Source organism: Leptonotus elevatus, chromosome 15 (assembly GCF_054856555.1).
Source record: "Leptonotus elevatus isolate MCC_2025b chromosome 15, RoL_Lele_1.0, whole genome shotgun sequence".
In the NCBI taxonomy this organism is placed as follows: Eukaryota; Metazoa; Chordata; class Actinopteri; order Syngnathiformes; family Syngnathidae; genus Leptonotus; species Leptonotus elevatus.
Genome location: NC_141253.1, coordinates 7,919,956 through 8,208,313, shown reverse-complemented (window position 1 = coordinate 8,208,313; position 288,358 = coordinate 7,919,956). Strand labels below are relative to the sequence as shown.

The 288,358-nt window shown below is 38.1% G+C and overlaps 8 protein-coding genes across 15 annotated transcripts; 3 read left to right on the top strand and 5 right to left on the bottom strand.

Annotated features, from left to right (window-relative positions):
• Nucleotides 1-113,493: 113,493 nt before the first annotated feature.
• On the bottom strand, nucleotides 113,494-131,354 carry galt (galactose-1-phosphate uridylyltransferase). Of its 2 annotated transcripts, none has more exons than XM_086097004.1 (11): nucleotides 131,100-131,354; nucleotides 130,158-130,327; nucleotides 129,796-129,871; nucleotides 129,524-129,603; nucleotides 127,388-127,517; nucleotides 126,933-126,989; nucleotides 124,839-124,961; nucleotides 121,670-121,802; nucleotides 121,450-121,533; nucleotides 114,378-114,532; nucleotides 113,494-114,138 (listed from the first exon to the last, which is right to left on the bottom strand). In XM_086097004.1, exons 2-11 carry the CDS (start codon nucleotides 130,205-130,207, stop codon nucleotides 114,043-114,045), a joined length of 984 nt encoding a protein of 327 aa, XP_085953130.1. In that variant the 5' UTR covers nucleotides 130,208-130,327; nucleotides 131,100-131,354; the 3' UTR covers nucleotides 113,494-114,042. The 2 variants fall into 2 exon arrangements, with proteins under 2 accessions (XP_085953130.1, XP_085953129.1); XM_086097003.1 differs by having other exon boundaries at nucleotides 129,524-129,572; nucleotides 131,100-131,349.
• Nucleotides 131,355-131,471: 117 nt separating this feature from the next.
• On the top strand, nucleotides 131,472-133,763 carry sigmar1 (sigma non-opioid intracellular receptor 1). The gene is made up of 5 exons (XM_086095858.1): nucleotides 131,472-131,735; nucleotides 131,869-131,920; nucleotides 132,359-132,507; nucleotides 132,684-132,776; nucleotides 132,904-133,763. The coding sequence occupies exons 1-5, from the start codon at nucleotides 131,591-131,593 to the stop codon at nucleotides 133,131-133,133; spliced, it is 669 nt and encodes a 222-aa protein (XP_085951984.1). The 5' UTR covers nucleotides 131,472-131,590; the 3' UTR covers nucleotides 133,134-133,763.
• A 790-nt stretch (nucleotides 133,764-134,553) lies between these two features.
• Nucleotides 134,554-144,216, top strand: katnal2 (katanin p60 subunit A-like 2). Its single transcript, XM_086096956.1, has 16 exons — nucleotides 134,554-134,706; nucleotides 135,282-135,352; nucleotides 135,461-135,627; nucleotides 135,700-135,748; nucleotides 135,811-135,907; nucleotides 135,987-136,079; nucleotides 136,207-136,254; nucleotides 136,966-137,043; nucleotides 137,857-137,955; nucleotides 138,537-138,600; nucleotides 139,827-139,945; nucleotides 140,129-140,220; nucleotides 140,721-140,831; nucleotides 141,106-141,268; nucleotides 141,328-141,445; nucleotides 141,523-144,216. The coding sequence occupies exons 1-16, from the start codon at nucleotides 134,656-134,658 to the stop codon at nucleotides 141,654-141,656; spliced, it is 1,554 nt and encodes a 517-aa protein (XP_085953082.1). The 5' UTR covers nucleotides 134,554-134,655; the 3' UTR covers nucleotides 141,657-144,216.
• On the bottom strand, nucleotides 140,479-148,168 carry hdhd2 (haloacid dehalogenase-like hydrolase domain containing 2). Of its 3 annotated transcripts, XM_086096958.1 has the most exons (9): nucleotides 146,874-148,168; nucleotides 145,585-145,694; nucleotides 145,407-145,509; nucleotides 145,098-145,203; nucleotides 144,908-144,992; nucleotides 142,376-142,541; nucleotides 142,177-142,227; nucleotides 142,027-142,090; nucleotides 140,479-141,953 (listed from the first exon to the last, which is right to left on the bottom strand). In XM_086096958.1, the coding sequence occupies exons 2-9, from the start codon at nucleotides 145,683-145,685 to the stop codon at nucleotides 141,850-141,852; spliced, it is 780 nt and encodes a 259-aa protein (XP_085953084.1). In that variant the 5' UTR covers nucleotides 145,686-145,694; nucleotides 146,874-148,168; the 3' UTR covers nucleotides 140,479-141,849. The 3 variants fall into 3 exon arrangements, with proteins under 3 accessions (XP_085953084.1, XP_085953085.1, XP_085953083.1); XM_086096959.1 differs by having other exon boundaries at nucleotides 140,479-141,695; nucleotides 141,954-142,090; nucleotides 145,585-148,168; XM_086096957.1 differs by having other exon boundaries at nucleotides 145,585-148,168.
• Nucleotides 148,169-148,326: 158 nt separating this feature from the next.
• On the bottom strand, nucleotides 148,327-149,775 carry ier3ip1 (immediate early response 3 interacting protein 1). Its single transcript, XM_086096960.1, has 3 exons — nucleotides 149,630-149,775; nucleotides 149,107-149,208; nucleotides 148,327-148,726 (listed from the first exon to the last, which is right to left on the bottom strand). Exons 1-3 carry the CDS (start codon nucleotides 149,718-149,720, stop codon nucleotides 148,671-148,673), a joined length of 249 nt encoding a protein of 82 aa, XP_085953086.1. The 5' UTR covers nucleotides 149,721-149,775; the 3' UTR covers nucleotides 148,327-148,670.
• A 367-nt stretch (nucleotides 149,776-150,142) lies between these two features.
• Nucleotides 150,143-246,853, bottom strand: skor2 (SKI family transcriptional corepressor 2). 3 transcript variants are annotated; one of them, XM_086096046.1, is made up of 11 exons: nucleotides 245,764-246,853; nucleotides 235,436-235,510; nucleotides 194,579-194,649; nucleotides 174,837-174,921; nucleotides 159,124-161,040; nucleotides 158,183-158,240; nucleotides 157,764-157,847; nucleotides 152,368-152,433; nucleotides 152,124-152,222; nucleotides 151,960-152,027; nucleotides 150,143-151,087 (listed from the first exon to the last, which is right to left on the bottom strand). In XM_086096046.1, exons 5-11 carry the CDS (start codon nucleotides 161,023-161,025, stop codon nucleotides 151,031-151,033), a joined length of 2,334 nt encoding a protein of 777 aa, XP_085952172.1. In that variant the 5' UTR covers nucleotides 161,026-161,040; nucleotides 174,837-174,921; nucleotides 194,579-194,649; nucleotides 235,436-235,510; nucleotides 245,764-246,853; the 3' UTR covers nucleotides 150,143-151,030. The 3 variants fall into 3 exon arrangements, with proteins under 3 accessions (XP_085952172.1, XP_085952174.1, XP_085952171.1); XM_086096048.1 differs by lacking the exons at nucleotides 194,579-194,649; nucleotides 235,436-235,510; nucleotides 245,764-246,853 and adding an exon at nucleotides 181,764-181,867; XM_086096045.1 differs by lacking the exons at nucleotides 174,837-174,921; nucleotides 194,579-194,649; nucleotides 235,436-235,510; nucleotides 245,764-246,853 and adding an exon at nucleotides 162,342-162,523.
• Nucleotides 246,854-246,969: 116 nt separating this feature from the next.
• Nucleotides 246,970-264,312, bottom strand: smad2 (SMAD family member 2). 3 transcript variants are annotated; one of them, XM_086096050.1, is made up of 12 exons: nucleotides 264,170-264,312; nucleotides 261,806-261,942; nucleotides 261,399-261,703; nucleotides 258,345-258,434; nucleotides 257,498-257,691; nucleotides 257,204-257,338; nucleotides 256,049-256,123; nucleotides 255,898-255,951; nucleotides 255,417-255,629; nucleotides 255,198-255,335; nucleotides 252,885-253,029; nucleotides 246,970-251,160 (listed from the first exon to the last, which is right to left on the bottom strand). In XM_086096050.1, exons 3-12 carry the CDS (start codon nucleotides 261,653-261,655, stop codon nucleotides 251,037-251,039), a joined length of 1,425 nt encoding a protein of 474 aa, XP_085952176.1. In that variant the 5' UTR covers nucleotides 261,656-261,703; nucleotides 261,806-261,942; nucleotides 264,170-264,312; the 3' UTR covers nucleotides 246,970-251,036. The 3 variants fall into 3 exon arrangements, with proteins under 3 accessions (XP_085952176.1, XP_085952175.1, XP_085952177.1); XM_086096049.1 differs by having other exon boundaries at nucleotides 261,399-261,942; XM_086096051.1 differs by lacking the exon at nucleotides 258,345-258,434 and having other exon boundaries at nucleotides 261,399-261,942.
• A 628-nt stretch (nucleotides 264,313-264,940) lies between these two features.
• Nucleotides 264,941-266,912, top strand: LOC147161827 (N-acetyllactosaminide beta-1,3-N-acetylglucosaminyltransferase 2). Its single transcript, XM_086097093.1, has 2 exons — nucleotides 264,941-265,073; nucleotides 265,558-266,912. Exon 2 carries the CDS (start codon nucleotides 265,584-265,586, stop codon nucleotides 266,910-266,912), a length of 1,329 nt encoding a protein of 442 aa, XP_085953219.1. The 5' UTR covers nucleotides 264,941-265,073; nucleotides 265,558-265,583.
• The last annotated feature ends 21,446 nt before the right edge of the window (nucleotides 266,913-288,358 follow it).

Sequence of the window (288,358 nt, the reverse complement as noted above, 5' to 3'; positions counted from 1 at the left end):
AATGTCAGATTCGATCATAATTCACTACTACTATTAGCTATACTAGTACAAGGTACACTTTGCAGGTCAAACAAAAACATGATTAGATGTTTGTGGCAACAGTATGGCTTGACAAATAACGTTTTATGTGTCACGTGTTCTACATTTAACTATTTACAACCTGCTTGTTCGAAACATGTCAGGAGCTTTAACACATTAAAGGGGAACCTGCAATCATCATCGATGACTGAACAAAAGCGCCTACAATTCCCCCACGCCACCTTTGCGGTGAACATGACATTAGTTCCCGAACAAGCACCAAGCACTGTGCCTGAATCTAAATCATTAATGCACCACAGCTGCATATTAAAGAAATTCATAGCAGACAGGAAGCCTCCCGGATCACAATGACAGGAGTTACCATGGAGAGGGAAAAAAAACACTAGCGTTTGATAGGTTCATCTATTTCTTCCTGTCTTCATTTACCGATAATGCCACTTTGGAAGCACAAGTCATACATGTGCACTAGTCATCAGGAGATAAAAAAGAAAAGGAAAAAAAAGGGCATTACAGTATATGAAGATCTGCACTCTTAGGATATCCAGCATTAATTAGGTGTCAGGAGAAGAAAGATGTTTTTTATTTTTTTTACCCACATGGACACATTTTATATATGTGGACGCTCAGCGGCAGCAGTGAATAATAGTTAATTGGTCTTTGCAACACTGCCTGTAGATAGTTTTTAATGAACATTTCACTGACTTTTATAAACTTCTTCATATACTCAAAAGAAATACGTCATGTGTATAGTCAGGGTAGCCATTTTGGCGCCCTAAGCATACATGCTTTGTGGTGCCCTACCCACCCACCCACACCTCTGACAGAAATGAACAATATCTGAGTATTTGTCAGTTTTGCTTTTTTTTACAAAATAACTTGTCAATATTAATGTTTTAAAAACTTTCACAAAAACAAGACTTTTGTGAATTTTTTTTGAATAAGTGACCTACGGAAATTCACTACGGATATAAACAATTTCATCACAATTTGGTGATATAACTATTGCAAATGGGCATAGCTTTCCACCTCTTTTGGTGGGAAAAAAAGAAGAAAAAAAAAAGAAGGGAAAAAAAGGGTCATGAGTAGTCCCTCATGCGCGAGAGAAGAAAAGAAGAGCAGTAATTTACATCTTGGGCCTTGTCTTCTTTATTTCTCAAATAAATATGCTTTATGAGTATAATCATAATCCAAATAAAGAATAAACCTGCATTTGTAATTTATAATTCTCATAGCATTCACCACAAAAACTTTGGAGCTCCTTTGAATTGTGTCCTTTGTTTAAAAGGGAAACAACACAAAAACACTAAAAAGTTGAAACTTGATTGTGAATACGTAATTTGATGATACAGCTTCATTTAAAATATATTTATTTAATATCTAATTTTCAAAAAGTATTGATATCGATATCGATATCAGTATCAGCGATACTGGCCTTGTATTTACTTGGCATCGGATCGATACAAATCCACTAGATTGAGATTAACAAATGTTTTAGCAGCTCTGCTTTTTTTCGTTGCTCTTCCATTGACATCCTTGATGCTTTCTCGCCCGCCTGTCTGCTTGGCAGGAATTGCCGTGTGGCTTGTGTTCACATTGCATCACATGGAATGGGTTTAGGAAATCACCTGCTTGTGGATATAGCCCAAAGGCTTTTTTCCTCACGTCGCAGCGGTCAACAAACTAAGCTTTGGGATGTATTTAGGTGGCCGAAAATACTTCATCTGAAATACACTCAAGGATAAACAGAAGCCTTAAAAACCAACAGAAAAAGGACAGTATGATGAACTAATGCTACTGGGATCTACTATTGATGTAATAGAACATGACAGATGGCAGGTCTTTGAGTTGGCAAAGTAAATCGTACTCAGCATGATCTGGTCGTGCCAGTTTCACATCATGGCATATTTTATCGTGAACCCAAGATGCACAGCGGGAAGTATTGTGGAAAGCGTTTAAATACTCTTAATCATAGCTAAGTGCCTAGTTCAGGCACACACACACAAACAGAAATAAACACACACCGAAGATGGAACACTGTCACGGATGATATAAAGGAAGATGTCAGCATATCACGCCCAAAAAAATAAGTAAATAAATGTCAGTGTGCCTCACCAGACTTCAGCTCACCGGGCAGCAAAGGATTACTGCCACACGGTTTTTCTTTCTTTTTATTTCTTTCTTTTTTGGAGAGCTCAGTATCAATCATTCGGCAGCATTCACGAGTCAACATGACATCATCATCACTCTCTTGTGTGTGTGTGTGTGTGGGGGGGGGTGTTTAAGCTCTTTGATTCATCTGAAACCTGTTAAAAATCCCAAACCCTTCACCTTAACCGGATACTTCAGAGTCCTACCAGAGTCGTGAAGTTGTCAGGAGACCAGAGGAAGGATCAAAGGAAATAAAGATGTAACAAAGTGAAATCCAGCACCAACCAAACACTACCTACCATCCACAGAGTTACAAAACCAGAATCTTTCACCAACCCCAGAAACATCTAAATTCCAAAAGATTAGGGAGACCTTAAGAGACCAGAGGAAAGACTAAAGGAAGGAATGGTTTTTTTTTCTTTCACTTTGCCTTTTAAGTGACACTTGTAGCACACACACTAGAAAATTCAAATTGGGCATGTGTGATATCTGAAGTCTGGTTTGTTTGATTATTGTGTTTGCTGATGAGTCTCTCGCAAGGTACCCTTGCTTAGGCCTGGGCATTCAAATGTGTAATTTATTAAAAAATAAAACTGTCAATTAGTATAATGAAAACAACCCAAATTACTTGAAATAAACCACAGCCCAAGATCTCCAAGCTCACTCACAAACTGGAAAATGCTTTTTATAACACAAAAACTAACTGAAACTACATTTCATGTTTACAAAAAATAACTAAAACTATATTTATAGCAAAAATGTATTTCGTTTTAGTCATTCATTTAATGCATGAGCCTTTGGGGATGATTTTGAATGTGATTTTAAGTAGATTTATATTGATATTAACCAGAATAAGGAGATTTGGAAGTGTGTCGCACGGAAATGACGTTATCTAGCAGAGGCCAATAGAAAAGCACCTTCAATTGACGTTGCTCCCACAGTGTTTTTAAATATATTTAAAAACAAAACAAAATAAAAATAAACTAAAATGAAAATGTTAAAACTATGACAACCCTCACTCACTTTAAATTCAGTGCAGGAGAGGTGTGAGGTCTTCATGGCGGAAGTAGAAAAGGACTGGCTGGGGTCCATGTAGAAGATAAGGGACCGCAAGAAGATCTCCACTTGTTCAGTTCAGAGGCTGCATCAAAGCTCTAGCATAAAAAACAAAAACAAAACATAAAAAAACAAAAATAAATAAATATGTCTTTGGGAGCATGGTAATATTTAAAATAGAACGTATTTATACGTTGTTGGGAGCAAATGGGTTAAGGAAGTAAAAAATATATTTTGTTATGGTTGTAATGTTTCTGGGGAAGAGACATTGATAAAGTAATAATAATAATAATAATTGATTTTTATTTATCAATAAACTTTGTCCTAATTTGTTCTTTTGTTTAAAAGGGAAACAACACAAAAACACTAAAAGAAGATCTCCACTTGTGTCCTTGACAGCTGGGGACAGAGGAGGGAGTTAAATCATTTTGCGGAATGATTTTAATTTCAATTATTATTATTACTTTTTTTTATCTCTTATGTTGGGTTGTGTAGTTTGTTTTCAAATATAGATGCGAGTGGTAGTTGCAATACATTATATTGTGTGGACCTTAGCGTAAATCCAATTCATGGACTGGAACGGTTTACATTATAATTAAATTCTCCGATCACGGACTGTTGCTTGAGTGATGTATCTCTGTCATAATGCCCTTTCAATTTTCAACAATTGTTAATCAGAGCCTGCAGTAATTGGCTATTAAGTGCTCATTTATTAATAGTTACAAAACGATTGCTACGGTTGAACGAGGGCGTCATCCATCATGAATAACAAACATAATCGATACGACTCCATATACGACTGTCTGCGCCTCTCCTGTGAAACGCATTCCTGGAATCTCTTCGAGACTGCAGGCACATAATTCCCATGGACCGCATGGCTCTGACCACGCTTTGGCACATTATTATAGACGGCAAGCTCCTCCATCTGTATAGATAAAGGGGATGCCTCAGTCTGAACAGTCTGTGAGCTCCGGTTCACCCCAGGGAGGAGCAGGTTTTCATTCAGATGCAATCCGCACTCTCACGAAGACACATGTACCCTCACCTCCACACACCCTTTATATATTTGTGCAGTGTTGGCAGACAAAGATGAGAGCTCTCTACTACTGAGATGTGACCCAGGAGACACAATGTATGTGTGCTGCGTGAAGTCTTGGAATACAGCAGTGTGTGTCTGAAGACTCTGCAGGGTTGTGTATGTAATGCATTTTTTGTCTTAAGGCTTACAGTAGCACTTAGAACAGCAATACATATTTGATCCTGTAACTGCTTTTGCACCCAGCGGAAATATATCACATATAGGCACACCATGAAAATAGAAAAACCTATGGCAATAAAAACCTTCTTCCTTGGCAAGGTAGCACCTTTATCATTCATACTAACCAACAATTGACCACTGTGAAGGGAATTGCATTATTTACTATTATTTACCTTTCCATTTTTTCCTTGTGTATCGTTCCAATGCCATATTTCATGACAAGTGACTGCCCTAAGCCATTAAAACCCACAAGGCCACACGCCCAGGTTTACGGATATTATTTCCACAAATAGCTTTAAGCAGCATTGTTTAGTGTCACATAAACTTAATATGCGTCACATAAATTACACTTAAATGTGTCACACATAGCCTGGATATTGCACCCATAGGCAACACAAATGTCTGTATAAATTTTTGACTGGGGACCAGTAGTTAGGTTTCCATCCAATTCCAATTTTTAAGCAAATTTACTGAAAATGTGCAAAACGGACATGCGACTTATGCCCGTTTCCATCTGCTCTTCTTTTGCAAATATTGAGGGGACTCCGTCGCTGCAGGTGGCGGTATACACCATAGAGATGTGATCCACGTCGTATGAGTTTGGTTTTGTAATTCTTGATTAATCGTAGCATTACTTTGCTGTTTTCCATCTAAAATAGCATTCAAATGCACTTCTTTAATTCATTCCAAAAAGATTTATGTTTCATCGTCCCCCCAAACATACCTTACTTTAACATTCGACATTGCTTTTGGGACTACAAACGTATGTGTGACGTAATATCCGGTCAAAACGTGTGACATGTATCCGGTCGTGCTTGCGGTAATTCAGTCTGTGTTGGTTCGTTGTCACAAGTATATGCTTCCCTTGTCATGTCATCATTCTTGTGACGTCCTGCTTTGCCTCCCTGCTTACCTGCACTTGGGTGCACATTTTTGCCTCCGACATCACAAAATCCCTCATTTTGTGATAATAGCAAGGTTAGGAAAATGAATAGTGATAAAATGAGAAAGCCAGATTATTTTGAGAAGGACTTAACGGAGCGTAGGGAATATAAAAAAAACTCCTGCAAAATGACACGTTCAACATGACATAGCAACACTATATTTAAAAACTTGATAATAATTATTATTTTTAAAGCTTTTTTTGTATTTTTTTTTCTAGTGCTCATTTTTCACAGGGGGTAAACTAAACACTCAAAATAATTCATTAGTAGGAAAAATTGCTTATAAAAGATATTTTTTCCCCCTAACTCTTTCCTTGTTCTTCAAAGCTCATACAAAAATAATGAGCACATAACAGTGTCGACTTGACACCTGATGAAACACAACAGAAGTTAAGTTCTTCAAAGACTTTGCAAGTATTTGCAGCCTGAGTGGCATTAGTGATGACTTCATGCTGCTCTCTGTATCATCATTTATACATTACTGTACGCACTTATGTTATGTTATGTTATTGAGCCTAACAGAGTATAGTTAGTTAACACATCCCCCATCATCCAAATTCTCCGTACACATATTATTACTATCTATCACAAAAGCATTCACACTTGGTCTGCTCCTGTGTGGTCCATGATTTTCCACCTAGTAATCACTGGCTCCCATTTGTAGCCCTTAATGTCAGAACCACAAATTGGACATAATCAAAGTTACACACCCAAGAGTAGAACAGTATAAAATGAAAAAAAAAGAAGAAAGAAACAACTTCCATTCTCAATATAAGACCATCAAAATTATGCCTAGAAACAATATGCAATAATTCTATGCCTTTCCCAGTTTTTATTCCAATCCTCTTTGACACATAACAAATGAGTTTTTGTATATACACAACCAGAAGGAAGGACATTAGTAGACAATTCACACAAAGGTGAACATGGTCTATGATTGCCTTCCCTGCTCTAATGTGCTTCTCCAATTATTCCTAAAGTTGCTAAAGTACTTCTCGTTCACTTTTGCTGCCAAGCAATCACTGTAAAAACTCTGGCGAGTCGCTGGACATTCATCTCTCTGCCAGTCCTCTGGTGAGCTATTTCCCTGTGATCCAATGTTACCTCTCAATCCCTTAATTAAAGACGTGTCGTGTGGTCTTGATACCCAGAGCATGCACCCTAAATCGCTGTGGGTCAGAGGAGTATTGAATGCTTACAAATCCTTAAGGTGAGCACACTGCCAGTGTAGCAATTCAAGAGATATGATAATTTTACATTAACATTGACCCAAGAACCTACCCAAGAAACTCTTGTGTTTAATTAGCATTTGAGGTGTTTGGATAGTTTTGTTTGGATTTACTTAAGCCGTGTATGCTTAATAAATATAATTTGCTAATCAATATGTTTTTAAAAGAACTTTGGCACCATATATGTCGTTTTATATAAACCTCAAGTGTTTAAACTTTGTTGCACTTGCCAAGGAAAAGTTTTAATACTAAATCATGACAATGATTGATTAAATCATTTCACATAGACATATAGTTACATTAAATATGATGGTCCAGTGGCTTTGTGGTTAGCACATCTGCCTCACAGTTCTGCTGGTCCCGTTTTGAAATTGACATGTTCAGCAGTTATTTTCCGGCATTTTCTTGGTATTTTAAATATTGTATCTATATGTGCCCTGCAATTGTCTGGGAACCAGTCCATGGTGCACCCTAAATCGTACTCTACCTACTACCTCGTCTAGATCAGGTCAGTTAATGGAACCCAGGTTTCAAAGCAAACATGGTGAGGCACCTTTTAGCTGTTATGCTGCACATAAATGGAATAGGTTGCCAAAAGCAGTAAAGTCAGTCTGCTTTTTTTCCCTTTACCTTTGATTAAGGTAAATCATTTTTAAAATACATTTTACTATACTGTATTTCTCTCCAATGCTTTTAAATGTATTAAAATAATTTATTTGTAATGCATTTAAAGTTGTCAATGTATGTTATTTTAGTAATTTAATTGAAAAATAATAAATAGAAAAAAATAATGGGTGGATGATAGTAATATGAACAAGCTTTCATATAGCTGATAAACATAGTTAGCATTATCATCTGGTCATTTATATAGATAGTAACAATATGCTCTGTACTGCGGTTAAGTAACATTTTGACTTCCACAAAAACTTTGGTTTTCCTACAATTATTATTCACTGTAACCTTGTATTACGTATACAGTACTGTATAAATACAGGATTTATTCTCTGGACACTCATTTCCAAGAGATAATGTTATGTTATGAGCTAATCCACTCTAAGTGCCAGTAGCACTGTCAAGGTAATCCCTATTTTTGGCAGCTTGAGGCATGAAGCTGCTGGCCATATGTCAGGAGAATGGCACTGCCCAAGCGCTTCCTCCAAGGTGCTTCACTCAGCCCAATTACCTCAAAGGTTTAGCTCAGTTTAGTTCCATTTGTCAGTTACTCGTTGTCACTAAAAGTTAGTGTTATTTGATACAAATGATGAGCCAATACAAAAAAAAAATTATATACAGAATATTAACGTTAAACCAGCTGCCTTGTTTTGATTGTAGTATATCTCATTTATCTGGAATCCATTTCAAACCTGGCATTGACCTTGATGTCACACTAGTTTTAGTAGCAGCCCAAAATACACCAATTAAAAAAAAACTTTAAAAAAATACATAGTTAATCAGAGTTTATAATTGAAAGAAAGACAGATAAAATAAACCATAGACGGAAACAAAAAGTACCTTTAAAAAAAACTCTTACGTTGCTAAATTGTACCAAAATCTCACTTGTAATTTAAATCATGTTGCTGAAACTCTTGCATCATTCACTTGATCTGTCTTCGTCCATGTAGTAAAAATACAATCACTTTCACTCAATGTGATGATGTTTTAGCTCTTATAAAAATACCGTTATTGTATCAAACGTGCCTATAAACTGTATGTACATATTCTCACATTTGCATTCAGCCTTAAGAACATGAATACAATTCATTATGTATCAATCCAAATGCAATTTGTATTTTTGAATAAAAAAAAATGTTGAATCAGAGCTCCTCTGACATTTGAATGCATTTCCTGCACTCTGTTTTATTAGTTATTTAAAAGCATTAACATTCTTTTTGCCTGCACATCCTGATGCCGGTGGTCCACTAATGCCAACTCTACTGTGGCACTCGGTTATCTGCAGCCACACTTCGTTACTTTGTTCGTGGCAGAATAGTGGCTGCAGCTACAAAGGGAGATGTTACAAAGCATCCTTGGCCTCATTTTTTCCCCTCCCCAACTGTCAGGGTTTGGCTTTCAAACAGTGCTAGCAGCTAACACTAAGAGACCACAGTATAGTGTGCTGGGAGCTCGGGATGTGAATGCCGTTTTGAAGTCGTATAACAAAGAACCGTGCTGACACTGAACTGACAGAAGTGTTGAGGCTGTCAGGTTAATGCGCATAAATGTAATATTATACTATCGCTAAGCTACTACTAGGCTACTGCTTCTGCTAATATAATGGACATTTTTTGTCATTAGGGTTGACTATATTCATGAAATTGCCATTTTATGCAGCATGATGGATACAGTTTTTTCCCCCTGACATTAAATGTAAAACAATGCCTAGAACGAAAATAAAACACCTCCACCAAAACAAATCTTCTTTAAAACATATTCAATAAGTGGTTTAAAAGTTAGTGTTGTTCAACCCTAACACCCAAATATTTACATTTATCAACTTTCTGAAGAGTTCTACTGTCATTATATGTCAACTTTTAAGACAATATTGAGTTTAGGTCTTACACCAAAAAGCAGCACACATTTTAGTTTGGTTAATTAGCAATCTTTTTCCAAATAGCTAAATTTGGAGTGAATTTTTTTTTAAGTCATGCTGTAATGATTCTTGAATTTGTAAAGAAAATGACTTTGAGATAGAAATAATAGTATCATCAGCATCTGATTGAACAGAACAGTCTGAAAAAATAAGGGAAAGGTCATTAATAAAAACAGAAAAAAGAAGTGGGCCCAAGGTAGATCCTTGAGGAACACCGCTAAGCTAAACTAAAAAAAGAATTTTTTTTTTAAAGAAACTATTGTTTCCTACTCTAAGTATTTCAAAAAACAATAAAATCAGTTTGAACATTTTATTTTGTTAGTAGTGTATACAATAGAATATAGTGTAGGTTGAGGATTTGTAAATCATTGAATTTTGTTTTTACCTATCTTGCACAACTTCCCAACTTCATTGGAATTTGGGTTTGTATTACAATACTTAACTACAATTCTAATTTGAATGCAATTGGTTTATTAGTACAGTACGTGCTAAATATTCTGACCATGCCATGACATCGTTGACATGATCTCTGTATTGATCATGTGACGTGTCTAACGGTTCAGAACCTCTAACAATCTCGAATGAGCATTATCATGCTAGGCCCATCCTGAATGATCTGCACGTTTTATTAAGTGACTGAGTTAAAGACCATTGAGGGAATCGGATCATATCAGCCACACTGTTAAAATGTTGAGGACTATTACAAAATTAACTGTCAAACAAGAGGCTAAGCCTTTCCTGTAGCGCAATCACCTTTGAGCACACGCGTACAAAAAACGGCCTTAGCAAACGTAATTAATTTACAAACTATGACATGAACTATCTAGAGGCATCTGAAGAGATACATAGAGTGGACACAGAGGAACTCGTGATATTATTCCAAGTGACAAGTCGCTTGTGGTAATGCAGTTGCACTGGAGTAGTTTAACATGCACAGCCATATTCACTCACGGCTCAGTCAGCCACACAGCTATTCAACATCCCCCTTGTGACATACCCATGAATATTTACAGATTTCACTTCAAGTTTAGTAAAATAAAAAAAAATAAAAAAAGTTTTTATTCAGTGCTTTGTCGTGGCAGCTTTGTTAGGCTGTGCCGTGTTGAGTGGTCACACGAGCAGTGGCATCCTTGTAGGAGCCGTATAACTGAAAACGCATAAGACAAAGTTCCATACCGTTTTCATACTGCCACGAACACATTCGGTACTCATAGGTTATGAATAATCTGCTCATATAGGTTTCGCAGGGAACCAATGTTTAGATACAAGTGGCATCGATGTAGCGCGAGTTAAATCATAGAAGCTATATAAATGTTGCATATGCAATTTGCGTCTGTTGTAAGTATGACGAAGAAAATCATCAAGGACTGCAATTGTATCCACTATTTAATTAATAGGGATGGGGAGCAGGCTATGTCAAGGCTCTCTGTCACACCAGTTTTAATCGACTTTATGTTATCGCCCACTTTTCTCAGTGATTGAAGCGAGTATTGAAATGTCCCTTTCTTGTCTCCCTGCCATTCTGTTCATGATAATGTGATATTTCTAACACAAAGCCTGACACCCAGACATTTCCAGAAAGCCAAGAAGACTGGCAAGCAACATGGGATTAAATACAGGGCATGGCATTCTGTGAGTCACTTGACAATCTCATCACTTCTCAATTTGTATTTCCAAAGTTCAGCTTTTAAATAGGAAGCATGCAGTTTATTCAAGTCATTTTCCGTAATGTAGTCATAGTTTGTGTTGGAGTTTGCTGATAAGAAGCTTGAAAAAATGCAGCGTTTTTCATAATGCTGTATGCTCTGATATCATGGCCAGGGCTGTTGATTTGATTAAGTGCAGAAAGTGTCTTTGTGTGTCTGTTACATAGTGGGGACAACATTTCGGGATTTCACAGAGTTGTGGGGCCCACCCGTCCATGTGGGGCCATTTTGCTGGGCCCCACAAGTTTAGACCTCTTTTTGAGGGTCAAGACTTGGTTTTAGAGTTTAGGTTTGAATTGGGTTATGGTTGAGGTTAAGGTAAGGAATAGGGGTAGGCAATTATTTTTAATGGTTGGGATTAGGGGAAGGGGCTAGGAAATGCATTATGTCAATGAGATGGCCCCACAAAGATAGTAAAACAAACGTGTGTGTGTGTGTGTGGGGGGGTGCATGTGCGTGTGTGTGCGCGTGACGTAAGGCATTCATTGAGTGAAGGCTGAAGGTCTTTTTTTCTATTGGTATTTATTCCCGACACTTTTTTGAAGCATTTCTCCTTCCATATAATTCATCCGATTCACATCATTCCAATTTCAACATTTTCCATAAATTCATGCCATAGGGGCTTCTAATTTTTTCATTCCAAATATTGACGGTTTTCACGTAATTCAAAAATGTTCACCTAAAAATTCCCCATTGATACCAACTGAGGGCGTATTTCACTTGATACATTCCACTCATTTCCATTGACACATTCAAAATAAAATAAATTCAAATATATATAATAATAGTTCTCATTCCCCAACCCCGACCCCACCACCAATACTTGACCGATTAAAACTATTCCAACTTCAACATGTGCAAATCATTCAAGCCATCTCATGTATTACTCTCAATCACAACATTTTCTGAAGCCCCAAATTACAAATATTTACATATTCACCTCCAGTTTCCACGTATAGTGACAGATTAAAACCATTGCAACTTCGACACATTCAGCTCATACCATGTCATTCTGCATCATTCTTTATCATGACAAATTATTCCACATGCTTCAATGTTTTTTATTCAATCTTTGAGCCTTCACATGCAATTTTTCTAGAAATGGTAAATGTCTAGTGTAAGAATAAGCCTTTATGTATTTAAAAAAAAAAAAAAAGTTTGCCGAAAGGAGGATGCTGTCCAGTCGAGATTTATCACATTAAAATATAAACAGATGGAGTTGGTTTCATTTTTTGGTATGTATGCTACTTTATATTAAGTACAGATAGGCTATATAACAGTAAAAAAAAATATGTTCATATGTAAATGTTTAATACACGTGAGCGCATTTGTTCACTCTACATGTCTGCTTTTCCCTTTTGGAAATAGATGAACCTGAATAACATTTCTATAAAAACAAACAAAAATAATAATAATTACGGTCACTGATGCGGCAATGGTCCAATCCCCACAGTTTAAGTTTGATTACAAATGGTCGTCTGTCCGATGAAGTGACCTCTTATTGACAGTGACCTGTCCAGGCTGCCCTTTTGCTGATGTCAGCTGGTTTCGGATCAAGCCCTCCGTGGCTCCGAACAAAATAAGCGATGCAGAAAATGGATGCAGGTAAGTATGCGTTGCTTGTTGAAAACAAAACTTTAATTCCTAAATAAAATATTGACATAACATTTGTTCGTCCCACAGTGGGGACATTAGCAATAAATAAATAAATAAATAAAATATACATATAACATAATTTTTCCACAACTGACACTTAATTGCCACATTTGAAGCTACTCGCGTGTCTTTGACTGCACTCTCATATTGCTGAATAAGGTAAGACAAATATTTGAATTACTTATCTGCATGATACACTGCAGTTCTACAATACAACTAAAACCACAAATATTTAGTTACTTTAATTCCTGACAAAACTAAATGTTTTGATTGTGGAGAGCCAAAGCTATCCAGATAAATATATATATATATATATATATATATATAAATATAAGTGCAGCTTCACTGCCAAAGCTTTGCTATTTTACCTTCAAAACCCATGGACATAAAATTTGATCTCCTATTAATTGGCCTCCTTTGTAATTTTTGTTTTATTAAATGCACATTTTCCACACTTAACATGCTTTGCATCTTTGAAAGCAGCGCTCACATCCTAATTACGATTATGGCGCATAACTTGAAGAGATGTAAGGTAACCACCGCACTGTAGGAGGTCTGACAAGCTTTTAATTCCTTGGTGTGTTTTATTAGTTGGGTTGGTTTTATCTTTTTATAGACTGGCCCACGAGACCAAATCTTGTCATCGGTTCTCATGTAAAGTGGGGATTTTTTAAATTATTTTTTTTCAGCTAGCGACCATGCCACACACGGTGCAAAAAGAAGGTTGCTTTATGTGTCCAACCGCACCACACACAAAATTACTAGCACACGAGAAACCCACACACATTTGTCAATTCAAAACATGTTAAAATGAGCATATAGTCTCAACATGATATACTGGGACTCATTCACCCACAACTTTTCTAGTGTTTTTGTTTCACTAAAAGTTAAGAACAGCCTTAATGCAATTATCTTTTTTTATTTGAGATAAAAATGGTATTTGCATTTGTAATAAATTCCTATGTTGCTTTATTATCAAGAGAACTGCTAGATTTGTTGTGAAATCCCAGAAATGTAGGTAAAAAGTTCAACAACAAATCCTCACCAACATAGAGCACCAGGATACAGTGCATAAATCCACGCTGTTAAAGTAAAGCATCTTGGTAAGACATCAACTGCCCATTTTTGCCTTGTCTATCTTTTCATCTCCGCCAAAAGAAAATGCGTTTCAGAGATTTACATTTCTGCTCCGGCTTGTAAAGAACACAAAGGCCTCATTTTGTTTGTAGCGGAAAATGTAACACTAATTTGCGGAGTTCTACAACAGTCACCCTCATTTCGCACACACACACACACAAATGACAGTTTAGGGAGTTCAACAAAGTCTCCTTTCTATCTACTCCTCATTGAAGCCAACTGCCTTTATGCAGCAGCAAAAAAAACCACAAAGACAGAGCTGGTCTTATTTTAGAAACAAATGCAGAGGAGACAACCGCACCAAAAATGACTTTCTGCAAGGACTGTCGACCTTCATTAATGAGTAAGAAGAACCAAAGTTTTGCACTGTCGGTCTCATTCTCAGGGGAGAACAAGAACAGTGTTCATAGTGCTCAATAAATGCAATCCTATTCAGCTGCCACTTGGTTATTATGATTAAATGATGTTCACCTGTAAAGATTTTACACACCGGGCATGACTTAAATGTGAAATTTGCCTTTATTACAGACGAGGAAAAATAGTGCAATAATACACTCTCGAAAAAAAAAGCGCCCTCATTGTTGACAAAGAAGGACTTTGAAGGTCGCTGCCGCATTTTGAAAGAAATGAAAGCATGTCCTTCCCTTTTAAAAAGCACGTTCTTAAAAAACTAAAGCTTGACAAGCAACAAATAAGATAATTAGAGTTTGTTTACATCAATGTAGGATTTCAAACTCGGCCGCCCTTACACTTCACTTCACTTGAGTTTGCTGAAGGACAATATCAAGAGACGCGAGAACGACAAAGAACTCGCTTGCTTGTCGTGGAAATACTGACAAATATGTCTGTCTATGTCTCGGTGTGTATGTGTTAATGGTACAAATCAAGCTGAGGCGTTAATCTGCTTGGCCTTTATCTTCCTTTAAAATAAAAAAAGTTAGATTCCGCCTCGTCGCCCTTTGTTGTGGCGTCTTTGTATCCGATTGGTGCGTATGACAGTAGGTGTGTACGCGCTGTCAAATCTCGTTGACGCGTCTTTTGAGTGGCTGCATTAGTGCTTTTTTGTGTCTTTTACTAATGCAATAAATCAATTTGTCAGTACTAAATAATAACATGTAATTAAATAATGAAGGAATATGGCTCGCGCTTTCATTACAACCAGTGACAAAAGCACTTCAAAAGCATCGACACCAATACATTAACACTGACATGCTTCACGTGCAGCATATTCACTCCCCTTCAAAGCAACAGGAAATGGATCGACAGTTCAGCTTTTTTTTATTTCCAGGGGATTTCCATTTGCATCTGATACACAATTTACAAGATATGGATATTTGATTATCAGTGCTGAGAGTTGGGTACACCAAGATGTCTGATCACTAAGCCGCGGGTGTGCTCATTTTTTTATATATATATTTTTTTATTATAAAAAAGAAAAAGAAAAAAGGGTACGCTCAGACAAGTCAGGGCAGAAATACTACAATCAATAAAATCGCTGACTGGGAGCGGGAGATGATAGAAGGCTGGAATGGAGATGGCGTGCAGGTGAGAAACCCAGGAGGTCGCAGATGGGATGCAAAAGTAAGTGCTGGAGAAAGTGATGGTAATGAACAAGCAATAAAGCCAGAAAAGGTTCACAGCAAAACCATTCAAACTGCCAGCACTTTGCAGTGAGATGGGTCCCGTAAATATGAAACAGACAGTAAATGTTAGTCTATCTGTCCAAAAGACTATATTTTTCAATTGATCTTCCTTTGCAGGCCTACTAGAACAGCTGAACTTTATTTCGTAGTAAATCAGACTTTTTTTCTTTTCTTTTTTTTTATATACAGCCCTTGTATGGATATCAATGTTGTGGCCAATGAGAGTGGGGGTAGAGTGTGCCATGATTAACATGCTTAACTCATTTGCTTTTGAATATTACCATGGTCCCAAAAATGTTATTATACGTTTTTTATTTAGTTTTTTTGTGCTAGAGCATATAGAAGGCGTTTATGCAGCCTCTAATCTGAAGAGGTCGCTTAAAGCAATGGTAGTTATTACAAAAAATGGCCAGCAGGTGGCAGCAGAGCATAAGAGATAAACCAGGGCCACGTTGCAAAAAGCTCTTTTTGCCAGTGTTTTCAACAGGTTTGTGAATAATGATGAAACTTTGCTATATTCTAATGCTAATTGCTGCAAAACGGAAACAGATATACTTGATATACTTTTTTTTCCTGATGAAAGAAGAGGCTCTAATCTTTCTTTTGATAGGTTCCATGTTTATATAGCAATAGAACACAATATTCTGTGGGCCTTGCAAAATCAGTCAAAATCCAGTAAAACAGCCGGGAGCGAAGGGGGTTGCTTCAGTGAACATGGTTGGGAGTGAATGAGTTAAGAATTGCTTCCTCCTCACAATAGGCAAAACGATGAAAGCAGGTTGTAGTTTATGGGAAAAAACATTGTGTTTGTAAGTTTAATTTAATACACTGCAAAGACCTCATTATCGATTTGTGAATGAAAACTAGCATTCAATACAATTACAATATAAATGATTTTCAATGATGGCCATCATATTTTTTTTCTCTTCATGTTGGAGATGAGAAATTAAATTCTTACGCTTGAGATATGAGCCAAATGGGGCAGAATGGGCCTGTTAAAGCTTGCATTGAAACGCAGTCATCCAGCTTTACCTATCAGGGGACATTAGCGAAACACTGAATATAAAATGGTGATAATAAAAACAATGTAGTAAGTACTGGATGTATCCTTTTACACTTAATGCCCTTAAGCTCAAATCACGAGGGAGATTTCACAGACAATTGTGAGCCATTAAAACTGTTTGCATTAAGCTCTTTCTTAGAGCATATAAAGCAGATCAAGACCCTGGTGTCACATTTGATTACATTATTTTTATATCTTTATTCTGTTGGCTGAAAATGTTTATTGAAAGCACAGTCGAGGCAGCTATTGAATTGGCCTCGCAGCTTAATTAATTATTCACTGTCATCAGTATTATTCATGCGCCAATTTAATTTTATGTCTTGCGCGAGATCGGCTGCCGCCATGACTCAATCGCCGGCTATCAAACTCTCTAATATTGAATGTATACGCATACTGCCCTCACTTGCATTCCATTAAAAAACTTTAACACTGTCTGATTTAAATTGAAGTCAGTGGAGCTATGTGACAGAGTTGATTTGACTAACAGAGAGTTAATCGGCCACTTGAACAGAAGTGTTCTGCCACAATGACTTACTATAATATGTGTTATTTATCAAATTATCAGTAAAATATCACATTATAGGCTTTATAAAAATTGTTATCCAAATTAAGTGCATTATATATGTATATATATATATATATATATGGAGTGTGAATTGCCTCGTACCTGGCGATTCAATACCGATTAATTCCGGTGCGAATCTATAAATTCATTATTGCGATTTTTTATTTTACTCAAATTTAGAAAATACTCATCAGTAAACTTGTACATGTACACTGTAAGATTTGTATGAAAATGTATTTATTTATCTGAAAATTCAAGCTTATATGAGCCACTGCATTTAACAAACAGGTTGCAGTCTGTTTCATGTTTGAACAGCACTGAAATAAAGTATTAAGGCTTAATGTCCCATTAATATAACATTCTTCCATGCTTAATGTGCAAATCCTAACCCTAAGTAAGACGTTTTGTTGAATATTCCCATAAAAAAAATTGACGTTTAAAAATCGATTTGTCCACATATCGAATCGATTTGAGAATTGCGCGCTGTAATATCGCGATATATTGCCGAATCGGTTTTTTCTAACACCCCTAATATATATATATATCCAGGAAATTAGTGTAATTGGAAATAAATGTCACTTTTTTTTCCCAGAAAATTATTCTTCATGAGTTAAAAATATATCATTGTGCATCTGTCTATGCTCGCAACGTATAGTGAAAGGCAAAACACTATTTTGTGACCACGTGCTCATGAATAAGATGTGATTCATTCATATAGTCCCTTGACATTGTGCGAGAAGGGGAGACTTGGCGTTCCTCTAAATACACACCACACACACCCCCTCGACAATCTTTACATTTGAAAAGCTAAAACTGCGCATGTCCTTCTATCTTAATTGCTTGCTGTTTTTGTTGTTCCCTCTTCATCCCGTTCTACCTGACTGCTCTTGATGGCGCGCCCCCCTTGCATGTCTTCCTTCCTGCTGCCTCATCAGTCCTGAGGCCGCACTTCTTAGGATCCTGTCAACAGTGCTTTGGTGCTAGAACTGATGGGAGCGGCATGCTCTCTCCTGTTCTCAGCATCAGTCATCTGAACACTTCGCCTCAGGAGGGAAATCGATCTCCTGCCAAGTTCAGACGAGAGCGCACAGAGCGAAAGAGATAGGGAGGACGAGAGGGGGGGGGGGATGTGTCCCCGCGTCTGCAGAGCTTCCTAGGTAGAAAACTGTGATAGATCTTCTGTCAAAGCTAAGAGAGTGTCAGTTAAACATTTTAAAAGATGGGGGGCTCTTGAAACTCAAGGCAGGCAGTGTTTCACAAAATCTAATCACGTAAAAGCAGATGGGGACGTACTTGATTATGCACAATAGTTTAAAAATCCAGCCTCAGCTAAAGTTGCCTTATCTCCTGTATGGAGACTTGGCGGTTGCTCATCACAGTGAGGAATTATTGGACGGAAACGGAGAGCGAGAGAGAGAACATCACTCAATTACGGTATATGTCAGTATATATATATTTATTTATTTTACAGCTCCGCCCATTTGTCTTTGTTGGGAAGCGGCTTTCTCAGAAGTAATCCTTGGGAGCAATTGCAATTTGCTCTTCATGTCACACATCCATCAACATATCCAAACCTAAATGGATTTCTTCCTTAGATTTATATAAACTCATTTCACTAGATGATCCCAGGTGCATTTATCTGTAACACTTCTATGGCAATGCTAAATTCTGACTTGAAAAGTGCCTTTTTTTTTTTTGAGTGGACAAAATGGAGCTTCTGACAAACACAGTTAGCATTAGCTTTAGCCAACTAACGCGCCAGCACCGTCTCTGTTTCTCCTCCTTCGCTTATGTTTCTGGCAGCGATCGCAGTGGCAACAAGAGGGAGCCATACTGCAAAATGATTTCTTTAAATGTATTAATCCGTTCTATTTAGGTGATTTCTTGATTGAACATGTCTGGAGATGGTTGGGCTTGGCAGGAGTCAGTGAAAATGAAGTGAAATTTTGATTAGCCACAGTAAATCAGTGATTTAACAATGGGGTTGGGATAAAGTACATTTTCACACATGGTCAGTTAGTTTTGAATTTTTTTCTTCCCTTAATTCACTCCCAGCCATTTTCACTGAAGCAACCCCCTTCACTCCTAGCTGTTTTACTGGAATTTGACTGATTTTGCAAGGCCCACAAAATATTGTGTTCTATGGCTATATAGAGTCTCTTCTTACATTGGAAAAAAATAAAGTATATTTTTATCTGTTTCCGTTTTGCAGCAATTGGCATTAGAATATAGCTAAGTTTTATCATTATTCACAAATCAGTTTAAAACATTGGGGAAAAGAGCTTGTTACAACATGACCCTGGTTGATCTCTTATGCTCTGCTGCCACCTGCTGGCCATTTTTGTAATAACTACCAGGTCAGAGACTGCATCAAAGCCTTCTGTATGCTCGAACTTAAAAAAACATAAATAGAATTTTTTTTATATATTTGAAAGCAAATGAGTTAATAAATCAAATCTTAAAAATAAAAATAAAACACACATTTTATGTTTACTTACATTAACTTTGTCAGAGCTTTACATTTGTTTGATGATCTTAAAGTATGCAAAAAAATATATTTTAGAAGGGCAGCAAATAGTTTTTCATGGCACTGTACATTGTTTATATCATACTAAAATACATTACACAATATTAATACAAATTATAATGAATCTGGAAGTTTATGTCAAATGAATATGAATTGCTACGTCGCATGAAGCTCTCAAAAGGTTGGTCGGTAAAGGTTTCTAAACATTTAGAATTTCTCCACTTGCAGCAACTATTTCTTTTAAAGCTGCCTTTAAAGTGCGTGTAAAAAGAGATCAAAATGAATGGTCTTTTCTAAACTGAGTAAGTATTTTGCTTCCTCACTCCTTTGATGGTAAATCTCCATGAGAATATAGAAGCGACCCCCGTATGAGGGAGCGGCTTAAGCGCAATTCTGCTGCCTTGGACCGTGTCGCTGATCTGGCCACCAAACGAAATCCTTTATGTTATGGTTCAAACTGAGCCAATTTCTGTCCTACTTTCTGTTTGTCATTTGCTCCTCTCCCCCTTTGTGTCTAATCTTGTCCCCCAAATTTATGGAAATACATGAGTTTTTGGATTCTGTTGTTGCACACAATTTGCACATAGATGTGCATATTTTATTCAGACTTTAAAAAATGTGTGTGTGAGAGAGAGAGAGAGAGAGAGAGAGAGAGAGAGAGAGAGAGAAAAAGAGAGAATCTCTAAAAGCGCAAATGAAATAATGAATATGTAAATTTGATGCCATCACTACCTGCAAAATGCTGGCTGCCACCCAACCATGCCCTCATTCCAAAATTCATACACCACAGCAGGTGCTGCATATAGCATGCGAAGTCTATGCACAATGTTGAAAGCGGAATGTGTGTGCAGTTCTAGTACAACTGATCGTGCTTGTTATGCGATTATGAATGAGAAAACATGAGCGCTTGTCTTTGTGGATGGGAGATGTACGTTGCTTCTCCATCAACAATTTATGCAATCTAAGACACGTCAAGTAGAGCAGAAAAAAAACATTTGAGTGTGCTCCACTCCACACACAAAAGCTCAGCAGGAAATGCAAAGATGTTTTGGGAAATATAGTGCAGAAGTGCTCTACTCGGAAGTGGGGGTTGCCAGAGTCAGAATCATCCGTATTGGCCAATTATGTAAAAACACGCACAAGGAACATGAAAAGGAACAATGACCAACAGAGGGAGACAGAACAGGAAGCCTGGCGGTTTGCTTATTAGCGACCCATGTTTTTTAGATGGGGGGGGGGGGGGGGGGGACCATGAGGAAGCTATGCATGAAAGATGCTTTTGACAAAATACATGCACTTTTTTATGTTATGTAATTCATCAAATTGTGCAGCAAATAATGGATACGGTATTCTTGTCACAAGCAAAGCAACTTCACAATATATGAATAAACAACTTGGTTACCAAATGGATAGAATTGACGGTCAGAATTTCATTTGAATAATTCCCAGTGCAGTGCATAATATCAAAACCCCAATCACAGAGAATGGTAAACCAGAGACTCGTTCACAATTGTTCACTTCTTCACCGTCTTCCATTTTCTAATTACTTCCCCTACGTTATGTTTCAATCATTTTTCATCCTCATGTCAGATTACTCTTTTCCTCTGCACCTTCACGTTCAGGTGTGGGTTGTTAATAAAAAATCAAATGTGCTCCAGGGCACACGTGAACTTGTGCGCTTGACCAAGCGAGACACATTAGTGTGATTTGCACTATAAACAATAGCTGAAGGATATTAGAAGGACAGCATTGCTGCACATTTATTGAAAAGGTTTGGCCATGATGGAATTGTTTTAACTGACATGAGCAGATTATCCTTTTGACCCATTTGTAAATTGTTCACAATACTGAAAACTTCTGGGACGCATCACAAGAATTGTTATTCAAACTGAATAAGTAGGCGAGTCATAAAAAAAAAAAAGTGGAATATATTAGGAATAGGAATCATCTTTTTTGGGGTGACAACAGTTGTTTCACAAACACGGGAAGGATGAACAGTTTAATGGGATTGTGCAAATGTTTGTTTCTGAGACAGAATTACACAATTTAAAATTAATATATGAGATGTCTCCTGACAATGTGACTTGAATCTCAGATGATTGAGCTACTAGTACTTTTATTTTCATTTTGGTGCGCCCCGAACACTCATCTGTACTAAATAATGGTTATCACTCCATGTATTTTTGCAGCAAATCATCAAATGGGATTCATGATGGAAAACTGACTTTTCAGCTCCTTTAAAAAAAAAAAAAACGATTGGTCTCTGGAGTGCCTGCACACCAATTAAGAGCGAAATTAAACAAACACGATTATTGTGCTGCTGTTACCGCTTGTCAGATGTTGGCCTCACTGTGACGTCACAAACAAGGTCATTTAAATAACACAATGAACATCTCCACCAATGACTGGGCAGTGCGTTTGGCTCGGTTTCTGCACATAAATTGATAAAGTGTAAGGTTTGGTCGATGAGGGAAAATGTCCAGTCCAGTCAAATAATACAAAAGAAACGCACTTAAAAGTCGGAATATTTTCTACAGATTTTGTCACGTCTTCATACACACACACACACACACACACATACGTACACCTGTTTCAGAACACATGACAGCGAAGGACCCACTCCACCGGCAGGCTGCTGTGATAATAAAGTGAATCCTGGCAAGATGGCTAATTAACAACCACTGCGAGCTGATGGTTCGAGCAGGTACAAACGTTTCTGGGGAGTTGAGAGGACAAAGATATGCCTGTCAGGATCCATCCGTTTGAGTAATAAGGTGAGTGTGCACCTTAATGCACGTCTATGGCCAACCTTCTGTGTCTCTCTATCTGCTGGGCTTCAATATCTTAAACAGGGAAGTAATGGGACCAAAATAATTAAAAGTTTTGATGTTAAGATGCTTTTTAAACCACCTTCTTCTAACACTTTATCCAGAAAACAAGTTAATTAAAAGTAAATGGTATAAAACACAGAAGCCAGAGCAGGGATCGCTAACGTGGTGCATGATGGCCTTTTCTAAAAGTAGCTTATCGTTGAGTTGCGTCGAAATGTTTGGTGTTGTTTCGCTTTTTTTTTTAATCGTACTTGCATTGGTGTGAATTTGTAAATAACAATGCTTTAACAAAAATAAAGGTCAGTATTGCGGTACATGATCGCATGTAACCACGAGTGGCCCCTTGATTAATTACAACAACAACAAAAATCAAATAAATAAATAAATATATATATATATATTATAAATATTTTCAGGGGTCAATTATAAATATAAATATAATTATCCCTCTACTCCAGTACCCCCCTCCCCCCTCCCCCCTCCCCCCTCCCCCCAAATACTTGCAGCTTGGCACCCTCAAATTCACTTAAATTGTGTGTTTTTAATTTGGGGTTTTTTTTGGTTTAGGTGGTTTTTTTTGTGAAGAAAATTCCCATTTGTGATTGAAAAATGTATATTGGAGATCAGCGTTTTTTTTGTAGAATTATATGGGTTTACAAAAAAATAAAATAAAATCCCCAATGCATTTCAATAGCCTTCAAAATAAAAGCAGGTTTTCACTATTTGTCGCACGACTCGTGGCTATCCCCTGCACATGGCGGGGTAAAACTCGAAGGTTTTAAGGAGTCATTTTACCATTCACCATTAGATGGCAGACACTTAGTTATGCTTGAACCGCGGTTTAAACTACATAGTGAGTAGCCCAGAATTTTTTTTGTGTGTGGATATGAATTGGCATGTAGGACAAAAATAGTACTTGAATAATGTTAACATTTTGAGTGGTTTTTTTTGTGTGTGTGTGTGTGTGTGTGTGTGAAAAACTGCATAAAGTGAGTTCTTGCGCTCAATATTGGTTTGCTGCTCAGTAATTTTGTGCCGTCCTTGAATGATCACTTTTACGCACGAGTGCCCTTTGCACTGGACTTTAAAAATATATATATATATTGATTAAGCCACTTGCCGTTGGCGGCTGAATCCTGAATAAATGCTTTTTAAATGTAATATGAAAAACGAAATATATTAGGAGCACGTATTTTGTCCGTATTTAAAATGGCCTTTTTGTCTTCTGGTCAGGAAGTGCATGGTCCTATGTGCCCCCCCAGTCGCACTGATGAAAAATTGTGGCTCCATCCATCATTTAAAATGCTCATTCCTTTAAACCATAGTGTTCATGTGTGGGCGCTGTAGTTGATGGTATCAAACTGATATCTCTTCACATTAATTAGCACCCAATAAGTGAAGGTTGGTGAGGCCTGATATTATCTATTTATTTATGGATTTTTTTTTTTTATTGCAACAAAGTAACAAAGCTATAGAATGAAACAGATGCATTGTTTGAGAAACACACCAAACAAGAGCTAGCAATCCCCTTGAAAGAAATTGAATAGATGGTAGCACAGGCCCAAAATGTTTTATGGAATGGACTGTAAAAATATGCAGTGGAGCACGTAACCTTCATTTCCCACATGATCATGCAACTTGCTTTACCTTCACATTTTAGATTCCTGAATAGAAACGGAATTGTCAGCTATATTTTGTGTTGTAAGCAAAATAAACCACACAAGGAACCGCTACTGTCTTTCTCTCTCTTAATCTCCTTTCGCACGTGTTTTTGACGATCTTTAGATGCGGACAATTTGACCGAGGCGTTGATTAGTTCATCCACGCATCCATCCGTTTTTGCCCATTTAGGTCGTGGCTTAGCTGAATTTAGGCGAATTCAATTCACGCACTTTCTGGAACAGATCAACCATAAAGGTTTTGGTGTCGATGTCACACAAGTATAATGCGGAGGGGAAATAACAGGATATAGCAAATGTCATGTCTGAAGGTCTCAGTCTGGGAAAAACGAGCCCAGTTAAGCCTCTGGACCTTTAAAATGTAAAAATGTACCCAGACTATGAACAAGATGTCCTGACATGACCTGTAAACACGGAGAACTTTTAAATGGCGTGAAATGCAGTCATTACAGTTTATTGTAGTAAAGTAGAAGTTGTCATGTCTCACCATGCACATGCTTATATGTATTTGTGTGAGAGAGGAATTTACACTTCCTTTTGGTCCACCTCTTGTATGCCCTTCTGCTGGATGCCAGATGCCAGCTTCACAGAAACGATCTTAGTCTCGATCCTGAGTCTATTTGTTGCCGCCTGTCTGTTGACAGTAAAGAAGAGGAAATGTTTTCCTCCTTTCACCTTTACACAAACTCACTGCTTCCATCACTCCATTATTACAATATTGTGTCTATACTTCAATCCGTCTAAAAAATCAGAGGGCCCTTTGTGTTTTTAAGGTTTGCTTATTTACTTTTGTGTTATACGCCGTCCTGCAAAATAAATGTCAGTATTTATTGCGCTTATGCAGCTATCTGCTGTGTCGCATATCTGCCCTTAACAACATACCCCAAGCATTTTTTTTTCAAAAAAACGGGAAAAAAATATTTAAAAAAAACAGAGGAAAATATATATTTTTTAAACAGAAAAAAAAAACTCAAAAAAGCAGGGGACAAAAATATTCAATAAAACAAAAACAAAAATACTTAAAAAACAAAGCTCCCCCCAAAAATTAGTCAGAAAAACAGTGCTTTTTTTTAAAGTGAATGCAATACGCTTGCGTAAAATTAGGACTGCATTTACATTTATTTTAAAATACTCAAGCAAAATTCATAAATAGTTTATACATGCATTAACAATATTGACCATCAACTTAAATAATTACACTATATATAGGGGGTCCTAATCGTTTCACCTATTAGCGTATCTGCTTAAGGTTTTTGAATTGTCCCATTATTCCCCATTTAATTATGATATTGAATTAATATAATTAACTCATACACTCCCAGCTATTTTCACTGAAGCAACCCCCATTCGCTCCCAGCTGTTTTACTTCTTCTGATTCTGACTGATATTGCAAGGCCCACAGAATATTGTGTTCTATTGGTATTGATATAAAAACATTTAACCTACCAAAACAAAGATTAGAGTCTCTTCTTTCATCAGGAAAAAAAAAAGTATATTTCTATCTGTTTCCGTTTAGTAGCAATTAGCATTAGAATGTAGCTAAGTTTCATCATTATTCACAAATCTGTTTAGAACTGTGGATAAACGAGCTTGTTTGTAACATGGCCCTGGTTGATCTCTTATACTGTGCTGCCACCAGCTGGCCATTTTTGTAATCACTACCATTGTTCACTTGTTCTGTGCAGTTCAGAGGCTGCATCAGTCTTCTGTATGCTCTAGCATAAAAAACCCCCATAAAGAAACGTATAAATATGTCTTTGGGACACAACTTTTAAAAGAAGGTGTATTCATATGTTATTTGGGAGCAAGTTAGTTAATATAAATACTACTCCTACTGTCAATGTAACCAATGTTACGAGTATTTCAAGAGGATCTTATTTGGTTTTGAAATGTCCCCCTCCCCCCGCCACCTTATCAGTATTTTTTCTTGAGGCCCATTGGCATAGGAAACCAGAAGACCAGAATTGTTTTAATCCCCCAGATATGATGTAAAGACTTTGTTACCTCTTCCATTAACCATGTTTGAATGATGTAAAAATAAAATTGAACATAAAACATGCTCGTTGCTCTCGAACCACATGCGGTGCACTGACAGCCGGGATGGACAACAGCCTTGGGCACCAATATTGATCAGCAAAATATTAATATGCAGGGACGTAGCCATGATTGTAACCTTTAGGTGTAAGCGCTGTGGGATGACAGTAACGGCCGACACATGCCATGGTGTGACATTTGCATGATCCACCTACATCCATGTTAGTGTATTGTAGAGAATGAACATAGCTTTGATATTTGCAATTTATGGACACAATGGATAAGTAATTAGTAAAGTTGTAATATAGGGAACACATTTAGGTGGAATGATGTTGACAGTGCTTGCCATCAATAAACAAATTGTAATTTACAAAGCAAAATGATGGCAGTAATTGTCTGTACGGGTCATTCCCTATGTTCGATTTTGCATTCATTAACAGGTCCTCCTCAATAAAGTGCCATTTATTGGAGGCCTGATGATCGTGAGACGATTAACACTGAATCGAGAGAGTCCATTTGATGTTTCAGTAAGTAATGAGGAGAGGTTTCTCTCTGATCAAAATGTGCTGATTTGATGTGGGGAATTGTTCTTTGCCAAAGTTCATTCCTGACCGCTATCGTCCTAATGAGCACTAAGTGGACAGGACACCACATGACGCGATTAGCATTCAAATTTCCCTTCCAGGAAACTGCATGTCAACAGAGCACTGCCCCCTTTTTGTTACTGACTTGTTAAATGGTTGTAAGATTGAGGGAGAGTAAAGCAATTCATAATAATTCACGCCGATCAACAGGTAGAGCAGGAAATTGAAGGTAAAACTATGCGACTATGGGAGACTGAAAACCTTATGGAAAACAAAATGTTTTAATTAGGGGTGTCAAAATGTGCGCATTACTTACTTACTACTCTTAATATGAAAAGAAAGAGTTGTCACCAACATCTTACAAATGCAATTATGCCATCTAGTGGCAGAAAAATGACCTCAACACAAATCAATATCACACTCGTTTTTAAGAGTACAATACATTTTTATATCAAATCAATTTTATGAATTATGAAATTACTGTATCAATGACTAAATGATGCAGCCATATTTCTATTAGTTTATATATTTTTCCACTTTTATGTTAAGAGGATGAAAACTTAAAAAAATGTATTTTATTGTACATTTAGAACAATATAAAATTTGCGATTAACCCTGAGTTAACTATTGAAGTCATGCAATTAATTACGATTAAAAATGTTAATTGCCAGACACCCCTAGTTTTAATGTATTGTGTTTGGACAATATCTAGTGCTACTGAATTAGAGCACGTGTCAAAACCTGCCCGCTAGTGTACATAAAAGACAAGTAAAACAAGTGTCAATAGATAGAATTGACAAAATAAAATAAAAAAGGACAGACTAGGCCAATGCCATTTAGCACTACCTGACAATTATATTAATATGTCATAAATTTAATGTCATCAAATTAAACAGTGTCGAGCTTTCTAACCAAGAACTGATTACTGAGAAAAATCTTATTTGGAAAGAATGTTCTTGTGTTTGTGCGCTTCGCTTCAGAGCCCAAAACGAGCATAGTCGTTGTCACAGCGAGAGATGAGGGCCAATCATGGCTGAATGTCAGAAATGTTTCGAAGCCTCAGGCAGAGACAGAGCACAAGCATGAATTGGCTGTGTCGTCTGTAGCTTGTTAGAAAACATAAAAAGGATTGACAACAAATCTAAGCCCAAGCACACCAGTTAGACGCTACAGAATACATTATGTTGTAGCAGAGAAATAAACAACTTTTCTGTTTGGCTTTTTTTAAAAAGTGACACTGTTAGCTAGCTAATTTGCCGGTCACGGCTGAGGTATTTTTTTATTTTCATCGGGGCACTGATTGGAGTTAAATTTTTATCAATTTAGCACCAGGAGCAAAAATAAGAAAACAGGTTTTGGAAATAGTTTATTGACTTTAAACCGGCATATATTTGAGTCTGAGTGACAAGTCATAATTTGTAACAATGCAATGTATTTTTTACATTAAATATTGTTTTACCTTGCTGCCAATTTTTACAAGGAGTGGAAGATTGAGGGCGATTCCTGTATTCTCACTGTAGACTGAAAACACTTAGGTTGACTTTAAAAGATCAATATAAGACAAGACTTCAACACTTCAGCTTGTATTTTGTGGTATTTCCAGCCCGATCTGACGTACAACTTACTCACCCATTTTAAAGAAAAAGTACTGGAACATGACTAACGGGGTTTATTATTTTTGCTCATTTGTGTTGTGTTACATTGAAAACAAATCTAAAGTGAAATCTATGCTCAACTAATTTGTTGGGTTTTTTTGCCTGTAAAGACTTCATTTACAGAAGCCGTGTCCACACTATGGCTCGGGGGCCATTTGTGGCCCGCCATCCATATTTTAGCAACGGCCATAACTATCAGGGTATGACTACAATGAAATGTCATCAAACTCCTACCCTTTATGGTTTGCCTCCATGTAAGTAATTCACACCTCCTCCGACAAGTCTTTCCTCTCAAGATCGAAAAGCTTTCTCGAAAAGAACCACTGATTCCCATTCGCTCCTTGTTTGAGAAGGACTGCGAAGCCAGTGAATGCAGTCCAATCAAGGTGCATCGCGCAGGCCACTCAAAAAAAGAAAGTCCTTTTTCCATCATCAGTCTGATTTATGAATGCATACTGAATTTGCCCTTTTCATGCTGCAATGTGCAACTACCGTAGCTTTTTTTTTTTTTCTCTCCTTCTGATCTGTGTGAGAATGAGTGAGGCAATGAGAGATTCATAGCAAAAACTACTTGTTTTACACCCTCAGCTCTATTCACGTGCTTCAAGCCTTGTTCCGCTGTGACTTCATACCGCATGATCACATATGAAGGCATGCACAGACACACACTTAACAGAAAATTACTCACAGCTGCAGAATCCCACGGCGAGGGGAGCCATCGTAAATCAGGAATGATTTAGATGTAAAACTGATGTTCGCCCACTTTTACGAGCCGGCGTCATTGAAATACAACGTTGGATTCTTTTCTATGGGACTCAGGATGTTCGGAAGAAGCCACAAAAATCTTTTTTTAGTCACTGAATCTATTTTAAGAACCTTTAATGTACTTTGGAAGTTTTATTTCAGTGTCACTGATGAAAGATGTTAACTATTGTAAATTCTGTTTGATTACTTGTTGCTCATTAAATGGTACAAGTTTCGAGAGTCATGCTGATTTTATGGTCTACATTAAACAAGGACCAGTTTTGTACATTCCGTTTTTTTTCTTATCCAAACTCATATCACATAACTTTATAATGTATCATTAAACAGACACAGCAGTACTTAAGCACACGGCGTATATCAATCTAAGAGTGGCGAGCGGTCATAATAAGCTATTAATGCGGTGCATGCCCAAAGCCCTTCAATGAAATCATTGAAAATATGTATCTTTTTTTTCCCCCCAAAAAAAGAGAAAAAAAAGGGGGGAAAAAAGAAAAGAAAAGAAAATATATATCTGTCAGTGTCCTCTATTATACAATACTTAGTTCTACTGCTTTGGTCTTAAATTCCTGTGGAATGTGTCCTGTTTTCCTCGCGGAGAGGTGGAAAGCCAACAGCTTGTTTCGCACATGCGCAGTGAGAAATCAAGTCGTGTTCGTTCCGAGAGTTTGTTTCTGTACGTGCGCCTTTTGAATGGCAAAAAAGCTGGCAGTAAAGCAGCATTGACATCACGCGCATGTGCATAAATGGCTTAGTTAGCTTGTTCTCTGGTAAACAGTCAGTGGTTGGGAAGGGGGCCGGCAAACACCTGATTTTTACCCGGGATGGGAACCATCGCCGGCGGGGTACATTTTTGAAAATACTTGGTGTCCTGGAGGTCTTTGGGCGGCCGTATCTCCCAAACCCTACGTCCTACCGGGGACATACGGGCACCACCGGATTCGTCTCGAATAGACTTTTCCAACGGTGTATGGCCCGGCAAATGCCAGATTTCATGCCCGAGGTGGCTCCAGCGTTCTTGGCTGTGCTCCAGCGAGACTATAAATTCAAGTACTGAAATAGCCTAATCATCACAAAAACAGGGAAGAATTTCGTCCGTCACTTTCAAGCCAGGACGTACGAGAAACATAAATGGCTTGCTGGCTGTCCATAGGTTAGCAAACTTTATTGTTGCTGCAATGTCATTGTTTCCTCTCCCGGGTTGAGCCCATTTTATTGGCATGAACCAGTTTTGAAAAACGTATATTCCAACGTATTGGCAAATTTGTGGGCATGTGATTTTGTCATTTCATTCACCACCGAAGTGGTTACATTACAGTGTGAATATTTCTGTATATTATTATATATATATTTTATACCTACACAGTGGTACAAAATAATTCAATCAGTCGTGTTACTACGTCTCCTCTAGCCTCACGATCCACAAGTGAGTGACAGCAAACTAACGTTTCATGCGGTATATCCGGTCACGATTTTTATTTATTTTTTTATCTTTTTTTAATAGATTTTCTTGGGTGGTGTCCCATATATAAAAAAAATATATCTGGCCCTCTAAAAAAAATAATAATGTGATTGTTTCCATTATTTCATTAATTAACTGTGATTAAAGTGAAGATCTGCGAGAAAAAAAAAAACAAGAGTTCGATAATGGCATGATCCAAGGGGAACAAATGTGAAACAAAGGTTACAAAACTATTTCCAAGGCCTTGGGACTCGAGCAAACCACAGTAAGATCCATTATCCACAAGCAGAGGAATAGTGCTGAATCTTTCAAGGAGTGGTTGGCCAACGAAAAGGCCAATTAAAATTCCTTCGATGGTGCAATATCGACTGATCCAGGAGGTCACAAAAGCACCCAGAAAGACATTCAAAAACCGCAGACCTGAGTTTGGGTCAATGGGAAAGTTTCAAAAGGTAAAAACCTAAAAGAACACAAAGGCATGTCTCACACTTACCAACAGACATCTTGATGATCCCCAAGACCTTTGGCGAAATATTCTGTGAACCGATTAGACAAAAGTTGAATCAGTTGGATGTTTCTGTGGCCTCTTACATTTAGTCTTACAAACACAGATAACAGAAAAGAAACAAAAAGAACACCACGCCAACAATCAAGCAGATTGATGGTCTGGGGCTGTTTTGCTCTTCAGGACCTGGACGACTTGCATTGTTCCAATACGTTTGTGCAACAACACCAAAACAGTTATGGTGGTACCTTTTCTACATCCCGTTTTCTTTGTTTGACATCCTGCAGAGTCAATTTAATTGATTTTGAGCTGTCTGGTTCATTCATCTGAGTCCCATCTGTTTCTGCTGCTTGACAAAGTGGAGCATTGAGCGAAAGTTTAGACTGCTAAGGTTAGCTGCTAGCACAAGCCGCTAGATCGCTAGCCACATAGCCTACTGGTTGCGATACGCTCTTGTCATTTGCTATGAACAGGTTGAGTTTTTGGTCAGCTTCCCTTTACATTTGTGTGACAGTTAATGCTTTTCAGCGCATACAACACCCATGAGCACTGACATTTTAGAAATCTCTCATAGCATGCGTCTCAGCACACCCAAACTCCATCCCTTCTGTATTATCCCATCCTCCTCCATTCCTTTTCTAACTCCCTGCCTCTCTTTTCCCACTCTTTTGTCTTAATGTGTGATCTGTTGCTCCTCAGGGTGAAGTTCGAAGGGCAGATTGATGGTGTTCAAGCTTGACTGTGGTCAGCGAGGGCCTGCTCCCTCCCACATTTCTTCCCATCTCCTCCTCTGTGCATTAATTCTAGCTCCATACTTCATTGCCATCGTTTCCTCTATCACTCATTTGTTCCCTCTTGTCCTGCGCTACAACGGTTTCTCCCACCCCATTTTATCTTTTTCTGTTTAGGGACCTTGAATTTGTTCTTTCCCCTTTCCCCTCTTCTCTTTTTTTCTTGCTTTCTCCTCTGTTATGGCCATTTTTTTTTCGGTATATGCTGATATTCCAATAGGAATCTTTACTGTGGTTTAAAACAAAAAAAAGTTTCTGACCATTGACTTCTGAAAATGAAAATAACCTGATATGTCGGGAGCAGACAAGGTGAAAAGGGGGCAATAAGACCAGCAGAGTGAGTGGAACATGGGAGGGAGAATGTTATCCCTGGGTCAAGTCAGTCCTACGTCCCCATAGGCTTACGTGACTCATCGGCTGCATGAGTTCAACAAAGTTCAAGTTTGAAATGATTTGTATTTGTTGAAAAATAATAATAACATAGGACATTTCATTAGAGGCGAGTGAAATAATAAATGGACTGTAATGCTTGTAATTTAGGTACTTGACGTTTCATTTTTCTTTCCATCACTGTTACAGTTTATATTTATGCTTCAACTATAATATAAATGCTGAAAATTAGACTGTTAACTCATTCACTTCCAGCCATTTTTACCGAAGCATGGATTTTGACTGATTTAGCAAGGCCATATCGCCCAGCCCTAGATTAGAGTCTCTTCTTTCATCAGGAAAAAAAAGTATATTTCTATCGGTTTCCATTTTGCAGCAATTAGCATTAGAATATAGCTAAGTTTCATCATTTTTCACAAATCTGTTTAAAACAGTGGGGAGAAGAGCTTTTTGCAACATGGCCCTGATTGATCTCTTATACGCTGCTGCCACCTGCTGGCCATTTTTGTAATAACAGCCATTGCTTCAAGCGTTCTTTTTAGTTCAGAGGCTGCATCAAAGCTTTCTGTACGATCTAGCATAAAAAAATGAAAAACATAAATACGTCTTTGGGACTATGGTAATATTTAACATAGAACATATTTATACGTTTTTTGGGAGCAAATGAGTTAATGTTCTGAAGCCTATTAAGTCACCCACACTACATTACATATCCTAATGTGATGCCATTCAGAAACCAGGATGAAATGAGCGATTTAAACTGCAACAACAAACACACCATATTGTTGTACAGTATTTCGACGATACAACATACAGAGCAGGGTTCACCAATTCCGGCCCTCGAGGTCCAGAGTCCTGCAAGTGTTAGATGTTTCCACCTACCAACACACCTGATAGTAAAGATCATGATTGTTATCAGGAATGCTGATGAGCTGCTTATATGAATCAGGTGTGCTAGTGGGCGGAAACATCTAAAACCTGCAGGACTCCTGACCTCGAGGACCGGAATTGGTGAACCCTGATATAGAGTATACATGGTGTACTCTCATTTGTGTTGATTTTTCTGTTATTGATATTGTAAATTCAATTATTATGTTCTTTAGAATAAGGTAGCGGGTGCTTTCATCTCCCCTTGGCAAGCCACAGCTCATTTGCATATGCACTGTCAAGCTTGTGATGGCGGTGGGTGCTTTTTGTGCCAAATTGAGCACATTTGCCAGTTGGAAAGCCAGACATCCCCCCACAGAGTTGAGTAAGTAACAAATATAGATCCAAATTAATAATAATTATACGGCTACAAATTCCATCTCATCATTTGTGGGTAACTGCAGTCAACTTTGCAAGCTTTAACTATTATTTTTTTTAATTAATTCTTGTCAATGTCAGTTGTTTTAAACAATAAAAGATGACAATAAAGTAAGCATATGGTAATCCCTTTGAGTCGCTAGTTCCAAATTGATGTCTCTGTGCATAAATGTAAAAATGCAATCACGATGACATGAATTAGCAGGTTCAAAAACAAACAACAAAAAGAAAAAGAAATGTTGGCATAATTTGATATCCAATATTAGCTTTTTTTTTTAAATTACCAGCTGTATGTGAAACCAAGGAGTTAATTTTCTTGGCAGGCTAAGTGGTGCAAAGTGTTGTGAATGTGCCAAAACAAGATTAATTAAATGATTCAAACAGTGAAAACTGCTGTGGGTGGTCTCACTGAGGTGCATTTTTAGTTTGACAAAGAAAAAATACAACTCTTGCAGCTTTGTTTTTTGGCCTATTCGCCCTCCTTCTGTCTCCAAGGGCTATTTTTTTTTTCCTTACCACCAATTAAACGCAGATATTGTATGTGGACAGCCGAGAAGCAGAGTGTAAAGGGATTGTCCTGCTGGCTTGTCCACACAGAAGATGAAGAATTTCTAACTGCACTGGGATTACTTCTCTGCGGAGTCTCTAGACCTCTTTGAGGAAGCCCAATGGGAGTTTCTAAAAATGTCACAAAGACGCCCGTTTCTTTCAAAACATAAAACACCTCCAAATGTTAAGCCTGCTGAATCTTTTCATTTCAGTCTGTTCTGGCAAGACTTGCGTACTAAAAGCAGCTGAAGGGATAAGAAAATAGACATTAATGGGATCCCTTAAAAAATATGAAATGTGTAAATGCTGAAAGCATGTTGGTTTACGTTAACAAAGCTTGTGCCGCACGGAATATGTTCCTCGGTGTGTACTACGTTTCGCTCCTCACCTCATCTTGTTTTTTGTTTTTTTCCTCCTCTCAAGCAATTCAGTCCTCGTCTCTCTCCTAGCCCCAATTTCACGACGCATATGTATTGATCTGTTCTGCCGCGCCTTTCTTTAACGTTCTGCTGATCCAATCACTGCCCTGCCACCCCAATGATAGCTTTGTTTACAGCATGATTAGAGTGCCACCTGAAAGGACACAGCATGTCTATTTAAATCTTTTATTTATAGTGGTGCAAGCAGCAAGGCCAAGAATGCCCGTCTACCTGCATCTTGCTGCGTCTGACTTTACACGTGCTTTTAATACCAGTTTTTAGTTTTTCTGCAGTAGAAAATATTTTTTTCCGACAATAGTCGCTCCAGAGTATAAGTCGCACCAGTCAAAAAATGCATCAAGAAGAAAAAAATATGCATATAGGAAGTCGCTCTGGAGAATAAATTGCATTTTGGGGGGGAAATTTATTTTGCAAAAACCGAGACCAAGAACCGGGATTTTAGGTCAGAGTCCGACTCCTAAAATTCCTTAATTGTGTTGACAGCGAGTTCCAGTTGGATTTGAAGCTTCTGTTTCTAATTATGGCAAGGTATTTCTTTTTAGTTTAAAATGGCTTACGCTAACTCAAATGATCTAACCTTGTGCCGGAAGTCACATGCTAACTAGCGACATATCACACATTAGTTGCCAGGGCCCATGACCACTTCTTCTTCTTCCATTTCTTCTACTTTCTTTTGGCGGTTGCCAAATACTTTTGGTGCATTGCCGCCACCTTCTTTAGCATGCAGATGACAGCCTTGAAATGATAATGCAACTAGTCATGGCAATTAATGTGCGACATCACCAGTTTAGCATGGGGCTCCCACCACAACAAGGATTTATTATTTAAAGCAAAATGTGCCGATCAGGGTTCTACCTTTGGCCACAATTCAACATGGCTCAGCACTAGTTAAGATAAGCCATTTAAAAGATAAATAAATAAATAAATACAACTTTCCGTAGTTGGAAGTGGACATTTCAAATTCAACGCTGCCATCAACACAATTAAGGGAGCGTCTGGAAATACATACATTGGAACACATCGCAGTCTCTATCAACAACCAATGCATTCATTTTGACAGTAAATCACTTCTGGTATGGGAAAAACTATGACTAAAAAGTGAGAACAATTTCTTACATTTTACTGCCATGTTCTTATGCGTGCTGGATGAGGAAAGGCCGTAGGAATAAAGCACGGAGCCTCTGTTTGAGCAAGATGGTGTGAAGAACAAATATTACATTCTTAACTCATTCACTGCCATTGACGGCTGTAGACGTCAAAAATTCATTTAAACTATTTCTATTAGTTTAACATTTTTTTCCACTTTTGCTAACAAGAGTATGAAAACCTAAATTTATTTTATTTAGAACAGATATAAAATTTGTGGTTAATCGTTAATTAACTAGTGAAGTCATGTGATAATTACAATTAAAAATTGTAATCGCCTGACGGGCCTAATTAAAAAAAATATATATATATAAAGAAGGGGGGCGTTTAATCGTATGATAATTTTTCATCTGTTATAAATGTACAATAAAAAAAATTCTAGGTTTTCATAAAAAATGAAATGAAATGGAAAAAAATGTTAAACTAATAGAAATACTTCACATGAATTTTTGACGTCTATAGTCGTCAGTGGCAGTGAATGAGTTAATTTAGTTCATAAATACTCCGTTTCAAAGAGTAAATATTCAGTAATGAAATTAGTATTTTGCAAATACATATTTCTTATTTAAATGGAGAGGGAAAGAACATCAACTTATGCTAAAGATGAGTCAAAGCAGCTGGTGTGTGTTTGGTACAACATTTCTGCCACTTAATTTTTTTAAATCATGTTCAGTGCAAAAAGCCTTGCAGTGTGCTGATTTTTCTCATTCCCTAATCAGGCCGTCTGAACTCCCTCTCTGACTTCCCTGCTGAGCAGATAACCTTATTAGTGTTTTGTCTTGACTTTGTTGTCCTTAAATGTATTATTTTTGTTGCTCACTAATGTTGTCTGGTTTATTTTTCTTTATAAAAAGGATTTCAAAGTCATGCGTCATTTTTGTTTTGTTTTTCTTTGACTCACTGATTGAAGTTCATGAAAAACAGCACTCCAAGTCCGAAACTAACTTTTACTTAAATGGTCCAAAAAAAACAACTAAGCAATCCTACAAATTATGGATGCTCAATATCACTGGACCCTGTGACAGCTGATTCTAAGAAATAACAGTTTACAAAGCTGGATTCATATCATAGCTATTGCCTTAATCGGATTTAAAACAGAATGTTGTCTTTGGTGTCCATGAAAGCATAGCCAATGTTGTGACGAAACACTGGACGTACTCGCAGACAGGGCTGTTCCACTTCTTTCCTCTCATCTACTGTGACGCCAGAATCAGCATCAGGTCAGTGCTGCGGCCAAAAACACCACACATGTTCCAAAATGACAGCTTAACACCGTGGGCCGGATGTTTGCATGCACAGAAATGGCTGCAAACTGCAAAGTCGATTGTTCACTCAAACAGATGAGGTAGCTGATCTACTAACCCGGCGCAATCAGGACTGCGTCTGCCAAACACCCGAAATTGCCACGTAGTACATTTTTGCACAACCTGGGAGGAATATATGCAAATAGAATCAATTAGCATGTGCAATATGATTACTCAACGCTGAGATGCGACCAGATTGCGATGGCTGATTTTGCGTTTTTAAATAGCACGTCTAAAGCGGTGCCAGTGTAGCACAAGTTAAATGAAATGATGTGTGTGTGGGGGGGGGGGGGGGGGGACTTTTTACGTGCGTGTAAACATTTATGAAACGTCACATACAAAAATGATGGCGACACATTGCCTATTCGGCGATACCATTTTGGAGCTTCTGAATGATTTAATGGCTGACTTGGAGCCAATCACACAAAACAGTCATGCCGTATCACCTGTAACGAAACATTGAGGGAACCTGGCTTTTCTTACTCTCAAACTACAACCGAGGTCGACTGATTTTACATTTTTGATTGGGGTGGCCAGAGTGAAACCATGACTCATGTAGGGGTGGCCATGGGTTCATACCTGAAATGTCGAAATAAGTGGTTCTTAACTATGCAGCCATACCGTTCGCATGCCGACCTTGGGCTGCGAGCACCGACTAATGGGCTGCATAAAAGAATTTCAGAGCATGTGTTATGAATTCAATGCATTGGAGCAGTTACAATTGTCAATGCTCAGTTGCAATACAGCTTTCTGCCACTTGGCGGCAATAAGGCAAATGTCAGTTGCTGACCTGTACACAATAACAGCAAAATTCATGAATAAGTATTTTTTTTTTTTATTATGTTGATTTTACACACTTTTATTTGTTAAAAACATACAAATAAATACATAACAAAACAAGTAAATTACACCTTTTCATGGACTAACATATAACTAACATATAGGCTGACAGGCAACATGACAACTGTGTCCAAAAACACACCCGCAGATGTGACACTGGTGTTTGTTGATTAAAAAAAAAAAATTGGGGGGAATATAATAATAAACTTAGATGTGTAAACGCCACATGTGTAAGCTCTGAAATGTTTTTGGAATTATGTATCTATCTGGTTCAGGAGCTGAGATATCAATTATTTAGTAGGCATTGACAATATTGTTGAATATCCAGGATCACCCTGGGGGCACCCTGGGGGCACCCCGGGGACACCCCTGGCCATTACGTGCCTCCAACATTGGTCGTCTTGAATCACCACAAAATGACTGGTCCGAGAGAATGGGCATAAATGCTAACCTTAGCTGTTATAAAGCTATTTTCGCGATTTCCATATATTATTTAGTAGCATTTCTATGCTTGCTAACACACAGTGCTTTGAGCTAGCAAGTTTCAGGAAGACTTAGCAAAAACAATGTCCAAAACAGATCTTTAAATACAAAAACTCTAAACACATTTGAACTTACAGCCAATGCTTTCAAAGGTGTAAGAAAGATAAGACAAGAGGACCAGTTTAGGATGGTGACAGCCAGACTTTCTTCAGAACGTTTTTTTTTTCTGAATTTACACTGCTTACCCAGAATGCAACACTTTCAAAATAATATACAGGTAAACAAATCCTGAGAGCATAGAAATTATTTTAAACACAATGACCTTTTTAGCATAAAATAATACCCATCAATTATGACATTTTCAATACAGAAATGCTCTGAACTTTTCAATTTAACCTTTTACGAAACACCTTTTAAACACGTTTACTGTGGGCAGAACAGGTGTGCCGGAGGGTTTTTAGCAATGTACATCAAATATGGTGAAAATACAGCAGTGAGATGCTACGCAATTACTCATCAATATTTTCAACAAAAGAACAGAAATGTGATAAGTGTAAAAGTATACGGACTTATATTATATATTACTTGGACTGTCAACGCCGCTTCGAAGAAGTGAAGACACTGGCGGCCATCTTACGTTGCCAATCACCAAGGCCGCCTAACTTGAACACATCGATTGCCTTGTCACACTAATATTAACTGTATCTGAAGAATTAGTGATGCAAAAAGGTCTTTACAAATTTCAATGAAAAGTGTCTTGACTTAGGGGAGATTTACAACGAAAAAAATGAGTACCATTCCAAATGCGCCTGCTACATTCTTGAGTTGCCATTTCATAAAGTGTTAGGAGAGTCACTGCACCCCAATACGGAAATGCTAAACGGATCAAGGCGGGGGGGAAAAAAAAGTCAACAATTGACAGAAAGAAAGCAACTGTTGAGCAAGAAAGACAGACAGTCCCACCTGTAGATGCGTGTAATCCCTCAAACACGCTGACACATCGATTGCTTGAGCATCTGCCTTTGTTTTTCCGCTCCACTGAGCAACATTTGTCTGCCACTTTTATATCGTTTACCCTGCTCACCCCCTGTCAAAAAATCCCAAATTGCAGAGCTGAGACTCAAATCAGAGTGAAGGTGTGTTGACTTTCCAGTCCTGTCTCAATACTTTGGAGAGACCGTTCTTGTCAGAAGAAAATAATCGCCCCTATCGCTTATTGCAGACCTTCAAATAACAACTCTCAACATCTCCCACTTGTAACAAAAAAAAAAAAAGAAACATAGCTCAACATCTCCACGGCCAACCTTTCAAATCCTATTTTAATATTATGAGCTCACCTGCCTGCAGTGATGTTACGGAGGAATTTGAATCTTAGTATGGGGGCTAGAAACGGCCCGTTGACTGTTTAAATGGCCGGTGAAAATGCCCTCTTTAAAGATTTGACGGCGAGAGAAATGAGCTGAGGGAGGCATATGCCCAATATACGCCGCTATGGTTGGATGCCGATAAAAAGCACATTGTGTCCATAAAATGACAATGAGAATTGGTTCCCAATGAATTGTGTGTGTATGGTTGAGGATGCAACACTCCTGCCAATATCAGAAGGAGGCTTGAGAACAATGCAGGGGGGGGGTTTAGGGGTGCCCTTGGCAAATGAAATCATCTCTTCAAATGTGCTCTCACTTGGCTCTCCGATCTTCAATCAGCCTTTCATCCATCCATTTACAGTACAGTAGCCTACTTGAAAAAAAATAATAATTCATTCATATTTAAGGCACGTTTTATATGACCTTAAAAACATATTTTTGAAAAACTCAATCCGGGTCATAATAACGTTATTTCTTCGCACATACTGAGTTCAGTTGATAACGTGTTGCTTATCAACTTTCAACCTCAGTATTGGCCTAATTATTGCACTGGATGATCTGGTGATGACATTTGATACAGTACAGAACATAATTACCTTATTTAATATTTTATTGCATCATCTAAAGAGAAAAAAAACAATGTTGCTCTGTACGCACACAACTAGCAAAGCTTTTTACAATTAAATGAAATTGTCTTGCCTGTCTCAAGGGCAGCAGAGCCTGAGCAAGTGAAACAATTCAAATGAATAAGCTAACCATCCATCCATTTTCTATACTGCTTGTCCATATGAGAGTTTTGGGAGCACTAAAGCTAATCTCGGCTGACTATGAGGGAAAGGCAGAGTAAGTGGTCGCCAGTTAATCGCACGGCACATATAGACAAATCATTCACCTTCACATATTGGCCAGTACCTGGGGAAAACTCACACAAACACATGGAAAACAGATTCAAGCAGATAATCTCTTGCTTGTGAGGCAATAGGGGTTAACACGATAGCAAAATGTTCAGGAACGAGACGAATGCGGTCTTCATGACTGGTTTGGTTGCTTTCTCCTAATAGCCTGCAGGCGGCTAAGTCGAAATAATAATACATATAATTGAATGTAGTTAGTTTTTTTTCTATGTCTCAAGGTGCTACACGTGCCTCCCAATTTTCATACTTGGTCAAATGTAGTGAGATAGGGCTCCGCTACAGACCAATTACTTTCTCTTTTTTTTGCACTCATGTATGACAGATTTAATACATCAAATTGTTCACCAGGCTTGATATGTGAGTTTTTGTTCATGTTTAGGACTTCAAAAATGTGATTCATTATGGATAATGATAATAATAATAATAATAATAATAAAAGTAAAAAATAAAAAATAATAATAATGGACTGCCAGAAGCGCTTTACAATGTCTCTCATTCACCCCATTCATACACACATTGATTCACACACATACACACACACTAGTGGTCAGACTGCTGCCATGTCCATTGGGAGCAAATCGGGGTTCAGTGCCTTGCTCAAGGACACTTTGACATGGTCATCAGGGATGAGGATCGAACCCACACCCTCACAGATGGGAGACAACCACTCTACCATTGAGCCAATAATAATAATAATAATAATAATAATAATAATAATAATAATAATGTTAGTGAGGTAGGATCAGGCTTGTAATGAAGGACTTTGAATGTGAGAGGAATGACTTTTAAATGTTGAGGAAAAATTTACTCTATTTTTGATCCTGCTTGAAGGCAAAGTTTACGCCAGCATACTCTTATGAATGCTCAATTTGAAAAAAAATTCCACATACATTAAAATAATATATTATAGATTCCATAAGTCTCTTATATCTCCAGGACAGAAGTAGATCAACAACTGACTGACTTGAACATAAGAAAATACACCATTTTAGAGTGCTGACCTCAGTCTGATTGAGATGCTGTGACATGATCTCAAGGGAGCTATTCACACCAGACGTCTCGAGAATATTGCTTGAATAGTTTTATAAAGAGGAATGGTCCCAAATTCCTCCGTTGTACAGGTCTGAACTGGAACCTCAGAAAACGCATGGTTGATTGTTGACGTTTCCTCCGCGCTGCACTACGATGGGAACATGATTGTTTGTGTGGTATTAGTTTAGGAATATTGTCCGTATTTATAGACCGTAATTTATCACACACAAAGAGATTTCGTTTTTCTGACTTTAACTGGATCACCAGACACGCATAGGTTGTTTTCAGTTCAGTGTCTGCTGTCTTGCATCATTGTTAAATGTGTTGCATTGAACCAGCCAGCTGCTAGGAAGCCTGTGGCACCCATAAAATAAAACAATATTGCAGTGTTGAGGTCATTTTTATGGACTGGGGTAATTTAGTGCGACCCATTCTGTTGCAGAGCATATTTCCAAATGAAGCCCCCCTCCTGTAGTTGAATTAAAATGGTCGTAAAAAGTAATGTAGACGGCAAAATGTTTGACAGTTATGGCATCGCCTTAGATCTCTTTGAGGAGAAAGAAGGCCGAAGGACGAGACACAAAAGAGAACAAACGATGAAAGGGCTGAAAAGGGGGTGAACAGAAAGTGATACGGTTATGAAGTTAATACTGATAGATAAACTATGTGGGAGAAGAGAGGTACACGGAACACGACGCGAGTGTTCGCGAGCAACGGAGAGATTGAGTTTTCACGCTCACTTTATGAACTCGCTGCGATCTCCTTGCCATAAATCAGGTGCTTTATATTGCCAACAATGCACTTAGCGCTCTGTAAATAAACAAGCCCTTATTGGCTTTTTACTCAATTGACTTGTTTAAATGCATACTTGTTAGAATTTTTGGCCAGACTGCAATGAGAGGGGAAGGAAAGAAAACGTAACGAAGATTTGAGTAAAAAAATAAATAAATAAATAATAGATTTATCAAAGAAGCTAAATTATTGTGTGACAAAATATTTAATTATAGTTAATGAAAATTATAGTAACACAATTACGATGGCGTATTAGGGCCATGCATAAATATATATATTTTTTAGAGGGCGTCGGCAATATCCTGAGAGAAAAACTCGCAAATTTGCCACTCTATAAAAAATTTAGAAAAATAGAAAATTGTCGTTTATTTCATGCAATTTTAATGAAAAATTATATATTGGGGTAAGTGTTTAAAATTATCTGTCATTGGTTTTATTTATTTATTTATTTTTTGGGGGGGTTAAGTATCAAAAGTATTAGTGGTATCGGTATTGGTGTCTACTCAAAAGCACAAAAATACTCAATGTATTAAAAAAACTAAAACCAATACTAAAACTAACAACTAAAGTACAACAAAGCATAAAAAAATAAATTAAAAAAAGACTGACCAACCCTAAAAACTAACTGAATTTAAAAAAACAACCTCAAAACGAAATCATTAAAACTCCAAAGGCATGTTTTGGCTGCAGCTCGCCTTATTTTAGTGAGTAGCAAGTGAGTACATACTGTAGATATAGTAAAGGCCAGTGTACAAGTTTCATTCATTGCTAAATATAAACATGAAACTTCCACAATCGCACACACACAAGAAAAACCCACAAGCCATATTTCGTCCTGCTAGTAAAATTGTCTGAGTCTATCCCTTATTACAGGCACTGGCAATAAAATTTGAGGACTGTGTGGTGCAGAAACATTGTGGGAAAAGTTTGACTTCTGACCCAATCCTCCGGGTCGCAGCAGAGGCAAAGGGGACCTCAGAGAGAAGAAGGATCATGAAACTATTCAAATCTGACAGCACACTTCCTCGCCGGGCAAGAATCAAGGTGGATAACGGCTGCAACTGCAAATGATTCTTGCGCTGACGTTACTACCGGCTTTTAAAACGCACAGCGGGGGATTTGGGCTAGATTAAAGCACTGTGCTGTTAAAATGTCTGTTAAGACATATCAGATTCCATTTTAAACGTGATAAGATACTCATGCTAACACATACACGCTTGCACACGTCCTTTTTAGTAACAAAAAAATCGTGCGGTGTAAACGATGGACTAAAAGTATAAATATCCATTTTCATTTAAATCAGTTATTTCATGTGCATTCATGAAATCTACAAAACTCAAGTAGAACAGTAACAAACCCAACTCGAGAATGCAACAATTTATCATGTCATTGTTGTGTTTTTCTTTTCTTTCTTTCCATCATGAGTAGCTTGTGCTTCAAGATGGAATTAACATAATTACATTTATAGAAGCATCATGTTGTACATTACACATAAATATATCCCCCGTAGTTTTATTTAACATTTATTTTAGTCAGATGGCGCGCTGAGAAAGTGTGCAGCCCCTAGTCCATTAAACTCAACAGTAGCAATGTCACTGAAAATGGATGTACATCTAGTCTGAGGCTAAATCGACTTTGCCAATTCACTGCTATCTGCCGGAGCAGACTGTGCTCAAACTCTGCAGTGCATATTAGTGATTTACTAGGCTATTTACAATTCTTCCATTGCTCCCTTTTCCCCACATTGTAACTCAAAACTACATTACAGGTTCAGCCACCTGCTTATCTTCAGTCATAATGAAAGTTTGGGTTCCATCAATTCAAACAAACTGTCATTTCTCCAAAAGGTAAAAAAAAAAAAAAAGGGAGTTTAATTTACGACAGACACGCATTAAAATAACATGCACATATAAACTAGAAGTGTCCAAATTAGTTTTTTGAGTTAATTTAAAGATCCTTTAACACCACCATTTTTTTTCAAATGTGCGATTAATGACAGTCGCAACGCAGCAGACACGTCCACGTCAAAATTTAGCAGTAATAAATGTAACAATAATGCATATATTTGTGGAGACTATGGTCAAGTAGTTTTTTTACAAATTTAAAAATGTGTTGAATTTCACAAGTTGCTTCATGTTAAAGATTAAAAAATGCACTGAGCTGTCGCCAACGTTTTACAAATTCAATTATGCCATCTAGTGGCAGAAAAAAATACCTCAACACAAATCAATAACACACTCGTTTTGAAATTAAATGACTGTATCAGTGACTAAAAGATGCAGCCATATCTCTAGTAGTTAAATATTTTTTCCACATTTATGTTAATATAATAAGAGTAAGAAAAATTTTGAAAAAATATTTTATTGTACATTTAGAACAGATGTAAAAGTTGTGATTAATTGTAAGTTAACTATTGAAGTAATGCAACTAATTATGATTAAAATTGTAATCGCCTAACACCCCTAATATAAACGCAAACACACACATCATACTAACGGCAAACAGCCTGTTTTCAATAGTCAGTCTATTACAAGTAATGACCACTAAATAGTGAAGTTGAAATTGAACATACAAATACATGAATGTTGACATTTAAATCTAGTGATTCTTAACCTGGGTTCGATCGAGCACCCCACCACTACCCGGACAAATATGTGCAATGAATTCACACAACGGAATGTATGGTGTTCCACAGGGTTCAATTCTGGGGCCTCTGCTGTATTGATTGTTTCGGCTGCCCATGGGTTCCATATGAACTAAACACGTCCTTAAGCTGCATTGAGATGGGCAATACAAGAACACAATTTCTGAATTCAAGGTGGAGAGAGCCAGATTTGATGAAAATCCCTGTTCATTTTGTTTACCAGTAAACAAGTCTTACATTGAAAAAAAATAAGAAGAAAAAAGGGAAAAAAATAAGATATTGATCATTTCATTTTCTTTTCTTTTTTCCAATAAAAAAGGATTCGGAAACTGGTGGGGTTCAGTACCTGCAACAAGATTAAGAACCATTGATAGCATTAGCATTAAAGGGCTGGAAATCTTAATGACAACGTTGAAGCAAGGTGAGATTCATCACTTTATGCTTATTATTTAGATGTATACTGTACATTCCAAATTAAAGCCAAATGCTAGCACCAAAATCAAGATACTGCTTTCTAAAGTTATGGCCAAAATGTGCTCATTAATGTGAGGGCAGATTCAATAGGTCACAAAAAGAACACAAATAATGAATGTTTATTTATATATATTCATTTATTTTGACTCCAGACAGGTTAATATGCTTCATCATTACTGTGTGTTTATCTCTTCTCTGCGCACGCTACACTGTGCTAACCGCAGGGGAGTTGCTTTTGAAAGTAGAGCTCATTAAAATACATTAAGGCACCAACTGAAATATTTTATGTGCCTTTATGGTATCTGAAATTTATGCACATACCTGTACAAAAATTTGCAAGCAGAAATTGTACAAAACAGTGGAAAACACGAGGTGAGAATCTATGGTGGGTGTATGTGTGTGTGTGCGTGTTACACTCTAAACAACCCAAAGAGAAATTGTCTAATGGTAGCTTCCAGGTGGATGGATATGTAGCATGCAGTGCCAAATGGTTTCTTTGATATGGTTTGACAGTATGGAATAGAAAGTGACACAGACTCAATTTAACTTTCCACTGAACTTCAAAAGTTCACAACCAATCAATTCGAGCAATTCCAATGTGAGTGATGAAAAGAGCCCGAGGGTCATCGATTTATATATTTTTTAAATGAACGCTGTTGTCCACATGTAGATTTGGGAGATTGCGGCAATGTGTTGGAATGCGTGAAAGGGTAAAACCCATTTTGGGGTTTGTCCTCCTGGAATTTTTTGCCTTGGATTTGAAACGTCACAGTGGTCGTGATTTGTGACGTTCCTTCTCTGATAGCACGTTGGAAGCTGGCAAATTCCCAGGTCGACTCCAAGTCGCTCATCATAGGTACTTTTCACATAACACAAAAATATATCGAATCTGGCCAGTATAAATAAGGCTTAGAGGTGGCAAATCCAGGTCCAGAAAGTAAAAACCCTGCCACAGTTTGGCTTTAGCCCCTGATGCTAGCGAGCTAACTAGCTTTCTAGCAAGTAAACGAGCATCAATGGAGCTAGCTAGCTAGCACCTGGGGCTAAAGCCAAACTGTGGCAGGCTTTCTACTTTCTGGACCTGGATTGTTATTTGTTACCCATACAGAGGCGGCATATGTTAAAATAGTTTGAATGTATGGCATTTTGGAGTAAGCTGAGTATCATTTAAGTATCTCGAGGTCGGGCTGAGTGTCTGTCCTCTTTTTCTGGAAATAAAAATATGGTCGCCCTAGGATACGTTGTGCATTTGCCTGGCGACATACAAATTTGTAATTGGTGTGAGCGTCTCAATTTGTGGCTGCCTGCTTACCCAAAACTAGAGCTCACTGCACGTCACTGAGGTCAAAGTGCATAACATCCATTGATGCAGCACCTGTTCACGCGTGCGCGCAAACACACAGAACAAATGAAGCCTACACTGACAACTCATCCCCAACGTGTCCTACAAGAGAGTAAAAGCAAGTCAGAGATCCGTATCAGGGTGAAAAAAATTAAAATAATCTGGAACAGGTGTGGCTCACACGTTCACAGAAACTTCCACATCTCAATTTTCAATTTTGCAATGTTATCTTTCAAGTCGGTTAAATGTATTTAACAGAATTTGATTACCTGTGAACTCTGTCCTCTTCAAGGATATCCTAATATGTAAGATATGAAATTGTGCTGTAGCAATTACATGTTTTTCCAACAGGGTTAAGAGAGATAGTGTTTCTAATTAGCCTCACTAGTTTTGAAAATATTATGAAAAAGTCAAGCTCAGCTAAAACTATTACTATCTTTTCAGCAAACTAGAATGAGCCCAAAACAGCATCAAGGTCCAACATTCCTAATTTAAATGAGCAATATAGTGAATGACACAGCTTCTACATTCACACCGCCAGTGTTTTTTTTTTCTTAAACATCTGAACATGCACATACAATATATATTTGTCAAAAGGAAATCTAATCCACTTTTATTTATATTGCACTTTTCATACACAAAAAAAAAACTTGAAGTGCTGTGTAATTAACACATCCATAGTACAATATAAAAAGAAAATCATCCACATGAGCACGCCCACACACACTTGTCTTTGTATCATAGTTGAGGATTCCCAGCCCCTTCCCTTAACCCCAACCATCAAAAATGATTGCCTACCCCCATTCCTTACCCTAACCCCAACCATAACCCAATTCAAACCTCAACTTTAAAACCAAGTCTCGACCCTCCAAAAGAGGTCTGAATTTGTGGGGACCTCCAAAATGTTGGTCCCCACAACGGTAGAAAAACATGCGTGCATGGGCCCCACAATATAGCAAAGACAAAACAACACACACACAACCTGAGAACTACGTAAAAAGACATGGCGGGGCACAGAGAAACCATGTGAGGAAAAGCCCCCCCAGCTCATCCACACTGAGAAGGATGGCTCACAGATTGACCGTGGCAAACCCCACACAAGGTGTGAAAATATCGATATAAAATATAAATATAAAACTTCCTGCAATTCTGGATGAAATTTGTGTCTGTGAAGCTGCTCACATCACAATCCCACCATTCTTACACCTCTGACTCCACATCTACATCTCTGTCAGTGTGAAAATATGTTTACCAAAAAAAACATGAACTTTAGCAACAGAGAGTCAACTCAATAGGATGGCGAGATGTGTGTTGTAAACCGGTCTGATAATCAGTAAAGCATTTGCTATGTTATATGATGGTATAAACTAGTTCAGAGTTTTTGGAATATAAAATATGACCAACAAAAATCTCATAAATGTTCTGTACGGTATTTCTGCCTCCTTGCCAGTCTCATACTGGTTCAAATCTAAATGCTAATGACAGATAAGTCCTTGACCCTTTCCTTCTAGAAGTTTGATCGCTAATGATTTTTTTATGATGCTAGAAGAAAAAGGAAGGAAGTTTATTGTAGAGGGGTTAAAGAACACCTTTCTGTTATTATGGAGGGAGAAGTTGAGAAGATTGAGACTGACGGACAAATGGAAAATCTTTTGAGATTTAAAAGAAAATGCTTTTATGGGCCTTCAAAATTGTGTATACTTGAATGCCATTTGACTGTGGTCACTTATTTTTAAAGGTCATAAATCCTGAGCAGGAGATTGGCTTTCTTCCGTTTAAGTCTGCAAATATTTAAATTGTACTAAGCCAGCAAGACCGAAAAGACAGTGGGTAAGAATGTGAATGACAGCAGACATTTGGACATATTAAAAAATTAGGCTGGCTCACTGAGCATTTACATTAATGAGCATTTAGTAATATTTATTAGATTATTATATTAAATTACTCCATCGTCCCTGAGATTGGTTCTTTAAAATATAGCCTATTTATTATGTTTTCATTTATTGTCCATTAATTTATCTCGTGGTTAAATGAGTTGTTGTACATGATAAAATGGTGGCAGAATAATCAATTGTGTGTATACAGTAAAATGCCACCCTCAATACTGAACCACTTTCATGAATTACATGACTGTAATTGAGAATTTGCAATCATTCCTCTCAGGAATTATTATTCTTATTTTTTAGATATATAGCAGGAGAATGAGAATTCCAAATAAATAAATAAATAAACAATGCAAAATCAGCACACCACATCATCAACTGATTGAAGGTCATGGTGTTTCATGAACAGCATCGGTTGATCCATTTGACTAATTACTTCTTGGCGCTTCCAGAATGTTGCAGGCAACAGCTTATGTCTCCACATTATGTAATCAAGGCAAAATTATGCAAATGATTGTGGTTATGGAAGGCCTGAAAAGCTGTGATAGCAACGTCTTGCCGTTACTGGTAGCCTAATTATGAGGCTATAGTGCTGTCAACAAAATGCTCGGGATTTGATGACTGTTATGTAGCGATATAACTGGGTATCATCACAAATGGCAATTTAATTAACGTGCTCTGTTTATGTGTTTCAGTATGAGGCGATGAAGCCGTTTGTTGTAATTAATTCATTGCTTGTACTTTAAATGTACAGTATGTACTCTGAATTGAATGGCAGAAACTGTAACTTAAAAACAAGTAATACTGTGATTTAACGTTGAACAAAAAAATGGGTCTCTTCCCGGCAACAAATAAATCACTTTATCACATTGTATTTGGTACACGTGTACATGATTGTGGCCGATATATTACTGATATAATGCTATATTACGAAAGCAAACATGAAGCTAGGCAGATTTATACGTCTTAAGGCAACCAACCCAAAGAAATTTGGGGCGCTGAAAGTTGACCCACCAGGCTTCCTGTTCTGTTTCTCCGTGTTGGGTCATTGTTTATTTCATGCTTCTTGGATGGATTGTAATCAATATAGTCATCTGAATTAGAAAAGTAGTCCCTTATGAAAGTGTGCACATTTAACTCTCTGGAGCTCACTCCTAGAAGGATTTAGGAAAATACCAAAATAATCATCCACTATTGTAGGCCAAATCGGGTATTAATCAACTGTTGCCAACTGTTTCACCAAGACCCGAGCATTTACATTTTTATGTGTTTTTATATCAAATATATTCATGCACCATCTGCTTCTACAGCTCGTCTCGAAATAGATTCCACTTGTGCTAGCGTGTAAATTGAATGAGCCGTGCCGTTCAAGGCAAGTCGGAAGTTATGGAATGAATGTAGCGGTCATGATAGAGTACCTGCATGCTAATTTGATGAAGATTTTTCCAATCCATAAACAAATCCGTCCCTCCAGTATTTATTAAGATTTAGGTCTTGCTGTGGATGCAATTTTAATACGGTATTGCTTTATGTTTACTAAAGATGTGTGCCTGTGTTTATGAACGCTTTAGTCAAACATTCAGTAACGGAATTATCCATAAAAAGTTATTACGCAAATTGTGTACGGTATGCTATAATCTCAACACTAATATGATCCAAATGGGGATTTTATTGTCTAGAAACAAATTACACAGCATAACGCTAAGATGCAGCGACTGCGGTTTAATTATACATTTTAATTTTCTCGCTCATTAATAAGACTGCGTAATGGATTGAGTCGGGTCGGTGGCACAGATTGCCCCATTAATCACGGTAGTAATAATCAAGTGGAATGACTGATAATGACACTTCAAAATATGTGGTTCCACTAAATTACAGATCACCTTTGGCCCATCCTGCATCCATCACAAAAAGGACTGTTTGACCCTGAAACATCCTGCAATGTTCAAGTTTTATTCTTACATTACAAAGTTATTTTTTGTTCGTTTTTTTTTTTATGGTATCAACACACCCAAACAAACAATGAAATTATTTAAAAGTGTCATTTGAAGTCTCCAAATGACCCACAGTACTCCACTTAATGCATTACTTTAATGCCTCTCGCTCCAAGTCAGCTGGAACAGGCTCCAGCAAACCTGTCGCCCCTAATGAGGACATTAAGATTAAGATTACTTTGTTGCCGTTTCAACGTGACATGATGCCAACAACCTTTATGATGCATGAAAAACAGTTGGATCTGAAATATATAAATCAACATCATCATCTATTAAAAGAGTTAGACACGACAACATTTGATGGCAAACTTTCGGGGACATATAACCACTCCTACCGCACAAATAGCTTTTTGCAGAAAGTTTGTGGGAGGCACGAGGTTTAGAAGGTGTATAAAGAAGATTTAAACTCTTAATTGGGATACTTGTTTAGAATGGCGGCAGGTGGGAACTATTTGCATTCTGAATGGCCCTGAAAATCCTCTCATCTCGTCGCATGGAGGTAGCAGCATGGAAATAATTAGCACTTCTGTTCCAAGCCATATGCTTCTGTGCAATCATCGTTTTCCGTTCCCCCTTTCTGTTATACTGTCTAAAAAGAAAGAAAATATGTGAGCAAATGTTTAGATATTTAATTGAAAGTTGTACTTCTAAAGGAAAATAAATATAAATGTAATATATATATATATATATATATATATATATATATATATTCTCCAATCTAACACACAGGTCAGCCAATTAACCACATACGTGTGGGTTCTGACCAATGAGCTGTGAGCTTAAATATCTCAACACTTTAAAAGAGAGGATAAGTGCAACGTGTGCGCGCGGAGTCACATTGAAGCTGCCGAGTTAAACTGAAAGCAGCGATTCAAAACTGCTTAACTGGCAGGAGGTTAGTGAAGTAAAAAAAAAAAGGGCAAATGTTTTAGCGCAGGAATGTGACAAGGGGAGAGACAAAAGACGGGAAAAAAGTGCAGACTAACAAAAAAAAAAAAATTGATGGTGGAAACCTAATTAAGGAATTCAAAGAAAGATTTATGAGGTCTAATCATTGGCGAGCACACTCAGAAGCTATCTTTGCAGATATATAATCAACTCATAATTGAGGATATGTGGCTGCTGTGAATGAGGAGCACCCTCTTCTCTCCTCTGAGACTGATTATAATTCCTTTTTAGCACTTGTTATCTACACATAAATGGATCCTTGTACAGCAAAACATAACAAGCGCTGATGAAAGATCTCCCTCGTTACTCAGACTAATCCAATTTCTTGTCCAAATTTTTATATTGTTTCCTGATTATATCTGCTGCCAACTTTTCCTGCGGTGACTAAATTAGCGTTCTATGAAGAAATTCAAGGATTTTCGTGGATTTCATTTTTCTTCTTCCTTTGAACCCTGCATTTTAAATGACAGTGCTCTTGTAAAGGGACAGAAAATTACTTCTTCTTTTTTTTTGTGCTCCCCGGAAATAAAGCAATTAAACATTTACAACAACAACATATCAAATTCCTATTTTGGGAGTAACCATAAACAGCTGGGATTATGACACTGGTATGATTGTCATTATCATGCAAAAGTTTTGTTACTAATTTGATGGGACATAAACTTGTTTCTTCTCGAGCTAAGATTATTCTTTATGAAGCCGTTTCATTAGCATAGTGTAACCATACAGTGGTTCATAATTTCCATAAATGTCATCGTTTTTTGGGGGGAGTCTTCTTGCTGACACTGCGCTAGTTCCATCTCACTGAATGTCACCAGAAGAAAGGACACCCCAAAAAAGAAATCCAAGAGAATATGTGTGAAAAATCAAACGATGACAGTTGAAAAGGGTGGATTATTCATGAAAAGAGGGGAGGAGAAGGAGATTACAAATGTCAAGGGAGCAGAGTCGTTGAGACATGTATAAAGAATGAGGAGAGAAATGTCACCTGGGATAAAGAAATAAAATTCCACAAAGGGGAAGCAGTGAGTGGTAAGAAAACTGTGGAGGAAGGTGCCGTGTTCTCTTCGCGGGGAGGTTGCGACGACGAGGTCAAAAGGGAAGTGGGCTGAAGAGGATTATGGGTAAGGAGTCTGAAGGGGAGCGCCACATAATTGAATAAAACATAGAATAAATGCTGTGTCATCAACAAATCAGCACAGTAGTCGCTAAATATTCAAGTCATATAATACCTCAACCACAATGATTGATATGATGTATCATTTTAAATGACTATTTCATATGAACTAAACCCACATGGCTTTGAGCTTTTTTGTTCTGCTGCCATTTCTTGAAAAATGACAATGAGAAGGTTTACTAGGAATAAATTAAATAAATCCCAATTACAGTACAAAGGTTTGCTGAATGACAAGATTATTAGCTGTGGATTTAATATTTGGAGGGAGTGGAACAATAAATTTAGAGGGGGGGGGGGGGGCAAGCACAGAGAGAAAATATTGGAGCACAGAGCCTTTAAACTAGTGATGGGAAAATGAAGCTTCATGAAGCACTTGTAATATTTTTTGACTCCCCTAGATGCCACTCTTGGTTGAAAGATGCAGTGGAAATGTAATCAATTTCCTTTGCACTAGCCTTTAAACCAAGAGCACCATCTAGGGGAGTCAAAAAATATCACAAGTGCTTCATGAAGCTTCAATTTCCCATCACTACTTTAAACTATGAGGCAGACGTGCGAACCACTTTTATCACTGTTGCGCAATCATGGAGGAATATTATCAAAGGAGAAGCTCTGAGCACCTTCTGAGCGTCTACTAATTACAATATTGATTCTAATTATTTGTCCTCAATATAACTGGGATTGTATTAGATTGCATGTTGTTTTACAAACAACATCATCAAATTGTAATGGCCTTCTTTCTACCACGTCGAGGTCATTACCAGTAGTATGGACTTGGTCAGTTCTCACATTTGATCAATTAACCTTATAGTTATATATACTGTACATTTTTCCAATTATCCATCTACCTATCGCTATCATTTTGAAATAAAAACGAAGCAGAATAAAGTATTAGCCTCACTACATGCATGTTATCCAAGCCTTGTTGACTCCAAGGACTGTTGAATAATTTCTATTTCATGTCGAGCTGCTGCTGCTGGTACATTCTCCTCTCAAAAAGGTACTGTCTTGAAGGACTGCACCTTAATATCTCATTCCTCCATTTTACAATCTCCACCAATGGGAGGGTCTTCCTATGTAAATCGATCAGCATTGCGTTCTGGCCGTAGGACAGTTGTGCCCCAACACGCTCTTATCGCTTGTATTTAAGGAGATGCTGCTGTGCTATGTACATATTTGAATGAGAGAGATTAGTGGTGTGTTTTGCGCCACAGAGCAGAAATCAGACAACGCAGATAAATAAAACAATTTTACTCATTGTGTAAATGCTTTCAGTATCCATGTGTGAAAATGTTATTCCTATTTTTCTTCCGCCCATTATTTTGACATGTATCTACTACCACATAATTCATGTGATTTGCATTATTCAATTTCAACATATTGTAAATATTCACTCCTTGCAGGCTATTATTTTTCTCATTCCAAAAATGTACAGTTTTACAAAAATGTGATATTATTAGCCCAAAAATTCCTATTTAGTTCCAATAAGACATTCAGCATACGACTCACATAATTTTCTCTGTGGAATTCAAAGCGTTTAGCCCAAACAGTTCACATTGGGAGCAGTTTTCTTCTACTTTCAAAATTCTCATTGAACAAAAATTTTACATTTTCAGTTTTTCACCACTGAAATTCCCACAAAAAAATCCCTGTTCATTCACAATGACACATTCAACAAACCATTGGAAATTTGTTTTTTCAACATGTCAAATGTCCACGTCCCACACACACAAAAAAAACATCTGTTCCCATTCCACATCATCTAATATCATTCCGTATCATTCAGTATCATTCCATATGATTCAATGTAAAAAAAAATATTCAGCATTAATACGCAACTCCTCCAGAAATTGCACTTCTAGTTAACTTTATTATATTTTTCATGCATATATAATTAGATTAAGGCTACATATATTTTGAAATATGCATACAATATTTACTTTTTTTTAAACTTTTGATTAGGTAGCATGGTGAGTAGTGAGGCGGCAACCTAGTGCCCTCTATTGGCCAACCACCGATAATGACCTAGTCTATGTTACGTGCCGGGTGGCGGTTATGGCGCGCGGGTAGCAAACATAGAGGGAAATGGTGTAAAAGAGGGCACACTGAACAAAATGGTTGGACAATACACGGATGGGGCAACACACGACAAAACACTATACCTCACACAAAAACTAAATTGAGCCAACGCTCCCGAAATGTCGGGCCACTTTCCTGACCCTCCAACTGCCGGAGTGCAATATTGAATAAATACTGGTAAGTGACTTATAAACACGAATGGATAGTGGACTTAAAAACAGGACCGGTTGAACTTATGTCTAAATTGCACTGAAAACGAAAGGACGCTGGAACACAAAACACAACACAAGAGGTATAAGGGCTGGCTAACGAAACAAACGAATGAATGAAAAGGGGGCAAACACACACAAACAGCCAGACCACCAGTCAACCTGACCACAAGCCTTAGAGGCACATGAAAGTCAGTTTCAATGTATCCTCACAGGTTTCTTACCGTTCAAGCCGTTCGTCCACATGACGCCGTGGTTTCGGCGCTTGAAACCGGGCTCCAGAGAAGAAAGATTTCAAACCGCGCCCCGCAAGCGTCCGTCTGGACACCATATGCAGGATACTCCTCCAGCGATGACGTAATGGTCGCAGCTCGATGATGACGTAATGTCGCACATTGATGACGTATGCGCCAATGCTCACGTGACTGCCAGTCTGTCAACAACAATGGCAGATAGCCGTGTTGTAGTCATTTTGCGCAGCCTCCTTAGCTTGCTTATGCTTTTGCAGCAAAATATTTTGCTTCTTTATTCCCACGTTCAGCAAGCGGTGTTGTACTTGAATCACTCGCCATTGTCACTTCTTCTGTGTTTGTCTTTTTCATGTTGTTTTGATACATGCAAAGCCTTGTTTGTTCTGTAGATTGCAATAAAGTTTTTTTTTTAAAAGTGTCCGTCTTCTTTGCTGATTCTTCCCAGTGGCTGCGCTACAGCGCCACTCCAGACTTGACATATACATTACAACCGTTAAACGTCCTCAGCGTCTTCTTTTGGACACACGCAAATCTTGAAATGCTTCTGTGTGTACGAGACTTGTTTGCGGAACGAAGCCGGGGCCTTCAGCTGTGGCCAATAATGCCCACAGCTGAAGCCAATGCAGCAATCAAGGCTCCTCCTTTGCCCCGATTGGTGGACCGAGCCGGGGAAAAGGTCCACCAATCAGGGAGGAGCGCTCACACACCCCCACACACCAAAAACAAACGAGCATCGTGGACCGTAACATATTTCTCGTGCATATATAATTAGATATAGGCTACATATATTTTAAAATATGCATACCATATTTGTTATTTTACTTTTGATTGGGTAATGTGTTGAGTAGTGAGGCGGGACCTTGGTTCCCTCTATTGGCCAAATACCGATAATGACCTAATCTATTATTGCCCCAAACACATTTGCTTTATGTGGTGGGTGTTTTTTTTACTGTGTGTATTGCTACCTAATGTGTACATGAACATTTAGGGATGTGTGCACTTGAATTGCTTCGCTCTCCCTGATTCATGTTCAATTTCACAGCATCCAAGCATGATCCTAGACCTCCCCCTTTTTTTAATGCCAAGGGAAAAATGGAGGAGGAAATAAGCCTTTGAAAAAGTTAGGGCTCACCACAAAAATGCAAAGAAAAAGAAAAACCTACTTCGAAATGAGACGTTTGGGTGAAAGAGCAGTTGATCCAATTTGTGTCAAAGAGTTTGTCAAATCTAGTTTGTTTCACAATTGAAGGATGGATTTATTATTATTATTATTATTATTTACAGATGTATAGCTTAACGCAAGGCATTGTGGAGGGAAACAATGCAATTGAATTGGAACTTCATCAAGTAAGGAATGGAATGTTTTAAAAGTAAATAAATCAATAAAATAAAACAATTGAGTCATTTACTTGAAAATGTAATCCGTATGATTGGATCAATCATTCATTGTCTTAAACTTATGAGAAAGTCAGCGCTGATCTATTTTTTTTAATCATCTGCCAGGAAGTAAATCAGTCCAAAACGCTGTTATTCAACCAAAGCATAGCTAGATGTAGTATTTTATTGTTCCCTGGGGGAAATTGCGTCTGAACTGCAAGTTAGTCAACCAGTCAGTTAATCAGTCCATTAAATCAGATTAGACATGGCTAGTTAAAGAGCTGTCTTCCACACCTCATTTCCCCCCCTCATACTCTGCTCGCTCGTTTAAGGCGAACGGGGAGACACATCAAGTGCAATTGAGCTGTAAAATGGAAAGAGAGAAATCGGAGGCAATATTTTAATAGTTGAGAACATTTCAAAGTCATCATTCCTTGATGTGTAACTTTATTTCCATCTCGAGTCTTGTATTCATAATGGCTCATTCGCTATCCCTTCCAGTCGTTCGTTTTGAAAAACACAATCGCACTCTTTATCATTCTTCACGCGCGTATGGTTCTTCATTTTCAAATGTTTGACTTTTGCTTCAAGAAGGTTTACTGTGACATGGAAAATTAATTATGCCGGTATACGTCTATATTATTCCCTTAAAGTCAATCGAATTGAGAAAAGTGTCACTTAGTCTATGGGTGGCATGTTTGCAAGACTTTAGGGATTGTCACACCATTTATTGAATCTCATGTGGAATATTAATGAGGATCTCATTTGTTTTGAATTTGTTCGTATTTAGTTCAAGGGCACAGTCGGGATCTATCTATCTTATCTATTAGTGTCGTTCCGATGCCGATTCCGATACCCAGCTTTGCAGTATCGACCGATGCCGATACCAAGTTTCGTTTTTTTTTTCTCAACAAAAAAAAAAACTGGCCTGCCATTGCTTCAGAGCATTCAAGGGCCAATAGGATATCTTAGCCCGGCATGCAGTGAACATGTCAGACATCAGCGAATGTCGTGCATGAGCAAGACACAAGATGCTGCATCCAAAGTCCTATATTAGCGTCAGAATTAACGGCATCGGCATGTTACTTGTTAGTACACACCGATACCACTGTTTTAATGCAGTATCGGGACCTCTGCCGATACCAGTATTGGTTGGTATCTATCTATCTATCTATCTATCTATCTGTTTTTTGTCTATCCGTCCGTCCACCAGTTATTAGTTCTACCTATCACGATATATCAATGACATAAATGGGGTGTTTTTTGCTGCTGTTTAAAAAAAATAAAATAATTGTAATTAAGTAACTGAATAATTTTCAGACCAATTAAGTGAAAATGTATAATTTCCCACATAGTGCCTGGTAATCTCTCACAGCACACTGGTGTGCCGCACGAGAGTGGTAACCATGAAAAATAACTGCTGTGGTTGCTTTGTTGGTTTTCAAAGGCCTCATGTGCAACAGTAATGACTTTTAAACCATAAGTGTGTCTACGCTCACTTCTGCACATGTTTGTGTCTGATTCATTTCTTTATAAATTCAGGAGGAATACATGTACGTCGTAATTATAGTTCTTGGTACTTTGGTACACAGCCACACAAAAAGCACATATGCTCTCACTCGTGCATGCGATGCGCATTCACAAGCAGATGCATATTTCATATGATTTTCCTCTACAAAGAGACTCCATTTCAACCTCTTATGTCTTGAATCACCAACTGAATCATCTTTTTAAAAAAAAGAAAACATAAGCATACTCCTGACATGTCATAATTCCAAAGCAATTTTTTTTCTATCCAATTACTCATGCCTCATTTCTGTCCATATTCCTCTCTGCAGAAATGTAACTGCCTTCACCTTGTCGCACTACAGCATAAGTGTCTCTTAACTGAAGTGTGTGTGTGTGTGTGTGTGTGTGGGTGTGTGTGTGTGTGTGTGTGTGTGTGTGTGAGAGAGAGAAAGGGAGAGAACGAAAGAGAGAGGGAGAGGATTGAGATTCATGTTTTAGGCCCCTAATTCCATCTAGTTTCATTGTATGCATTTTTCTTTATTTTGGTATTTTGCTTGACAAGTGCAAATAAAACAAATCATTTTGCGACATTGTGGGATGGAACGCATACGAATCCAGGCCAATCGAGGCGGCTCCCCTCATTACAATTAAAATCAGGGTGTTGGGATTTTTTAATAGGTTTTAGGTGAACTAATGCATACACAAACACTCACACGCACGCACACACGCACATGCACGTACACGCCCACATACAAAATAAAAATGTATAAAAAATACATTTTTAAAAAATTTATAAAAATAAAAAAGAGAGCAATGATGATGACATGTCAAATCGGTAAAAATACAGAATGAACTGAGCACTCCAGAAAGAAAAAAAGAAGAAAATCAGGGTTTTGGAAGCGCACTTTGTGGAAGCAGAAAAGGCTTTTTTAAGTACTCATTTCAGTCTCTGGTGATTTTGTATTATTATTATTATTATTATTATTATTTGAAGTATATATAAATACAAATGCATTTTAGTGCCAGATCATTTGAAAAAGAAAAATCCCATATAAAATTTGCAAAGTTGAGAGAAGCTGCTGCAAAGTTGACAATGTACTTATTTTCAAAAGAGAGAGTTTGTAAACACGCGTTCACGGACAGAACGCGTAGAACAACGTTGTCGAACATAAATACAACAGCCTGCCAAAAAAAAAAACAGCCAGTAGCAGCAGAACTTTTATTGTACAGATAAAATGCGGCCATTCCTGTTGCTTTTTGACTTTTTCATGAAATGACCCAGCCGGCAGTCCATCTCACTCACCACAGCCCTTTTCTGTATCCTTATTTAATACCACTCAATGCAAAGCTCCCCATCAATCTCCCAACGAAGGCAAGTAGGAAGAATGCATTAACGGCGCTCGCTGTCCAAAGCAGTTATTGCAATTTGCGTGCAAAATTTTTAGAAAATTGACAATGTGGGTGTGTGGGTGATTGGGTGTGCGTGTGTGTATATGTGTGTCAAAGCAAACACATTACACAGTGAAGTGTGAACTGAAAAGGATTTATTATGGGAATGAAAATGGTGTTTCTGTTCTGTTGTTTTGGGTGAGGGAGCGTGAACACCCTGCGGAGTGTCAGTGCATGCATGTATCAGAGCTTATGTTGCTGTGGAGTGTTTTTTGTGTGTGTCAATTTTTATTGTTGAGAAATGTTCTCTTACAAGCGAGCCCTCACCTTTAAACAGCAAGTATTTTTTTGTTAAACTTGATGACATTGATAATGATTAACCGTGATTAACGCGATGACAATAACACAAATACGGTATGATCGTTAGCATTGTCAAATCCTCTTTCAACGATAAAAAAAAAAAATATACTTATACCCAAATGCACTTTTTTTTATGATCTAAACCTGTGCTATCTCTAACCACATCAGACTCTTATTTTTCATTACATTCCATGCTTATTACTTTCAGATATGATGTTTAATAAAAACAGAAGTGGAAACAATGTATATTGAACTGGCCACAGAAGAGCTGCTGAGAGAAAAACAAGCAAGGTAAAATGAAGACTTATTTTCTGTTTGTGCTCTGCGGCTGAAAAGACGCGCACACACAGACGCACGCGCCATAGCGTTCCATGAGCTGTATGGGCGGATAGCGGGGGACATGAGAGAGCGGGCTCATTTTGGATTAGACTCATTTACAGTCTTTATGATCACATCCCAAATGTCACATTGTTACCCTTTCAATTTGCCTTTCAAATATCACATGTTTTATGACCAAAATAAAAAAAGTAAAAGGCCAAATAAGAAAGTGCCAGTCAGTGAAAACAGAAATGATATAAAGCTAGAAATGAAGCGGAGATACATACATCCAGTGGTACTCTTATACTTGCAAGGCTTTAAGACCGGGAGCTTCCCTCTGTCATATTTTGTAGTTATTACATGAAGAGCAGGACCGCTTACAACCATGATATATTTTTCCAACGTCACGTTTCACCTTTCCTATAAAACTACTTTATATGGCAACATTTCCCCTTTCAATTTTAGCGCTCCTCATTTGCAGCAATGCCTGACCATTATAGCCTCATATATATATATATATATATATATATATGTATACATATATATATATATATATATATATACATATACATATATATATATATATATATATATATACATATATATATATATATATATATATATACATATATATATATATATATATATATATATATATACATATATATATATATATATATATATATATATATATATATATATATATATACATATATATATATATACATATATATATATATATATATATATATATATATATATATATATATATATATATATATATATATATACATATATATATATATATATATATATATATATGTATATATATATATATATATATATATGTATATATATATATATATATATGTATATATATATATATATATATATATACATATATATATATATATACATATATATATATATATATATATATATATATATATATATATACAAGACCCGCTCCGGCATGTCGGAATGATGTTTAACGAGCTACAACATGAAAATGTACAGTTTGCACAAAAATGTCGATTTTGAGATTTCTCCACAAATAGCCTCCTCAGGGTCTCTAGTTTCATTTGCCAGCAGCACAAAAAGTAATAAATGTAATAAAAGTGAATGAAAAAAAATGCACTTATTAGACAGTAGGCATCATAACTACGGGAGTGTTTTTAGCCTAGTTGCTAGCTAGCGCCGTGTCTTAGCCATCTGCTGTTTAACCCAGATTTCTCTGCCTTCAAACGACATTCACAAATGGTTTGTATAAATGTTGTGAGGAAAAGCGGTTTTGATATTGGATGAACATAGCAACCAAAAAAAAATTGAAATACACATTCAGCACGAAAATGAACCGTCTGCCTGTGTCGCAAAATATCACTACACATTTTCATTCTATGCTCTTTTAAGTGGGATGACATGAACATAAACATGAGCTATGAAATATGAAACTTGAAGGTGAAAAACGATCGCAATGATCCTCAAGCGAGTCACCAGGACACCCCACCCCAAAACGCACGCAGGTCGTAGGCTATAGTGACTTGTAAATACAATAGTGTAGTGTCCCTTGTGTATTATACATGGTGGGGTTGTAGGACAAAACTAAATAAAACCCAAAAAACTGTTAAACCATCACAATAATTTGAGATATGACATCCATGAGTTATCAATAAAGCACTTATCACACTTTTAATTGACATAAAAATAATTTGATCAAATTTCCCCATTGTAGTAATATGACCTCATTTTAAGCAAGAAAATACCACAAGGAGCAACAATAAAATAAACAAACTGGCTGATGCCTCAGAAGAAGATGGATTGTAAAGCTTAATGTGATATCATCTGTGGAGAGGTCAAACTCCCTAAAGTTTTCAAGCGTTTTGAAGCCGCGAGTCCGCCATATTGCTCCTCCCAAGAAACAACTCGGAACACCAATGGCCAACCCTTACGAAGTGGCCAATTGGAAAATGTATCAAATGTCATAATTCATTCACGTAACCCACAAACTGCTAAAGCTAATCTGACATCCATTTACCCTTTTGTGTACACACAGTTTGGAAACATAGCCACAAATATATGTACAAGCACGCACGCACGCAGTGCTACAGGAGCTGCACGGGGGGGGGGGGGGGGGGGTACCAACGAGGGAGTCATTATGCAATGCGCAGTCTATCAAAGTCTTCCCTGGAGCGACTTGAGGCATAATTGATACAGCGAAGGACCTCACTGCCTGAGCTATGGGAACCACCAGGAGGGACTCCTAAATCGCAAGATGCATCACCACAACTTCAGGCAAAGACCGCAACGCTAAGCGTTTAAATTACTTGAAGGTGTGTAGTGTACTACAAAACCATTAAGTCTGCCTGTAAGATGATCTCTGGAAAATGTATATTTTCAACAGGGGGCACATTTGCGCCCTTGCAGTTGCAAAAAAAATGTGTATTATAGCAACTTGTATACAACACAACGCTTGGCCTTGCTTTTACAGCTATTAACTTACAGCTTAACTTTATGAAGTGAATAGCAATGAATTGGCTGCAAAAATGTTCATGTCGTTAAAAATAATATTTTCATTAAACTCATGAACTCAGTGCCAGTTTCAAAAACATTTTTGAAAGAGATTTCAGTAGCATCTTCTGTAACAGTAACCCTTCCTCGCGTCTTTTGCTACCAGCACTTAATTATGAATAAGCAAGCCTTCTACATTAACTTTGAAATCATTTAAGCATTGCAATTAGCTGGCTCTGAGCTAATGTTCAATTTAAGAAGCTGTTTTGAACTTAATTTTTTTTTAGGTTTTACATCCAGCAATTAATATTCACCTTTACATGTAGGGTTGACTTTTTTTTTTGCTTACATGCCAGAATTGATCAAATTTGTTATGTTATCATCTCTAACAGTTAGAGCACTGAAGGGGGTACAAGTCATTTAGTATTTACTGTAAGAGTCTCAAAAAAACGAAAAGCTGAATAAGAAAAAAAAGATTTGGTAACCACATGGCCTATCACGGCAAAATAATTTCAACAGCATCAAGGGAATTACAAAGAGCCCGTTCAAGTCGAAAAGTGAAAGAGACAGGAAGGGAGTTTCTTTCCAAAGACATAAAAATGATATATTCAAACAAAAAAAGAAGCGAGCAGGCCAGTAATGTGAGCCGAGGTCAGATTCAGAGTCAGAACGCTTCAGTGTTGCAATGTCACTGATCTGGAGAAGTTTCTTCAGAAACAGTATTCATCAATATAAATGGAGAAAAAAAAAAGAGCCAGTCATAAGAATTATAGCTACTTATTGATTTAAGAACATTGCAGGGTCAGGGCAGAACACATCATTTCTTTCATGAGTTGATAACCAGTAAATAAATAAATAAATGGTATGTCAACGAGTGTAAAGGAAAAGGGCTAAATAACAAACACTACGTATTTGAAAGAATCAGATTAAAGAGGGCGTTTCGGTTATCCCAACCTCATCGTCAGAATGGCAAAGTATTGTGAAAGGGCGTAGCACGCATATTCGGCTTCAAGAAATTGGCTGCATTAGTGATACTAAGCTAGCATTAGCACTGTAAACAAGCCAACATTAGCCACAGCTGCTATTGGTAGCATGGCTTCGTAAAGAGTGTTATTATAACAATAAATGTACAATCAAATGTAATGTGCTGAAAAGATAAAGAGGGGCTAGCTAAAACTTACCTGTAGAGAAGAAATGTTCCTCATTCCAACTTCTCAGCTGCTTGAGGTCCCTTCACTTCGCTGCTGTTGTTTGCCAACTCCCCATTTAATATGCACAGTTGTGATATTTGTTCTTCTATGGATCTTCATTACTAAAAGAGTAACATTCAAATTTAATAAAGTTGCAAGGTCAAGCATGACTAAGCAAAAGGGACACATCCGCCAAGTTCTGTGTACAACCCCAGGATGTGATGCTTTATTGATGAAAACCACCAGTCTGGACAATCACATTTTTAAAAAGGGGGGGGGGAGCATTATTTGCTCAATACTCAGCCAATTACACTCTAAAATTCATCTTGGTGTCCTACTATCCAAAGTGGTGTTTGCTCATTGAAATGAGTGCTATGTAAACGTAAATCACAAGGTTGGGAGGTCACTGAACTGGCTAATGAGGTGACATCTCTTTCGCAGTACATTCAGAAAAGCCATTAACCTAAATGAATACTCTCTTTTATTATCATCTGAAAATCATTCACGCTCGGCGGCTTTCGCTTTGGAATTTAATTAATCCTCTAGCATGGAACTGGAGAAATGAATAGGATGAGTTGAAATTACATACTGTAAATATTAATAGCAAAGCATAGGGTGCAGTGTTTGCCTTATTAAAGAACAGCCGGAGAACACCATGCGTTGTGGCCATATTTTAACAGTACAGTATATATTGCTAAAACAATTCTTGCCTGCAGTATATAATAAAGCTGTCACACTTAAACAGAATAAAAGTTATCCCCTTACCAGAAACATACGACAGTATTGTTCTCAGCTACTTGGTACGGAGCATACAAAATAACCTTGGGTAATGAGACACATGCGCTTTGACTAATTCTAAAATGACTACTTCATCACGTGTGGTAGTCTAGTAAAGTCTAGTAAACTAGTTAATAGCGATGATCCATCCATTTTCTGTACTGCTTGCCCACATTCGGGTTGCTGCTCCCCCGTCGGTTGAAGTCGATCACGGGTGACTTTAGACAAGAGTCAGGGTTATGGTGACTATGCTCTCAATTGATAAATGGACATTTTCAATAATATTTTAATCAATAGTTCACCTCATTTCTATGCAGTGATAACAAACTATAGTAAATGAAAGGAAAAGCACAACACCATACTTCAGCGCTGCGTGAACCAGAACAACAAACAATTTATCGGAATCAGCCCTCTTTGTTGTTTACATTCGCCTCGAACGCTTTTTAGGTTGGAATTGGGACAAACCGAGAGGGATAAATCCCACCTTCCTCGAATGCAGCATAACCAGCGGCAAAATATCTGTTTAAACGTCCTGGTAGGCTGCTATGTCAGCAATTCCTAATATGGGCATGCGAGCCACCGATAATTTTGCGTTGCCACATGACTAAGGGTGGGAATCTTTGACTGTCTCACGATTCGATTCCCATTTTTGGGTCTGCGATTTGATTCTGAACCAATTTTCGATTCAAAATGATTTTTAATTTAAAATGATTTGATTGACAATGATTTCTGCTTCAATTTATAGATGTGCAAAGAATCGTCACGATCTACTCCAGTCCGACTCGCTAATGCTAATTAGCGCGCTACTCACGGCACTTTTATCATTTAAAGGAACGGCTATTCATACTAAAAGCTTCAGGAATGTATACAAAGAAGCATCTTAACATTACTCACCGGCATATGCTCTTCCGACGCTGCAAAAAAAACAAATTTTATTGGCATAACTTGATTATAACTTTTTCCTTCTACTCTCTTAATTTTTTATCAGAATCTTTTTTTTGAAAACACCGCTACACATGACTCTTTCACACTGAATGAGTGCAGTGTGAAAAGGGACACCATTTTATTTATTTATTTTGTGGTGCTTGTTCTTGCAATTTCTCATTTTGTTTTTTACCAGTAAGTACTACTGTTATTAATTTGTCTCGCCTAGTGTAGGTCTTTTAGTTCAGGCCGGTTTGTTGTCATAATTGTAGTTTCTTTTCATGTTGACATTTTGTCATGAAGCATCATCTCATTATTATCATTATTACTTGGTATTTCATTTATATAGCGCTTTCCCACCTTACATGGGATCGAACCCACAACCTCTGGGTTGGGAGATGGTTAGGGTCATTCTACCACTGAGCCACGCCGCCCCCTAAATTAATCTTTGAACACGTATCATTATTTGAACACTTACTATGGAGTAGAGAATAGAGCCCCATAACAAATAGAGCAAAAAACCAACCTAGCAAATGATGCTGCAGCAATTGGCTCTGTGACTAATGACTGGCTGCTTTGACCCCTTAAGTGTTTAGGATAAATACACATTTCAACCAGAAAGAAGAAAAAGAAAAGTCATAACTGTGCCTAGGGCATGTTATGGACAATAATGTATTAATCAGCATAAAATATTAAACACTGATGTGCATGGATCAAAAAGGCACACACAGCAAAATTTGACCAGCGAGGAGCCTGCTGCGTTGTAACCCTGGGGTATATTACACGGGGGAGGCGTAATAATCAATAAATAAACACAGTCAGCTTCAGGCGAGGGAGACAAGCAACAGGGGTTCATCCAAGGCTACGGTGGGTTTGTGAGCTACTCTATCCCATAGCAAAGTGCAGAGGTGTGATACATTGGGGCTTCACTGTAAGTCGGCTGTACAATGCAAGGCTTGTTTAATATGACATGAGCTTGCATATCTTATAGCGTTGACATATTTGCTTGTATTTTTCTTGGGGCATATACTTGTCACCTCGAGAAAACACAATCTCGTTAATATGGTGAGACCAATTGTGCGGGAGTGGATTAGAAGGGATTGTGCCGCCATGCTCATTTTACAAAGTGTAATTGTCTAATTGGAATAACTTGGCATATTATTTATTTTTTTCAATGATAATGATAAACAAGCATTACTGATAGCTTGGGTTTGACTTTGGAGGTTCCACTGTCATTTAAGAATGCAGATAATACGCTCAACACGGTTTATTTACAGTATGTCTAGATATTATGCAGTATTTGCGAATAGCGTTCCAAATTTAGCCTGTTTATTTCTCTTTGCAGTCGTTCTTCTTTTACTGTGCTTGCATTTCACTGCATTTAGACACGCGAGGCACACAAGGGTAATGTTTATTCTCTTGTCACTTTCACGTTCAAAGCTACAAATCGTCGCACACATCTTAATGGTATGCATGACCATTTAATTCCACTGTGGTTTTAGAAACCTTTGTTTTGTTTAAAAACACAGACGGTTATTCTTCCATCACGTGTCCCCAGACTGTTGCTGTACAACACGCAGGATTATATTTTCTGTGGTGCCAAATCCGAAATTCTAAAGGTGTCTTAAGAGGCGGAAAAATAAAAAACGGTTAAGACTTTTCTATCAACAGTGCACACACATAGATAAAAGTCTGGAAACGGAACAAACTTTTTTGATCATTAGATTCAGATTCTGCCTCAAATAAAAACAACCTGACAGGAAGTAATGATCCTACTTATATTAATTATTCACAGTAGTAACAAACTTTTCCTGAGTCTGTAATTATGAAACATTCAATCATAGGGGTCAGTTGTTGCGATGCCTTGCTCTCCTTCAGCCCTTGAGAAACCTGGAGGGAAACACTGTATCATGTTTAAGTGAAATTATAGACATTTCTTGCCCTGGGCATTGTCTGGATGCCATGGGCATGCATATTTCATATTCACTCTTTTTGGAAGGATACTAGTCCTCCAAGGAACTTCTGTTGGTCAAAATTTGGGCTAAGTAAGTACTTTGTGGAGACCCTTTCACTGGGTCGTCGGGCTACTACGAGGGTCCACATTTGCTCCAATTGCCTATGTTTGCAATTGGAATCAGACAAATGAATAACAACATGGAGTGAGTTTTAGAAATTAAGTAAAGTCAAGTTTTCACATCAACAGTCTCAGTCTCATGTTGAATCAAATTCAGGAATGTGCATCAGAGCAGGAATTTGACTGGAGATGTTTTTCAGCTGGTCATTTGGAGACATTGATAAATATAGATGTCTATCATCTGCATAGCCATGATATCCAACATTGGCATTCTGAAGCATTTTGACCCAAAAGGTAACATTGAACAAAAAGGGTCCAAAGAATGACCCTTGAGGGACCCCATATGACACGGCCATTTGATCAGATTCAAAATGTCCAATGATCACAAAATCACCCCTTTCCTTCAAGTAGGACCAAAGCCATTTTAGGACTGTTCTGTTTATTCGCATCCAACTTTCCAACCTGTTCAACAGTATATTATGACCAATTGTATCAAATGCTGCACTGAGAACTGGCACCGACACCTTCCCTGCAGCGGTGTTAAATCTTAGTAATATTTTAATAGTACTTTTAACTGCAGCTAAAGAAAATGGACAGGAGAATGAAAACACACCAATGTGTCATGTTTGTTTGTTTTATATTTGTTCTGGGTGTTCTTGTTGTTTTTGTCTGTGGTTGGCGTTTTTTTATCTTGTGTTCCTGGTTTCTTCCCATGTCTCGTTATGTCTAACCACGTCCACCTGTGTGTACCTTCCCTTCTCCAGGTGTGTCTCGTTAGTCTTAGTGTATTTAGTTGTGTTGTGTTTGTCCAGGCAGTGTGGGTACATTTGCTATGTTATGTGTGGAAGTTCGTGTGTCAAGTCTTCGCCACAGCTAACCAAGTCATCGCCACAGCTAACCAAGTCATCGCCACAGCTAACCAAGTCGTCATCGTCACTGCCACTCCACAGCAAGTCAAGTCCTGTCATGGTGACCAGTCCACTCACGTCTCGTCCAGTCATGATTGATTGTCTGCTCACCTTTCTCACTATGGTCAATAAAAGTCCCACGCATTGCACTTGTTTCCTGCATTTGGTCCACCTTCCCTCATCTACTCACGTTCCCTCATGACGTAATGTTAACCCAGCCAAGTTAATGTCAGTCACTGGTAACATTGTGGAGTGTTCAAAGTTTTTAATTTGAATAAAATATACTTCAAGATATTATAGGGGCGAGTGCACACAAAATTGTTTATCACAAATAAGTAAAGATGTTTACTGGTTCCTAGGGGTTGTAAAAAAAAAAAAAAAGAGTGTACTTTCATTCAAATTTGATAACGTCTTACCCAATTTTAGATTTTGTACCAAAGTGTATAAGTATTTTCCAAAGCAAGGTTTCAGAGGAGTGTGGCGAGCTGGAAGGAACATTAGTGAAAAAGTTCAAGTGAATTAACAAGAGCTTTTTTTTAAATTCCTATCAAGTTAACACACTCAAGGAAATAAAATAAATAAATAATTGATTACAAAATTGCAGTATTCAATATCAGTTAATAATTAAAATAACTCCATGCAGTTTATTCTGTGTGACCATGAATAACAATAATACAAAAAAGAATTCAAAAGAAAGGTTAGCCTGAGACCAAAAACGTGGTTCTTTCTGCTTCAATGAGAAAGTCATAATTAATCTAGAATTTATGCAAACACATTTCTTATGTACTTCCAGGATAAACCTTGTGAACTTCCTCACTATGTACTTTGCACGCCTATCAATATGAAGCCAGATATCTTGTGCTCTAATGCATTGATAAAGACTTCACCATCATTATTTTTAATAATTCCCCACTGAAATACCAAATATGCTATTTTTTCCTTTTTTATATATTCTGCACACTACCCAAGAGAACATTCCCGATTATGCAGACCACATACGACTCCTAATGATACAGCCTGCATGAGAAACATTAGTTTCAAGTGGACGTCGAGTGCATTGGATGAATAAGAGTCTTTAATTACCGCCATCATGCACTGTATTTTCTGAAAATTAATCCTGTGACTCATAGGAGGAAAATGGCACAGCTAATGTTTCACGTGGGACTTTAATGTTTCACGCGCCATATGGATAGGCTGGCTGTGTGTGTGAGTGTGTGGGTTGGTGGGTGGGTGTATCCGCACATTATATCAACAAATGGGCTGAATTAACACACATTAACTTGACAACACAGATGTATTCCTGTTGTAATTTTATGATAAATTGCGTGTACGGTAAGACATGAGGAGAGTAGAAAAAATTTAAAATATATAGGGCTGTCAGGCGATTAATTTTTTTTAAACGCAATTAATCGCATGACTTCATTAGTTAACTCACGATTAATTGCAAATTTTAAATCTGTTCTAAATGTACAATAAAATGTACAATAAAATATTGTTTTCTTAAGTTTTCATACGCTTGTTATCATAAAAGTGGGGACAAATTTTAAACTAATAGAAACATGGCTGCATCTTTTAGTCATTGATACAGTCATTTCATACTAATTCATAAAATTGAGTTAAAATTAAAAAGATGTACTGCACTGTGAGTGTAATATTGATTTGTGTTGAGGTCATTTATCTGCCACTAGATGGCATAATTGCATTTGTAAGACTTTGGGGATAGCTAATAGCTATCTACTTTAACATGAAATAACTTTTAAATTTTAAAATACAACTTGAGCCCAGTCTCCATAAATATATGCATTATTATCACATTTATTACTGCAAAATTTTCACGTGGACGTGTCTACTGTGTTGCGACTGAAATTCCCCGAGTACAGGCTTTCCAAGTAATTAATTGCATGTTCAAAAAAAATGTTTGGACACCCCTCAAAATAAATACAAATAAATATTGTACTTGAGTAAGAATAAACTAAGTACTAACTGGTGAGTAAAAAAAAATCAAATAATGAATGTCAAATAGGTTTCACCCACATTCATCAGCAATTTTGACATCTGTTTCATTTACTAATTCAAGCCGAGACGACCTCTATGTTTTTCAAGTTCTAAGCGGAGTTCTTGTAGGCTGAAATGCTGACATTCATAATCTATCCACCCATGAGCTATAAGGTAGATTTCTACCAAGTTTTATGTAAATAAGACACTAAAAACTTGGTATGAAAACTGCACATAGTCATGTGACTGCCCGGCTCCGTTTGATTGGTCAAATGGATTCAAGTCAGCAGTAGTCACACACAAGTCTCTCACAGACCAAAATGGATATAAATACATTAAAACTACTCAAGAGTACAAAGTATCCAAAAAGTTACTTGAGTAACCGAGTAAACCTAGCTAGTTACTTCCCACCGCTGTAAAGGTCAAATAAAATCAACATACTCTACTGTCAACCTTAAACCAAAAAGTTGGCATGTATTTATTTTGAGGTTTTCTATCACTATTGTAAAAATGTCTTAATAATAAAGACTCGGGATACTGTTGAGCCAAAACGACCTTTATTGGCGTCGCGTCTCCAACGCTCACATTCTTCCTCTGTGTCAAGTTGACCGGCCCGCGAGCAACTCGTAAAATATCTTACCACAATGAAAGTAAAACTTGCATAACTGTTTATAAGTATAATGTATCTGCTGGGATGCACCGTCGTCATTTACGAGCATGCGTTCTAATTTTTTATGTCGTGCCTCAAGGGTATATACAAGGATAGATACATTAAAGATAACCAGTCTTTTTCTTGTATTCACGTACACGCCGGGCATAACAATCTCAAGGAATCAATAACTAACGGTACAATATATTGATCACGAAGGTCAGGTGGTTGCTGTTCATTATTATACCGTATCTGAGGCATGATGAGGATTCTAAGAAGAAAGGTTCCTGATTAACAGAAGAGAAAGTCTCGCTTCGGAAGACATTGGGAGATGATTTGAATTTGAGTTATTGCTGTAATCACTCCTCCTGCCGTTTTAGTGAGAAGTTGTGGAAAGGTGGGTGCAAAGTAAACCGGGGTCCATTCATTCAAATCACATCTAAAAACCACCAATGACACAAAAATGTCGTAATTCTTCACAATTCTAAATACTGCTTTTTACTTGTTTGTTGTTGTTTGCGTGTATTGATTAATGGGCTGCTCCCTCTAAACTGTGGGTCGGTCTCTTAGGTTAAAATGGAGGAAAAATAATAATTGTCAGTCCAGCCCTGCTCCTATCTTGACCTTATTTGTGAATTCAGACAATATTGTTGCAAAAAGTGAGCAACACATTTAGATTTTAGAGAAATGTATTTCCCCACAATAATGGGTTTGTGTACTCTCAATTTCAACTTAATTCTTGCTTTCCACTAACTATTAATCTGTCTGTGAAGAATGACTTTGTTTTCGATCATTTCTGGTATATTTCATCATCAGTCTTTTTTTTCCTCCACAAGTTGGCTTCAAAATGAAAACCTTGCTTACAAATCATCTGGCCTTGTCTTTTCCGAGAGGCATACAATGCCATTATCTGAAAGTAATTGCAGGCAATTAGACATTATTGCTCTATTAAGATTTCTCATCTCCCTGCGCTCATGAAGACAGATTGCACGCGCATTCGCACTTTGTCATCAGGTTGATGAATCAGGTCAGAGAAACAACGGCAGGGAATTAAAAATCACCGTACAATATTACATACAGAACAAACTCATGGCCCCATTTCTCCTTTGTTATTTTTATTATCCCCCTTGTCAGTCAAACGTAACTGGGGCTGATTGCGAAATGCGGAATGCAGTACCTCGACCCCGCGGCTCGAAAAGTAGAGAGAGTGCTTTTCAATTACTATTCGTTGCACGCATTCTTTGTTATGGGGGCTGCTTGTGGCGCAATGCACTACCTCAAACCGAGCTTCTTGACTTCAAATCGTGTTTTATGCTAGCCGAAGAGTTGTTAGCATGTTAGCATTGTAGCGGGCAAGGTCTTGGCAAAATGAACGGCGTCATTTTGTCACGTGGTCGCTTTGTATACGTTGGTTTGCCATTTTGCTGTGATGTAGCATTCAAACTGTTAGCATGTAATTGTTAGTCAACTTTAGCATGGTAGTTGTGATTATGACTGCATGTTATCAGCATCCTGATTCTTTTACTGTGTGTCGCCTACAAACGACGTCATCTGGCAGCAGCCAATACAAAAGCGCCACCAGATGCGGTTGCTAATAGTTACCGTATCTTGTACACAACAAATACGAAAACGAAAGAACCGTAGTTACATACGTAACTTTCGTTCTATTTCGTCCCTCCCGACCGCCAGGTGCACGGAACGCCGAATACCAGCAATGTCACGAAGACCCGGGAAAGTGTACCCTCACAGAGGGGCCTCCGCCGAACCTCGAACCACATCCAGTGGATGAGGACAGGTGACATCCAAACTGTAGAATCTGGAGAACGTGCAAGGAGAAACGTCCTTCAAGGACACTTTCAGAACTGCCCATGACGTAGACGCACTCCTGATGGAGTGACTGCGCACCCAAGGAGGAGGGGGGGACGACCAGGGACCCGGTACGACTGCTGAATCACCTCCCCGATCCAACGTGAGAGGCGTTGCTTGGATACAGCAGCCCCTTTTATCCGGGCCGTCGAAAGCCACAAAAAGCTGTGTGGATGCACGGAAACATGCCGTAGTATCCAAATAAGAGCGGAGCGCCCTCACAGGACAACAAAACCCCGGGGGGCGTCAACCCCACCCGTCGGCGGTGGAGCAAAACGAGCGAGACGGATAGGGTGGTTGGCTTGAGAGCCGGACAAAACTTTTGGCACAAACGCAGTAGGGGTGTTAGAAAAAATCGATTCGGCAATATATCGCGATATTACAGCGCGCAATTCTCGAATCGATTCGATATGCGGCCGAATCGATTTTTAAACATCAATTTTTTTATGGGGATATTCAACAAAACGTCTTACTTAGGGTTAGGATTCACACATTAAGCATGTTAGAATGTTATATTAATGGAACATTAAGCCTTAATATTTTATTTCAGTGCTGTTCAAACAGACTGCAACCTGTTTGTTAAATGCAGTGGCTCAGTTATAAGCCTGAATTTTCTGATAAATAAATACATTTTCATACGAATCTTACTTAAATTTGAGTAAAAAAAAAAATGTTTGCAATAGTCAATTTATAGATTTGTATCGGGATTAATCGGTATCGAATCAAATTGTGACCTATGAATCGTGATACGAATCGTGATACGAATCGAATCCCTACAACGCAGCATTTGGCCACAACGTGACCCCTGCCCCGTCAGGGTGCCAACGAAGGCATTCGGGGCTAACCCCGCTGCCCCGATCACAGGCCACCAGCGACGGATACGGAGACGAAGAACAGCGGTAAACACCGCTGCGAGTGACAGAGCGAGAAGGTTCAAAGAGACACGTTTCCGGCTACGCTCCTCCTTTATACATGAGGGTGACGTCACGTCAGCCGGAACAATGGACATATCCTTTATGAATGCTTTCTTGAGTGACGCGTGCGCGTGGGGGATTTTCCGTGCTGTTTCAGCACCGCCACCTGGTGGCCGGGAGGGACAAAATAGAACTAATACAAACGACAATAAAACGGCCTTTTGGGGAAAAAAAAATAAATCAAAATTAACCAACCCGCTTTGAAAACAAATGAAAACTAGCTAGATTTAAAACTAAAAAACAAAGCCCTATATACTATAATAAAAATATTTATGCAGTGTACACAGATCAATGAGTCTAGAACCCAGAAGTCTTTTAGATTTTCCTCTGCACAGCTTATAATGATGAATTTTAATGATGACCAGTGGTTGCATGAGTGTGTTCAGTTGAGCCAGCGAATAAATTATTTGATTTAGTTGTAGGCGCAGTAAATGGTGCTTTGAGGGTGATCACATGCTTGCTACAGTCAAAAGTGTAATTAAAAGTTAGCGCTGCAAACTTTCCTAATATATTTTTTGTTTTGTCCCTGTCATGTATTGAATGAGTCCTCGTATACTTTCGTTTTCATCAAAATTGTAAAACACATTTGTTGTGAGTCCAATCACAACATATTGTATCTCTGTTGATGTCTATATTAATGCACATGGATAGCAGAAACATACACTGTAAAAACAACCAAGTACGCTATCCTACTTCTTTACTACATTCTTTATTTTACTGTCTTCCAAGTGTAAATTGTTAGCCTACTCTAAAACGGAGTCTATTTTGGTCCCACCCTAAAAAGAGTCAAATTGACAGAATTTACTGTGCATGACAGAGTCCATCGGAAAAGGAATTAACTACCAAGAAGGTGATGTTTGCTAGCATCATTTTGTAAATGAAAGACATGTGCTTGCGTCAGCGCGTCGCATCCATTCACGAATGGCAGAAATCACTGCTGCTATTGCAATGCGTGTCGCTCAATACAATGAGCTTGCTAACGCTTCTCCAGCAAAACATTAATTTCATTTGACCAGCGGACACACATTACCGGTAACTCATTTTGCCAACCTGAATAGAATACTAAGAATGTAATGTGTTTTGGGATAAAATAGAGAGAATGCACACATTATGTGAGGATGGTTAGCCGAATGCTTTTATATAACAGCGTGAATGTATTTTGTTTGTTCCCTCAAAATAACACAAAATACAACCATTGATAGTAGGGCCCGACCGATATGCATTTTTTTTAGGCCGATGCCGTTACAGATTTTTGGCAGAAAAAAAATACTGATTACCGATTAATCGGCTGATTATAAAAAAATAAAATAATATATATATATATATATATATATATATATATATATATATATATATATAATGCATAAAAGTCCCCCTCCCGCCCCATTCCTAACTTTCACTATTAAGATTTACTCTGTTTTGAATGACAAGTCCATGGTATGACCTTATTAACACATTTCATGAAGTATACAAGGTGTCCAAAATAAAACCATTCTTACTGCTGTACTGCATATGGTTGCATCCTTGAATTCTGAGAAAAGAAATTCTTTGAATTCTTGAAATATCAACTTTAAATATAACTTGAAAGGACAATGACAAAATAAAAATAAGAAAGTAAAATAATAATGGAATATACTCAAATAATAGCAACTGAAAAAACAGCAAGAACAAATACTGACTGTTCCTGTGCGTTTTGGCCTCTTGGCAGCAGTGTGGTGCCGTGCATCCATGGTGTACAGAAGAAAGTTATGATTGAATTTTATTAAAATAACTCATTTTTCACACATTAGGAAGAATTTGTGCCGTATTGTTATCTTACCTGTGGTTATGTGTTCCCACAGCATTTGTGTCTGAATATTCGTTAAAACACTCCCAAGTCGATGCTAACTTCCGGTTAGCATTTGAATGGGATCCTCCCTTCGCTTTTAGCATTAGCGCTAGGTTTTAAGCATGATTCGTATTTAAATATACAGTGAATGTTATTCTTATTGTCTTGTGTTTAGTTTTACAGTTAGCTGCCACTGGGATGTTATTAAAAAGCTTAAAGGACGCTTGAGGGACAACAGAATAACCAGAATGACATACGCAACACACTTGCTAGTTGCTAATGCTACACAAGCAAAATGGTGCATTTAGGGTACTTTCATAGCGTCGGAAACGTCGCTTATAACGTTTTAAGGGGAAAATAATCGGCCATATGGCCCAATTGGCCGATTGTTTTGAAGGGCAATAATCAGTCGATTATAATCGGCGGCCGATTAATCGGTCCGGCCACCGCAATGTGAAAATGTCCAAATTGAAAACACCCCTATGGGAAAATGCCCATGTCAATATTTTGTGAGATACTTCATAAAATGTCATTTAACATAATGACAAAAATGTGGTTGGCAGTACTTGCCCATTCCTAATACTGTCATACTTGCAAAAAAAAGTATTTCTTTATTTTTTGTCACTCATAATAAGTGTCACAGTCGTCGATGTGTGACAACGGAGGGGCAAGCTATAGTCAACTCCAATGAAAAAAATAAAATAAAATCAAAGAGGATTTTCTCTAAAAACAGCACGTTTAATGCTACGTTATTAAATTAACTACATTTAAAAACAAACATGTCTCACCTAGCCTCACAGATGACAGCTTAACATCCTGTGTTAAGATAAAAGTGACGCCTACCTGCCCTGATGTGCCGATACTGCGCACCCAAGATCAGGGGGCAGCAACAACAACGCAGCCATCAAACAATGTTTTATTTTTTTAATCCTAAAGGAAAACACAAAACCCAATTCCACTATACTGGACCGTTTAAAGCCTTCTTTTTAAACAACATCTTCCCTCTCCCCTTCTAAAGTGGCAAAAATGCTGTCAGTCACCCAAAGTGAATGTGACTCATATTGACAGCTGATGTGTGTATCCATCAGCGGTACAGCAAGGCAGCACAGGACTTTAACGCCAGTTATCTTAATGGATGGGCTGTCGAACCACAAGAGTGAAACTCCTTGCTAAGTGCAGTTATGTGTATAAACTGCTGCAGTATAAAAGGAATGCGGTGCACTATGGCCCACTCAATGTTAAAAATAAGTATACTGGTTCAGGGGGGCTGAACTATAAACGTTAGAAAAATCTTGATATTTTATGACAACGACGTTTCCGATGTTTTACATGGCCAAAGTGATTAATCGTAGATGCCTCGAAGTAATACCATCCATCAGAATCAGATCTACTGGCCAAGTATGTCAAAACGCAAGGAATTTATCTTCGCAGTCGCAACGCGTCGGAGAAATACGGCAAATAGCCAACAGAGGGAGACAGAACAGGAATGCTGGAGGAAGCGTTCCCACATATATTATTGTGATTTTTATTCTGTTCAAATTTCAATTTGCTTTAAAAATGTATGCCTTCCGGGGTATATATTAGGGGTGGGAATCTTTGAATGTGTCACGATTTGATTCCGATTTTGGGGACTGCGATTCGATTCAGAATCGATTTTCGGTTAAGGGCGATTTTTGCTTCAAAATGATTTGATTGACAATGATTTTTGCTTCAATCTATAAATGTCTAAGGAATTGTAATGACCTACTCCAGTCTGACTCGCTAATGCTAATTAGTGCGCTACTCGCGGCACTTTTATCACTCAAAAGAACGGCTCCACGCTGCAAAAAAAACAACTTTTATTGGAATAACTTGATCGTAACTTTTTCCTTCTACTCTCTAATGTGGCTACAACTTAACTGTGTATTAGACCGGGTGGAACCACACTGCCCCTCAGTGGCCAAAACGCTCCTTGCTAAATATTTAGTTCAGTATTGTTACCTATGAATTTTTATTTTCTGCATGGTTTACTTCATGATACACAAAAAGGCAAAAGACAAGGCTAAAATGTTTAATAAATATATGTCAACAGTTTTCAAAGAAGAGATTGTCAAGTCTATAAAACGCAATAATTTAAGTTTAAGGGTATTTATTTATGGAATATGGTTTCAATTAGATAAAAGGACACACAAAACATATTGTTGGAGTTATTAATTGCATTTCCTGTTTATATGTATCGTTCTTCCAGTGTGTTCACATAAGAGCTTTTTAACTCATTCACTGCCATTGACGGCTACAGACGTCAAAAATTCATTTGAACTATTTATATTATTATTTTTTTTTAATCCACTTTTGTTAACAAGAGTATGAAAACCTAGGAAAAAAAATGTATTGTACATTTAGAACAGATATAAAATGTGATTAGTCATGAGTTAACGATTAAAGTCATGCGATTAATTACAATTTAAAAATGTAATCGTCTGACGGCTCTAATTTTTTAATAATATTTTATTTTTTGTTTAATTACTTAATTATTTAAACTCAAGATTAATCACACATTTTATATCTGTTCTAAATGTACAATACATTTTTTTCCTAGGTTTTCATACTCTTTTTAACAAAAGTGGAAAAAAAAAAGTGAAACTAATAGAAATAGTTCAAATGATTTTTTGACGTCTATAGCCGTCAATGGCATTGAATGAGTTAATAAAAGTTGTCAACCACCTTTAATTCAACAGGGGATGCTACAATTATATAGTAGTTATACAATATTTGTAAAGTATAATTGACTTGTTTACACTGGGACGTCTTCTACTTTTTTTTTCCCCCTGAGTGATTTGCTTTGTCTTGAAAGGTTTTTCTCCCCGCCTCTGCTTGAACCCGGCGCAGCCTTGTTGAGCCTGAGTGACATCCGGCTCTCTGTACGTGACACATTGTTGAGCCTTGCCTGCACAAGGCAATTCTTTTGGAGATTTGTATTCATCTCTGCCTCTTTTTTTTTTTTTTTTTTTGCCCTCTTCTTTCGCCGAGCTGCACGTTCCAACCAAATGGATTGCACTTGTCGTCATTTACAAAGGAGTTTATGTCATACCGTGTCCTCAAAGTGGCTTGTTAAATCGCAGCTTGTACGGGGGAAGGGGGGGGGGGTGACGTTTTTAATGACTTTCTGAGAGTTCTTAAAAAAGAAACTTTACAAGGCAATATTCCCCAGCGCATCAAGCGCTGCATAAAAGCGTTTCCATGTGCACCCTTCAACTTCCTTTGCCCCACTTTCCACTTTTTTTCCTCCAATGCTGTCGGTCTACCTGCTTCTTTAGCCAGCGGAGCATGTGATTGGCCGGCATTAATGGTTTTAGTGTAATGCAGCAGCATTTGTCTCAGGCTTGCGAGAAGGTATAAAATCCAGTGAGGAAGAGAAGTGGGGGGGGATTAAGCCTAATAAAGCTACAGGTCGTGATGGAATAAGTGCCAGACTATCAGCTTTGCAAGGTCCTTCTGCACATTTTCAAGCGTAGCTTTTATTCTGGTGAGAGTTCCAATATTATGCATGAGCTGTGTGGTCAGACTCGCGTCCTAAACTTCCTTAAAAGACACTCAGGGTACTTTTTAAATCAATTTGGAATACTTTGTTTATCCCGCAGTTCAGCAGTTGTGATTGTGAAGTAAGCCTATTCTTAAATTTCTATAATATGGCAAAAGATTTGCCCTGGAGTTGGTTCTGATGTACAACCGTGTCAGAAAAAGACGAGATGTGAAAATATGTTAAAGAGAATGAAATGATTTATTGGGCAGTAGAAACTAAATTTGAGTATTTTGGTCAGGCCATATTACGAGATTGGGAATGAGAAGTCTCGCTAATGTGGTTTCTCAACCAATCAAGTCCATTTTTATATGCTCGACAGTCACTTATAAGGTATAAAGCTGAAAGCTAAAAAAAATAAAAAAGTTAATTTATAAAAATGGCCCCAAATAATTTGAAAGTTTAGTCTATTTGGTGCATGCCTACATTATTATTCAATACTAACAAATATTTGTCATGCAGCAGGGTTATGATTATGATTTTCATTATAGGACTTTTTTTCTTTTTTTTTTTACTTGGTTAGTTTTAATGAGCTTTTAGAGGAAGTCTTTTTTTTATGCTTTGTTTTAGTTGCATTTTTTATTAGTGTGTTAGTTTTAGTTATTTAATATATGGAGTGTTTTTTGAATGCAAGATTTAAAAAAAAAAAATAAAAAATAAATGCTCACTATAATGACTTAGTTTTAGATAAGTGTGGTATCTTACTGAACGGTGAAGATTTCCGAGTGCTTGTGAACGCATCGAATGTTGTCTTTTCATTAGGGTTGGTTAAAGGTTACAGACATTTGCTAACGGTTTTAATGTTCACAAACAGTTTTTCTTGTCGCCAAGACATTTTGAAGGTTCAAAATTTGATGAAAAAACAATATTTGCTACGTATGCAAACACTCACAAGCCTTTGCCGCTGAATGAGATACCATCTTTGGTTTTGCAAACTAGACTTTACGCCGATCTGATCGGCTGGGTTTGGGTCTGGCGATATTTGGGCATTTTATGCAAAATTATTTATTTATTATTATTTATTAAATTTTCTTTTTGGGGGGTTTTCCACTATTCTTGGTTAGGGCTCGTCCCCATCGCCCACAAATGGAAGTAGCTGACTGTATGTATAAACGTATTCAACGTAAATAGATATTTTGCTCAATCTTCTGATCAAATTGGATTGATTGGCTAAAAAAAAAAAGTCATGATCTGAAATGAAAGATGTTGCTTCAGTTGGTTGAATTTTTTTTTCAAATCACTTTTAACAAAAGTATTTTTTTTGTTATTTTTGTTTCAGTTATCTCATTACTTTTTGCTAACTATAAAAATCTTGCCGTGGAGTTATTGCCCCAAGTCAAATACGGTATGAAATCTATAGGAATGTGTGCAAAAAGAGCTTACAGCTTTCTGTGCAAAGACGCAGTGAAAGAAAAAACCTCAAAGTAACGTCACTAACCACACCCTGGTTCCAACTGCGGTGTCCTCACATGGTACCGAAGTCGTTGCTTCACCTCTACTTAAAATATCTAGTAAATGACTTCACAATGACATCATTAGATAATAAAACGTCCTCACACGGCATCAATTAGAAAGTTTGCATCTGGCAGCAGTTTGAGTAGTTTTGATTTGAAGTTTACTCTCAAGCAAGCTTATAAATGTGTTTGTGTACACGTCTGTTATCCTTGTTGATGCTTTGAGCATGAACAATATCAGTTTTAATTAACACAGCCCAGACATTGATTGCTATTCTTTTTTCAACAGTACATTATCGCCTGGTTCATTGAGGACAACTTGTCACAGTTTGTCTCGTTTTACAGACCAACATTGACAGAACACTAAAACAAGATAAATGCTGGGAAAGTCAAGATACGTTAGAAGAAAGGTTGTTAAATCTTTTGTTTAAATGTCGTTCATCATGTTGTCTGTGCTTTTCTCAGTTTGTAGTATTTTTATATTTTTTTGTCACTGTAGTACCGTAACTGGAATTAGTGTCAGAAGCTTTAAAAGCCAAGCTAATGAATTTAAGTGCTAAATACTAACAGAATGTGGCTGTTACCATGACAGAGTTCACCAACCAGGGCATGTATAAAAGAGATGTTGAATGTAAAATTGTGTTACTTAACTTTAACTCATTCACTGCCGTAGACGGGTATAGACGTCCAAAATTAATTTTAACTATTTCTCACTATTAGTCTCACTTTTTGTTTTGTTAACAAGCGGATAAAAACCTAGAATTTTTCTATTGTACATTAACTATTGAAGTCATGCGATTAATTACAATTAAAAAATTTAATTATCTGATGCCCCTAATTTTTAATAATTGTTTCTTTTTTTTTTCATTAGGGGCATCATTAAAATTTTTAATTGTAATTAATCACATGACCGCACAAGTTAACGCTCTCTAAATCTGTTCTAAATGTACAATAACAAAATTTTCATACTAATACTTTCAACTAATAGAAATAGTTAAAATAAATTTTTGATGTCTATAGCCGTCAATGGCAGTGAATGAGTTAACACCAACAAATAATGTAGCTCCTCTTCAAACTTCAATCAAGCTTTATTTGTGTAGCACTTTACATACAAAAATTGCTCATCTTAATATAGCATTTGAGCGCAAGATATTGCCAACAGTTTGTTTTTCTTGTTCCACTTTGGCGTACTACCATAATAAAACTCGTATATTACCCACACAGGGAGCTTGTGTTTATGCAGACATATTTGGATCTGCTCTGCTTTCTTAAATTAGACATCATTAAGGTTTTGATAAGAGCAGAGTGGATGTGTATTGCACTGCCCAAGGGGACAGACAGACCTTTACAGAATCTGCGCTGAAATGGGAAAATCATATTTGTAGATAAATCCATTAGTGTTTCCAACCAGCATTAGAATTTGTGGAACAGTCCACAGCTTCCAAATGACATTTGTAGTATAGATTTCTTTGAGGTTTTAATGTGTGTCAGTACATCCAACTATACAAAAAGAAAAGTTGAGTGAGTTCAACAAGACAAGTTCTGCAAACTCTCTGCAGCAATAATGCCCTTGTTAGTTGGAACGACTGAAACATCGCACTGAAGACGGCACTTTCTACCTTCAAAGGGTACATTTTCTCTGACATTCTGCACACTATTGTGCCTAACTATAACCAAAACCTGGCTTGACATGCGTTCTATAAAATGTTCTAATTAAACTTTTGGATATCTGGAACAAAAACGGAACATATTTTAGTTTTTGAGTTTCAGCATTTGGAATCTGAGTTTGATGGACTGGATATTTAATTGTAGATTCTAAATATGCAATGATAGTTAAAATAAATAAATAAATAAATAAATAAATAAATAAAGCAACATAGGAAATAATCTCAGAAGAAAAAAACTGTCAACCCTTACAAAATCCGAACTGTGAAATGGTCTTTTGGGTTTAGATGTGTTTCTCTTTGTTTACCAAGACGTGTAATGTGGCATCTTGTTGAGCATTCACAAACACTCGCTGTAATCTATTTCTAATGGGATGTAATTTGGAGGTCAGGTCATGTCTGTGCCTCCTCATCAACTTGTTAAATCACACTCTGGAACACATTCAAAATATAAATGCTTTATGATAATTAGGCTTGCTGCTGGAACAAGCCTTTCCTGCCTGACCTGCGTGGTTAGAACAATTTGAACTCACTTATGTATGAACGTATGAATACATCACATTTTAAATGTACTCTTTGAATTGATCTTTGAAAAGAAAGTGACAGGTTGCAGCATGGCTTGAGCTGGCATGGCCTATTTTAGAGGAATGCCAGCCAAAGATTCAGACATACAATAGAAACACTTGTCTGGAATGGTGTTAAATTGTCATTGATGTGTTGGAATTGGCTAATTTGACACGGCCATCAACGTGTCAAAACTGTAAATCCTTAAACCTTACCAGTTCTTAAACCACCAGTATGCATTTAGAAATCATTGTAGAATTAAATCATGACATTTTTATTTATTTTTTTAATATATGTTGCTTAGCCAAAACCCCAACTAACTAACTAACTAACTAACTAACTAACTAACTAACTAACTAACTAACAACAGTAACCCTAATTAACTGACTGAGCCCAACTAATCTTAATTAACTAACAAAAGCCAAAACCACAACTAACTAAAGCAATGTTACCAAAGCTAACTAACCAACCAACTATCTAAGCCCAACTAACATTAACTGACAAACAAACTAAACTTAACTAACCCTTACTATGCCCAACTAATCTTAATTAACTAACAAAAACAATTAGCCCCAATGAACTAAATCAATGTAACCAAACTAACTAACTAACTAACTAACTAAACAAACCCAACCCAAAGCAATGTTACCAAAGCTAACTAACCAACCAACCAACTATCTAAGCCCAACTAACATTAACTGACAAACAAACTAAACTTAACTAACCCTTACTATGCCCAACTCATCTTAATTAACTAACTAACAAAAAACAACTAGCCCCAATTAACTAAATCAATGTAACCAAACTAACTAACTAACTAAACAAACAAACCCAACTACAGTAACCCAAATTAACTGACTATGCCCAACTAACATTAACTGACAAACTAACTAAACCCAACTAACCCTAGCTAACAGACAAAAAATAACTAGCCCTAATTAACTAAATCAATGTAACCAAAGCTAACTAACTAACTAATCATAACCACAGCTTTTGGTAGACACTTTGTAATAACTGTCTCTACAGGATTCAATCTGAATAGTCTGTCACATGTCACAATTTTTCAGTCAAATTACTCAAACAGTCATGTTTTGGATTGTTCTGCCTCAGGGGAAGTATGTGCTACATTCAGTGCCAATCTTTTACATTAACCTTTAGCATGTACATGCTGCATTTACTGAAATGAAAGGTCTCCTAAAATACTCAATACACCTTATTTCTATGCAATAGTGGAAATACACCAGTTGTAGTGCACAGCTGTTGAGAGGAACAAGCTGTTTTTCGCAGTTTTATTTGTGGTTTTTGGGTGTGAGATTATGGAGATTATTGGGGTTGTTCATCCCCCCCACAGTCATTACAGCATTTAAACACCCTGGCAGATGTTGTTTTGGTCGGTGTGATGAACTCACCAAAGTTTGAAATGGGGATTGGATGACATTACGCAATTTATACATTCGAGGGCAGATCATAATAGTTAGCCTGAATTGGGAAATGGCTCATTTTGTAAAATGAATGTGATCTCATTTATTGGAGAAGGCAGGCAAAGGTTGCTAAATTTGAATAGTATTTTTCACAAATGGAACATACCCATCACCCCCCTTATAGAATAAGATTTTTTTCTTTTTTCTTGACTGGTGACAGAGCCAACAGATTGTATGCTACGGCCCTGGATGTAGAGGTGTCTAGACGTAGTAAATGGTCACTGGAGGCCACTGCGGATAAAGCAGGAGGATGCAGCTGCGATTTCACAAGCAGGTGGAGTGATGATGAAAGGCTCTGAACTCCAGATGGCGGACATCATGCAGAGATTCTTCCCTATCACGCAGCATGGCGGTCAGGTGGGGGACAACACTGACAAGAATGACAACTCTATCAGGACAAAGGCTGCTATGGCAAAAACTAAAGTTGTGTGATATACTCCAGAGAATAGCTGTGACAAGAATCTGAAGAAGCTTGTTGTGATCCACAGGTGTGGGAGGGCTTCAAGTGTATTCTACACCCCACAAAGGTTAGTGTGACCAGATTTTCAAAATTAAAAACCCGGACATGACAATTTTGCTAAAAATCAAATATAGAATAAATTCTCACCGGGAAATATTTATAACAAATGTAATCGTTAGTCAATCTGGTGACCAGTAAGGAACTGTAATATTGTGATATTGCAATATTGAAATTATCACAATATCGTCATCGTCATGTCACGATATTAAAGGCAGCACATCTGTTAAAAAGGTGAGATTAGATTATATTTGTGTAGTTCCAGCACCCTCTGGTGGTTAGTTTAGTAGTGCAGTTTAATTTTAATTAGGAGTGTTTTGGCCACTGCTGTGATTTTTTTTTTTATCTCGCCAACCTCCCCACAATATCTTGATAATTATCATACCATGAGGTTCACATTATGATATTTATCGTATCGTTATGTTTGGATATTGTTACATCTTTAGTGACTAGTGGTCATGTTGAAGGTGAAAAATGGCAATGCACGCTGCCTAGAAGAAAGGCATTGCACAACACTGGTGAGAGGGTGACACTGACGAGTGACTTGGCAGATCCGGCCTTGAATATGTAATAAGAGCTTGATGGATGGTTGGCCTAAAGCCACTTCTAATGTGTCCTACGTATGCATGCTTTTAATTAAATGTACTGAAATAAGTCACGTTAGAGAGGGGGGAAAAAACATTTATGGCTGAGAGATGGATAGCCAGTGAATTTGGGGAAATTGTGTTTTTTTTTTCAAACTTGATTTAAAATGACTCAAACCCTTCTCATCAATCCCAGCAGATGATCTAAGAATGTTGTGTAAGTGTGCAAATGAAGTCTTCACAGTTACGGTAGGTAACGATGAATTCGGATTTTGGAGCCCACAGACAAAACTGCATGTTGAAGTGTGGCTTCTAATTTGTGGTCCAGCACAAAAGACAATTTTCAAACTTCTATCTTTGCTGGACTTGTCAGTCATTGATCCATACAGCTGTCAACGTTCCACACCCGGCACTTTCCTCATGCAAACTTTGCATGCAGATGAATGAAGCAGACAAGAATGGACAACTGCATTTAAGATAGACGGGTTGTCAAAAATAGGGAGACGGAACCTTAGTTGACCTTTTCAAAAGCAGACAGCGCAAGGAAGCATCACTGTCTTTTAGTCATTTCTGAGGTGACAGCTGTGTTGGAATATAAATTAACTGTGGGTGTATGTGTGTCTGTATTTCTGGACCTAAAAAAGAAAAAGAAAAAAATGACGTTTCCAGACGGCACCGCGATAGACCCATTTCTGGCAGAAATGCAAGGAACCCTTTTAACCCCAAATCATTGGGCCTGGCCAGACCCAAAAATGGCAACAATACTACTTACCCGAGGAGGCTATTACAGAATTTGGCCAGTTTTTCAGGACCACGGCTACAACAAAACACAGATTCCAGATTGTGCTTCTAAAAGCCAGCTTCAACCAGGACAATCAGTAAACTTCCAAATCCCCACCAGGGGTCTTGGCCTGACTTGAAATATGGCACAAAATTCCACTTTTCCCCAAAACCAATTTTTCAGGTCAGCAACTGTTGCAAAATCTTTCTGAACACATTTGACACAAGTCCATTTTGGCAAGGAGTGCTGGGAGAATTTCCAAACTGAGGGTTCCCAAAAATAAGTCCATGGTTACATTTTTAGCCAATTTTTCAGTTCTGTCGGTATCATTAATTTACATTTCTCACTTGAACACATTGATGTCTCTGTGGTGTTTTCACATAATTTTCAGTCTCTCTGGTGAAATGCCGCAGTGTGTACTTAGACTGCATCTGTCGCACAACCCACCGCAAATACTCGAGCAGAGGGAAACAAACATGAATAAACATAGCGACGCAGCACAGAACCACACTTTTGGAGCAAGGAGGTAACCTCACAAGCCAGATTGATAATTGTGACAGACTCAAGAGAGTTCTTCACATTATCAATTGTATCATTATTCATTTTAATTATAATCTGGAACTTCATATTGGCAGATCTGTTGGGGAACGGACGCACTTGCTGACCAATCAAGGCAACGGATGAAAATGTCGTCTTCGGTCTCGTCTTTTGGGGTGGGGGGAGCATTAACATCTTTACCAGATAAAAATTTACAAAGCGCCTCTCGCTGTTCAACATTCAACAAGGGAACGGTGTGTAATTCTGCCAGAACAGAATTAATTGCAGCGTCCATTCGTCTGCTAGGTTTGTTTGTTTCACCCCCCCCCCCCCCCCTGCCATCGGTTTCGTCCCGCCCTTAACAACGCCTGATTGGTCCGATCTAAAAAAAAGGTAGGTTGCAAACGTATCAGCGGGAGCGGTACAAGATGTATTCTTCGGAGTTTGTGATCTCACAAAATACTGCAAAAATTCAGTTTGCTGTTAAGGTTAGCAAGGAAGAAACCGGCTACTTTACTACTGCGGTGAGTAACATGAATATAATGTTGTTTGTTGACCGTAGAAGGAAAAGGCATATATATATATATATATATATACACGTCAACGAGTTATCCAGATCGTTTCAAAAATCGGAATTTTCACATTAACCCAAATATTAACTGCATGTAAGCGAGGTCTGTAAAACTTGAAAAACACTCAACAAGGGCCCTGGTTTGATCTCAAAATGACAAAATCCCACTTGAACTGCGGAAGTATTGGAAGCAATTTTTTTCCGGTTCAAAACTGTTATAAAATAACATATGTAACCCTCTATGCTGTCCTGTTTTGAGCATAATGTAATCCTTCCAAACCCATACCAGAACATTTGTCTTTGGTCAGGATGGCCAAGGCTACCTTTGGGGATGGTGGGCTGCTGAGAGACTGTTATAGTCATAAATATTCACATTTCAAGGGAGTCCATTTCCAACTCACACAACTGAAACATTGCAATCCCTGGTGTATGTGGTTGTAAAGAAACATAGGTTTGGATATGCTGATCCCTAAACCACAATTCAAGTTCAACTTTACCACAAACATTTATGATTCAAAGTGAAAACCACATTTTCTCTCCAAATTGATAAGCAATACCAAAGACCTTAATTGTTGCCATGAGAATAAATGAAAATCACCTATCACAGTATCCTTGGTGACACGCTCAGGCCTATTGTCTTCCCGCTCTCCTGCTGCAGACCGAAGGTTTTCCTCAAGGATTCGACTTTTGTTTCTTCCGCTTGATTTGAGTCTCTCCCGCGTGCCCTCCGGCAAACTGTTGTGAATGGATTCTCTTTGTCTCTCTCCCACAGAGCTGGAAATAGTGAATCATTACATGGACCATTGTTGTTCAATGCACAGTCTCCCCAAATTGAGGGAATCTTGCAGACAATTTGTCACCTGTCTCTTTGCAGCCTCTTTAGATAGGTTCCTTTGGGAGCGTCTGCTGCAGGCAGACAGATCTTACTCAACTGATTTTCAAAGTAATTGTCTCAAAAGTTCTGCCTTTACAAAGAAAATGTTCAGCTTTGATTGACAATGTCCCATTTTAAAGAGCATGGAGCAACACAGACTGAGATGAGCCAACAATTTACCTCAGGAACTTCATGCAATACGGTAGCCATACCAAGCCAGAACCTCTGAACTCTCAACCATGCTGCCTCTGGTTAGAAATATTTGCAAGTTATCTTGCCATTAGCATACAGGACTACTTTGCTGATTGCCACTAAGCTTCAAAAGTCACTATGCATGAAGTTTCATTCCCATGGCCGCCCATTCTTCAAGTTTTATTTTAATTAACACGTGTATCTTGCATCCTGTGTTGTAACGTTGTTTACATGCTTGTCTCTTCAGTCTGTGTCTTGTATTAGGGGAGCACCAACAGTGCTGACAAGCCAGCTAATTAGCTGGGTTTGAGAAATTTGTCACAAACGAGGCTCATGGCGCCATTTTGTGTTCAGCACTGCCTCAGCATGTCAGAGAAGAAGAAAATGATTTTTTTTGTGGTGTGTGAAATTAACACTGTAATATATAAATGAATAGAATAGTCTAGCTTTGGTGGTTGTGACGTACCATAAAAACACGGATACTAAAATATCTGTGCATCTTAATGGCAGTAAATCATATCAAATGGGACGAACTATTAAAAAATGAGATTTTAATTGCTTGTATACACGTGCATGCATAATTCTGCTAAATCAAAACTGTTGTCAATCGAAAGCATCACACACTATAAAACAAACATCATTTTGTAGTAGAAGCTTTGTCCTCTATTTTTATGATTGAGCAAGTCAATTAAATCACGGTGATGTTGGTGATAAGCGTGAGTTATAAAGCACAATGTGCAGTTTCATGGCCTATTTTCTCAATGAAAAATCACATAGGCATAGGTTATCTTCTCGTCGATGGTGACTAAGCAAAACAATAACATCGCCGAATCAAACTGGAATGATATTATCATTACCGTCTAACATTGCGCAACACTAATCCATTATTTTTAATGGATAATGATAATAGTGGGTAAATGGTTCATCACCAAAATCTCATGCAATTAAATTATATAATTTAGAAGCCATTTTCATTTGGCATGATGTGCAAAGATGACCCAGCGGTGAATTATAGGCCACAGGGTAATGGCGGATAATGACAGTTCCATCCTACCAAAATGAAAGGCAGAAAAGGAAAATATACAAGCTGTTCTCATAGATATGTATGCGGTTCATTGCTAAAACTGTCCTTCAACGGATGCAAATGAGAGTCCAAAACGTAAATTTAGAAGAAAATAGGAAGGAATTTAACGGGTTTATTGTATGAATCGCTATGACAACCGTGTGATTGACGATGGGACGGGACCTGCCTGACATCTGGTCACCCTAAATAAGAGTACTTTAGCCTTGGCTGAAGCTACAATGTAGGCCCTACTGTAAATATGCTTCCGGTGCTAATAACTCTTTCTGCTGTGTTGTTATGAAATATACGCTGCTGTTTTTATTGCAGCCGAGAAAAAAAGGAATCACGTGTGGCTTTTCAATGGACGGCAACAGTTTGTTCAAGATGATGTGGCTATGAATCATGTAGAGAGGCAATAACAGTGCATAAAAGCAAGAAGTCATTCATTTCAATTGACAGCACAACATGACAACATGGCCGCCAAATGAGCTTCCCACACGAGTTAGTCAAGAGTAACTCAGAAAATCATTCTGAATTACGCACGAAGATGCAGAGAGACACACGCACATACTCAATTAGCATCCTACACTTTTTTTGCTAGCTCCAGGCTATCAACACCACCGAGCACCCACTTCGCCTCAACCCCCTGACGTCCTCATTTCTACTCTCAACACAGCCTGTGAGTTTCACAATAAGACGTCTTTTCACATGGTAATCGCAATAATCATATTATTATTTTTCTTTTTTATACATAGTTTTATGTAGGGGTGTCAAAATTAGTGCATTCATTTGGAGTTAATTTAAAGTTCCTTTAACGCCACTCATTTTTTAACACGTCATGAATGAATTCCAGTCGCACCGCAGCAGACACGTCCATGTCAAACTTGAGCAGTAATACATTTCATTATAATGCATATATTTGTGGAGACTGTGGTCAAGTTGTATTTTACAATTTTAAAAATGTGCAGAATGACACAAATTACTTCATATTTAAGATTAGATAGCTCTTAATATTAAAATAAAAATGCACTAAGTTGTCGCCAACGTCTTGCAAATGCAGTTATGCCATCTAGTGGCAGACAAAAATGACCTCAACTCAAATCAATATTACACTCAGTCAGTAAATATTTTAATTGTAACTCAATTTTAGGAATTATTATGAAATTACTGTATCAATGACTAAAGAAATGCAGCCATATTTCTATTAGTTTAACATTTATTTCCCTTTTTATGTTAACAAGAGTATGGAAACCTTAATATCAAAATAAAAATGCACTAAGCTGTCACCAACGTCTTGCAAATGCAGTCATGCCATCTAGTGGCAGCAAAAAATGATCTCAACACAAATCAATATTACACTCAGTCAGTAAATCTTTTAATTGTAACTCAATTTTAGGAATTATTATGAAATTACTGTATCAATGACTAAAAAATGCAGCCATATTTCTATTAGTTTAACATGTATTTCCCTTTTTATGTTAACAAGAGTATGAAAACCTTAATATCAAAATAAAAATGCACTAAGCTGTCACCAACGTCTTGCAAATGCAGTTATGCCATCTCGTGGCAGAAAAAAATGACTTCAACACAAATCAATATTACACTCGTTCAGTAAATCTTTTAATTGTAACTCAATTTTAGGAATTATTATGAAATGAATGTATTAATGACTAAAAGATGCAGCCATATTTCTATTAGTTTAACATTTATTTCCCTTTTTATGTTAACAAGAGTATGGAAACCTTAATATCAAAATGAAAATGCACTCAGCTGTCACCAACGTCTTACAAATGCAGTTATGCCATCTAGTGGCAGAAAAAAATGACCTCAACACAAATCAATATTACACTCGTTCAGTAAATCTTTTATTTGTAACTCAATTTTAGGAATTATTATGAAATTAATGTATTAATGACTAAAAGATGCAGCCATATTTCTATTAGTTTAACATTGATTTCCTTTTTTAGTTAACAAGAGTATGAAAACCTAGGGATTTTTTTTTTAGAACAGATATAAAATTTGTGATTAATCGTGAGTTAACTATTGAAGTCATGCAATTAATTACGATTAAAAAAAATTAATCACCTGACACCCCTAGTTTTATGTCATTTTATGCCATTCAGTTGGACCTAAATAGTACAGGAAATCTCTTTAACCCTCAAAAATTGATCAGTTATTCAGTTTAGACGCATGACGTTTTAAGGATGAGAGCATTTATGGACACATAAAGGCGAAACAGTACATACGACAACTTTTGTGTCAGCATGCCAAAATAGAGATGCCCTTCACCTCGCACCAACCGCGCATGGCCTCCCGTGTTTGTAACCACTTGACGAAGTTACCTTGAGGATGACATTGTTTGTGCTGCCAGCGCCGCTCTCCCTTGCAATGGGCCGACGGGTGTTTGCAGGCTATTCTCTCTGCACAATGCAACACCCTGTTAGTCTATTTACTCTCTCCTCCATCCCATACAAGCCAAGCCTATACTGCTGTAATGACTCAATTTCCCCCACCGCAATGGTTGCCCTTTAGGAATCAATAAAGTTAATCTTATGTTGCCTTGCTTTATCTTGCTTTGGATCGCACGCTCATTAAGGTCTGCCATATGGGGGCTCAAGAGAAGTCGTCCGGTTGCTTGAAAAAAAATGTCACAGGCTTAGCTCTATCTGGTGACACATCTGTATACGGCAATGCCATTGCTCACTGTTGGACATACGGTTGGGATGAAAACATCACTATTATTGGATCACTTATTGCTATTTATGTAAATAATACAGCAAAAATACTGTATTTTTGCAACTTTGGTGTAACCCACCAATAATGTCATTTCATTCACAAAACAAGGTGTGTCAGAAAGTTCCTGTATCGCTGTCACAAAAGATATCTAAAAATATTTTAAAAACTCAATTTACAAGCGCCAAATCCTGGAAAGATTCTTCCAGCATCAGCTCCATCTTGATTTCATCCACATCTTCAAAACAGGTCCCCTTGATTACCCCGTGAGCTTGCTCAGGGCATTGTGAGCAGGCGTGTTGTCATGTTGAAACATACATGAGTTGTCCTGCCACAACTATCACCTCTTCTTATGCACCGAATGTGGTAAATGCCGCAGGTTGCTGGTTAGGGCTGTGCAATTAATCGAAATTCAATTACAATTTCAATTATTACACTCCGCAATTACAAAATCAGCATAAGCGTTCCAAAAAGATCATTAATACAAATTTTTGAGTTGTTAAATTTATACGTTTGCACTTCTTTAAATTTTAAAATAACTAATTTAATAAAACATTTTGTTTCATCAAAGGAACTTGCATAATTATAGTGTTTCAAAGAATTGTATTTGTCTTAATTTTTTTTTTTACGTTTAAAAATATCATCCTACCGCACAGTGCGCAAGCTGCACTCCAACTTCCACGTTTTTGCCAACATAAATTTATATTATTACAAATATATATTATTATAAATTCTGATTGGTCCAAAATGATCTTACATAATTAGTGTTTAATTTTTTTTTTTTTTAACTGGTCCTAATATTTTTAAATCTTAACCGTCGTCCCGTTTATCGTACCAAAAAAATAAATAACCGTTTGAATAATCGGGATTTCAATTTTGCCCAAAATAATCGTGATCATTATTTTTTCCATAATCGAACAGCCCTAGTGCTGGTTGATCGTCTAACCCTGACAATATCCATCTCACTGAAAAACGCAATCAACATGACTTTGGCTTTAGACTTCAACTGTCTTGCTTTCTTCGGCCTCGGTGATATTGGACTCCTCCAATTAGACTGAAAGGGCAAAACTTTTTTTTTTTTTTTTGTGACACCAGACCTGGAACATTTCTGACACATCTCATATCATGGATCCTCCAAAGTCTGTCCTTAGATTCAGGTCCTCCAATTGTAATGTATTAATTTCAATAATAAGAAGAGGTTAAATGCTAGCTTCCTATCATTCATACAATTACTGTACTCGTCACCATGACAGTAAGGTTAATTTAAAATAAGGAAAATACAGTTAATGGGTGTGTGTTAAAGAGATTTAGTACAGTATGTCAATTTTTGTTCCAATAATTGGGTCACCACTGTCTCATTTGTTTAAATCTTACTTTTACATTTCTTCCCAGTAGGATCAACGTCCTCATACATTATTGTTATACTGCCGCATTTCCTTGGCCGGGTCCATCAGAGTAATACGTCAGGAAGGCTAATTAACCTCACACGAAGCGCGTGCACGTGTCAACCTATCAGCAAGATTACTGTCTTTCGGATTATAACACGGTACAGAGGCGCCTCACTTAGGTCAGTCGAACTTTGGCCCGCTGTCTTTGTGCGGAGCGGAACAACCGAATCTCCAACCTCCAGCCTCCCAAGCTCAGTCAGAGGCCGCCCCCTTCATTTGCCTTGTGAGCTGACAACGGGCTACTGGCCTGGAGCTTTAACAGCCTTAATGAGGAGAAGGCCTTGTTAGCCCCGCGTGGATGATAAAAGACAAGTCCAGGCTACGCGTAGTCATAATTAGCCTTTTGTACTTTGCTTGATACCACAATAATTTTGTGTGAGGAGGACTAACGCAAAACATGAGAAGCGACAGCGCAGCGCTGCTTGACACATCATCAACTTGCACACAATAACAACATCCTCGAACGGCAATATAATTACGAGACTGTACATCTGTACATAGAACAAATGGCAGCAAGACGAGTCATGAAAGGAAACGACTTAAGTCATTTAAATGGGGTAGAATTATGCTCTGGGAGAACAACCATTCATGGAGCAGTCTGAGACATAAGATTTAACATTATTCTTATTTAAAGGCAGGTCAACCCAAATTATTTTTATTTTTTGGGACAATAATATGTTCTATGCAACCCCACTAGACTAAATATGGTATTCTGGTTAATATTGCGAATATGAGTTAAAAATCCGCCCTCAGGGGGCGGCCATTTTGCCACTTGCTGTCGGTGAAGATGACATCAATGTTGCTCAGGTCTCAAGTAACAACCAATCACAGTGCAGCTTCAGAAAATAGGTGACCTCTGATTGGTTGCTGCCTGAGCACAGAGCAACTGTGATGTCATCTTCAATCGACAGCAAGTGGCAAAATGGCCGCCCCCTGAGATGGATAAAAACGGCTGGATTTTACTTAATAACTCATATTCCACAAATGTGATATTAATCAGAATGTCATGTTTAGACTAGTAAGGTCACATATAACATATTGTCAAATGTTCAACTCATTCACTCCCGTTTCAGCCATTTTCACTGAAGCAATCCTCTTTGCTCACGGCTATTTTACTGGATTTTGACTGATTTTGCAAGGCCCACAGAATATTGTGTTATATTGCTATAAAAACCTACCAAAAGAAAGATTAAAGTCTCTTCTTTCATCAGGAAAAAAATTATATTTCTATCAGTTTTCGTTTTGCGGCAATTCGCATTAGAATATAGCTAAATTTCATAATTATTCATAAATCTGTTTAAAACATGTTTTTGCAAAATGGCCCTGGTTGAGCTCTTATCCTCTCTGCCACCTGCTGGCCCTATTTGTAATAACTACTATTGCTTTAAGATTTCTCTTCAGTTCAGGGGCTGCATCAAAGCCTTCTGTATGCGCAAGTATAAAAAAAAAGAAAATAAAAACGTATAAATACGTATTTGGGACCATTGTACTATTTTAAATATAATTTATTTATAAGTCTTTGGAAGCAAATGAGTTAAGGTTGACTTCCACTTTAACCTCATTCGTAAACATTCAAGTATTGCAACTAAAATAAAGCCAGCACTGGAGTTGAGATGCTTTATTACCGACATATGGATGGAATTGCGTCAAACTGGATTTAGCTTTTAAGAGGACACAAACAGCATAGCTCGGGAGATAAAGTGGCCATCTAGCAGTTGAAGTGTCCTTGCGCAAGACATCAAACCCTAGTTGCTCCTGATAAGCAGGTTGTCTCCACTGAAAGTGTGTGAATGAAGGCATGGGGCGATATTGCAAAGAGTGTCATTAGTGCAGAAAGGTGATATAGAAATGCGGCCCATTCGGATGGCTCATTATGTTGCAGCTGATGTGGTAACGCTATCTGCTTGGCTTATTTTTTGGAGTGCGAAAGATGGAACATTCACAGCGCGTTGTGCATGATGGACAGAGTGTGGTTTGTGCGCCTATCATCGGGAGCGCAGAGGAATGCATTTTGGGTTTCTTTCAAAGCAGACACCTCAGATATAATTGAGTGTTGTGGATTTATCGCTTTCAAAGTGCAATGCCAACATGATATTAAAAGATTACAGTTGAGTCAATTTGCCTTATCGCAAACTCTTCTGTGGCACTCTTTTGGAGATCATAGTTTGTATATATTTCGGCTTTAAGATATGAACATAGAAAAGTATACATAAAGGGGTGTTTACTTTTCACAAATTGGTATTATTAATGGCGGATATTACTGTTTTTGTGTGTGTGTGTGTGTGTGTGTGTGTGTGTGTGTGTGTGTGTGTGTGTTGTCACTTTTTGCGGGCGATACATTCCACAATACCCCACAATAGACAAAAATCTGCAAATTACACTCTAAAAAAAGAATTGTGGACCAACTTAATTGAATTTCTTCAATTGGTAACACACAAATGGATTAAGTTCATCCAAAATTGATATATTAAGTTTAATTAATTAGTAATTCATTACACTTAATATATTCACTTTGGATCAACTAAATTCAGTTGTGTGTTACCAATTGAAGCAAGTAAATTAATCCAAGATTGATATATTAAGTTTAATTCATTATGAGTTCATTAAACTTGATATATTAACTTTGGATGAACTTAATTCAACTGTGTGTTACCAACTGAAGCAATTCAATTAAGTTGGTCAACAATTCTTTTTTTTTAGAGTGTAATTTGCAGATTTTCGTTTATTGTGTGGGTTTGTTTTTAGTCCTAAATTGGTTCAACAATTCCCTTTGAGTGTAGAGGTTGACTTTTTTTTGACGGTGGGGTATTTACGCATGGTTGGATGAGGAGACGAAGGAGAAAAAGGATGAAGGAGGAGGATGAAGACAAAAAAGAAGAAGAAGAAAAAGTAGATTAATAAGAGAAAGCAGAGAAAGAAGAGAAAGAAGAAAAAGTAGAAGAAGAAGAAAATAGTTTTCGGTTTCCACAAAAAGCATTTGCTCTGCCAAAAGGCAGATTAACCCGCGTGATTCTGGTTAAGATAAGCCATTTTTAACTAAAAAGAAAAAAACGTTAACATAGCTATGAAGCGGACATTTGCGGGAGGCAGAGCACGCTTGGCTTACATTCATTTCTGAATACTGTCTATAATCAGCAGCTTGTGCTTCAACTGTCCTTGTACCGCCTGACGTGGGGCGACCTGAATGACCGAACGGTACCTTTGAACAGCTTTCTGAGTTTTCCGAACGGTCTGAGTAAAGCAGTGCGCTCGGAGTGTGTTTCTGAACACACCCACGATGAGGGAACGGGGATTTTGGGTAGGCAAGCTCTAATGTTCATCATGATTTTGTAAAAAGAGTTTTCCTCTAAAACTCGGCATTTTTTGACTGCTCTGACTTACAAGCAAGAAAACTTTGACTTTTCCCTCATCAGATTGCTTTCCCTTTCAACTGTGGCTGTAATCCATTGTATATTTTTGTGTTTGTTGCAACATTGATTAAAGTTGCCCCAAAACCTCCCGAGTCATTTTCATTTCTATTTCACTGTCATCCAAGATAAGGTGCGTACCCGCACTTGTGATGCAGTGGAACATCACGCTCCTTAAAATGCCTGTCATCATTCCAAGGCGATGGCAATAAATCACAGAGTAAAAAGAGGCAGTAATGGGCTCCCTATGGTAATCATATGGTGAACCTTTCCTGTAAATAAGCTTATAAATCCTTCATATTTAGAAGAGGGGATATAAGCAATCAAATCCCCCCCCCCCCCCCCCCCCCACACCATCAGATGTGTGCAAATGGATTTTTTTCATTTGACATTGCCAACAACTAGCTATATCAGAGAATAACGTCTTATTTGTGGTGGGGACATTCTATTTTTTTCCCCCGTTTAAGTCATTTACGGATGGTGGATGATCCTAAAGTGATTGTGTTGTTGACAGTTTATAGCTTTGAATGCCGAAACAACAAGGGGGGGGGGGGGGGGGGTCTTTGGGTGCATTTATTTTCACAGAAAGCGACCGAGGCCCATGTTTGCAAAAATGTTGCTCTGCCAAATTGTTCTCGAGTAAAAGACAAGAGAAGTCACTAGAGGATATCGTGGTCATTGAGCAGCAATGTTGAGCATGAATGTGAAGAAAACAATCTGAACAGTGATATGCGGATTTTAGTGACATTTTATTTTTTATTTTTTAGTGGGGGATATCACTACTACTACTGTAGTTTTATTGAGGGTATGTGCCATATGAGGTGAAGAGGAAAGTAAAAATTCAGTCTGCATTCATCATTTTTTAAACCGACACCCCCACAGAGCTTAAAAAAAAAAACACCACCAGTAAATAGTAACCGGCAAATGCTATTTTAGCCAACTGTAATTTTCACACCGCAAATGGAGGCCGTGTTGGCTCTCATAGCCTACCGTATTATCTTCACTGACAATACAAATGGATGGAATTTTAAATGGAAGCACCTGCTGGCAACTGTGTGACTGAGACAACGACAATGGCGAGCAAGGATAACGTTGCACACACCCGTGGGCGTTTTTACAGTAACTGGTCTCATACGTTGTGAAAGACTTTTCTTCAAACTGAAATGTCTTTTATATATACACCTAACGTGTCAAATATTGGCATATAAACACACCCCATCCAACCTGAACCTTGTTAAGGCAAACTGTTAATAGTGTGATGGCCAAGCTAACGCATGCTAGCTAACGTTGCTCATTAGCTAACACACATATCTTAGACTACGCCACTGAAGCAAATTTAAAATAAAAAAAAATCCCTAATATTTGACTACATTTGTGAAAACGTTTTTTTTTTTTTTAGTTTTAATGACAGATACTTTAAGACTTTTATTTAAGTAGCTTTAATATCTACCAAATGTATTTTCGAATCAGATATTTTTGCTTTTACTCAAGTTTTGCTTTCAGGTAGTTACTGGGCGACTGTTGTCGTACCTTATACCAATTTTTCCAGCGCTTCTAATGTCGCAGATAATACTAACAAGTGTATTCATGACGATTTAAAAGCTTCTTCTACCCTTCAATGTAAGACTTAATGCCAATGTGCTTCATGGGTCATATTTATAAAAATGGGAGTTTGTAAAAAATAAATAAATAAATAAATAAAAGAACAATTACACATAGGCAAAGTTTGTATTTTTGTTTTGTTTTGTAATCTTTAGTCCATTGGCTGAGTTATCCATCAAACACAGTAATTGATCCAAAAAAAAAAACACCATTAATATTTTCACGGCTAATTAAAAAGCAATTTGCCATCTGTCAATGAAGCACATCTTGGAACACATGCTGACGATGGCACACACACACACGCACCGAAATAAAGTTATGGGCATCCACAACAATGATTCCACCTCTTTGTATGACTTTTTTCTTTCTTGAGGGAGTGAGGGACATGCAATGTGTACAGTAACAGTGCTGTCCATCTGTTCTCACAGAATCAAACCATAGACCACAGTCCCCGTGCATGGCTTTGAATCAATCTCTGTTCACTCACCTGTGACTAAGCCATCTGAATTCTGTATTTAACACAGACAACAAAAGGATGTCCTGCCGGCAGATTTCTTAACTTGATTGTATTAAGTATCATTATTATTGTTTCTCCTGCTGCTTAATAAGACTAGTGGGGAGCATAAGTGGCAGGCGAGCAGTTACGAGCTGCAGAACCTCATCAACACTTGCCGGTCAGTGGCAGGCTTTTGCTCTTTAAAAGCATTAAGATGATTGTCCTCATACTGAGCGCGGGAGGGTGGTGCTATCATAAAGCTTTAATGGGTCACATTTGATAGTTGAAAGACTTTCACAAGGGAATTGCTTCGTAAATAAACCTGCCTACAGTGTATTATTAAAATAATTCTCTTTTTATGGTTCAAAATTAAATATGAATCATAGGTCCTTAGAGCTATTTTTTAAATAAACACCTCAGTATGTCAGAGCAGATATGTTTAACAGCCAATACTTAATCATTTCCATCCAACTATTTACATTCCCACCTATAAGGATGATTTAGAGTTGTGCCACAGTTGCTGAATCTTGTTTCTTGAACTTTTTCATCATCATTCTTGTCTTCTCTCAGATTTCCTTTGCACCCCCCGGGGCTGACAATTCATCTTTGTTGGTGCTAATTTGTCACGAGTTCCGTTTATCGACTGCTCATTGTATAAGATCAATAATATGTTGTTTATTTAAAGTTTGACTATTGAGGAATGCCAACTTCACTTCAACCGGTGTGTGTACCTCAATGCTGATATTCGATTTTTTTTCTTTCTTTCTAGAAAGCTAACAATAATAGGTCATTTTTTAAACCTGCCTTAAGTGTGAATGAGTTATCATCATATAGAAAAAGTTGACAGGAATCAACTTCACATCATTCCCATACAAACGGTGTTTTACTCAGATTTTCTGCAACACACATTATTATTCATGGAATGAACTTGTTTATAACAATAGACTGGAAATAGTTTGGCATTTGTATGCATAGAGGATGTTGTCTCCTGGTTGTGGTCCAAGAGAAGTCTGTTGACATTCGTCTCTGAAATCCCAAGACTGAGTATTATTAAAAAAATCCAAAACTATAATAACCCTGCTAGGCATCAAGTTTTTGGGTTTTTTTTTTCAGGGGTTTTTTGTTTTGTTTTGTGTGTTTGTTTGTTTGTTTTGGGGGGGGGGGGGGGGGTTACAGTCAATCGTAAGCTTGAAGTCATTCTGAGTTCTAATGAATTCAATTCAGACAAAGTGCCGGCTGACAAAGTTTTGACAAAACTTGTTTCTCCGGGGTGCAAATGTTTCTATTTTGCTTGTCTTTGAGAAAGTCTTGCACGAGAACATTACACTGGGATCCATTATTTACAAATTAATTAGCCTCTTTTCAGTGTGTCCTTTGTATAAAACGGTATAAGTTTAGTGACCGTTTAACACAATTACCTCGAAGTTTCAGATCTGTGAGAATAAACAATTATTCTCTCTGACCGATGATGTCCTTTGTTCGTGCACCATTAATTCTCAGCGGTGCACGGGGGGGGGTTGGAGTCTCCGCTCGCTTTATTTCATAACTGAAGCGGTGCCAAAACACAAGCTGGCAGGAAGGATGTGTAAAGGAGAAATAAACACGGGGGGAAATATGTAGGTGTTTGCATTTCTTGACTCAATGACAATAATTCAAGGTTGTTTTCAAGCCCACTGTCTTATTTTGCTCATTAAGAAGAGCTGCGGCGAGATGTGGGAGGACATTGTATTTATTGAAAGCAAATCAGTATTTGATGAACAATTGGATATTGTTTTGGTGTTGTTGTTTTCAAGCGGATAAGCACTTAAATATGCCATCGAATTCGAAGTAAATATTCTTAGGTCATGCACAACTTGCACATTTTGTTATTCTGATTTTGCAACCTCAGCACAAATTTGCTCTATTCCTGATAAGCAGCACCATGGACAGCTCCTCTGTAAGCCTTTCTCTAGTTTGAAACAGAAACAGAAATGAATTTTATCAGATGGAGAAAATCCTATATCCACCTGAGGAATATAAAACCAGTCGATATTTTGTAATCATGGGATTCCAGAATCTTGGCCTGAAACAATTTGCTGGCACAAATTACTCCAATCTTCTGCCTATTGCTTATTTGAACAGAATACCTGATCTGTCGTGTTAAATCTTTACAGGCAACCTTATATTCAATGCCCAAGTCATCTGAGGGCAATCTGTCCAAAACAATAACCAGACGGAAGCAAATACTGGGAGGGAGGAGACGTTGAAATAATAAGAAAGCAGAGGTGATGGCAAAGGTTTAGTTGTGGACAACATAACAGACACAGACCTGAAAAAATATGTTGGAAAGAAAAATTGAGCATTGCAAAAAGATCCCGTGAAAATGCAGTTGATTTGATAGATTCACACAATAATTCCAAGACATCAAATATGATGGTTGACTGCAGTTTTTCATTGTCAGAGAGGTTTGGAAATTTCATTCATCGAACATTTCCCAATGATATGTATACTACCCTTGTTACGTCCCTGCTAGCTAGACAGTTAACTCCTTAAATGATAACAACTGTTGATGATTCTTGCACTCTAATTTATCATGGAAATGACTCAAAGGTGTAAAACATAAAAATACATTATGTTGTAAAACAAAATACAACAAAATGCTGCTCCCCACTTGCCTGCTATATGAAAAACAGTTACTTAAAAAAAGCATGCTAACATTCGCTAGCTAACACGCTAATCGCTAGCTCAATGCTAATCGCTCGTTATCCGTTATGATTGGCTCAGGACATAGAGCCGCAGTCAACAGTCAGCAACCTGGCAAGACGCTAAACAGGAAGTGCCTGATACAACAACAACACCCGGTTTCCCTTTAACAAAACAACGTAACTTACTCTTACAAAATAAGGCAGCTCTGTAACTATAGAAACACAAATAACATTACATGACTCAGGATACATCAAACTTTTAAACCATTTCAAAAATAATTCCGGACGTTTTTTTTAGCGTTAGCTATGTATTTTGAATTTGTCTGACCGTCTCTGTCAATTCCATTCCTTGCTGTTGTTCAGAAAGTGCTGGATGTTTAGAGTAAATGTTTACTGTCTCATTTGCTATAAAAACTGTAACTGGAGGCCCATTTTGGAAAACGAATGGCGGTTATGGCAGCCAAGTCAGGAACAGCTGGAACATAAAAATAGATGGCACCCATATTTATAAAGTGCGCCATGACAAAACTATTTTAGACTGCTCACCTTCGTGGGGGGGGGGGGGGGGGGGCTTTATGGCTGCTGACAGCTTGAATTAACTTTGGTAACTTGCTGTCACACAAGCCATTCCATTGATTTGAGACGAAGTAGTAGAAGGGCTGTGCTAAAATACTGCATACATACAAACGTACAGTGAATGACCACAACATTCGTAAGCACGGTGTCATTTTTCATGAAACCTTCTACAAGCGCCGGTGTATGCACAACAGAGTGAAATGTGCGCGTGTGTGTGCGTAAAAAACTGATGTGGCAGACCCATCACTCTGTCATCGCCGGTCACTCCCTAACAAGCTTGGAGACCCTTTACAACCTAGCAGCTGTCATTTACTGTCACCCACTTAACAAGCCCACAATGGGCACGCCCACGCACTGTCACTCTAGTCTAAACACGCACTAACCAACTTTTCCAACACAACACACAATTGAACGTACCTATGGTTGATGGCATCATTTTATTTTTGTATCTGCATTTTTAAGGGCTTTTCCCATTTGTCATTGCACAACCGTAACTGCTTTTTTTATGCAGTAATTTCAGTTAAAAAGCTCTCTGTCGGCTTTCTACCCACGTCTCTACTTCTTGTCCTCGACTCCTCGCGGGTCTTTCTAGACAATTGTGCCAGGAAAGACTTCAGTCCCTGCAAAGGAACCACTGAAGTAAACATCTTTAAAATAGTGACAGGTAACATGACCTATGATCTTAGCTAGCACAAACATTGTGTCTCACTTATCTTTCTGTACGATGACTGTTTGGCCAGCAGTTAATCCGAGACAACCTCAATTCGCACCGTCGCTGGGTGAAAAGTGAACCCGGACAGGCTGAACAGAAGTCAGGTGAGCGAACAATCACATCAAGCGAGTTGCTGTAAAATAATAATTCACAACCCGTAGAGGCTTGACAAGAAAGGGTGATTTTGAGTTTTGATGTCAGCTATTATTAATTTTTTTAAATATATTTTGTTTGCTGAGAACAATATTTCTTAAAATATAGAAGAACATCGGTCAATAATTGGGACTGAGAGCGCTAGTTCCGTTACGATAAAGGGGCAGGTTTTGCGAATAACAATAATAATAATAATGTGACGTAACTAGACAATTTAAATTGCCAATACCATCCATAGAATTTTCTAAATTTTCTTAAGTTTAGTTGCATATTTCAGGACGGGTCTATGAATTTTCCCGTACAGCATATCTGCCTCAAGAGATTTTTTGTGTGAGTTTTGATTTTGGCTTGTAACTAAACCCCTCACAGTGGGATAGTAACAGTCAGCTCAGAGCAGCATAAGCAGCTGCTGGAAAAGGTTTGGCACTTTAAGGCTTGTCATCTTTCAGTCTGGACCACAGACAGCGGCATGTGATTAACTCAACAGTAAACCTCTGTTCGATGGGGAAATTGTTCAGATGACATGCACACAGTGGCTCTTTTCACGCTGTGGCAATGTCTCCCGAGAAGGGGGCATCACAAAAGGACTACGGTATGCTGTGCGTTTAGGTGTTTTTTTTACATTCTGCCTGCTGCAGAAACAAAATCTCAAAAAGGTTGAAAAATACACAATTACCAAGTTGACCAACCTACACCTGAGGTTGTTCCCGCAGGCTGGCTCCCGCACCCCAAAAATGCCGAATCCTTTGTAAAATATGAAAATGAAAAATAAAACCTTCAGCAAGAAGGATCACCACATGTCCAATCCTGATCCCATGCATATTTCACATACTTAAAAGAGAGAAGCGCAGAAGCAGAACCCCATTGCTCAGTGGCGCACGATGTTGAACACTTTAGGGAGAAAAGTGGTTTATTCTGAGCTGCCTAAGCGTACTCTATGACAAAGGAAACGTCAACGCTGGCACACCCGTCGTTTAGCACTCGTGATTGAAGGCGGATGGATGACGAGGCGTCTGTATATTCATCAGAAGTGACGTTTATCCTTGAAAACCATCTCCTCGGCAAACAGTCTTGTAAATAAAATCCTCAGCTTCCAAAGCCATCATGTAAGCCAAAATGAAATGACTTTTAAAACTCGTTTGTAAACATGCAAACAATAAGTTAAATGATAACAGTGGCAGTCTTCTTTTTTTTTTAGAGATTCATGTTGCATATGGATTGATAGGAACGCTACATACAAAATAGGAAGCTTGAACTCAGACATTAGAAGTGGCACGACAGTAGAATAATTTAAAACTTCTGAATGCAAAGGGATGAACGCTACAGCAAATTACAAACTCAATTTGAGCGTGCGAAAACTTGTCAAAAGGGGATTTTCTATGTTAAATTTAAATTATTTTCAACTTGAGTATTACGATTTATAATTTTGCCCATAAACTGCCATTTTCTATCGCACTGAATTTGGACAGAGTTGATTGGTTAATCTTATAAGAGATAAAGATTGTTTGAGATTCATGAAGAAAAAACTCAAATTGTTCATTTTTGCTAGCTACCTGTCTAAAATAAGTCTCACCTGTGCCAATTTACTGCCAAGACGAGAATGTGCTTGTCAGGAGTTCTACACGTTGCCTCCCTTTCCTCCATTCAAACCAAGACTAGAAGACAGAGAGGAAATAAAACACTCTTTTTTTTGTCCTCTGTTGTCAAGAACAAGTTCTGCAAAAACATGTCTCTAAATAAAGACAACCACAAAAAATAACCTAACCGCCATAACTGTGGCTGCCAAAACTGTTGTTCAATTGTTGAAACAAGCAAAGTATCCTGGCAGAACATTAAATGGGACAATGTCACAGATTTTTGTGGCAATACTTCCAAGAGCTAGAATCTGAAGTAAAGAGCTGAACCAAGGGACAGACCAAACACATTTTGGCAAAGAAAACTTTCCTGCATGTGAAACTAAAGTTGTTCTCTGCTCAATGACTCGTTAACAAGCAAATTACAAACCTTTACCATATATGTTTTCTTTGATTCTCATTGTATTTGCTTATGTTTCTTAGTTTTTGCTAATAGAACATCACTCATCCTCTTCCATTCCTTCCTGTCCCTGGATCTTTGACTTCAGCTGCATTTGCGTCTTCTCTCAGCACGGCTCTAAATCTCATCTTTTGGTCTTCTTTTTTTTGCCTCCGACCTGACGGCTCCCATTTCCAGCATCCTTCTACCGGTATGTGGAAGCTGACACCTTTCCCAAATGCCTTACAGTAAGTAGTATTGTATTATAAATGTCCCTGATATTGCTATTGATATGTGCAAAAGGAACATGATTGATCATAATTATGTCAGATTTGAACAATGAAATAAAAATATTCAAGTGTAATATTTAACTTTCTTATGATGGAAAATGAAGAGTCCGATAAAGGTCATTGATATTAATATCTCAGCTTAGACAGCTCACCCTGTGACATAAAGCACCTGGTTACTGTTGTTACCAAGCGTTTTTCACCTCACCTTCTGTCAGGTCGTTCCGTGGCTCTCTTGGCTCCCCGCCGGCTTCCTGTCTGGCAGACTTCTGGCTGCCAGGCTGGATCCAACTGGTTCTCAACCTGAGCACGGCTGCTGTCAGACCAGGTGGCTGTTAACTGGCTGTCTGTCAGCTTGAGCCGTCACCTTGCTGTGGCATGATGCCGGGCTGTTGGCGCGTCGTGGTTTGTTCTCGTGAAGCGAGTGCAGATATGGAGCTCGCTGAAAATTAAATCATCAACATATGACCTTGAAATAGATAGATAGCTAGCTAGCTAGCTAGCTAGCTAGATAGATAGATGGATAGATAAATAGATAGATAGCTAGATAGATATACAGACAGCTAGGTAGCTAGAGATACTTAGCTAGCAAGTTAGCTAGATAACAATCCAGATAGCGACATAGCTAGAGAAAATGACAGATAATGAAATGTCTACAATTGTGAGTCTAGAACATGAAGTCTGTCATATTTACGAAGCCTGACCTATGAGAGGGACAATACTGCCAAAGCGGATCCACGCTAAATACAGTTAGTCGACTATAGTCAAATTGTCGACTTTACTACTCCACAATGTCGTTCAAAGCTTGAAATTGTGTAGAAACTGATCACGTTTTTGGCTTGAGCATGAGGCAGAACCGCGACAAATGAGTGCGCTGAATGCGATTAGTCAGTGACCTCAATTGATTTAAATTGTCTTCTATTTCTGAATGTGCTGCTGTGGTAATTGAGGAAGAACCAGTGAACGGGTAAAAGACAGGCTCAAGCAGGATTTTGAAAAACCTTTCTGCTCTGTACTGGAAATGGTACATATTGCACTAGGGTGGCCAGACGTCCGGATTTAGGCCGGGCAGTCCTACTTTTTAGTCTCCTGCATCCTACGCAAGCCTAATGCTGATTTGTCCCCCTTTTAAAGAAAATGAGCCGTGGTTGATTTTATGTGACCCAACATCACCCTGTTTGTCACAACTGGTCTGTAATGGCCAAGAGTGGCTTCAGTTAAAAATCTCATATATCATTAGTTCAATAAATTTAAACAAATCTCCAAGTGCCTTAATGGGTTAAAGACATAGTTACTGTAAACTAATGAAATTGTCCAAAAAAAGTTTGACTTTTTATTGATATTTTTTACCATTTAGTGCACAAACATGAGCCATAAAACATGCAAAATTTTGTTGATGAAAATACACCGCGAGTCTGATATACAGTGTTCCCTCGTTTTCCGCTGGGGTTAGGTTCCAAAAAATACTCGCAATAAATGATATCCGCGAAGTAGTTATAGCTTTGTTTTACATTTATTCTAAATGTTTTAAGGCTCTAAAACCCCTCACCACACATTTACATTTTCTCACATTTCTCTCGTTTAAACATTCTCAATGTTCAAAGCTTCATAAATGTTATAAAATAAGCATAAAAAAAATGGCACAAAAAAAAATCTGCGAAACAGCGAGGCCGTGAGAAGTGAACCGCGTTGTAGCGAGGGAACACGTATTTTCTTAAAATATGTCCTCCTTTTTGACCATATGAAAGTGGCCACCCTGTATTGCACTCAAGAATCACCATAGGTAAATTGTAAACAAATCTCAGCAGTACAAACAGGTGTGACGTCCTTCTTTTTGTGGAGGTCAGAGCCTTTCAAATAACAGTTCCACGGAGAGCCAAACTAAATTTACATTTGGGAATTAAAGTATAATCAGATTGTCCTCGTGGAATTGTGTTTCATCCAGTCCATGTCCTGGGCTGCTATGATAAATCACATTCTACGAGACAATAAAAAGGGAAAAACCCAGACGGAGTGAGCCGGGAGATAACATCCACTAACAGCGGGGGGATGGCTCAGGTTAACAAGTGTTGTTCAACGGCTCTTCAACAAACAGGATTAAAGACGATTGTTGGATCTTTGCTGCACCCTGGAGACTTAAAGGCAGATTCCTAAAGTCCAAAGGCATTCAATCTTTCTTTTATCTTGATCTGACCGCGATTGCATTTATCACTTCTTACTTCACGTCGGCAGCAAGTATTACGTGCTGTGTTTTTTGTACACATCTGACAGTGGTTAAGGACATATCAAGCCTCGCCTCCCGAATAAACCATTTCTCTTCCTCCAAAGTAAAACACTATCCAGCAAAATATATAGTGCATTGCTATTATTTGGAAGTAACACTGATTGCTCGATTGCGAGGATCGCCAACCTTTTTGAAATTCAGAGCTACTTTTTGCATACCGATTCATGCGATGGGTTACCAGTTTGATACACACGTCTGAAATAACAAATTTGCTCAACTTACCGTTAATAATGTAATCATGCTACTTTATTAAAAATATTCATTTATGTGAAAACTGATCATGTTTGATGGTTTTGATGGAAAACAGGTAAACAACACTTTGCTTCTATAAAACTCGCCAGTGTCTACATTGTCAATGATCACTTCTAGAACATTCCTAGAAAATCACAATGGGTGCGCATTCTGATGCGACACCACTCTTGGCACGCGCTTTTGTCAAAAAAATTTGCAAGTGTAGGAGCAGCAAGGTGACAACCGCAACATAACATGTACCATGCAGCATGCTAACATGCTAAAAGGCTAGCTGCTAAAGTGAAGTTGCACAACAGAAAGGCTGTTAATGCCTTTTTAAATTAATGCATTATGACACTTAAACAATAATTGATTTAGATATGTTTTATTTATTTGTTTGAAATTGCTCACTTGATAACAATTAGAATTTAAGGGGAAAAAAAGTTGATGATCTAACTCGTCGTTCATTAATAAAGGAAATGCGTTTCCTCGTGTATTCATTATTGCAAGCAAAAATACATTTTATCCGATTATTTGATAGAATTTCGAGTATGAATGGATACCCGATTACTAAAATATTCAATAGCTGCATGTATGCATGGTGTTTGCATAGTGACAGTTTTATTGTTATTATTATTATTATGATTATTAACACAAGCAGTCTTTGTTCATATTCATTTTGGTACTGCACAGCTCCTGGACACAAATGTGAATTTTTGTGTCTGCAGGTCGCCTTGAATTAAAGTGAAGCTTTCAGGCAGAGCAGAGTCAAGCCTTCCCTTAAAAATTACATGAATTTAATTTAGATGGATACCGCTCGGTGTGGCAAGGTTCTACATGAATTATTGGAGAGGTGGACTGTGCAGTTGTTTTAATCGTGTTTGTGATTAGTGTGCATTTTATGCATATGAGAGGCCTCATTGAGTGCTAATGAAAAAAAACGTTAACATCATGATTACCGACAATGTTGTGGGAACTACATTTGGATATTGTTTTTGAAGCTTTTGACATATCATGTTCAACATTTCAATAAGAAGCAAATAGGGCAATGGAAATTGCTTATAATCATTAAATATAGAAAACACCATGGGTCGGTCTTGGTTATTTCTTCTTGCAAGAAGGAGAAAAGTCAACAGGTGTACAATCTGAGACCCCCCCTGCAAATTCCCTGTCGATTCACAGTCAGCTCACTATTCAATACGCAAGCAGGACGTGATGGGGCAAGCTCAATAGTGACACCCGTCTAAGCATTGGCATGTATTGCTTCAATTCTGTTTTGTTTATTCTCCATCAGTCCCTCAACGAATGGAGATGCCCCCCGCCCCCAGACTATCTAAATCTAATTATTGATTAACTTACTCAACCGAACACAGTGCTTGCTGATGGGCTGCAGAACCACAAGTCACATAAAAAGGTCAAACCCCAAAATACAAGTTCAGTATGAGTTTAATTTTTTTGGTAGTAAATTCATTTACTCATCTTTACTTTATCAATTTTACCTACTGAACTCAAAAACTACCAGTTTGCATGTGTTTTCATTTTAGCCAACACAAAAACACACACTGGGAAGAAACTTTTTTTCCTACTCAGTTTTGTGGTAAAAGATCGTGTGGCTATTTGGCTTGCAGTACAGATATTAATTTCAAAATCCTAACAAAGCACACCACACTCATTCCTGTCTGTTCCGCTGCTTCTCTCGTCTGCCACACTAGCCCTCGTCCCTCATCCTTGTCTACAGGCTGTGCCAAATGATGTGACAGATGAGCACAGGCTACAGTGGCTCACGTTTCTCCTATAATTGGAGTTTACAGAGCCGTCGCCTCCGGGATACACCTACAATGTCTCGTGCTCTATCGACGAGGTGAGGTGAAATCGGAGGTGAAATTTGATTGATAGTGAGCATGATTGTGTGAAAGATACAAGAAGCAAAAGGGCAGAATAACAAACACAAATGTTAGATTCAATTATCCATCCATCCACTCATTCATTCATTTATTCTTGGACTGGTTGTAAGTCAATCGTGGCCAGTGATGCTCGTAACGCCTTAGAAAGTAACGCCTTACTCAAAAATACTGTTTTATTGCATTACTTCTCCCGGTGAAGTAATCAGATTACAGTTACTTTGCAAATTTGATGCAAAAAAACCCCGTAAAAACTGTAATGTTTACAGCTTGAAGAGAAGCATTCTGGTGTTTTTATTTTTTGGGGGAGTGATGTCACATATGTGCCATGTCGAGTTTTTACGACCCCATCAAAAATATTGCAGGAAAAAAAGAAATTTGTGATTTCAAGATGGAAATGCAGTCATTATTTTGAGTGTGTCAGCAAAAGAAAATGTGAAGGTTATGTTGCAAACTCTGTGTTGTTGACGGTGTTATCTAGCTTAAAAAAACCCTACCAGTACAAAAAACATTACATGGATCGCAGAACTTTCAAGCTTTAAGACCCAAAAGGCTTTGTGACTGTATGAGGTACCCCATATGTAATCATTAGATTTATAAACAATGTAAATTCTAACTGTTAAGTTTTGCCATGACAATATTAACAATCATATCTTTATGGTAAAAAAAAAAAAATAGTTATTATTAATTATCTTGAAAGACTTTTTTTTAAACAATAAAAAACGAGGAGCATGTTTATGTTTATGAAAGAACAACCAAAAAAATAATGATGTCAAACCCAAAAATATTTTTAATTTAAAAAAAAAACTTTTTTCTTAAATGCTACTGTTAAAAATGCACTTCCAATGAAGGATTGGCAGATTAGCATCTGTTGAATGTAAATAATGAACCTCGCTTTGCTTATTTTAAAATCAAGTAAACAGCAAAGTAAGTTACTTTTAAAGTCAAGTTATCTATAAAAATATCTGTAAAGTAATTAAGTTTCCTGAATTTGGTTATTTTTAAATCAAGTAATCAGTACAGTAACTACCGCTAACTCAAGTAATCTGCAAAGCAATCAATTACTCTTTAAAGGTAACCGTGGCAATCATGTTAATGAGGCACATGCCGTATTGACAAAAAAACATTCACACCTGTGCTAGTCACTAGTCAATTATAGACATTTAGTAGGAATCAATCCCTTGCCAGAACGTCAGCTATGTGTACATTTCAAAATGGCCCCTTGATGATTCCCTTCTTCGTTTGATGTTTCTTGGAACTGCACGTTTTGCATCAGAGCTACACAAACCACCATTTTCGACCACCATTTCGTTATTACAGCATACCAGAGTAGGAACCCTGCTTGATTTTAAATGAGAGTCGTACACGAGCAAAACCGTACCGGTTGCTTGTCAGTGTTCTGCAATTTGTTACTGCATTTTCTAACTTCATAAATTACGTGACAAATCACGTTACCTGAATGAATCTGCTTGCCATAATTTAACCTAACACGAGCTGGGAGAACAACCCGCTCCACTGTTTCTGAAAAAGCAAAGTAGCAAGGATTTGGTAAATATATTTCTCACGCGCCTTTGTGCACACGCACACACACACACGTCTCGAAGGAGTGATGGAATAGATGAGGGATCCATGAGCCTAAAGGACTAAATAAATATTGACTTGAAAGAATGAGGTCTGTCGCAGTGCATAAAAAGGCATACATCCACACAAACACACTTTTTCCCCACAAAGATCCATGTCCGCAAAGACCTCGGTAAAGCGTCACAGTTCAAGCCTATCTACTCGAACAAAACCTGGAATCGCAGTTCATATTTCTAGGGAGTACAAGACTGAGCTTTGCAATAATAGCAGTATGTGTGTTTACGGCATTCCCGAGTGTCATTGCTAGTGCACTTTACTGGAAATTCTGCCAACTATATAGTTCTGAATATTTAGTTGCTTTAAAAAATATATATATATATATATTTTTTTTAAATACAGATCTAGTTCTCACTGTGAAGTAAACAACTTTAAAGGTTTGGACCTTGATGAGATGAGTCGGGACAACAGATGATGAAATCAAGACAGACTTTGAGTTGATGATAAAAACTGATGACTGTTTTAATCAAATACACACAGAAGGCTGGGTAAGCCAGAATTGAGCCAAGAGTCCCGCGCTTCATCAGTGTTTATTTACTTGGAGGCAAAAAAGCAGAAGAAGAAAAAAGCAGGTCAGATAATGTGACGCAACTCAAAGAAACAAGTCAGTTTCATTTTCGTTTCATTTTATGTGGCAAACAAAATGGAATACCCGACTAGATCACCATTTAGCTAGATTGATTAAAAAGAGGTTTTGAAGATATGATCATTGAAAACAAATTGGTTTTATATTTGTGCATAAACACATTTGAGGAAAGTCTGTACACTCAACTATTTCTTGTAATACACGTATTAGCCACCTCAAAAATTAATGGTCCATGCATGTGTCAAATGTGACCAGTGGTTTTTGTTTTGTTTTTGTATGATAATTGAATTACACATTTGGAAGACATTGTTTCAATAGTTTCATGTGTACATTTGATAGTTTACAATTTTGGGACATTCACTTCAGATGTTTCAGTCAGAAAATTGATGTCAGATTGATTTGTTACAATGTCCATGGTCATTTTTAGTCCTATCAAATATCTAAAATTCAAATACTGTATATGAGTAAAAAAAAAAAAAAAAAAAACTTTTGTTATGAAATAATGTGTTAATTAGGCTATAAATAACACAAGATAAGAAGTAAGCATCATTTTATTTTATTTATTACATAAATCTATCAATTTTTTTTTAACCCCGTCAAAGAATAACATGGTCCATCTGTCTGTTTCTTGAGCACAAAAGTTTACCCACCCCGGTCTAAACCCTTGGTCCTGGTCGGCCTTACTTTTTGAGTAACAGTGCCCTCTGTTGTTGCTAAGATGTGTGTGCGAGTGGGACAAAAACGTTTCCAAAAGTCAATCACAGAGTCAGATATGTACTATACCTTAATGTACATGAAGGGAAATTGATAAGTTGACACAACTCTATCTTGATTTAAATTGATCCATTTATTTATTTATTCAATCACATCTTGTTCACATTCTCATCACGTTTAGGAAGCCGGAGTTGTCAGAGGGAACCCGTTGCCCAAGCATTTTTAAGCCGAGTGCCTTCTGACCAATTGGTTTTCACACTAACCACACCAAAAAGCTGAAATACTCATAAAACTAATCAAATATCAATTTTCTGTACCACTTGTGCTCATTATAGTTATGGGGGGAGTTTCATCCTATCCCAGCTGGACTGGTTGGCAGCCAATTGCTTTGCATGAAACAAGTCCACAATTTCATTTATTCAGAAATTTTAGACTCAGGCTGCAAGCAGCCAAATAATTTATTTAAGAATGACATTACAATTTGGGTGTCATTACTTTCAAATTAGGGACACCAAAAACAGTGCAGTGTTACATTTGAGCTAAATGGGATTTCATAATTACTTCAAAGGGACCCCTTGTCAGCTTTTTTGGATGGGACAAAAAATCAAGTCATGAGTGTTAGTGTTGAATATTGCCATTTTTTGGTTTTAGGTTGTTAGTTTGTTATTCGGGCGACATTTTTTTCTTTTTTTCTCTTTTTTCTTCTCCACCTCTGCTTTTATAGTGCTCCTCTGGCAGATTCCGTAACTTCTCTGCAGCCTACAAAAATATATATAATAAAGTAAGGCAACTTCAGGGATAGGCAGTCAAATTCAAGTCGAGACTTTGAAGGCCTCGGAGTCTAGACAAACACTCTGCTTTTGTCCACACACAAAAAAATAAAAAAATAAATACAAAAATGTCTCAGTGTCTGAAATGTACATTAACAAACCATAAATAGGTTCCAGTAGTAAACGAAGCTGTGTAAAACCCGCAAGAGTGTTACTTTTATAAATCACCTGTTCCGGAGTGAGGTCCCTCTGCTCCGTTGCAAGCATCTCATAGCCAACCATGAACTTCTTCACTGTGGCGGAGCGCAGCAGAGGAGGGTAGTAGTGAGCGTGCAGCTGCCAGTGCGAGTTGTCTTCCTTTAAGTAAGGGCCAGTAGGGGCTCCTGAGGAAGAAAACACAAACAGAAACAAGGAGATGAAAGATGAAGGATTTGTTAAAACTCACTAAATGAAATGCTTTTTCCCTCAAAGCTCACATTTCATTCATCTATTATTATTATTCATCATTAGTGAGCTTTTGTGCAAAGAAACAAAACAAATGAATAGGAGACTATATTGACTTGTTTTCTCTTCGATGCTGCAAAACACTTGCCCACACAAAAAGAATGACCAGGGTGACTGGCTCGAAGGCTAATTAAGAATATGCATCACCATGGGAAAACAAGATCATTCATCTCCCTTGCCATTCACACAGAATGAACAAAGCACTTTGCTCATTAAATCATTTTGACAGCTGACCAGAAATCAACAGCTTTCATGTTATCTTACAAAAAAAGAGCAGTTGTTGACATTTGAACAGAAAAAAAAGTAGTATAATGCGTCGAAAGTGTGTGTGTTTTTTTAGGGAGAAACCTTTAAGTAATGTGTGACGAAAGAAGCACATTGATAGTGTTCAATTCCAAACCTACAGAAAATATGTACGTTTATAGCTTTCAAAACAGTGGTTCTTAACCTGGGTCCGGTCTAACCCCAGGAGTTCGGTGAGTCAGTCTCAGGGGTTTGAGAGAAAAAAAAAAGGGGCTGGACAAATATGTGCCATATGAATTTGCAGGTATAACGTAACGTATGGCGTTCCACAGGGTTCAATTCTGGGGCCTCTGCTGTTTTCATTGTATCTAGTGCCAGATACGGTTCCATCTTAAGAAAACAGTTGTGGTTGTTTTAAAGAGCTCTATAAACATAGTTGAGTTGAATTGAGTTGAGTGATGGAAGTCAGCATCCTGACTGCATGACTCGCAAAGCCAAGTTGAGCAACAACTAGCTATTTAGCAAAAGTCAATAAACTGCATGGGGACATGGGAATAAAAGTCAAAAATACAGAAAAATAGCATCACACTCAGCAGGCAGCTGTCCAAATAGCTTTAATGTGACGTGATAATGTTTTGGCACAGCCTTCATCAGTTCACTAGCAAATGGAGTTAATCAGCCCAGGTGGCTCCAAAAGCCTGCAAAAAAAGTGTGTGGTGCTAACAAATCTATAGGCCACACCCAGTGTAAAACGAGGCTATTCAATAAAAAACAAGAATAAAATACAAAAATACAATATACATGAAAATTGCAAGAAGCATTTGAGGTCAAAGTCAATATTTAGTCCATGGGGAATACAAGAACATAACACTTCCTGAATACAAGGTCAAGAGAGCCAGATTTGATGAAAAGGGCTACTCTCTCTCTCTCTGTTCGTTTTGTTGGCCAGTAAATCTTAGGGGTTCAGTACCTCCAACAAGGTTAAGAACCACTGTTTTAAATTAGATTACAGGTTAGGCACGATCAAATTCAGGACTATGCTTAGCTCAATAGCACTTCAACAGTCTGGAAGGAGACCATCAGGTTGGATGGGGAGAGAGAGAGAGAGAGAGAGAGAGAGAGAGAGAGAGAGAGAGAGAGAGAGAGAGAGAGAGAGAGAGAGAGAGAGAGAGAGAGAGAGAGAGAGAGAGAGAGAGAGAGAGAACCATTTTCAGCTCTGTTCAATCGGAGTGCTGTCTGGGCTCTGGCTGGGCCACCCAAGGACATTCACACAGTTGTCCTGAAGCCATTCCTTTGAATATTTGGCTCTATTAATCTTTTTCTCAACACTGACTATTCCCCCCAGTTCCTGCTGCTGAAAAACACCCCCACTGCTTGCTGCCTGCCACCGCCATGCTTCACTGTAGGATAGTATTTGTCTGGCGATGAGTCACTCAGAGTGGTGCCTGCTTTCCGTCCAAAGAGTTCAATCTGGGTCTTCTCAGATCAAATATGTTCATCTCCTATGGTGTGAAAGTCTTTCGGGTGCTTTTGGCTAATCTACTATACGGGACTAATTGGTGGATTGCTGCAGAGATGGTTGACCTTCTGGAAGGTTCCCGTCTTTCCACAGCGGAACACTGTAACTCTCATTGGGTTCTTTGTCAACTGCCTGACTAAGGCCCTTCTCACCGGATCCTGTCTCAAGGGTCTACAGACAATTCTTTTGAATTCATACTTGGCTTGTGCATGGACATGCATTGGAAACTTCCAATCAAGTTACTGGTCTTTGACTGGGCATTACATGAATGAATAAAATATATAAATAAATAAATAATCAGAATTGAATAAAAAGATGCCACTTTTGGACCAAAATCAAGTCTCAAGTATTGTTAATGATAATGACAGACAAAATGTAAATGTGGTTGAAATTAACAAATTCACTGCCAACCATTTTCACTGAAGCAACCCCCTTCGCTCCCGGATGTTTTACTGGATTTTGACTGATTTTGCAAGGCCCACAGAATATTGTGTTCTATTGCTATAAAAACATGGAACCTACTAAAAGAAAGATTAGAGTCTCTTCTTTCATCAGGAAAAAAATTATTTTTATCTCTTTCCATTTTGCAGCAATTAGCATTAAAATATAGCTAAGTTTCATCATTGTTCACAAATATGTGAATATTCAAAAGGCGAAAGAGCATTTTGCAACATGTCCCTGGTTGATCTCTTATACTCTGCTACCACCTGCTGGCCGTTTTTGTAATAACTACCATTGCTTCAACCATTCTCTTCAGTTCAGAGGCTGCATCAAAGCCTTCTGTATGCTCTAGCGTAAAACAAACATAAATACGTCTTTGGGAGCATGTTTAAAATAGACCGTATTCATACGTTTTTGGGAGCAAATGAGTTCAACTGTGTTGCAAGAAATCTCTATGGCAGACAGGAGAGGACAGGAGAATATGAATCCACAATATTGCCCATGTTTCCCCCTGTGGGATACAATAAATCTCCAGAGACAGCGACAAATACAGATGAGTGGAGGGAGACAGTAAACAAACTAACTGCCGGGAATAGAAAGCGTAAGCACAAAGAAGAAACAAATGAAAAGACAGGAGTGATCTTATTAGTAAATGACTGCCCAGCTTCTAATTATCATTGAGAGGTTTAAAAGGTGTTTAGGTTTCACACACATCAATTGGTCGTAGAGTATTTGAGATGTGTGTGTACCTACTGAAGAAGATTGGAGGTATCTCTTTCTAATCCATGACCTTAATACCATCCAACAATTTTTCCCATCTGCACAGCTCTACTCTAAGCCAAGACCCATAAAAAGACGGGCTGCAGCAAAATAAATAAAGATAAAGTGCAAACACAGATGGGAGCTATAACTTAACTCGTTACCAAAGTTTATGAATGTGTTAATGTGCATTGTGGGAACAAAGAAAGATTTGCAGCACGGGGACAAGTCCTCTAAAGTGACATTTGTCGAGGATCATTTTTAAAGCAGTGGAATTATTGCTTAGGCCACTGAGTGTGGCAAATAAGGTGATGTTTTTATCCTCCAAAATGACTTTAACCTGTTTATGTAAGTACTAAAAAAAAGTTTGTCAGGTCTGTTTTTCTCCTTTTAAGTCCCATGCATGACATTTTTACACCATGTCTTTCTTATTATTAAGTCATGAACACGTTAACTGAGGTCAGAGAGGACCTGCAGTAAGTTGGATGGGTTTCGGAATCTTTTGCGACCTGGATGAGTCAATGTTGGACTCTTAGGAGTAATTTGGGTTGCCCAACCATTTCTGTGAGGGTTCACCATTGTGCCCAGTTTTCTCTATTTGTGGATAATAGCTCTGACCGTGGTTCACTGGCATCACTTTGTTTCTCATGTGTTCCAGAATTTCTTTGGATTGTGGTGTGATTGTATTCTTGTTGAGATCTTGTATCTGACCTCACACCAGTCTGAAATGCACTAGTGTTTTCTTGTTTCGACAAATCTGGCGGTTATCGGACTCAAACTGTGGTTAATCAAGTTAGTGGATCCCCTAATTATGCATTTATGGAACATACATTTTTCCTTTTGAAGAATAATTGCTGAATTTGTGTTACTGCTCAAAATTTGCATTCTTATATTATATTGGATCATACCTGAATGTACATTTGAAATTTCCATTCCAGGCAATAGTAGGCACTGAGAATTGCATGGCGAGTGGTCAGTGAAGTGTCCATTTTGTAAAGCAACTCAGCAAGGCATTGCTGTTCACGTTGTACCTGCAATATTTAACACTCTCGGCTGGCTATTGAGGCATGATGACACTTGCTCTCGCCTGTCACATATCACTCACTGCATCACTGCACTATGCTAACCTTTGTTCCGCCTATGGCCCTATTTTCTTGGTGCTTCTTTGGCAAGCCCCCAGATTGGGTGTTTCTCCCACCGCTTTTTTTGCAGTACAGATAAATATCAAGTATAGCCCGCGCTTTAGATAGAGCAACAGCTGCCTGGGTTGTAAACAGCATCCTGAGCAGCCCTTACGGACTCTAGTATATTTGTGCAAGCTGTTTCTTCTCAGCCGTCCAACATCGTCTTCACAGCTTGACTTCAGAGATGCAAGTTGATCTTACTGTTTTTGAGCAATGTAAAATAAAGTGATGTTTTGACACACCAACGGACTTTTTGTTACACTTGGGCTTCTTTTTTTTTTTTGAAAAAAAAAAGGGTGAGTCTTGGACTTTTGTGGTGACTGAAGAAAGCCACATGCTGTTGTTTTTTTAAAACTAAAATTGGAATCAATTAACTAATTTGTATTCACCAACGTTTAAAAGTAAATAAATAAATTTGCTCGCACCAGCTTATCGGCTTCGGGAACGGACTCCAAAGTAAGGTAAGTGTTTCTGTGTTTAAAGCCAGCGAGAAGCGAGACGGACACTTACCCCTGCGTTCGCTGTTTAATTCAAACGGACGCTTGCTTGCGTCACCCTAACATCCTATTTCGGCCATATTCTTGCGGCTATAATTGTATTTTTTATTTTGGTGGCCAAATATTCGGTGCATCACTAACTAATACGTATATTAACTCATTCATTCCCAGCCATTTTCACTGAAGCAACCCCCTTCGCTCCCGGCTATTTTACTGGATTTTGACTGAGTTTTGCAAGGCCCACAGATTATTGTGTTCTATTGCTATAAAAACATGGAATTTACCACAAGAAAGATTACAGCCTCTTCTTTTATCATGGAAAAAAAGTTTCCCTATTGCAGCAATTAGCATTAGAATATGGCTAAGTTTCATCATTATTCACAAACATGTTAAAAACACTGTCAAAAATAGCTTGTTGCAACATGGCCCTGACTGATCTCGTATACTCTGCTGCCACCTGCTGGCCGTTTTTTTTTTCAGAAGCTGCATCAAAGCCTTCTGTATGCTCTTGCATAAAAAAATTATTTAAAAAATGTATAAATACGTTTTTGAGAATGAAGGACAAAGTATTTAAAAACATATTTACATGTTTTAGGGAACTCTGCATTTTTACATATGAATGAACCCACTATGAGCAATTATTTTTTGGGGTGTCAAAAACTAAGACTAGTTGGAACACTTTGTTGTGAAGAATCATTAGGCAATACAAAACATGTCTTTAGTTTCAACAAGCTGCCTTATTGCAAATTTCTGCAACAAAAAAAAAAAGTGTTCCACTTTATTAGATTTCTGAGCCAAAATAATGTCTGTCACTCTCAGGCCAAACAATTTGAATTTGGATCAACAACAAACAAACGATGATTTATAGATTTTGGACTAAGAAATTAAGGAAAGAGCTGAAAAAAAAAAAGTACTTTGTCTTATCGAACAAAAAGTTAAAAAAATAAATCCTAGCTCAGCCTCAAAATGGGTTCATCCTCAGTGAAGATGAAATGTGTTAGTCACATGGGGATTTGTTGCAGATCACGCGGAGAGTCCTGCTGACAGGAATCATCATCATTTATATAAACAAGCACATAATCAGCACTTCTTTAGAGGTCCCACAGCTCAAAAACCGTGTTACAGAAATAAGGCTTGACTGTAATGTAAAATTATGGAAGCAAGAAACACGCTTTTCTTTCCGCTTCTGAATCAACTCTTGTCTGCCAACTCATCTCAAAGTCTGTGTGAAACACTGATTCCTTGCTAATGCCATCATCCTGTGATGTTTGTTTGTCCACAGGAATAGAACAAAGATTCGGCTTGAATCTTAAATCTCTGCTTGAATCTTTTCCATCAGCCTCTTATTTCTAAATGCGCCGTTTGTCATTTGTTCCTTTGTACCATGTGCTCGTCCCCTTACTGTATGAAAGTGGCATATGGCCGCCGTCATAGTGGCCGGCCAGGTTTATCTACATGTACGCATTTGGCAACAAAAAGCTGGAGGGGGGGGGGGGGGGGTCACTGATAAAAAGGGAAGATCTTAAAGAATGGAACAATATAAAATTTCTGCACGTTTGATGCGCCTCTCCAAGTTCTGTACTTTTTTCCAAGCAATCAACATGAGCTATTCCGATGTGGGATGTACTCTAATTATATACTCAACAACAATTTTGCAAAGCGACCTAAGCACCATTTAAATAAGAACATATTAAGCACTAACAGGGAAAGAAAAATGCATCCCTTTCCATTTACGTTGTTGCCAATATCACATGTAACCTTTAAATATGCTAATGTCTTTGACGGTGCTATATGGTACACTGATCATTCTAATGAACACAGAACAGGAATTAAAATCTTGTGACCCTCAAACATGTTTAATATTCACTGAAAAAATAATAATTAGTAGAGGGTAATTAGTAAGGTAATTTGAATTATTCTAAAGTACTGTTACAGCTTTGTAATGCTCTTCTCCCGTTCCTTTATTGCTTATTATTCCTGTTTAACTTAGTTGAAAGTCCTTAGTTTGAAATGAGACATCCATCACATAAAACATTATGTAGATTATGTCAAGACTCCACTATGGAAAACTTCATTCTTACCTAGTGTTCAAATAAAAACCATTATAAGCATTTACTGTTGTGCCTTTTGATTATGATTATGTTTATTCTTACCATGCCAGCCCATGGAGTAGGGAAAGGACACATTAAATAGATTGTCGTATTTGGTCAGCAGTTGCTTCATAACGTCAGCCAGACCTGAAAAAAATCAATTCAATTCAAATGTTGGATATAAAACTGTAAAAACAAATTACACAAAATTGACAAACCGTTCTTGTGCTTGAGACAAACAACATCACAATTGTTTTGTAGCACCTCCCCCAAAAACACTTACTCTCTCGTTCCTCTGCAGTCAGCTCATTGATTCGGAGGACATGTCGTCGTGGTAACAGCAGCAACTGGTAGGGCCACGTTGCCCAGTAGGGAACCACTGCCAGCCAATTAGGGTTCATCACCACCACACGTTCCTAAAAAGGAGACACAAATTGAAAGATGATAAATTACGGTAATTAGGGAACTGAATTCTCCTCCAATTGCTGCTGCTGAGCATTGAAAATAATTCAGATTTCTAACACATTATTGTGGGGTTTACAAAACAATTTTGAAGTCATTTGAAGTTTTTGCCCACACCATTGGCATCCTGGGAAATCGCATTACTATGTTCTATAAAGCTTGTAACAGATATTTACTTGAGTTCAGTAAAATACTTGAACTGACGTCAAATCATTTGCTCTTAGATGCCCGAAGACAGCTGGGATAGGCTCCAGCATGCCCGTGGCCCTTGTGAGGAAGCGGTTCAGATAATGGATGCATGGATGATCCGGCAAAGACGTACAACGAATGTGTTATTTGAATTTGGCTTTGCAAAGTGTGCAAATTATTTTAGAATTCTCCAACAAGTGTCAAGCGAGTAAAACAGAAAGTAAAACTAACATATAGTCCGTGTTTATCCATCAGCCGCCTATGACTCCTTTTTGGCTCCAAACGGCCGCCACAGGAAGTAAATACGACTGCGTTAACGAAGTTAGTTTTGTTTAATGCAAATTTATCACCAGAGTTAACGCTTTAATTCTGACAGACCTAGTATTAATGTATGTAATGTAAACAACATACAGTATTTAACCTTTACTGATCAGATCATAAGTTAAGCTTTGTTCTCCTCTTTAACCTTCCGGCATCCTCCCACTCCTTGCAGTATTTTCACTTTAAGCGGATTACAATGCAGCAGAATGAAGATTGAATACAAATTAAAAGGCAAAAAAAACACCAAGGCGTGCAATAAGTGGAGGATGTTCTCAAGCAGACACCTCACACGTTTCAAATCCTCCCCCAAAACTTTCATTCAATTAGCTTGGAAAGTTTTGCTTTCAAACTCAAGCGTATCGGCATGGGAGCCAAACCCCAATTCAAGCTTCTCCATGTACTGCCGTGAGCCAATTTACGGTCCTAACCTCGGGTCAGACAGACAGGAGCAAATAGGAAGAGGGACACTATCGGCACAAACACACACGCACGCATGCAAGCACACGCACAGGGTTTGTTTTACTATCTTTGTGGGGCCATCTCATTGATACAATGCATTTCCTAGCTCCTTCCCCAAACCCCAACCATCAAAAATTATTGCCTACCCCTATTCCTTACCCTAACCTCAACCATAACCCAATTCAAACCTAAACTCTAAGACCAAGTCTTGACCCTCAAAAAGAGGTCCAAACTTGTGGGACCCAGCAAAATGGCCCCACATGGACGGGTGGGCCCCACAACTCTGTGAAATCCCCAAATGTTGGCCCCCACTATGTAACAAAAACAAGAGCACACACACACACACACACTTGTACTTATATAATTGTGAGGACATTCATAGACATGATGCATTTTCTAGCCCCTTCCTTTAACCCCAGCCATCAAAAATTATCGCCTACCCCCATTCCTTACCCTAACCTCAACCATAACCCAATTCAAACCTAAACTCTAAAACCAAGTCTTGACCCTCAAAAAGAGGTCTTAAGTTGTGAGAACCGGCCAAAATGTCCTCACTTCACAAAAATGTCCGCAATCTGTTGGTTAAAGAACGTATTTTGGTCCTCACAATGTGGTATGTACAAGTAAACAGACACACACACACTCTCGCTTTGATACACATACACAGCTTCCACTGTAATCTTATAAAGGTCAGCCCTCATGAGTGCCTGTGCTACGTAAGCACGCACACAGATCTCTGTGTTGAATGAATCAGACAGCTATTTTCTTTCTTCCCAAATCATGTTTAATAACGGATGTGTGTGCCATCAGTTACTGCGGGATTCCTAATTTGCCGGTAATGTAAATCAGATCAAGCAATAAGGAGCATATGCCGTCGCACTAAATCCATGCAAAGGTTCAACTTGAATTGAAAGGATTCAAAAGGATACCGCTCCAAAGTGCTGTGAGGCACTCGGCTCCTAACGAGTCCCAGACAAGCTTATTTCAGACCTTAGCCTAAGGCTTGATGTCAAAGGTCCAAAAGTACAGCATGAGTTCTATCTATTTCTTTTGTACTTAAATCCTGCCAAAATCTAGAAAACAGTTCGACTTTGACAACTTTAGAATTGTTTCTCTCCATACTTTGCACCAAGAGATCTGCTTACTAATGTGACATTCACAACATGTTTAGGTTGCTAAATGTTGTGTTATGCCAAACTTCCTCAAGGTTGCCGTTGTTTATGTTCTTCACACATGACTGGAGGATTGCTAAAACGCGCGAAACGAACAAAATATGTCTTCCTAATCTTTTTTTCGGGTTGAAGACGGATGCCACAGCATGATGCTAATGAGCGTTTTCTGCTGCCCCCATCACATGCTTGACTGCATGAAAAACAGGTAGTGTGTTGCTCGAGGAAAACAAGAAGCAAAGGTGTAACAGAAAACACACGGGGAGTGATGGAGGTGGAAGCGGATGGATGAAGGGAGAACGCAGCAACAAAATGATACACAAAGATTATCTTTATAATGGAAAAGTCAACTGCAACGGGACTTAGCAAACTATTCTTTATTGAATTGGATAATCAATAAATCACTGGAATAAAAGGCAAGTTAATCCAAGGTTAAAAATGGAATAGTGTGAAACAACTAAATACTGAATATTTAAAATAATAATAATAATTTAATATAGAATTAGAAAAAATATATACTGTTTTCCTCCACTATAACATGTGTAATGTTTTCTATTGTATTCCTAATACAGTGGAAACTCAAACCAAACAGTTTCTGGAATGGCTGTTAAAATAAAATAAAATAAAAAAATTCAGTTCCAAGATCAAAGTACTGCAAGCAGAAATTCTATTTATTTATTGCTTGCAAAAATATTTGGAGATTAGTTGAGTCTGATGAATATATTTTTTTTTTCCTCAAAGTGTTTGACTGACGTTAGAGCAGGCAACATTTTAGCTGAAGTCACAATATGACTTTATTAGGGCCGTTTCTCAAAGGGATTTGTCACTGCACTGTGTGTGTTCAAACTGTACCTTTTTCGCAACTTCTTGCTTGGCATATTGCAGCAGCATTGGCTCTTTGTGTTTTTCATAGAACACTCTCTGACAGCGATCAGACAGAGCTGGCTCATTTGGCAGGAAGCTGCTGGCCCACACCTGTGAAATCGAAAGGAAGTGAGTAAAAAAAAAGAAAGAGATAGCCAATAATAAGATTTGACACAACGTTGTAAAGTGGCTCTTTGAATGCGTTGAGGGTTAGGGTAATCATCAATTAACTCATTCACTGCCATTGACGGCTATAGACGTCAAAAATTCATTTAAACAATTTCTATATAGTTTTTTCCCCACTTTTGTTAACAAGAGTATGAAAACCTAGAAAATAAATTTTATAGTACATTTAGAACAGATATAAAATGTGTGATTAATCGTGAGTTAACTCTTGAAGTCATGTGATTAATCAAAAGTGAAAATTGTAATCGCCTCACGCCCCTAATTTTTAATAATCTTTTCGGGGGAGTTTCAACAACAAAAAAAGATTATTAAAAAAAAATGTCTAGGTTTTCATACTCTTGTTAACAAAAGTGGGAACAAAATTAAACCAATAGAAATAGTTCAAATGAATTTTTGACGTTTATAGGCGTCAATGGCAGTGAATGAGTTAAGTGGCATACTTTTTTTTTGTTTTATGTTTTGCGTGGATTCATGATTTGGGTTTTCATTAGATGGTTTTTGTTCTCAAGAAATTTCACTATAAAAAAACTTTTGAACTGAAACATTTCTTTGCCCTTTTACTGAGATTCTAAACTACAGTCCATAGCCTTGTCTAATAGAAAAAGGGTATTTTGGCATCATCTGTGGCACATAACGACCTTTTTGGAAAGGTGTCATTTAGCATAACAAGTTTGTCACTATTTGCAGCAGGGCAATATGTGTGCACAAGCATTTTACATTCACAGTTTTTTTGTTTTTTTTTTAAATATTATTCCTACATTTTCCTTTTCGGACCGGAGAATTGCAAACACAATTTTAGTTCTCTACTTAATAGTGGTCTCTCACTTCTTTTCGTGTTTTACTTAATATTATTTCTGACATTGGGGTGAAAATGTAATTAAATATTCCATGTAGAGCAATAACCAGAGGCATTCAGTGCTGTTTAGGCATGCCACGGAGGACTGCATCTGACAGAATGGCTAATTGTTTTCTGATTAAACACCCCTGAACTTATTCACCCAAAATGCAGAGCACATCCAAAGGCGACGCACACATTTGTGAAAAGGGTCCTCCTGGTAATTAAGTCATTACTCTTTGATTTTGAAGTGTTTTATGTTGGAACCTTCTTTATCATATATCATTCGGCTGCAGGGTTTAAATCTGCACGCGTGCCAACATCTGTAGCTGCGGGTGTATTTGTGCAGCTGTGTTTTTGTGGACACGAGATCAAGCTCCTATCCAGTAGCAGACTATTGACTCAAGGAGAAATGAAGAGATGACCCAAGTTGTATCATAAATAATGTACAGTTTTTAGATAAATTTTTTATGCAATAGGCCAAAATACTATAATACTGAGAGTATCTAAAAAAATAAATACATTACATTGATGACCAAATTGAATGATCTGAAAATTGTGGAAATTGTGGTTGTTGTTTCGATTCAAATCCAAAATTTACTTGAATTGTACTAAATTAATATTCCAATAAAAAATATATATATATGATACCGAAGTTGATCTTTCTATTGTCCATTTAATTACATTTCCCTTGCATGTAGTTGTTAGGGAATTTCCAATTTTAGACAGAGCATATATTTCTATAAAAAGTCCAGAGAGAATACGTTAGCCTGAAGTCATATACTGCCCTCTATTGACGGCATCTAGATATTGACAGTACTTGAGAAACTGTGGATGCTGATGTCTGGTATTATTGCTGTTAGAAATACTATTTTCTCAATGTTATTACAACAGCCAGCTAAGAACATGTGTTGAACTACACTAATGGATTTAAATTGATGCTTGAATGTACCCTAATTTAACATCATACACATTAATTAGATTTAGTTTAAGGCCTACTAAACATTTTTGGGGGTCAACATTCTGAGTATTGAGTTATTAGTGTGTGCTCGGGTTTTTACCTGACAGTGGGGATGCGGATTGGAACAACCCATCATAGCTCCTTTATTTTCAAAGATCTAAAGACAAAACAGAAGATGGCGTGTTTGATTTCTACTTTTGCTAGCATACACTATAGTTCTGCATGAATTAAAACATGGGATATTTTATATGACAGTGGTACGAATTTTACAGGAGGAGGCATGCAATATTGCATAAGGAAGGACTGGACACAATAGAACATCCATCCATACATTTTCTATAGTGATTGAGATGATCGGGTCTATCGCAGACGCTGTGGGAACTAAACCTATGATGTCTCCACAAAAATAAAGTGGTTCAACGACGACACCTTCAGTGATTTACTACAGAACAATAAATCTGAATGAAAATCTTTTAAAGTATTAATACCATATAATGTACGTATATATATCTTATGTTACACCGCAAGACGAGGGCGAGCCGGCGCATCCCATACCTGCACCCATGGGTAGGTGGCACCCAGTTCCTCCATAAGCTCCGCCCACTTGTCAATCACAGTGACAACCTCTTCTTTTTTCATGAGAGGGAGGGTGACATCAGACCAGGGATGGAAACACATGACCTTGCTGAAAAGATGAGATCATGTTTTAAGTCGTGAATGAGTGCTAAATTGCAGCCGGGCCTTGATGTGTGTGTGGGAACCGCCTGCTGAAATAAAAAGCGAAATCCCTCTCTTCAAAACTCTGAATGCTGAGGAAACTTGTGGGAGAACACCTGTCAAAAATCTGTCAATTTTTGACATTCTGAGTGGATTTTCTGGTCTTGAGTGCTCGTCAAACTGACAGAAATACAACTAGCATGCCTTGCGAGTTGCCCCTTGCAGAAAAAGATGAGAATGGAACACAAACTGCATGAATAAACATCATCGTCCTATGAACGGGGGAATAAGAATACTGATTTTTATGATGCAGATGCCCGGTTGAAGGAAGCATATGGTCGAGCTGCGGATCTACAAATAAACTTGCTTTCTTGATCGCCATCCAAATTGGCTTCTGCTGACAGAGTTTTAACTCATTACTGAAGTCGATCTAAATTGAATGTAACCAATTAACATCTCTACAGGACTTGAGAGAAATCATGCACCCTTAAGAAGAAATTGCAATTATGACTTTTTGTTTCCTCTAGAAGACAAATCCCCAAATTTCTTGTTTCTGTAATTGCTTGTCTCAATGTCGCTGGGGGCCCACACACTTTTAGTTCAAGCCTTTGCAAAACAATACAACAATATGTATGAGAAGATGCCAGCCTGTGCATGGTAAAAAACGAAAAGGTAAAAACGCACAAAGAATCCACACAAAGATAGCTAGCTACGCAGCCAGCTAGCTAGCTATGGATCTAGATATCTAGCCAGCTACCTACCTAGCTTTGTGTGAATTCTTTGCGTTTTTATCTTTTCGTTTTTTGCCACGCAAGCTAGCTAGCTAGCTATGTATCTAGCTAGCTGCTAGCTACCTAGCTATGTATCTAGCTAGCTGCTAGCTACCTAGCTATGTATCTAGCTAGCTGCTAGCTACCTAGCTATGTATCTAGCTAGCTGCTAGCTACCTATCTTTGTGTGGATTATTTGTGTATTTATCTTTTCGTTTATGCCATGCAAGCTAGCTAACTAGCTAGAGAAAAATGGCTACAAAGTTAGTGATCGATCGATAGGTCGATGGATGGATGGATGGATGGATGGATGGATGGATGGATGGATGGATGGATGGATGGATGGATGGATGGATGGATGGATGGATGGATGGATGGATGGATGGATGGATGGATGGATGGATGGATGGATGGATGGATGGATGGATGGATAGATAGATAGATAGATAGATAGATAGATAGATAGATAGATAGATAGATAGATAGATAGATAGATAGATAGATAGATAGATAGATAGATAGATAGATAGATAGATAGATAGATAGATAGAGGAACTTTGTTTTTACTACTCAGCAGGCTGTGGATGTCAACTATTCATTAGGCTTGTGTGCTGAAGGACAGGAAGGGAGTGGCTATCCTGTTAGGCATGTTTAACACGTATGGATTTGATCTATTCTGTACAACCATTACACGCAGCTATGAAGTAATTTCTTTTATATAGACTGTAATTAGTTTCGGCCTTATCTTTGGAGGTTAGGAAACATTTCCATCCAGAAGAAAAACAAAGCATAGTGTGCGAAGGGTGTGACCGGGTGAAAGTTTAAGGAAGTCCAACACAATGTTGGAAAGCAAATCACGGATCCAAACTTCGCCTGAATTCCAATACGGTAACTCTAATGTTGAATGGTCCAAAAGAAGAATCCCTTGCTATTCTATCACAGGTAGTCCAAAGATAACCTATTTTAGATCTGTATAAAGTCATCCACTTCTGCCAAGATACTCTGTTTTGAGTGACACTGCCAAGAAATGATTACAACAATGGCTTTATTATTGTGGTAGTCGTTGGCAGTGGTGTAAAATTACGCCATATTATATTGAGTGATGTTTCTAATATTTGTTGATTGATAACTGTTCTTATCAAAAAAAGGACTAAATACCTAAAAGGGCTGATAAACAACAACAAATATAAGTATGTTTTCTTACCACACCCCTCTGGCAGCTTTAGACTGGAACAATGGATGTTGATCTGAAGCTGAAGAGCGCAAAATCTTAATCACACGATTCTGTATAATGTAACAGTAATCAAATGATCACATTGTAAAAATAACTTCTAAGAGCTAGCATTTTAATCTACTTCCACCTCATGAGTGTGGTGCTTTTATGATGTGAGAGCAGCAAATTAATACACATTTGCAACACATTTATTTTCCCTCATGTGAAATTATATTATTAGACTGATGAAAGAAAACACTTACCGGGATCTGGAGCATCTGGTTGGATGGCAGGAAAGTCATTTTCGAAAACAAAAGTGCTCTTGTATTCTGGATTTTTCTATGGAGACAACACAAGAAACACTCATTTCATTTTGTCTGGTTACCAGTGGATGACCAAATGTGCAAATGACACTGGTGAGCCATCACAACCAGAAGGACCTTCATGCTGACCTACATTTACAAGCTAAATTACAATCTACAGTGAGAATATGCGATTTAGAAGCTGGTTGGATGGAGTGAGTGTGTATATGTACTGTATATTCCCGATTGAACATCATTTTAACAGATCTTAAAAGCTTCTTCACTCATAAGTCAAGGTACCACCGTATTTTGTAAGTGGTTACCTCTCCGTTAGCACGTGTGTTTCCGGGACATAGTGGATTGTACGGATCATATCTCGGTATGCATTCCTCTGGAGGATTTTCCACCTGACCGGTCCAGGGTCTCTTCATGCGGTGGGCTGAGACCAGGACCCAGCTGTCCCTCAAAGGATTATAACGCAAGTGCTGGTGCTCTGAGGGTGTGTTGAGACAAAAAAGACGGGCACAAGATTATTCAGTAGGAGGAGGGGGCGCTTGGACCGATGCATTTTTTTTTTTTTTTTATGTAGCTGACCTCCAAAATGGGAGCCACCAGGATTTATTTTTTTTAACTATGATTCGGGATGGGGGCGGGGAAGGATTTTTTTCCTGTGGGAGTAAAATGGGATGGGAATGAAGATCCACTCCCGTAAGTCACCCTCTATTCTAACATGTCATTCTAATTAACGTTGCTTTTTTTTCTTCTTTTTTTTATAAGCGGCCATTTTGACACTTGCTGTGTTGACTAAAAATGACATCACAGTTGCTGAGGGCTTAGGTTAACGACCAATCTTGGCTCAATTTGAGAATCTCACATAACTAAACCCAGAAAAACGGTGAGCTGTGATTGGTTGTTACCTGAGTCCTTAACAGCTGTGACGTCATTTTCAGTCGACAGCAAGCGGCGAAATGGCTGCCACGTGAGATGGATAAAAACGGGTGGATTTTGCTGCTTTATTCATATTACACAAAAGCAGTTATTAATCAGTTTCGAGTTTTAGGGTTACATACACATAATTGTAAAGAGTTGTTTTTTTTATGTGTGTTTTTTTGTTTTTGTTTTTTTGCATTAATTTCCATTTGAAGCACCCCAAGAACCTCTAAACTTTTGAGAATAAAACCCCCCCACAAAAACTAGTTTTGATTGATTGTAGCTCCAGGGTTGTTAAACATTGCAACGTAAATCAAGTCACTACGACTCCCTACCTTTTGGATCAAATTGCGCTTCAAGGGCACTCATGTCAACAACGTTGTTTCATTAAAGTTGTTCTTCCATTTAAAGCTGGTTTTGCATGAAAACGCTTCGTCGGCTACTTCCTATAAAACCGGAGCATACTATTTGCTACCGAAATACGTGGTGTTTATCTCTTAAAAGGAGACACTGCCGTTCAAGTAGATGGACTTTACTGGTACATATTTTCAACATACCATGAATAGTAAACATGAAATACAATCAGAATGAAAACAGAGCCTTAAATTAGGGCTTTGTGTGTAAACGCAAACCCTAGAAATACCATTGAATGGAACGTACAGTGACATCGTCATCTGATTGGTTCAGCGGTTACGCCCCGCCTCCGCTGAACCAGGAAGTTGCCGTCAGTCTATTTTGTTGACAGTGTGAGTCGTTTCCTCTCCTTGGAGCTCTTCAACCTGTTGCTGCGTCCCTGTCTGATTTGTCTTTTATTTTTGTGTCAACAATGGCTTTTTTCACATCGTGTTGTCGACTCTTGGTCTTTATCGGAGTTACCGTCATTGCCGTGCTCCTGCTGAGGCACTGGATGGCCACCAAGCAGTACATTTTCAACCACGACGAGATCGCCAAACTGGCCAAACAGTACGCTGGTGAGTTCGCGAAGTTTGAAACCGGAAAGCACGCCAAGATTCGCATGGATTGTCCTCACATGTCGTATAAACGCATCCAACCTGTATTGGCATGTTTTGCATGCTTACATTGTCTCGTTGTTTGTTCTATTAGGGCAGGACCACGAGCAGGCCTTCTCCAAACTGGTTGTCGAGCTGAGGAAGAGGTAACGCGATTTTGCAGCTGCTAATATTTCGAAGCATGCACGATTATTGTTCAGTGTTGTAATCTTGGTCTTTCAGTATTACTGTATAGGTATACTTAAATAAGCTAATTTGAACCCTGAACAAAATACAATTGATGTAACTTTTAGTTTGATTGGTGTTAAACTAGTGTGTCACACTGAGCGCTATTTCTAACATTAGTTATCTTATGTAACCACAAGAGGGGGGCAATTTATAAATAGCTCAGTACAAAGCACCCATCTCTGCGTCTCCCAACCTTTATTGCTCCAAGGCAATTTACATAAGAAAAATATCACTATGTTGGTCTTTGATCTTGATCACAAATTCATCACTGCAAAGTTAAGTACGTAAAAAGGAAGTTTCAGGACAAGTTGTGATTTATATTTACAATCTAGCTAATCCAATGTGAACTAATCTAGGTATCCCGGCCACATCCTGCCAGATGAAGACCTGCAGTGGGTGTTTCTGAGGGCTGGAGGTTTTATGGGTTCCATGTGTGTCCTCCACGCCTCCGTGACAGAATATGTGATACTGTTTGGTACTGGAATAGACACATCAGGACACTCAGGTGAGGACAAAAGCGTGGTCTGTGTGTGTAGCGCATTCAGAATTGTGCGAAAGGGATTGTTTATTGAGTTTGTCACGGTCAAAGATTACAAAGACGGGAGGCATTCCGAGTGAAACGCCTAGTGGAACTTTTTGTAGAATTTGACACGGTTTGACTCTGTCTCTGATTTTCTATAGGTCGTTACTGGGCTGATATTTCTGACACCATTGTCTCTGGTACCTTCAGAAGGTGGAAGGAGGGAACCACAAAGATTGAACTTTTCTATCCCGGTATTTATAAAAACAAATTTTTTTACTGTTTCTTTCATGTCAGGTGACATTACAATTAAACCGGTATATTTTATATGACAATATCATAAAACAAATAACGATGGCTGACCTTTTTAATCTCATACAGGTGACACTGTCATGCACGAGATGGGCGAGGCTGCAGGGGTCCAGTGGACCGCCGGGACGTGGATGGTTGAGTACGGCCGAGGTTTCATCCCGTCCACGCTGGGCATCGCTCTGTCCGACACCGTGTTCTGCACCCAAGACTTTGTGTCCTTGTTTCACGTGTTTAAAGTGTACTTCAAGGCGATGCTGTTGGAATGGGGAACAACGCTCGCTGAGATCGGAGTGTTCTAAAAGCAAAAGTTGTGACGCTTAAAAACACCTGCACTGGGACCGTGACATCACCAGCTACTCATGATGATGTGATGTTTTGTCTTAGATGTCTGACACGGAGTAAATTCTTGCCAGATGATTGTTTTCACCGTAAATGAAAGAACATCTTGAGTTAAGAACTCAGTAAACTGCATCAACACTAATACTGATACTGGACTTAAAAAAAAAAAATAAATTGCCACTCCCTTCAGCATTAATCTTACACTAACAGGCTCCTTGAAATCTTACACTATGAGAGCATTCCTTTTAAAGCTGCCTATGCAGACAATAAAGCCTTTCGGTGCTAACAAAACTTAAATTGTCTTACGCTGTGGTTTTTAGAAATGAGGCTCAAAAACCTTCCAAGTACTTGCTGAATGTGACATTCTTCTGAGGGGTAATACATGACCCATTGTTATCGAAGGAACCTCATGTTGGTGGTTGATCATCCTGCTTCCTGTTACGTTTGATTATTGCGTAAGCACTGCTGGGATGTTGTGTCTTGTTACTTTCTATAAAGATATTGTATGTGTTGTGATTGTTCAGTGAATTCTGAGTTGCTGTCTTTCTGTACTACCTTCCTGAAGAAATTGAATATGAAAAGCAGTCACACATCTCGTTTTTGTACCTTAAATGTGTGTAATTGTTATTTTTCTACCACAAGCTCTAAAATTCGTATAGTAGTGACATTTATAGCTGGAAAAAAATTCTCAATAACTAATTTTCTTACTTTTCACACTGTACAGTAGGCCTATGTGGTTCTTGTAAGTCTTGAAGGAATGAAAACAATACTTAAACCTTAAATGTTGATGAGCACACATGCAAATAAACAATTTTGAAAATGTATTAAAACTTGTGGCTTATACTGTGTGCGTTGATTAAATCAAGGTCAGTGTTTTGTCATTCAAGTCATAGCAACCCTACCTAGTTAAGTCATTACTTCTGGGAAACAATAGGCCTACACTTATTTTGTTATATTGTTTATATATTTTTGGGGGAGGGGGTATGTTTGATCAAATGTAATGATTAATATTTTCATTAGCTAAAAATTAATCATAAAATCGCTGCAAACAGCTGCACTTAAGATATGTACAGACATCTTTCAAACGTTACAATTATGAACCGAATTTACATGCAGACATTTTGTAATTCCGATTGAAGATCTGGTCAACTTGTTACGGTAATCAGGCTGCGTAAACTAATCACATTCACGACAGATATATTATCTAACCCTGACATAAAATGACGCAAAATGTAAGGAACGCAACTTGCTTTGGAACAATGAAGAACGTGCATTAAAACGTCACTGACGATTTTAAATTAGTCCATTCATCGTTTACACTCACAGTAGCAAAAATTGGCATACTTTATTTGGACATTGGAATGAGGAAGTATAACTACGGCACGTCCCGAGGGACAAATTACCACATAGCCCATTCACGCCAAATTCTCTCGAACACCGTATCGGAAAGACGATTTACATTTACTTATTTTTTAAGCGGCAATGGATGTTTCTTACAGTGCTACAAAACATTTAAATCAAGCCCGAGAGGCGGTAAGTGAAAATGCACTGCTATTTGTCATGTATTCTCGTATTTTTACAGGCCAAGTGTTTTATCTGCTAACACTGAAAACAAGCTTGCGTGCCTCCAAAATTGTGAATAGTAATTACAACACTTAATCGGGGACAGAAAATATTGTTCCCATTATTTTATGCATTTAATAGTTTGTAGCTTTACTATTAATTGGTAAAAGTGGTTTAGTACTGTATTTTATTTCATGCTTGCTCGGCGTGCACTGGTTGCCTGGTTACCCAGGTTGAGTCAGCGTAAATTGATGGTAGTTTGTCGCCCTCTATTGGCGATAAGTGGAAGGGGAAGAAGAATGCAGTTATTTTTTTTGAGTGAGCAATAATCAACAAATTCCAACCTTACACATATTTGCCTCCCAACGCAACACTGTTTTGTATTTTGACAAACAACAACAAAGAATAATTCACTATGTGAAGGCTATGATCAAATGCGTGTGGACTTAAAGAATGTTATTTTTACCTTTTTTTCCCACAGTAATTGCATTTGTTAATAATTGGTCATTTATTTCTCCTGCTTTCTTTATATGTTTATTTATTAGGATGAATTGAAGATTGAAATGAGGAAGAAGAGCCTTCTCATGTTAATCTACCAACATCTGATGAGGCAAGGGTTAGTAGTGACTTCACTATACTCTCTCTCTCTCTCTAAACAATTGAAACTACACAAAAAGCAAACGGATCAATCAATCGCGAAATGTTTTTTTGCTCTATCCAAAAGCTACGTGGCTACAGCAGTGGCCTTGGACCAGGAGATGAGTGGAGGCGTGAAGAAGTTTGAAGTTTGCGAAAATGTCGATTTGGAGATGGTGTTGATGGAGTACGAGAGCTATCACTATGTCAAGTTCCAGAAGTATCCCAAACTTATCAAGAAAGTGGTCGAAACAGGTGACAATTTAACAGGAAGTGTCACTCTAAAATCCCATCGCGCTTAACAGGTGTCATCGTATGTCTTTTCAGGTCTCTGGCTCGATGAATGCAGAAATACAAGAAGTGGTGGGAAAAAGAAGTGAGTGTGCAAGTCAAAGTTGTTTTTCCCACGTGCTCGCCTTACCACCGTTTCTCTGCTAGGGCTGCTTGTTCAGTTGTGAAGCCACTCCCCAAAATCCTGCTCCCAAACCTTGGTGGAGAAGCAAGAGGGAATGCTTCTGCTTCTGCACATGCAAACGTACGGAATTCATCTCAAATCTATATTTGATTATGAAAGATGATTCATTTGTATTCACTTACCATTTTGCATTTGCCAGGGTGATGGCTTGTCTCCAGAATTGTCAGAATTTGTTATCAGTGTTTGCCCCATCGGTTCAGCACAAGCTGGAGGGGCGTCCGTGACCAAGAAGGTGCTCACTATACTGTAGTTATTATGACTTAGTATTCCTGCCGGGGAAGATTTAGTTAAGCTTAAATGAGAGAGCAGAGGCCAGACTTTGTGGATGTACTCAACATTGTGCACATGTTGTGTTGCAGGTCCAAATGACTGATGACAACATGGGAATCAAAGGAGACATCAATCAGGTGGTAATTATGATCAATTCTCAAAGTAACGAAGCGTAATCCGAATTTGTATGCAAATTGAAATGTACCGTAGTCTTACTGCTAGCTTATGCTAATGACGCCGTAGAATCAAATATGTTGTAAACGTTTATATGAAAAACACTTCCAGGCCATAAACGCAAACAAAATCAATGAAAATAACATTAACTAATCTTGCTATCTAAAAAAAACAAAAAACAAAAACCTAATCTTGCTATCTGAGGTTAACAGTAGCATAACGCTACCTCTACGCTCCAAACTGCGCGTAGTCACTGTAGTCTTACTGCTAGCTTATGCTAATGCAGCCATAGAATCAAATATGTTGTAAATGTTTATATAAAAAACACTTGCAGGCCATAAACGCAAACAAAATCAACTAAAAACAACGGGTACGGTGACTGTTAACTAATCTTGCTATCGAATGCTAACAGTAGCATAGCGCTACGCTCCAAACCTGCCCTTAGCCACCTCGATAACAGCTAGCGTCACGTCAAGATGGTTTTCATCAACTGGCTAAGCCTCTAAACTATCCTGGTCAGAAAGCTGGCTGTCTTGGGTTTGAATAACTCTTGAGTGCGTATATAGCCCAATATGTAATGCACAGAAGGACTTTTGCCTCTCATCATCCTCACAAAATAATAACAATCCTAATAAGTATTGCCTTTCTTCTAAATTCATTGTGTTGCCTGGCAGGAGCGGCTGTTGAAGCCCCTCAGTGGTTTACCGGGAATGAGTGGTGAGATGAAAGAATTTGCCACAATTATTAATAAGGTACTCCACACACACACACGAACACTATGAATTAGGCGGATGTTTTGTTGTTGCAAAATACATGATTCCTGCCATTGACGGTTATAAACGTCAAAAAATCATTTGAACTATTTCTATTAGTTTAACTTTTTTTTTCTACTTTTGTTAACAGGAGTATGAAAACCTAGAATTTTGTTTATTGTACATTTAGAACAGATACAATTTGTGATTAATCGTGAGTTAACTGGTGAAGTCATGCGATTAATTACAATTAAAAAATTTAATCGCCGGACACCGCAAATTTTTAATAATCATCTCGTCGATTACAAATTTTATTTTGTAATTAATTGCATGACTTCACTAGTTAACTCACGATTAATCACAAATGTTATATTTGTTCTAAATGCACAGTAATAAAAAAAATAATTCTAGGTTTTCATACTTTTGTTAACAAAAGTGGGGGGGAAAAGTGAAACTAAGAGAAAATTTTGACATTTATAGCAGTGAATGAGTTAAAAAGTTGACAAAAACTATATAAAAGCGATGTGCCTACTATTTATTAATGTTTTACTCTTGATAAATATACATTTGATACAGTATGTGATGCCGTGATGCCCAATGCTGTACACTAGAGTGCAGCAAAGAGCTCTGTCAAGAATGAATTGATATGTTGTATTAATGAAGGCTTAAGTTCTATCTGCTTCCCTGATGGAACGTTTCACACCAGAGGACACCTCTTTAAGGCCTAATGGCACCATGGCCGCCTGGCTGTTTCTAGCTGATAGCTTCCATATGCATTACTGTGTGTGTGTGTGTGTGTGTGTCCCTTTAAAGGACATCTATTTGTACAACCCCAACGTGAGGTGGGAGGACATCATTGGCCTGGAGGATGCAAAGCGATTAGTCAAAGAGGCCGTCGTCTATCCCATTAAGGTGTGCCCACTGCTATTTCAGCACTCGCCCGTCTTCGATTCTGAATACATCTCCCTTAAAGGCCGTTCAGAGGAGGGGGTCAAGCCGTTCTGTTAGGCTGACATTAAATCTATATGTGGGGTAATATGGCAACGCGTGCATAGATGGATAGGCGGCGAGGAAAAGGGGCAGACTTCATGTGGAATTTCTACACGCACGCATCCAAGATGTCATCAGTCTGATGCGTCTTGATGGATGTGATGACATCAAATCAGGTCGTCTGCATCCTCTTGACATTTACACAACGAGATGAGGACCGATGCGTCGATCTGCCTCCCTGCAGCTCTTCCCTTATTGAATAACATCCTGCCACCACATTTTGTCTCCATTATTATTCATTCTCTGGGGTAGAAGGTCACTTTGGTGATTTCACAGGCCCCTCTTTATCGCCTCACATTCATACTAATGTACGGATTTGTTAGTGAGACAATCCCCAAGCTCCCAGTACAACAGGAATATAGCTGCCCTTTGCGCATGTAGAGTGTTTTCTCAAATATAACCATTCCCTAATAATGAAGCTTTTTTTTTTTTTTGTGCCACAGTATCCCCAACTCTTTAAAGGAATCCTTTCTCCGTGGAAGGGATTGTTACTTTATGGACCCCCAGGTAAAAACAAACAAACACGTTAATTAATAAATCAATAAAATGCTTAATATAGGTTTGCAAAATTTCTAGAATTTTCAAAGTTGCAAATTTTCCATGGGGATTTTATGGATTCTGGATCAATTCAAGCATGTTTTTAGATGTCCAAGTTCAACACATCTGCATAAAATGATCAGGATCGTTGTCAGGATCTTGTAGAACTTGCTGATGAGATGTTCATTGGAAGCAGGTGTGTTGGAGGAGGGAAACATCTAAAACATGCAGCATTCCAGCCCCCGAGGACCACACCTTGAGACCTGTGTTTTAAATGTCTGCCACATCCAACACACCTAATTCAAAAGATCATGAGGCTTCTGCAGAGCTTGCTGACGAGCTGATCAGTTGATTCAGGTGTGTTGGAGGGACACATGGACAATAGGATGCATTGGGGCTCTCAAAAACCGGACTTGGGCACCCCTGTTAGAAAACATGCGGCATTTCAGAAGACCAGTGTTTAAGATGTTTCCGTCCTCCAACATACCTGATTCCAATTATCAGGATCGTTATCAGGCTCCTGCAGAGCTTGATGACAAGCTGATCATTTGAACCAGGTGTGTTGGAGGGAAACATCTAAATCATGCAGAATTCCTGCCCTCGACTGGAGTTTGAGACCTATGTTTTAGAGGATTCCCTTCCCCAACACACCTGATCCAAATGGTCATGATCGTTATCAGGCTCCCGCCGAGCTTGCTGATGAGCTGATCATTTGTATCAGGTATGTTGAAGGAGGGGGCCATTCTAAAAACAGTCCAGTCCTTGAAAGCCCTAATCCAGCCTGTGTTTAAAAAAAAGAAAAAGTGTCTCCCACCTCCAACACACCTGGTTCAAATGGCCAGAATTGTTATCAGGCTTTCCCAAAATCTTGCTGATAATCTGGTGTGTTGGAGGAGGGAACATCTAAAAACATGCAGGGTAGTGGCTTCGGACATACCTGAATTAAGACATTTTAATGCCCTCACGTGTGGGCAAGGAGAGCTATTTTGCATGGATGTCTGCTTATGCCAACATATTGATGCTTGAATGCAATAGCTTTCTATTAAATTACACTCAATTCCCAATTAATTTCCATGGAAAGCTTCCAATTTGTAATATTTACAAAAGTCCCCATCTTAGCTTTCCAAGTAAATTGACCAGAAACTTTCCGGAAGCTCACCGGAAATTTTCCATCCATTTTGCAACCCTACTCGCAGGTACGGGTAAGACCCTGCTGGCCAAGGCGGTGGCGACTGAATGTCGGACAACCTTCTTCAACATATCAGCATCAAGCTTAGTGAGCAAGTGGAGAGGAGACTCCGAAAAACTGGTCAGGGTATGTCAGTCTTCAGGCACTGGTCACAAAATTAGGTACACCTGTTGTAATTGTATTTTTTCCAATACAAGAATTGGTGAGTTTGAATATGTAATACACTTCTTGTATTGGAGGTAATTATATTTTACAGGTGTTTTCTTTGAATTGAGTCACATGTAAAACTTTTATTTTATTTTTTTGCAGGTTTTGTTTGAGCTGGCACGGTACCACGCCCCGTCCACCATCTTCCTGGATGAGGTGGAGTCAATGATGGGCCAGAGAGGGAGCAACGGAGTGTAAGCTTTACATAATTTAACGTGTGACTTCCATCTCGTCGTCTGCCCAAATGTTAACCTGAGCAGGCCAGAGAAGTGATGCTTACAGTACAGTATGTTCAAAAATTAAAAAATTATGTCCTCAAAATAAAATATTTTCTTCAGATTGGAAGCGCTTACATACCTCAGGTCAAAAATTTCAAACATAAAGCACTTGAGGCAACTTAAGTTGAAAAAACATGAGCTTTATTTTATTTTATATTCAAGAGTTATTTCATAGCAGGAAATAATGATGTCGTCAGCATAAAAATTCAAATTTGCATCAGACCCATTCATGCCTAAATCATTGACATAAATGACAAATAAGAGGGGGCTTAATAAAGACCCCTGTGGCACCCCCCTTATGGACAATAACAAATTCAGAGCACATAACAGTTCAAAGTTCAAACCTTAGTTTATAGCTATGGAATAATATAATATTGTTATAGTTGCTCAGTTCTAAATGGTGTGTTTGTTTTCAGAGGCGAGCACGAGGGAAGTCGAAGATTGAAGGCAGAGCTCCTGGTCCAGATGGATGGACTGGCGAGATCAGAGGACTTGGTTTTTGTATTGGCAGCCTCTAATCTGCCTTGGTAATTAGCACTGAATACATACAAACTTTAAAGTCCCACAATGTTGATAAACCAACACAGGTGCTGAGTTTAAAAAAATATATATATATATATATTTTTTAGACATTCCTTCCTCAATATACCGTACGGGGATTTCCAAATAAGCTTGATTTGAAATAGGACTGCTTAACATTCTCAAACACCTTTTATTGGATCATTTTTTAGATCAATGAGGATCTTTCTTGAACTGTTGTTTTACTCTGAGAGCCTCACATTTAAAGCCTTCTTCCCTCAGGGAACTGGACCACGGCATGCTAAGAAGACTAGAAAAGAGGATTCTTGTTGGTCTTCCTCCTGCACCGGCCCGCCAAACCATGATCGCTAATTGGCTGCCTCCTGTCCACTCCACGGGAGAGTTGCAGATAAAAGCTGAGCTCGACTATGAACTTCTGGCAAAGGTAAGTCGTTCCACATTTACTCGATTATGTCAAAATCAAATGGTGCTTTTAATTGGCAGGACATGGAGGGCTACTCTGGCTCTGACATCAGATTAGTGTGTAAGGAGGCCGCCATGAGACAAGTCCGCAAAATCTTCGAGGCTCTGGAATCAAATCAGGATGTTAGGACCAAACAAGGTCCGCTCGTAGACACCTACACTGTGGTACGGTCGTGATTATCATGCCAGTTATTAACAAACGTGAACCCTTTGCAGGAGACACAAGCACCTTCCGGCTGGAAGCCGTGACAACGCAGGACTTCCTGGAAGTCTTGGCATACACCAAACCGTCGGCCAATGGCGTGATGGAGAATTACATGGCTTGGGAGAAAGATTTTAAATCCGTCTGATCGACCGCTTTCCATTCCCTCGTAGTTACTGGCTTCCAACTAGAAGGGACATCGTTCACTTTAGAAATCAAACCCTTTCTCAGGCAAGCAGCCATGGAATAATATAGGGACAATTTTAGTTTTTTCACTATTAATAATAAACTAGTCATTTTAGTTATGTACATGACACCTGCCTTCCCTTAACCAAGTGATGTTATAGTAGGTTCTTAAGGATGTGTTCAACAGCATCTGGGAAAGTGTCGCACGTCAGGTGAGGAGCAGGGTTGATTTTGTTCTCGTCTCCTTGTCTGTATTTACCTGCAATGTGACCCCAGGAGTCAAGTTCAGGTCCCGTCACCGAGAGGGCCACAGAATGTCGGGTTCGTCTCACCAGTTCGGACCAGAATTCCCAACATTCCAGCACTCTGAGCTCCTCCTACGTCGTCCCTGGCATCCTGTGAGAAAGCACAAAAAAAGTTAAAAATTAAAACTGGACCTGTGAAAAGGGAGGCAGGATCTAAAGAAATGAGAGTGCACTTACATCTCCAATCATGACTGCCTCATCTGGTTTACACCCCAAATCAGCCAGAGCCTATATGGAAGAAAACATTTTACGACAATGCAAGCTGGTATGATGCGATGTAAGATATCATTTAAATAACTGCCTAAAAAAACATGCAGTGGAACTATCAAAACTAAGCAGATTTTGACATAACTTGAGAGATTAGTGGAAAAACAACCTGTGTAAAAAACGTCTTTTCAGGCTTTCCCACTACAGTAGCTTTACAGTCTGTGGCATACTCCAGTCCGGTTACAAAGGGCCCGGGGCCCAAGGCCAAACCGTCTTTCCTTTTATAGTAGCGAGCCTTATGGATAGCGATGAGTGGGGCACCATCCAGAATCAGTCTGAGGGACAGAAATCAGCATGTCTGTGTGTGAGATAGTGTTTCCTAAAATTTACTAACTCATTCACTGCCATTGACGGTTATAGACGTAAATTTACTAACTCATTCACTGCCATTGACGGTTATAGATGTCAAAAATTCATTTGAACAATTTCTTTAATTAGTTTAACATTTTTTTCCACTTTTGTTAACAAAAGTATGAAAACCTAGATTTTTTTTTATTGTACATTTAGAAAAGATATACAATTTGTGATTAATCGTGAGTTAACTCATGATGTCATGCAATTAATTATGATTTTAATTGCCCGACGCTCCTACTTTTTAATTGTAATTAATCGCATTATTTCAATAGTTAACTCACGATTTATCATAAATTTGATATCTGTTCTAAATGTACAATTTAAAAAAATTCTACATTTTCATACTCTTGTTAACAAAAATGGAAAAAAATATTAAACTAACTAAAATGTTTTTCCACTTTTGTTAACAAGAGTATAAAAACCTAGAATTTGTTTTTACTGTACATTTAGAACAGATATAAAATTTGTGATTAATCGTGAGTTAACTCATGATGTCATGCATTAATTACGATTTTAATTGCCCGACGCTCCTAATTTTTAATTGTAATTAATCGCATTATTTCAATAGTTAACTCACGATTAATCATAAATTTGATATCTGTTCTAAATGTACAATTACATTTTTTTTAATGTTTTCATACTTTTGTTAACAAAAGTGGAAAAAAATGTTAAACTAATAGAAATAATTCAAATGAATTTTTGACGTCAATGGCAGTGAATGAGTTAAGCCAAGGCACAGATTTTAAATCAAAAAAATATTTACACAAATGTAAAACCTTAGGGTGACCGGAGCTTAAAGGGGACAGTCCCAAATTAAACGGGACTGGCCCAACCTGGATAGTCCCGTTATGAGCGTTGTGTCCCGAGTCCTGTCCCATTTTCTACCCAGGTCTCATCTCATATATTAGTCCCAATTGTTTGGGCCATGTGTACAGTATGTCAATCACACAGTTGTCATAGCGATTCATACGATAAAACAATTAAAAAGGGATTCGCCTGTTAAATTCCTTCCTATTTACTTTCAACATTCACGTTCTCATTCTCATCCAATCGCCAGCGGGCATCCCATGTTTTCGTCATACCTGAAGTAGAACTACCGGTATTTCCTGCTTCCGTGTCTAAGGCCCCGTCCACACGAAAGCCAGTTTTAGTGTATCCTCACAAGTTTCTTATCGTTTAGGCCGTTCGTCCACATGACGGCGCGGTTTCGGAGCTTGAAACCGATCATTTTTTAAACCGGGCTCCAGAGTGGAAAGATTTCAAAACGCGCCCCACACGCGTCCGTCTGGACACCATATGCAGGATACTCCTCCAGCGATGACGTAATGGTCGCAGCTCGATGACGACGCATTGTCGCAGATTGATGACGTATGCGCCAATTCTCGAGTGACTGCGCGCAAACCGTTAAGTCTGTCAACAACAATGGCGGATAGCCGTGTCGTAGTCATTTTGCGCAGCCTCCTTAGCTTGCTTATGCTTTTGCAGCAAAATATTTTGCTTCTTTATTCCCACGTTCAACAAGCGGTGTTGTACTTGAATCACCCGCCATTGTCACTTCTCCAGTGTTCGCCTTTTTCATGTTGCTTTGATACATGCAAGGCCATGTTTGTTCTGTAGATTGCAATAAAGTTCATGAAAAAAAAGGTGTTCGTCTTCTTCGCAGATTATTCTTCTACTCTTTTTGTTAGCTCCCTGTGGCTGCGCTACAGCGCCACTCCAGACTTGGCATGTACATTACAGCCGTTAAACGTCCTCAGCGTCGTCTTTTGGACACAGGCAAGTCTTGAAATGCTTCTGTGTTGACGAGATTTGTTTGAGGAGCGACGCTTCCATCTGAACGGGGCCTAAGAATCATGGGAAATGTAGTCCTAGCTTAATGCTGCCGGGACCAAGCAAAAAAGGTTGGTGAATGCACTACCTTGAGTAAGTCACCAAATTGACTGTTTAAATTTGGTATAAATAGTTCAGTAGTCAGAATGTATTTTATTTGTGTCCTGTTTTTTATTAATTTTTTAAATATAGTCACCCTAACTTAATGTGAACTCTCGGCCAGTTTTATGAACACTTTTTTAAATTATTTATAAATAAATAAAAAATAACACAATATTGATATATTTGCAGGAAGCCATCTAGTAAAAATATTTCTGAGACCCAATAAGTGAAAAGGATAATTTCCCACAAACAACTGCTCATTTTGGTTGTGAATCAGTGAAATATAAAACTTATCTTGCTCCAGCAATCCATCTATCTACCATGCATCTTCACATCCTGAGGTTTGTGCAATCACCTGAAAGCCGTGTTCATAGTTTGGTAGTCAAAGTGATCGGGAGCGAGTCCGATGACAACAGCATTCGGTTCGGATGTGTCAATACCTGCAAAGCAGATGGAAACCTAAATTACTACAAGACTTACAGGATTTATGAAGGAAAAGCCAACAAATATGTTTTATGTGACGTAACTATTTTTCAGATAAGTACCTGTGAAATCTTCCAGGGCACTGTCCTCCACCAGGAGCAACGGTCTGTGTTTTGCCTTCTCTAAGAGATTCCTCGCAGCACTCAGCGATGTGAAGATCTCTTTTTCCTGTACGACAAAAAATTGCATACTTCACATACGATTTAATTTATGATGACACATCATTGGAAATCCCCTTGGAGAAATATCTTCATGTTTCCAAATGTTGTGCGTGTGGAAATATGAAATGCATTTTAAGCTTTGCTTACATGCTGTTATTTGGAATATTCTGAATACAATTTGTCACAAGAATTATTATGATTTATTTTTACCTGGATGTCAAAGTTGAGCCGTTGCAGCCTTTCCAGCAAATTCTTCTTACTCTCTTTGGTTGTGTTGGTCACGAACTTGACGGCCACAGACGCCCGCCGAAGCCTGACAACATCCAAACATTACATTTTGAGTGCTTTTGTGGTCTTCATTCATGCAGTAGCCCCACAAAGCTCCCACCTGGAGAGGGCATCCTGCGCCCCGGGTACTGCTGTGTCTTCTATGTGCAAAGTTCCACTTAGGTCAATGAGGACGGCCTTTAGAGCACGTCTGCTTGCCATTCTTGTCACCTGCATGAAAGAACGTGCAAACGTGCACACTAATACGGTAGAGACAAATGTATACTGTATTCTAAATAAAAGAAAGTAACCAATAGAAAATATAATAATCCTTCATGTTTAATGGGGTCATTTCCATGCACCTTCTATCCTTTGATAAAAGCTACTTGGCCTTCAGTCTGGGTAAAATTTGTTAAACTGATAAATAATAATAAAGTCCACTGTAAATGGCAGGTTTAGACCGTTTTTTTAAAAGCTGCCCGACGAACCATTCATTCTTTTTGATGGATTATAATCATAATCCATGCTGAATTGGCAAAGTGGATCAGATTACTGTGTTGTTCAAACCTAGATAAGGGGGAACTGAGAGGATTATTAACTGATTGGTCCCTAAAATGCATGGTTTCCTGCCTAGAATGCAGATTTGGGAGAGGGGTGATCCCCTATTATTATTTAGACATGCTTGGATTTTTGTCATGTAGTTATCAGTTTGGGGGGCACTTACTTAAACAGCTCATGTGGCCCGTATCTGTTATTTGTATTTAGCTCAGTTTAGAATCAGAATCTAAGCCAAGTACGACATGTGTGGTGAGGTTTGCTGGTGAGGTAGAGCTTGTTCGTTTGTTTGTTTTTATTGAAACTCTGCTTTTAACATTCACCGCATTAGGACATCACACATCCGTTCAAAGTTTCCATCTTTGCTTATTAACATTCACAATATTCGAAAAATCAAACAACAATTCGACATTAAAGTGTTTTCAGGGCACTGGAAATGTGGAACATGATGTCATAGCATCCATAGGAAGTAAAACTGCAACAAGCCTTTTGTTGATACCAAAAATATGAGTTTCTCATGTAATTTATTCATGGTGTATCATGACTTTTGGGACACGATTTACGTACAGTATTACCATATTCTGATCTGATATACTAATCTTCAATTGTTACTATTTATAGGTTAGAATTTTTTCAACAATACGAACGTCTGCTTCTAACCTACTGGTTACGTTTGACAGGCGCTTAATTCATTGACATTTATTGATGCTCTTCAAAATGTTTTAACACCGTAATTTATTATGTTAATTGTAAATGACGCGAGACGCAAAGACGCGCGTTGTTATATTACAGTACTCGTTAACATGTGTGTTAGTTTCGATTAAAAACGGTTAAAAAAAACTTTAATTTGCTAACCTCTGAAGAAAAGATGCTCCTATTTCCGGTTCGAGTCTTCTTCGTTGGTTATGAAAGAAGCGTTTTCGTGTTTTTATGTTCAGTCCTGCCCCCTCACTGAAATATTTACTTTGATGCCGCTATTTAAAAAAGAAAGAAAGAAGCGCCATTGTATGATTTTACTTTATTTCCACCACATTTCAAGGCTGTAGTCATTTAAGAGGGTTATCCCTAACCACTTAACCCCTCATTACGATAGAGAAAAAATAATATATATATATATATATATATATATATTTTAAACATATGTGACCCATTCCACTAACAACGAACAGGCATATCGCATTAATGGCTCGTTGAGGGTAGATTTTGTATGGTATTAGTAAAAGACTAAACCTTATCGTGACATGATGCCAGAAAGCGCTGTGACAAATCCTCTTTTCATGTTACCTCTGCATAATGAATACATGTTTTGCAGTTTTTGTTTGTACGTGTATTTTAGCATGTGGGGAAACATAGTAAAGACTTGTCGGGGCCTTTAATCCCTTTTTATTTATTTATTTATCTCAACTATTAAATCTATAACTTTTTGGGGAGGGGGAGATTAATTCACTTTGAAAACCTTGGCTACATTGTTTTTGTTTTTTTGTTTAACCTTGTTTGCTCTTTCTCTTCTTCTTGAGAGATGTTAAAGCCAGTACTGGTGTCACAAAACATGTTTCAAACGACAACTTGTCCCCTTCTAATTAACTGGAAGGATTTATTTAGAATATTTCGTCATGACAGGCATCTTGATTTGTCTTCACAGCGCCTCTACAAGATTTTCTTGAGCTTGAGGGAAAGTTTGGGTCAATAAAGGTTGATGAGGCATGGCGACATTATTCTTTGCCAGGAACTGTCAGATGCTCAGGGCCTTGTGAGTCCCGTCACAACTCTCGTGATGAACCAAGGGCACGCCACAGGATATCTTAATGGACATGCTGGTTGATTGTCTGGCCGTCAATGAAGAGGGATAGCTCATTTGATCATATCGATTTCAACTCATTATTAAGTTTATTATTTTCCTATAAAAATACAAATAAAATAAAAACTCAACACCATGTTCTGAGCACACACAAATTACACGAAAATGGCCTGTGCTCACTTACACATATTATTGTAAACCCAAAGATCAATGTAGCCTAATCACAGATTAAACAGACTTTTGCTGGGAATATCCCTCTGATAAACATATGCTTTCAATTCTAGCAGAGCCGCATTTGCCAACCCTCTTTTTGGGGGAGGGGTCCAAAGTTGTTAATAATATTTGCTGGGATCAACAGGGCAGGAAACGGTGATAATTCACAGCATATGGGGATTATTACAGAAGTGGAGCAGCAGGGGGTAGATGAGTCGCGGCGAGGGAATTGTGTCAATATTTATAATAGAGAGGTGAAAAGATGAAGAGAAAACATTTTTGGATTGAATTCTGACAAACATTTTTAAGCGGGACATTTATTCTGAGAGAAACATCTCGAAGGCAATACAAATTTTTTTGGGACAATTTTCACACACATTTGGCACAATTCTTTTAGCAACAAACGGACACAGAACCTCAAATTGTGAGGCAGATGTACTCACCACTGCGCTATAGTGCTGCGACATTAAATTCCAGTATTAAAATGCTTAGCTCGACTGAATGTTTCCTTTTTCTTAAAAAGTGTGCGAGAACACTGCTTCCACTGCGTGTGTATGCGCGTGTGTGTGAGAACAAAAGCGAGAAAGATTGTTCCTTGGTCCTGCAGTTTGAGTTTGATACTTGATCCTGTTGACCGGGCCTCACCCAAAAAGCAACAGCAGAACGATGGAGGCCGAGTTCACGATTATTAGAGGCACTAGAAAAACAAACATGGAAAAAAAAAATGAACTCAAAGTGATAGCGAACTTCAAAAGACATAAATTATAAGTATATATAAATTAGAAAATGGTAGAACAATGGTTTTCACTATGATAGATCAATTCAGATTGGGAATCTTGTCGATTATATAGATTCATTAAACACAATGAATGTGCTTTTCAAAATGGCAATTTCTGCCACATTTTGAAAAAAAAATGTTTTAGATTGTAGACTATTTCACTTTATATAGTGATTGAATCTATATAATATAATCACTTTTTGAATGGAGCAACTGAAAAAAAAGGTTTTCCTCATTATTCTAATCCACCGAGATGCACCTGCATTCATGCGAGTCAAGCGGGGAAAAAAGGAACTGACCTCTCATGATAGTTCGGATTGAGCGGATGAGATTGAGGACTTGGGCTTTGATTCCCGGGTCATCTCCAAAACCTGAGACCCCGTGGTCGACACCTGATCCAACTAAGAGGGAGATAGAAGAAAATACACGGGTGAGATGGCAAATTCTGAAATATTATGTACGCACACACTGATCACAAATAAGGGACCAATTGACATAAGAGCAGCACTTAATAAAATAATCTGTGACTTTAAAAAGGTATTGGCTCTCATTTATTATGACGTATAAACAAAATAATGTGCATGTTAATGGAGATCATGTGCTACATGAGAGTGTCTTACATACAAAAAAAAAACCGTTATGCACAGATTATATATTTTTAAAACGCTTTTATGATCTTCATATTTAAAAACAAAACAAAAATGCATCTTCTTTACTGGAGATGACGAGCACTGTCATTTTAGCTAACACATTCGCCTACCAAAACATTCTATTAAAATACGCCGGCATATAAATTTAGCTCAAGAAAGACTAAACACTTACTTTTGCTGAGAAACCTTTCTTCGTGCAACACGGCGATGGCGTTTGTGCACAGAATAGCGGTCTGGATGAGGGAATAGAGTGTAAACGCCATGCTGGCAACTTCTCTTCTCTTTCTTCAACCACTCCCACAGATGCGAAGCAGAGGGCCGTAAATGGGCAGAAAATGTCGCACAAAGGAGATGAGTCGTAAATCGCACATTGTCGACGTAAAGCTCAGTTTTTCACGTCAGCAAAAAATCGAAAACAAACTTTTTGTTTTGTTTAACGTCAATTATTTTGTTTTTTTTATTTATGGTGCCACAACAATATATAGATTTTTTTTAAATATATTTTGTGCATACTATACTGTCTTTCGGTTAAACTCATCTCGCTCGAAGTTCATGTTATTAACTTATATTGGTGGTGATGATTCAGTAAATATTCAAATTAACCATCCAGGCGTTATTCATAGTCTTTTAATTTACACATACAATAAATTGTAGAGAACATGAACATATGTTATTTAAATACATCTTCAGTTTATAATTAGAACATCTTTCTCAGTAAATGACAACTTTATCCATTCATTTGGTTCAGTGTATAAACAAAATGGATGAGTTTCCATTTCACACTTTGTGAGAGATACAATTGACAGCATCGTCATCTTTTCTCTTTGTAATAAATAATCATATTTTTAAAGTCAGGGTCTTAGGCCCCCAATACTGAAAGGAAAAATAACAAACACATTTAAACAGACTGTGAGGATGAATACTCACACATTGGACATTATGTACAATTCTGTTGGGATATATTACAAGTTCCGTATATACAATTCGTGTCCGTGTATGTGAAAGTGAAACCTTTAATTTATTATTTATTTATTTTAGAAAGTAAATAAAAAGTACCTATTTGGATGCTTTATCTGCAGAATACCTCTTAGGACAATATGACAAATGATGTTCTTTTGAGGTAACACTTAAACCGTGTGTTTAGGATGTATATGTTCACAGTAAATAATGGCTGATATGTTGTTGACTCTTATTACGGCAACCAAAACAGTAACAACAGCAACTATATTCTCATGAGGACTATATCCTCAAACAGTGTGTTTATTTACAGCAGCAGTCCAGAGTCCTGAACAAAACAGTCTTAACTTAATCTGACTCTTGATACCTTTAAAAAAAAGTCTTTAAAAAGTCAGGTCGTTGAACTTTTAGTAGATTCGCCTTGAAATCCGCCAGGTAAATTCATGGTGGGTCCCCTTCGGGTCCTGGTTGGTGCCTTTGAATCTGACTGCTGATTTTCGGAAATCAATCCCAAGGAGCAGCACGACGTTGTTAAGCGCGAGGAATCCAGAAACATGCCTGGGTTCTACTACTGTATTTGTATTTTCTTTGCCTTTTTTTTTTGGTTACATTTGAGCTATTTATTCATATGGGAGCTGATCTTTTCTTTTCTAATGATGTTTGCATACGGAATCTGAAACACAAAGAAAGTTTGAAAAATGTTAATTAAACAATTGTTTAGGTGAATAAAATGTGTGGGGAGGTTGTTGTTGTTATTGTTTTTTTTTAAATTTGTATTTATCATTAGCAATGTGTGTGTGTGCACATGCAGGCTTTGTGACTGCACACAAGCGAGTCCAGTTGTTCCAAGTGACAGAAAGCAAAGATAAATGGAGTCTGTCAGTCTATCAGTCAGCTGTGATGATTGATTCCGATGCTGCACAGGAGCTTCTCACCCATGAAAGACAAACTACACGGTTGGATTTACTCTCTCTTATTTGGATGCGCACATAAGCAACAACAGAGCAGTCAATTGCTTTATTTGGCCCGGGAGGGGGGAGGGGGGGGGGGGGGGCTCTATTTGCTTTAACTCGTTCACTGCCATTGACGGTTATAGACGTCAAATAATCATTTGAACTATTTCTATTAGTTTAACATTTTTTTCCACTTTTGTTAACAAGAGTATGAAAACCTAGATTTGTTTTATTGTACATTTAGAACAGATATACAATTAATTCAGATTAAAAAATTTAATCGCCTGACGCTCGTAATTTTTAACCATCTTTTCTATTCTTTTTCTTATTGTAATTCATCGCATGACTTCAATAGTTAACTCACGATTAATCATAAATTTCATATCTGTTCTAAATGTACAATAAAAAAAAAAACATTTCTAGGTTTTCATACTCTTGTTAACAAGAGTGGGAAAAAAATGTGAAACTAATAGAAATAGTTCATGTGAATTTTTGACGTCAATAGCCGTCAATGGCAGTGAATGAGTTCATATGAAGCATATCAAGTATTGGTATATAGACTGTAATATGTATTTTGCATGCATTGTCTTACCATCTGTAAATGCTGGACCATCTCTTCTCTGTAGGCTAGCTCTCTTTTCATCTGGTCTTGGAAATTATCTGAAATAATTAGGACAATTCATTGAGAAAACATGCACATTGTGGAAAGGGAAGGAGAATTTTTTTTTGCCAAGAATAGCACTGAACTTGACTTACGGAAGACAGGAAATGGGGAGGTGCCCTTCAGAGCGTGAAACTCTTGCTCCAGTCTCCTCCGGAAGTCGATCTGCTCCAGCAAAACCTTCTGGAGCTCTTCTGTCGGGGGGCAAAGACAAAAAAGATGACAATGTTGCAAAACAGATGCATATGCGTATAATGCCTCTGTTCAAAATAAACCCCAATAGGCCCCAAAAAAAATTACATCATAAAGAAATGTGTGCGAGTCAAATCATTTGCATACCTTTCTCCATATTCTCCACATCCTTCTTTAGCTGCACAGGAGACGCAGCCTCTTGACTTTGATCACCTGAGAACACAAAAAAGAAATTTTTAGATTGATATGAAAACTATTTCATAAATAATTCAACCACAGGCACAGCGTTCTAATTCTTATCAACAGCTTGAGCGAAAGAGCTGTAATTCGCCATCTGGCCTCTAGAGGTCGGTGTCGCATTATGATAACAACTGAAAGGCTTGGCCACGCTCCCCCCTCGCTGGAATTCCAAACTCCATTTGTGGTCAGAACGTGGTTTTGTTTGCCATTAGGAAGAAGAGCTTTGATGAATGGAGAGTTAATTTTTCTTGGGTACTGATTAATGCCACAGGTTTCCAGTTTGACACACACGAACTTGCTCAAAATGGTACATTTAATAATTAATTATATTTGTGTACACAAAGACACTGATTTCTCTCTCACAACAATATAATATTATATATATACATATAATATTTAACAAGACAAAACAAATATCTATATGTAACACTATTTCTATATCCGTACGTGTTTACATTTTTAAATGATCTCTCCCAACAACCTTCCCAGGAAATCACAATGTCCGTCCTATATTTCAGTTGTCGTACATTTTTTTGCTTCTTGTTGCATAAAGCCTGCTTCTGACACCATTAACCAAACGTGGTTACTGTAAAGTCCCTTGAATAACACTCATGAAATAAATAAATAAATAAATAAATACATTGAGAGGGTATTATACAGGAGGCTTAGTAAGAAACTGATTTTTTTCTACATTGTACAAGTTCCTAGGCAGTACATATGTGTTGCACAAAAAAATCAATTTTTTTATGTATGTTTTACATATAGTATTTAAAAGTACATTTAAAAGCAGTTAAGGAGATTTAAAAGCAAAGTAAAGAAATTTAAAAAAAATACTAAAAGAGTACAAAAACAAGATTTTCAAAAACCTGTTTTTCAAAATAGTTTGAAAAAAGAAGAAGAAAGAATTATTGGTATAGAAAAAAAAGCATAGTTTATGACCTAGATTAAAAGTATTTACACTTTATTGGTACGTTTTGAGTCTTTATTCATTCATATGATAAATACATAGAAAAAAATGATTTAGAAAAACGTATTATACAGAAGTGCAGAGAGAAAACCCCTCTGCTTTTCAAAGATGATTTACGTGGGGGTTATTATACCCGGCTGCACGTTATTCACAGGATTTTACCCTAACCCTAAAGCAGGGGTGTCCAAACTTTTTTTCTTCAAGGGCCACATACAGAAAAATCAAAAGGATGCAGGGGCCACTTTGAATTTTATTTATTTATTTATTTTAACTTTAATTTATCAATCATATCAAGCTCAACCAAGCAATTGCATATTGTTTATATATGACAGTGTTGTTTCTTTAACTGCTACCTGATCGGATTTTACAGGATTTTGGGGTGGTTGAGGTCCTGTAACTCGCCAGAATATATCAGCAGCCGAATCCCATTAGTACAGTCAGAACATAAAAAAAACATTTTTTAAAGCAGTTACTTGGAAACAATTCATGTAATATTTTCATAATTTGGACCTTGACACCGGGCAGAAAGTGGAGGAAGCCATTTGTTTTGCTTCAACAATTATTAGATATAATGTTGTTCCTTGTTTAATTGTAACATTTTTAGAACAGCTCTACAGTATATAAAACATTATTATTATTTATATACTGTATATGCCACGGGCTGCTTAAAAATGGACGTCGGGCCACAAATGGCGTATGCAGTGTAATATTGAGGTTGTAACTGCTATCATCCGTTTAAAAGGAAGTTTGCTCTATAATATTAACATAACAAAGAGATTCATTTTTGAAACTTTATTTCCACATTTTGTTGAAACTTTATTTGGACGTATTCAGTGCGCATTCAGTGCGTAGTGACGTAGAATGGCGGCTGCCTCTCTGCCCAGCAATGCGAAACGTCAGCAAGGTAAGTCTCCGTAGCGTTCCTAAAGGGACGATCAAAACTCTTGAATGACGAGAGCACGGCGCGGGGTGGGGTGGGGGGGGACTCTCCCGATTGCAGGTTGTTTCTTTAGGAACGCAACGACGCTTACCTTACCTTGAGAGCAGAGAGCCAGCCGCCATTTCTACTTCACCAAGCACTGAATGCGTAAATAATAGGGGGGTGTTAGAAAAAAATCCATTCGGCAATATATCGCGATATTACAGCGTGCAATTTTCGAATCGATTCGATATGCGGCCGAATCGATTTTTAAACAGCAATTTTTTCATGGGAATATTCAACAAAACGTCTTACTTAGGGTTCGGATTTACACATTAATGGAACATTAAAAGCCTTAATATTTTATTTCAGTGCTATTTTATTTCAGATAAATACATTTTCATACGAATCTTACAGTGCACATGTACAAGTTCACTGATTAGTATTTTCAAAATTTGAGTTTTAAAAAAATCGCAATAATCAATTTATAGATTCGTGTCGGGATTAAGCGGCATCGAATTGAATCGCGACCTACGAGTCGCCAGGTACTCGGCAATTCCCACCCCTAATAAAGTTCCTACAAAATGTATTCAACTGGAAAAGATTTTTGAAAAAACGAATCTCAAAGCTATGTTAGTAACAACCAAATAAATAATATAGAGCAAACTTGTCATTGAAACGATGCGGCACAGTTTTAAAGCGCAATTTATAACACTCAGAGATGTTCAGAATGCTTTGGTCACGATATTTAAGTGACACAAACGATGCAAACTGTTAGAAATAGGAATTTTGCCTCCGACTCCTTCCCGCATTCCAAAACGGCAACTCTTATCCCAATGGTAGAACTATAAATTGCTCATAGGTGTAAACTGGTTGTTTGCCGCTGGCGAGCCGCCGCAATCATCTAAAACCCGCTCATCACGGCTGTAAACGTGTTCCTCAAACGTCTCGTCTCCATGCGGCTTTTCCAAATGCGACTCGTTTGAAAACCAGCATGCAGAGCGCGCGCTTGCGCCAACGTGATGATAATGAAGCCATCTCCGGCACTCGACGCGTATGCTCTCCTCCAGTCGTTTCCGTATATCCTCCTTCGGCCCTCCCGTGCTCTTTTTCCTCTCATTTCGAGCCCGAGAGTTGCCTCTCTCCTCTCTTCTTTTTTGCTCTCCTCTCTCTGTCTCATTTGACAAGCAAATTTGCAGACACTGCCCGAGGATAACAACCTCGTTTGACAGTCAATTAACCGTGAATAGTCAAAGCCAAAGCGGTTTGCATTACATAAATGGAAAATTAGATTATTATTTTTTTTCTCTCCCTCCCCAGAAACAGAGGGAGAGTTTAAAGACAGTGGAGGCGGCGAAGGAGGGGAGGGGCGGGGTTGCGTTCTCAAAGGAGTCAGGCCTTCTAATCACGTCGAGCTTCCCAACGCCCAGGGAGACGTTTGGCAATCAGGGGAAAGGTGGTCTCATTTAATTTGTTTCGTGTAATTTTTCCAAATACATTACACATTATGTGCAGGGATCATTACCACGCGTGTGTGCGCGCGTCCGGGGTAGTGAGAGCGTGTGCGTTCCTATTCGTGGGGGTAGATATAAACGTTGGCACAGATGTCATAAAGCACTTTTAATGTCTTCCTGACAGATATAAAAAGGCAATAAGCTGTGATCTTTTTCAAACAGTAAAGGTTTTTTAGCGCTGAGGAAGGAGGAGGGGGGGGGTAAGGGGTGGGGGGGGGGGAGAAAGGCAATTATGTCGGCGGCGATATTGGTCTTGGATGGAAGCTGCCAGCGCCGCTGCTTATTCCTGAGCTGATGTTTTCTTGTTGAACTATAACGGCCCCCCGAAGAGCGGCAGCCTCGGCGACAACTCGGCTAAGCAGCTTTGCAGAGCGGCCCGCTCTCTTCTCGGTGTGTGTGTTCAAGCCAATTCATTAGGTACACTTGCACAAAGCTCATGAGATCCAACGCATGAGCTGAATTGGACCAAAAAAATTAAATAAAAAAAGCCTTTACGCAGTTTTTTATATGTTGGAGTCAGTATTGATGACGCTTTCAAATGTATTTATTTAATTATTTTTTTTAATTTTTTTTACTAAAGATGAGCTTAGATAGATTTTTATTTCGGGATGTGCTATACCACTTTTCTTCTTTTTTTTTTCAAACTGATACCAGTACTCAACTCTTGAGTGGTCACCGATACCAAGGTATCAATACCACTAATAAAATAAATAGATACATAAAAAAAAATCCCCAAAACAATGACAGCTCATTTTAAAGAAAGGCACATATTCCAATGTGGCATTTTTCTTAAAATGGCATGAAATTAAAGGCATTTTTTCCCGCATTCATTCGTTGAGCGTTGACTTTGTTTCTTTGATAGCAATTTTTGTTTTTGTTTACTGTGAATTTGTATTATTCTATTTTTTTTAAATTATTTGTTATTATTTTTATTATTATTGCCTCTTTTGTGCCTTTTTCTTTGATTTGTGTAAAGCACTTTGGTCGACTGTGTTGTTTATAAATAAATTTGCATTGGTTAAATACATATTTTGTATAGAACACAAAAATAAAATGAATTGAAACAAATAAATAAATTCTTAATTGACATCAGTCAGGCATGTGCGTCTTATATTCCTGATGGTGAATCGGCCACAAAAGAGCGGCCGATACGGGTATCGACTACTGTTTCAAGTACCGATACCTTGAAAATAAGGTCCGATATTGGCCAAATACCAATACGTGCATCGGTACTCGCCCATCCCTACTTCTATTGGTATGGTACTTTTGCAACATTAGCCAAATTTATTCCGAAAAAAAAAATCAATTTCCGTGAAGTGTTACCGAACCTTTATTGAGCCAAGATGAAATCTCACCAAAAATATAATGATCTCATCTCAATTTACTCCGTTTGATTGAACACAAAATCGATAGATTCAAAGTAGAGATAGAGCGATATGTTTTGTTTTTCGGGGCCGATACCGATTGCTGATTATTAGTAGTCAAGGAGGCCGATAACCGATATTTGGAGCCGATATTCATTTTTTCTATTCTTTCTTCTAATGTCTTAAAGCATATTTATTGAACAAAGTTTTTTTCCCCTTAAATCTTAGACAATAAACATCCTTTTAAATGACTAACGAAACGTTCAGGGAGCTCCCAAGGATATCAATGTCTTAAAAAGTGAAATGGCAACAAGTAAATACTATCGCTCTCTATAGTTTTCTACTGTAAATATTTATATTTAAAAAAATGTGTTTTCATGTCGAACAAAAACAAAAGGTTCACAAGGTTCACAAGGTCAACAGCATCTCTTATAAAGTTAACTGAAAATAAATAGTAGTTCTTACTTTATTCTGCCAATTGCACTTTTTTTTTTTTTTTTTTACGATTACAAAATCCTTGACAAGGAGAAACAACCCACCTGAGCTTTCCCTCCAGTAGTCCGGCGCTGGCGCTGATGTTTCGTTCTCGGTTCCAAAGAAGCTGTTGTGCTCTTTGTTCTCATCTTGAAGACACAACAAAAACAATTTTTTCATCCAGCCCGCTCGTTTGCTCGTCTTCTTGGAACAACAAGGTGTGTGTTCGATATCGGCGCGAAACAAGCAGAAGACGTCGGCCAGCGGAAAATAAAACAATCCAGAAATATGTCTCGCATAAAAAAATCCTTCACTCGGTCACTCAATAAAAGAAAGCTGCCATAAAATAACTGGATCAGACATCAAATAAAAAAAAATGTTTCTAGAAAAATAGATAGTAAGTCAAAGCTGCTTTAATAACGAGCCCGTGTGCGTATATACCTGCGCGAGACAAGTGTTATAAATGACAGCAATTTCTGCCCACCTGAAATGGAGTCTTTGGTCACGTAGGCAGGTAGTCCTTCATTTCTGTTTTTGTCCACCTGGAATCACAAATATTCAGTTATTATTACATTGGTGCAGATATACTTCAGATTACAGTATAATGAGAACGTTTTGGACTCTGTAGTTAAAAAATAATTTTTTATTCCCCCCCCAAGTCCATACTGTGTTCCCTCTTAAAAGGAGCAAAATTTTGGCCTTTCTCAAGTCTCCTTTATTCTCCATCTAACAATCTCGGGGCACTAATTAGCAAACCGCCAGGCTTCCTGTTCTGTCTCCTTCTCTCGGTCATAATTTTTGTCGGACGGGTTGCGACTGTGAAGACACATTCCTTTTGTGTTTTGGATAATTAATCAATAAACATGATTCTGCACTCTAAAAACAGTTGTGTGAAAAGTAATCCAATTACAGATCAAAAATGGACCGATCCGCTTTATGGGTCAATTTGACCCAACTTTCTGGGCTATTTTATATAAAATGACCCAATTTTTAGACCCAAATAAATAATCTGACCAGTTGTTGTTTTACACTTAAAACCCATTTCTTGACTCAAAGTTGTGTCAAATTGACCCAAGTGGAGGATCGGTCCATTTTTGACCCATAGTTGGGTTATTTTTGACCCAACTGTTTTTAGAGTGTGATTCAACTCTCGTTCCTCTTCCTCACTGCAAATGTCAACAGGTTAAAGATTAGAGTTGCCCTAACAGGCTGAGGTTACACTGCGAGAACAAACACACAGTGGCCATTAAGCAGCCCACATGCCAGGGTCTATTAGCCAAGATCAGGGTGGGGTGACTGTTTCAATTCCTACAAGGGAGGGGGGGGCGGGGGGAGCCTATCAATCTGCTTATGCAGATCACATCACTGCCTGCTGCAACACCATTTAAATAATAATTAGCTGATGTGGCCTGCGGGGATATTTACGCTTTTGTAAGATGTCTCTTCTCTGTGCGGCGGGCTGGCGTTGGAGAGCGGCAAGCTGGCGGGCGACGAGGCGGCCAAGCTGGGGGACTCCTGTCGGATGGGGTCCACGGAGGGAGGGGAGGCGACGGGGTTGCTCACAGCGGGCAGGAACAGGTTCGTTTGCGGGGGTCGGCTGGCGAAGCCCCCCTCTTCGTCATCCTGCTTGGAGGACTCCACGTCCACTTCTCCGTCCTCCTCGCTCTCCCCTCCCTCCGCTTCTCCTTCGCCGCCGCTTTCGCTGCCGTAACTGCAGCTGCTGGTGGGCGAGAGCCTCGGGTGGCGGTCCGACACGCCGCCGCCGCCGCCGATGACCCCCAAATCTTCGCCGTCGCCTCCTCCGTTGCTGTGGAGCTTAGCGATGCTTTCCGCATCCTTGATGACAGGGCGGAAGGCGGAGCCGTAGCTGGGTTTTCTAGTTTGGAGCGTGGGGTTGTCTAAGAGTTTGAGCCAGCTCTCCGAAGTCACAGGTCGAAGGTCAGGGGTCACCATTGTGCAGTCGGGGTCAAAAAGGCCAGATCGAGATGCGGCGCTCCCGTTGTTAGGGGTCATGTTTGTACTGACGCCGTTGCCGTTGGCGGCTCCCGCTTCGGAGGAGTCCGACAGATCCAGGAAGGCCTGCCTAAGGGAGGGATTATCAGCCAATGAGGAGAGGCTGGGCTGAGGTTGCAGGTACGTGGGCACGGGGATCCCACCCGCTGCTCTCGGGGGCCAAAACATGCAGAAGGGAGGATAAAAAGTGTCCTTTCGTCCGGGCCACAAAAGACCGGATAGTCCCGTCCCTTTGGCCGGAACGTCGCCGTCATCTTTTTTCTGCTGGCAGAGGCCGAATGCCGGGAAAGGGTACGGCGATGGGAAAATGGACGTGGGGGGGAACTTTTGGAGCATGCCGAAGCCTTTGCTGGGGACGGGGATGACGGGGTAACTACGCGCCATCTTACGCGGGGACAAAGCGCCTCCTTCCAGGTCGTCTTCGTCGTCAAAGTGCGCTCTTTTGTGCGCGCCCAGCTCGCCTCCCATCATGTGAGGCACCACCGAGCCGACGGCCTTCATGGGGCCCAGGGAATGGCAGTGCCCCGACGAGGGCAGCGCCCGTTTCCGACTTCCTCCGTTGAACATGGCCTTCACGTCTTCCCAAGCGTAAGCCAACTCATCGGCCGGGTGCTTGTCGCTAAGTTTGAGGTGCCGCCGCCAGGAGTTGAAGTTGGCAGCGTCGGGCTGCGTGTACTTGGCGTCCGGCGTGCGATGGGAATGAAAAATGAACTTGTTTGGGGAGAAGTACATGTTGCAGAAGGAGCACTTGATGCACTTGGCCCGCGAGCTGTTGTAGCGCGCGGGGATGAAGTTGCCGCGGCAACCCCAAGCGCACTCGTGCGTCACGTCGAAGGCGAAGTTGTCGGGCAGTTTGGGAGGCATGTTCTCCCCCAGGAAGGACTTGCACAGGCGCTCGGCCTCGCGCTTGGTGATCATGCCGCAGCGGCGCGACGAGATGGGCATGGCCCCGGCGCGGCGGAGGATTTCCAGCTGGACGGGCGTGCACTGGACGCAGGTGATGCCCAGCGCCACGCGGCGGTTGTGGATCTCGTTGTAGCTGTAGTTTTTCAGGAGCGTGTTGGAAATCTGAGCCAAGCAAAGTCTCTCGTTGTTATCGATGACCAGCGACACGATGGGGACGCCGTACAGGGTGACCTGGCCGACCTGATTGGGCTTGAGGGCCGAGGAGGAAGACGAGGGCGTGGGCGAAGATAAGGAAGACGGCGGGTGGAGGTGGTTGGGCCGGGGAGGAGTCAGGGCTTCTGGCGGGTACGGGCCTGTTGCGCTTGTCATGATGATGTCATTGGGGTTGGAAAGATGAGACTTGTCCATGATGCTGCAACAAACCTGCAGATGGAGAAAGAAAAGAAAAGGAAAAAAAAAAAAAAGATGATTTGATGTTGCAGAAATAAAGACACTTATGTGCCAGATTCATTTGAATTCAACATAGATATGCAACATGCGGTGTAAAAATGCATTGAATGTATCACTGTTTATAGAAAATGTATGTCTAACTAATGAAGGTTAAAGTAAGAAAAGTTAAATTAATTTCAAATTACCCCCCCCCACACACACACACACACACTCACACAAAAAGGCATCTTTCTACATTTAGAAAGTTTGAGTATCTTATCGTTTTTAACATGAAAAAAAATGAGATCAAAAAAATCATTTACGGTTTTACTTATTATTATTAATTTACTCAAATAAAAATAAAAACTCATATGTAAAGATTTAGTTATTTTCTTCTATGCTAATTGTTAAAATGTGAAAATGTTTCTAATATTCCATTTTTGGACATCCTTCTTTAATAAATCTGTGATGTAAATTTGTTCAAAGATTTATTTTTTTTATCACACATTTGAACTACATTTGTAGTCTGTATTCCCGCAACCTCTTTTTGATTGAATGTGTCTGCCATCATTTTTAGATTTAGAAACATTTCAGGTCACTTTATTTTTCAAGGTCTTAAAAGATAAAGACAAGACATGTTTATTTGTTTTACATTCATTGCTACACATTACTAATGTAATATTATAAATCATTAAAAAAATAATACGTTTTTTAAAACATGAAATAAGAAAACGCAGCAAAGTTATAGTCTCTTGTTCATGTTAATATCTCTTGTATGGTTTATTTTAATCATTCATTCTTGATAGGCCTACATTTTGAATAAAAACGTCAAGATTGAATAGAACCAATAACATTAGCTTTTTTTTTTTTTTAAATAACGGAATATTTAATCTGCTCTATACCGGACGGTTGTGCATTGCTTACGGATTTCTGTTTAAACTTCACCTAAAAGTACAAATGTGCACGCATATTAAACGGGGTGTAAAACTTTTACTTTTGCAATTTTGCGGTATCAACGGCAATTCATGACACACTGTAAACATCCGATTGAAATTCTTTACAATTGACTTCATTTACTGAAAAGTGTGAAATCAAATTTGAAGTGTATAATTTTGTCCGAGGAGCCACATATGCTTTTTTTTTTTAAACGAAATTACGCAACAAGACTACAAATATTATTTATCTTCATAAATGAAACAAAAAAACAGCCCGTTATAAATGCAAAGGAGACATTTGTTTTTGTTTTTTTTGTTTTTGTTTTTTTAAGAGTCAACTCGTAATTGTCGTGTGCTTACCTCGAACAGCCGAGCGTCCTCCAAATTGTTCGTTTAAAAAAAGATCCCTCTTACTTGAAAAAATCACTTTATCCTACGTAGCATGAAAAACTCATTTTTTTAACGAGCGAATATTTATTGGCAGCGGCGTTGTAGCTTTGATTCTTCTTTTTTTTTTAACTGGGTCTAACTAACTACAGTGAAGCAGCTCGTCAGATGTGACTAAACCGCGGACGCACGCGCCGCTTTTATTCGCCTTTCAGAGGTGCCACGCGCCGACTTAATCCGTCTCTCTCTCTCTCTCTCTCTCTCTCTCTCTCTCTCTCTCTCTCTCTCTCTCTCTCTCCTCTCTCTCCCCCTCCCTCTCACCCTCCCTCACTCACTCCATCTCAACCTCGCTCTCTCTTGTCTCCCTCTCTCCTGTTTGATTGGCGTGTGGTTCGAGCTCAGCCCACCACGCGGGACACGTGCACGCGCCACACTCTGCGCCGGCACGCCAACGTATCCATGCGCGTGCTGCTCCCGCAAGTGACGTTAAATTAACGGAAATATATATATAAATATATTTATTTTAATGGCCTAAGACGTTGATTAGGGCCGCGTCCCATTTAGTTTGAACAGGTTGGTAATGTTGCTCGAATGAAGTCAAATTAAGGCACAACAAAGGAGAATTGTTGATATTTTTCATTTCATTTTTTTGTTTTTATTGTTGGTGCTAATGCATAACAATTCTTTTTTTTTTTTTTTTTATCAAATGGTGGGCTATAATTTCAGCACAGGACATTTTTCACCAACATGCAACCTTAATGCTCGCAACAAATCACAAGTGTAACTTGATTTGAATAACAATTAGACATGCATCATTAGGAATAATTAAGTATTTATTTGTGAGGTTTTTTTTTTTGTGTTTGTGTTTATGTGTTATATCCTTTCCAATATTTTAATTTAAATGGTCTCACGTTGATGAAGTGGTGAGCACCTCAGCCTTAAATTAAAGATCCAAATTTGGTCTCTGACCTTCCTGAGTTGAGTTTGCATCTTCACTGTTTGATAGTGGGGGTGTGTGTGTGGGGGGGGGGGGCAAAATCCAGAATGATCTCAAAAGGCTTTTTTTTCTCTCCTTTTTTTTTTAAAGTTACTCCTTTGCTCCACTTGCTTTCTCTTTTGTAAGCATCCGGCTGCTCAATTACTCCATCCACTAAAAATACGCAGCCAAATTACAGATGGGAGCAGGCAGACCTAAATATAAAGCCATGTAACCCAGATTGAAGGATGTCGTCACCCTCCTCAAACGCCTTTGCATGAGGGAGAAGTGAACATTGTTCATAATTATTAGGACATATTGCCCAGTGGCCATGTTTTGGGAAGTAAAAAATTATATTGGGTGTATAACATCACGTCTTTTTTTTTTCTTTTTTTTTAAGAAATAAATAAAATAATTGAATTCCTGATCGGGAATCAAGTGTTAAATTGCAAGTTGAGATGGACCGGTGGCATCACTTTTAGGGCTGTTCTTGAACGCGCCACACGAGCCCCATCTGCTTCTTTTCAAACCAATTGACCTCGTCACAGCGCGTGCTTTTGTCTCGTTCGTGGCTGCCAGAAGTGACGTCACAATTGAGTTTTCCCAAAAAATAAATATTTTATTTTCGTTCTTGATTGCAATATAGTTGAAATCCCAAAATTGTTGCCACGTTTTTCTGTCAATAGTTGTTGCATGTAAATAATAATAATAAATGTTTTTAAAACTTTATTAACACGAATTGCTCCCCTTGAAATCAGAGCGGATGGAGATATTTAAACGCCTCGTGTTCCCAAATGTTATTATAAGAAGATCGTGACTAAACCGCGTAAAGCGGGGGAACGGGCTGATTTCAATACAATGCAGCTGTTAAGCCCTTTGGACTACATTTCACTGTTTTCATAATGCATTAGACGTCGCCCCCACTGAGAAATTAATCATGCGTTTAAAAAAAACAAAAAAAAACGCTTTGTGACTTCGGAGGGTCAAACCAGTGAAGCGTGCACGCGGACATTGAAGCGAGATGGAAACATAATAAATTAAGAGGTACAACACTAAGTGAGCTTGAGACATTTAACATCAGAGCTGTCAATAAATGCAACACGCCCCAGGTGAGTGATTACCATACTAAAATGTACCCCCAACCCCCCTTTCTCTAAACATCAAACCCTTCTATTAGCTCATAATAAAATGATGCAATGAATTTACATTCCAGCCCGAATTTAGGTAAAAAAAAAAATAATGAAGGCGTGCATTTTTTTATATATATATTATTAAAGCGCTCCATTCATTTAGTGGCGATTAAAAGGCAGATGTAGGCTACAATATGGTCGCTCCAAATGTAATCCTTACTTAATACTGCGCCGTCTTTTACCGAATGCAACTCTTGTGTTCGCTAAAAGATTTAGTGCGCCATTACAATTAACACACATCTTAAGCAAATTGGAGGACAAATTATAATGGGGTTGATTATTCTTATTGCAGAATTTTATTACAGAAAGTGAGGGTTTGGAAGCGGATTGCCACCGTGCGGGCGGGTCACCCTCCTCCTTTGGCGACTGGATATCAAAATGCGACATTTTAAGTAGGACATTTAAAGTTTTAGCAAAAAAAAAAAAAAAAAGAAGCTCCATGCTCCTATTTAATAATAATCAGTGTTGCTCAGCCTTAAAGAGATGCGCATGCGCGCTGCCTCGGGCACTTGTATCAATTAGCACCACCACTGAAGATTACCATGCATTTCATTGACAAGCAATGGGGATTCATAAAATGTATTAATAATGATAATAATAATCCACTTTAACTGCTTCAAAATTGAACTCATTCACTGCCATTGATGGCTACAGACGTCAACAATTCATTTGAACTATTTCTAGTTTAACATTTTTTCCCCACTTTTGTTAACAAAAGTATGAAAACCTGGAATTTGTTTTTGTGTTTTTTGTTTTTTTAGTGAAGTCGTGCGATTAATTACGTTTAAAATTGTAATTGCTGACGCCCCTAATTTGTAATAATTTTTCTTAAAAAAAATATATATAAAAAATTAAAAAAAAAATTTTTTTTTAAAGAAAAGGTTTTTAAAAATTAAGGGCATCAGGCCATTAAAATTTGTAATCATAATTAATCGCATGACTTCACTAGTTAACTCACGGTTAATCACAAAGTTGACATCTGTTCTAGATGTACCAAAAAATATTCTTGTTAACAAAAATGGGGGAAAAAAATGTTAAACTAATAAAAATAGTTTAAATGATTTTTTGACGTCTATAGCTGTCAATGGCAGTGAATGAGTTAATAAAGAGAATGTCATGCAAAAAAAAAAAAAACACACTCCAGATAACTACCACGTGATGAATATAGCAAAAAGAGAAGTGCGTGCATGGGAGACAGAGCATTTCAGACATGGTGGGTGATGGTTATCCTTACTCAATAATCCAGAGTTCATAATTAAAGGCTTCCTTTGCTTTTAATGACCCCTGGACACAAGGCAAACCTGTGCAAGTTATTCTAAGTGGAATGAGTAATGAGACGTTAACAGTGAACACTGAAGCCAATTAGCTCCAGTGCAGACAGACTGCTGGGCGCTACAGAGCATTTGAAAAGGTAAGCAGAGAGGCTACAAGGTCAGAAGGGGGCGGGGGGGGGGGGGGGGGGTACTCATAGCATGGCCGAAGCTTCTTGGAGATGTTTATAAAAAAATCCAGTATCCTGATGTTTCACTTGTTCTTATAGCTTATACAAAATATAAATATAATTTTAGCGTCTTATTTACTTGGAACTGTTGATAAGAGACTACCGAGGTTGTGATTGAATGAATTGAATTCAATCCAGTATGGGATTCACGTAAATGATAACTAAACATTTACCATTCCGTTTAACTTACATGTTTACCTGCAAAAAAATTAATGTAATAAATAATGTAATTAAGACACAATAACGAGGGCAGTTTGCAGGACTATACTTTCGAAAGCGAGAGATTGTATTATCCGGAGCATCCAAATCCAGTGTCTCCCAGAAATGACTTTAATATAAGATACAATTTTAACATCATTTTAGTTTCTTTTCATCACCCCGTGCATATTTGTCAGCACTAAAACACTATTTGCTTAAGTTTATGGTTTGAGAGGAAGACGGGAAGTGGACTATTTGGGGCACGCTGCATAAGACTATTACCTTTTGTCCGAGAGAATGATTGCGTTCTCTCCACAGGGTGTCAACGTGACATCCCTTCTACCGGGAGAAGATAACTAACCGGATGATCTCACAGTATCACAGCTTAATTTTCTTTACTGGGGAATATTTGAAGGTAATGTAACTTAAATAGGCCATTGTGGAGCAAACGGCGCCATTTTATGTGGGGCATAAAATCAAGGCAACTCACAAGATTGGCACTTAGACCTGAAAAAGACGTTCGGATGAAATACCACAAATGTGGTCCCATAAGGCTTTTACTGTTTTTTCTTGCCGTTTGTGAGTGTGCATAAGCTTGCTTTTCTGACAGGAATTTCGTTGTTAATAACTTTGTATTCATATCTGTAATATCTTAAACGACATGAGAACATTTGAAAAGAAGTGCAATCCTCTTTCTATAGCACGGCTAATGCCAGAAAAGTAAGTTGTGAAACGCCATTGAACCCCATCAGGTTTAGGAAGCCGGTCAATTTCCAATTCCTGCTTGTCGTAAAACAATCTTAACATAACAAATGAACGGAAATAAACGGAATCGGTCCCATGCATATGCTGTCAATATATATCGAAGCTGACATTTAAAGTAGGGGTGTCAGGCGATTAATTTTTTTTAATCGTAATTAATCGCACGACTTCAATAGTTAACTCACCGTTAATCGCAAATTTTATATATATATATATATGTACAATAAAATGTACATCATACTCGTTTTCATAAAAGTGGAAACATGTTAAACTAATAGAAATATGGCTGCATCTTTTAGTCATTGATACAGTCATTTAATAATAATTCATAAAACTGAGTAAAAAAAAAAAAAAGATGTACTGCACTGTAAAAAAATAAGTGTGATATTGATTTGTGCTGAGGTCATTTTTCTGCCACTAGATGGCATAACTGCATTTGTAAGACGTTGGTGACAGCTCAGTGCATTTTTCAAAAAAAAAATAGTAAAATACAATTTGACTCCAGTCTCCACACATATATGAATTCTAATTGCATTTATTACTGCTAAATATTGACATGGACGTGTCTGTTGCAACTGGAATTCCCCCAGTACAGGCTTTCCAAGTAGTGGGTGGTCATTATTCACGTGTGAATTTTTTTTTTGTGTCGTTTAAGGAACTTTAAATTAACTCAAAACTAACATACTCATTTTGACACCTCCACTCTATATTTACTACAAATACTTTAAAACAACAACTGTTTTCTTAAGATGAAACCCAGAGGCAGCAGATGCAATGAAAATAACAGAGGACCCAGGATTGAACCTTGAGGAACCCCATATGTGCACACCAAACTCCCTGCAGCATTGATAGACCAAGCAATGTCGTGTGATCACCTGCAGCCAATGATAGCCAAGCGGGGGGTGTGTCATCGTCAATCATACGAGTAGGGTGTGTGTCTTGACCTCCGTCGAACCCATGAGGTTCGACCGGACACAGGTTAAGAACCAGTGATCTAAAATTAACTTTGAACGCTCACGTATAATACGAACGGTGGCCGTACGGAAAAGGTGTCATTTTTATAATGGGGAAAATTGATTGAATACATATACAATACAAGTAAATTGAGATTTCCAAGAAGCACATAAGCACATAGTTGTATCATCTTATCACGCACGTTCAATCTTCTGGAGGCATTATTGGATCACATGACCTCTGAGGTCTGGCCGTGCGGTTTAAATGCGAGTAAATGTCCGTACATTATACGAGATACATGATGCGTTTATGCGTCTCGCCTTGTGCCCGTCCATGTTTTGTCCTCGTCTGTCCATCTGCCCGAGTAAACAAGAGCTATGTTAATGTGAACGTTAAGGGGTCTATTAGCGTGGCAGACAGGAAACGGAACAACCAAAAGCTTTCTCTATCCGTTTATTATTAATGAGGCCGGGAGGTTAATTTACTGCTTAATCACCAGGTGGCGTGGCGAGTGATGGCAGGGCCGAATAAAAGCTGAAAGCGGGAAGACAGAAGACTTCCACGAGAATGAAATTGTCAAAGGGAGAGAGTCGTTATTGACCAGCGCAAAGATGATTCCAATCATTGCGTGGATGTAATTGTTGCTGTTAAGTTAGAATATGAGTTCAGCTGGCTGGCATTGGAGAAGCTTACTCTCACATAAATACAGGACGACTTCGTCAAAACGGTGCTAACGATAGCTAAATTAAAGCGCAATTCACAGCAAATGTACTTTTTTTGTGTAGAAAGTTGCTTATTTCCAGAAATGGGATGTAACTAAGTACATTACTGTACTTGAGTAAGTAATTATTTTTTAGACTACTTTTTACTTTTATCCGTTGCATTTTAACACGGGTATCTGTACTGCGGAGAAGTGACGGCATCCAGCGGCAGCCAATAAAAAGAGTGCCACGAGATGATGTCGGTCCTAAGCGACAGCTGTTCACTCACAGCCATTTTCACTGAAGCAACCCCCTTTCGCTCGCGACTGTTTCACTGGATTTTGACAGATTTTGCAAGGCCCACAGAATATTGTGTTCTATTGCTATAAAAACATGGAACCTACCAAAAGAAAGAATAGAGAATATATATTTCTATCTGTTTCCATTTTGCAACAATTAGCATTAGAATATAGCTAAGTTTCATCATTATTCACAAACCTGTTGAAAACATTGTCAAAAAGAGCTTGTTGCAACATGGCCCTGGTTGATCTCTGCTGCCACCTGCTGGCCGTTTTTTGTAATAACCACCATTGTTGTGACATCTTCAGGTCAGAGGCGGCATCAAAGCCTGCTCTAGCATAAAAACAAAACAAAACATAAAACACGTATAAAGGACAATGTATTAAAAACATATTTATACGTTTTTGGGTTTCAATGATTTATTTAAAACTAAACAGAGTTAAATCAACACTACAGCAGTAGACAATTAACTATTCTCAGTTTTCCCAATGATAAATTTGCTACTAGGTGAACAACTTTGTAAAAAAAAAAAAAAAAGCGCCTACCCTAGACTCTGAAAATGTCAAAATTACACGTTGGAAGTTAAAATCAATTCCCCCAAATTTAACCCTGGAATTTTGCCGTGTAGGGTTTAGAAGCACTATTATGCACTGCACTTATTGTAATTGTAAGTCTGTGTACTGTTATATTAATAAAATAAAATAATTTTGTTGTTGATTTTTTTTTTTGCTACACAATACCATGAACTTTCACATAATAATGGGGTGGCGTGGCTCCGTGGTAAAGTGGTAAACCCAGAGGTTGTGGGTTCGATCCCATGCCATTGTGACCGGTTGGAAGTGTCCTTGAGCAAGATACTGAACCCCCCAGTTGTTCCTGATGCTGCGTCATCAGTAGGTGAAGGAGTCGTCGAATGTAAAGTGCTATATAAATGAAGTACCATTTACCAATGAATATCAAAAAAAAAAAAAAAAGTGATACTAAAACTACTTTAAAATGAAGCACCAAAACTTTTACAAAAAAATACTCTGAAAACTAATTTAAACTAAATTCAAAACAAAATTCAAATTCAAAATAACTATAACGACAATTCCAAAGCTATTATACTGGTTGACATCGCAGTCAGTGCCACAACAGTGTGACAAGCCCTGCAACCAGATACGCTTTAATTGTGTAATCCTGAATGTAATCCCATCAAACATACTGCATAGCAGCACCAGACTCTACCAGATTAGACTATGAGCAGTTAATCTTCATTTATTGTTTGTTTTGTCTTGCAAAAGAGACAAACACATGAATTCCAGGGCAAATTGATTGAAAAATAAACTCAATATTGCTGAAATTGCTTCATATTAGTGTATCATGTTTACACAAAATGACCTGCAGGATTTTGATTTTTGATGAATATAGTATATTACATGTGAAAAAAATATGACCTAAAAGCAATCAATTAAAGTCCCAGTATTGAAACGCGTATTAAAAGTGACCTCACACAACAAGACAGAATGTTCCAGGAAGCATTACCTCGCACATTTCAATAACGATCCAGCTGCACTTTGATTTTTCAATTATTCGATTTGTAATTATTTGATATTCAAGTTAAATGCTTCATGCAGTTTTGCTTTAGGGCTCCGAATTTGAAATAGCGCGTCTGGTTTTCAAAGAAGGGCCATCGGGCAAAACAGTGAACAACAGAATTAAAAGCTAATAATTATTGTTCCAGAAAAATAATTATTGTTCAGCCAAATAGCCGCTCTGGTGTTTTGTATTTAAAAATAACAATTCATATTAGCTGTGTTTGTGTGTGTGGGTGTGTGTGTGTGTGTGTGGCTCATATGGAAGACCCGCACACGCAAGTTTGTTTTACTATCTTTGTGGGGCCATCTCATTGACATAATGCACTTCCTAGCCGCTTCCCCTAACCTCAACCATCCAAAATGATTGCCTACCCCTATTCCTTACCCTAACCTCAACCGTAACCCAATTCAAACCTAAACTCTAAAACCAAGTCTTGACCCTCACAAAGGGGTCTAAAATGGCCCCACATGGACGGGTGGGCCCCATAACTCTGCGAAATCGCGAAATGTTGGCCCCCACTATGTAACAAAAACAAATATTTGTATACCGTGTACCCAATAGCTTTTGCAGTCTTTTTTTTCCCTTTACACACGGATTGTTGTCGCTGCACTAAAACCTCACATTAAGACTGCTCATCAAAACAGATCTTATCATCACTATCATTGTTATGATGATTCTCGCTGATCTCTCACTGATCTGGTCACTCATAAATACCCCTACGTGGCAGTGGAAGTGAAGGATTAAAAGCAGGGCTGAAAGAGGCGTGCGGGGGTGCGGGTGGGGGAGTGGGGGGGTGACACGGATCTGACCACGCTAATGTTTACAGATATGCGAGCCCTTGTTGTTTTTAAATGGTGACATAAAAACAAGCGCGTCACATTAACACGCACGCATGCTCACTGACGTGCCTCAAGTGCAAACACAAACAAGATGTTTTTCTTGAGCCTTTTTGGTGGATTATTATCCTTTCAACACCAGTATAATCTATTTTTAAATGCCAGATGTTATGTTTAGACAAAAGATTTCTTAGCTACCATATCTGCATGTTCATTAATATGCATGGATATTTATATGGAATGTATTTAATGGAAAAAAAAAAGAAGCCAAGAGTAACTGTAGAGTAACTAGAGGACTGCTTGGTTATGAAGAAAATATTAATCATGATTATTTTGGTAATAATTGAAATCACGATTAGAATGATCATTTATTTTTTGGGGTACGAAACAAGAAAATGTTAAAACGTAAAAAATGTTAAGACAAATAAAATTCTTTGAAACACTATAATTATTCAAGTTACTTTTGGACCACCCAAAATTAATTAAATTAGTGTTAAAAAACTGTTTCATTTAAACTACTCTTGTCAAGAAAGAAAGGGTGCCAATTTCAAACCAAAAACAGCGAAGAAAGATTTGAAGTCCAGTTGCCCTGATTTGTGTCTCCCTCCATTTGACTCGTAAAAACATACTTTCTTTAACAGCTTTCACTATAAAACATAGACTTAAAAAAAAAATTCATATCCGGCAGCATAAATATGTTTGTGTCTTCTTTATCAAATCCCTGCAGGATTACAACCACTAAGAATCACAGAGTGTCAAATGGACAGATGGGCCTATTTGGGATTCTTTAAGGGCACGAGGACATTTGAACAGTTTGGGTCTTCTGTCACCAGGCGTGCTTTGCTTAATGATGACGCTCACTTGTACTTATTTCGATCCCACTTAGCTTTCAAATGGCCCCTCTCAACAGGAGCAACACGTTGATTTGGGGGGGGGGGGGATAACATATGTGGGCTATTAAAATAGTGCCCAGATGTTGCAGCATAAATCCCTGCCGTCCTGATTGGCCACAAGGTTGAACTCATTCACTCCCAGCCATTTTCATTGAAGCAACCCCCTTCGCTCCCGGCTGTTTTACTGGATTTGGACTGATTTTGCAAGGCCCACAGAATATTGTGTTCTTTTGCCATAAAAACATGCAACCTACTAAAAGGAAAGATTAGAGTCAGGAAAAAAAAGTATATTTGTTGAGCTTGTTGCAACATGGCCTTGGTTGATCTCTTATACTCTGGTGCCCCCTGCTGGCCGTTTTTTTTGCAACTTGGCCCTGGTTGATCTCTTATACTCTGGTGCCCCCCGCTGGCCGTTTTTGTTTTTTCAACTTGGCCCTGGTTGATCTCTTATACTCTGGTGCCCCCTGCTGGCCGTTTTTTTAAATAACTACCATTGCTTTAAGCGACCTCTTCAGGTCAGAGGCTGCGTCAAAGTATTCTGTATGCTCTAGCATGAAAACATATAATAAACATATAAATGCGTTTTTGGGACCATGGCAATATTTAAAATAGAATGTACGTTTTTGGGAGCAAAGGAGTTAATCACGACAGTTTTAATGGAAAGCATTAGAGACAATGAAGGTATATGAATGTTGTGGCACAGGTTAGGAGACGATTCACTGCTTTTCTTGAGCCTTCTGAATAGCCTTAAATTTGTGGCATGTTTTAAATAAGATATTTGAGGATTTAGTGAAAATTGTCGCCTCATAATTTTCTTGCTCCATTGTGATAGAATTAAGCAGCAAAAAAACACTCAAGTAATGTAGGTTGTTGTTTTTTGAACCATTTGATGTGACTGAAATAAAAGCAGTACATACAGGCAAAAGTGCATGTAAGGTCATGTTGTGCGATTTAAATGTTATTTTTCCACGGGCAGTTTAAAGATGATCCTCTGAGTGTCTGATCTCTTAATGAATGTTAGATTTCGAGCTCTCACTTCCTCTCGCTGATCCCCAACTGCTGGTTAAGTTGGATTTGGAATGTGCTCACAAATATCTGATGTCCGCCCCACGCAGATTGACAAATAAAGTTATGCACTTTGTAAAGGCATGAAGAGCATGGGAGCCCAAAATGGTTTCATGATAATGTCATGTCTAAAAATATCAGTAAGTGTAGATTTGACTTTGTGTGTCTCTTCTTTCTTTCTGTGTGGAGATACAAGATGTTACACCAAATGACGAATTCAGATATAAAAACATTGCATTTAAATGATATATGTTGATATTATAGGTCAACTGAGAATCAGTTAGCAGCTGTAGGGGGTGATTTAAAGATTGCTACATATTTACCAAGGATAGCCTCTATACTAAGACCTCCTGGTACTTAAAGTGTGGATTTAACCTATAGCGTGACATTTGTGTACAATATTGAACATAATCCAGAGTTATAACAGGATCAGATGTAACTTTCCATGCAAACGGTTTAAGAGTCAGGTATCTGTTACTGGTTGACTGCACGACTAAACAAGACACAGTACAATATTATATTATATACCAGTTAACATACATTACCAGTCACTAGACTTTACACCGATCTGATTGGCTGGATCGGGATCGTACAATATTTAGCATTTTATGCAAAATCGGTGATCGGCTGTAATGCCTTAATTTGCCCGATCAAACAATGACATCATTGACCGGCTCCACGACATAAGACATTACATGTGCATTTAATGTTTATCAGCATTTTTTGAAGATCCCCCCCCCCCCATGCATTTCAATTGAGGTCAATCATATGTGGGTTTTCACAAATGGCGGCAGTCGACTGTAGAGTAAATATAAAAGTTGTTTGAATAGATATATTGCTCCATCTTCTGATCAAATCCGTGATAGTTTTAATTTTGAGACACTAAATGCGTTAATTTTGAGTTAATTTTTTTAAAGTTACTTTAACGCCACAAATTTGTTTGTTATTTGGATTAATCAATTTGTCTAATCATGAAAGACAGGAAATGAAGGAGTGGTATTGAGTTCAGGGAGTAATGGATTTGTGCAAAGAGCCCATTCTCTGCACCCATTGCCAGAAACTTCAGAACCATGGACAGTGGACTCAGGCAATAAGTCATAACCAGGGAAAATCGACATTTCATATTTCCAATAAATCATGAGTTACAATACAGGTCAGACTTTTTGAATACTTAGCCCTTGGTGAAGACAGAACTCGACTAAAAATAGGTCTATGATCCAATAAAGACCTCACAGCAAAATTAGCAAAAAAATGTCATTATCATGCCCTTTTCGTTTTTTCCCTGTACAATGAGAAAACTCATGAACTTCAGGTCCTGGAAGGTTTGATTTAGCGCCCTTCTTTGCTTCCATCTGTGTCACCGGGCGTTCCTTTCTAAACCCTTGGAGAAGCATTTCCTGAAGTGGATTTGCATGCCCATATTCCCATATTCCGGCACCCACCCTCCTCCACTATCATGTCATCGCGTGTCCTGCGGGATCAGGGAAATGATTAAGGAAGACAATTTCAAATACCTTTCAAGACTCTCCCTGATGACATTGCAAAGTAGGTGGGCATGGAGAAGGTGGGAGATGGCAAGAGGTGCACCCAAGTTGGATGCTGGAGACAAAAATGAAGGCAAGGTTAGTCTGAAATCTGGATCCGTTTTTTTTCTTTGATATTTATGTACAGCATGTGGCGAAAAGTGACTCTGAATGGTACGTTTATGTATCAGGTTCAATCAGCCTAGAATATTTAATAAACAATAGACAAGGAAGGAAGACAGGAGATTTAAAATTATTTTTGCTCGCGAGGAGAACCGGACAGAGATGTGCTCAGTTACAATCTCCTATCTGCTCGGAGGCACACTTTGCCTCTTTGGCCTCCTGTTTTTATTGGGTATTCACTAGTTACATAGTGGTTACTGCTCTAAAGGGGAGGGGGAACACATGAGTCATTTAGGAGATAATAATACAGACATGTTTTTCTTCGGCGCTGAAGGTTTCAACGGTAAAACAATTAACAGTTCATCTGCAAAGTGTTTCAGCCGCTATCTTGTGATAAGGAACAGTTCCTGCAACTGCAGAAGTATGCCACGAAGCTTGGCTCTATTCACAGATAATTCCAACTCCCATGATTCAAAACAAGGTCATACCGCTGAATAAATGCTTTGCATGAATGCTTTGCAAAACCTTTTGAGTAAATATGGAATAACTTATGTACAAGATGTGTGATCGATAACGAAGCATTGGGGAAATAACTTTTTGGGGTCCTATTGTAAAACAACCCCTTTTCAATAAAGGTTACAGGGCTTCATGCATGCATGTTCATTGTGGCATACATACAGGGTTCCCCTTATTGTGACATGACAGGGTGTGTGCATGTGTGAATACATATCTGTATGAGTGTGTGTGCGCACGTGCATGGGTGTATGCAAAGGAGAGTTAATGAGATCTTGCTCAGCCGAGGCCTGGTCCTGATCCCCAGAAGCCCCGGACTCATTTCACCGGCAAAATAACTCTGAATTGAGAGAAGATGAGGCAGAACACCTCGAGCACAAAACAAACTTCGTCTTGATTGGTCCGCTACCGGCTTTGTTCTTTTAAGTTTGAGCGTGTGCTGTATGTAATGGTTACAAGAGTCTTACTGCATTTTTTTGCCCTCACTTTCACTTTACTCCTGCTTTCAGCAGTTTTGTTATTAATGTCTTTTAGGGAGCACACTTCTCTGATCTCCTCTTTTAAATCACACAGGACAGAAGAGGCACTTTAAACTTGTTTTCATGGCTAGTCAAGAGGGGGGATTGTGTCAGGATTTGGGACAGGCTCAAGTTGATCCTCAGTCATCTGACAAAATGCCGCTCTTGAAAGCAAATTGTTGTATCAAGTTAAATGTGATTGGTAGACTACTTTAGGGTGAGCCATTTAACCATCTGGATCCAGACTTGGCTTGTGAACGACAATAAAGCACATGAAACGCTACAGTATGTACATGCACAGAACAATGTGCTTCTCCACTGTGCAATAAAACAGACCAGTTATTATAATGCAATCAATAGTGTTACATTTCCATTTAACACAACACATTTAATGGGATCTAAATTTGCGCATAGGCGGGTTAGACCTTGTGTTGGTATTTTCACAGACATGCGCAGGTGGGCACAGCATGGCGGATTTTAAAAATTGGATTTATGCCAACTTGAATAAAGTGATTTGCTCTAGTCCAGCAGCAGATCAAAGCTTGTATAAACGTGTGACTTTTAACATTGACTTGGAATAGTTCATAGACAGATCTGTAACATAAAATATGACGCACTTGTTGACATCAATGTGCATGTGTATGCTAAAACATTCACAGGTTTTTAATGGTATAGTTTCCAGTCTCTGACTTGGATGAAGTTAGACCCCATAGTTAACTTTTATTGGTAAACCTTGTTGCCATGGTCTTCTTCCCGATTTGAAACATAATCCTTCAATCCAAATGTAACCATTATGATACTTGGATGTAGTCATGTCCAACTTTATTGAGTCCAAGTCAAGACTGAGTCACAAAGTTCCAAGTCCACAAAGTCTGAGTCCAAGTCCAAATGAGGTCAAGAGCAAACCTTAAGACAGAAAAAAAAATTACACTTTACACAACCACAAAATTAGCAAAATGTCATTATGCTTACCGGGTGGCCAATGCATAGTAAATGCCGGTCTATTTCGATAATCTGAAAAACTTTATTTAAAGTTTCTTATGAAGGAGGACATTCATTTTCAGGAATAAAAAATATAGTTGGACTCAAGTCAAGTTGCTAAAACTATTAAGTTCAAGTTAAATTCCAAGGAGCCCAAGTGAAGTCAGAGACAAACAAAAAAAGTGTCAAGTCTGGAAAAAAAGTAAATACAATTAAATATATAATTAAAAAATATGAATAATTATAATAATCAAAGTGAGGAATCCATACTCGAGTACTACAACTCTGCTTGCTTCATGAGGTTGCAAGTTGAATCTCATGAGTCCCAAGTCAAAGTCAAGTCGAGTCATGCTCAAGTCATGTCCTAAAACTGGGGACTTGAGTCTCATGCGAGTCAAAATCATTTGACTGCAGTCCCTTCACCTCTGGAGTCAAGGAAAAAAAATACTAGCGAAACATTACCCCACATGAGTTATCAGCCCTTTGTACACTCTAAATTCTTGATGAAACTTGAAAATCAGCCAACTTGCAATTTAGTGAGAACCAGGCTTGACTTGCGTATTGTACTCTGGCATGCTCGGTAGTATGTAAGAATGAAGCAGAATGCGACTAATTATTTGTATGTTGTCGAAATATTGCTGCATCAGTGTTCCAAGGATTTTTTTCAGGCCGTTATCCCTCACCTCCCCCCTCCCATCTCCGAATGCCCGTCAGCTAGCTTTGCCACACGAGTTAGCCCGAGCTATCACTGCTCCCTTTTCTTTTTGGCATTGTTCAAACTAAATGAAAACACGGTAATTAGCTTGTTACAATTAAAGCGAGACGAGCGGATGAATTGTAATCACCCGCAATGGAGTTCCTGCTTTCTCCCCTGCAGCCTCCAACAGGCCAGCTGAGCTATCCTCATTTGCATAATTAAAATATACAAATGATAATGGATTTTGTAGTCAATGTCCAGAGGCTGCCGAGGCAGGGACGGATGGAAGAAAAAAATATGAAATCGCAATAACAAACACGTCGACTTCGCCCAGAGGGGGGGAGGATGAAGGGAAGCAGATAGGAGCAGCATAAGATGGTGCGACTTGGAAAGGTGGAAGGAGAGAAAGAAGGATATAAAGATAAAGGAGAAAAGACAAAGGCGACAGAATAAAAGGTGGGCCAATTACATTAGTAAAAAAGCACGACCTGGTGCTGACCTGTGCTGCCCCTCCCTCTGGGGAAGACTTCCGCCTGATTACATGAAATTGGGATCGAATTAAACATGTAAAAGTTGTCCTAAGACAAACCAAAATGAAATTAGATCCTGCCTTTTTTCTTTTTTTTTTTTTTACCTTGGAGCGCCACAGAGCCCGCACAACGGGGAGGGAAGGAGACATGGAGGGAATTTTGCAATTAAGCCAGGGACAATGTCGGTGAAATTAGGCCTTGGAGCCGACTTCGTAGTCGCTGTGCATTTCTCTCCACCCCCACAAACCTCGCCATCCTAGCAACATCTCACTTGCCGTGCTTCTCTTTTGCTGCGGTCAGAAAGTTTGGAGGCAAACAGCTGCGGCTTCTCGATCTATCTTAATGCAGCAACTGGATTTATACACAAAAACGACAGACATTACAGTATGTGAGAAAACGGTGGCCCCGAGCACTGGGCTTGGCCCCAAAATGACAAGTGAGCCGAAAAGCTTCTTTTGGAGTGTTTTCCTCTTTCCTTCTCTTCATTGGTTGCTCTTGTTTTTCAATTACCCACACACATACAGTTGACGTTTAGTTTAAGCACAATAACTTCTTGGCTTATACGAAGAAATACATAAGTGTAGTTGAACTCCTGAGTAAGATATAATTTATTAAATTTAACCTAAATGTGCTTATTTTGCTTTGACATGTTATTTTTAGTTAAAATAAAATTGTCAGACAAGATGATTCTACCTATTACTTAATTAACTTATTTCAAGCAGTCTTGGCATTGAGTGTTAACAGCCAGTTTTAAGTACTGTGAGGCTTAAAACAAACATTTTTCCACATTTTAAAATGACTGACCAACATGAAAGGCCCTGAACTCGGGGTTTCATAAGTTGAATTTTCTTATTTTGAGATTTTGTAAATAAATATGCATGTATTTTAAGAAAACTGTCCTATACGCTACAGCTTGAAAAAAGTCAATATTACTTGTTTTTAGTCTATCTTATACTATTCTCAAGACCGCTGTGGTTGATATGAGCCTAGTATTATTTTTTTATTTATTTTTTAAATCTTACAGGTAAGTACAATTTTCTTGTTCTGTTGGCAGATAATTTTGCTTATTTGAAGTAATAATTTTCTTATTTTACTGTATTTTTTTCTTAAGTTTTCTACCATCCTTTTTGCAGTGAATTCTTACTATTATCTTACTTTGAGGCAGACTGTACAACTTATTAACAGACATACAATGTGTTGGTGCACTGAAACACACACAATCATTTAAACTCACATTCACAACTACGTACACTCTAGTGCAGTGGTGTTCATACTACGGCCCGGGGGCCATTTGCAGTCCGCCATCCATTTTGTAGGATCATCAAGTAAACAATGCTTTAAAAATTCTCATTTTATTAGCGACTACTCTTGTTTGGTTCTGAATATGGAGATCTGCTCAAGGCAGGGGCAGATCTATTTTTGTGGCTGTGGGCCATCCACAAATTATTGAAACATCCCAAACTCTTTGCCTTATCACCTTTAACAGCAGAGTTGGGTACTTCTGTCTCTCTGCCTTCAGCCACTTGTGTTTCCCCAGGTGCGTCTCATTCGTGTTGGTATATTTAGTCTGTTGTGTTTGTCCAATCGGTGTGGGTGCATTGTCTACATTATGTGTGGAAGTTTGTGTGTCAAATCCTGGTCACAGCCAAGTCGTCCTGGGCACAGCCAAGTCGTCCTCGTCCCAGCCCCAACCAAGTCATAGCCACTCCACAGCAAGTCAAGTCAAGGCAAATCAGGTCATGTCACGTCACGTCCTGTCCAGTCATGGTGACCAGTCTAGTCACGTCCTGTCCAGTCATGGTGACCAGTCTAGTCACGTCCTGTCCAGTCATGGTGACCAGTCTAGTCTTTGCGTGAAAACGTTTTCGCTGAAAATGTGGGCATCCGTCAACGATGGGACCAACGGAGAAACACAAGTCAGAAAGAGGACATGCAAACTCCACACTGGCGGGATAGAGCCAAGATTAGTACCCAGAATCTCTCAAGTCGTAAAAGTGAGGCAGCTGTGCCAACCATTATCACACCAAGCTGGCCTTTGTGTCAAATCATCTTAGAAAACAAAACATGCTAAAGCAAAACCTTAAAAATGTAAGCCTACAGTTTTGGCTTCATTACTTACATTTTGTGATTCTGCAATGAGGTGCCTCTTCCTCACTTATTACTTACTTTTATGCATTTATGAAATATAACTCTCTGTGCTTGTATCACCTCCCTACTCGGGTCCTCCCTGTCTGGGCATCTGCGCAAGTGAAAGCAATAACAGTGGCAGAGCTGTAAGTAAATAATGAGGAGTAATCAAAGTTAATGGAACCCAATGGGAGCTTCAGCTTCTGCGTGTAGCAATAATCTCATTTAGAGAGAGGCAGATTTAGTGGATAATTGGGGCCTAAGTACTGGCTGATTCCCCAGCTAGCTAACTAACTAAGCGAGCTGCCGATTCCTGTTTGGTTTGTCACAAATGGAGCACAAACAAACAAGATGCATATTGTCTTTTGAATTGGCTCATGTCCTATTCATAATTACATTATTTTCTCCAGATACTCAGGCATACAATCATATTCCATATATAAGTATTGTCTATAGGTGTGAATGTGAATGCTTGTTTGTTTATACGAGCCCTGCTTTTGGCTGGCAACCAGTCGAGGGTGTTTATCGCATTCCTTGCTCACCCACCATGTTAATGAGTACAAGGCGTATAGAAAATAAGTAATGAGTACAAGGGGTATACAAAAACCCAAATATATGAGTAAAATGTTAAATATGGAGGGCCAGTGGAGATTAAAAAAAAATTGTGGCAGGATTTTCCCTTTATTCTCAGAATTCTCACTTTGATGTCAGAATTCTCCCTTTAATCCCTGAATTCTGACTGAAGTAAGAATTCTGACTTTCTTCTCCGAATTCTGACTTTCTTCTCCGAATTCTGACTTTAAAGTCTGAATTTTGACTTTAATCTCAGAATTCTGACTTTAAAGTGAGTATTCTCACTTTATTCTCAGAGTTCTCACTTAAAGTCAGAATTCTCACTTAAAGTCAGAATTCTAACTTCAAAGTGAAAATTCTGACTTTAATCTCTGAATTCTGACTTTGAAGTCAGAATTTTGACTTTCTTCTCAGAATTCTGACTTTAAGTCTGAATTCTGAGTTTCTTCTCAGAATTCTGACTTTTAAGTGAGAATTGTCATAATTCTCACTTTAAAGTGAGACTTCTGACTTTATTCTAAGAATTCTGACTTTCAAGCGAGAATTCTGAGAATAAAGTGAGAATTCTGACTTTAATGTGAGAATTCTGGGAATATACTCAGAATCCTCACTTGAAAGTCAGACTTCTGAGAATAAAATCAGATACATTTTTACTTTAAAGTGAGAATTCTGAGAAGAAAAGTCAGAAACCTGCCAACCAATTTTTTTCTCTTCACTGGCCCGAATCCTCTTCAGTATTTAAAAATAATACAACAACATGAAACTCTTAAAAAAATAATGAAATTATTATTGTTATTATCATTATTATTATTATTTTATTTATTTATTTTACTATATCTTACTGGTATAAATGTACCTTTAAAGTCGTTGAAGTGACCTTCCATCAGCATTCCAGTCATTGTTCCATTTTATTTTGTCACTGTCTCACCTCGTCTCATCAGGCATCCGTTTGTCTCCGACCTGGAGACAGTGACACATATCCATGCATTCTATATGTGCGTAATGGAGTTAATGGAGGATGCTGCCAGCGTCACCATTGGGGGTCCACTCCTGGCGTGTTGACCCGAGTGTGTATTGTATGTGTGTCTTTGCAGCGCAATGTTTTTATGTGCCGCAGTCCCTGAATCGGAGCTGTCCAGATGTCGTTAAGGAACTCTATTGTGTGTTGCTTTCGTTTTGGATGAAGCGTTGAGGCTTTAACCCTCAATTTCAGAAAGACACAAATCATTTACACTACTTTTCGACCGTTTGATTTTCTAAATATGTGCTCGCGCACATGACGCGTTTGTCACTGACAAGACTTTCAGATGGAGCAAATTACAAATGATCAACTCCTTATGAAGTGTACATAAAGGAGAGGAGCGTCTATATATATATATATATATATATATATATATATATATATATATATATATATATATATATATATATATATATATATATATATATATATATATATATATATATATATTGTGTGTGTGGTTAAACTCATGGAAAAGTAATCATCAAAAACCATTGTCAACCAAGTCATTTCACAGGGTGCCAAAAAAGGCTTGCAGGTCAGGCCACATATTTAAAAGTGCAAATTTCTAAGCCTCATAAGCCATGTTTAATATTTTTAAGTGTGGTTATGCTACTGTGATTATAAGTACCCGAGTTCTGTGTGGCCTTAGTGTGCGCATTCGATGGTATTGGTGTATGCAATGTGTATGGCAGGAAAGGACAAAGTCAGTGTGTTAAAAATGTATTTAATCTAAAGATTAGGCTAAGGTTATATTTACTTAACCGGTGCTTTGTATTAAAAAGTACAATTACAGAAAGTAGTCATGCACATTGAAAATGACCTCTGGGAGGACAGTAAAAGGTTTGGATTAGGACAATAATAAAAATTTGAAATAATTATAATTCGTATGCCTGTGCCAGAAAAAAAAAGTGTGCTTATGAGCGTCTAAGTCAGCCATTACATTAATGAGAAGGATGGGATGCTTAGACGTTATTTACACAAGGCACAAAAGAGGATTAACTCAACTCCTGTCAATCTCCTTTGCGCTCATACATATTCTTACCCTCAAATCATTTAATTTTTAATTACTTTTTTTTGAAGCGTTCCTCCTGTGCTACATTCATTACTCTTTGTATGGACAACATGCTTGTTAGAAGTCGAATTATTCTGTACCAGGGATAAAAAAAATATAAAAAAATCAGACCTTATTTAGTGTAACATAAAATAACTTCCACATACAGCTCTATTTCTGCAACTATTGACACTTCGGGTCAAACCATTCAACAATGTGATAAGTAAACTGAGAACTGTTCTGACTGTACAAATGCACTGTGGTCCGAGAGTAAATCGACCTCTTCGTCTGAGCGCTAACTAGAGTGACTAGTCATCCTGTCAGCCGTGCTGATTGGCTCATTTAAATACCGCTCAGGTGTAATTGGCTGGCAAATTAAACTGTCATTATTGGACAGGCAATGTGGGAAGGAAATCAAAGGGGGGGGGAGTGACAGGACAAAATGACCGTTTTATCCCCATGGGAAACATAGGGAGAAAGAAAGAAGGGGAAGGAACTTCACACACGTACGCACACTTCAGTCTGAGACTCGCTCACGCTGGATGAGACGCCGTTTCGGAATGTCACATGGAGAACGGAACCGTACTGGCCTATGTAGACAAACACAGACTGTAAACCATCATGGATACATTACAAATCAATCATGTAATGTTAGAGCACAAACTAACACGAAGCATTTTCAAAAACATAACTAAACTACACACCCAAAAATAAAAAAATAAATAAAAACATAACTATAATGAAAAACCCTAAACTATGATAACCATGTTTTAGACTTTTGTTTATCCTGAAAATTGTAGGTCAAATTATAGGCTGTTAGTGTCTAAACCATTCAAACTTCAACGTTTCACTTTATTTAAGCAACATCCATCAATGTATTTTCTATAGCGCTTCTCGTCATTAGCGGCCCCGGTGAGTATCCGAGCTTACTTTGGGACTGGGCACCAATAAATTGCAGGTTTGATGGTAGAGTTAATTTTGTCCGTCATTTTTAAATGTAGTGTCAGTTTGAGTCCAATTTCAGTCACGCCTGTTAGTTTTTTGTTACAGTTAGTCAACCTCATCTCGTTTTTATTTAGTTAATTTTTAGCCGACTATAAATCTAGCATTTTAGCCTTTATTTTAGTTTAAGAAAACATAATTTTATTTGTCTAGTTTTAGTCAACAAAAACTGTCAACGTTTTAGTCAGGACATTTTACCCCTGTTTTTTTTGTCAGCAGATTGATTATGTTGAACATTTCGGATCTAACACGATTTAAAAAAAAACATTCTTGCTTCTTTTCTTTTCCAAAACAGCAAATAGAAATGGATATAATACAATAAAAACACATTATATATATGGTCTAACTGTGGTAAACACCTGCTAGCATTTTTTTTTTTCCCAACACTATTTCAGATAACAAACCACAATTACAGTGGCTGCTATGGCTCCATGCTACGAGCTAGTAATTTAGCCAGCATTAGTTAGCGGTCGGATTAACGTTATTGTTGGAACATTATAACTGTGGATTAATGTTCAATTATAACTATAATTTACTTCTTAAAAAAATTAATTAAAACAATTTCACCGTGAATCTACCTCCTGTCTGGCCCATGCGTTTGCGGATGTTGCACTTGCTAGCTGCAGATTTGAAAGGGGGTGTGTCACTGTGGGTCACATGACGGCAGACGAGCAGAGACGAGATTGAACAAAATCATATAATATTCGTCACGTTTTTGTTCACAAACTAAAATGTCCATAGATTTGAGTTCAGTTCTTCTTAAGTGAAGTACATTTTTGTCTCTTTTTCATTAATTGATGAAAATGCATACTGATTTTGAGTCCCAGTTATTGTTTATTAATGAGGGTTTTAGTCTAGTTTTAATCCGGTGAAAAATGTGCGTTGATGAAATGATTGTTGTTTAGTTTTCATTGACAAAATTAACACTACTTGCTGGTATCGAAGGTTGGTCTTTTCTTCTTTCTAAGAAAGTCTGAGGTGTCCATTTTGAGACGGTCAGTAGGGAGCTGCAGTAACCAGCTGTGTAATTGCGGCTAATTTGTGATTTTGCTGTGCAAATGCGCACTTCGCCGCACGGAACCAATTTAAGATGATTCATTCGTTTATTTCGCCAACTAAAACTCCAAAAAACAGAGACCACCTTATGAGCTTGGTTTCCATATTTAGAATGCCAGATTTATCATACGTCCATGTATATTTTGAAAGTACGTTCTCACGGACACTTCTAATTAAACAATTGGTGTCTATTCGCTCTCTTTTTGTCCACTCAATGTTTTTGACACGGCTCGGTAATAAAACTGATGGATGGACGCTGACCAGACCTTCCAGGTGAACCCTGACCTCCCACCGTGCGTGCGTGTTTGTGTGCGCGTGTGACATAGGCCCATCTGTGTGGGCTGTTAAGAGCCTCTTTCTATTTGCCCTTTTATTCTGACCCACGTCCTCTACGGTCAACACTGAGAGCCCTCAGGCCTTGGGGAGTGTGTCTCCTTTTCTTTGTGAGCGCGCGCGCGTGTGTGTGTGTGTGTGTTTATGAGCGTCGGTACATGTCGGGGTGAGTCCTTAGGAGAGCACAGACACATGCACGTGCAATTTTTCATGATCTCATCAATGCATCAATGGATTGTGAATATCGTAGTAACGATGGCCGCGTGGCCCCTGGCCACTACTTACTGAATCAGATATGTGAAATCGGATCTAGCTCTAATTTTAAATCCATTTGTAATGCAATATAGCCACATGCTTGACGTGAAGGTCAGGACCAGAAGTTGGGTCATTGAAGGATCTTAATTGTTTTGTGAAAAGTGCTTTGCTTGAATACGTTGCTCTATTTTGGAATATGGCGCACAAATGATATATTACTTTTTTTTTTCACTTCAACTTGTATTTTATACTTGTAACGTGCTTATGTTTATATGTTCAATAAACCAAATAAACCAATAAAGCAAATATTAGTTACTGGATTGGGATATTAATTATAATTCAATTTAAATAATAATTACATAAATTCAGTAAATCCATTAATAATTTTACAAAAATAATTAGGTTGGGTTATCTCGATTATACACATTCACCAGTCTTACAGTCAAAACTTGAAATTGACACAATGAAATTTCAAACACAGATTGTGGACAAAGTTAAAAGTAAAATGTTACCACAAAACGTTCAAATAATGTTTAGAGAGCGAGAGAGAGAGAGAGAGAGAGAGAAGAGGGTCATAAATTGAATACACTGTCTTGTAATAGCAAAAGCATCTCAGTCATTGTTACTTGACATATTACTTCTCTTACGGTATATAGAGGGAACCCTGGAGCAATAGTCTCCACTTTTTTTTTTTTTTTTACTACTTACTAAAAATCAATACAGTTGTTGCGAAAACATAAATAGACAACGACGTGCTTCCAAATTGCTTGCATACGGACGGTGGGCTTATGTATATTTATCCTGTCCAGAGAATAGCGAGCCTCATCAGTGAACAGACGTCCTGACCCGTGCCGTTGTACGATTAATACGTGCTATTGAATATGACGTTATAAAGGCTAACTGTACTCTGCTAATGACATGGTCCAGTGAGCCATCTGTCTGGGGAGTAAGAGGACAGACAGCAGGCATTAGATGAGGTGAAACACACACGTGCGCGCACTCACCCAATCATAGATACGAGTGTGCGTCGGCTCACACACACACACACACAAGCTAACGGTGTGCCATTAAGTGCTGTTTAGGGTAGCTTTTATTTGGTGTGAGTGTGCGTGCGCTTTTGGTGCCCAAACAAATGGATTCAATCCCTTGGCGAACTGCATGAACGCGCGCGCGTGTGTGTGTGCGTGCGCGTGTGTCCCAAAGCACCATGCCCTTGTTGTGACATCATCTATGAATGTCATAATTGAGGGTCTGTAAATTGCCGCTTTTCCCCACTCAGCGTCGCCCCATGTGTCAATAGTGAGGTTCAAGGTGACGGAGCGGATCAATACTCAGAGACAGGAGCCATCCGCTGAATTTACAGCCCAGTAACAAGAGAGCCATGAAAGTCTGCCGCTCTATAGCCTTCGGCGAAGCTGCTCGGATGCGACCGCCGCGCCGGCGGCCTGCATTTGTCAAAACATGCAAGCCGGTGATTCTCTGAAGGAATGTCGCGTCCTTGTTGTTTCGGAGGGCAATTTGGGTCGACGTCAGGCGGCAGGCGTGAACTATGAATTGCCTTTTGAATGAATATGAGGCCTTTTTGGAGAGAAAATGACTTGAAGCTTTACAAGAGGAACAAGCAAACAGTGTAGTCATTCGTAATCGTCAATTGTCATAATCAATACGAATGGGTTGCTAATTGTAGTTTTGCTAAAAAATGGGTAATAGTCCCTCCCCAAAAAATGCAAAGCAAATACGGTCAATGGTTAATTTTGTTAACGAAAACTAAATAAATATTTTTTCGTCAAAACACAGTTTTTACCGGATGAGACTAAACTAAAAAAAAACATTAATAAGCAATAATTGGGACTAAATGAGATGAGCATTTTCTAATAAAGACGAGACGAAAATGTAGCTCACTTAATAAAAACCGGCCAATTTTAATTCACGAACAAAGACAAGGCAGAAATTATGATTTTGTAAAAATCCTGTCTCTGCTAATCTGTCACTAACACATTATGGACACATGATCGCTACATTAAACTAAAGAAAACCCCTTTGCTTCGTTTTAGTCGAAGGGAAGTCAGCTGGAAAAACAACGCCTGTCGAGACACGTCGCAGACATTGCGGTAAATTAACAAAATTAACAAAACCCTTCCAACACTTTAATCTGACTGCTAACTAATGCTAGCTAAATTGCTAGCTTGTAGCATGGAGTCATAATTGTTGATATACTGTAATTGTGTGAGAAGTTTTAAATTAAAAAATTATAAGAGAAGATTTTATGTGAAGTAGTTTTAGATTAGTTGGAAATGTTCAATATTATCTGATGACAAAAAAATACCAAAAATGTTGACAGTTTTTGTTGACTAAAACTAGACAAATAAAATTATGTTTTCTTGGACTAAAATAAAGCTTTATTTAGTCTACTAAAAGGAGACTAGATAAAAATGGGACGAGGTCGACTAACTAACAAGTGTGATATAAACCGGAATAATACTGAGATTCAATTTTAAAATGGCTGATAAAAAGAACACTAGTCATCGGAGAGCACTTATATAGCACTTTATATACACCAGATGTTGTCCAAAGCACTTTAGCTACCCAAGCTTCGTATTCACTTTTTTTGAAAACGTATCGGAGTGTACCAAGGCCATATGCGGCTGACGCGCTAACACAGAAAAGTATATATATTTTTTTTAAACTTTAAAATAAAATTTTAACCTCCAGAGTTCCTCGTCAGAACCCAGTATAATTTTTACGCTGTTGGTCAAGTTTTAAATCCCTCTGTGTCATCGTACTAGCTAGCTAATTTAGCTAGCATGTTTATAAATCCATCAACAAAAATGTGAGTGCGCCTACCATACTCCATATCAGTGCTCGCCAACATTTATTGCGCCACTAGCTGGTTTCACTTCGACAAAAGTATTTTGACCTACTAGCATAGAAACAAACAAAAACAAACAATTCTGTTTGAACTCGAGTGGCTACTCGCAGTTCTGCGAGCACCGCCATTCGTCGCCAATAAATATCATGACTACAACACTGTTCAACTTCATGCGAAACATACAAATGATGTTACAAAAAAAACTTGAAATAACTCAACCATTGTTGATTCAGAGCAGCATCTAAATATTGCTATGAATATATGCAACTAGCAGTACATTAATAGCAATCATGCAACTGGGATTCAAACGCCAGCGCACCCCGTAAAGTTGATGTGCGCTTCGTGCGGGATCTTATGTCCCTTCCCTGTGATACTGCTCTTATTGTCTTACTAAATGCAGTCCACATCTCATTAAATCCCGCCCTAGCCTGTTTTTGGAGTGGATAATATGAGCGGTAAAGGTCACAAATATAAGTTGTTTTGGGGTTGCTTTATTTTTTTTTATTTTTTTCCCCCCCATACGAGTGGATAATATGAGCGGTAAAGGTCACAAATATAAGTTGTTTTGGGGTTGCTTTTTTTTTTTTTTTTTTTTCCCCCATACGAGTGGCTTGTCTGGTTGGCTTTCACCTTAAAAATAAGCAAATCTGGCACTTCTTACGTTCACAAGTGTCCAGTATGTATCTTTATTCCTCTCAAATACTACAATGTCCGGCAAGTATGGATGTCACAATGATAACAGGTGAGCTGTGAAGGTGACAATGTCTGCTGTTTTTGTTTGCGTGTGTTCCAGGTGATGGATTAGCTTCATTTGTAGCGTAAGCCCCCTCTCTGAATGAGTGTGCGCGCGAGTGATATGTGGTTCTGCTTGACCATGTGCGCCCGAGTATGTTTCTGTCACATGATCACATTGTGTCTATTTATACGTGTCTTTACCTGCAAGTGTGTCTGTAAGTGTGTGTGTGACAGTGGCTGAGTGATGGATTCCGTATCGCGTGTAGCGTAGCGTAGCGTAGCGGTCGGATGGTGGCTTTCTATGGCCGGGAGCAATGGCGGGCCGTGTGCGTACAATCAAACGAGTGATGACAAGGCACGGTGGACATCGCGCGGGTTACGCGGGTATGATGTCCGCAAGTTAGTGAAGGTGACATCGGACCAACCACAAACATACACGTTAACACACACGGGAAACTGTCTAAGGAAAATACGTTTTTAAAAATAAAACGTTGTGGGCAGCTTTGGAAAAATTGTCGCAAAAGTGGGCGGATACCAAAGGAAGTTGGCCCCCGATTCCGATACCCAGTTTACCAATACCTAAGTTGTTTTGTTTTTTCTCAGCATGAAAAAGCTACCCATCGCCATATGAATTGATAGGGCCCGATTAATCGGCCGCCAATTAAAATCAGCCAATTATTGTGCTTTTCAAATATCTGCCAAAAACAATAGGCCAAATGCGCCAAATGGCCGATTATTTTCCCCTTAAAACATTATAATCGAAGAAGTTTCTGATGCTGTGAAAGTACCCTGAATGCACCATTTTAGCATTAGCATTTTTTTCTAACTGTTTCCGTTTTGCAGCAATTAGCATTAGAATATAGCTAAGTTTCATCATTATTCACACATTTGTTTAAAACAGTGGGGGAAACAGCTCGTTGCAACATGACCCTGGTTGATCTCTTATACTCTGCTGCCACCTGTTGGCCGTTTTTGTAATAACTACCATTGCATCAACCGTTCTCTTAAGTTCAGAGGCTGCATCTAAGCCTTCTGTATGCGCTAGTATAAAAATACATTTAAAAAACAACAACATATACGGACATTTTTGAGAGCATGGTAATATTTAAAATAGAACATATTGATATGTTTATGGGATCAAATTAATTATTATTATTATTAATAGTATATATAATAAATTAATCAGTTAGCTATCAATGGTGTTTTATAAATAACCTACAAACAATATTCAATAGGATTAAACAACAAAAGGTTGTTACTTATTGAGAAGTTGTTCGCCTGTATGGTAAATGAAGTCTTGACTGTCCTGGCTGGCTGCTCAGAACAATAAAGCTTAAGTAGAAGACAATAAAGAATGTTAAAAGTCAACTTGCCCTTGGTAATTCAAATCCAAAAGGTGTTTTACTTTTATTTTGTTCCACAAAACATTGCCTGTATAGTTAATCGATATTTTATGACAGCAACAGTTTGACCTTAGGACAGATTCAAATTCAAATGACTGGAATAAAGTCTAGGCCAGCATCCAGGAATAGGGACGTCAGAGATTCTAAAAAAAATAATAATAATAAATATAAAGAAGTCAATGCTAATACTGTATATGCGCTTGAACATGAACGCATGTATACTCTCTGTGTGTTTGTGTGTCATTTTTAGTTCCCCTGCGAGCCCCCCAAAAAAGGTAAACGTATAATAATAACATCCTCAGAATGTATCTCTCTGTCTTTCTCCCTTGAGCAAAACAAGCCACAGCGCACACACCGCCTTGCTTCTCCCCCGGCCCCCAGGCAGTGCGGCGAGCGTCCGGGTGTGAAATGTAAAAGGGAGAACGCTGTCGTTCAAACTGTCCCAGCGACCGGTGCCCCCCCCCCCCCTCTCACACACTCGCTTTCTTCGGGCAACTCTTACTCGAGTTTGTTTCTTACTCGATTTCTCTGTCACCATCTTTCTTTGCCTCTCTCATTTTTCTCTCTCAGGTGGGCCTGGCTGTCGCAGGTGCGCGGGCCCCTCAGCCAATGAAAAATGAGGGCCCTTGCACACGCTGACTTTGATGAACCTCACCGTATGTCGTTCTATCACTCTTCTCCATTTGGATTCCCCCGCAAAAACTGCAGTGACACAAACGCACTGACACTCACACATACATGCCCTAACACACACGCCAATTATTCTTCTTGTTGAAGGATGCTGCACTTGGGTAACTATGAGGTCAACGTGTCTTTTATTTGTGTATTTGTATGTTTGTATATGAGAAGTCTACTGGAACATGGAGGACCAAAACCTGGCAAAATTCTAAATAAATAAATGACTAAATAAATAAATGAAGGACTAAAAGTGAGAGAAAAAAAACCGGATATAAAAAATATATAATTGTAAAATAATAAAAAATAATAAAAATATATATATAAATGGAAATAGAAACAGCAAAATGAATTTTATATATATATATATAAAATACATTTGTATTTTATTTTTGAATTATATATTTTATATTCGTTTTTATTTTCACTTTTAGTCATTTAATTATTTATTCATTTTTAGTCATTTAATATTTATTCATTTTTATTCATTTATTTAGTTATTTATTTATTTTGAATTTTGCCAGTTTTGGTCCATACTGCCAGGATGAAATGTTATTCAAATGAGGGGGCGGTCCTAAGCGTGTCGTCTTGGGTTGGACTCCGCCGACTCGCATTGGAGAACTCCAGCAATGGACGACTATCTTGTCCACTGTCCCCACAACTCGCAACTTGAGTTGCTCGACAACAAGTTGAGGTGACGGTGGACAAGTGCAAAGTCCCACAAAATAAATACCCATAAAAGTAATGTATTTATTTATGTATGTATATTTTTTGTTTTTGTTTTTCCATTTATATTTATTCGATTTTTTTTTTCATTTTCGAATTATATACAAATACATCTTTACATTCAATATTCAATTTTAATATTATATTATTCAATATTACATTTCATGTCCATTGTCACAAAGCAAAATGTTAATGTGGAACCTACTTGCTGTGTGTGTGCGTGCGTGCGTGTGTGCACGTGTGTGATACCTGCTATGTGAGCAGCTATAAAAGCGCGGGGGGGGCTAATCCCTCTCTATTGGGGCTTAATCCCATTCTAATCCCTTTAAAACTCTCGATCAGGCTCTTGGGATCTCAGCGGGGTTCAATCTTGTCAAACACTAGAAAGACACGCTAAAACATTCGGGGCTATTGTGTGTAAACATAAACATTGTCCATTCATACGCATACACATGTTGATATTAGTTTCTCTCACGGCAGTTCAATGAGTGCTCAGCAGGCTTTTAATTTATACTACCTGCACATATAAAAGTATGGTATTGTCTTTTTTTTTAATGTAAAGCAAAACATACTCATGAACTATGAATACATTCTCAATAGCGAGTTTTAATACCTTCTTAAGATTTGAAAGTGGAAACAACGCTTTAAGCAAGTGAAATGCTCTTCCACAAAAAAAAACTGCCCGGTGAGAAGAAATATTTTAACAGACAAAGAACAACCGCATAAAATATAAAAATACAAGCTCGCAAAAGTTAAGACGATGCTTATTTGTGCCCCCACTCTCTTTAATCTTCTTGCCCTTCCTCAAACAGATGAAGCCATTACAAAAATGAAAAACAAAATAACAGCTGCGGGGGGGTTGGGGGGGGGGGGGTGATAAGAATAGCGAGTGTGAGCGAGTTTTTATTTAAGTGTTCTTGTAAACCATTTACGATATTAATGTTGCAAGGCTACTTATCAATATTTCAAAGCATAAAAGGTGTGGTTATGAGTAGAAACGGCCAACCAGCGGGGAGGTGCACTCTCCGCTTTGCGTTTGAGTACGTGTGTGCAAGTTGGCCTGAACTAAAGAGTGCAAACTCCAAAATGGGTCGCCATTCATGCTTGCAAAATTTAGAGTTCTATCAATATGTAAGTTGGAAATGTATGATTTTAAATGACGTTTAAATGTGAGGCACAAGCATCAAAAGATGAGAGTGAAAAGTGTTGTTTTTTTTTCTGGCTGTTTGCGATGCTTCGCTGGTACGAGAAGACAAAGAAAGAGACGGAAAAAAAGAACGCACACACACACACACACACACACACACACAAGCAGCTAATTTAAAGTTTTACTTTTCAAACTTTTGTTTTACTTATGCTCACTATGTTTGAGTGAGTGAGCATTTCAGTCCGATACAAGACAATCCCCAGTAATCATGTGGATGATTGAGCACAAGTGTCGACTCCTGTTTAGAGGTTTCATTTTGTAACTTCTCTACTTTGCCTTGTTTGTTACATTTCCGGTTGGCCTGACAAAGTAAGATATTATAAGATAGTGGCCAACCTTATGTGAACAAAGAGCCGACTGATACATTAGCTTCGCGTGCTAGCCCGCTAGCTTGCAAGTCACCGATTGGCTTGTAACTGTTTCAAAAGGTAGCACGTTTTTTTTGTGTGGTTGAGATTGTTGAAGAATGACACGTGTGAGGTATTACGCTGCCTACCTTCTCTCGATACTTATATGACCAATTATATGACTATACAATGGAACCTCAATTTACAAATTTAATTGGTTCCATGAGACCATTTGTAACCTGATAGATTCATAAATCGAGGTGATGTTTCCCATTGAAATGAATGGAAATAGAAGTAATCCGTTCCAGCCCTAAAACTAAATTATACGTACTTTTTTTTAACCAGTGTGTGTTTATGATAAATATGATGCAGTGAAGAAATAAGTGAAAACACACAATTTTCAAGAAATATAACACGATTGATTAAAAAAAATACAACATTTTACCGTCAAAAATGGCATTTTTAAGATTAATTCGCTACACATTTCTTTTGGTTATATATATATATATATATATATATATACACATTAAGCACTCATTTCATTAAAATTAAAGAGCGACAACAATTAAATAAATAACATGCATATTGTTAGATCATATTTTCCAACGAAAATAAAAGGATTTTCGGACGTCAATCGTTTGTGATTGGATGATTCAGGATGTGGAGGCGGAACTTTTGCCTACAAATACAACAGATTTCTACCTTCTGCCGTGGAGGGATTCATCTTTTTTTTCAGTTTAAAGCCATGGTCTATGCCATAATCGTTCATACATGAAAAACAGTATGGAAATAGAGGTAGTTTTTCAGTAAAAATGTGTGTATCTTTAATTGTTTGTGAAGAGGGGGTGTTTGTAAAAAAAATAAAAAATAAAAATAAAAAAGGTTTTTACTGTACTAATAAAAGTTAAAAAGTGTTTAATGATGATTTCAAACTCAGGCAGCGCGTGCAGTGATTTTTAGCCGTTATTTTTTTTACACTCTTACTTACCTCTGTACATTCCATCTGCGCCATGCTGCTACCATTCCATCTGTTGAATCTTTGTCTCTCTGTTTGAAACACTACAACACACATTAACATCAGCATCAGAGGCAGAAGCAACCATTGACAAAGAGGCGAACTCCAGTTCTGCGGAAACATTTAAAATGATAACATCAAAATACAATGAACCCACATAAAACTTCTATGTACGTTCATCAGTACAGCGGAAAAAGGACATCAAGGGATGAGCAGGATGTGCAGCCTTCCGCAGGTGCTTGGAAACATTAGGGCAGAAACGCACGCGCACACACTGACCTCTGGACAGTGTTCTGTCATCCTGGGTCTCCTCTTGTCATGTCTAGTGTTACACATCCAAAACACTCGCTGAACACAAACCACTAAATGATGGCTGCAGGCGGGAAGAGTGAATGTGTGCGCGACTGAGGGTGAGAGAAAATGAAAAAAAATAAAAATAAAAAAGGAAGACGGTGTGGTGGTTGTGTGAATGGGATAACCCGCGTGTGTTTCAGTATGCGTCGGTATGATGACCCAAGGCGGGGCCAGATGGATGGCTGTTGTGACCTACCTACAGGGGTGCACTCATGCTTACTTACACAGCGCACCCTTAAGGTGCGTGGCAGTTTTGTGTGGGTGAGTGATACAAGCATCCAAAGTTGATCTCGCATTGCGTACACGCGTTCAGAAAACAGCTGCATAACAACACACAAGTACCTGCTAAAAGTGTCGTTTTTATTGAAATATTATTTATTTATTTAGTTATTTAATTCTACAGAATACCCTTTCTGTGGCCTCAACATGGCCCCTTTTTTTTCTTTGTCTTTTTCTTTTTGTAATATGTCCCATTGATGAAACTGTATGTATTGTTGAGCCCCCCCCCCCCAAAAAAAATCTGCCATTTTGGGGGTGAATTCCATAATTCGCACTTCCACCATTGATTTCAGCTAAATGGTAATTATTGAGTTAGTTATCATCTCATTCACTCCCAGCCATTTTCACTGAAGCAACCCCCTTTGCCCCCGGCTGTTTTACTGGATTTTGACTGATTTCGCAAGGCCGACTTGCAAGGCCGAATATAGTGTTCTATTGCTATAAAAACATGCAACCGACCAAAAGAAAGATTAGAGTCTCTTCTTTCATCGGAAAAAAAAAAAGTACATTTGTATCTGTTTCCAATTTGCAGCAGTTTCATCATTATTCACAAACCTGTTTAAAACACTGGCAAAAAGAGCTTGTTGGCGGAACTCTGCTGCCACATGCTGGCCGTTTTTTGTAATAACTACCATTACTTTAAGCGACCTCTTCATGTCAGAAGCTGTATCAAAGCCTTTGTGTGCAATAGCATTAAAAACAAAAAACTAAAAACGTATAAATACGTTTTTGGGAGTGAAGGGCAAATTATTACAAATCTATTTATACGTTTTGGGGTTTGAATGAGCTAATATGCTAAATATCTACCACAAAAAGTGGTCAACACAAAATGTCTGCATGATCGTAGTCGAAGTAGTAGTGGATTTCTGATTGTCGGTATGACTATTTTCGACCCGTTTCTGTACTGCTGGGTGTTGGCGTGCACATGACGATCCCAACATGTTTCTTTGTGTGTTATTTCCAGTGCACGTCATGGAATGCACACATTGATATTGCTGTTGTGTGTGCCTTTTATAGCCCTACAGCAGTCATTTCTGTATTGACAACATGCTTGTCGCTGTCAGACTGAGAACATGAAAAGAAAGGCCATTCTCATTTAGACTTATAAAGTGCCCGTCGCTTCATAATGACCTCCAGCCATTTATAAATCATACTTTAACAGGTGACAGATGGATCTCGAACCGCTGACAGATTGCCGAATTGATCAGAATTACTCATTCATGAATCCGCCGTGGACTTTTGCGGCATTCAGAGGAAAAGGAAGCGCAATCCCAAAATGTTTCAAAGGTGGGATATCAATATGGGCCAGCTCGCTAGTAACGTCAGAAAAAGTTACGAATGTTACTGCATTCCATCAGTTATGTTCATCTTTCCTCATTTCCGTCTCAACCGTTTCCCACCCGCTGCTGCCCATTTTAGTCATCTGCATACGGACAATCAGCAAGCTCATGTTTACTGATTCGCTCAATCAGTTCTCACTTGTCCCTTGAGATTCAGGCTCCTCGTCCACAGCCGGGGAGCGTGCGCTTGTGTGTATTGTGAACAAAGGGGAAATCCCGGAGGGAACCGCGCGGAACGTGTTGATCGATCCTCTGCAATTACCAGTCAATCGAAATGTGATTTATTTCCAGAGGAATCATTTTAATATCAAGCCTGTGTGTGTGTGTGTGTGCAGGGAAGTCTTTGTCAATAAATGAACCCATGCTTCCCCGTTCAAAGTCCTGCATCTGTCAATCACCAAATCCATGTCTATTGTATTTCTTGTTTTGTTATTCATGCAAAAGCCCGGTAACTTTTCAACACTGATGACTCTCTTTTTCTCTAATTCGTACCTTTTTCTAAACTTCGGGGTGTTGTTGTTGTTGGAATATGGAAGTTAGGACAGCAATGTCACTGTTTGATTTTGTTTGACTATTCGGAATTCCCATCCTTATCTCCACCTGGGTGTGTTTACTTCCGGTGTTTCGGTGTGTTGCGATGTTGCGTAGTTTAAAACGTATAGAGCCTTCCGTATCTATTTTTCTTTTGGCAATATCTGTGTACCTCTGGATTATCTTGTTTATTTGTAGCTCTTAATAATAACTTTAAAATTGTATATTTATATATCGGGCCTGATTTCTGATCACATGATCGGGACAACCCCAACTACAATGCCATTTTGCCTAGTTAAAAACGTAATTTAAAATAGTACACACAATCTTGATTTCGAGATACTTTGGACTAAAAGTATGAATTTTCAAAATGAGGTTGTACGTACCTCAAACTGGAGTCGATATATATATATATATATATATATATATATATATATATATATATAGTATACAATTCGGTTTCATTAATAATATTATACGTCACTAGCGAATATCTGCAACTGAATTGTAGGTATCTATAATAAGAAACACTATACACATAAATAAATAAAAAAAATTGTTCTTTTTTAGCTAGCTAGCTAATGTTGTTATGGATATTTATTTTATTGTAAAGTGGCTTTTGTATCACCCCTTATATTTTCTCTACCCCTCGGTCCGACTGCAATTTTCCCTTTTTGATTTTGATTATACCACTACTTATATTTTTCCTCTTCTCTGTCACATCTTGGTTTAGTCTCCCTTCAACTTCCCAAGCCCCCCCCCCCCCTCCCTATTCCTCCAAACTGCTCCCTAGTGAGGCTATCATTCTGAGGGCCTGTCAATATGACCAGTCAACCGGACAAAAAGACCAACTGACCGATCGAGGTATTTTCCATTCTCAATCGCCCCTCCCTCTTCCACAGCACAATCCTTCCCCTCCTGACTTCCCATCCTTTTTTTGGGGCACTTAATTAAGTCGCCAAGTGGCTGTCAGGAATAATTTTTTGCTGCGCCACAGGGCCGAGGGCCATGGCGGACTTGACATTTGATAATATTGCGTCTCCGCGTTGATTGAAATTGATTTTGGGGAGGTGGGGGTAGGACGGGGGGTGGGGGTGGGGGGTCCCTTCCTCACTGTCGCTGTGACCGTTTGACAACTCTCAGCCAATCAGCCTCAAGGACAGCCCATGGAGCCCAATTCTTTAGCGAAGGCAACTCATATTCCTACAAATGATGGCTTGATACCCCGCTTTTGTGAGCGCGTGGGTGTGTGTGTCGGGCTAGCAGGGGTCAGGTGCGAAGTACCGTCGCAGGGTCATGGAACTGGCAGTCACATTTCCTATAAATCAGTTAGGCAGAGCAGAGGTAAACACGTGCGGCAGTCTGAGCGTGTGCGCGTCCTTCCAGCTCATTTGTGTACGCGGTTAAATTTGAGTGTGTTTACGCTACCTCTGCCCCCCTTTTAGCTACGTTTCTCCTCTAGCTAATAGAGGGTATAATGTTAGATGCAAATGACTGTTTTAATTGTTGTTTTATTAATGGGAAGAGGGGGCATTAAGTAAGGAACCTTTTGATGAAATGCCACTCAAAAGCAAGCTGCAGTCGGAATCAATCAGGTTCATTAATTACAAAAAGCAGACACCACAATCAGTTTTTCATTTTAAAGATCGGACTCGGCCACACTCCGCTTTCCGGGGTGTGAAACAAGTGGCGGGGCATTTATGCAAGTCCTTAACGTATTTACTAGGATCTGTCCCAGGGCAAAACTTAATTGGTTTGTTTTGGAGTGTTTTGATTTATATTAAGCAAAACATTTTTAATTAGTTGTGGCCAATTATCATCCCGGCATGTGATAAATATTGTTTTCAGTTACATATCTGCCCGGAAGTGTCATTTGTTTTGAATAGTTTATCGTAATAATTTTTTTTTTTTTTTACTCATTTATCATAATATATAAAATAAATGAAAAATGTAATAAAGTGGCATTTGTTGAAGTATTGCACAAAGCAAAGGTTTTGTTTGTCATTAAGTATATCTTGTATGTTATCTAATTTCCCCACTATGGAAAATAGTAAACGGTTCCAAAAATACCGTACAATGTAAATTTAAAGCTGCACAAAAAGGACACAATTTCGATTTTGGTGGCAAGTCATGTTGCTGCGCAAGCGACATGAAAAGCATCCGTCACAATCTGTTGGCCACATTTGGCCACGCCCGCATCTGCCAGTCAGCCACACCCACCTAATTAAGTCTTTGCTTATGCTGATGACTCACTCATAAACACAATATTTATCCATCTATCACAAGCTAAGTCTCTGCTACATTAGCTTTTGTTTTAACTGGGTTATAGATGTCACTTGGTTCATTTCTTGTCTCTCTGGGCTGTTCTAAATTCCTGATGAGGTTATATCGTCAAACACTTTTCTTTTTTTTTCCCTGGCTGTCTAATCACCTTTCACTGCTGCAGGCAACAGACAACCTGTACCAGACAACGAATTGCTTTTATTTTAGATTTGTGACGTCTCTTTTTCTGTTTGCTAATTTGGAGATATTCACAAACTCTGTTACAACAAGTACATGGACTCATAATGATTCTATTTACTCAGGCTGAATCCGTCAACGTTTTTCAGATGAAAAAAAAATCAATCAATCAATCATTGATAATTAAATTAACCTCAATTTAAAAACGTAATCACAGGCATATTGTGGATGTGCAAATAACTACTGACAACCTTTATGATTGTTTAGACTTGCACATGAACTCCGTACTCTCCACATTTGCGCCCTTCCTTAATTGCCGTCCTCTATTTATTTTCTAGCACACGCTGCTTCTTTCTTCCTTGAAGCAGCTTTCTCTCCCTTCCTGCTGCCAGCTTCCCTGCTTGGGCTTCTTGTTGGACAACCGGGCTATTAACCTTTGGCACTATCCCTCTCGTCCCATCACTGTAGCAGTAATTAGGAGGTCAACCCTTTCCTCTTGCTGTCATTTACACGCACACGCACTCACAAATAATATACAAAGAGAAGTTCGGAAAAAGTGGAAACCTGGAAATTTGTTGCAAAGTTTATTTATTTATTGGCATAAAGGTAACAATTATTTACTACGACGGCGTATTAAGGCAACGTACATTTTTTTTTTTTCAGAGGGGATGTGGTAATATTCAGAGAAAAAACCTACAAATTTGCCACTGTCACTTTAGAAAGTGCAAAAAAAAAAAAAAAAAAACTCACGAGAAATACACGTAGCGTACTACTCGGTTGTTTGTGCCAATACTTTTCGGTCGGTTTTTCAAATAAGGAGATAATAATTGCTTTAGCAGAGATTAACCATATGATGTTTGAAGCGCTGGGTACGGCCAGCGGCAAAGACGCCTCGCTTTGCGAAGGTCCACACCCTGAGGATCAATCATTAAGTGGGGGGGCGTTACAAAGGAACATATTTTGTTTGACTTTGTACATACATTTGTCATCTGATAATGTGTTGATATTATTGACGATTACCTACATTTTTTTCCCCAAAAGGTTTCTTTTAAAACTATTTAAATCTCAATGTAATAGATACTTAGTGGTGTATTTTACTATCCATTGTTTGCTTTAGAGCACGTATAGTAAAATATTTTTAGAGTATTGTCCCCCCCCCCCTTTTTTTTTTCTTGACAGTGGCAACCTGCTGCGTCTGAAAATGACACAATGAAGGAGGTGAGATTGAACCAAAACGTTAACAGTCATGGACCGGATGCTAAACAATGAGCTGAAACTTACTCTAAAGCTCCGTAACACTGCGTCACATGATCATTCTCTGTCTGACTCAAACTCATGTTCTTTCAATGGCTTACTTTCTTCTCAGGATTGCAATCTTCAGGTTTGACTAAAAAAAGCTAATATCACTGCTAATACAAGTGAATAATTTTCACAAGCATCACAGTGATTATGCCCTTATTACCATCCTATTAGTTTCAGGTTTAATAAGATTGCACAAAAAGGGATTCTCCTCAGAAACTGCAATTGAATTAATAGAATGGTTGGCCATAAAAGCATTCAGCGAGTGATTTTATGCCTAATTCTACAGTGTCTTAATAGCCAATCACCCTCTGTGCCACGAACACACAAAAATACAGAGACACGGAGAGATCGAGGTTGAAAGGATTGGGCAATGAGCTGTCAGAACAGTCTTTTTTCATCACATAGGTCATTGGCTGATCTCTGTCCGTCTCTTTCCTCCCCGTCTCGCTCCCTCCCTCCTGCATCCCCTGTGTCTCGTTAACACAACATACAATTAACGTGTGTGCGTATCAGTGTCACGGCTCTGCTCGAGCAACTGAGCATAAATGGCACTTGGCGTACAGCTAAATCACAGCTTCCTCCTCCCAGACAAACAATTATAGACTTCGTGCACAAACAATTGGCGCCCAAACACGTTAACACCTAATTAACTTGACACGGAAGTCCACTCTGGAACTTGAGTGTCGGGCTTGATATCGGCCTCATCTCTATGGAGGACCAAAACTGCCAAAATTAAAAAGAAATAAATGACTAAATAAGTAAATAAATGACTAAAAGTGAAAATAAAAACGGATATAAAAAATATAATTTAAAACATTTATGAAAAAACAAATATATATATATATATGTATGAATAAATAAAGTAAAAATAAATACCAAAATAAAAAACGAGATTCAAAAAATAAAAGCAAATATAAAAATTAATGTTGAAAAAAATACATAAATAATATATAAATATAATTAAATATCAATCAACCTCGACTTGTTGTCGAGCAACTCAAGTCGCAAGTTGCGTTGACAGTGGACAAGATAGTCGTCCATTGCTGGAGCTCTTAATGCAAGCCGGCAAGACTTTCTTGTTCGCCGAGCTGCTCACTTGACCAATGAAAGGCAATTTGCAACGGCGGAGTCCAACCCAAGACACGCTTAGGACCGCCCCTTCATTTGAATAACATTTCGTCCTGGCAGAGCGCCTGCTGCGTGAAATAAATAAATGTGAGAACAGAGCATTTTTATTTAGCGACTTGATATTTAATTCCATTTATATATTTGTTTGTATTTATTTTGACATGTATTTTTATATTTATTCTTATTTTGTGAATCTCGTTTTTAATTTTTTTTTTTTACTTTTATTTATTTATTTAGGAATATATCTTTATATATATTGTATATTTTTTTTATTCCCATTTATATACATTTTGTAGGATAACATTTTTTAATTATTACATCAGTTTTTATTTTGACTTTTAGTAATTTATTTATGTATTTATTAATAAATTTTAATTTTTGGCAGTTTTGGTCCTCCATACATTTCTACCAATCAGCAAATTACCCATTGTCTTCAGAAATTTGGCAGAGACCTAAAGGAGTTTACTCACATTCACATCTAATGCTGCATTCGAGGAAGGTCGGAAGTCGGACTTATCCCAGTTCCGACCTCAAAGCATTTGAGGCAAAAGAAAACAACCAAAATGGAGGATAGTGATCAATTATTTTTGGTTTTGGTCCTCAAGACACGTTGACCTCCAAGCAAACTTATTTATTGTTTTTATCTTATTTCATAAGGATTCTATACAGTTCGGTAGTTCGCCGTAGGGAGATAACAGCATTCTGTCACGTACATTGTCTTACGTGAAGTCATGTTGAATATTTATGAACGAAAAAGCTATCTAGTTTTTGAGTAAATTGTGTTTTACCGTTCACGGCATGAGTTTCCATCCTGGTCGCCATTGTAGACTTATGTCACATCGAAGTCGGCCGGTGAAGTCAGGGTACTTTTTTTTTCCCCCCGACTTCCCACTGTCCTCGAATGCAGCATAAGGACAATTTACAGTCTGAAATGAACTTTGCTTTGGGGATGTGGGAGGAGTCCAGAGAACCCGGAGAGAACACACGCAAGGACGTGGAGAACATGCAAACGCCACAAAGGTAGGTCCTAATCAATATTTGAAATGTAAATTTAAAGGCCAGTACTTCTAAAATAATCAAAATTTTAACAACATGAAAACTAACAGGATGTTTTTGCAATGTTTGTGTCTCACCCCTCAAGTCTTCTGGCAACTCCCTGCCGTACATGATTGTGCTACTTTTTTATGATTATTATTTTACACAAATCTATCTATCACCTGTGGAGCAAGCAGTACATACGTCTTGCAATTAACAGCTGACTCATTCCGCCCAACTGCACTGATTGTTATACGTGCACTCGGCAACCCCCGTTCCACACCGCAGCAGTAAATATCTGAGATCTAAATCTCCTCACAACATTGTCTAATTACTTCCAACAACATGGTAGCTGATTAACATGTAATTGCTGCTCTGTACACAGCCAGTCCCTCTCTCCTCGTTAGGGTTATTACTGACTATAATTACCGCTAATGTGCAGAGAGCAAGACATACCAACAACACTGAATGTACACATGTTGGCAAAGCCGCAACGCTTCGCCTCGGAGAGTACTTTGAGCTTTTGGGGGTGACTTGCGACTGGAGCAAAAGCAATAGCAGAGAAATTTAAGCGAGTCAATTCATGTTCATTATGATGCCTCATTTAGGAAATGCAACTTGCTGGAAGCCAAAAGTCTGTAATGGTCTTCATATGTCACCTCATGTCTCACTGGTAACTTTCAAATCTCATCCCATTCCCTCGCCTGACATTTTGCTCACACGATCCCATTGGTAAGCCCCACAACATTTTCAAAATGGAGCAAAGGAGGATGCTAGACTTTCATTTTGAATCTTTCAATCGTGACTGCATCAAACTGGAATAGTTTCATACGAAAGAGGATTAGGGCCAGTGAAAAGGCTGGCAGGATTATGACTTTTTTTCTCAGAATTCTCCCTTTAAAGGGAGAATTTTGACTTTATTCTCAGAATTCTGACTTTCAAGTGAGAATTCTGACTTTCAAGTGAGAATTCTGACTTTAATCTCAGAATTCTGACTTTCAAGTGAGAATTCTGACTTTAATCTCAGAATTCTGACTTTCAAGTCAGAATATTCTGACTTTAATCCATTCTCACTTTAAAGCAAGAATTTGGATTTTATTCTCAGAATTCTGACTTTCAAGTGAGAATTCTGACTTTAATCTCAGAATTCTGACTTTCAAATCAGAATATTCCGACTTTAATCCATTCTCACTTTAAAGCAAGAATTTGGACTTTATTCTCAGAGTTCTGACTTTCGTACTCCCCCCCACAATTCATAGCTATATGTCACAAAGTCAGAATTCTCACTATAAAGTGAGAATTGGAAAAAAGTCAGAACTCTCACTAGTTCTGACTTTAACTCAGAATAAATAAAAATAATTTTGACTTAATTCTCAGAATTCTGACTTTACCACAATTCATAGCTCTACATCACAAGCCAGAATTCTGACTTTAAAGTCAGAAATCTGAGAATAAAGTCAGAATTCTTAGATTAAAATTAGAACTCTCACTTTAGTTTTAAATCTAATCTCACTTTAAAGTTTTAAATTTAAACTTTATTTTCAGCTTTTTAAATTTAAAGTTAAAGTCAGAATTCTGAGAATAAAAAGTCAGATTTCTGCAAATAAAGTGAGAATCCTGCAAACCCTCTTTTTTCACTTCACTGGCCCAAATCGTCTTCCGTAGTAGTACATCCATTTGACAAAATATATATATTTAAAAAAACAAGTTCAGAAAGTGTTTGTGACATTAAAGACTTAAATGTGTTGTTTTGATATAACCATTCCAAAGCAATCCATGAAAACCAAATGATTATAAAAATGTGTTTTCATGTTTTTTTGAAGGGGACGCTTTAAGTATATCATGTCATCAACAGAGATCATATCCCAAATTGTTTTGATACCCCGCAGGAAATCTGATAAGTAGCGACATATGGCTTGCATTTCAATAAGAGCAGCATTTGTTATCCGCTGTAAAAGCCAAAAAGGGAATTAGAAGTGCTCGTCTGTTTATTAACTTTTACTGTTCCTCGCCAGGGTGACTCGAGTGTACTATATTGCATTCGAGCCATTACATTTACCAATTTACATTAAAAAGAAAAAAATTGAGAAGCGGAAAAACAAAATCCAGGTGCGTCTGATCTGAAACTCTAAAAACAAATCTCACCACTGGGTAATGTTACTAATGAAAAGGAGTATATCTCTGAAATAATATACTGCACGATAGCAAGCTGCGCGCAGACATGCTGCAACTTTCTATCTTCTGTACAGAAGAAGGCCTTCACCCCCCATGCCTCCATGACTAAAAGGCATTTGCGTGGATCTAAATCCAGCTTAATCTTAATTCTCCAACTAAACTTTCTGTGGAGAAAGCTATGAACGCAAAGCTCTTTTTAAGTTCATAATCACTTTCTCCTTTAGCAAAGGATAATGGTAGCCCTCGTCTGTCTCTCTCTCTCTCTCGCTCTCTCTCTCTCCATCTTTTGCCCTCCCCGCTTTGTCTTCAGCCCGCGTTCTCCCCCCCCCCTTCCCCAAAACACTATCTCTCTTTCTTCGGACCATTAGTGATATTGCCGGGCCGCAGACCTCTGTGTTAAGTCACTTAATCAAAAGCAATGGGTTGAAAATCTTGTTTGGCCTCTTACGTCTGATTCATTCCTGCAGACAAGCGCGGCGGAGAGACAGAGAGGAAGGCCGCGGGGAAATAAACGGGAGAGCAAGACAGATAAGTGGAAAGAAAGGAAGTGTTGCTGGTGAGGGAGATCGCGGGAGAGAGGACATTAGGTGGCGACGCTATGTGTTATCAGCTAAGCAGCAACATAAAGACCATCATTGGCTCTTCAGCCTCTGGAGGGGGGGGGGGGGGGGGGCACTGTTCTTTAAAGCACCTCTTGCTACAACACACATAGTCAAACACATTGCTGTGAACAAGTTACTGCCCGGACATGTCTGCACAATTAATCGTGATTAAGATAACCTAAATGTCTGCAATAGTTAAAATTTTAGTAAGCTGCTTTAATAAGCGAGCACACTCAGCAGGGGCCTAATAATCACCTGAAAATGTGGAGATGAGGAGCATCAACATTCTTTGTTTGGAGTTTTGCTTTTTAATTTTTTATTCTCAAATGGTAGTCCATTTACATTATTTTATAGCACTGAAAATGTTAAGATAATTTGAAAAATACAGACACTTATATGATGAATTATTGTGATTAATAATCATGACTGCAATTTTGATCCAAATAAATGTGATTAGTATGATTGTTTTATATTTATGACCTAGATGTGTTTTTGCCTTGGTAGACTACTTGCACGGTTCCATTCCCAAGCCCATACAAAAAAATGGATGGGTTGTATGAAAAGGGCATCTGACACCCAAAAAAACAACAACAACACAAAAACAAAACAAAAAAACCTGCCAACCAAGTTGTACAATGCTTTGGTAACCAGTGAGTAAAATTGATGTTTTACAATGCAAAGAAATGCATTATAACAAGACATCTACATTACAGGGCTGAGAAGTACATCAAATTAACTCAATTAATCATCGTTTTAAGAATCGAATCGTTGAAAATTTGTTAAACCATGAAATCGAGTTTTGTTTTCTGGATTATTAAGAGCTGTTGTTCTTATAATCTGTTACATTCACATGTTATTGTGAGTTGTAATTTTTTTAAAGTGGCAGAATACCGGATGGACGGTTTACAAGACATATTTACAATAGCTACCAATTACTTAATTGTGGCATTTAACTCATTCACTTCCAGCTATTTTCACTGAAGCAACCCCCCTTCGCTCCAGGCTGTTTTGCTGGATTTTGACTGATTTTGCAAAGCCCAGACAATATCGTGTTCTGTTGCTATAAAAACATGGAACCTACCAAAAGAAAGATTAGAGTCTTGTTTCATCAGGAAGAAATGGTTTTTTTTTAATCTGTTTCTGTTTTGCAGCAATTAGCATTAGAATATAGCTAAATTTCATCATTATTTACAAATCAGTTTAAAACAGTGGGGAAAGAGCTTTTTGCAACATGGCCCTGGTAGATCTCTTACACTCTGCTGCCACCTGCTGGCCGTTTTTGTAATAACTACCATTGCTTCAACCGTTCTCTTCAGTTCAGAGGCTGCATTTTTATGCCAGAACCCCAAAGCCTTCTGCATGCTCCAACATAAAAAACAACAACATAAATAACGTTTAAATTCGTCTTTGGGGTGCTGGTAATATATATATAATAAACGTATTTATATGTCTTTGGGAGCAAAGGAGTCAAGCACAAACTATTAATGTTATGTTCGTTAAAAGTGATTCCGAATCATCCGATTGTTGTGTGAACATTTTGCACATGAATTAATTTTGAATGAATGAAATCTTTATATAAATGTCTGTTGTGTTTATTAGATTAAAATCGCAATCGTACTGAATAAAGAATAAAATACATAATAAAGTGTGTTATTATTTTTACTTTTTTAAAGTGGTTTCGTTCCATTGCTGTTGGGGAAAATAGGAACGTGCATTACTTCATTTTCAAGAAATATTGTGGCGACCAGTTTAGGGTGTTTCATCCCTGTCACACAAGTCAGATGGGATGGCTCCAGTTTACCCATGATCCCGAATAAGATAAATAAATAAAAATTGGGAAAAAATGAGTTAATGAATGAAATATGAAAATGTTGTAAAATGTGTGTTTTTTTAAGCTTCATTAAATTGAAAAATCATTTAAATGCGGCAATGGGACAAATGGAACATAAGGAACACCAGATTAAGTATGCACATGCACACAAATTTTGTTTTTCCATTTATGGAAGTAACAAAAGGAAAATGTGCTTCCCCTCTTCAATGCAGCTGACAGGTTTAATTAATAGACCGTTGGTATTTTGGAGGATGTGCAGCAGACGGAGGAGTGCTCGACTTCATCATCAAAAGCCTTTAAAAACAAAATAGTCGCTTACGATCATATATTCTTCTGAGAGACAGCGAAATACCATCTGTAAAAATACGACTCACAATTTGTCAAAAATGGTGAAAACCTGGGACTTCTTGGGGATCAGTTTGGATTTTTGCTAAAGCTGCACATCAATAATGCACTCTGACAGTCATAAAGCTTTTAATATTAATGCGCTCAATGATTTTGCCTTAGTTGAAGAAGTTGCCTCAGTACTTTTCTCCAAAAGTAGAAAGCCCACAAAGCTGAGGATTGAAAAGATGGTTTAAAAGTCATAAATTGAATTGAATTTTCATAATTATAGTAAATGTCCAAAAGTGGAGTGTACTGTCATGAATCACCCTATGATGCACATCAGGGCCAAACGAATAATCTCTAACCGTTTCAGATGATGGCTCTTTTCATTTCCTAATTGAGAAATAGATGGATATAAAAGTAACAAAGTAGAGATCAAAGACAATCACGGTATACCTCTCTCATCCCGATCGTTTTTCTTTATTAATGCTCTTTTATTCTCTACTTTCCTCTGTGTGTCTGGTAACATTCTCCAGAATTTGGGCTATTGGATTGTTAGCACAGTTAGAAGCTCGAGAAATGCTTTTGAATGAAGTCATCGAATACAATTTGGTTTCTTGAGCAAAACAAATTATTTACTATAAAAAGTCAAATGTCAAATACACAAAATAAGCAAAAAGACATATGTATTTTTGGTGGCTTTGTTTTCATTGACCCTAACCTAGCCGGCTTTGATTTTAATTTACAATATATAATTATGATGAATATTCATGTTACTATAACTCCAGGTGAATAATTTCTGCCGTTGTTCTTTTATCTCAGGAGAAACAAACAAGCCTCTTTCCCCCCTCCTTGTGTTGTGTCGCCGATACACTGACACGGATACACTGCTGACATTTCAACATCAAACATATTACATCACCTGCACACAATCAGCCGCTGCCACAGCTGTACTCCAAGAACACGGCGAATTGCACACCTCTCAGACCTTCAACAACTCGCACTTCAATTAACAGGCAAACACATGCTCAAAATTACACACCCTCAAACCAAACCATCCACACACCAACCAATCATCTTATGCACAAATCGTCATACACACACACACACACACACACGCACGCAAACACAGATGAGATTCAGTCCCATTGCAGACGCCTCTCACTTCAATTAAGATGACTGGAATACGCCTTTTGATGTCAGTATTGGCTATCAGGAACATACACCTGATGCTAGCAGCGATAGTGGCATCATTGTCTGCAACACAATGTGGCTAAAAGCTAACATCATCTGGCTAGCAGTAAAAAAAAAAAAAAAAGGACGGTTGTTTTCAAGAGGTACAAAAGAAGTGCTTTGGTGATGCAATTATATATATATATATATATATATATATAATTTTTTTAAATATATATATATATATATATATATATATATATATATAATTTTTTTTAATATATTTATATATATATGTGGCTCCTTGTTGATCTGAGATCCACGGGGCAGCCGATTCAAAATCAAATGATTTGGCCAAGCAGATTGCATGACATCTCTGTCAAGCTGCTGTGAATAGGATGCGGCCTTTGATGGATATGAGGAGTGACGCACGCACCCCTCAGTCAGTCCTTGATGTAAATTTCTTAGAAATGTTATAAAAATGGAAAAATAGGATTGGCCAAGACATCCAATTCATTCATTGCAGACTAAGTATACGTATCGATTAGGGTGGCTTTTCATTTGTTTGGTGGGGAGAACACACACGGTGGCCTATTTTTAACAGACTCGCATGATAAGTATATACATTGTGAAAAACACATACATACAGTAGAAATAAGGCCTCTTCACTAAACATCCGATTATTTATAATATGATAGATGGATGGTACAAAGTAAAAGAACGTATGAAACTAGAGAACAATATATCACAGTTTAGCTCTATATGAGGTAACCAGGAAAGATTTAAATTATGGAATGAGAGGGGTCTATGTAAATTGGGTGACTTGTTTGCAGAGGGAAACTTAATGCCATTTGAAGAGATTAGCAATAAATTTGGAATTTCGATAAAAATAAAAATAAATCCCAAATACCTACAAATTAGAAGGTTTATTTTAACAATGCAGAAAAATTCCACAGAGTTGCCGAAACTTCCATTCTTGGAGGTGTTAATTTAATCTCAACATTTCATAACTGGCTTGTCTCGGGTTCGGACAATAATGCAAATAGTCAACTTGAGTCATGGCGAACACATCTGAATGAGCATATTTCTGATGAAGAGTGGCGATTAAGTTGTAAAAATGCCCAGAGACTCTCAGCGAATGCTAGTTCAAAGCTACTTCAATATAACTGGCTAATGCGGACATATATAACTCCAGTGAAGCTTAATAGATATAATAATAATATACCTGATACTTGATTTAAATGAAGGGAAGCTAAGGGAACATTTGTGCGTTGTATTTGCCAATGTGATAAAATAAAGACATTCTGGCAGGATGTATTCAATATAGTTAGTTTAATTTTGTCTACGAAAATCCCTTTGGATGCTAAAATGGTGCTAATGCATGTATACCCTAAAAAATTTGTACCTGCTCGTAAAATTTATACATTTTACAAGCCAAAAGGAATATAAAGTCCTTAGCTGGAAAAAATCTGAATGGCCTACGATTTGAGTATGGATCCAATCAATGGGCCAATGCATGGCAGTGGAGAGAATCTCTTATTTTCTTAAGAAGAAACTGGATGAATATGATACCATTTGGAAACCATTTATACAATTGATCGAAAATGCTGATATTGGTCATCTTTTAAAAAATATGCAGGCATTACTCACATTTTAGTCACAATTGGCAGATATGATGTATGTATATAGTGTAGGTATGTATGTATGTAAAAGTTTTTTTTTTCATTTCATGTTTACGACGAGGTTTAGTGTATAAAAGAATGTGTAAGCGGAGGGTTGGGAAAATGGGTTTTTGCATTGTTTTGTGTTTTTTGTTGCGTTAAAAACCAATAAATATATTGCTAAAAAAATTAATAATTAAAATTGGCCTCTTATGCCATCCTAGCATGATAGGAGTTTGCAATATTAAATGTTGGAACGGAGAGATGAAACCTCACAGGTTAGCTTAGCGCTAGCTAGCTGGCTGGTTTGACAGAATAACGATACATTTAAAACTTTACTGAAAGCAAAACAAAAAACACCCTGGCTTCGGTTGGCTGATTTCAAGAAATCCTTTCTGTAGGTTTAAACGGCTGCATTAGCGGGTCGGTGTGTCTTTTGAGGCTAACGTCATCTGGCTAGCAGTAAAAAAAAAGTGTGGATAGAAGCTGTTTATAACATCCCAAAATATACAGTTATATATATATATATATATATATATATATATATATATATATATATATATATATATATATAAATATATAAACAATTATGTCATTTGATTTGTCAAGTTTGTCATGAACTGAGAGGCAATTTTCACATCTCATCAGTATGTATTTCATCTTCTGAAAACGTTCCAAAAACCTCCATTTTAGGCCAATCTAGACTCTAAATTGTCCATACTGCAGGTGTGAATGTGGCTGTTCGTCTATATGTATGCTAGCAACCAGTCCACCTCTCAAAGTCTCCACCCGCAACACTAGGACAAGTACAATTAAAATGGATAGATAAATTGTTTTAACCTACAGTCATACAAACAATAAATAAAAAAATCTAACTGATTTCGGCCATTTAGTTTTCCCAGTCTTCATGCCTTAAAATTAATATAAATCTAGAGGAATGAGACAAATGAGAAAAGAGAAAAAGAGGAAATAACGGTTGGAGAAAATCAGTGCATCACAGCTGCTTCTAACATTTTAATGTCCTTCTTGACACATGGCTAATCCAAAAGAGCTGCTGTATATTTTTGCAAAGCACTAATACCCAGACTGTGAGCCAGATGGATGAAAAGAGTCTCGAGAGAAAGCGAGAGATTTGGGAGTCCTGCTCTCAGCAATCATGTCTGCACAAAGTATTAGCACAAATTGAAAACATAGTTAAAATGTCATCCCCTGATGTGACATATTTGCCAGTCAAGCTCATTCTCAATCAACAGGATGCTTGCGCTATAGCTCTGTCACACCAATGGCTTTCTTGAAAGAAAGTTTGCGCTGGAGCCCTCCATGGTTGCGAATTGTCCTGTCATAGTTTGAGTTTGTCTGACCTTGTCTTCCTTTCAAACTTGTTTAAGATTTTGAATTAGGGGTGTCAAAATGTGTGTTAATTTTGAGTTAATTTAAAGTTCCTTTAATGCCACTATTTATTTATTTTTGTACGCGCGATTAATGCCCCTTACTTGGGAAGCCTGTACTGGAGGAGTTCCAGTCACAAGAGTGACACGTCCACGTCAACATTTAGAAGTAATACATTTAATAATAATGCATATATTTGTGGAGACTGGGGTCAAGTTGTATTTCACAATTTTAAAAATGTTACTTCATGTTAAAGATTAGATAGCCCTTAATATGAAAAGAAAAATGCACTGAGCCGTCACCAATGTCTTAAAAATGCAATTATGCCAAATAGTGGCAGAAAAATGACCTCAACACAAATCAATATCCTCTCATTTTTTACAGTACAGTACGTATTTTTAATTTTAACTCCATTTTATGAATTATTGTGAAATTACTGTATCAATGACTAAAAGATGCAGACATATTTCTATTAGCTTTTATGTTTATGTTAACAAGAGTATGAAGGCTTAGAATTTTTATTTTTTTATATTTTTTTATATTTAGATTAGATCAGATTAATCGTGAGTTAACTACTGAAGTCATGCGATTAATTAAACTTTTTTTTTTTTAATTATCGCCTGACACCCCTAATTTAAATATCCGTTTATATGATACAATGCTTTAAATATTATGGTAGTAAAAGTACAGAAGCACGGGTGTATGTGTCTTCATGTTGCTCTCTATACGGATCATAAAGCCCACCTAAAAGGCTGAGGGGGGAGGCCAGGCTAGGGGTTGGGGTGGTCGATGCAAAGACGTGACAGCATTCTTTGTAGAACTTACAGCTCCCAGATAATATGAGAAAGAAACGCGTGAATCTAAGACTCGTTGCACATGGCAGTAGATCACATGCAGATGCGTTCGCCTTCTCTAACACCACTATATCCCTCAAATCCCTCGTCGTAAAAGTTACTTACGGTTGTTTTTAATTTTTTCCCCGAGTGAAAATCCCCTGGTCGACAGTTAACTAACTAACGGCGTGAAGGAGCAGGCCAGAGATTAGTCTGTGATCCAAGTAGTAGTTCAGCAATGTGGAGAACTACAATATGAAACAACATGGTGAGCTTATATAAAGTACAAGTCAGATGCTTTAAAAAATTATTTACTCCCAAAACCGTATAAATACGTTTTAAATATTACCAGTGTCCCAAAGACGTATTTATCCATTTTTTATGCTAGAGCATACAGAAGGCTTTGATGCAGCTTCTGAACTGAAGAGAACAGTTGAAGCAATGGTAGTTATTACAAAAACGGCCAGCAGGTGGCAGCAGAGTATAAGAGATCAACCAGGGCCACGTTGCAACAAGCTGTTCCCCCCACAGTTTTAAACAGATTGGTGAATAATGATGAAACTTAGCAATATTCTAATGCTAATTGCTGAAAAACAGATGGACTCTAATCTTTCTTTTGGTATGTTCCATGTTTTTATAGCAATAAAACACAATCTTCTGTGGGCCTTGCAAAGTCAGTCAAAATCTAGCGAAGGGGCAATTTCATAATTTGCCGTTTAAATTTGAAATTTATCATTTGCGATGTATATTTCTGTTACACCTCATGCATAGATAGAAAAACGTGTGAATTGCTAAAAACTGCGCAAACGACCAGCATTGGGCCGACACGTCGCAAACTTGAGTTACGTTGTGTTAAACGTCAAATAAACGTGAACAGGGAACAGGTGTGTGTCAGCAAATGCACATGCACATCTTGGGTGTACATGGACAGCGTAATGAAGAGATTAAATCACAAGCGTGGCTCTGTGTAATTGCCTAATTATGTTTAACTAACTACAGAAGGGGAGTAATAAGGCAACATGTCTAACATGGGAAATAAAACACAGGCAAAAGGGTGAAGCGAGGTTAAATACAGCAGCTGAGGTATACTTTGAGTGGTTGAGCGCATCCACAATGTGCCAGGATTTATATCCTCTATTGCCTTTGTGTAGTGAGTAAACTTACTCGTGGAGTTCATTTTTGAACAAGAAATGAAGGAGAGAACGCAACGGGATGTAGGAGTAGTAGTAGTAGTGCTACGTCGAAGAATGAACATGATCAGAGGCGGGACACTGGCAGTCCTTCGATTTGGTCAGATAAAGGAAATACAAATAACGAGTGATGGCAAAACGAAGCTTCATGAAGCACTTGTGATATTTTTTGACTCCCCTAGATGGTGCTCTTAGTTTAAATATAAAGGCTAGTGCAAAGGAAATTGATTACATTTCCACTGCATCTTTCAACCAAGAGTGGCATCTAGAGGAGTCAAAAAATATCACAAGTGCTTCATGAAGCTTCATTTTCCCATCAGTATGGCTGCATCTTTTAGACATTGATACAGTAATTTTATAATTCATGAAATTGAGTAAAAAAAAAAAAAAAGTACTGTACTTTTAAAAAAAAGGAGTGTGTTATTTATTTGTGTTGAGGTAATTTTTCTGCCACTAGACGGCATAATTGCATTTTTAAGATGTTGGTGACAGCTCAATGCAGTTTTCTTTTCGTATTAAGAGCTATTCAGCATGAAGTAACTACAAATTTTTTAAATTGTAAAATACAACTTGACCCCAGTCTCCACAAATACAAGCATTATAATTACATTTATTACTGCTACATTTTAGATGTGGATGTGTCTGCTGTGTTGTTGTTCCCTCAGTACAGACTTTCCAAGTAAGGGGTGGTCATGAATCGCGCGTTAAAAAATGTTACTTTAAATTAACGCGCTAATTTTGACACCCCTAAAACAACAGGAATACACTTAATCCTTTTGAGATGATTACAATTCATAAAGCCCCCGCCACCCCCCAAAACCATCCTTTTACTCCCTCTTCCATGGTTCTGTCCATCCATCCGACCCTCCTGTTCACACTGAAGCAATCTCGCAGCAGTCACAGCCTTCTCTCCCTGCAAAATTAATTTGACAGGTTTGCATTAAGGCACCTGATCAATACCCACTTAGAGCTGCGAGGGCTAAAGCCAAGAAAAATAACACACCCGGCATCCCCTCTGTACCAGATGAGAAAAAATGAATCTTGGACACTTTTTTCACCCCTTTCAATTGCTCGGCAGCCCTAAGCCCTGCTCTCTATCAGACACACACACACACACACATTGGCAGTGACACATGAAAGTACACACAGACACGCACAAAGGCAGCAGCGTGCTTCTCTATCACTAGAGCTGACCTCCTGCCATTGATCGGCAGCCGTTAAGTTGACAGAGGGCCCGGGAAAAGGTGTGTGTTTGTATGTTTGTGTGCGTGAGAGTACTTTGTGACTTTCACTGGGCACTTAAGCAGACAACAATCAACTATACAACCTTGATAGAGACTCTGCTTGAGTGCGGACTATAAGGTGCTTGTGATTGAGGGCCTGAAAAGACTATAATTTGTGCCCGGTTGAAAAGTTGGACAAGGACCTCATGGGCCATGTTTCAAACCGATTCCAGTATGAGTACTCAACTCTATAGTAGTCACTGATACCACTATTCTGATACATAAAATATCACCCAAAAAAATGACATATAATTTGAAAGAAAGACCGACACCGTATATCCCAATATACAGCTTTCCTTAAAATAGCATGAAATTATTGCCAATGTATTGCTAATCTCTAGTTCCTGATCATAAAACGTCCACAAAAGGGCCGTCACGAGTATCGATACCTTGAAAAAAAAAAAAAGGCCTGGTATCAGCTCAATACTGATACTACGTACTCGTCCATCCCTAGGGCCATGCATCATAAAGGAAAAAAGGAGACCAAATACACCACAGAAAATCAGATTTTCAGGAATGTGGTTGCTAAAAGTTACAAATGTGTTATTTTATTTGAAGCCTGGCCGAATCTGTTTTTTTATTTTTGTATGTATTTTTACTTTGATTTTTTTATTTAGGGATATATTTTGTTGTTTTTATTTCCATTCATATTTATTTTTGTATTTAATTTTTGAATTATATTTTTATATCTATTTATTTATTTTCACTTTTACTTATTTGGTCAATTCTTTATTTTTAATTGTCAAGGCACAAGTGAAGTCATTTTTACTAAATTTGCAAATCTCTGAGGATTTTCCAGGATTATGGCCAATTATAACCAATATAATCAATCGTTGAAATGGTCAATATTTGCTGATTGTTTTTATCTTTATTTGCTCTAACCATTTATAGCAATTGTAGACTAGTAACAATGTTTTCATTATTTCTTACACATCCATACAATAACCTTGTATCTTTAAATATATGTAATAAAATGTGTTGATAAAGTCATTCTATGGACCTGTCATTCAAAACAAAGCAAATATTTGTACAATCAATACTTAGGTGAGAAATGGAATTTGTGCAAGGAATTGACCTGGATGCCACTATTTTATACACAATCAAAAGTCATGGTTTGTTTAAAATATATCGTATAATAAAACCATAGCGCAACATAAATCAAACAAACATTTTTAAAAATGACACACATTCAATTACTGGTAATACAAACACAGATATGAAAAGGATCAATGTCCTTATAACTTCATTAATTAAATGTATTGCATTCTGGGAACCGAGAAGTTTCTTCTTTTTTTTAAACAATATATTTACAGTTGACACCCACTATTCATGATGAGTATAGCGAAAATCTGCGTATAATTAATACCCATTGAAATGCATTGGCGAAAACAATATTTTATGCCTTATGTATTTTTTTTTTATTAATTGGCAGATCAATTGGTCATCTCTTTTTTTTTCTGCAAAAATCGAGATCGGCATCTGCCTTAAAAAAAACAAAAAAACATATTGGTCGGGCCTAACTTTATTGTCCAACTGTCAACTTTGCTTGCAATTTCATTACCATAAAAAAAATATATATATATTTTCTCATATACCTACCTTTTGGCATCTTACCTACTGCGTCAAATTGGGGTAGGACAAATACACATGCAATGAATTATATTAAACCATTTATTGTAGGATTTTTTTGATTCTCACAACAAAATAAGTATTAAGAAGAAAAGCCAAGGAGATCAAGTTAACATTTTAAAATAATTCAATAAGCCTCTGTACTACATTCCTCCACTTATCCCTCCATTCTTCCTTATCCATTCGTCACTGAGTCTTCCAGAACTATCCCATCTCATCCAGCCAGAAATCAATACCCGGGCCCTGAAAAAGGCCCTCAATAAAGAGCAGAGGGAGAAACATGGGCCAGAGCCAAAGCTCCCCCAACACACACACATCTTGTGCACTCTAAACAACATACATAAAGTAAATGAACGCACTACTTTTCCTCGAACTTCATCCAATGATTCAAACTTCAAGGTCGCAGTGATGTTTCAAACCTGGTCATGATTCACTCAAATAACACATTCAGAGACGGGCAACGCTTTGCAGTCTGGAGGCTGCAGACGGGACCAGTGTGAGCATGCAAACATCTGGTTGCAACATACACATATATATATATATATATTGCTCTGCGATTGGCTGGCAACCAGTTCAGGGTGTACCCCGCCTAATGCCCGAAGCCAGCTGGGATAGGCTCCAGTGCCCCCTGCCACCCTTGTGAGGACAAGCAGTTAAGAAAATGGATGGGATATATATATATATATATATATATATATATATATATATATATATATATATATATATATATATATATATATATATATAATTTAAAAAATGTATTATATTTGTAACATCCATTTTTATTTTCACTTTTAGTCATTTGTTTATTTTGTCATTTATTTATTTTTAATTTGGGCAGTTTTGGCAGTTTTGGTCCTCTATAAATAAAAACAACTAAATTATTTATTTCCATTTATATAAATTTTTTTGTATTTAATTTTTTAATTATATTTTTTGTATCCATTTTTATTTTCACTTTTAGTCATTTGTTTATTTATTTATTTATTTATTTAGTCATTTATTTATTTATTTTATTTAGGCTGTTTTAGCAGTTTTGGTCCTCCATAAAAAAAATAACTAAATCATTTATTTCCACTTATATTCATTTTTCTTATTTAATTTTTTTATTCTATTTTTTTGTATCCGTTTTTATTTACGCTTTTGGTCATTTATTTATTTATTTAGTCATTTATTATTATTTTTTATTTGGGCAGATTTGGTCCTCCATAATCATATACTTTAAGCAAGAGAAACAGAATGTCGAAATTTAAAGGGATGCTAATGCCCGCTATGCAGCTTCGATGCAATACAACTGCTGCGTTGCCGCTTTGCGACCGACCCCCACCTACCTGCTGAGCTCCATTACAGAAGACGTGCAGGTGAACAAGTGCGCGTGAATAACAAGTTCCTTCAGGCGCTACTACGCAGGTGCCAAACAGCTCCCCCGTCAGCTCGCACCCTTTTTTCCTACACCCTCAAACCCACCAACCAGTCTTCGCCAGATGTAGATTAGAAGAGACATCAATAAATAATTTAGCGCTCTTGAGACTTTTAAGCAGGAATCTGTGCAGTGTGAAATGCGGTAACTTCTGATGGCGCATCAATCAAAGCCGGTTAAAAGCTGTTAACATCAGCAGAAAGAAAAGAGAACCGTTTTGTTGCATTCTATCATCTCTCACTCTCTTTAATTCTGTTTTGCTGCTTGATGGGACATTAGATGCTATTCGGATTCATCAATTGACTCAGATCTACTGGGTCGTGAGGGATAGCTGTACAAATTCAAAGCAGCTCATTCCCATGCAATAAAAAACATGCTGATCAAGAGACACTGTAATTGGAGGAAAATGCATTCGGCGACAAGCTTCCAATAAGCCACTTTATTCGAGCTGCCAGAACCCTTAACGCAGCCTATTTCTAGATAAAGGGAGAAAACCTAATGAAATGTCAGAAGACTATTTGATTGCTAAATCTTCGCCGATACGGTCGGTGATGATAAAATACAAGAGAGGCCCATATGAAAATGAGCTGAATAGGACTTGGTGGACCTTAGAAGCTGTTGATTTCACAATGCACATCATCAAATGTTTTACAGTTTGATGCCAATCATTCCAATGCACAAATAGGTTGTTGTCTTTCCTGTTATTTTGCCAAAAGCTCAACATTTTGCCTTTTAGCTGTCAAACGAAGATAACATAACAAAGACGAGCATTAACATAAATGACGACATGGATCTCAATTCTCCAGTGTCATCAGCAGATGTGTACGTACCCTCATCTCGATACAATGCAAATAAGCTAATAGCCTCTGAGGCTCCCAGTCTGCCTCTGATCTCCATAATATCCCTACAGACACACGCACACACACACACACAGGAAAGAGTTCCACCTGCACAAATCCAATATCATTCGTACACTTGCCGCTCTGCGGGGAGGTGGCGAGCCCTAGTTTACATCAAGCAGCATTCAGAGAAAACCACCGAGGGACGTTTTAACGTTGTACAGATGCAGGCCGGACAGACTGAGATGATCTTAGAATATTTGACCTGATTCAAGTCAACAATGCCAATTTTAAGCGGTGCAATAAAAAAAAAAAATGTGACAGACAGTGATTTACTAAAGGCCTAGATACACCAATCCAATGTCGGACAAATGTGACCAATGCCAACCCCCTGTTGGCACGTACCTTCAGCGCATGCGCGAGAAGTAATTCCCCTCCATACCATCGGCGGCGGTAGTCATTATTCCTAAAGACAACTGGAAACGTCTTTACGGGAGCGAGATATAAAAATGTAAACACGGCATACCGGTTACTTTTTCTCTCACGATGTCCTCCCACGTGAACGAAACCCTTCGGATTTTTGCACAGGATCGTACATAAAAGTAAATCCTACCTGCTATATCCAGTCGCGTCCCTATGTCATGCCATAGTTTGACTTTCATATCTTTCTCGGCATACCCTTTAACGGTAATATCATATAATGCCCGTCTCTCTTGGACCAAAGAGACAAAGTCATTTTCCCGATCTTCTGTCCAGACAGACATTGTACGTTATAATGCGGAAGGTACAGCAGGGTGACGATGCGCAAAATGAGCGGGGAAAAAAAAGGTCCAGGCTTTTCCATCAGTACTGTTCACTTCCACTTAATGCCCCGTGCGCTCTAGCTAACAGCCAATCACACTGATCAAATGCCCCGACGCCGATTCAACAATTAGCTTTTTACAGTAATGTACCTATTTCATACAATTTATGAAGGTTTGAACATGATGCTTAAACAAGAGAGAAATGTGAGAACATGTAAATGCCTCAACGAGAAAAGTGGTGAGGGGTTTTATTTCGTCCCTCCCGACCGCCAGGTGGCGGTGCTGAAACAGCACGGAATGCATGCGTCACGTTTTAGAGCCTTAAAACATTTATAATAAATGTAAAACATAAAGCTAACTACTTCACAGATTTCACTTATTGCGGGCATTTTTTGGAACCGAACCCCAGCGGAAAACGAGGAAACACTGTACTGTCTTGCCCTTGTTTGTGTGTACCTTTATTGGGAGTGCTGTTCATGTTGTACACGGTTTGGCCACTTAGGGGCAGTAACACTGTTAAGTTGTAACCGCATTAGAGAGTAGAAGGAAAAAGTCAAGATCAAGTTATGCCAATAAAAGTTTTTTTTTTTTTTGCAGCATAGAAAGCGCAAATGCCGGTGAGTAACGTTAACATGCTTCTCTGTGTACATTCCTGAAGCGTTTTGTATGAATAGCCAGTTCTTTTGAGTGATAAAAGTGCCACGAGTAGCGCGCTAATTAGCATTAGCGAGTCAGAATGGAGTAGATCGTGACGATGATTTGCACATCTATAAATTGATGCACAAATCATTGTCACTCAAAACAAGACTCTGAAATGAAAATCTATTCTGAATTGCATCGCAGACTTAAGAATCGGAATCGAATCATGAGACAGTCAAATAGTCCCAACCCCTGGTATGAAGCCCCTATAGTTATTGTTCTTGTAAAGTAAAAGTTGCTCAACAAAACAAATCCTCAAAAAGTCTCCCCGGGGATACAATGACGGAAAATAAACTGTCCATTTTGTCACGGGCCCTCCAAGTAAATAAAAGGCAGAGTGAAAATCCACTTCAGTGGGTGGCTTGGACATGATCTGAGGAGATCTGATAATCACCTGAGGGATTTGTGTGAGCGTCTAAGTGTCTTAAGTATGCTGTTTGATCTCAGGCGGTGACGGGAGGCACCACTGGGACACTCCAGATGAGCTCAATAGCACCTCGCTTTACAAGACACACAAAACCCAATGAAGCCATGTAGAAGTGCATGCCAAAACACCGTGTACAAGCATGTCATTACAGTTGGGGGGGGGGGGAGTTAATGAACATTGATAAATCTACAATAGCCAGTATTCTATGACTTATCTTTGTTTTGGATCAGAGATATTGACAGCTTTCCCATTAAATCTATTGAAATGGGGCAGGCACACGCACGCACACACACACACACACACACGAGGGTGTCTCCACCAATCAATCACATTCTTTACACCTGCTTAAATGGAGTAAAAGGGGCAGGTCGGGTATGTGACACTGTCAACCTGCTGACCCATCCCAACCTTGACCTCTAACCTTTAGCGAGCCTCAGTCCAGGGTTGACAGGAAGCGGAGTGGAGAACAGAGAGATTGAGGACAAGGTTGACGGGGATCAATAGATATTTTCTCTCGGTCACACGCCTGCTTGATGAGTATGGAAGGCATTATAGATCAATTAGGTGTGACATCTGATTGGCAGTTTGCTTGAGAATATTGTCACCTTTTACCAAAATAACACTCAACAGGTTAACACAAATTAAAACTCATATGATGTGTCAGTGTAGCACTTACGTGTGACGACTGGTTACAAAAGGTGACACATAAGGAAGAATGACAAAAAAATGGCCAATTCGCTAGATGGTCTCAATTCATTTAAGCAGCTATTTAGTAGGGGAGTGACAAAAAAATCGAATCTCATAAGAATCGCGATTTTCATTGAGTGCAATGCAGAATCGATTTTAAATATCCCAAAATCTATATATATATATATATATATATATATATATATTTTTTTTTTTTAAATTATTTTATGCTGTCTTGCCTTTATCTGGAGCGCGGTTAGGGTTAGGGTTAGGGTTGGGGTTGGGGTTAGGGTTGTTCCACACTGTCTGATACATTGTTAAGTTGTAGCTACATTATAGAGTAGAAGGAGAAAGTCCCGATCAAGTTATTCCAATGAAAGTTGTTTGTTTTTGTTTGCAGTGTGGTGACGTTCTTTTGAGTGATGAAATTGCCGCGAGTAGCGCGCTAACTACCATTAGCGAGTCAGACTGGAATAGATCATTACGATTCCTTGCACATCTATAGATTGAAGCAAAAATCATTGTCAATCAAATCATTTTGAAAAAAATAAATAAATCGTTCATAATCGAAAATAGATTCTGAATTGAATCGCAGACCCAAAAATCGGAATCAAATCGTGAGACATTCAAAGATTCCCACCCCTACTATTTAGATTTATTTATTTTTGTGATGTCACCCTAAAAGGTACCAGCGATGGTAAATAAAAAAGGTGTTGTTACGTTACGTGTCTTTTCTGCATTTGGGGCCTAACCCCGTACCTCACATGACAAAAATAAAGTTTTAGTGTTATAAAACTAATACAAATTTAAATAAAATGAAGCATTTTTGAAAAAATAAAAACTAAGCTGATTTAAAAAGTAATTAAACTAACTTATTTAAATAAATTAAAAAGTCAAAATGAAATAAAAACTAACTATAATGAAAATTCCAAAACAATTATATAAGCCTGGCACAATATGGAGGTTTGTGTTGAAGCTTCCTCTATACTAAAATTGTGCCTTCATGATCATTGTGTATTATTAATCTTACAGTCCAAATAATACTGAAAACTAAACGCAGCAAAAATGTTACCCTGACATAGGGCTGTGCAATACAATTACAATTTCAATTATACACTCCACAATTACAAATTACAAATATTAATAATAATTTTTGAGTTGTTTAAATTTATAGATTTGCACTTTCAAATTTTTAAATAACTAATTTAATGAATTTAGTTTTATCCAAAAGTAACTTGCATAATTATAGTGTTTCAACGAATTTTATTTGTCTTAATATTTTTATTTTTTATTTTTTACTTTTAAACATTTTCTTGTTTTGTACCAAAAAATAAAAATAAAAATCTTCCTACTGCACAGTGCACATGCTGAACTAAAACTTCAAGTTTTTGCCAACATAAATAAATAAATTTATATATTATTATAAATTCTGTTTGGTCCAAAAGGAACTTACATACTTTTAGTGTTTCTATTGTTTTTTATTGGTCTCAATATTTGTAAACGCTTAAACATTTTCTTGTTTTGTACCAAAAAATAATTGTTTGAATAATCGTGATTTCAATTATTACCTAAAAATAATAATAAACAGCCCTACCCTGACATGTTCACTTCAACATGAAAATCACTTAAAAAATAAATAAAGAATCATTTGAAATATTTAAGATGTGACAATAAAAACACAATGCAACCCTCAATTTAAAACATGGCAAAATAAAATATTTTTTTTCCAATTATAATTTTCAAAAAATGTATCTCTCATATCGGGACAATGCACTTGATTTATAGTTTGCTTGCTATAAACAGAATATCTTACGCTGCAATAAAAACATCTTCCCTTCCCTACTTGGGCCTTTTGTCTTTTATTGCATTGTCCAATCCTCTCGAGACTGTGGGGCAGCATCCCCCGTGTTAAGTGTGTGTGCATACGAGTGTGTGTGTGTGTCATTGTGTTGTCTGAGGAGTAAATGCGGAGTTAAACAGATATATCCAAGCGTAAAATCTAAAAAGGCTCCCCAGCGGGTGCCAGAGGGGGTTGTGGGAATCAAGCACATATCAATTTAGAGGCCCGGCGCTGCTGAGAGAATGATAGTGTAAAAAAATAAAAAAAATAATAAAAATACACAAGCTATACATTACACACACATTTTGTCACCTGTTAAAAATGTTTCCCTATTTTCTATTCCACTTGCATTTTTTTGGACACAAATCTCTTTTTGGCCGTCTCTTAGCCGTGCACTGTGCAGTGTAATGCTCTACTTGATTATCTCATTGTTTTCTGTAAGTACAAGCCCAGATTGAATCAGCCTGCCCTCCATTGTCTCTCCTCAGCTGGTGTGTGCGCGCGCGCGCGTTGCGCTGGTAATGAATGGCCAATCTAGTCTATCTAGAGAAAACCTTCTCATCACGGCGCTCCCGTAATTACTAGCTCGGTGTGAAAAGCGCACGTTTCTTTATTACTTTGCAATGCAGTGCAAGCAAAGCTCACCAAATGAGATAAACACACAACTAGTCTTTGTGCGTACACAATCACTTTAGAGGAGTCGTTTACTGCAAGTGATGCTCGCAAGAGCCTAAGTGACAAGAACAGCGGCATTATTTTCAAGCAAATCTTATATACGTAGTGCAGAAATTCACGCACAGGCGTGACTGCAAATTCTGTATACTGTAGTTATGCTGTGTTGGCTTGTTTGTTGCTCGTGGGAGGAACAAAACTATTTAGGCTTTTCTCATGGAAATTCAGCCAAATGTCTAAAATAATGCAATCGATACCAAGTACCGATACCACTAGTACTTTCGATACGTAAAATAATTTAGCAGTAATAAATTTAATAATAATGCATACATTTGTGGAGACTGGGGTCAAGTTGTATTTGACAATTTAAAAAAATGTGCAACATTTCACAAGTTACTTCATGTTAAAGATTAGCTAGCTCTTAATATAAAAAAAAACATGCAATGAGCTGTCACCACCACCATCTGGTGGCAGAAAAATGACCTCAATACAAATCAATATCACAGATTTTTTTTTACAGTATAGTACATCTTTTTAATTTTAACTCAATTGTATGAATTATTATGAAATGACTAAAAGATGCAGCCATATTTCTATTAGTTTAACATTTTTTCCCTCACTTTTGTTTTGAAAATCTTATCGTATTGTATGTATTTGTACATTTAGAACAAATATAAAATTTGTGATTAATCGTGAGTTAACTATTGAAGTCATGTGATTAATTACGATTAAAAATTGTAATCGCCTAATTATTATTTATTTATTTTTTTCTTTAGCTCGCAAACTAGTTGTGCAAGTGAATCGACAGTGCCCCTGCTGGTCGCAGCCAAGTATTGCAATCATACTTTGCCTCACTTGTGTTAAGACACAATCAATCACCATTTCACTAATGAGATACAAAGTAGAACAAAATGTCTTCAACAAAAAACTCAAACAGTGGCTAAAGTCGGGCCATATTTGTGGCTTGTACAGGAAATGTACAGTATAGCATGTGTGTAATATTGCTTTATATTGTTGTAAATTGATGTGTGAATTTAATGCCTCTCTTTTTTTTTTTAACTTAGCTAACTTGGGCACATTTATGAATTCAAATTACAAATGTAAAATGAAAGTTTCCATTGTGTGGAATGCAAACATAGAACTTCTTATCTCAGCTTCCACCAAATAAACATTGCCTTCAATATCGCACCAGCATGAAGAGGATTTGTTTTTAACAACACTACTAAGCACACTAAAACAGTATATTATTTAGCACTATGCGTGTACCCGGAATCCATGCATCCTAAGTCCTCCCTCCTGCTGGGAGCCATCAGACCGACGGACTAGCCTTAGGCATCTGGGAACAATGAAAGGAATGAAAAAAGATGGCTTGAAGAAGGAAAAAACGGAGTAGGCAATGGAATAAGGGATACTTTGCAAAAAACATCCTCACACCTTTTCTCTTAACATGTGCTATGCTTAAACACATTATTTATATCTTCTCGGAAGTGGAACACAAAAAGGACAACATATAGCACAACTTGCATTTTGATACGACTTTAATTGCAGTGGAAGAAGAAAAAAAATGTAAGTAAGCAACGTGAGCCTTCGTAATAAACTCTCCAGGATGAGTCCATTAGGCGCTGCTTAGCGGCTGTAGCAAGAGTGATTAGTACAAAGGCAGCCACCCATAGAGGATGACAAATAGCACTGGAGACAGAGCATGATTACAAGCGTGTATGAGGCCAGAGACAGTATCAACACAGAGCATGATGGATGGCGCCCGGAGCGCAGTCAGTGCCGGCTCATAATTAGACCTTGATGGCATTAGCTGCATAGGAGGGATGTCACAATTATCTGCCAGAGATGTTAAAAGGAACCATTTGAAATGTACAATTTGACTTTGGAGGCGGATATTTCTCATTTCTTGTGTGGACTGATCATTCGGGGTGGTAATCTTTGACTGTGTCACAATTCAATTTGATTCCAATTTTTGTGCCTGCGGGTGCGATTCAGAATCGATTCAAAAATGATTTGATTGACAATGATTTCTGCTTCAATTTATAGATGTGCCTTCTACTCTCTAATGTGGTTGCAACTTAACAAGTGTATCAGAACACGCAGAACCACACTGCCCCTAAATGGCCAAATCGTGTACAACATGAACAGCACTCCCTATAAAGGCACAAACAAACAAGGGCAAGACAGTTTAAATTAAATAGATTTTTGGGACATTGAAAATCGATTCTGAATTGTACTAAATGAGTATCGCGATTCTAGTGATGGATACTAGTAGGGATGTTCGATACCACTTTTTTTTCCCAGACTGATAGTAGTACGAGTACTCAATTCTTCAGGACTCATCAATACCAATACAAAGTGCATTAGTATTTTTGGTACATACTGTAAAATGAACCCAAAACAACAATGACAGATCATTTTCATAGAAATACCTGTTTTGTTTAAAATTGCACAAAATTAAAGGCATATTTCTATCATTTATTAACAATTCAAAAATTAGAACACACAACAAAATACATTTCAATAAATAAAATGAAACAATCCAATGGCCAAAAAAGTCCCAATCAAAATATGTGGTTGCACAAAATGACGGTACTCGCTCATAACCAAAAATGGTTGTAGAAGGCCATTTTGTATCCCACCATGACATTATAAGGGCATCACATTAAAACTCATGTTGAAATTGTTATGCTTTTCCTGACATCTGATTATATATTCTTATGACATATGAAGATTTTATGTCAATAGTGGCTCATATTTTGAACTGTTCATAATTCGTTCTACCATGTATGGAGGACCAAAACTGCCTAAATAAAAAATGAATAAATAAATAAATAAAAGTGAAAATAAAAACGAATATACAAATATAATTCAAAACTTAACCACCCCAAAAAATAAATGGAAATACAACAACTATATATATTTATTTATTTATTTATGTATGCAATTGATTTTTTAATTTAATCTAAATTTCCATTTAGATTCACTTTATGTACCGTCTTCTTTTGAGCAAATGTGTGCACGTACCAAACATACCTTTTGGAATTACGGCCAAAAAGTTTAACCTTGGTTTGACATCCACACATGCGTTAAAGATATTCTGCAGGATGAACAGAGGAGGCACATCTATATACAATATAAGAAAGAAAATGACAATCCCGACACGCACTCGCACCCACACACACAAACCCACACACACACACTGAGTGACAGGGCCTCATTGCAGGTGTAAATTGAGGCTGTGAGGTGCGTGTGTTGTTCATTAAAGCCGAGTGAATCTCTATTGGTTTTCATTAAGGGGATCTGACCACACCGACTAGATGGTTAATCTAGATAGCGACGCGTGTCCGCTCAAGCTTTCCCCCCCACCCCTCATCTCTTTTTCCCCCCCCAATCTCACCCACGCACACAAATCAACAAATGTATATACACACACTTTAAAGTTATTTTCCAACACACACCAAACTAAATTCTTATTTATTAAGCAGAGTTGACAAGTACTGAATAAGTTGTTTTCTAGCACAGTGTGCATGTCCATGCGTGTTTGTCTTCAAGTCTAGGATTAGTGGAGTGTGTGTGTGTGTCGGTTTTCTTTTTTATGTGTTTCTATGTAACATCTGCAGTGTGGAACCTATTTTCTGCACATCCAGGAGTTTCCCCGCATTTTTGTGCTTTTGGATAGTGTAGGTAGAGCGTAGAGTGCAGGACAATTGGTGTCTGTGGTTATGACTTAAGTCTTATTTCCAGGGGCCGTGTCCTGGCTAAACAGAACTGACACAGTTCTGCTCGGACCACTTATCTGTCACGGGGAATTAGACGCTAACACATACCGTGAGAAATGAGCTGGAACACGCACGCACACACACACACACACACACACACACACACACACACACACACGCACACACACACACCTTTTCCTGCTCTCTCCCTCACATATAAACACACAATATAGGCACATGGACAGACACCTGGACCTTACATTATTTTGAGAGAACATTTCCTCCAAATCTATGTGCATTATTGTAAGAGTAGGACAGCTTCCAACTGTGTTCCTTTTAAGCCACAAGCAAATTTGTCAGGTTGGATATTAACAATTACATTTGTGTAAAAGAAAAAAAAAAGGCCCTATATGCCTAAACCAATAGCAACAGCCTTTCCAGTCCAATTTGGCAGCAAGCGAGTGGACCAGGGCTTCCGGCTGGCATGGACGCTTCCAAGCGCCTCATCGTCTGACACGAGTGCATGCATGGTAAGGCGAGAAGGCCGCAGATTGAGATAGTTTTATTTTCAAAAAGGTCTGATGTGATAGCCAGCATGTGGGCCTGGGGTTCTGGCTGGCGTGGCCGCTTTAGAGTGCCTCGTTAGGTGGGTTTCCATCCAGCCATTTTTATTAGAATTTTCAAGAAATGCGGAAATCAAACTGAATGGAAACGCTAGAAATTCAAAAAAGGATCCAAAGTTTGCCAAAACGTTTTTTACGCTTCGAGGGGGGGGGATTTTAAAGCGTATTGAAAAAAGGAAAATGCGAATTTTGGCTATGGAAACACGTCGCACATTTTGACCGTATATTACGTCACACGTACGTTTGTAGTCACAAAACAATGGCGGACGATAAAGTAAGGTATGTTAGGGGGGGATGACGAAACAGAAATCTTTTTGGAATTTTTTAATTAAAGAAGCGAATATTAATACTATTTAATATGGAAAACAGCAAAGAAACACTACGGTTTATCAAGAATTACAAAATAAAACTCAGTCGCTTCCTGGTCTTCTTCTTTTAAAGTACTAGTGGACAACACCCCCCCCCCCCCCCCAAAAAAATGTTCTATGCAGACTCACTAATCTAAATATGGTATTCTGGTTATTATTGTGTTAGTGGAAGCTTTCATCAATATCAGAAGGCGGCCATTTTGACGCTTGCTGTCGGTGAAGATGACGTCAATGTTGCTTAGGTCTCAAGTAACAACCAATCGCGGCGAAGCTTTAGAAAACAGGTGAGCTGTGATTGGTCTTTCCTGAACAACTCTGATGTCATCTTCAGTCGACAGCAAGTGGCAAAATGGCCGCCCCCTGAGATGGAAAAAAAAAACGACTGGATTTTGCGGCATAACTCATATTCCGCTAATGTACAGCAATATTAATCAGAATGTCATGTTTAGACTAGTGAGGTCACATATAACATATTATTGCCAAGAACACTTTTAAGACCATCTGAATTTACATAAACATGACATTTGACAGTGAACAAAAGCGCATGCCAGTCTAGCATTAACTGTGAGGAAAATATAAAGAAAGGCCGGGTTAAACCGAAAGAAACACAACTTGTCCTCTCATTTTTCATGACATTATTCCCACAACCACACACACACAGAGGACCTTTCCAGAAAGTGTGTAAGGAGTATGTCTCAGTGTTCACAAGTGTGCGGCAGCGCAGATGGGAACGCGGGTATACTGCGTCTGATCTTGCTCTCTCTCATTATTCCGGTTCATCCACTCGGCCTCCTCAAGTGGTCTCGCTGCACTTTGAGTCATGCCTCAATTCAATCATGGCAGTCCCATTGTGTGTTTTGAGAGGCCATCCTGTCATCCCAAGGCTTTGAACGTGTGCGGCGCCATCTACGTAGGCACCGACATGTACAAAAATTACATCTAGGAAAGTCTTTGCTCTGTTATGTTCAAGTGGGACTGAAGATTTCTCAAAATCATATACAATACACGCCGTGTTCAGGCAAGTGACAACCCAAATACGCACACAAATCAAGAAAAATAAAAATACTGTATTGATCCAAAAACGAGACCAAAAATCTCAAAAGGTACCCTAAAATTTTAAATGCGACAAAACATAATGTATTATACAGAAGAGGATTAGGACCGGTGAAGAGAGAGAGAAAAAAAAAAAGGCTGGCAGGATTCTGACTTTATTCTCAGCATTCTGATTTTAAAGTCAGAATTCTGACTTTAAAGTTCAAACTCGCACTTTATTCTCAGAATTCTGACTTTAAAGGGAGAATTCTCACTTTAATCACAGGATTCGGACTTTAAAGTGAAAATTCTGATTTTAATGTCAGAATTCTGAGAGTAAAGTGAGAATTCGGATTTTAAACTCAGAATTCTGCATTTAATCTGAGAATTTGGATTTGAAAGTGAAAATTCTGATTTTAATGTCAGAATTCTGAGAGTAAAGTGAGAATTCTTACTTAAACCTCAGAATTCTGACTTTCCCCCACAATTAATAGCTCATTGTCACAAAGTCAGACTTCTCACTTTACAGTCAGAATTCTGAGATTAAATGCAGAATTCTGAGTTTAAAGTTCAAACTCGCACTTTATTCTCAGAAATTCTGACTTTAAAGGGAGAATTCTCACTTTAATCACAGAATTCGGACTTTAAAGTGAAAATTTTGATTTGAATGTCAGAGTTCTGACTTTAAAGTGAGAATTCTGATTTTAAACTCAGAATTCTGCATTTAATCTGAGAATTTGGATTTGAAAGTGAAAATTCTGATTTGAATGTCAGAATTCTGAGAGTAAAGTGAGAATTCTGAGTTTAAAGTCAGAATTCTCACTTTAAAGTCAGAATTCTGCCAACCTTTTGTTTTTCTCTTCACTGGCCCAAATCCTCTTCCGTAGTATTAGGAGCTAGAAAATGTCTATAAATTGCTACTGCGAAATTTGTAAGTATAGTTCTTACCTGCCTTTATGCCTGCCAATAAGTAATTGGAACTTAATTGGCCTCGGGTTTAAATGGCATTCTATACACGTATCCTTGTCAGTTGTCACCGCATTGCCAATATATTTCAATGGCTCTATCATTACTGAATTAATCTTTAAATCAATGTATGGCTCATCGTCAACGTATGTTAAGCCGTGATTTATGGCATGAGAATGCAAACATTTCTAATCACAAAAGCAACATTTTTCTTCTTTTCAGAAGCAAGCTCAATTTTCATTGGCTTCAGCGTCACAGATAAACACATCAACAGGAGTGTGTGTATTCCCAGGACCCAGACAGACTATCAGGCATCTATCTATCCTTTGTAACAATCAATATTTATAAATCTCAAAGGACCTGTGGTATGAAGCTATAAACAAGCAATGGAGTAGAGTACAGATAGACCACCAACCACACTTACAAACACACACACTCACACAGAAGCAGCAACACGTTAAAGTGCACATGCAATCAAGATCACTTCGACAAATGAATAGAAAAAAGGCAGTGATACAGAGAATTTGTCAAAAGAAAAAAGAAAGTCATAATCACATGAATATTGAAATCAGTTTATGACTCTGCCCCAGAGTGGTTTGCTACGAAGGTGATTTAGTGTATGTGAAATCAAATAAAACCATATTATCATCGTTTGGTCAACTGTGTGCTGCACGTTGCAAAGTGCAGTGTGAAATGGCCTTAAAACCAACACTTCCTTCTGAATACATCAACAAAAAAGTTATCTAACCAACATAGCAGCTGTGGCTAACATCAGCTTGTCTACAGAGCTAATCCTAGTTTAGTAATTCTTGTGCTTTTTTTTGTTTAAGTGCTCTCTGATTATTCATCACGACTACAAACTTTCGTAATGGTACGCCATTTTGAATGGTCACGTTTAAGAATCACACAATTGCTGCTACATTAAAATCTTGCTAGCAATTATAGTTAGTTAGTTATGTTTTAGTTAGCCATTTTTATTGTTAATTCATTCACTCCCAGCCATTTTCACTGAAGCAACCCACTTCGCTCCCGGCTGGTTTACTGGATTTTGAATTATTCAATTGCTATAAAAAGATGGCACCTACCAAAAGAAAGATTACAGTCTCTTCTTTCATCAGGAAAAAAAAAAGTATATTTGTATCGGTTTCCATTTTGCAACAATTAGCATTAGAATATAGCTAAGTTTCATCATTATTCACAAAGAGCTTGTTGCAACATTTTTTTGTTTAAGTGCTCTCTGATTATTCATCACGACTACGAACTTTCGTAATTGGACGCCATTTTGAATGGTCATGTTTAAGAATCACACAATTGCTACTACAGAGCTAATCCTAGTTGATCTTTTATACTGCCACCTGCTGGCCGTTTTTTTTTTATAATTACCATTGCTTGAAGCGACCTCTTCAGATCAGAGACAGCATCAAATCAAATAAAAAAATAAAAATAAAACGTATAAATACATTTTGGGGACCATGGTAATATTTAAAATATAAAAAATGAACATACAAGCACTACATTGCTGATTCCCATTTATGAATGATTGCAACTTTTCCCATCAAAACGCGTGTTGTCCTCCCGCTGGCTTCTTGTGCAAAGAGAGAAAGTGTTTTGTGTCATCAGAGCAGGTAGAAACATGGCGTGTAATTAACATGTCATAATCAATGTGGGGGAGTTTGACACCTTGTAATCACTATGGGGAGATTAGCCCTCATAGCCCCTGGACACACGTGCATTTTACACACACACACGCACCACGCACACTGATAGTTCAACATGCCTACACTCAAACAAATGGTCAAACACTTGCACGCAGATTGAAAAAGCATGCTCGTGGCTGTTCAGCGGTGCAGGCTCACATACGTAGCACCGGAAAATGCACACACGCGCATGCAAAGAGGGCCTGTTTAATATCATTTACATAATGAGAGAGCAACCGCAGTAATAGCTTTTCCTTTCTCTTATTATCATAATTTCACCCTGGGCGCCAAATGACAGAGAAAAAAAAAAGGAGACGGCGAAAGAGAGTAAGGGAGCAACACGGCAGCCGTGTCTCGTCCTTGCTAACTTGAAACAAATCTTCCTCAATGTCAAGGCCCACTCGCCTTCTGCCGCTTCCTGCTTTTCGGCCACTTTTTGCTGCGATTGAAAGGCATTTGACCATGATCAAATTATCGATACTAATCGGCATTCAATGGGCACTGACACAGAGCAGTTTGGACAGATCAATTAAGGATAATTTCTTGTTATTGTGCTGAAGGCTTTCGCGTTTTTCACCGTTTTGAATTCTTCCCACTTTTTTTGACGCGCTTGTCCTTTCCCATAATTCATCCGATTCACATCATTACAATTTCAAAATATTCCAAAAATTCACGCCATGGGGGCTTGCATTTTTTTTTCAGCGCAAAAATTCTGTTTTCCCATAATTCAATATTTTTTATCTAAAAATACCCCATTTATTATTTATTTATTTCCTCCAATAATTATTTACCATTCATTGCTTTTGGCACATTCAAAACAACAGATTCAGATAGCTCCCATTTGAAATTTACATCATTCTGCTTAATCAAGTCACATTATGAATGATTTTCAACATGGCAAAATTTTGCACACACCAAAGTTTCGCTTTTTTTTTTCACCCACCCAAAATTCCCATTGTCTACATTATTCCCTCCTCCCCTCAACATTACTTGACCGATTCAAAGTATTCCAACTTCAACATGTGCAAATTATTCAAGATATCTCATTCATTACTCTCATACACAAAATTCACAAATGTTTCTAAAACTCCAAATATTTACATACATATATTGACCGACTAAAACCAGTCCAACTTCAACATATTTATTTTTATATATCATTGCCGATTATTAATTTCTCCAGAAATTGCAAATATCTAGTTTTTCCATAAAACTCTAGTCATCTAAAATTATGACTTGTGTTGAAAAGGATGAAGTTAACGTTAACATTAACTTTAAATGAAATTGAAAAAGAGAATAATAATAGCCATTGTTTATTTAAATTTTTTAAACCTGCAGTTCAAAGGCAAACATCAAATCAGGCTCTTGTTTGATATCTATGCCTAGTGTAATTGTAGACCGCAAAACCACGTACACAGCAAAAAAAAAAAAAAAAAAAAAAAAAAAAAAAGCACAATTTTGAAAGGCAGGTGCGTGTTTAAAAATCAATATTTAAACGTCTGAATTGAATTAAAATCCCAAGGGGAGAGGCGGGTCATATTCTTCTGAAATCTAAAGAGTAAGAGACATATCGGACTCCTGTGGCTGTAAGGCTCTGTGTGCACGATCATCGATTACACAAAAAGCAGATATAAAAAGAGACAGCAACTCATCCGTAAAAGAGGGATCAAGTGTTGAAGTGTTGACACTGATAAGAAAGAAAAGGGGAGGGCGGAAGAGGCGTTCGTGTCCCCTGATTCTATCATCGTCTACAAAGTATCTTTGAACAATATCGGTTTGATCGGCACTCGAAACAAACTTTTTCCACAGAGATCAATTGCTGTACATTTGGAACCGAGTGATTCGTTGAAGTGGGACTACAATTGGTTATGTGGCGCCAAACTGTTGCCATGAATATATATATATATTTTTTAACTCATTCACTGCCATTGACAGTTATAGAGGTCAAATATTCATTTGAACCATTTCTATTAATTTAACATTTTTTCCACTTTTGTTAACAAGAGTATGAAAACCTAGATTTTTTTAATGTACATTTAGAATACATTAGAAAATTTTGATTAATCGTGAGTTAACTCGTGAAGTCATGCAATTAATTATGATTAAAAAAGAAATATCGCCTGACGCTCCTAATTTTTAATAATCTTTTCTTTTTTTACATCACTTCAGGCAATTACATTTTTTAATTGTAATTAATCGCATGACTTCAATAATTAACTCATGATTAAGCATAAATGTTATATCTGTTCTAAATGTGCATTTTTTTCCCCTAGGTTTTCATACTCTTGTTCACAAAAGTGGAAACAATTTTAAACTAATAGAAATATATTCAAATGGCTTTTTGACGCCAATAGCCATCAATGGCAGTGAATGAGTTAATGTACAATTATGTTTTAATAAACATTTTAGTTCATTTCTTTTTTATTTGATGTCATTTTAGTTTTGGTCTTTCTGGCCCACCTCTCAACTTTTGACACTCCACCCTAATAAAATGGATTACACATCATTCATACCTTAATTTCTCCTCTTTCTTTCTCTCTTCCCTGCCTTTTGTCAGTTCTCTCCAGCTCCATCGCTCCTTTTCTCTCCTGTATTGACAGAGCGAGAATGCATTTTGCTAAAACATTAACTTATGAATCATTGATGTTGCTGTTGAGGTTTCAGTGGCACCGGGGGCAGCCGGATGTAAATAAGTGAGGACGAGCTTTGGTGCATAGCTAGATGATACTTAGCCCGGCCTCTGAAACATTGATGAGTTATTGTGTGTGTCTGTGTGTGTGTGCGCGTAATACAATGGCTATTTAAGAAGGCTAGATATGATAGTTGTTTACAACTCCAGACAAGACACTTTAGAAGTAAGGAGGTGGATGAACAAAGAACCAAAAGGATTCCCTTAACTCATTTGCTGCCATTGACGCCTATAAACGTCAACAATTTATTTTAACTATTTCTATTAGTTTAACTTTTTTTAACAAGATTATGAAAACCTAGACATTTTTTTAATAATCTTTTTTTGGGCGGGGGGGAAAAAAGAAAAGATTGTTAAAAATTAGGGGCATCAGGCGATTACATTTTTTAATTGTAATTAATCGCACGACTTCAATAGTTAACTCACGATTAATCACAAATTTTACATCTGTTCTAAATGTACAATCTTTGTTTTCATACTCTTGTTAACAGAAGTGGAAGAAAATGTTAAACTAATAGAAATAGCTTAAATTAATTTTTGACGTCTACAGCCGCCAATGGCAGTAATGAGTTAATGATAGAAAGTCCTGGCATAGTACAAATGCAGTAAGTGAGTGAGTAAAAGGGGTGGCAGGTGAAAGATGACAACTGTGGATCATGTGACTTGTCTAAAGGGACAAATGTAAAATGACAGTTAGACACTAAACACACATAGTGGCGCTCTGAGGTACGAGTCTAGTTTATTTTGTGAACGGGCTCAAAATGTCGTATCTAAAATCATCTTTTCTCATTGAAATGAATGCTAACACCTTTAATCCATTCCAACTTTCCCTCAAAATCAACAAAGAAGGTTACAACGTGCGAAAAAATATTGTTTTGTACAATATGAAAACATAGAGTAATTACACAATTAAGTGCAATTAAAAAGACATCAACTGTTTTTGGCACATTGCAGGGAGTGGTTTGACCTGAAAATGGTCATTTCCCTTGCACCAAGTGCTCACAAAGTGCAGAATGCAGACACTTACACCATCATAACCAATCACCGTTCTCCGCCTTCATTAAAGCATCGTTCAGACCTCTTAGTGCTTGGACCCCTCCCTCCCAGCGCCGACCATTTAAGTCCACTATAAACGTAAGTGTGGTCAGAGCCGCTGCATTATGCATCAGCTGGGGTCAGGGCGCACTGAACTGTGTTGGTCTCGACTCTAACCACACATTGAAGAGATGATACGTATCTGTTTCCCACTGAAAACAAGGCCTGTGTAATGGTTACATATTGCATGCGCTGATGTATGCACAGAAACAAACACACGCCGAATGTAAATATGAAACAAGTATTCTCATTCAGAGACAAGAGTGCATCGACTAAAACGTAATCATAATTTGTACAACGGCACGTAAACCAATCCTGGTGTATTACAGTCATTGTTCACAGTCTAAGGATTTACAGTAGTGCAATTGGTTGGCAACAAACAAAAGTGACTTTGCAAACGTGGACCCTGGCCACCTCTCTCACCTTGTTAGCTTCGACGAGCTAGTTTAGCATTAGCGAGCATATTAGCTTAGCATTAGCGAGCATATTAGCTTAGCATTAGCGAGCTCGTGTAGCGTTAGCGAGCTAGCCGTTAGCGAGGTCCAAGAAGGATTTAAAATGGGACAAGACATCCTCGGTTCTTCTGTTGGCCAGGGTAGAAGAGTTCGGATCCCGGTGCTTAAAGTTATTTAAGTTATTTACGTTGGGTTGGTACACTGCGTCAACGTCCAGTGTAGGCATCTTTTTGATTTTAACTCAATTTTATGAATTATGAAATTACTGTACCAATGACTAAAAGATGCAGCCATATTTCAATTCGTTTAACATTTATTTCCGCTTTTATGTTAACAAGAGTATGAAAACGTAGAAAAAATATTTCATTGTACATTTAGAACAGTTATAATATTTGCGATTAATCGCGAGTTAACTATTGAAGTCATGCGATTAATTACGATTACGAAAATTGTAATCGCCTGTCACCCCTAGTATGAAGATAAAGTGCTATTAAATCGCATTCAATATTTTTGATCAAATGGTATTTTTTCATATGTTGGACTTTAAAGCGTTTTTGGTCCAATAAATAACTGATTCGAGTGTATTCGGGACTCGATCGTTGACGTGAACGAGAATCTCGATTGCCGATGATGGCCCCCGGATCCAGGCCCGAATATATAAACACACACGACACTTAACCACACAGTGAACCGCCATTATCGTTAACCACAGAAAACAACAGCACCTTAAGTTTAAAGAAACCAACTCTCTGTAGTCCATTAGCTATTCACCGCAGAGCAGAGCACTTTGGACTGGTGTTTTACTGTTAACCACTGTTTCTAAAATGCATTACCGTACCTACTTACCGCAGTGCGTGCGTGCGTGTGCGTGTGTGTGCGTTAATGCTGGCATGTTGTGGATCTCCATACGCAAACACGTAATGTGACACTTTAATGAAAGGAGGAGAAAGGCCAGGGTGCAAAAGGCAGAGACGATGGCAGAATGATGACACAGGAGAACAATATTGAGCTACATATAAAAGAATAAACACGGGGAAAAAAAACACTCGGATGGCAATACCTGCAAACCACAAAAGTCGCATCAGAGACATGCGGAAACAATACCTCAACAGAGAGATGCTGTAAAAGGATTAGAAAAAAAACATGGAGGAGTTGGATGAATTGTAGAATAATTAACTCATTCACTGCCATTGACTGCTATAGACGTCAAAAATTCATTTGAACTATTTCTATTAGTTTTCCACTTTTGTTAATAAGAGTATGAAAACCGTAAAAAAAATAGATATTGTACATTTAGAACAGATATAAAATTTGTGATTAATCGTGAGTTAATTATTGAAGTCATGTGATTAATTAGATTTTTTTATTTTTTTTAATCGCATGACTTTACTCGTTAACTCACGATTAATCATCAATTTTATATCTGTTTAAATGTACAGTAAAAAAATTCTAGGTTTTCACACTTTTTAACAAAAGTGGGAAAAAATGTTAAACTAATAGAAATAGTCTATAGCCGTCAATGGCAGTGAATGAGTTAAAGCGGAACAACGAACATCAATCGGAATTGGAATTTGATTTTCGGGACAACCGTGCGGTTCAAAAAGTCTCACAAAAGAGCCACTGAGGGAAGAAGACGCGAGCAAATAAAGTTGAAGTCTTAAGCAAATGAACACGCAACGGGAGCGCGACAGAGAGAGCGAGTTAAGAGTGAAATTGTGAGAGAAAGTCCGACTTGGCGGCGGCAGTACATCTTGATCAACAGATGACTGATCGTATCAGCGGCGGCCATCTTTCACCAGCCGCCGTCTGACGACACGACGTGACCCTCGTACACACGCCCGCGTGCATCCATTTCCCCCCGACGTACCCCCGGGCAGGAGCATCAATAATGTGCGGGATAGCCGGGGGCCTCTGTTTACACACGCGCTCACAGGCACGCACACACTCATTCATTCATTCACACACAAATGCACCAAGCATGTGCGCGAATACGCCCGCTTCTGACATTCCCATATTCACGTCGCCGTGTGCACACACCCACGCATTATGGCTGTATGGCCTCGGGGCTGAGGTCTGACTCTGGCACCACGCTTGACAATTTTTAATGTCACAAATATTCACGTTTTTTCCTCATCAATTGGTGAGTTTTTTTCTTTTTTGTCATAATAATAATAATAATAATAATAATAATAATATTGAATACCCCAGTACTGCTCTCTGGTGGAGAAAGTTGTGTTTGTGCCTTTGTTTGTTTTTTGACCCTCGGGTGTTACCGTAGCGCTTTGTATTTATGTCTACCGTTTTTATTTCTCAGACAATAATCGTACACCAAAATCTGAAACCGTTGCACCCCTAATAGTGACAGCACTAGTTTGATTGTTTGATTGATAAATCCTAATTCCAAAAAACATGATATATCAAACAATTATTTATGGCAAGCATTATTATCTAACCTGGTTGAATTAAAGAAGCATTAAATGTAGGGGTGGGAATCTTTGAATGTCTCACGATTCGATTCCGATTTTTGTGTCTGCGATTCGATTCAGAATCGATTTTTGGTTAAGAACGCTGTTTGATTCAAAATGATTTGATTGACAATGATTTTTGCTTCAATCTATAAATGTCTAAGGAATTGTAATGATCTACTCCAGTCTGACTCGCTAATGCTAATTAGCGCGCTACTCGCGGCACTTTCATCACTCAAAAAAACGGCTCCACGCTGCAAAAAAAACAACTTTTATTGGAATAACTTGATCGTGACTTTTTCCTTCTACTCTCTAATGTGGCTACAACTTAACTGTGTATTAGACCGGGTGGAACCACACTGCCCCTCAGTGGCCAAACCGGGTACAACATGAACAGCGCTCCAAATAAAGACGAGACAGTATAAAATTATTGAAATAAAATCGATTTTGGGACATTTCTAATCTATTCCGAATCGTACTAAATGAAAATCGCGATTCCTATGAGAAGCGATTTTTGGACACACCCCTATAAATGTGTTTCACTTTGGGATTAGATCAGTCGAATCCTGGCAGTAACACGCGCACGCGTCCGACAATTCTTACCTTTACGTGCCTGCAGTACTTGCCGGGCAGCCTGGCAGCTTTTCTTAAGTGTGTATGCTTCCTTATTTAATTAATTAAAACAATTGTCAATGAACTTTAAATTAGACAAGCATCAAATAATCATTCTACCGCAATGTGTGTGTGTGTGTGTGTTTTAATAATTAGCAGGCAGTAAAGCGACTGTGTTAATTGCATTTAGGATCCTGCCTGGGGAGGGAGGGAGAAGGAGGTGCGAGAGATGATCTTACATCTCTTGCTCCCAAAATAGACAATTCCCATGTATTCTTAGATAGAAAATGGAGCAAGTGCGCACACACACACACACACACACACACACGAACACACCACGCACACGCCCTGAGAGGATGGCGCTAACCTTAATTAGCCTAACACTGTGGTGAAATTGATTGAAATGCAGAACATCAATTATTAAGTTTAACTGTTTTCATAACCCTACACACATCCTACAATGTGACAAATGCGCGACAACGGAAAAAAATAAAAGAAGCGTGTGTGTGGACACGCACACACAAACAGACACACACACACACACACACCCCCACACCACCCGTGTGCATTTCTCGCAATGTCATGAGATTCTTCACATCAAAAACCAGTTGCGAGAGAGAATTTGGCCAACTGGGTTTCGGCAGGGTAACAAGATGGCGTCCATTTGTCATGTGACCAGCAGTTGACCAATCGCAGCGTAGTTGGACAAAGCCTCTCTATCAAGGGCTCTGTTACGAGTGAACCAACAGCGCCTCTGCTGGTTGCAGCCAAGTGGTGCACTCCATTTGGTAGAGATAGACCGATTATCGGCGGATTACAGATGTTCAGCATTTTGACTAATATCGGCATCGGCCATTTTGAAAAATTATACGGCCGATAATCCATTGAAAAAAAGTGTTTGGAATCAGGAACTAATTATTGACATTTTCATAGATGCTTCTGACCTTTGCTCTTTGTTTGAAATGAAAACTAAGATAAGTACAATTTTAATACTTTAGATATTTTGAAATGTATATCAAATTTTATTTACTGCTATTTCCTTATGTTTGTATAGAACTTTTGAAGACACGCAACTGCTCCTGGAAGATCCCTGAACTTTTTTGTTAGATTTTTAAAACAAAGATTTTTTTTTTTAACTGCAATATTTTACGAACCCTAAATGTTGTTCAGTAAACATATGCTTAAAAAAATAATGACATTTTAAAAAAAGAGCTGGAGTTTGTATTTATTTTTATTTTTGATGCCAATATTTTCCCTTTTAGTTCAAATGATTATGGGCTCTACTAATAATCGGTATCGATATCGGCCCCGAAAAAACAATATCGGTCTATCTCTACCATTTGGCATCAATTAGTTGACCAAATTCTTTGATAGATTATTATGCATATTCTTGTCACATTTCCATTCCAATAAAGAACAATAATCTGTTTATTCACTTGAATTATTGGAGAAAAAAAAAATTAGATACATGACAAGCGCTGTCACGTGGTGACCTTTTGACCCCGATCGAAGACGATGATGTCATTCCGACCACATTCTTCCTGCAGCGTGTCACTTAACGACCCGTGGTCACACTCACAGGTGAGCGAAAGGAATTGAAAATGAGTTTTTTACGCACAATTTAAGGTCACGGTTTGTTTAAAATAATAACTAGACAATTGTGCAATTTCTGCAGAAATTGCGTGGGAATGCTGAATGCTAATAGCCGAATGCTAAGCTGAATGCTTATGAAGTAAATTGAAAGAAATGATGTGAAAATGACCAAGTATTAATTGGAGTTGAAAGACAAATGAATAAAAAGAACGCTTGAACATGTCACACGTCAGTGAATGTCGTGAATGAGCAAGACGCTGCATCCAAAATCCTATTTTAGCGTCAGAATTAATGGTATCGGCATGTTACTTACCGATACCACTGTTTTAATGCAGTATCGGTACAACACTAGTTCCCACCATGATATTTGTCGTATTGTGATGTTTGGATATCGTTACATCTCAACTGTTAATACAAATACACATATGACAAGGTTTAATGTCCGTATAACTTCACTCATTAAATGCAAAAAATATAGATATTTTACGCATTTTATATATATATATATATATATATATATATATATATATATATATATATATATATATATATAATTAATCTGCCGATTGCCCAAATTGATTATAAAAATATTAGATCGTGACAACCCTAAAAAATATAAGCAAAAAATATACATGCGTATATTTTACGCATTATATATACATATATATTTTAATTAATATTATATATTATTATTATAATTATACAGATTAATAGGTAATCAGTATTTTTTTTGGCCAAAAAAATAGCATCGACTTTAGCCGTGTCGAAATTAATCGATTAATCGACATGTAAATGATTATGTAATTAATTGACAACTATTTTAATAATTGAGTAATCGTTTAGGGTCATTGTTTATTTCAAAATTGCCCAAATTGATTATAAAAATATTAGATCGTGACAACCCTAAAAATATAAGCAAAAAAAAAATTATATATATTATTTTTATTCATCTGCCGATTAATCGGTAATCAGTGTTTTTTTTCCTGCCAAAAATAGCATTGGCCTTAGCTGTGTCAAAATTAATTGATTAATCGACATGTAAATGATTTGTAATTAATTGACAACTATTTTAATATTCGAGTCATCGTTTATGGTCATTGTTTAAAGAAAAATTGTCCAAATCAATTCCAAAAATATTTGATCGTGACAACCCTAATCAGCTGCTAAAAATCTATCAACAGTGGCCCTTAATGTATATAGCCAGCATTCTAACTGCTGCTAAGCGGAGTAGTGCTGTCACTATCGAATATTTTTATAATCGATTAATCTATGGATTATTCAAACGATTAATCGACTAATCTCATTCATTTTAATTTTGCAGAAAAGTGTATTACAAAAGCATCGTTTTCCCTTTTCCAATTACATACGTGATTACTTGTCGATTCATCGATTATTAGCCCCCAAAAAAGTCAAGTGTAAATTCCGTAGGAGGAGTGCAAGCGATGTCATCGAAGAGACTTTGAAAAGTGAGGTCCCCGAGTTCAAGAGTGCACCCTGTTGCATCACTTGACCAAACCGCGGCCCGTCTCAGCGTCTTGTCTTTGTCCCGGCCGGCGCTGCATCACAGCGACCCGCTGACTCGATGGAAAACTCATTTGGGACTAATGACATGGTCGAGGCTCCTGCGTCTCTCTTACGTCCTCTTTTCTCCATCTCTCTGTCCGGCTGTCCTTTTCTCTTGACGTTCTCACTTCTTGGCTCATAACGCTCCTGTTACCAGATCACGGTAGTCTTGCACCGCCGGCCAGCCAGAACGCACCGCAGCGGCGTTTAGAAGGCGCTTTGTTATTTGCTTGGGGTCAGCCGTAGGTTAGAAGCCAGTCTTAATTAGTTGTCATAACTTATACATGATTACCTCCCCTCAGGTCCACTGCCCTCTCGAAAACACCCGTACAGTGTCTGCTCGAGACTTAAAGCCAACAGGAAGGTTTCTATATGTATATATCCGCTGTCCCTTTCGGGGAAAAAATAAATAAATAAATAACACAGTCACACACGAAAATTGCTCATTAACAAACATAGATATCATTAGTTAGTATCAACATTGTGATGTGCTATAGTAATGAAGTTAACTTAAAAATGGCTCCAAACGGTTACTCGATTATTAAAATAGTTGTCCATTAATTTCACAATTGGTTACTTGTCGATTAATTGATACATTTTGATGGCTCTAGTTAGTGTCAATATGTTATTTGCTGTAGAAATAAAGTGACATTTGAAAAATGGCTCCAAACGATTACTCGATTATTAAAATAGTTGTCGATTAATTTGATAGACGATTACTTTTCGATTAATCGATTCATGTGGATGGCTCCAGTTGTTATCAATATTTTCATGCGCTACAGTAATAAAGCTAAGTTTGAAAAAACACTCAAAATGGTTACTCCATTATTAAAATAGTTGTCGATTAATTTGATAGTCGATTACTTGTTGATTAATCAATTAACGTGGACAGCTGTAGTTGTTATCAATATTTTCATGCGCTACCATAAAAAAGCTACATTTTAAAACAAAATACTCCAAACGATTACTCCATTATTAAAATTGTTTGTGATTAATTTGATAATCGATTACGTTGTCAATTAACCGATTAATTTTGACAGCTCTAGTTCATACCAGTGTTATGTATGTGCTATAGTAATACAGGTAAGTTAAAAAAAAAAAAAAAGGCTTCAAACGATTACTCGATTATTCAAATAGTTGTCGATTAATTTGATAGTCAATTAACTTGTCGATTAAGCCATTAATTTGGATGGCTCTAGTTATCAATGTTTTTACGCGTCACAGTAATAAAGCTAAGTGTTAATTTTGACAGATGTAGTTAGTATCAATATTATTCATTTGCTATAGTTGTTTTTTTTTTTTAAGGATCCATGCAATTACTCGATTTTTTAAATAGTTGCCGATTAATTTGACAATCAATTACTTGTCGATTAATCTATTTATTTTTGACAGGTCACAAAAAAAAGAGTTCCCACAAAAACCTAAACGCTTACATACTATTTGTTATGAATAATGGTTCATCATTGACATCATTTTTCAATAACGTAATATCCCGTTCTACTAAAACTCTTAATGCTATGCAGTCCACAATAAGCAATCATGTAATTTACCAACCTGAACGGCACATAATTATTGGAAAGCATTTTACAACACACCCGATCAATATCCCGACGCCGTTGACCAAAATCTGTTCCCGCGACCACGAGACAGACACATGATTACTGATCCATATTACAATTCCAGAAAGTTCCCTGTGCATTCAGGATATGGTATTCATTTGTTTGGGAAATATTGTAGTGTAAGAGGTCACTGGGGGACTGATGACCGGCAAGCAGAGTGAGCGGCAACAAAGTCAGCTTCCTAATGGAGTGCAGCCGCCTCATATCAAATGTACACACTACTCAAAATATACACAATGAGCTGTACTTATTGTACGCGCGAACCATTGGTACTTTATTCAAATACTTGGTATCTACCCGTTAGGGTAGTCAAAAATATTTTTTTAAAAAGAAAGAACGAAAAAAAACAAAAAACATTTTTACTTCCCTCGGTTTAATATGTCTGTTTCATTAGCGTACTCCTACCACCCCCTTTCGGCAATAAATGCGCATTGCACCTAAAACACAAACGGACCTTTTTTATGTTTTTTTTTTCGTTTTTTTTATTACGCTAAAGGGTCTCAGAAACTCAAAAATATCCAGTGAACACAATAACTGAAGAACAATGTGCTAATAAATGCCACAAATATCTTGAAATAAACCCCAGTAGTTTCAATTTGTGGACTGAAAGCAGCTGTACTCCATTTTGTAATTAGGCAACGAGGCAAGCATGTTTCGAGTAATTGTAACTCAATACATTTAGTTGAGTCATATAGTAAGAAAGGTGACATAGGCAGTTACAAATTATAAATTCGTATTGTTTGTGTTGACCTGTTGATGATGTATCGGTGGTGCTATTCCGCCTCCCAGTGCTGAGGACGTGAGATCGAGTCCGGGCTCCGCACTGATCTGTATCTATAACTGGATAGCCGATAGGCCAAGACTTTTCAAGCCGCGAGGCCGCCATATTGCTCCTCCCAAGAAATGTTTCTCGGCATAGCGAAATTGGAAAACATTTGAGACAGAACTTAGTAGAAACAGCGTGATTTATGATGTTTGAAATTTGTTCAACATAAACAAGAGGACTTCAGACATTTTATAACTTGCCTTAAATAAAGTACCAATGATATGCCTAGTGATGTTTACAGGAGAAAATTTCTACATTTTTTTAAATTAAAGAATTGTAACTGTAATTCAACAAAAGATGCCTCTGTCAAATCTTATATTGGGGTCTAAGGAACTGAGCGATAAAAGAAAAAGGGGTCCTTCAAAGCAGCAGATAACGTCCACTTGTTTTTTTTTGTTTTTTTTTAAGTGACCACTCCGCCACAAACCCCTCCACCCCCAGTCCTACACTAAGATCTTACGAGCTGTATATGTCTAATTTGTACGTATACGTATAGTTTATGGTAGTCTGCTCGCGAAATGGGAGGAGTAAGATGGCCGCCCTGTTGCGTCAACGGCTATCTAGCCACACTATTCGCATACCCCTCAAGCGGTTAAAAAAAATTGATGGATTGTTACAAATGTCACAAATAACTAGTACTTATAGTTTTGAAGAACATTTAGATGGATGGAGGTATATGCAAGTTGGCAAAAGTGTTTGGTATAAAGTAAAAATGTAAATAAATAAAAAACTATCCGTGCTTTCATCCATTTTCTAAAATGCTTGTCCACATGAATTGGTCACAGGTGGGCTGCAGCCTATCACAGCTCACTTAGGGTGAGAGATATGGAGCCAATCACATGGCTGAAATATTTCAAACAGAACTCATGAACAATTAGTGATGTTTGTCTTAGCACAAAAAAATTATAGAAACTAAATTGTTCATGCAGATATCACCATTCACCACAAGATGGCAGACATAGTTTAGTTGCACTTACATTGTACACTTATTCTTATACCACAACACGAGTAGGTCTAATATTTTTTTCTTTGGAAGATATGCTAGACATCAACTCAATACTAAAAATTTTCAGTGAGTTGATTTTTTTTTTTGTGGGAAAAATTCCCTGGGGTGCGTGGGACACACATCATTTAGACTCATACCAATTTTATTAGTGTACACAGTTCATTGTTTGTTCATAACGCGAACGTGTATGAAGTTCAGTGTTTGAAGAAGACAGATATCCTTACGCAGCTTATCAGCTGAACTGGATATGCTTTGTGAAAAGCGGAGAGAGAGAAAAGCAATAGCATACAGTATAAAGAAAATAACTTTACAATAACACCACTAGGGACATGAAGCGACCTTCCCCTGCAGAGTAGTTTTTAAGAGAAAAAGAGAGTCTCGTTTGGGAGTCCACACTTGTCCTTCACAGAAGAAAGAAAAACACGAGTTGATTCGTAATAAGAATGCGTGTCAATGTGCCCTACAGAAAACCTCTGCCCATTTCTTCCGTTGCAAAAATTATTTTCGGGAAGTGTAAAAAGCCAACTGCAGAGCAAGGTGGCACTTATTTAAAAAAAAAAAAATTATAATAAACAAAGGCTTGCTGGAACATGGCAATACGCACACAATGGTAATCATCTAATCAACAAGGGGGGGGGGGGGGGGGAACTAATATACTGTATGTTTTGAAAATACTTCTGAGAATACAATCTGAACAATCTGATGTCAATGCATAGAACAAAACACTGTATGTCACCGATACAACATCCTTAAGGAAACTACATGGTATTTCTTTTTTTTATCATGTACTGATCTTGGCATTGAGAAGTCCAGTAAAATATTCCCTAAAAAGTAACAATAACAACAAAAACAAAAAAATTAAGAAAACATGAAACATTGAGAGAGAGAAACATTACTGCCATGGGCGCGTTCAGTTTATGTACAAATGAGTAGAATAATCAACTCCATACAGATGGAAATGATTAACCAGATCAAAAGAAACAGAAAAAGGCCGCCCTATATGGAAAAAGTCAATTTTTCATTCAACTTGGTCCGCATGTAAGTATACACCACCGTTTGTGTTTACACGCACAAGTTAAGAAACGTGTCACAGTCCAAGTAAACAATGAATCTGGAATGTGACACCCGGGCATAACGAGACATACACAATATTCACATGTCCCACTTTGTGACATTGTGCTTATGTGCTATATGCTGGGGCGCACGCCATCAACATACTGGCCTCTACGAGGATGAGAACCCCCCCGTGCACGTAAACACACATAATTGCAAAGCAAACACTTATGACAGTCCAAGAGTTGGAGGCAGGAATGTTGCTCCTATGTTTGAAATAAAACACTACAATTCAATAAATTCACCAACATAACTCTCATACAAACAACTAATGAAATGTGATTTTGTATTGCTCAACTGCTGGTTTAACCCCATGAGAATTTACATCAACTCCGATGTGTTTTTTTTTCCTCAACACGGCATTTTGATTAATATTGTGTTTGTGAGTTAAGCAGAAAAAAAAGAAACAGCCGTTGTCGGTACCAGATGTGATCTGGCTGCCAGATTTGCATCGGGGTCGCCTCCCGATGACGTCACGCTACAGGATTGGCTGGAGATGACCGCTTACAATAGTTCAATAAAGTTATTTGAAAAAAAATATCCAGTTGATGTCAAAACATTTGAAAATAAATATTGAAGATGGAATTTAAATAACAAAATGTTTGCCGATGACGTCAGCACAGCAGCGCGAAATGCGCGATTCAGACGTGTTCACTTCGGTTTGGTTTCTTTTTTAGTAGTTCACAAAAAAATTGTCTTAATGATAATAGTAGGAACACATTAGCAATCAAAACTGGTAAGATTTGTCACATCTCAGGCAATTAATTTGTGTAATCATTTTTTCAATCCATTTTATTATATCTTGCTCTTATATTTTTAGGTTTATTTACCCTTTTACAATTTCAGTCCGTACATTTTGTTATCTAAATTCCATCTTTAATATTTTCTTTCCAATATTTGACGTCAACTGGATCATTTCCAGCCAATGCTGTGGCGTGACGTGTTCGATCTGGCAGCACGATCACATCTGTTACCCACACCGGTTTTATCAATCACAGGGGGCGGCCATTTTGTCACTTGCTATCACAAGTGGCAAAATGGCTGCCGCCTGAGATGGAGAAAAATCGGTAGATTCTGCTGCTTAACTCATTTTCCACAAAAGCAAAATTAATCACAATACCATGATAAGACATGTGGGGATGTTTAAAGAAAATGTTGGGATTGAATCCGCCTATAGGGGGGTGGTAAACACGTAATCTCTCATCTTTTGAAGGGCATAAATTAATCTTTTGGCATGGTGGATGAATACTGGTGTGTTTTCATGATTTTAGAGCAAAGCAACCAAAATATATTACTAAGTCACTGAATTTAATAGTTAGAAATTGAAGCCATTAAGTTTCAGTCAGTGGTCTTGTTTTTGTGTGTGCGCGTGTGTGTACAAACTTGCATTTATAGTCTTTGGGACAGCATAGGAAATTTGCAGTAATGGTCCACATAACCCCCCCCCCCTTTTTTTTTTTTTTTTCCAAAGGATCTTATATTTCATAGATTCTAAATTCATTTCATAAAGAACATTTCAATCAAATCTTATTTTCAGTAAAGTCAAGAAAAATACAAAGTTGATAGTCCGGACAGTGATCGTTCTAGCTCGTTTTCAGTGGCACGTTTTTATCCTATATTACATACTTGTCGGGTCAATCCTTTCGTCGGGCAAAGCAGTAAAGAATTTCAACATATTCATTTGTATAGAATAGATATATATATATTTTTGTAAAAATCATCAATACATAAAAACAGAATAAAACCACAAATAAATGTGCAGTATAATTGCTTGGCTTAATACGTAAAGCTTTAATAGATTTTAGTTGGAAAACGTTTGGACTGTAATTCATTAGGCGAGGACAAGAACTCACTTGAAATCAAATGAGTGCTTATGCCATAATAAGCCAATTCAGGCATAACTTTATAGCGATGGTTCCAAAAATATGCTATTGGGTTTTCTTCAACATTCCTATCTGTACAATTTAAAAGTATTTCTTGTTTTATTTTACATCAAAGGCAACTTTTTTTTTTTTTGTCGTAAGAATAAGGGTGCATAAATTTGGAGAAGTGCAATTATATCATAGAGGCAATTTTGTCTAAATTCCCACATTATAGGACACTTCTTATCAATACATTGTTGATAAATGGGGGAAACACAATATTCCAGAGACTTGCGTCACGTGACTATTTTTAACCGTCTTGACAGCTGGGGGGCGACACTGAGACTACGTTCTGCACATTTACCGCAACTCTGAATATAACGAATATACTGGAATGGCATCGAATAGGGTAAGGAAGCAAGAGAAAAGAGTGCGTAGAATTTTGCTCTTGCGCATATCTACGCTGGAGGGAACACTCGCTTTTAAATTAAATTATTCGACAAACCCACTGAGATGTAGCACACATACAGTATGCAGTTGAGTGGAAACGTGTGTGTGTGTGTCGGGACCAGACTGCGTGAAGATAGGGCATGTGTTAACGAAAAGGTTTCGCAATCACGCATAGAGTGGACTGAGAGAAAAGCACAAAAAAAAAAAAAAAAAAAAAGCAAGTCTTGACCCGGCAACTTTGGTCACTCAAACCGACAAACGTTTTTTTTGAGTTGAATCCAGAGTGGCAGTTGGACTGCGAGTCAACGGCGTGTAAACGAAAACTCTTGACACTGAATCCAGCTTGTGGCGTGGTGGCGAGGCAGTGAGGAGGCAAGGTGTAACTGGTGAGCGAGAGCGAGGGCGAGCGCCGGAGAAGAGACTCGATTCCCCAACTGTCGTCTGCGTTTTTCGAGTCCGCTTCGGCACCTCGGTCAAATACCTGAAAGGGAACCGGGCGCCACTCTTGCCATTTTGGATATGCGCCGTGACTTCAGTTATTAGGTCCATGGTGATTGGAACGTCAGCCTGAGGGGTTGATTCGACAGGTAATAATCAGGCTCACTGTGATGTTTTACATTCCACGACTGCACGCGCTCTCTTTCGCATCCTCGAGGTCCTTTTGTGTGCATTTCTTCTGGTCTGTTACTCCATCATGGTGTACTCCTTTAAGATGCTGGTCGAATGTTGTGTAATGTCAAGTTTTGTTTTTCCCCCCAGATGCCGTTTAGGACATACTGGAGCAGCGCACAGAGGGGGAACCCATCTGGGTCAGCACCTTGTCCAACCACTGGAGGGGGCCGTTGAGATGCAGCTCGATCCAACAGGGAGTGCTGGTGACCGTCTGACGTCTGACAGGAGAAAACATCAGTTTAAAGGTTGAGAACACGTAATGGTGGGCTTGTCAACAACAACAACAACAAACACCACCAGATTGTAAGTGCACAAGAAAACTATCCTTCCATTTGAACTCATTCACTGCCATTGATGACTATAGACGTCAAAAATTCATGTGAACTATTTCTATTAGTTTGAATTTTTTTTCATTTCATAATTTTTTTTATGAAAACCTACAAATTATTTTATTGTACATTTATAACAGATACGAAATTATCATACGATTAATTAAGATTAAATGCCCCTTATTTTTTTTTAAATTAGGCCCGCCAGGCGATTAACATTTTTGATGACTTCACTAGTTAACTAACGATTAATCACAAATTTTATATCTGTTCTAAATTTACAATCATTTTTTTCTAGGTTTTCATACTTTTATTAGCAAGTGGGGAAAAAATGTTAAACTAATAGAAATAGTTCAAATGAATTTTTGACGTCTATAGCCGTCAATGGCAGTGAATGAGTTAATAGTGTTTGTTTACATTTATTATTGTACATTTACAATAATATATTTATATTTTTTTCTAAGTTTTAATTTAAATACAAAACTTTGAAAAAAAAGTTTCATACTGTTGACATAAAAATGGGAAATTTTTTTAAACTAATAGAAATATGGCTGCATCTTTTAGTCATTAATACAGTAATTTCATAATAATTCATAAAATTGAGTTAAAATTAAAAAGATGTACTGTATTGTAAAAGAAAACGAATGTGATATTGATTTGTGTTGAGATAATTTTCTGCCACTAGATGGCATAATTGCGTTCGTAAGACGGTGACAGCACATTGCCTTTTTATTTTTATATTAAGAGCTAACTAATCTTTTAACATGAAATAATTTGTGAAATTCTGCAAAAAAAAAATCTTTTATTTTACAACTTGACCTCAGTCTCCACAAATATATGCATCATTATTAAATGTATTACTCCTAAATTGTGACGTGGAGGTGGAAGTGTCTGCTGTGTGTGACTGGAATTAAGTAAGGGGCAGTCAATAATCACGCGTTTAAAAAAATGAGTGGCGTTAAATTAACTCAAAATTAACACACTAATTTTGACACCCCGGTAAAAAATACTTATTAGCTAATTCATTGGCAAAGTCTGATCAAATGATGAATCAAACAGAGCTGACCGCTATAGGCTAACCAGACAGGCTCCACAGCAATTTAAGGCCGACCGATGACGACAAAGCAAACCCCCCCCCCCCCCCCCCCCCCACTGTCAGGCTGTCTGGGAGGTTACAACACAATAAGCGAGCCAGGGACAGAACAGATGTTTGCTGGATGGATGGTTAGACGACCAGACGGATGGACAAATGTCCTGTGATCGTGCACATTTTACAACAAAAGGAGACTATAATAGGGATTGGACATGTGTACAGCATGGCAAGCTACAGCTTAATCCTTGTTTACACTACAAAGCATTACCGTTCAGATCAAGTTGCGTACAATAGAGCAACCGCAGATGCACGTGGCTTATGTTTAAGGTGGATATTGCCTTATGTGCTGATGGCTGACTACACCCTGGCCCGCTCAACGAATGGATTAGGGTGAGTATGAACAGAAAATTGAGCGCGAGATGACCCTTAATTGTGAAACGTTAACAAAACATTACCCTTGATTGCTAATTCTAGTTCAAATAAATAATATAATATAATATGTGTTAGGAGACACACATACCTGTACTCCGCGCCCCAACCTTTGACGAAGCTCATCCTGATGGTACACATCCGAGTCAGCTGGTAGACCGCCTCGAACCCCTGATTGACGGACTGTGCCAGCAGAGCGGCAAACTCCTGGTTGTTAAAAATCTTCAGATTACAGCCTGGAAGTGAAAGATTAGGGATTAGCCTTCAGATGCTTTGCACTGCTAGAAACATGTTTCTGTATTTGCGGCACAATGGGTTTTTTTTTCTTTCTTGTAACTTGTGTTGTTCTTAGGGATAGGCCGATAATCAGCATTTTAACAAATATCAACAACAACAAAATCTAATGGCTGATAATAGATCAATTTCAAACTGTGTCAACTTCAGGGAACTCATTCACTGCAAGACCAGTTCAAATTAATCTTTCATTAATTTTTCCTTTATTTAAGGCAACAACTTACAATTAAACAAAAGAGAAACAATTCATACTGTAGTTCCATTACATGAACAATTTGCGACAAAAATCTCAGAGAAAATGTTTTTTTTTTTTAATTGACGTCTATATCCGTCAATGGCAGTGAATGAGGTATTTATTTACATTTTCAGTTACCTTTATAAAAGATACTGTTGACCCTGGGAACTCTCTGCACCTTCTGTTTTAGTAATAAATTAAAACTAAGACAAGTGAAAATTTACCATTCCAGATATTTCAAAATTTTGGAAAACTTAAAATTTAAGAAAAAAATTATAATAATAATAATTAACAAAAATTATAAATATTTATTTATTTATTTATTTGTATTTTTAAAAAAATTGGGGTGAAAATAAATATGGACTCCAAATATCGTTTATTGGCCTCCTTGATTACTAACAATATTGGCCCTAAAAAAACATGCCTATCTCTAGTCTATACTGGACGTCTATATGTGACACGCATACCATTCCTGTTTGAAATAAAGTGATAGCTATATTTTATGTATTTTTTGTAAGTCTTGCAAAAACAAAACAAAAAGTTCATTTGTCAACATGATTTACAAAACAAACATTGACATGACAAGCTGCTGTCATGCGAAACTGCATGATTGAGATCATTCCCAAGGCTGACAACACAAACCCCGACATCTCCACGTGACGCTTGCTTTTGCCTTCTCCGCAAACGTGCGCCCCAAAATGACTGCGTTCACGCTGCCGCTTCAGCCAAGAATGAAATGTTCAAAATTGCATGGGTACAGATTAGTCAGCCTGTGTGGGTGAGAGGCTGAGGAAAAACAAGTCATGTTGTGTGGAGATCGTTACTCTTCCTCGAGGGCTTTATTTTTCCAATGAGCACCGTTTCACTCATCATCGAATGGACATTATGTTGTAATTACAATATAGCATGTATGTGCAGGTTAATAAAACACAATCATGCTTTTTTTTCTCTTATGCCTATTATTAAACTCTCGTAAAGCATTTTTTTCTTACATTGTACATTTTATTTCTGCACTTTGTTTTTAAATGGTGTACTTTTAATCACGTAAAGCACGCTCTCTTATGTATGAAATTTGCTATAAAGCTCGTACCTTCAAACGTAACAAAAAAACAATACGCAAACTGTCTGCATTGCTCACTCGTTGGCCTCATTTCAGCAAGTATCAAAAAGAAGTCCGTGTGTGCATTTGGCCTTTTCAAGACTGGGCAGTTTCACCGGAATTAAGTCATAAAGGACACAGATCCACTCGAAGTTGTGTTTAGTAAGCAGAATTATTTTAGGCAGAAAGTGTTGCAAAAGACTGACAGTACCATTAACATAACGGAGCAAAAGTGTTGGTTCTGTTAAGTGATGTTCACCACTGGTACAGATTTTTTTTTTTATGGTAAATTCCTACTTGATGTTTTTCGTTCCTATGCCTGTCGGCTTGAATACTCTCTGTCTGATCTGATATTCTTGCTTGAGCCCTTTTTTCTGTTTATTCATCCATCATTATTCCCTCTAATTCATCATTACAATATAGAGGGCATTGTCTTAAAATGCATATTTTCAGAGTGAGCAACTTCCGCTTATTTGCATTAAAGAGTTACTTTTAAATATAAATATGTGGTACAGTTAAAATACGATGAATGCCGTTCCCATATTTAAAATCAGTGTTTATGTTCAAACTGCATATTACCGTGGCTTAAATGTACTTTTTGGATTATTCTTGTTTTAGCCCTACTAAGTAAGTATTTTCATGTTTGTGGTAGTTGGTGTAAAAAAATAAATAAATAAAAGGTTTTAGAGGCGCTGGTATAGAGAAACGACGACAGTTGTTGCCTCATAATGTTTGCTGTGGGGAAAAAAAAAGGAACACTCTTTAGGAGTAAGAACCTGGAGGTATTTTGCAGACCGTGGCGGGGTGCCACCCATATCGCTGGTTGCAGTTGGGACTCTGGACAAAAATGGCACTATCGCTGAGGCACTCAGCGAACACCTCCCCTCCAATGTAATACAACCTCACTCCACGACCTGAAGGTTAGAGTGGAACGAAATAAAGCACGTAAAATAAATCATTTATTTGAGACATTTGAAGAGGTTGCTAATACATACCTATATGCCTCCTTGTCATTTCGACAGTTGCGTTCCTGTTGACGTTGCTGAGAAGTCCGAGGCAAAAGCGTTCGGAGTTGGAGGGGTCGGTGAAGCCATCCACAGTAAGAGAAGGCTGCGAAGCATGGAATGTTTCTCCAACGCGCTGGTTGAGCTCGTAGTAGGCAATAGAGCACCAGAACGCTGGCTCACTGTAGGTGACCGGCTGAAGGTCTGTTGAGAAAAGCAGTTCGTAAATACATTGTCATCTTGCAATTGCGCTTTCTAAAATCGAGCAATGCAATACAACCGAATATACTGTAATATAAAAGTCTTCTTTCTCCCGTTGGGCTTAGTTTTTCCCACTATTACATAATAATTGCAGCTCCAACCAATAGGATAATCCTTTACTGATCCCCGCAGAGGAAATTCAATAACGCTTTCACTTGAAACTCTCAACACAATGGAAAGAAATCTATAAAGAAAACGATAGTAGATTTACCCAGGCCGTGGCTGACGGGTGACAAATTGTTAGGCGACAGTTCTGCTGGTGAGCCTAGCATAAACACACAAAACGGATGCAAACACGTGTTCATACAATTAAGAGTCAGGATACGTTTCACAGACTTGCAGACCGAAGCAAACTAGCTCACCTGATTCCATACTTTGATTCATCTGCTGGTCACTCGCCTCGCCATCTTCACTAATGTAGCCAGGCGGGGGAGTCTCTGTAAAAGCAATTACACGGCACAAAGAAAAATGTAAAGCCGTTAATGTACGTTTTTACATACACAATCGAAAGCAAATATTTTGCTGATGAGATTTTCAGTGGTAGGTCGGGTAATTACCATGCCATATAAAATAATTAGATAAGAGTTGAATGGCAGCTACTGTGGTGTGTTTTCTTTTTATAAATCTTTTGTAATAACTGTTGATGTGCCGATGACTGTATCGTGATTTACTTCAACCTCCCCTTTTTATTTTATTTTATCATAACTCAAGACGTTTTCATAAGACTTCACCAACTAAGACGTGTCTGAGTCCTTTAGCGAAGGCCACACGCACACAATGAGTCGGTAGACACAATCACAGTCAGATCAGCATGTGTGTTTGTAAGAGTTGCATATATCGATGGCTGGAAGGCAAACTAAAGGGGTTTGTTCAGAGGACACCCAAAAGGAAGGCCTAATCAGTGGTTAAAAGGAGAGGTTGGAGTCAAAACGTGACACTGTCATAAAGGCAACTTGTCATATTTAGGACAATTGTAAAATGCACTTATTCGGAATAGTCAGTGAGGCAAAGGGGATTTTGCCAAGAAAATCACTTGTTGCTCTGGGGGCCAGTTTTGATACTGGAAGCCTATTTTTACTTCAACTCAAGTCTCAGCCTGACATTTATTGCCTCTCCTTTTGTGCTTTAGAGACTTTTTTGAACTAAGCTGGTTTGTAATTACTGAAAACCACATTTATTAAGTACAAAATAAATAAATAATCTTAAAAAAAAATTGGGGCCCTGAAAAACTTAATTTTTTTAAATAAAATAAAATAAAATTTGAATGTCAAAAAAATTAAAATAAATAAAGACAAAAAGTCCTGTAGGATTTTTTAGCATTGAAAAACAAATCATTTCGAGACCAAAAAGACACTCATGTTGAAAGTTTCGTCCAAAGATATCTTTCATTGAAGGGCTCGAGATTCAAGCGTTACCACTCGCTGGGTTTTGCCTGTCTAGATTTTGATCTACATCATTACTGTAAAATGAATACACGCACCATATTTGATACAGTGAGGGCTGCCATGCTTACAGACCTGGTATGTAGTTGTTAGGAGGATCTATGCCGGCTGGAAAATTGGTATTTTCAGGGATTGAGTTTGTAAAGTCATCTAGAGGCGGAAGCTCCGTCAGGATCTCTGTATGGCGAGGCACCAAAACTGGGGGCAGCACTGTGGAAATAAGAGACCAAAATGGCACTCGTCTTTTTCCATGACCGTTTCTGCCATGAATACTGACATTTAAAGCACTCCTTTTGATGGCAGCCTGATGCTGAGAACTATCAGTACAAACCGTCTTCTATTTAAAATCAATTCCAAAGAGATAATTACCCGGCGTCTCCACCCTCTGGTAATGATAAGGGTTGACACACACTTCATCCTTCTTGAGGTTGAAGGCATACTGACAGTTGTCGATGGCCCGCAGCTCATGGTGGCTGTGAAGGTCGGGCCATCTCCACAGGCGACAATAGATGACGTGCGGCAGGCCCTTACGATGGGATACCTGAAGACGCCCATCCAACGACCTGAAAATAAGCAGCAAAAGTTTTCACCGTGGAATGAATTTTTTAACTATAGCTGACGCACTGGAATAGTATAATGCTTTAATTTACATGTTATGTTTTGGTAAGTTACTTCCATATTTCCTAAATGGCACAGCTATACAATGGACCAATACGCCGTAGAACGTTCATTATTAACTCATTCACTGCCATTGACGTCACGAACAATTTCTATTAGTTTAAAAAAAAAAATCCACTTTTGTTAACAAGAGTATGAAAACCTAGACTTTTTTTATTTATAATCTTTTTTTTTTCTTAAAATAAAACAAATAAAATTGTTAAAAAATTAGGGGCGGCAGGCGATTACAATTTTGAATTGTAATTAATGCATAATAGTTAACTCACGATTAATCACAAATTTTATATCTGTTCTAAATGTACAATATATTTTTTTCTAGGTTTTCATACTCTTGTTAACAAAAGTGGGGGGAAAAATTTACACCAATAGAAATAGTTCAAATGAATTTTTGACGTCTGTAGCCGTCAATGGCAATGAATCAGTTAATTGTTTCTAAATGTAGGCATGAAAACAAATGGCCCACCATTGTTGGCCTTGAAGCACTCTGCCCCCCCCCTCCCCCAAAATGCATAATTTGTATACATGTGAGTGTATTCACCTGTTGTGGCCAGGGTATCCGTACATGCCTGAAGAGTCCCACTGCTCTATCATGTGGCCTGACCCTAGACCCCATAGATCTGAGCAATTGCTATAGACACGCACGCACGCACGCACGCATGCATACACAGACACACACACACAAAACATACAGGACATGAGCAAAAAAAATGGCAAAAATAAAAGCAAACAGACAGTAAATGTGTGATGTCCCATTCCAAATAAGTAGGATGACATTACAAACAGACACGTAAACAGTTGGATTCTTCGTAGAAATGGAGACAGAAAATTAAATTGTCAAATGTCATCCTATCAAAACAAAACATGACAGTCCATAAAGTCACATTACTTGTTTTCATCATGTATAAGCTCCTTTCAAATAAGTGCCTGCACACTCTCTTAACACATGATCATATGCACAATTTGCAATGTATATAATGTATATTGTTTGTAAGGACATCTGGGCAGCTTTATTTTGTTACACACAAAATAATAACTTTCCCCAAAAAGTGACATGAAAAAAAAAGAAAAAGAAATGTAAATGACAGTTTAAAACGTCAAGATTAAGACAAGACCACATAAAAAAAATTAAACAACATAAGATAAGACAATTTGTATAAAAGTGCTGTGTATGGCTTATGACAGACAACGCAACACATGCACGCAAACACTACTAACCACCATCCTTTTTTCTTTTTTTTGCATGCAAAGTTGCAAACAATGAAACTTGTACTCGTCGTAATGATCCCACCCATGCTTCTGATCTTTCACACGCTACATCCTCCATTTGAGTTCGAACAAAAAATCTCCGCCTGTTTCCTCTCAACAATGCACCGCGCACACCCACATCACAATACTTTGGGTTTTGCTCAAGTATTGTAAAAGTATCAAAACCAAATGCAGCAATAGCAACTGAGCCGTGATAAGAGAACAGTTATCTCAAGGATCATACCACGAAGCAAAAGGATAATTGGCGCGCGGGGGGGGGGTCGACATCCAAGACTGAAGACGACAGGAATCTGAAAAGCACCAGCACCTTATCTTCCGTTCCTTAACTTCAGTTATCACTCTCACATTCCTCTCGTGAAGAACAGAAAAGAGGTTTGGCGTTGGAGCATCTTTGTCCAAAAATCTCTTGTCCAAATGATCTCCCTTTAATGAAGATCCTCAGAAGAGTTAATAATCGCATGCTTCTAGTCGAGCTCCCCGGACACTTTTTAGGCCGGCACACTGTACGATAAAAATGAACTGAGCATTTGTGTTATTTCTGTTGACAAACAAGAGAAATGTTTGACAAAAAAAAAACTTTTTTGAATCATTTTCAAGCCTAAATGTTTCGAAATAGTATCCTTCTAATCTAAATAAACTAATATTGTCCATTGTTAAAACAAAATCATTACACCTAAACCTACACGTGTGCTTACAATGGATGGAATTGTAAAAAAAATAATAATATATATATATATATATAAATCCTTTAGAAATCGAAAAGGGGCCTTTTCCAAAGTGTCGCAATAATGTCGGATGTATAGAATGTAAAAAAGCTGAAGTATTACGATCCACGGAGGAGGTGGTCCAAGCAAACCCAAGGCAAATTTTTTTTGCAATGGAAAAACTCTGAAACTTTCTTGAACGCTGGTTCCCCACTACATTATTCTAATTTGAAAAGAGAAAATAATGGAAATCTAAATAATCCAGTCCTCTGTCAAACTGTCTGTCACAATCTGCCTGCCCTCATTACGCCCGATAGTAGACTTAAATTATTGCCAATGTATCCTTTTAAAAATGTGTGATTGACATATTGTGTAAATATGGAAGCAGAAAGGGAAGATGTCTATGAGTTGACATCCTGTAACAGCTATACAAGCCAAGTCATTTAATTCTGTATGTTTGGCCAAAGCACTCTCAAAGGCATTGTTGCAAAACTAACAACGTCAACAATTAAAGCTTGATGGTTTCACGTGTAAAATTTTGGTTTCCTCCACGCCGGTTTCACTTCTCCTAGGCTAACCTGTGTGACCTTGAATGAAGAAGTGGGCTTTCCGTTACACAACTTTTAGTTTTTCCTGCAAGTCTGTGGTGTTGGGACACGCGTTTGACTACACATTATGTATGCCGTGTGGTCAGTCAGGTCATTGATTACTTTGATCTAGCGGAATTGTAGAGAACAATTACACTCCACAGTTGCAAAAATAAAATAAAAATAAATAAATATTATTAATACAAATTTTTGAGTTGTTTAAATCTATACATTTGTACTTTTATTTTTTTTAAATAAATACTTTAATAAATGTTTCACCCAAAAGGGGCTTGCATAATTATAATGTTTCAAAGAATTTGATTAGTTTTTTTAACGTTTAAGCATTTTCTTGTTTTGTACCAAAATAAATAAATAAATCGTCCTACTGCACAGTGCACTTGATGCACTCCAACTTCAACTTCAACTTATTGCCAACATAAATAAATAAATACAATTATAAATTATGTTTGGTCCAAAAGGAACTTACATAATAATAGTGTTTCTATTATTGGTCCTAATTTTTTTTAAATGTGTTAACGTGTTCTTGTTTTGTAGCAAAAAACTAAATGATCGTCTTACTGCACAGTGCACAAGCTGCACTCCCTTCAAGTTTTTGCCAAAATACATTTGATCCAAAAGGAGCTTAGATAACTATAGTGTTTCTATTTTTTTTATTGGTTTTAATATTTTTAAATACTTAAACATGTCCTTGTTTTGTAACAGAAAAATAATTGTTTGAATAATCTGGATTTCAATTATTATTATTATTATTTTTCCATAATCGAGCAGCCCTAATTCTATGTGTTCATATACACCTCAATTTCACAATTTAGGTCATTTTCAACGATTCAATTTTTAAAATGACGATTACTAGAATTAATTGGATTTTTTTGCCCAGCCCTACTCAACTGGAAGCCCCAAAGTGACATTGGTTGGCTTTCAAGATAGTTTATTTATTTATTTTTTTTGGCCATGTTTTAAGTAGAGTCGTTGATAAAACAAATACAACGGCGTGTGTGTGCGTTCCCGTCTCACCTGGGTATGGTGACACACTTAGTGTTGATGTTCTGCGTGCTGATGGCTTTTTCCAGCTCATCCAGCTGCCCCGTCTTCTTCAGCTTCTTCACCAGGCTCTTGACAGCTTTTTCGCACCATTTCTCCTCCTGCCCGCCTCCGTTCTGCTCCCCTACTCCTCCGATCCCACCTCCTGCTCCTCCGCCTCCTGCCGGAGTCTTCTTCCACCCCAGCAGCCGCTTCACCACCGGGGGAGTGAAGGGTAGTATGGAGGACATGTTGTATGTAACGTTGTGTACGTGAGTGTTTTGAGTTAGCCTCTTAATCTGATGTAAAGGGAACAAGGGAGGGGGGAGGGGGGTTTAAAGCTGTTAGGCTGTATTTTTAAAACCCTTCAGGAAATAAAAGGGGACAAATGGAGAATATACATTTGTATTTTGTGGAGTCCAATCTAAGTCCTGAGTATTGAGCAAAAGCCCGGAAAAATATTCGAATTAGGAAATTGTGAAAAATTGGATGGAATGTGCAAACGCGGGGGAGCAGAAAGTGAAGCATCCAACGAATCCTGAAAAACAGGAGACAAATACACGTAAACGTAGAAAAAACTAAAGTGATGAAAAACCCTTGCGAAGGCATATTGACAAGTTGTCATAATTTGTGTGCAGACTGTTCAAATAATTGTGTCAATACAGGGCATCTTCCGGTTACTAGGTCAGCCTCTAAAACCTAATCCATCTTAACAGAGGTGACAAATCTTCTGTGTTGATGCTGATACTAATCAAACGCTAATCCCATACAAAGTTACCTATCCCATTATCAAAACCAGAGTTAACCTTCTCTTGCTAAAGCTGAGCAGTGTCAGGCCGCATTAAACCTGGGCCGGCTGCAGGGTCAAACATGGCGCCTCGGTTAACTTTATACACACAGAGGGCGGGGGGGTTCAATTGTTCTATTAAAAACGAAAAACGCCAAAATGTTCACTGAAACAATTTGAATATTGACAAGCCACAAAGCTTCTGGGAGAATGTCCTTTGAACAGATGAGACAAAGTTCTGGCGCTCGCCTCTGCTTGCTAGCGCAAAAACAAAGCATGTCGAGAAAACGACACTGCATCTAGTACCTACTGTGAAACATGTAGGAAGTGCGGGTTTGTTTTGTTTTGCTCCATCCTGCTCAGGGCAGTGTCACAGTTACACGAATTGAGTGAAGGATTGCCTCCAAAGCTTCTGCAACAAAATGTCATTCTAAAAGCTCCATATTTTGTGTGTGTGTGTGTGTGTGTGTGCAATGTGCAGGTTAGTTTGTTCAAATAATTGCGCAATGCCCAATTTTCATAATAAAGTTATTTTTCTCCCATCACTTATCAGTTTAAAGTTATTTCAGTGATCCTTGCCGGTTGCTCTTTCAGCAAGTACAGATTTTGTAAAAGACCATGCGTCCCAATTTTCCCTCGTGGAATCAGCACTTCATCCCCAAGCTGCACTCAAAAAGAGATCATTGGGGGCTGAAAGACCCCCCCCCCCCAAAAAAAAAGTTCACTATATTACAGTTCCGTAAAAGTCGATTCATCCATGCCATCACATTTTCAGCACAAGCCCAGAACCTCTCTTATACATCACTGACCGGTTTCACATAAATCTGTTCCGATGGACCGCAACAGAAACAAATAAAAGAAATCATCAAAAATACAACTCGCCAGCAGCTGTTGTAATTTGTTGTACATGTTTTTCTCTGACCTCATTCAATAGTACACTCAACTTAACTGGACCTCTGAATATTCAGTTTGGCATTAATTTCACCTATTTGTTTTTTGTTTTGTTTTTACTGTTACAGTGATTCATCACCATCATCGTTGCTGCCATTTATGTAATATGTGCCGTGTATTGCGTATCATTATCATTAAGGGAGCATCAATTACCCTCAGGCTGTTGTCAAGAAATTGTAGTAGAGAGCGGGATCCAAACCATGTGACCTCGCACATACGTGGTGACCGCCTTAAACCATTGTTCCACGAGCCGGTACACCGTTCACGGCAAAATAACTCAAGGTGTCGAGTTGCCGGTCACGGCAATATAACCACTTCAAATTGTTTAATGCCAGACAAAGAGACGGCGACTGTAAAAACCGCTAATCAGCCGCAGAATACACATATTTAAACTGTTTTTTTTCCCTCCTAATTACGGAATTTCTCAATTTGTGTATAAATTAACAAAAAAGGGGGCAAGCAACGATGCTGGTGTTGTGCGAAGAACCTTCCAAATGACACATGGGCGCAACAAAAAAAAAGCTCAAACCGTGTTGATAGAACTACAATGTCAAAATGAAATGCTAATCGCGACTAGCAGGGCCTTGTGGACAAGATAAGCGACCGTATTGTGTCTGTAATATCCAAGCTCATTGTGAGAAACCGCCTGTTTGTATCACTTCTCCTCTGTAACCACCCATAATATAAACACACACACAAAAACAACCATGCACACACGCTTCGAAGAATAAGCTAATGCGCTCCGCCGCAAACGACTCAGTCTAGACTTTGAGAAACAGCAAAAGAAAGCGAGACAAATGCTCACATTATCCCAAAGTGCCAATACATGAAATGAATTCAAGTTTCTTTGTCTTGGAATTACTGATCCTCCTTCTTCTCCACCTCCCCTCGGCTTCAAAAGCGAGTGCGAGAGAAAAAAAATCGCTAGCAAGCTTGCTATACTTTGTCCGACAGACAAATAATCAGGTCTGATGCGTGTTTCGTCCCTTACAAATGTAATATTATTATCTGTTAAAGACATGCTTACCGACTGAGCAGGCGAAAGATAGTCGGGTGGTCACTTAGGTACCTGTCAATATATCCATTTTTTTCATTTTAAATTGGTCCAGCGAGTCTTAAAAGTCGAAATACAGGCGATGAGCCACCGGGATGATGGCCCCTCATTCAAAGCTCAACCAAACTGTAAAGCTTGGAGTAGCAACACAAACTCACGTTTGCCCCGCCTTTTCTCTCTTTTTATTGGCTAAATTCATTGCTTCAGGCAATACCTTGTTGCCAGACATGTTTTCTATTGGTTGGAGTCAATGCCAGTTGGATACTATTGTGACGTATGCTTTGGTGGCTGATGTTTACGAGTTTACCTTAGTTGCCCTATAATAATAATAATAATAATAATAATAATAATAATAATAATAATAATAATAATAATAATAATAATAATAATAATAATAATAATAATATGTTTACTACTTTAAAACCGAGGTATGATGTCAGTGTAGCTTTTCATAGGTAATTTGGTGGCATTATGCAAATACACTATTGCACCTGGCAGCACCTGCATGCAAATCAATTCTCCAAAATAAATCACAGCTCGGTTGAGCTGTTTCCTGTGTTTAAAATCACCCTCAGTATATTTGCAAATGTATCTTAATATAGACGTTGCGTGTTGGTTAGATAACGCGCATGCGCAGTGCTTTCTCTGTCTCACCTGAGACTTGTTGCTCAGAAGCGGGAGATGCCAACGACTGTTTGGATTTGGAGGATTTTTTTTTTTGTTCGTAATTTTGCTTCTTCATCGACGTCAGTGATGCTTTACCAGAGGGGAATTATATATGTCACAAGTAATCCAGATGAATGAGATCACAAGATGGACTCTTTACTTGGCTGAGTCTCAGTTGACTTTACCCATTTTATAATTATTTTGTTTTCTTGTAAGTATATGCATGATTTGTCTTCCGTCCTTCTCCTGGTCATTACTTTCATGCACTTTATTTATGTAAATGAGGTATAAAATGCATTTTTCATTTTACACAAGGTCATGAAGAATAAGGGCTTTTCTTAAGTCAAAGTAGCTAAGCAGAGAATATGTTTTAATGATTGTAAAGTCACATTTAATTTATTTATTTAATAACTGTAAGACAAAATATTTAAAACCAGAGCACAGTTGTTTGAAGAGGGATGTTCATTTTCATGTCGCTCCATGTAGGTAAAGAATGATGCACTGAGTTAATAAATCTCACTGGGCCGTCGCCACGGTGACAAAAAAACTCCAGAGGCTTGACTGCAGTGCTAGTTATAAACATGCTGCTGCAGTGGTACACATTCATTGAGAAAGTAGGGTTAATAGAGGCTTCTTCTTTGTTCATTTATACATAAAGTCTATAAAGATTGACAGTACATTTGCATTGTGCGCAGGTGTGTGCCCGATTCAACCACATACAATGGGCAAATGCTGCAAGTGCAACGGGAGGCTGCTTTGCCTATGCTTGCTGCCTTGCATGATGACCGGCCACCTAGTGATTTATATCATGGTGACCATATTCGTCACCATCTCCTACGCGCCTCCGAAAATAACCATCCACTACATCGCTCCAGGGATTTCAGCAAATTCCGGGGCCTTGGCCTCTCATCCGCTCAACCCCTTCTGGAAGCTTCATCTGGAGCACGGCGCGCTGTGGAACCAGTTGCAGCACTCCTTGGACCGCCGTTACAATCCAATACTACGAGGAAATGCAACTGGGACAATGAGGGAGCCCGAAGCAGAATTATCAACTCAAATTAGGGACGATTGCCTTTCTGAGTGTTCGGACCCTCATCTCTATGATGTCAACAATATACCGGAACAAATGAAGGCATTTGTCAGATCAATGCATTGCAAGAGTTATCCAATCCTTATCAACCAACCCACTATGTGCAAAAGGAACAGGACTAAATCTGGTCTTGACTACCCAATGCTCCTCATGGCCATCAAATCTCAGGTGGGAAACTTTGAAAACAGGCAAGCCATCCGTGAAACCTGGGGGCGCAGTGGTTTTGTGGCAGGGGACTTCAATAAGAAAGGTGGATTTGTGCGGACTGTGTTCCTGCTTGGAAGGCAGGACTCAAGTTTGGGACCTCACCCAGATCTGAAAAACTTTCTGGACCTTGAGAGCCAAAAATACAGGGACATCCTCCAGTGGGATTTTAGAGACTCTTTCTTTAACCTGACCCTGAAGGACTTGCTGTTCTGGCAGTGGCTGCAGCAATATTGCCCCACAGCTGTGTTCATCTTTAAGGGGGACGATGACGTCTTTGTCCGAACCGGTGCCTTGCTCGATTACTTGAACAAGCAATGGGAGGAACACAAACTGCGGCGGGCCATTAAAAATGAAACTCACATGGATTTGTTTGTGGGGGAGGTCATCAATAATGCAGTGCCAAACCGGGATCCATCTGCTAAATACTACATACCGGAAAGCTTCTACAAAGGTGCCTACCCGACGTACGCTGGAGGAGGAGGCGTGGCGTACTCCCGCTCACTTGCATCACGACTAAAAGAAGTGTCTTCGAGAGTTTGCCTTTTCCCCATCGATGATGTCTACCTGGGAATGTGCCTGGAAAGACTTGGACTGTCTCCAAGTCACCACCACGGTTTTTTAACATTCGATCTCCCCGAGACAGACAGGGAGAATCCCTGTGCTTATAAATCGGTGCTGCTGGTTCACAGGCGGAGTCCTAAAGAGATGTTGTCTTTATGGCACAAGCTGCAAAATCTGCATAGTAAGTGTTGATATTTATCAATCGTTTGGATTCGTTAGGACGAACGCCGCCGTGGTGACTTGAAATATGATTGTTGGATGCCTGTGGGTTTGTTGAAAATAGGCGATATCCTCTAAATGCAGCAACACATTTGTTATGTGCTTTGTCTGTATTGTGTACAATGACTCGCCGTATGTCAGTTTGGAGACACCCAAGAGCGTGTGCGTGTTTGTGACCCCCCCCCCACCCCTTTTTAAAGGAATTTCACAATTGTTTCCTTAATTTTCCTCGAAGTTTTGTGGAAAACATATATTGAATGTTCATCAGCGTTTTTGGAACAATTTTGGGGGTTTGTAAAAAAAAAAAAATCCTTGTGTATTTATTTTTTGACTGGTGTCAACTGTAAAATATTATGTAACTCAGTCTCTATTAGCACCCCCCCCCCCCCCCCCCGATTTGCTTACCTAATTGTTCAGTAGGGAGCTATAAATTTCTGTTGAATATGCACAATGAATGTGTACAAATGTGTAAAAAGTTCCCTTTTCAACTTTGAGCATCTGCTCCTCTAAAGAATGTCTGCACGACACTGCTCAACAGGCGAATCCGTTGGGCGGATTCTAACGTACTATTTCTATCAATAATTATGGAAAACTGAGGTGGCATCTAATCTGTCTTTTAAAGTAGCACTAAGGAACTTTTCAACCTTAATACAAATATTTTCACATCTCTTTTGATGAAACGTGGACTTAAAACTAGTTGAATGGTACCTATGCCATGTCCTGAGGGGGTCTGTATTATTTTTACTAAGCAACTTAGAAGAGGATGGTAGGAACACTGCCACACAAAAAACGACAAATGTGCTGACTGCTTTATGCCATACGTCACGTCCCCATTTCTCTATTCGTTACAAAGACAGAAGTCAGTTTGAGTGTCGACGCACGATTACTGCTTTCCTGGCTGAAGCCGCAAAACAACTGAAAAGTGTTGTCTGATAAGAAAAAAAAAAAAAGGGAAGCTACCCGGATCAAAGGACTGTCAAGGATCAACATTGGCCTGAGGTAAAAAAAAAGAAAAATGCTTTTTTTTTTTAATGATGCAATGCGCTAGTCCTCATGGGAATTGTGGTCTTCCTCCAGGCGCCGCCATAATCAATAAAAACTGAAAGGTCCTTAGTGTTGCTTTAAAAACAATAATTCTAAAATGCTTACAATTATTGACTTTTTTCTTTATTTTTTTGGACCCTTTCAACATCAGCTTTCAATTCTATAAAAGCAAAATTATATGACACTTAGAACAATTTCTTATGATACATTATTTGATTAGACATATCAGTGCTTAACTATCTTGTGTGTGAATTAAATGATGTCGCTTTACTTGTGTTTGTTAATAACACCATGACAGTTAAAATGGATCTAAATGATACATGATCTTTTTTTTTATGTCTCTGAGCGAGTTTGTCACTATTAATATGCGCTTGCTTTGTTCACGTTTGTGAATGCAGGCCAGAATATTCAATAAATAAATAAATAAATAAAACATTATTCTCTATTATTATTATTCAATCTCACATGAACTAATGATAATTTGGTATTGAGTGACATCTAGTGTTAAATTCCTGAACATGTAGTAACATCAGAGCTACAAAAAAAAAAACTACTCTAAGCCCGACACCAGTCTAATAAAACAAAACCGATCTCAACTCATAAAATGTGTTGTTAAGCACAGTGAATTATTGGTTTACGCAGCTGCCTCTCAGCAAGGTTTTGAGTTTGAATCCATCATCACCCAATCCAAAACATGTATTAGTCTTTTTGAAGTCTCCACTGAATGTGTCTTGTGTCAGCCCTCTTGACAGACAGGTGATTAGTTGAGGGTGTGCTCCGCCTCTCACCCTAAATCAGATGGGATAGACTCCAGCGTCACTGTGGCACTTTAACAAGATAAAGTGGCGGAGAAAATGTGCAGACAGATGAATTTCAGTCTGTTTTTAGTCTGCTGACTTCAAAGGTTAAGCCTGCAGCTCTGCAGGAATTATCTATGAGGGCTTTAACAGGCGTCTACTTGGGAGTAGTGATAAGCACACTTCCACACGAGATCCCGGAAGAGCCTGAGTGTGGTCATGTGACCAGACTCCTTTTTTTTACTTGGACACACCAGGCATGTCCCCAGAGGAGCTGCCTGCCAGCAAAACAGCAGTGAAAGAAAAAAAAGAAAAGCATGCAAGGCGCCTCCTGGAAGACATTTGAAGAGTGTTTACTTACCTGCTTGTTGACTCTGGACAACTGTGTAAACCTCTTTGTAAAAGTTAAAATACAATTATTTTCATTTATGTACCCATCCATTTTCTATAGTGCTTGGACTCGTTCGGATCTTAGGTGAATTAGAGGCAGGCTACACCCTGAATCACAGTCTATACTGTATATAGGTAAACAATCATTAAAAAATTTACCATACATGTATGGCACTACACTAGGGCTAGGGGGTGCTATAGCCCAATCAGAAGTCTGTGTAGCCCCCAGTAAAGCATTTTATATAATACTTAAAAATATTGTATTTATTTATTTGCATTAAAATACATTAAAAAGCTCACAAGTAGTTATTCTGTCTCAATGCACTCCTCGCTTGCGTGTTTGTAGCCTGTGCCAGTCACTGCCATACAACTAGGATATTAATCTCACTATTTATGATTTCTCAAGTTATTATGTCGTGAGCTGAAACAATATTGCTAATGCATTGTAGTTTTTTTTTTTTATTAATTAAGCATATGGAATAAATACATGTCATATTTTTGCATGTACTATCTGCTTAATGGCAAGCACGTGTTGAACTTGTATTTGTCACTTGTATCAGGTTGAACCGTTTTGTTGAATACTCTTTGTATACATTCAGTTGAAACTACTTTTATATTGAACTTGCTCATTCTGTGTAAAGCTGATTTATTGAAGGAAGGAAGGAAGGAAGGAAGGAAGGAAGAAAGAAAGAAAGAAAGAAAAAAGAAAGAAAGAAAGAAACCTTACAAATTCACTAAAGTCATGGAAATCGATTATTTTCTCAGCGTATTGGTTAAGTCCCCCCCTCCCTTAGTATTGGGAGACAGAAAATCCTTCAGCCCTACCTGAAGAAAACCCATGCAAGGATAGGGACAACATACAAACTTCACATGGGAACATTTTTCAGTTAGGTCATGATTTTTTTCCTATTTAAATAAATAAACCTAACATAGTTTGCTTTTATTTTAATTTTATTTTTTTTACTTGACCACCAAGCAGTTGGATGACCCCAGGGCCTCACTGACAGCATACACAAAATTAATTAAAAAAAATAATAATAATAATTGAAGAATAGAAAAATAAACAAAATAATAGAGAAATAAATAAATAAATAAATAGATTTAAAAAAACGATAGATTGTGTTTGTATGTCGTGGTTTTAAAAGGTATCAAATACATGTCTCCACAAGGTGGCGCCCTCACACAATGATGGATCATCATAGACTCTATGATGACGCTCAATCTGGTCGCCGCTGGAGGTCAAGCGCATTTAAGAATCAAGATAAAGAGAGGATACGCGGTAGAATAGCTGAATAACTTTAACTCAATGTAGTCATTGAGAAGGCACATAACTTTTATTTTATTTTACATTATCCGGGTATGGCAGTTGATAACAGCTTTTTCATTTGCATTGCTGACCTGGCAGACAGACTGCAGAGTAAAACAAAGCAAAAGAAAAGGCAACAAACTCGACAGTGTTATGTAGTTGCATATCTACATAACACCTGAATTTATTGCAAAATGGTGAACAAAAGGTTTTAAACAGGGTACAAATAAGTCCAGTAATCATGTACAGTGTCACTCACCAACTTTTTAAACCATGATATTGGGATGAATGAGGTGAGTTTTATTATTTGTTGCAGTGTTCCAGTTGTTTGGGGCAGCAGATGGAAAAGAAGCTTGATCAAAAAGTGTGTGTACTTTGGGAACAAGAGGTTATATGAAACTTAACAAACATACAAACTCACACACACACACACACACATTATGAATGTAGCATGTATATACAGAGATAAATTATTTAGCTCACTTATTATTTATTAATGAGGAAGTCAAACTACACTGTAAAAAATTGTAAAGACAAAACAAAGCATTGTGTAATTTACATGAACTCATTAACTGCCATTGACGACTATGGACGTCAAAAATTAATTTGAACTATTTCTATTAGTTTAAAATTGTTTCCACTTTTGTTAACAAGAGTATGAAAACCTCAATTTATTTATTTATTGTACATTTAGAACAGATATAAAATGTGTGATTAATCGTGAGTTAACTATTGAAGTCATGCAGTTAATTACCATCACAAATTTAAATCGGATGACACGATTTAAAGAAAATAAAATTATTATTACAAATTAGGGGCATCAGGCGATTAAAATTTGAATCTACAGGGTGGCGTGGCTCAGTGGTAGAGTGGTCACCTGGCAACCCTGAGGTTGTCGGTTCGACCAGTTGTTTCTGATGCTGTGTAATCAGTAGGTGAAATGAGTCGTCAAATCGCAAAGCATTTTGAGGGCCTTGTAAGTTACGATAGTGCTACACAAATGACGCACCATTTTCCAAGAACATGCTGCTTTTATACTATTTCGTTTTGTGCAGATTCTGTTAACTGTACATTGAATTTAGACAAAATTTAGACGCAGTTACTGTTTATCATTCATTCAATATCAGTAAAAGTACAAGTTGTTCTGTAAAGTTATTTACATTTACACTGTATTTTTTTTAACAGAATGTCCCTAGTAACCCGTAAAAAATAATGTATTTTTTTTTTTACAGTGTACAATTTTTCTTCACAATGTTTTATGCACCCCCAATAGTCTAATGAATATGAGTTAGCAAAAAAACAAACAAGAAAACAAAAAACCCCACCCCTTTATATCTATCTCAGGGTGCGGCCATTTTACGACTTGCTGTCGTCTGAAAATGACATCACAATTGCCCAGGGTTGCGGTAACGAACCATCACGGCTCACCTGTTTTCTCAAACTAAGCCGCGATTGGTTGTACATCCAGTTGTAATAATCACACTTTTCTTGCGGTTCAGATATCGCTTCAGGCTGTTTACTTAACTTAAAATCTTTTTAAACCTCTCATCTTGCCAGCATGCGTATTTATTTGACACGTGTGTATGAGGAACCACACAAAGAAGTAGGGCAGCAACAACTGAGAAGGCAGATTTTCGTTTCGCTGTTTCGACATATCCCGTCTCTAAAAAGAATGATGAAACCTCTACTGGCAAACAACACATCACTGCAGGGGGATACTGTGTCAAGGCTGGTGTCAATATTTTTGACATACAAAGAGAATATCTGAGATATTTTTTTTAGGCGGATTCACCTTTGGATGAACTCCCCAAAGTGGAGGCAGGAAAGAAAAATGGTGGTGGGGGGGGGGGGGGGGTAGGTAGCAAAAATAGAGGACGGATGAGGAGGAGAAAGCAAGGATCTGGTCTATGTAAATCATCTCCATTGTTCTCGTAATGCTGCTTGTGGGCAAACACATGCGGATACGCTGAAGGAACCAGGACAGCTCCAGACGCGTACACAAAGACAACCTCACGACGCAAACTCCCACTTTCCATCTTGTTTCCGTCTGTCCCTAATGGATATGTTTTTTAATGCGCCATAATCCCTTTCTTTCCACCAAACACATCACATCTCCTATCTACTGTATACCTTAGTGCTTGTGATGGGCACCGGTTCATCACATGCACGCGCGCACACACACACAGTGGCGCCAGCTCATCAACATGCAGCCATTCGGTTGGCATTGGATCGCAGGCTGCTAATTGGCTGCCAAGCAGAAAGTGTGTGTGTGTGTGAACGCGCGTTTCTCTGCTGCAGAGACGAGGTCGCTGAGAAATTCCCGTCACGTCTGTGAGCCTCGATTAAGATGTTGCTCCAGTTTTCGAACAGACAGACATGTGGGGAGGAGGTGGGGGCAAGTGAGGCGGAGAGAGGGGGATGGAGCGGGGAGATGAGAGAACGCTAGAGGAGGTGGGGGGGGGGGGTATGTGAGGTGATGAGGCGGGAAAAAAGTGAAGAGTGTGGGAGCAGGAGGTAGCGAAATGCTGCAGTGGTTCTGTTGTGTAGGAAGTGATCATTCTCCGGTACCGCCATCCTTATCTGGATTATACACTTCAGAAAAAAGTGGAAATATTTTTAGGCATGTGGACGAAAAAGTCCACATGTGTACTGGTTGGTGAGTGACCACATGGAAAGCGTTTCTGATTAGAGTCTTGAGGTGGATGAACTACGAGTTAGCTGTAGCGTATTCTTTAAGGGTTTACTGCAGATTAAAGAATTGAAAATGGGTCCGTTTTTTTTTTTTTCTTTTTCTGGAAGAGGTCATATCAAGTCTTGGCATGACCTTTCACTCTGATACCACTTGTCTGTCCACAGCAAGTACCCTGCTTATAAAGTCACAACATCCAAATTAGGGTTTATCGTTCCAAACTTTATACACTGCTCATCCTCATAATAGGATCGCGGGTCATCGAACACTAAGTGATTATTGGCCAGGCCAATTTTCGGTGTTGATATCCAGAATTTTGACGAATATCAGCTTTTTTAAAAATGGGAAATTCCCTTTTACCGAAAATTTATATCATCTCTAATTATCCGTTATCGGCTTACGGACGTGAGCGGTTGAGGGATGGTGGACCCAAATGCAGGGAAACAAGGCAGTGAGAAAGGAACGAAGTGCAATATGTGGAACTTTAATCAAACACAGGGGAAAAAAAAAAGGTGAACAGACAACCATGGCGTGGACAGGACGTAACTGGACTGGTCGTTGCGACTGGACAGGGCGACGTGACTTACAGTGACAGGACGTGAATAGACTGAAACGAGCGGGAAGTGACACGACTTGACTCGACTTGACTCGACTTGACTCGACTTGACTCGACTTGACTCGTGGTGTGGCTATGACTTGGTTGTGGCTGTGACGAGACGAGACACACGTATTCCCACGCATAACATCGACAATGCACCCACAGTGACTGGACAAACACAACAGACTAAGGCCCAAACCAGACGGAAGCAAAGCCGGCTTCGTTCCTCAAACAAATCTCGTACACACAGAAGCATTTCAAGACTTGCGTGTGTCCAAAAGAAGACGCTGAGGACGGTTAACGCCTGTAATGTATATGCTAAGTCTGAAGTAGCGCCGTAGCGCAGCCACAGGGAGTTAACGAAAAGCGTAGAAGAAGAATCAGCGAAGAAGACGAACACTTTTTTTTTCCTAACTTTATTGCAATCTACCGAACAAACGTTGAATCCAGAGTGGTGAATAGATTATTAGAGTCAGTGACCTTTTGCACTTTCCAAGTGACAAGGAGGCGACGTTAGGGTGAATCTTTTGACAAGAAAAATGATGAGAAGGAATGAGCAATAAGGGAGAAGAATAAACACAATGGGGAAAACTGGGTGATATAATGAAGCCATGTGAGACTGTTCAATGATTCTAGGTCATGCACTGACTCACTGCATTTTACAAACTGGCTCTCACTTTCATGCGCGTACTGTACCGGGCGCACGCGCACCCGCGCGACACTCAGATATTTCACCGCATCGGTCGTTATGTAATCACAGCGGAGAGGGAGCGAGTGAGAGCTCAGAATCTGTCGCCTAATTAGACACAGACACCAGCCGACGCGTCTTACAGCTGTCTGTCTCTGACTTCCGCCACAGCTAAGCAGCTCAATGTCTGCTTCGGTAGCTTGACAACTTATTTTTGCTCTGGTGTTTTGTTGTGTGTTTAGAGTTGCTGCCAGACTTAAACAAAGTTTTCTTCTTCTACTACCATGCAAGAGTAGCCACTCCAATAAAATCTGCCACATTTACTGGCGCTTGTTTGCAAAAATACCAACACACGGTCAAACCTGCCTCGGCGCATTTAGACCACGCCAAAGTTTGGCCTATAAAAAGTATTAGAACGGCATTTACTTTTAGCTTACTTACCAACATGGTAGCGGCTAGCCCGGCAGGCCTGTTCTAAAAATAGCTCACCAGTGATGGGACATTGTGATTTCCAAGAAATGTGATTATCCATCCATCCATCCCTTTTAAAGATCCCCCTGACCTATGACCCGTTTGCATAAATCCCCAGACAACTTAGCTCCTCGGATCCCTTGAACACACAAACCCCCAAGGTGACAACTGCAGAGATTTATAGGAAATACAATTCAGCATATTTGTATTGATTTTTTTCCCTAACTTATTAAATCATTGTTGATTATCTTTGCCAGTCGTCATCAACATGATCTGTATCTTCACAAAGACGAATGTCATTTATTATTAATGACAACATAGAATAAAATTTGAGCAAAAGCGTTACTTCAGAGGTACACAGGTCACAATCCAAAAAGTAGCTCTCATTTTCATAAATGTTGGTGACCCCTGGCCAAGTCTCTTCCATTATTCATTCAGTATTTCAAATAAAAACTTTTTTTTGGAGGGGTCTTAAATACTCTATGGACATGTTTTTATTCAAAAATTTTCAAGAGAGCAAAGAAAAGCCATGAAGGCTTACTTCTGTTTGCGATTGTGTGTGCGTGCGCGTGTGTGTGTGTGTAAATGAATGAAAGTCTGTAGCCTAAGTGATCTCAAGGTCCTATCATGTTTGTTTGATGGAGGATAATTAAATCGGTAATGGAAACCAACCTGTTCTCATTGCAATCGATTTAATTGATGCAGCGCGCGCACGCACGCACACACACTCGACCTGTATCCATTTCCCACAAATACACGTGAAAAATACACAATCTTGAGACCCTTTAGTCTCTTTTGAGAGGGTGTCTTAATATCAGTTATCAAAACACCCTTTTCAAGCTATAATGGCTTTCACTCTGGCTTAACTTGACAAATTCTCAACTTCAGACCAGATTTGGGATTATTGTTTATGAACAGACAACAGTGACATTCTGTCACCGTGTTTTGTGAATAAAGATTCTGTCAAGATGCGCACCACCGACGGAAAAACAAGTCAATGATTGTGCGATGCGCTCACAATGTCTTCGGGGACGAGTCACGTAACACCGTTGTTATGTTGTCAAAGGTGCGAGTGAAAAAAAAAAACAGTGAATATTAGACATGCAAATAATGCTAAAAATGTTGAGGTGTGATTAGGAGGTGATGGATTTAATTTGAGAACCATTTCTAAGGTCAAAAAGCTGTAATTAATCTACTTCCATGTGACTCCAACTTAAAAAAATGCATCATTTATTTATTTTTATTTATATTATTATTATTTATTTATTTATTTTTCAAAAAGAGCTCAGTATTGTTCATTTGGTAATGTCATCATCATTGCTCTTTTCTTTTGTTTTTTTGCATCATTTAAATAAAAATAATAATCATTAAAAAAAAAAATCCTCTAGAATGCACGTTTTTTTTTCCTACACGCATACCTCTTGCGGCACACGTACTTTTTTTGCTCTCTGTAATGCGTTTTATTTGTTGACGTATGTGTATGACAATGATTAGCCGCGATGGACGATAGTGAGCCAATAATTGCGACAAGGACAAAAGATTAACATTGAAGCAGGGACAATGGGGGTGCAGCTGCATGGCCACTGCATTATTCACAAAGGAGGAATGAATGGAGAAAATGGGGAACGGGTAGGACGGGAAGGAAGCATGAGACGCCAGACTACGTATGGAGTGAGTACAAATTTTGGTCACTGTGGGGTGAGTAGTAAAACAAACAGAAATAGACAAACCCAATTTCCAATCAAGTTGGGATGCATGCTGAAACGTAAAAAAAACAAAAAACAGAACTTAATGATTTGCAAAATTTTAATGCATGCATATTAGTGCTGTCAAAGTTAAAGCGTTAACTAATTAATCACAAAAAAATTATCGCATTAGTCATGTATAATGCAGATTAATCACACTATTAATCGGACGGTTACGTTAAAGGTAGCACAGGTTGTGTTTGAGCAAAAAAACAACATGCATTAAAATAAAGCATTTAATAAATGTTTGCGTATGACATTCAGAATATCTGCTCATATCAAACTATTTTTTTCCATTTTAAATTATGCAAGTAATTAACGTAATAGAAAAAGAGGAGGACGATAGTGTGTGCAGTGGATCAAAAAATGGTGAAGACGTCCTCATAACATTAAATGTCGAAAGAATTAACACATAACGGGTGCTCTTCAAATTTGGCGGGCAAAAAAAATGCGATTAATCGTGATCAATCAAAATTCTAAGATTTTATTAATCTGATTTAAAAAATCATTTGACAGCTCTAACACACACACACATATATATGTATATATATATTAGTGCTGTCAAGCGATTACAATTGTTTTATTGATTAATGACAACTTTCCATAATTAATCGCGATTAATCACATTTTGACATTGGTCACTCAGGAAATGTAAGTTGTGGACGGTCCCTAACATGGACGGTAAACATCCGGGTGACTTTTACTCTGACATGCCATGCTACATGTTGTGTGCTAAGCCCCTTTTAGTCCACATTAGGCCCCACCCCCACACGGAATGACATGAAACCTGACGAACTTCGATCAGAATCGGCGCAGTAATTGGGATAGAAGACGGTCTTTTTCTTGCCGTCAGCAAACTCCCATTGAAATAAATGAAGGCAGCTGTCGTTCGCGCACGGGATACGTCATCCCGATCACGTGACCAGGATAATGGCGTTCACCACGGTATGTTCTTATTTTGATACTTAACTCATTCACTGCCATTGACGGCTATAGACGTCAAAAATTCATTTAAACAATTTCTATTAGTTTAACATTTTTTTTCTACTTTTGTTAACAAGAGTATGAAAACCTAGATTTTTTTATTGTACATTTAGAACAGATATACAATTTGTGATTAATTGTGAGTTAATTAGTGAAGTCATGCGATTAGTTACGATTAAAAAATGCTATCGCCTGACGCCCCTAATTTTTAATAATCTTTAAGTCGCATCAGGCGATTAAATAATTTTAATCGCATGACTTCAATAGTTAACTCATATCTGCTCTAAATGTACAATATTTTTTTTCTAGGTTTTCATACTCTTGTTAACAAAAGTGGAAAAAAAAAGTTAACTAATAGAAATAGTTCAAATGAATTTTTGACGATATTTGCACTTTTATTCTTTTATACACAGTACCTAATAATCCAATACCGGAAAATGAGTTATAAGTCTTGTATGGCTTTAAATACTGTACTGTAATAATAAATTCCAGCTGGTAACTAAATCAACTGCAGCACATGTATTCTTGATGGGAAATATATTGTAGCACGTAAGAACAGCACCCAAACTCACACAAAGCCCCTCGACTGCTGCCAAATCAAAAACCACGGGGACATAAAGTGCAGACAAAGCTGCTCTTTGCCAAAACGCTGATCTGTAATCACTGCTGCCTTTTAACAAGGAATAAGATGAACTGGCCTCTGAGGAGTGACTTTATTGATCCTGTGGTATCTGTTCTCTCAATCTGCGGTGTGTAGGGGAAAAAAATGGGTTTCTTGTAAAATTGTTTACAACTTTTCTCTAAAGACCAGTCTGAGTAACAACAGGAGGATCAAACTTGGTTGTGAAATTGTTACTTGCGCAAAAAGAAATAAAAACTTTTTTTTTTTTTCCCCCAGCAAGGACAATGGGCTTTCTGCTTCTGTGTTTGGTCCAATCACGATCTAGATTTTTCCAGATTTTTCATGTTAAAATTTGTTCTGCGTTGCCTTTGGTGTCAGCAAGCTGATAAAATATGCATGATTTGGACTTTTCACCTTTCTGATTTTTATTCCTTGTATAAATCAAAGGAAAATGGAGCCTTTTATGGTAGGAGCTCATCTATGTTTGATGTGCAGCCAGGAGGGAGACCTAGATAATAGAAACGATCAGATACATACCCTGCCGTATCTGTGTGTGTGTGTGTACGTGCGGTTGCATGTTCTCTTTCGGTAAGTGTTTCGTTCCATGGAATGAATGGACTAAGATTTGGTGTTAGGGATTGAATTGCGGTATGCAGTGTGATGCAATATACACATGCTTGCATTTAATAATGGAGTTTAATAGTTGCAAAATGTGACAGCACAAATTTAAATCTGTTTCTGGTACAGATGCGGTCAAAGCAGTCTAACGACCCCCCCCCCCACCCGCCCCCTCCCTTTCAGGCAGTAAAAAAAAACCATCATTCATTCCTCATCCATTCAAACAAATCCATTCAAGTCATTCTCGAGAGTCAATGACATTTCAACTGTGAAGACGAATATCGAAAAAAAAAAACCCTCTTGAGGAGTTCACTTGAGGGAAAGCACAAAGTCATCACAGCACAAACAAGTAATTCATCAAAAAGTGTGAATGATAACTGATTGTCTGCAGGGAGAGTCCCTAGAGGAACACGTGCACACATTTAGTTGTGTCCCTGAGCAGCTTGATCTTGCTGTGGGACAAAATCAATAGTCATTTTCAAAACATGACTTAATAATGACTGATTACGCACAACATAGCACGAGCACTGGTGGAATGAGTTAGACTGGCAGGATATGCGATATATATATATATATTTACGTTACCAGTTCCCAGGAGAGTTGGGATAAACCAAAATAAAATCTTTTTTTTTTTTTATGCCAATGGGTCAATCAAGAAGACTTGAAAATGCCTTAAATGAATAGCAAATGTGTGTGTGTGTGTGTTTTTTTTAAGGTAGCGCACATAAAGGCGTCCCTTTTTATAATGGATGTTCTCTTTCAAATCCAGGTGATGCATGGCAGTCATTAGTGTGTCTTTGTAGCAAGCATTCGATATTAAGACAAATGGGATGTTTCACACTCAAAGAGACATTCTTATGATACAATTTATACATATCAACATTTATGAGGAAAGCCATATGTGTTAACATCATGTAATTGGTGTCCTCTGTGGAAATTGGTAAAATAACCCCCCCCCCCCAAAAAAAAACAACAACCTATCATCACATTTACAATTGAGGTAAAACATTTTGGAATTGCGGCAGCGATCATATAATGATAGTCAATAAAACGGTCATTTATTCCATCCATCCGTTCTTTATAAATACAGAAATTCACCCGTACGGACATTTTAGCCTTTCATTAACCTGACGTGCAAAAAAAACTCACGCAAGCACAGAAAGGCTGGTACCGAGGTTTGAACCCCCAACCTCAGAACTGTGAGGCAGACATACTAACTACTTCAGGATCGACAGTCCTGATGGCTTAAGCGCCACATGTAGCAATTTTAATATCTTAAGCTACTTCTTAAAATTGTGAGACACCTCTCATATAAACGAGGCTAACAGGCGACGCGGGCAAGCTAGTCCAGCTCAATGCTTGTCCCAAGCCTGGAAATAGAAAGGATTCAACCTTTGTGCTAAAAATAGTAACATGCGGTTGACCCCATTGGTAGGCAGCTTCGCCGAGGCTGTAAGTGTAAATATTTAGACTAGTTTATGAAACTAGAAGTGTGCGGTTGATTGCGTTTGATTTGAGATTTGGATCCCGACACACTTTGAAGATAGAGTTGCTTGTCAATTACTCCACATATGTGCATACAGCATGTTTACGTAATTTTACGGCAGTGGTCATCTGAAGTGAATTGGACAGTGTTACTGCACAAACGTGTTCTTACCGACTGTACATTCAAGAGTATCTGATAGTGTAGGGAACTTTAAAACTACTTCCACAATTATGAGACGAAACATTCTTATAGTAAAAGCAGACATGCTAATCAAAATTAGCACCGATGCTACGGTAAATTATTAACCTACAAACAACACACAGGCGGAAGACCAAGCCCCGTTATAGTATACAACGCGTATACAAACTGCACAGGGTAAGGGAGACAAGACCACACCTCTCTCTCTCTCTCTCTCTGTCACTGTCTGTCTCTCTCTCTCTCTCTCTCTCTCTCTGTGTCTCCCTCTCTCTGTGTCTCCCTCTCTCTCTCTCTCTCCTTCTCTCCCCCTATCTCTAGCCCCCCTCTCTCTATCTCTCTCTCTATTTCACTCTCTGTCTGTCTGTCTGTCTCTCTCTGTCTATCTCTCACTCTCTCTGTCTCTCTCTAACTGTCTGTCTCTCTCTCTCTCTCTGTCCTAGTCTCTCCCTCTCTCCCCCCTCTCTCTCTGTCTCTCTCTCTCTTTCTATCTCTCACTCTCTCTGTCTCTCTCTAACTGTCTGTCTCTCTCTCTCTCTGTCTCCGTCTCTCCCTCTCTCCCCCCCCCTCTCTCTCTGTCTCTCTCTCTTTCTCTCTCTATCTCTGTCTCTCTCTCTCTCTCTGTCTGTCTGTCTCTCTCTCTGTCTCCCTTTTCTCTGTCTGTCTCCCCTTCTCTCTCTCTCTATCCACCTCCTCTCTCTCACTCTGTCTCTCTCTCTGTCTTTCTCTCACTCTCTCTCTGTCTCTCTCTAACTGTCTGTCTCTCTCTCTCTCTCTCTCTCTCTGTCTCCGTCTCTCCCCTCTCTATATCCCCCTCCCTCTCTCTCTGTCTCTCTCTCTCTCTGTCTCTCCCTGTCTCTCTCACTTTCTCTATCTCTGTCTCTCTCTTTCTCTCTCTCTGTCTCTCTCTCTCTCTCTCTGAAAATAGCTAAAGTAGTCTTTGTAGTTCGCTTTTCTTCCTCGTTTCCGATCATTTTACGAACTCTCAAGACCTCTTTCCGCACACGTAGCGGCATTATCACTGGATGAACACAAGAAACATATAAATACAACCTCCCAAAATGGCTGCCGGGCATTGCGGGGAATGCAGAAAGGCCCCGATAGATGGCAACCCCAAACAGGGAAAAACTTAGCATCCATTCCGAACCTACTTCTCAGTCGGAAACGAGAGGGTAAACAGCTCGGTCACCTCGGAGGGATTTCTTTCTCTCTACTTCCTGAGAAGCCAGTTGAGATGGTTGTCGTGTTGACAATGGATTGACCCAGATAAGTGGAGGTAGTAAAAATCCATCCATCCATCCATCCATTTTATATACCACTTATCTGGCTCCTGGTTCAGGTTCACTGGGGAGCTGGACCCTATCCCAGCTGACTTAAGGCAATAGGTGGGCTACGCCCTCGGCTGCTCACAAGTCAATTACAGGGTGATTGTGAATGCTGCATTGAGTGGTTATTGATTCGACGTCACATGCAATCATCTATGTGAACCACACCACCACCAACGGCTGCAGGAAGTTAAATCACATTCACAACAGGTAATCGCACTGTAAAAAAAAAAACGGAATTGAAATCAAATCAGATTAAACAATTTAGGCAATTCATCACGCCATCATGTTGCATCCGGAGCCAGAGGAAGAGCACAGCCCCAAAATGAAGCAAAGGATTAATACACTCAATAAATCAGCTCAGCAGGTGTTTGCCCTTTGTAAAATCGTTGTGCACATTTATGATTTATCTTTATTATGAAGGTTTTACTCACACATCTTGTAATTCTCCTAGAACACATTGCGGTTATAGCACACTGTAGGGAATACCAAAATAATTATAAAAGAAAGGTAAAGGTCCGCTTACCTCCAAATGTGCCACATGCAATCTACAATTTAGAATTACAAAACCTTTTCAGGAGCACAAATAATTTGTGGTTCTCTGTCTCTTGGCTAATTTGTCTTTTGGGTATGTCAAGATGCCACTGCAACCTAGTGCCAGTTATTGCAACATCGAAATAGGGATGGGGGAGTACCGATGCCAGGGAGCGGTATTGGGTTGATACCTGGCCTTATTTCAAGATATTGGTAAATGTGACGACGCCTGATACTATTATTTAAAAAAGAAAAGAAAAAAGAAGAATAGAAAATTGCCGTTAATTTCATGCAATTTTAAGGAATTATTTTTACATTGGTTTCTTTTTTTTATGGGTAATTTTATGTATCAAAAGTAGGGTTGGGCAAGTACCAATACCAAAGTCAGCTGCCATTTTGTGGCCGTTAAACTATCAGAAACTAGAAATGAGAAGAATATAAAATTGCCATGAATTTCATACAATTTTAAAGAAAATGCTATGGGATATATCGGTTATTCTTTAAGATTATCTGCCATTGTTTATTTGGGGAAATTTTATGTATTAAAAGTACTAGTGGTATCAGTACTTGGTATCAGTATCGACTCGTTTTGGCGCCTTGCACGAGCTTGACACAGAGGCTGCAGTTACACTTTAGGCCAGAGGTGGCAGTCACAAGTAAAAAAGCGACAAGTTACACAATGCACCTTTAAAGGGATACTTGACTCATTGAGCCATTTTCAGCAGTAAAAAGTTTGTATTTTGTCCAGAATGAATTTGAAAACTGCAATATTTTTGTACACAATTAATACCTTTAAAAATTTTTTTTTTTTTTTTACTTGCTGTCGACTGAAGATGACATCACCTGTGCTGATGAAGTAGGTAACGACCAATCATGGCTCACCTGTTTTCTGGGTTTGGTCAGCTAACTGAGTCATTACCTACTTCCTCAGCACAGGTGATGTCATCTTCAGTCAACAGCAAGTTAAATTTTTTTTTTAAAGGTATTAATTCTACATGAAAAATAATGAAGTTATCACATTGACTCTGGACAAAATATTGACTTTTTACTGCTGAAAATGGCTCAATGAGTCAAGTGTCCTTTTAAGACAAAAACATGAGAGTAAATTAATTGTGCTAAACGCTGCCAAGCCCTCAAATCTATTCCGTAGCAATCGTGTGAAACAGCTACACATCATGCATGCCGGCACATACATGATTATGAAGCCATTACACTAGATTTCATCACCTGATGTGACAATGGTTTTGATTCCACAATAAACCTAATTAGGATGCAGCATGGAGCAGAACAAAGAACGTCCAGCCAATGACAAACTGCGCATGTGTGCGCTCGCGCACGTCAGACCGCATTACCCAAGAGCAAAGTTGCCCTGCGCGTGCACGTGGGTGTCATATCGCGGTTATTAAAATATATTTATATCCTCGTTGTGTCTCCTGATTTTACACATCTCACCTTGACCGACCTTCAACACGCACGCACGCGTGTGATTGCTCGTATCTCAAACATGGTCGCCCACAGACAGAGCCCATTGGTCGAAAGGACCTCACATTAGGGACAATTCGCTACGTGTATGATTGACTGCTTAGGATAAAGGACCTTGGAAAAACATCTGGACAAGTGACAAATACCTCCCTCTGGCTACCATGGGTAAGAAAGAGAATTGTGTGGGGGGGGGGGGGGGGCGTGTCTGTGTTGACTTATCTCCAATGCTACACAAAGAGCTGCCAGTGACGTGCCTGTGTGTGCGTTTGCGTGCGCGCGTGTCCTTGCCAGCCAGCCACTTGACATCACACGGCCCTCTCATGGCAGGCTTGTCGGATCACTAGCAGAATGGATAAGGCTATTTACCGGCGGCTTATTTGGTGGGGGTCAGACCTTCTGTAAGAGTTTCATGTGGAAGGATTGCCGCTACAACGAGATCATCTTTATCTGCTCATGTCCACCTTGAGCTAACATCCACACAAATTGCATTTGGGGAATCACGAGGGCAGAGTAACAAAAATAGATGTATCATGTACGGTAAAATCGCATTAATAATCCCAAATCGAGGTGGTACATACTGGGCATGTAATAAGAAATGGAGATTCTTAAAAAAAAAATAAAGAAAGAAATGGACATTTTCTCACATGGTTTTGATATTTTCCTAAGCAATACTATTGTACAAATTTTTTTTTTTTTACTTTTTTATAGCGAATTGCATACATAATGTAACTCAATTTACTTCACCTACTGTAACATTTAAAAGCAGTTACAACCAGTGTTAAAGAGATTTGAAAGCAAAGTAAACTACTAAAATTAGAGCATACAGTGCCAGGGCAACATTTTTGAAAACATAATTTAAAAAATATGTACTTTGAAAGATGTTAATCATAGGTATAGGAAGAGGTGTAACGAAAAACGGTTTGACCCGGAAAATCGTTTTTTTGATTTAAAAGATGTGAGTGCATTAAATCGAACCGATTCAGACAAAAAAAAAAGAAAAGAAACAAGATTTTAATATTTGTTAAAATTGGAAAACATATGGAACAAATCATATATTGAATGTTAATCAGTGTTTTGGGGTAATTTTTGGGCGGTTTGTAAATATATATATATATATATATATATATATATATATATATATATGCATTTTTTTTTTTTACAAAGTGTTTTTCGGGGAAAAAAACGTTTTTGGGAGGGAAAATTGTGTGATATCGAACCGAATGCAGCCTGATCTAAGGTCTACTCCACTTATCAACCAAAGTTAGTTGCAGATAGGCTTTAGCTCACATGTGACCCAACAACTTCCAAATACATTAGAGTTAGAGGGTAATGGGTAGGAACAGTCCGAAATACAAAAACTACGCCTAAGTTTCATCTTATATTTCTGTAATTTATTTATTTCCGGGGGGAAAAATAACCCCTACAAAAGTCTCATGAGAATAGCAGCATCTCAAAATGTGTTCTTGTGCATTCGTCAACCAGTATGACAAACAGTTGGAGGTTCTGACAAACACAGTTAGCATTTACTTTAGCTAGCTAACACGCCCCACATAAGCAAGCATTTCTCAATTGCCATTCTTATCCGTTCTTACGTCCTTTGTGACCTCGTGAAACGTCATCAGTCACAGCCCAGTTCCAATTGAAAGCACCAGTTTTTCTGGTCAGCTAGCTTAAACCAAGGGTGCATTTCGCGCCGCTACGCTATTAACAAGTACACAGTCGTTCCAATTTACAAAGCGTTCTTAGGAAGAACATTCCAGACTCTGCGTTTGTCATATTGAGCGAGAAAGGACTTCCTTTCCACTATTAAATCGTCATCAATGCCGCCGTACTTTTTCTTCAGTTGTATACATGACAAAGCGTACGGCATAACACAGAAATGCCATCATAAGCTCTGAAATGAAAGCCAAGGTTCTGCTGAAGGTCATTCATCACGATTAAAGAGGACTCCGCAATGATTTTCAAATGACCCTAGGGATGTCTCGACCAGTGACATGTCTTCAAGAGAAAATTACTTCCCTGTGCCCTGGGACACCTGATTTTAGACTGACAGCAGTCGTTATGTAGACAGCGGGGACAGAGTGTTGCAGGTAGGAATAAAGACAGCAAACAATAGGCCACACGGAAGTACTTGATAGCGACCGACATGGAGATGAAGAGGTTTGAAGCTGTCGGGAAGATGAGGATGATCACAATACACGGAGGCACGTTGGCAGGCGGCGCGCATTTAGAGACCGCATGCTAGCCCAAAGCCAGAATCTGGTTCATCCAAGAACAATCTCACTCAGCACCAGTGGGAATACTCCCAAGCGCGCGCACACTCCGTAGCTATTTTCTTTAAGGCGCTGATACAGAGGTTTTTAGTCATAGCGGCACTGATGGCGCGATGGCCAATTTCACCTTCAGACACTTTTTTTGTGCGTGTGGCTGTTATAATCAGCTTGAGCCATGAAAGCAGGAGATTCCCCTGGAGATCAGCTCACCCGGGCTGGATTCGACATCATACACGCGCGCAGTCTTCATATCTATTATACTATATGTAAACAAGCACTAGAAAAAACAGTTTGACCTTCACGTGTGATTTGAGGTCAAAGTAGAAATTTTGTAAAAAGTGGGATTGAGAAACTAAAGAAATTACAATAATGGTTACTACCTGAAAAAAAACAACAGGGAACGTTGAAAAATTGATGGACTAAGTGTTTTTAATGGTCAATAACCAGGTCAGTACAGACTGACGGACTCCCGAAGCTTGGTCTATGCTTAACGCATCCGCCAAGTCCGCGTCGTGCGCCTACGAGAATTTATAACCTACATGGACCACAAACGTATTTAATGTAGCAACTTTTCATATAGCTCATAAGATCTGTAGTTTCCTATTGTCTGGTAGGGCCATGAAGGCAGCAGGATTGAGGGTGTTGGAGGGGAGGGAAGAAGCTACGCAAAGGTTAGCATGGTTGTTGTCTTGGCGTGGTTACTGCCGTCAATAATTTTTTCCGTGCTCTCTTTAATTATTAAAAAAACTAACTTAAACTATATTTTACTTTTACAAGACTATCTATAATTATAGAGTAAATGTCCTTCAATTTCGTCTTTGGTGAATAATTTAATAATTGATTTTAAATGTGATTTTTAAGTATACTTATTTCGATATTAACCGGAATAAGGACGTTTGAAAGTGTGTCGCACAGAAATGATGTCATCTATCAGCAGCCAGTTGAAAAGCAACTTCAGATGAAGTGTGTTACTTTTTTCATTTTACCATGGTGCAAATCTTGCACACAAGTACTACACTCTTTTTTTTTTTTTTTTAAATAAAAATAAAAACTAAACTAAAACTAAGCATTTTTGGGAAAAAAAACTAAAACTAATAAAAAAATTAAGGGAATTAAAAAATCATTAAAAAACAAATACAAAAATAATACAAATAAAATAAAAACTAACTAAGCAAAAAAACAAAATTATAATAACACTGGGAAGAACTCAGCTATATTAATCAATAATCCTGTGCACATAAAAATTTTACTGTTTGCATTTTGCACGCCTTTCACACACACTGACAGGCAGACGGGAGCTGCTGACATCAACAGTGTATGCCCCTTTTGTTACTTGGGCTTGCATCATAGCCTTTGGAACGACAACATAAAAACAGCTTCCATTTTATTATTACATAGTCGGGTCATTTTTATTTGTATTGCGCCAATTCACAACAGAAATGATCTTAAGGCATTTTACACAAGAGAACAACGCTCATCAAAGCTATCAACTCTTATTTGTTCAAATAAGGGAAAATAAATCTAAATCTAAAGGTATCTTAAGTAAGGAGTAGAGCGTATGTATGTTTTCAAATGCAGCGAGTACAATTAAAAATACTCAGGTAAAGTACAGATAAATAAAAAATAAAAAAACTACTTAAATACAGACATGAAATATTTGTACTAGCCCAAATTCAAAAAAAAAAAAAACTGATTTAAGCATAAAATAACTCTTCTTGTGCACTGAATTGCAGTTCAGCTTTGTCAAATTCCACCCGTGACCCGGCAGACGACTGTGAAAATGATTACACAATTGGCTTCACTGCATTTCTATCAATCCTTCATCAAGTGCCATGTAACTACAATATCTATTGTGTGTGATATTTCATCCACCCATTTCGCTTTCTGATTGCTTCAACAAGCCCGCAGGCTTCAGTGGATACTCTTCCTGGTCATCACCTTTATTATGCAGCCTGCGAGCCAGCTACTTTCTGCATAAATTCTCTTCCCCCGCAAGGCAAGGTCCAACGATATAACAGCGTTATAATATTCAAGATATGACTCTGTGTAAAACCTAGAAATGGATGCAGCTTTTGAAATGAAATTGTTCACATCTATTCATCCATTTTCTTTAGACCTCATTAGGACTAAGATTGGGGTGTCCACACTTTTTAATTTGAGGGCTGCGTACAG

What these genes read in the sequence shown, in the direction of transcription:
- galt (XM_086097003.1), bottom strand. Translation starts at nt 131,133, where the DNA reads ATGAGTGCCCTTGAAGCGCAATTTGATCCAAAAG. An exon ending in ACACACGTGCTAACGGAGAG is followed by an intron (nt 129,872 to 130,157) that starts GTAACCACTTAC and finishes TTGTCTCCATAG; the next exon opens with AAAAATCCAGAATACAAGAG. An exon ending in GACTGCAGAGGAACGAGAGA is followed by an intron (nt 121,534 to 121,669) that starts GTAAGTGTTTTT and finishes GATTTTTTTCAG; the next exon opens with GTCTGGCTGACGTTATGAAG.
- hdhd2 (XM_086096957.1), bottom strand. Translation starts at nt 145,700, where the DNA reads ATGCAGGTGACAAGAATGGCAAGCAGACGTGCTCTAAAGGCCGTCCTC. An exon ending in GGCTCAACTTTGACATCCAG is followed by an intron (nt 145,204 to 145,406) that starts GTAAAAATAAAT and finishes TTTGTCGTACAG; the next exon opens with GAAAAAGAGATCTTCACATC. An exon ending in ACTATGAACACGGCTTTCAG is followed by an intron (nt 142,542 to 144,907) that starts GTGATTGCACAA and finishes TCTGTCCCTCAG; the next exon opens with ACTGATTCTGGATGGTGCCC.
- skor2 (XM_086096046.1), bottom strand. Translation starts at nt 161,025, where the DNA reads ATGGACAAGTCTCATCTTTCCAACCCCAATGACATCATCATGACAAGC. An exon ending in CTACTGGAGGGAAAGCTCAG is followed by an intron (nt 152,434 to 157,763) that starts GTGGGTTGTTTC and finishes TTGTGTTCTCAG; the next exon opens with GTGATCAAAGTCAAGAGGCT. An exon ending in CTCCCCATTTCCTGTCTTCC is followed by an intron (nt 152,028 to 152,123) that starts GTAAGTCAAGTT and finishes TAATTATTTCAG; the next exon opens with ATAATTTCCAAGACCAGATG.
- ier3ip1 (XM_086096960.1), bottom strand. Translation starts at nt 149,720, where the DNA reads ATGGCGTTTACACTCTATTCCCTCATCCAGACCGCTATTCTGTGCACA. An exon ending in AGAAAGGTTTCTCAGCAAAA is followed by an intron (nt 149,209 to 149,629) that starts GTAAGTGTTTAG and finishes TCTCCCTCTTAG; the next exon opens with TTGGATCAGGTGTCGACCAC. An exon ending in AATCCGAACTATCATGAGAG is followed by an intron (nt 148,727 to 149,106) that starts GTCAGTTCCTTT and finishes TTGTTTTTCTAG; the next exon opens with TGCCTCTAATAATCGTGAAC.
- smad2 (XM_086096049.1), bottom strand. Translation starts at nt 261,655, where the DNA reads ATGTCCTCCATACTACCCTTCACTCCCCCGGTGGTGAAGCGGCTGCTG. An exon ending in GGATACCCTGGCCACAACAG is followed by an intron (nt 257,692 to 258,344) that starts GTGAATACACTC and finishes GCTTATTTTCAG; the next exon opens with GTCGTTGGATGGGCGTCTTC. An exon ending in GAATCAAAGTATGGAATCAG is followed by an intron (nt 255,952 to 256,048) that starts GTGAGCTAGTTT and finishes TGTTTATGCTAG; the next exon opens with GCTCACCAGCAGAACTGTCG.
- katnal2 (XM_086096956.1), top strand. Translation starts at nt 134,656, where the DNA reads ATGGATGTTTCTTACAGTGCTACAAAACATTTAAATCAAGCCCGAGAG. An exon ending in TTGCCACAATTATTAATAAG is followed by an intron (nt 137,044 to 137,856) that starts GTACTCCACACA and finishes GTCCCTTTAAAG; the next exon opens with GACATCTATTTGTACAACCC. An exon ending in CCGTCGTCTATCCCATTAAG is followed by an intron (nt 137,956 to 138,536) that starts GTGTGCCCACTG and finishes TTTGTGCCACAG; the next exon opens with TATCCCCAACTCTTTAAAGG.
- LOC147161827 (XM_086097093.1), top strand. Translation starts at nt 265,584, where the DNA reads ATGGGCAAATGCTGCAAGTGCAACGGGAGGCTGCTTTGCCTATGCTTG.
- sigmar1 (XM_086095858.1), top strand. Translation starts at nt 131,591, where the DNA reads ATGGCTTTTTTCACATCGTGTTGTCGACTCTTGGTCTTTATCGGAGTT. An exon ending in ACTGGCCAAACAGTACGCTG is followed by an intron (nt 131,736 to 131,868) that starts GTGAGTTCGCGA and finishes TTGTTCTATTAG; the next exon opens with GGCAGGACCACGAGCAGGCC. An exon ending in GATTGAACTTTTCTATCCCG is followed by an intron (nt 132,777 to 132,903) that starts GTATTTATAAAA and finishes AATCTCATACAG; the next exon opens with GTGACACTGTCATGCACGAG.